This window comes from Agelaius tricolor, unplaced genomic scaffold (genome assembly GCF_023055355.1).
Source record: "Agelaius tricolor isolate 1412-34295 unplaced genomic scaffold, bAgeTri1.0.p SCAF_23, whole genome shotgun sequence".
NCBI classification, from domain to species: domain Eukaryota; kingdom Metazoa; phylum Chordata; class Aves; order Passeriformes; family Icteridae; genus Agelaius; species Agelaius tricolor.
The window spans coordinates 8,076,134-8,356,330 of record NW_027269283.1 but is presented as its reverse complement, the minus strand read 5'-3'; the positions used below and the strand labels follow the sequence as shown (position 1 = coordinate 8,356,330).

Sequence of the window (280,197 nt, the reverse complement as noted above, 5' to 3'; positions counted from 1 at the left end):
AGGAAGGAGCCTTGGGAATGGCAGGAGACAGAGAGCAGAAGTTCTCAGCACTGGTATTTGAGCGTTGGTATCTTTTGAAACAACAGGATTTCTCATGTAAATATATGGAAATTGATTTGTGTGAATTCTGCCTTTTCTTTGCTCTGGTAATAATAAAGAATAAACCCAGACCCATGCCAGGCAGGCACAGAGGTCATTCCAACGCCAGGGAAACAGGCAGAAACCTCTGTGTAGCATCCCTTGCCACCAGCAGCACCCTCTGAGAGAGGGGCACAGCATCCAATTAATTAATTTGGCCTCTGTGCCCTACACAAACACAGCAGATCAAGGGCCTATTATATTATAAGAGCAATCTGTGAAGTCTTACAGCAATGCACATCTCTGAATTATGCTGCAGAGGTAACAACTAAAGCCAAAGCTCCCTCCCTCCTGGTGTCTCTTGCCCGTGGAGGAGACACTGTTTATAATTGAGCAGGAGAGGCAAAACCTCTTCCCAGGAGAGGAGGAGGCGAGGCAGCCCCAAAGCCTAATTGAGGCCTCTGAGACCAGCCTGTAGATGTCAAGCAGCTGGACAAACAATGGTGGCTCCTCAGAGGTGCTTGGACAGATCAGCTGGGCTGCCCTTGCAGCTCTAGCAGGGCTTGGTCTGGTGATGGTCACACGAAAAGAAGAATGGAATAAAAAAATCAGATGGTATAAAGGAAAACAGGGCAGGAGGGGATCTTCATTTTCATGCTGCCCTCCAAGCCAAGGCAGCACTGGGTGTCATAGCCACACTCTTCTGAGTCTGAAATCCTTGGATTCAGGAGCTGGTTTGATTTATACCTCCAGTCTCAGCCTGGGAGGGCCAGAGCAGGAAACCATGAAGTTTCCATGACCAAGACAATCATCTCCATTTCTGTGAGCCTGGGGAAGGGAGCAGGGATGGTGCCTGGCTCAGGACAAGGGCTGGGGAAAGCTGCCTGTGGCTGAAGGGCTGGGATGGGAGGAAGGATGGAGCTCCACCTGCCTGCGATGGAAACCAGCACTCAGAGCAGGAGAATGGGAGACTTGAACTCCTGAAGAAGCAAAGATCTGGCCAGGAAGTTGGGAAAATCCCAGTGGTGAGCACACCTCACCCCTCCTTACCTCCCTGCTTTGGTCTGGCTCCCAGGGATGATGTTTGTCTACCCAGGGCCTCCAGGCACATTTGGACAGGTGACACCAGCCCTGGTAGATAACCCAGAGAGAGCAAAGCAAGAATTTGAAACAAGCAAGAAACAGAACAAATGGATTTGCATTGTTTCAGAGCCACCAGGAATCTGGAGGAATATTTTTTCCAGCTGATGCTCAGCACTCAGCAGTGAGGACATTGCCTGGTGTGCCACTGCTCTTTTTGGGATACTGAAATGCAGAAACATGACCTGACACAAAGAATAAGTGCAAAAAACCACATGATTTATTTATTAGTTCCCTCACATGATGAGTGTTTGCTCATGCCTCAGCAGTGCATTGCCAACAGGCCATGCAAGGAGTGTTGTCTTGCTCAGCTTCAGACAGAAACTTCAAGTTGAGACACAGATTGAAACATCTTTTTGTGGTTCCTTGTGTTTTCTTTCCTTTTTTTCCTGCAGGAATCACAGTAATCTCCCTTCCCTGTCCCTATGGTAGAAGTATCCCACACCAAGTCATCACCACTTTTTGCTTTCTGCAACAAAAGCAGAATATGAGACTTGTCTGTACCTCTGAGTTCCTAAACAGGGACAGCTGGACAATATCTCCCTTTTCTCCCAATTTCCAGCTTTCTGCAAATAATGTTATCTCTCTAAAAGATTCCTCCCCATCACCAAGATCTGCCTGGAAAAAACAGCTCTTCAGACAAAACATTTGGGGCTCAATCTGGAAATACTCCTCAGGAATTTCTCTTGGATTCATTTTCCAAGTGTTTTGAGTGGAAAACTTCAACCAGATGGCGCCCAAGAGAGCTCTGCTCCCCTCTGCAGTTTTCAGCTCTGATATAACTTATCATCAACTGCAAAATAGCTTTTTTTCAGGCTGCTCCTTGTAACAGCCCTTACCAGCAGCCCTGTAATCAAGACTGCACTCGGGAAAAGTAATTCCTGTAACCACAGCAGAGAAATGTGCTGTTCCTCAGCTCCCAGATATTTGTACAGAGCTGGGGAGGCACGTGGGGGCATCTCCCCGCTCCCCACTGCAGTTTTACTGCAGGAAAGGGAGAGAAAAGGGAGTGCAATGCAAAGCTCAGCCCTGGGAGAGGAAGGAGCTGCCTGGAGCCCAAGTGCTCCCCCAGGCTCGCTGTAAATCCTCTCCTGAGCAGCAGCACCACTTGCCTGATAAACGATGCTCCATCCTGAAGTGTCGAAAGGAAAGAAAAAAAAAAAACCCACATTTTTTTCCCCCTCCTACTTCTCTCTAGTTATTTTTGACAAGCTGGAAGAGGAGAGGGGGAGAGGGAAAAGCTGAGGCATGTTTGATATACACTTTTGACGGAGCTTTTACTTTATTATGTTTAATTGAAAAGTGTTAACGTCGTCCGACATGAATATTCAGCTGATGCCTTTTGGTGCTGTTCCAGGAGTTAGGATCGCCTGTGATTCCACTACAGCTTCTCAGCACGGAGCCCTGTCAAAGCCAGAGTGACAGTGGGGAAGCTATTAATTGAAATAGCTTCATTAATTAGTAATTAACAGCAGGGTAATGACTATGTCACACATCGTATTTCAATGAATGCCCTTCATGTGTTATGGGGCTTTTAATTAAAGAATATGCATTTTAATTAAAGGCAAGTTTGGCCCTTTGGCCTCTGGAATACAAAAGATGTTTCTAACTTTCAAGGCTGGGAGGAGGAAAGGTTAGTGTTGGGAAAACCAGGCTGAGTGCAAGTCCTTTCAAAGTTAAATCCCATCGCTGCTGTGCCCCTGGGTCCTGGCTCCAGGGTGGGAGAGGAAAATCTGCTGTGTTTGCAGGGCCTGAGAGGAAAGCTGCATCCAAGAGAACCCAGCCTGGCACCCAGGGTGTGTCACTGGAAGCTGCTCTGCGCCGTGTTTGGCCCAGCAGCTGCATTTGTGCCCAGCTGAGGGAAGTACAGGGGTGGGGGAATTTGGGACAGGACAGCACAGCTCCCACCCTTCATGGTGGCTCCTTGGGGAGAAAGCCCCTGCTGCTCCTGAGACACGCACAGGAGCTGGGGAGAATCATCTCCATGAACCAAATGGAATCAATGACACCAGATTTTAGTCTTTGCACGTTCCACTGGTTAGGATTTATTCCCTGGGACTGGGGTGGGCACAGCATTGGTTTCTGTTCTGAGCACAGCTCTCTCTGGGATGATCCCACACATATGGTGGGAAAGGCAATGGGGAAGTTGGACGTTACAATTGGACTTCACAATGAACATCAGGGGAAAGTTTAGGAGTAAAAATCCAAAGTTCCTGAGAGCTATTTACAATCCCAAGCAAAAAACTTGAAACCCAACAAAACAATAAAACCTCAACCCAACCCGGCTCACCCACCAAAAGGGTGACTTTACATTGTGATTAAAAATGCATTTATGTTTTTAAAACAAAAAAACCCTTCAAACTGGCCCCTTTCAAAAACAAACTCTACTCCCCTGACATCCCGATCTGAAAGACTGAAGAGAAGCTTCCCAAATGTGATGGGGATTAGATGAGTGAGACATTGCATTTCAAAGAGAAAATGGCACATCAAAGGCAGCTCCAGCCCAGATTGAAGTCCCCACCCAGAGGGGCTCCTGCCTGGGGGGATCAGGGAAGGTGGGGGCGGTCTCTGCTGCTGGGAGAGAGGGTTGGAAGGGCAAGAGACAGCCCCACATCTTCATGAAGGTCCCTGGCATCTGGATCAGGCCAACAGAGTTTTTGTGAAGCACATTTGCCTCTCCTGGCTGATGATGCTGGTTGGAAAGTCCCTGCTTTGCCCTGTGCTGCTGAAATGTCAGCAGTGTGATTGTGACTTTCACCTCTCCCAGAAATGACTTTAATAATGAACTGAGAGCATCTTCTGCCTCCCCACCTGGCCAGTGCCAGAAGGTGTTGATTGAGGTACCCTTTACCTCTCTGTTACATTCCCAGTGTGTCTGGGGGTGGCCAATCCCTCCAGGAGCACAGGCTGATCCCTCACACCATTTCCAATGAGCAGACCAAACCTTGTCTCAATTTATGGGCTGCAGAAGAAATTGTGATAAAACTGAGTCATAAAAGCCAGTGGTTCCACCAGGTGAAGATAATTTATGCTGCTCTTCACACTAAAATACAACCCTCTGCTTGCACTGCAGCACTGAGCTCCTCCAGCAACTCTTTGGCCTCATCAGAGAGGGTGCAGAGAGATCTGAGGGTTCCTGATACCCACCAGCATTAACTGAGCCCACCCTGGGTCTTGGCATGGACCAAACCCCCCCAGATATCACAGCTGGGAACTGGGACACACAGGGAGGCACCAAGCTGAGCCTTGGTGGCTGTGGAGCAAAACAAGGAGCTGCAGAGGAAACACAGTTTGGGGCTGGGGTGGGGAGATGCCATCTGCCAAATCCCTTCTGCTGCTCCAAGGAAACCCATGGAGAAAACAAGCGGATGTCAAAATTCAGAGTTCAGCTCTGGAGGAGAGGGCTGGGGGGAGGAAAAATGTGTGAATCACTCAGGGTATCCAAGTATGGTAATTAATGTTAATAACATTAAATAATTTAAATGGACAAGCAGTATTTTATATTATATTTCTTTGGCACTTTTACTGGTGTCACACTGGGTTTGTCCTTGCGTCTTGGATCAGTGAGATCCCATTCCCTGTGAGGAAAACCAAAAGTGACTTTGGGGTGAGCAACTGTTACAAAACCATATCTTTTTATTTTAATGTTTCCCAAAGTAACATTCCAGGTTTGAAATTCCTGTCTGGAGAGGAATATAAATTGTACAGACAGAAATTATTTATTTCCTTTGCAACAGCAGAGATTTTGTGCAACTGTGGGAAGATGGACCATGTTTCTGTTCTCCACTAAGGCTTTTGTGTGTACATTTTGCTGTTGCACTTGCTCAGCACATTTTAGACATATTTCCACCTTTTAGGCTCTACATCCCCTGGATTTGGTCTTACAACTTGTCCTAAAGTTCTGACCAAGCTAGAAGGGAATGTGCCATCCCATCATGTGTTAAAAAAAGCCTTTAATTTTACCAGGATTGCTGTTGAAGTGCTGCTGCTGTGCTCAGCTATGTATAAAATATGGAGAATGGGTTTGCCTCCTGAATATGGCTGCTTGGAAAATCATATATGAATTTTTAGAAGGAAAATGGCTCCCTGTGAAAACAAACTGGAGCTCTTTGCAAATTCTGCCCATGGAAAATTCACCAAAATCCAGTCAAACCCCCATTAGATGGAATGAAGATGGAGAATAGAAGTCTGGCTGGTCTCTGTGAGGAATCTTGGCCACACATTCCTTTTTATCTGCAGACACTGCAAGAAAGCCCAGCCTGGATGGGACCAGAGCAGAGTTTGGTCCTGGTTTGTGGCAGCTGTGATTTGGGGCTGATGATCACAGAACCACAGAAGGGTTTGCTTGGGAGGGACTTAAAGCCCATCCAGTGCCACCCCTGCCATGGCAGGGACACCTCCCACTGTGCCAGGCTGCTCCAAGCCCTGCCCAACCTGGCCTTGGGCACTGCCAGGGATCCAGGGGCAGCCACAGCTGCTCTGGGCACCTGTGCCAGGGTCTGCCCACCCTGCCAGGGAGGAATTCCTTCCCAAAATCCATCTGAACCTGTTTTCTGACTGTGAGAAATTCTGGGAGCAATCTGGTCCAGCTGTTTGCCTCCCATTGTCAGCAAGACAGGCCTCCTCTATTTACAGGTTTAAGTGAAATCCAAACAGCCCCAAAACAAACTGAAAGCCCCTGTAAACACCTGACCTTGCTCTGCTCTCCCTCTGCTGCCCCACAGCTCCAGGAGGGACCCAACCTGGCCCTTTCTTCCTCTGCTTTTTTTCTTTTTTCGTGCCTTGTTTGTTGTGTAGCACAAGTTGCCTCATCACTTTCAAATCAAACATCTTCTTCCTTTTTGCTCCCAGAAATTAAAATGTGGCAAGGTCTTTTTCTTTTTTTTGGTTGTTTTTTTTGGGTTTTTTTTCTTGTTTTTTTTTGAACAGCAAGATTAAAAGTCTTTTGAAGAATAATGTTTTCCTAAGTTTTAGCTGACATTCAATTTTAATGACTTTTTAAACAAAGTAACTATTAACTGTGCATCGTTTTATAGTTTCCTGATGTCTGACAGGTGTTTTTGCCCATGTGGGAAACAGATGCTAATAACATTTTCCCTAATAACTCATAAATAATAAGCATTTAGCATTTTCCTTTGTATACTGCTCTGTCAATAGACAATTTACTTTTCAGAAGCCACAACATTTTCCTGTCAATCAGTTTTAGCCTCGGGCACTTTTTGGTGATTAGAAACCCCTTAGAGAGCGAGAACTCCAAATTAGTTTTAAATAAAAAATAAGAATATTCATGCTGTTGAACATCTAAAGGTAAAAAAAAAAAAAAAGAAAAAGAGAGAGATCTGGGTACATAAATATCACTGGTGGGGTATTAATACTTCATAGAACTAGAGTGACCAACTGCTCTCAGGAGGAATGCAGCAAAGACAAGCACATGACACAAAGAAAGTAATGTATGCTGGAGAAAAATAACTTTTTATTAAGTGAAAAATAAAGTAATTTAGGGGTTGGCTAAAAAGCTTTAGCTCCAGGAGAATGATTTCACCTTCTCATTTGGAAAACAAGCAGCAAATCTATCACAGTGCTCGGTGCCTACCACGGTGTCTCACTCTTTTGATATGTCTTGGATCTCACCATGACATTTTGTCTCTTTCCAGAAGAGGGATGGGGTGAAGCCAAAATCTCTCCCTCTGAGGGAAGAGCAGATGCAGAACTGGGGAGCCCTCAGTGGTTGGCACGAGAGCCAGGAGGTGGCTGGAGGACCACAGGGACCTCATGGAGCAGGACCAGCTCTCCAGACAATTGTCAGCTGCTGGTTCATCCCTGCAGGAATCCTCCCTTTCCCTCTGTCACAGCAAGGTCAGAGAAGGGATCCCCTGTCAAACCTCTCAGGCTCCACTGTAACACCTGTGCAACTCCCAGGTAAAAACATTTTTAATAAACTCCATTTAAATCAACCTTTTCCTCTCATAAATCACAATAAACAGCACTTTGGAAAAAATAGACATTTTCTTCTTTGGCAAAATAAGAGCTTTGTGCTCCAGGATTCAAACTTATTGCTGGTGGTGCTGTGTTCAGGTTTCACACTGAAATTCCATGACCAGTGTTGGTCACATCAACATTTTGGGGGTTATGGCAGAGCTCTGGGCACAACTGAAGACAGGACACCAAAATGGATGGAGATTGGCTCCTACACAATTTGGCCTTTGCTGCATAAATGAGCTGAAATTCATGGATTTCCCTGTTCATTAGCCTTACATCATCACACTGCATTGTAATCTGCAGCTCTTCTGCCAAATTCATTTTCTCATTCATTTTCCCAGAGAAATGGAGTGATGCAACATTTGCCAGCCAGTACAGAAGCCAGATTTCTTTTTTTTTTGAAGAGAAAGTGGCCTCATTTATTCAAACATATTGACCTGAAACTGTGCACACTGACATACCTGCAGCTGCACTGAACAACATTCAACCCTGGGGATCTTAGTTAATCAAATGTAAACAAGAATATTGCAGTGACATAAAATGCAGGTATCACAGAGATACAAGAAAAAGGGTCAGACACTGGGCTGGTTCTTCTGGTTGATTTTTCTCCCTGAATGAAGGGAAATGAAACTTTTGCCTTCCAATGAAGTAGTTCCTCAAGACCCCACTGTGACAGCATGATGTGACCCAGGTCACAAGCAGCACCAAACCCTTGTGTAGGGACAGCTACAGACTGGTTAAATGACTTTCCTTGGATTCAGCTTCAGCCTGGGTTTCTCTGAGCTATTCAGGCTGCCTGGCTGCCCATGCAGAAGGCAAACATGCCTGGTGTTTCAATTCACATGTGGTGACTTTCTAATAATAAGGGTGTTAATTGAGAGCAGAATAGCTGGAGCAGGTGAGTAACAATTAGCTGAGGCTGCCACTTTTAACAAACACACCATGGCACATCTGTAGGCTGGGAATCACTTTTGCATATCTAATTTTTAAAGATAAAAGGTGGCTGTTCTGGAAGCAAAAGGGCTTCTGGCACCAGGCTGGGGTGTTGTGTTATCCCTCACCACTCAGGAGGAGTTCCAGTGAACAGGCCTGGCACCACCAACTGCCCTGGCATCACCTTCTGGTCCCTTCCCAGCTTGACAATGTCCTTCAAGAAGTGCTTGCTAGGAACAGTTGGGAGGAAAGCAAGGTTGATGGTTGGTGCTGCTGGGATCACAGTTCTTTTTCATGGTCTGGGTGCTGATGGAGCACCAAAACCTGCGAGAAGTTTGGAGGCTTGCTCTCCAGATGGTGTTGGGTGGGGATTGTCACTGCTGAGTGCTAAGTGTGAAAGGTTGGGAAGAAACCTGAAAGACTCATGACACCTTTCTGTCTGTTATTTTTCATTCATCTACTCCTTGGTGATCATCTCCCACCCATTCCCACCAGCTCCAAACCCTTTATCAGCTGCTCAGGCATGTTCAAGCCAATCTCCTTGGCCAACCTCAACCTGAAAAGGAGGAAGAAGCTCTTAGAACCCACACACATCTTAGGAGAATTTCTCTTTACATCAGAGTGATGGAGAGGGATCAGAGCTCCATCCCAAGGAGCTATTTCAGTATGTTAAACCCAATTCTTTATACTCTTAAATTATGCCTGGTTTTGGTCTTCTCCCTTCCCCCTTTTTTTTGGCTTACTGCACTCTAAAAGGTAAACTGCCCCGAAAGCTACCTTGTTAATTTTTCCTCTCTGAGCAGTTGGGTTGAAACATATGCCATTAGACCTGATGTCCCCAGCTAAAACCCCTGTCACATCACTAAATATTTTAGCAAATAAAAAATTTTTTAAACACGCGGCCAGATGTCCACATTGACATAGTGCTTAAGGCGTTTGACTGATAAAAAGCCAGGCCCCTTGGTAAGTGGGGATTTAAAAACATGTCCTGAGGCAAGTGTGCGATATTAAAAACATCCTGGGCTCTTTTGTATGGAGATTTGCATACGTTGAGGTTTTAAAGAGAGTGTCCATCTGTCACTGAGCATTCTCCCAATACAACAAAGCATCAATAAATATTTTGAACCACAGTCACTTTTCAGCAGGCACCAGCAAGGAGGCAGAGTGGTTTCAGCTGGGATATCCATCGCTTTGTGCAATAAAAGGAGCTGCAGTTTCACTTGGAAGTGCTGTTTAATATTTATGAGGATGACAGCCCTGTACAATTACAGAACTACAACCTGGCCCTTGGGTGATTCCATAAAAAGTATCAGCCAGACAGAGCAAAAAAAAGCCCCTCAAGCTTTTGTTCTGGAAAGTCTGGATGCAGTGATGTACCTTGATGGTGCTTCAGCATGAGTGGCACCTGCATGCAGCACACATGGCAGGAGGCTGGCTCCAGGTCTCTTAGAGTGATGGAGAGATTTCTGCCAGATTTTCTGGACCAACCTGGATGCAGTTGAATTGTCACCACAGTGGAGGAAATTCATTGTTCTTGGTGTGTGTGTGTTGTGAAGAAAGGGTCAGGAATTCCCCTGGCTGCAGCTCTGCTCAGATCCATCAGTGCTGGGTTTGGCTCCATGGATTTGAGACAAAGCTGTGTTTTAAGACCCAGTCTGCAATGTGAGAAAACAGAATGGCAGTGAGGGTGGGGATCAGGATGTTCTCACTAGACTAGAAGGTCTAACATGTGGGAGGCATCTTACAGGAGCAAAACGAAAGCACACAGGCATCCTTCATGCCTTAAGGAGCTGCAGTCTCATCTCAGACAGGACAGAGGGAGTGACCAGCTCTCCAAATTTCACTTTTTAAATCTATTTTTTGCTTTTCTGGGTTAATATTTTTTAAGGAGTTGCTATATTGTTCTTCAATCCTCTAGAAGATTTGAGGTGTCTAATTGAGATGAAACAAAGTCACAGAACAACATACATTTGCAGCAACTATTTTAGTCAACTAGATCATTTCAGTTGAAGTATGTGTGTGTCTCAACAGGTTGACTATGGCAGGATATTTCCAACCTGTTCTCCTTGTATTCATTCCTCCCTTAAATCTGAATCCATTTCTGAGCCCATCCTGAGTGACCATTGACTTTTCTAAAGAACCACTCATAAAATAGATGGGTTTTGTTCATTGGTTTCTCTGTTTTCTCTTGCAAGGTGGGAACTGAATGTGAAATTACAGCTCAGGAGCTTTGTGTGTGCTCTGTGCTGGTGGACACATGATCAGATGGCTTCTCTTCAACCATGTACTCTAATCATTGCTTCTACTTTGGGCTCCAATTTATATTAAAGGCCATTTCCCCACAAGATATAAGAGCTCAGCTGTCTTTAATGTAAGGTCTTAGATATTTTCCTTGTGAACAAGGCTATGATGGAGCACAGTTTTCATCCACCCCAGGGGTGTGGTACCTCACAAAGACTGGCAACATTCAAGTCAGGGGTTGTTGATCTTCCCTGGTGAAATCTGGCTACAAAACATTTAAGATTTTGGCTTCAAAAAGGGATGTTTCCAGATCCCTCTCAAACCCCTCAGTTGAGCCAACTTCTGCTTCCAAACAGGCAGCAGTCTCTCCTCACATTAAATAAATTAATTTAGGCACGTCTACCTTGATGACTGCTGGAAATGCAAAAATTCTTGAATTCTGGGTTTGCCTCATCAAGAACACTCATGAGGGAGTGTTAATGCAGCCAGCATTGGTGAGAGCCAGGAGAACAAATGGTGAGATTAAAGCCTTTGTGGACAGTCCCAGTCCTTTGGCAGAGGGGATGGGGCTGGTATTGAACCACTTTGTTGGGCCTTATTCCACTGCCAGAGCTGGCTTGGGCACACCAGCCCTGGAGCCTGTGCTGCTGAGGAAGGGCTGGAAGACTTGAATTGATCACAGAACAACAACCTGTTGGTTGGCACATCCTGGATGCAGCACGGGTCCCCTGGGGTCACTCAAACCCTGCTGGTGTCAGCCAGAGCCTCCCTTGGAGAGCCAGCACAGCCATGCCAAGTGGCTCTGACTCCTGCCAGAGGGGTGTGGCACTGAAATTAAATGCCAAATCCTTTTCTTTTTCTATAGCCAATTAAGGTCAATTAGACCAGTGATATGAGCTGGGCACACTGGCACCAGGGTGAAGACAAAACAGTTCTGGGTCCCTTCCACAAGCAGGGCTGAATTACTCGTTTTCCCCCAGAATGATTCAAGTGAGATAGTGAGGAGAAGCATTTCAGAGAGAAAAAAAATCAGCCCTCACTAAATCCATATCCCATCTCAAAGCTTGCTTACTGCCAGCTCCCTAATTTATGTAAACTGGTCGTCAGAGCTGAATTAAAACCTACAATTAGCAATCCAGGAGGGCACGGTGGTAATTCAGACAGATGTGCCACTTAAAAATATTTACATAAAGCTTGCAGGATAACCAGCACTCCCAGAGGGAGCCATCAGGCAAGGCTCTGGCACGTCCCCCAGCACAGCTCCACTGCCCCAGGCTGCAGAGCCCCACCAGGGCTTGGATTTGCAAAGGCTGCAACCACAGCTGCAGCTCCTGGGACCAAAATGTACAAAGACCTAAAGAAGTTGTCAGGAGCCTGAATATTGCCTGATCTTTTTCTCAGGAAGATGCTCTTGGGTTTGCTTGAAGCTGCTCAGAAACCTCAAACTCATCATAACCAGCCAGGAAATCCTCATTCCTTGCTGCACCAGGGGCTCATTGGCAAGTGCTCTCCCCACACACAATGACAAGGACTTGCTGAGCCTGAATTCCATGAGGAAGTCCATGGCATGGAGAGCAGCTTGGCTCAGTGCTGAGAGCAGGAGGAGTGGGCTCTGGTTTTTTGGTGGCCATGCAAAGGGCTGGGAGCTGCTTCTTAATTCACGTTATTGCTTCTAAGGGCCAGTACAATCCAGCAATTTTTTCTTGGAGAATTTAGAGGCTATTTGCACTTTTTAGAATTTGGGATTATGGACCAGACTAGAAAGTTTTCACTGTGCCCTGGCTGAGGGCTTGGCTTCCACTTCTGTTTTAACCAGCTTGGGACAGCAATGGGCTTTTATTAGAAAGCGTGAAGAGTTTAGGGAGAAATTTTAATCTTCAAAGATCCACTGCTGATGTAGTGCAAATTCAGTCCTGTTATACACAGCCTCAGTTGTCCTCCAGTGCCACTCAGACATGAAGGAAGTCCTTGTAGATGGATGTTGGGTTCCACTTGTGGACCTCTCCCTCTGGTGCACCCCCTCTTTATCTCCCAAATGCAATGCAAGAGAAAATCTACCTTTGGAAAGCACTTTCTGTGTGTTCAGATGCCCTCATTCAGGGGTTTCATCAGCAATTTCAGCTGCAGGTAAAGGATGGCTTGAAAGGAATTGTGTGGGTGGTGTTGGGATGCCAGGAGGGGTCATGGGCTTTCTCAGGAGGGTTCAGGAGCCGTGAACAAACACATCTGCCCAAGCGTTTCAGAGCTGGGAAAAGCACTGCCAGCAGTCACTTTTAAAATGGGGCCAGTTCACACAGATGGTGAAGACAGTCGTGCTGGTTCAAATCCACAGAAAACCAGTGACTAAATTGGCTCAGACACAGCCCTGGTAGAACCAGGAAAAACTGTTCACAGATGTCAATTTATGGAGATAAGCTTTTTTCCCTGCACCACTGCCCTGGCTACAGATAATCACCATTTTCCACCTTTCCAGTTGCATGAGTTCACATAGAATGTACAGAAATTTCAGTCTGCAGAATGCAAAGGAGATTTTGAAGATATTTCTTTGATATTCTCTTGCTGCTCTCACCACACACACTATTCCTGCTCCCTTACTGGTAGCCAACACCTCCTCTGGCTTTGGCTCTGGCATTGACACGTATTTCAAAATGATTGCAAAACCCAGTGAATTTTTCTCAAATATTTATGGGAACACACAGAATGTTCACAGCAACAGATGAAAGACTGAGTACCAGATTCACTTGTTTATTAGCAAAATATAGGGAAAAAAAAGGGAAAAGTGATTGCCTTGTTTTTGTATTGTATCTGTGGCTCGCTCAAAAATCTTCCAAATTTTAATATGCATCCATTTAAAAATCGATATAATTTACACCAAGGTTGAATCATCTACTGGCCTTGATGGCTGGAATATTCCAGCAATGGGTTTGCTTTGTTTCAGCACAATAGAAGTTGAAAAAAAATACTGTAGATGAGTTTTAATATTGCAGCTTTTATGTGGAACATGAAAGCTCACTAGTTTAATACAAAGTCATTACTGCAGTTAAAACCATTAAGTTAATTAATATGGACATTTATTACTACCGATAAAAGATAATATCAGGGGATTTATAGAAACAATATATCTGTATATTCTTCCCCCTAAAGTCTCCAGGAAGACAGGACTTTCAGTGGGGTGGAATATATTCTAATGGCACCTGTTCCTGGGGCTGCACTGAAGGTAGGTCAAGGGGAACACTTGCAGCAGAGTCATTAAGATAACCCCGGCCCCGAGAGCACCAGGGCTCACCAAATAAATCCTTCAACCTTGATAATTATTGCACGTTGAAGGCAGCAGCAAGTCCCTTGGTCCTGCCAAGCTTTAAGTGGTAGAATAACCTGTTTTATCAGCAGCAGCCCTGCCACTCTTCAGCGTGGGGACAGAGGCAGCTCCTGTCCTCTCACACAAAGGTAACCCCGTCCTTATTGTAAATCAAAGGTGACTCTGACGTTGGTGAGGGAGAGAGAATGATGCATCTGACTCCATGGCTATCAGAAGGCTAATTAGTTACTTTATTATACTATACTCTATACATTTCATCTAAAACTGAATGTGCCAAGCACTCACTCTGCACACACCTGCTCACACTGCACTGAATCTCGTGACTGTCACCCACAGTCCTGACACACACACACACCTGGCCCTGACAGGCCAAGGAAACAAAACATCCTCACTTTGGATAAACAATCTCCATATTGCATTCTACTTTGGCACAACACAGACACAGCAAGAGATAAGAATTGTGTTTTCCCTTTCTCTGAAGTTCAGAGAATGTGAATCTCAGAAATCCTTGGGAAGAATTGTGCCTTGCTTTTCTCTGTGAAGAGAAACGTGGCAACACCATCCTCAGTTTTTTAGCCTTTAGAGAAAAGTCAGCAAAGCCTCTGCTTGCACCCCCTTCACCCCCTCAGCTCTTCAGAGCTGAAAAACCTCAACTTGTCCCTGACTGCTCTTGGTCATTTCCTCGCACTGATGCCGGATAACAGTTGGGAGCCGCCGTAATTTAATAAAGCTTTGGAAATGTAGACAACTGCAGAGTGTGATAGAGGGGCTGTATCAATCACCATAATGACAGACATTAGCAGAGTGCCAAGTGTTTTGGTCTCAACAGATCTGTCACCGGTTGCAGGCGGCAGTTGTACGTTCAGGTCTGGGCACCGGCCGCTCTCGCTCGCTGCTGTCTGCAAAGCTGTCACTTGGAGAGGAGATTTATTGGGCTGGGACATGTGATTTATGTCAGACTGCTTCAGCTCTGCTAACTCGTGTGCCACAATGGTAGTTAACAAGCAATTAAAATCTTTGGTCTGTTGTGCTGGGAGCTGCATGGCAGCTTCCTGAAATCAGCATTCAGCATTATCCCCTCTTAAAACTCCTCATTTTGGAGGCTGGGGGGAATTTAAGGAGTGCCTTTGCTGGCACAGATAGTTTCTTGATCTGCTTAAAGTGGTGTGAATTGGTTCTTAGGGAGGGTATTTTTAATTCTGGCTTTCTCTAGGTCCACTTGTTCCACAGTTGCACTGTGGAAATCTCTTGCTGGTTAGCTGCCACTCTGTGTGTCTGCTCCTGTGGGCTGTAGCCAGTGGGGAAGCACCAGCAAATAAAATCACAACATAGAATCATGGCATAGCTTAAGTTGGAAGTGAACCTCAGAGTTCAAGTGGTTCCAAACCGCTGCCATGGGCAGGAGCATCTTCCACTGGAATAACCCAAACAAACAGCATTTGCTGTAATCCTCTTTGCCAGGGAAGCTCCTCCAGGACCCCTTTCCTTGGCCTCTTCCCACTCCCCAAGCTGCTGAGCTGGTGGCTCCCAGTGGTGCCCACACACCCAAACTTCTGCCGAGACCAATTCATCCTGAGACCAACCTGGCAAAAACCTGGTGCAGCAACACCTGGATATAAAAAGCACATTCCATGGAGCAAAAATGGCTTTGTGTTGATCATTTGAGGCAGCATCTCCTCACTCTGCACTCGGGCACCCACTGCTGCCCTCCAACCCCAGCAGCTGCTGGTGAGTGGCACCAACATTTCAGCCACCTCTGAGAGCAGGGAGACCAGGTCAAACTGCTGGGACTGAAATGCATCCAGCCTCGCTGGTGAGCCCCTCTGCTGTGCTGCCTGCACCAAACTCCCGGAGTCAGACAGCACTCTGATGCTAATTAGCCTCATTGCACACACAGAGCTCTGCCCTGAGTGATGCAGCCTTAATTGCTAATGACAGGGATGGGGTTTTTTTGTCCTTCTGTTACAAGCACTGGTGATAGTGAATACACACCTTGGTGGGTATTTTCACCCACTGGACACTGCAGTTCTTTCCCCCCTCACCCTGTTCTGTTCTGTGGTGTCTGAGCCAGTATTTCAGAGATCAGATTTTTTCCTGTTACAAAGTGGGTACATGAGGCCATGCCAGTTTTCTGTGGGGAGATGTTGCACTCTCTAAATACCCTTTTTTACTTAAATACCCTTTTCCTTTATGTACAAACCACAGTCCATATTAGAAATGAAGCATTTGTGTTTCTGCACTTTTCAACCTGTTAAAATCACAGGGAAATTTTACAGACAAGTGACTGCCCAGTGCAGCCATCAGGAAATGCTGCATCTCACTTCTCAACCGATAACCACAGCTTTGGGACTTTTTCCAACACTTTGTCCTTCAGGAATGGTGTTCCTATATGTCAGGTGAATATCTGACACTTAAAATCCCCCAAAGCCCTCCCCTAAGGCTTTTTCCTGCTATAGCCACTCATGGTCTGTGTGATGCTGCAGGAGGGCAAACCCCACTAAGTGCTTAACTCAGAGTTTTGGCTCCAGCCCAGCCTTGCTAGAGTTCAGACAGACTTTCCTGGTACTTGCAGTTTTCTTGGCTGTTTTTCTCTCTCCCACCACCCCACAGGATGGATTCCTCCTGCCCCTAACAAGCCAGGAAAACCCCAGGAAACAGGATAATGAGGTGTTGGGAGGGATTTGTGCCTTTTGGTATGAGATTGGTACAACAAATCTACTTTTTCCTCTTTTAAAATATTGACTGTTTTTCTCATTTTCAAGGCAAAAACTATATCCACCCTTCTGACTAATCTTCATACCATGAGGCTGAATTGTCTGATCCTTTAGGCACAGGGTGTGAAGTCCCAGGTAAACCCAGGATTACAGCCAGGATCCCAACCCAGCACTGAGCTGTGCAGCCTATCTCACCCATCAGCTTGGGAAGGGGGCATGATTCCTGAAATTAAAGCAAAAAAAAAAAAAAAAAAATCCAAGGAACTGTACAAACCCTCTGGAGAAACTTCTGCTGAGCAAAGGTGATCTGTGCTGACATTGAGAATTGTTTGATTTACAATAACAGGGAGATAATATTTTGCTAAGCCTCCCTGTAATACAATGTGTGTCATTTTAAATTTCCCATTACACTGAGCAATCTAATAAATAAATGCCCCAACTGCAATAAACATGAATCATGCAGTGTGGAGAAGCTCTCAGCAGCCCTGGAACACATATCTTCTTCCTAATGGTCTTTGGAAGTCACCGATTAATTTGACTTTGAGCTGAGTGTTCCTGGTGCAGAGGAGCCTGGCTACTACTGCCAGGCAAGTGCCTGCAAGATGCTGGGTCAAACTCTGACGAGATTTAGTGACAAATCAGATTTGCAAATTAGGGCTGTGCTGCTCTGTAAAGGATACAGCTCAAGCCCAGTGATTAGCAAGTACATGGTCAAATAGAATTGACTACTGGGTTTTTTTCAGGGTTTTTTTTTTCAATGCTGGAAAACAGAAGCAGTTGTTTTACATCCTGCAGCAGTGAAAGCCACTTTCTGAGAGCAAGAAGTTTGTGTTATGTGTCCCCTAATTTCTGTTGTTCATCTTTCACTGGATTACGTGCACGTGAAGGTATTTTAGTTATCTCCTGCCTTCATGCCAATATATGTTAGAATTTGGGATGGAATTTAATATGAGTAATGTTAGGGGAAACAGGTCAGGGTTTCAGATTAACACCAATAACCATAATGAGAACAGATGCTTATATCCATCTGGAATGTAGATTTAATATGTTAAATTCATAGCTGAGTCCATGAAATGCAATCATCAGATGTTTACTGGTCCCAATTTAATGAGCGATTTTGGATTAAACAGGGGCCAAACAACAGGCCACCAATCTATATTAAATCTCTGCAAAATGAAAATTGCAAAGATTTACTTAGGGTCATTACACAAGAAAATTTAATCACAACCTCATCCATAATGTCACATCATCATCAGACTGATAATTGAAATGCCATGTGAGGGATTATGAATAACCCTCTGTTTATGAAGATAGCTTTCTGATTATCTCTATGTCCTGTGAGTAACATAAAATATGATTTGTATTAATGTACATGGGCCTTGCCTAAAAGAAACCCACTGGGGATCTGCAGAAAAAAGTCTGAATGTTTTTACCTTCACTCTTCCTGACAGGAGATATTGTTGAATAACATTATTGCCACAATTTTAAAGCTGCATGGTGAGGTGAAGCCTTGAATACAGACTCAGGGTGTGTTTATGGCATCAGAGGGAGACAGAGCTTGCAACATCCCTGCAGCTGGGTGGGCGCTTATAAAGTATTCAGCACGTGATTTTGGTAAGCAAACATTGATTTATCTAGAATCAATATTAATTTTTCAGACTGTATGTTCTCTAGGGCAAGAAATGTATCTTCCAGTATTTACCAAACACTTAAGTACATTTGGGATGTTAATAAGAACACACTTCTGATTTTGGCATGTTGCAAAATACTAAACTCTTGGATAACTGACAATTACATAATGGTGCGTTGTAATGGATTATACAACACACCACAGAGAGCCAAATTTCTACTGGCACTTTGGTTTCAAAATTTCATCTGAATATTTATACAGCGTGTGTATAAAACTCTCTGCTCCAGCCCTGAAGGTGAATGCTCAGCTGAGATAATCCAGGAACCACAGAGTGAGCCAAGGGCTCCTTTGGAGACCCAGTGCATGTGCTGCCGACACACCTGGGTTCCTATCGCGCTTTGCTTCCAAACTCTCCTACCTACACAATCCAGCCACTCAGGAGGTGCTGTCCTACCCTGAGCTCCCCAGTGTCCCTGGGGGTGTCAGCTGCTCCCTGTGTGATGGCACTGTGACACAGCAGAACAGTGAGTGCCCAGCACAGCAGCTGGGCTTTCTCAATCTCTGCCTCACAGCTGAGATCTCAATTTCAGTAACTAAACCAGGCTCCCTCCTGCCAAACCCAGGGCAGGAGAAGGGATTAACTGAGCAGCTCATCCCCAAAAATGTGGCTGCCTCCTTCTCCAGCTGCCTGAGCTCAGTCTGAACCTGCTCCACACCCTGGGGATCCAGTTCTGTTTGCAGCAAGATCAGAAGGCACATGGGAATGTGTCTTTTCCCTGTCCAGGGCTGCATTCTGTGTCACCTCGTTGTCAGTGATGCAAAACTGCTCACATTCAATGTATTTTAATTGCCCTGCATAGGAATTAATTAGCCCCTTGGCCAGGGAACAATCAAACACCTAGCTCAGGAACAAGAAAAGCCAAACAGAATAAAATCCTGTTTCCTGCCTGTCAGACAGAAGCCAAGAGTTCCTGACATGGGAATCTTGCATCCAAACTGGAACATGGTGCCCACTGTGGAGCATCCAGGCAGCTGGATGTCCCAAGCAAAAGTTTGAGTCATTCCCACATCGCACTTATTCATCCCAATTTTAAACCTCTTCCATGCCCACATGGCTCAGGTTTCCAGTGGATCTCAGCCCATGTTGAGCTTAACAGGCTCTGAAAAACTTCTGCATTTACTTCTTAGCTGCACCAGTCTGGGAATTTCATGCCTTGCTGTAAATAATTTGTTACCAAGAAAATTTGTGCTTCTTTCTGACTGCAGCAGGCATCAGGCAACCAGAAGTGGAAGGAGGCAGATTTTTGGCTCTCATACATAACTAACACAATTAAATGCAGATAAACAGGTGAGGCACATCCCTCCATGGACCAAAGTAAGGAAAGATGCTATTTTAAATTAAATCCTTGTGATATTTCTGGCTGTCCAACTATTGAAACACCAAGGAAAAATCCCGCACGAGTGGAATTTTACTCAGGATGCCACATATCCAACGAAATGCACATTTAGCAGGCTCAGCCAGTGTTCCATCCCCCAGGCACCTTCTCTCCCAAGGGCTGATCCATACAAAAGTCTCAGAGCATGCTGCGGTGCCAGGCAGTGCTTTGCTCCACTGGCAGATATCCCCCTGTGGTATTTACAACCCGAGGTTCTGATCCTGCAATTGCCCATTAGGGAGACCATTATGCAGGTGCCAAGAGAGCCATCCCAGGGGGAGGATGGTGGCTCTGGTTGCTCCTTTCCTCTTTGCCATCCCCAGGATGTCTCACTGGGTTTCTGCAGGCAGAAGGTGCTGGAGCGGGTTCATTTGCACCATTATGCAGGTGCCACGAGAGCCATCCCAGGGGGAGGATGGTGGCTCTGGTTGGTCCTTTCCTCTTTGCCAGCCCCAGGATGTCTCACTGGGTTTCTGCAGGCAGAAGGTGCTGGAGCGGGTTCAGCTCCGTGGTGAGGACAGGATGCTGTCAGCTCCTCTTCAATGGAGCACTTGGGCTGATTGTTGCCTTCCTGTTACTGAGTGTAAGAAAATAATGAGTCATTATTAAAGGGTGCTGGCACGTGGGCCGAGCTCTGAGGTGCTGGGGAGGGCCCAGTGCCACCCCTGGCACGGGGACACAGCCACGCTCCGGAGCGCGGGCCTCACGCAGCCATGGGAGAGGGGAAATGCCAGGCCTGGGATGGGGACAGAGCTCCCGGTGTGTGACAGGGCTGACAGGGCAGAATGCTTTCCTCAATCCCATCCTGCACAAGCCCTCCTCTGAAGGTGACAGCAGCCACCAAATGGAGGTGTTAAAGAGAACTGACGCATCTGATAAACTCCAGCTGTCGCCTGCAGTCAGCGTCTCCTCTCCTTCCCCTGCCTGGGCCTCTTCTCTTGGCTAATAGCCCTAATGATTAAGATTGAAAACAGTTTTTTCTTCTTTTGCTTTCAGCCTCAAAGGTTGATCTTTGGTTATTTTCCCTTTTCTTCTTTAACGGACTTATTTCTCAAGGAAGAGGCAACTCAAACCCAGGAAAAATCAATGGTTTGCTGCTGGACCTGTTTTTCACTAGGAAAATTGTAACAGACCTTTGGGATGCTTTTCTGTAAGCCCCAGCTAGACACTGCTCCAGACCCTGTGCTCAGTACTTTTCTTTTTCTCTCCCAACTCCTGTTTAAGAGATCCAACTTGAAGCACTTTTTCTTTGCTGCAAAAAGTCTCATAAAACAGATAAGAGGACCCAAACCAAAGTCTCTGAGGTCACACTCAGGTGTCTGAAATTTAGTCTGAAACAGATTAATTTTGCTTTCTTTCCTGGCTGAAAGTTCAGTGAGGTGATGAAGGGTGATCTGCAAACTACTGTGAACTACTACAGTGGCCAAAATTTAATTGAATTAATAGAGTGTATTTTTAAAAATTATTTTATAGGGTGATTTTCTCATAGCTTAACCTCAGCCAAGGGAAAAGTGAGTCTATAAAGAAAATCAGCAAAGAGTTAAAGGATGCAGCAGAAGCATTAGCTGCTAGTTTAGGATATGAAGACACTATCCAGTAATCAGAGCTAAAAGTGGTGTTCCTTGGTGGGGAATAAGGGTTGTTGTGCAACAATTCTGAGTTGAGGTGAAAAGATTCATTTGAAATCCCACCCTGGTACCATATATATATATTTATACATATATATATAGGCACTTATCAATCCATCACTTTACCTCAGGATGCTGTTTTGTGCAGAGAAATAAAAATGTTCCAAATTAATTTCTACTCCTGTCTCAGGGGCACTGTGGAAAATTACCCAGTGGTGAAGAATGTCACTTACTAACATCACATTCTGCCCAAGCAAAATGGGTGATGAATTAATGTAAATAACCCACAGTATTTTGCTTTACATCTCCACCATCAGTTAGAAAACTCATAAAGAAAATGAATCAATGAGAAAATGCAGATCTGATCCCTTGATGGGGTTTTTTTTTCAATAGTGGCTATTTTGAAAGAAACCCTCTGCTTACTTACATGAACAACACACAGAAAAGAGTTAAAAGTGGCACATTATCTTTCCAGTGACATATTTAGCCAGTTATTCAGGCTATAATGAAGCTGTGTAATGAAGTCAATGTCCTTGAAAGTTCTTCATCAATTTTTTTCTCATCTGTCAGCATATCCACTTGCCGACACAATATTAATTAAACACAACATTTCCTGGAGTGTTGAAGTGAAGTCCCATCACTGATAATGAACAGGTTTAGGAGAGTCACATCCCAACAAAATTACTTTTTAAACCAGCCTTATTAAGCAGAAAATTAGACCTAAATCACCCTACAACATCCTCATTAAAAGCCACTGATCCTTGGCTGCTTCTATGTTCTAACATCTTTAATTAGCAAACTGCTAGTCTATCTGCCATGATAAATGCTATTAATCTTACCTTTCATTTGCTTTCTCTTAACCTATCGTTTGCCCACTTCAGGGAGAGACAGGCTTCCAGCAGGACTCGTTTTACTGTGTTTAATGTCCTTGTGAGGATGAAAAATGGGGCAGTCATGGGTTAAACGTGATGACTCTCTCCACCCTCGCTCCATCACTGAATTTCAGAATTTGTAGATATCTTGGGTGGCAGACTTGAGGGAAAATTAAGAGCATTTTCCAGTGGATATGTATGGAATGCTGTTGTCAAACCTTGGTAGTAAATCACAGTGCAACTGCAGTTCAGTGCCCTCTCTGCTGCCCTGCTTTAACCATGGAAGAGTTATGGACATCGATTAAAAAAACCTTCTGGGTGTCTGTGCAGGCTCCACCCAGGGAAAAGAAAAGCTTTAAAAACACAATTGCATTTTAGAATTGTAGCTACTAAATCTACAACCTTTGAGGAGCCCTTACAAAGTGTGACAGCTTCACAGCCTCCTTAACATTTGTTCACAGAAGCTCCAGAATACATCAGGACAAATAACACACTGCATCAGGCCACTTTCACATGGCATTAGTCAGAGGCAAGTGCACAGTGCAGTGCCATACTATGCATTTCAGAAATGCACTGCTGTTTGCTGTGTTCTCAGGTGCAAAATGCCATCTTGGATGTGCACTGCTTTTTTCCCAGTTTATAGCTGTGGAACTGGGGCTTTTCCCTCCGTTCATTCTGGCTGATTTTTGCAGTGTGTCTGAGCATCATCTTCTTACAGCAAATAACATCAACCATGTTCAGCTCACAGCTCCTGGGCAACAGAGGAGTACAAATTTAACCTCCCTCAAATATCTTGTGATAAATTCAGTTTGCCTGGGGGTCAGTCTCTTCTCCCAAGTAACGAGTGATAGGACAAGAGGAAACGGCCTCAAGTTGTGCCAGGGGAGGTTTAGTTTGGATATTAGGAAAAATTTCCTCACAGAAAGGGTTGTCAAGCCCTGGCAAGGGCTGCCCAGGGCAGTGGTGAAGTCACCACCCTTGGAGGGATTTAAAAATGTGGTACTTGTGCATGTGGTTTAGTGGTGGGCTTGGCAGTGCTGGGGTAATGCTTGGATGATGATCTTGGAGGGTTTTTCCAACCTAAACTATTCTAGGACTCTGTGACTCAATAAATCTTTCTAATGGGCCTCTGAGAGAGGCTCTGCCCTGGCTGAACACTCCAAGTCCCAGAGGCAGACACTGTCCACAACCCTCAACGTTCAGAGCTTAACTCTGATATTTGTCAGCATAATTCACTCTATGTGCCCTTATCCATTTATCTCTTTCATTGTTATCATCCCATATTATTTAGTGACCAGACTTGCCTCCCACAGATACAAACACTTTCCCTTGGCAGCCTTAATGAAAACTGCTTTTAATTTCACATTGCCCTGGGTTATTCTGGCTGCTGATGGGCTGCTTCTTATTGGGGACAGATTATTCTAACTGCTAGGAAACCACGACCTTTTAAGCTTTCATTTCAAGTCCTAATTCTAGCACTTGGCTGTGAGGCAGAGGCTCTTCTCACTGTGCTCCTGCCCCTGCAAACCAGGCATCTATTCTGAGCTATCTCTGCAGCTTCTGCAGTCAATGCCAAGAGATAAGCATCCCCAGAAGGCGACTTGTCCACCTATTCTACAGTGACATGAATTACCCTTGGGAAGCTGTTATCTATTATTCCTCAGGATGGAGACAGCCCAGGCTTAATTAGTTGTCTGACTTTTAGATGTTGAGTTAGGTACAATAATCTGACTCCCAGTGATTTTTTTTCCTCTTTTTTTTTTTTTTTTTTTCCATTCTGGAGCAGATGAGTCATGATTCATATGCAAGGATTGTACTCGTGAAGCTGTGCTTTTCTAATGAAACCCTTCTCTCACCCCCAATATGTTTCCATTATCTTGCCATCAGGAAATAATTTTTTCTCCTGCACATGAAGACACATGACATGCTCATTTACCCACACACGTGCGAAACCAGATTAACTACTCCATAAATTAGTTAAAAGATTTTCCCAGAGAAAATGAAGAGGAAAGACATGTAATTTCCACTTTTCAGCTCCTGAATGAATGAAGACACTTTGTCTGCTCTGCACATGACTATTTAGACAGACACTAGAAATCAAGATTTCTAAATTGTAATGGCCAAGTTTACGTGAAAAGAGCTTCTCCAATACACCCCAAGTTTTTCATGTTTTTACCTCAAAATCAATGTCCACTGCGTTGGAAGGTTTTTCATATTTGGCTTAAACTCCACCATCCCCTGCATCCAAATTTGGGGTATGCTGCTCCTGAATTTTAACAGCTGGACCAAATGAAACCCCAAACTTGGGGCAAAACCACATCTCAATGGAAATTGAGATCAGAATAAACTTCAGTTCTAACTCAAAGAGAGTGTTTCAGGTCAGCAGCTGGGATAATGTGGTGAATGAATCATAGGTCAGTGCAGCAAACTGGCTGAAAGTCATAGAGAGTCATCAGAATATTTGTGATGAAATAAATATCAGCCTTGGCCATGATGGGATGGGTTCTGGGGCATTCCTGCCTGAGCAGATACCTCTCACATCACTGCCAGGATGAGCCACTCCGTGCTGGCCAAGCCCCAACAGAACCCCAGCCCACAGCCCCTTGAGGCTTTCAGAAGTTTTTAGATTACATTAAAGTGAAAAAAGGAGTGCTACTCTTATTGCAGGACCTGATGGGAATGACACTCCAGTGCAAATGAGCAGAAACACACCTTTTTGTCTGGGCTGAATAAAATCTTTCCATGCCTTAGCTTGGTCACTTAGGTTGTCTCCTTTTAACTCCTCATGTCAGTTCCATTAATGCCATTGGGTAGATGAAAATAGTTTTTTATTTCAGACAACTAGACCCAGCCATTAAGAGTGTTTCAGCCAGCAGAACTCTCTGTGTGTGTGTTACACAGGAAATCATAGCAAGGGCCAGGGAGTAGAAATGAAATATCAGAATCTGCCCAAATAATGCTGATCACAAAAAGTGAATTTTGTGGTGCTGACATGAGAAGATTCTCTGAAGCTGAGAGAGTGATGCTGCTGCACAATAAGTGTCAGAAATGGATTAACTCTGTGTCATGAGAACCAAAATCTGGGTGTCAGCCTGGGAGGGGAATTACAGGTGTGCACCAGGGCTGGTTCAAAACCAGAGGCTAAGGAGGGATATGACTACACAAATAAAAAAATCCCTGCTAGATGTGCCTGTTTCCTTTGCAAAAAGAAACACAAGGAGTTGCTCAGCCAGTGATAGCACCTCCTCCTCCCACTGTGTACCAGCCCTGCTTCCTTCCTGGGGTTAGCAGCTCTGTGCAGGGCTCTCTCTGGGGCTGAGCCTGTGGCTCAGGCAGCGACAGAGACACAGAGAAAGCAGCAAAGGACAGCCCAGCAGTGACACTTCACGTTACAGACTGGTGCTTTCCCAGAGCCAGGATCCAGGCTGGAATCTTTGCAGGGCAGGAAGAGAAGGGCAGGGCACAGGAGCTCAGAGAACCAGAAAGATGCTTTTGGCAGCGAGGGCAAGTTTCTGTAGCAAAGCATTTCATAAACTCTGGCCCAGATTCTCCCCTATGACTTGACCGGGCTGAGCACAAGACAGGGATTGGAGAACAAAGATGGCTTGAAGCCACCTTTCTGCTCCTCCACTCCCGAGCAGCTGGGGACTGGCTGGTCCCCAGGGTAGGTTCAAGTCGCCTCAGGCTGTTGTAGCAGCAGGAGACTGCTAGAAAATAGCCAAGATATAGCTATAGCTCCTTCCCAATTGGCTGTCACTGCTCCAGAAGGAACCAGGAGGTGACTTGGGTGACACCACTGCCACAAGAGAGGGATGATCTTCCCAGGGACCCCGAGCGTGAGGAGGGAGAGGGAAAATGTCAGTGTGGATGCTGCCGGGGAGGCAGAGCAATGTGTGGCTTATCCAGGGAAGCAGGAAGCACAGATCATCTAAATTCAGATCTGGTGAGCCACTCACTGCAGTCCCTGTGTGTCCATGGGCACATGCCTTGATCTTTTCTATGCCTCAGGGCAAGGCAACTGGAGAAGGAAGTCGAAAGCAACAGAATTTCACTGAAATGATCAGATGCTGCTTCCAAGTTGGATTTAACTCTAAACGGCAAAACAAAGTAAATATCTACAGGCATGCACACTCAATGTGGTCAAAAATTAATTTATCATGTATTTATATAGGAATAAGTCTGTCTGCAGGTTGGGTCAGAAGCCCACCGAGGGCAGAAGCATTTACAGGGGAGAGAATTTGCAAGGATGAGAACTTCAACAAGCAATTGAAAACAGAAAGAAAAGGAAAAGCTCTTGCCTGACAGGGAATTTTGGGTTTGCTTTTGGTGAAATAAAACATAAGACTGACCCCAAGAACCTACATAGGATAGAAACAGCAGAGAGAAGGTGCTCTTTGTGCAGTGCTTACCCCCAAAAAGGGTTTTTGTGGACTGCTACAAGTAAGCACCTGGAAGAGGAGTCAAGTCAGACAGGAATGAGCTCTCCTGCGTTGTGCAATCTGAAAGTACCAAGATTATTCTATACAGTGCCACATCCAATTGCAACAGGAACTGTTAGGAGTAATAGAGCTCCTGTAACTAAAGTGTTTTCTGTCCTCAAATCTTCCAGGAAACCGACTGAGGCACGAGAGGGAAAAAGCCGAGGGGAGAAAACTTGTTAGAAGTAAAATTGTATTTTCTTGGACATTGGAAAGGATGCAAAACTGAGCCAGAGGCCTCCAAGTCAGCAGCCATTTTAACATTTTGCAAGAGATTTTCATCTTTTTCCCCTACAGCCTCAGTTCTGCTGTAAACACTGAGTGCACCCACTATGGCTGTCAGCTGGGGAGTTTGCTTTACACTGAAGCTGCCAGGAGATAAAAAATACTTAAGGTAATGTAATTCTCAAATGGAAGGCATAAGGATTTCTTCATGACATCTGTGTGAAGAGCGCAAGACATGAGATTTACATTCAGCAAATCAATAAAAATAGGATGGATGCATTTGGAAACCAGGGGAAGCAAAGGTATGCTGGTTCTCTGTCATTCTCACTGCAAAGCTGCCACTGGCACAATGGGAAATCAACACCCTGTATTGTCCCAAAACATCACTACTTTTTATTAAGGATAAAATTAAAGGATGAAAAATATTATTCATGAATTTGTTGGCTTGAACGGGCCAAAACAATTTTTCAGGAGACCAGGGGTTTTCATGCACTTCCTGGTACAGCCAAATGATGTTGTACAAAGTTTCATGACAACATAATAAAACCATGCCGGTAAAGCAACCAAAAAATGACAGAAAAAAAGACACAGAAGGTAAATAAATTGTAGCAACACTTATTCGTGCAGGCACACATGAAGACACTACACATATGCATCAACATATGCATTTTACACTGACAAACATGACCACACACACAACCACATTTACCAGCACTACCTAATTCTGAAATTGTTTTCTTCAACAATTGAATGGGTGCCCTTTGCTTGAAGGCAAACACAAGCACAATAAATCCCTTACTGGTAGCACTGAGGAGGAAGCATTACTGCAGACTCTGGAAAAGTTCAGCACTGGTAAATTCTGATGAACACCATTACTGTGATTACAGCTCGGGCACAGATATGCCCGCCTCATTGTCATTTCTTATACTACATCAAGCACAGGCTGGTGGGGACCTAGTGCTGCTGTCGCCCAACTGAATGTGACCTTTTTTGGGTGACCGCGCTGCAATGGGGGTTTTCCTCCTCCTCTGGGAAAGCGTGAATTAAAAAAAAAAAAGCAAAAAAAAAGAAAAAAAAGAAGCAGACCAGTGGATGCAACGTAAGGTTTTAATAAGCCCAGAAATTAAATAGATGAGCTTTTCGCTTTTAAATGTCAGCGCTGTGGCTTCCCTGTCATTCGCGGGAGGAAAGGGAAGGGGCTGAATATCCTGGGATGTGGGGAGTTTTAAAGTGCATAATGATGGCGATAAAAATCCATAATGTCAGTTGCCTTGTGGCAATCAACAACCATTTCACATTATGCTTGCATCTTAAGGTTTGCGGCCAAAAAACAGATTTGCCTGTGTCTCATTAAAATAACGAATGCAGTCCGAATGGATCTGCAATGATTCACTGTACGTCACAGTAAATCACAGCGCTCTTTGGAGCCAACTGACTATGGCCTCATTACTTTAGACAAAAATGGGCTTGGAGGAAAAGCTGGGGTGATGTTTTTTTGCTCAGCCATGTTTTTCCCTTTGAAATACTTAAGGCAAAAGAGCAGATAGGGTTTTTTTTTTCCCCATTGGTAGCCGAGGAAGGTTGGGTTATGTTCATAGGAAGATTCCATATCGATACACGCAAACACACAAAACATCAATGTTAGCGTGGGGGAAGAGGAACTGAGCAAATACAAATGGCATTAACAGAGCAGATTTTAATGAACATGAATCACTGATGAATTGGAAGACTTAAAAATTAAAATAAGCTGTTAAATAATTTAAATATAGATACATTTGAGCTGCTTCACCAGGGCAAGGAGTTCGAAAAGCAGCACGCTCCCCTCCTCTGTGTTGTAAGACCTTAAGTACTTGTGGTTTGTCTTCTGCAAGTCTTTGTTCTGCAAATTTCACTGCCCTAAGCATAGCAAAAAAATTAAACCCCTTTATTTTCACCCTGAATTAACTTGACTAAATATCTCTATACATTAGTTAATTGTAATGCTAATACTTAAGATTAATCTGTTTGGCCTTAAAGAAATATGAGGGTTATGCTCAAAAATGCTCAGTGTTTTAGGAATAAACATTAACTCAAATTTTACTATTGTGAAGTGAAGCTAAGGCTACTTAAAAATTAAATTAATAATTTCAAAACTGTATGTATTTATAAATACAAATAGAAATAAGAATTTGGGGTAATGGCCAAAAGAATTAAAGTGAATTTTGATTATGAAGAGATTATATAAAGTCCTTGGTGAAAATCCTACCTCAAAACATCTGAAAGAATGGCAAAGATCTCAAATGTATTATTGGTTTTGATAATTGGTTCCATTTTCTCTTATGCACATATACTTTATTGTAAAGAGAAAGCGCTTGATAATAAGCTATTTTCCCACAAAAACCACATGCAAATGTATTTCTAATCTGATCACAAAATATGTTACATACCCTTTTAGATATTTTTTATTTCAGGTAGGAGAAAAACTGCCTGAGAAACATTCATGGAATGACTGATTTAAATGTTATAAATCCCTGAAATTTTCATCTCCCTTTGAATGAAATGCCAAAGGGGATTAAAGACTAAAGACATATCACAAACAAATTTACATTATTAAAATTACTGTAATCAAGAGTCTTTTCTAGCCTTAATCAGGATTAGTGTAAACAAACCTCCCCCAACTTTTCTATTGTGCAATACCAATCAAAATTCTATCAAATGACAGAGAACAATATAAAAGCAGTTTTGAAAATTGAAAATATTGGTTGGTGTATTTTAGCATTCTTTAGAAGCACTTTCACTGATTCAGATCAAAGCAATGATTTCTCTGCTGATAACTCACACGGCAAGGAACAAGAGCAGGTAAAACAAATTTCAATAACGCTGCAGTGACCAACCTCTTCTTTTCAAGAGTCCACTCAAGGAACACACTTGATGAGCACAATGCTGTGGAAGTGAAACATGGAATGCTTGGTTTTGTTTTCCTAAATTGTAAACGAAATAATTCCAGCTGTGGCAAACTGGGCTGGAAACTTGCTGCCTGTGAGGACTCAGCCTGGTGGGACGTGCCGCGGCTCTCGCTGTCAATGCGCCGGTTCGGTCTGAAAAGCCACAAAAGCTTTAAAAGGGGTTTATCTATCATGCCCTACACTTTACACCTGCTACAGAGCTGATATAATAAAGGTATAAAGCTTTTCTGGGCCTCTGAAGGCTCTTAAAGGTGGCTTGTGGGGTCAGAAAGCAGCACTGTGCCCCGGAGTGCCAAGCCCCGTCTTGCTGTCACCAACATCACCAATGCTGCCAATGTGCAAAACTGCACCAGGGTTGGGCCCTACCTTCATTTCACCCTGAAAAATGTCTAGTGCTCTTAAAAAATGGAAATGATGGAAATGTGTATGTGAAGATCAATACCAGAAAAATTATCTGAGAACAGAAAGCAATCACTTTCTAAAGTCTTGGAAACAAGCTCAGCGGGCAGCAATATTCAGGTATTGTGAGAGAATGACAGAAAATCATTGATATGGATTAAAGGACAAGAAAAGCTTCATGATTCTCATGCTTCTTTCCAGGAACTCCAACTCATTTAACTTTCTGCTGGTATCTGAGGTAGACAGTGCCTTCTGGGCCCTCCATCTTCAAACCTGTTGCTTCCCTGTATTTGGTTAAAGAACATTTTACTTGGCAGGCTCAAGACTGCTAATGTCAAACCTGGGCTGATGCAGTGCAAGCTGGCAGCAGTTTTTCAATCCCCTATTAGTGACATTATATAAATTGGTTAGTAAAACCTTCATTTTTGGTTACTGACAAGAATTACACAAGTTAAAATACAGAACAGATAGCGAAGCAGCATTTCCTCTTTCTGACACTTCTTGCTGTTCAGTCTTGGAGTTCAAAGAAAAACTAAGTGAGGTTAGAAAACAATATATTGTATTTAATTAAAAGTTGGCATTATGTTTTCTTCCAAATATGAACAAATCAGCATAATAAATACATTAGAACACATGGTCTGTATTTCAGTTCCATCTGAGCATACACAATAAATCCTTCTTGGGGAAAAAAAAGAGCAAGCATCATAACAAGAACATTTGAGCAGAAAAAAAAATCTTCAGTTTTTCTCAAGTCTTCCCTTCATATTCTCTGAAACACCAAATGGAAAGAGACACTTAAAACCTTACATGGTACATAAAATTTGCCAGAGAAGGGGAAAAACAAATGACAAATACAGGACTTCATCCTCAGGATAACCACACACAGCTGCAAGGATAGCACTGATGCTTACCACACACAAATGCAATGGTCAGCTGCTCGTTTATCCCCTGCCAACAAAATAATCTTTGAGAAGTATTAGGCATTCACTTGGTAGCAGTTTCAGCAGCAGCTCAGTGCAGTGTAAATCACCTCAGAGCAGATGCCTTCCTGCCATGGGAAACGCAGAAGGCTTGGAACAGGCTCCACCTCAGCAGCAGCTAAAATCCTGCAAGCCAGGGTGGACAGAAGCAGCTCACAGGACTGAAATTCCAGGTTAACTGAGAAGTTGGTCAACTTTCTTTGAGTTTAATATTGTTTGTTGCAGGAAAAGTTATGATTCATCTTCTTTTTCCTTTTGAATTGAAACTGTTGTACTTTAATTACCTTTAGTATTGTTTTGATAAATTCTGCACTTGTTTTTAATATCTGGCCTTTTAACAGCTATTTTTCTTTCCAAAAAAAATTTTAATGCAGGTGTTTTCTTCTGTATTTGAAATTCTTTACTTAGCCTCCTGATTCCATTTAATTCCAATTCCAAGAAGGCTCTTGAAGAGCCTTCTAAATATTTCAAGAACTCTCAGAAGGTAGAATTTTAGGGTTCCAGGTAGGTATGATAGCATGAAAAAGTTTTTGCTGACATAAATAAAAGGAAGAGAGTTAAAACAATCACTGTACTAAAACCCATAATTCCAAAAATGGCTTGTCTCAGACTGTGAAGAGTTTTTAGGCTCTGAAATTAGTAAGACTTCTTTTTTTGGGCCATAATTATTTGACAAAGAAGCAATTACAAATTCCATTATTTTTAGCCTTAAGTCTTTAACTAAACCAAACTCAGATTAAATATTAAGCTGTTAAATACTTTATTCTCCAACTATTTAAGTTTTGGTGAAAAATGAACAGTTAAGTTAATCTCCATTTAAATATTCTCAATCTTCTCTAATTTTAACCAGAAGTAACATACTTCTACTTAAAAAATTATAATTGTCTGTTAAACTGGCCTCTTTTTTATCAAATATTTCCTAGCAACAACTCAGTCTGCAAAATTTTGAGTGACCTTTGCTGATCTGCAGTTTCCAGTCATTTTTGCTTTAGTAGGGGTTCTGGTCGGCTTTTGCTTCATCAGACGTGCTTTAAGAGCATTTTCAAAATTTTCATTTACAGAGAAAGGTACAAGAGATAAATTGTTCTGTAAAACTACTCTAATTTTTTCCGGTTTTTTTTTAATTACAGGAAAGAAATGAAGATATAAAAATGGAAATGAGCAGGAACCAGTTTTAAACATATGTCTTTATGAATAAGGCTTAATCACACACTTCGTTTTCCAAACACAAAAAGTCTTTTGGAAATGTATTAATTAAAACTAAGTGCCATGGACAAGCGCTTCAGAGGGATGGCAGTCCTTTTCAAATTAGCATAACACTAGCGACAGGCATGGAAATTGGTTTAATAACCCTAAATAGTTACACCCCACTCCTAACACAAATGGCCACGGACAGCTCGAGCCCCTGAGGCTGCGACTGTACCAGTTTATGTGGTTGCTCTGACATTGGGTGGGTATTTCCAACCCCAACAGAAAGCACTGAATGCACCTCTATTATTATTATTATTATTATTATATAATTACTAGTGAAGCATACAAGGCACCAAAGCGTTGAACAACATAAACCAGAAAACCAAAGTAACCCAACACAAGCGACACGGAGAACTCGGCCAGCGCGAGACGCACTTTGTAACTTGTACGAACACAGTCAATATTGGCAAGAGATCATTAGCTCAGTCACGATATTAAGTGGCCCAAACCCCAGATGTAGACCTAGGATTAAGCTGTAGAGAGAACAGAAAACCAACCAAAGGGATAAGCAGAGTTTTTTAAGCGATTTCCTTCCCTGCCGTGTTTTTCATAGGGGTGCTCAGAGCTAAGCTCGCTGCTACAATAACCCCAGTCAAACACCACTTTCGGGGCACAGCATTCCCCAGCAAGTGTCAGAATACACAACCTAAACCCCTGCTTGCTTAACTCAGAGTCAGACATAAACAACATTTTTTTGTGTGCTCATGATTCAGGAGAAAGTGGAGAAAAAATGCAAATCCTTGCTGATAAGGAGCTGAATATCCACAAGCTTTTCCCAAGTATTCTGATAATTCCCCTAAGTTCACATAGCTGCTCCTGCCACATCCATTTCTGCTTTACCTGACTCCAGCAGGGGTTTTGCAGGGACTGCCAGCTGGTTTTAGAGACATGTAGGACAGAGAAAGTGGTTATTCATGTCTTTTATTTATTATAAATACATATAAATATGTTAAGTCACCTTTTGCTTTGTTTATCATGATGAGCAACGACTTTGGAAAATCATCCGGAAAACTTAACCAAGCTGAGAAACAGGCAAACAGCAAGCATTAGCATACAATCACAGGTTCCTCTCAGTCCAAGAACGGGTTAATTTTTTTAAGAGAGAAAAGAAAAAAAGCATCTTACTTTGAAGCATCAATTGTTTTAGCAAGAGTACTGGACTTCCCCCCTCCCGTGAGCTCTGACCAAATGATTTCCATTTGGATTTGCAGGTGCAGTCCAACCCCAGCTGGCTACACAGACCCCCCCTCCGCCCACGATTCTGAAACATTGCATAGTTTGCAGCTGGATTTTGCTTCCCCTTCCTCCTTTTAATCTATTTTTAACACAGGTCGATCATGCCAAAGCAAATTCACTGAGGTTTCCATTTCCAGATCTCTCTCCCTCTCTGTTTTTCTATAGTTCTGTTTCAAAACTGCTCAAAAACTTTGTAGCTCAGAGCAAGCGAAAAGCAACATTACGCTCACAATCCACTGACAGGCTGGGAAGGAAATAACTCTACAGATGAAGTTGCATGTGAGGGGGAAACTAAATAAAGTAAAAAGTGGGTGTTTTGGGGGGGGTCCACGTGAACTGCCAAACATTTCCAAATGGGGACGGGGGGGGGTATGAAGAACAAAAGAGAAAACCCAGACTTAACTGATGGAAGGAAGCCAGGGCTGATGGCAGTGGGAAGAAAAGTGCATAGAAAGAAAACAAAACCAACCACTCAAAAAGAAAAAAGAAGAAAAAAACCAAAAACAAACAACCAAACCAGAAAACCCAAACAAACAACCAAAAAAAAAAAAAAAAAGGAAAAGCCCGAAGAAAGCCGAAGTCAAGGCTTGTCGTTACAGTGTTTGCAGAGGGCGGAGGCGGCTCCTGTGAAGGCAGTGCATTTCTCGGGGCAGCCGGGCACGGCCGCGCCGCCGAAGGGGTACACGGGCGACTGTCCGAAGGGGTTGAGGGTGGCGGGCAGCGGGGCGCTCAGCGCCTGGCCCTGGTTCAGGTAGGCCACCAGCCGCCGCATCTCCTCCAGGGCCTGCGCCTGCATGAGGATGTAGTTCTTGGCCAGGAGCAGCGTGGCGATTTTGGAGAGTTTCCGCACCGAGGGGCTGTGGGCGTAGGGGATGACGGAGCGCAGCCCGTCCAGCGCGTCGTTCAGGTCGTGCATCCGCCGCCGCTCCCGCGCGTTGATGCTGAGGCGCAGCGAGCGCTGCTCCTTGGGCTTCTTGCCCAGGGCTCCCCCCTTCAGCTTCCCCTCTCGCTCGAAGCCCGCGCCGCCCTTCACGCCCGCCTCGAAGCCGTCCTCCTCATCGCCGCTCTGCTCGCCGCTGCTCTCCGCGGACTTGCCCATGGCCCCGGCGTGGAAGTCCGCCCCGCCGCCCCCGGGGTAGGCGCCCCGCGGGCCCTCGGCGCCCCCGCGCACCGCCCCGTAGGCGAAAGCCGAGGGCCCGTAGCCCGGGGCCAGCGCCAGGTACGCCTCGCTGCCCAGAGACTTGAGCTCAGCCATCGCCGGCAATCCCGCTCGGCCGCCGCTGCCTGGGCGCTGAGGAGGAGGAGGAGGAGGAGGAGGAGGCGGCCCCGCCGCTCCGCTCCGCTCGGCGCTGCGCCCGGGCTGGGGGCGGGCAGTGAGCGCACAACGGCCCCGCCGCACTTATATCGGCGACAGGGGCCGCGGGGACACCCGCCGCCAATCGCAGGGCAGCGCGCTTCCCTTCCCTTCCCTTCCCTTCCCTTCCCTTCCCTTCCCTTCCCTTCCCTTCCCTTCCCTTCCCTTCCCTTCCCTTCCCTTCCCTTCCCTTCCCTTCCCTTCCCTTCCCTTCCCTTCCCTTCCCTTCCCTTCCCTTCCCTTCCCTTCCCTTCCCTTCCCTTCCCTTCCCTTCCCTTCCCTTCCCTTCCCTTCCCTTCCCTTCCCTTCCCTTCCCTTCCCTTCCCTTCCCCTCTGTCTAACGCTCTGCCCCTGGATGTTGGAAGCTCAGGGAAGCACCAGGGCATACCCAGTGCTTGAGATGCAGTCATGGTGGCTTAGATGGGGTTGACAGAGGAGGCACCTGTTGTACAGGCACATTTCCAAGGCAAAAGCCCTGTCTATTCCCATTTTCTTCAGGGGCTCACAGTGTTCCTTCCCTGTACCAGGAACAGTTTGGATCCATAATGACCCAGCCCTTCTCTGAAGGGACCCCATGTCCTCCCCAGCTGTACCAGCAACAGAGTGTGACACTGGGACAGGAAACAAACCACACCATGGCCTGCAGGGTGGGAGGAACCATCACTGGGACTGGTGCTGTCTGATCCATGGAGGAAAATCTGAGGCAACCACTGGCAAAGGTGGAGCTACATGGAGAAGGACAATCAGGATGTTTAGTCCCATATTCCTGCATCAAGGTGACAACAAGGGCCTAAACTTTAACTGCAACAGAAAGAGGTCCCAATTTCTTTCTTTTCTAGAGTTTGGAGACTGGTTCATCTTACTGAGGTTTGTTTTACAGATAGCATAAGGGCATTCCAGGCTTTCCACATGAACCTGGTCCAGGCCCCTCATGTGCCTGGTCTGCTTGGAAAGGATGGGATGAATCCTGAATCCTGTGCAGTGACACATAGCTGTGAGCAGGTGGATATTGCCTGCAGGCAGATGCAACCAGTTGCTGCAGATGCACCTGGCAGTTTATCTGCTGTAGTAAATAGCCTGGGTGTTACAGTGACAGGAGGCTCTTTCCAGAATGTGGTTTGTTTTTCTCAGGCCCTCTCTGAAGTTGGCTTGTCCCCTTCCCATCAGCTCCCTGTGTGCTGTGTGCTAACGTGAAATGACGAGCTTGTCTCTCTCCCTTCTCCACATCAGAGCCAGGAGAGCTGAGATGAGCAGTGACACATTCAGCCCCAGCTGTGCTTGCAGAGCTGCTGCCTGGACGAGGCTGTTCCCCTGCTCTGAGTGCAATCTGGGAGGTTGTGCTTCTGCTTTTTGGAGGAGTGAAGCACAAAAAACTGGCTCTGTCCGAGCCTGGCATCACAGTGTGCAGCAGGTTTGTCCATCTTGCTTTTTACTGGTGTTCTCTTACCTCACCTCCAGTGTTTGAATGTTACAATATGGTCACATCTCCCTTTTGCTCCCCTTATCAGGCTTATCCAACCATGAAGACCAATTACTGATTTTAGTAACTTAATTGTTTTATGAGAATTGAACCACTTAGCTACTCCTGGGACAGATCACTCTATATATTCATGGTGACACTCTATATATCCACTGTGACTTTCAAGTGCAAGTGAGCACAGCTTAACTTCTTCTCATCTCTGGAGCCAGTCCCACACTCCAAGTCATAACAGACCAATGGAAGGAGGTACCAGAATATCATCACTGGCACAAGTAATTCCCATTAGAAAGATGTAGAAGAAATGTTAAAAGCAGGATTGTTCCCTGCTAGAAATGATTTACTTTTTTGGTAATGTGTTAGGATCTTGCAACGAGAAGCACCAGTGTTGTTACAAACTTTCAGGAATTCTGGTTGTAAAAACAAGCTGCAAGTACTGCCAGCTTTCTAAGAATGCCATGTGCATCTAAGTGGGCTGAAAATTAGAAGCAAACACTTCTCACACAGGCTCTCCCATGGTTTATTAAACAGATTAGTTCTTCAAGGGTTATTTCAACACTGAAGGGTAGCTTGGGAGGTGCATCAGCTACAGCAGAACAGAGCAGGAGGATTTGATGCTTTATGTGTAATTCCAAAACACACAGCAGAGAGAAATCATTTGGAGTCTGTATGAATCTGAAATTCACTCAGGTTTAATGTGCTTCCAAAAAAAAGTGTACATGGAAGAATTTGCTTTGGACTTCTCCCTCAAATTGCAGCTGTTAATAGGCATCTTTAAAAATATTCAACCTGGTTTCTCACTGAAAATGGAGAAAAAATAGTAGTTGTAAAGACTTCCACTTACATTTAAAAAACTTGTTTAGCTGGATAACAACATGGGACAAACTCACAGATTTTTTTTCTTATAAGAAAAGAGAAGGGTGCAATGGTGAGAAACACAGCTCCATCCTTATCAGCCCAAACTGGATACTAAAAGTAGAACCAAACAAAATCTCTTTAACAGATCAGAAGAGAGGAGGTTTAAGAGAGACCAATATGCTCTGGTCGTGTGGTTTTTGTTGGGACGGGGTCTGTCTGTCCCTGCCGGGAGCGGTGCGCGTCTGTCGGGCCGGTGTCTGTCTGTCCCTGCCGGGAGCGGTGTCTGTCGGGCCGGGGTCCGTCTGTCCCTGCCGGGAGCGGTGTCTGTTTGTCGGGCCGGGGTCTGTCTGTCCCTGCCGGGAGCGGTGTCTGTTTGTCGGGCCGGGGTCCGTCTGTCCCTGCCGGGAGCGGTGTCTGTTTGTCGGGCCGGGGTCTGTCTGTCCCTGCCGGGAGCGGTGTCTGTTTGTCGGGCCGGGGTCTGTCTGTCCCTGCCGGGAGCGGTGTCTGTTTGTCGGGCCGGGGTCTGTCTGTCCCTGCCGGGAGCGGTGTCTGTTTGTCGGGCCGGGGTCTGTCTGTCCCTGCCGGGAGCGGTGTCTGTTTGTCGGGCCGGGGTCTGTCTGTCCCTGCCGGGAGCGGTGTCTGTTTGTCGGGCCGGGGTCCGTCTGTCCCTGCCGGGAGCGGTGTCTGTTTGTCGGGCCGGGGTCCGTCTGTCCCGGGGCCGGGCTGGCGGTCCCGTGCTGACATCTAGCGACCACTGGAGGGGAGCGGGCACCCACCGCCCCCGGCACCCCCCGGCTCCTCGGCACGGAGGCGGAGCTGCGCAAAGCGCTGCCAATTCCGAAGTGGCCCCCGAGGCTGAGGCGCACAGCGAGAGCCGGGAGCGCGTTCGGGTCTCGGAGCGATCCCAAACCTGTGCTCTGGGTACCGGGAAATGCAGCCCTGCCCACTGCTGCAAGGATCAGGGTTTGGGTTCATATCCAGGCAAACACAAGGAGGGTGGAAAGCAAAGAGGTGTTCAAGCATTAAAATGTGTGATTGGATCATTTTCTGTGGGTACAAAAGGAGGTGGGATGAGTGGAGTTGCTCTGCTGGAAGCTCCCTGGAACTGCTGGAAGTGGTGGGTGAATATTTCATCCCCTGTGAGGAGCAGCAAGAAAAGCACAAGCAGTGGCAATACCGTGCTGGGTCTGGCTGTTTGGTGGGTAGAGATAGAATCTCCAGGTGGGGAAAGCAGGCAGAGTTCACCCTGGCAGGTGTGTGCCAAACCACAGGTCTGGACTGGCCAGAGCTCATGGAAGCGTGACAGGAATGCAACAAGAACTGGAGCTGCTGAAGGGTTTGTGTTTCTGCTGGCTCCCTGTTTATCACTTGTCTGTCACACAGCTGAGGCTTTCCTCCCAAAAATTCCTGAGGCATGCAGGAACGTACCAGTTTTATCCAGGGGAAGGAAGATCCTTCCTAGGCTGAGGCACAGGACCCTGGACATGAGACTCCTCTTCTCAGTCCTGCACCTCACTCAGGTCCTAAGGAGTTTATTTCTACTCTAAGGAGTTTGTTTCTACTCTACTTAAGTAGAGTTTGTTTGACTCTACTTAATTTCTGAGAAGTTAGGTATGTGTGTAGAGTCTATGCTTGTGACCCTCCTACAGTAATTGTGTATTCATGGCGATATAAAAGGCAGTGAAAGCTTCCATTACTGATCCAGCAAAGACCACCACAATTCCTACAGCTTTTAAGAGCAGCATGAAGAATTTCAGTGCAACAAAATGGTCACTACTGGATTGTTCTTCAGATTAAGTGATGACAAAGTCAGGTTTTCACAAGCAGTCATCCATTCAAGGACTTAGGAGGGCATTTTATGAAGGAGGCTTCCAAAAGGGAAACCTTCATGCAACTTTAAAGGTTGTTTTGAAGCAGTTTATTCAAAGTTAGAGTTTGTTTAACTAGTTCAAGCCTCTGGGATAGGTTTTGCTCTACTTATGTCACTCAAGTCATACTTTTTCCCCTTCACTAGATGGCAGCAAGAAGATAGCTATAGGGATTTCCAGGATTAGTATTATTATTTTTTTTTTAAATTCAGTAAACAGAGAGTTTTCAATTGGTTTCTTGTTTGAATGGATTTCTTTAGCAGTCCCCTTAGACAGAAAGCTCTCAACAACCAAACCAACCAGCAGCAAGCTGGTCAGGAGCCGCGGCAGAGGAGTGTGAAACATCTCTGTCCCAGGTAGGAGAGACTCGACTCAGCGTGGTTTGGTGCGTGTTTCAGCGGGGAAGGAGCGATTATCCGGTCTGCAGGTCCCTCTGCTGGCAAAGCCCCTTCTTGCATCAAGGGGCTGGGAGGCAGCGGCGGTGCTGCAGGGAGGGTTTGCAGAGCGCAGGAGGGACAGAACACCCAGCCAGCCTCGGGTGGGCCACAGGAGCCCCTGCCCTGAGGATAACGAGGCCACATCATCCTCTCTTTCCCATCTGGGTCTGCTTCAATCTGGCAGAAGGATACAGGATGTTTAAAGGATGTACAGGTCTTGCTGCTCCCAGGTCCCAGACTCCTTCTCCTGCTCCTCCTACCCAGCCTCCTGACACTAGCAGCCCTTCAGCACTTGGACAGAGTTCTTCATGGCACCTAGAAATGCATGGACGAGCCTCAGCTCTGGCTACACCCTCTAAAAACTGAGCAGCCCTCATTATTGCTTCTGCAGGTGGAAGGGATGTACAGATACTGAACCCTGCACAGAGAGGAGTTAGCAGGTATTTCCAGGGAAAGCTTGAATTCTCTTATGCAGAACTTCATCCCAGAACATGCAACTGCTGAAGAGAAGGCAGGGACAGGGACCCCAGCCACCCCCTTGGAGGGCAAGCAAAGCTGTTGCCTTTCTTCAATGAAATAAAACTGAGTGCTGGGGGAAGCTGGGGGCTGCATGATACCCATGGGAAGGTGCTTGGTTTGCCAGGAAGAAAGTGTTGCTGGAAGCAGCAGGATGCAGAAGGAAGGGGTGGGCTGGCTGTTCAGGGCTGAAAACTCTGTATAGTCAGGGTGTGGCTTGGTCAAGGTGGTGCCTGGTCAGACTGGCAGTCATGGGTTTGGTGTCTGTGCTCAAGCCCATAGAACAAAGCCATGCTGTCATTTCCTCAAACCTTAGAGGCACTAAAGAGGGTGAAAGGGATTCTCCTGCTCACTGACTTTCTGTTTCCTCCACTGACAGTGCTTGTTTGGCTGTCACACCTCTGCAGAACTGACCCATGAGCAGAGGAGGTGATGCTTGAGGTGTTTGAGAGAGCTGGGTGTGACAGAGGGCCCTGAAGGAAAACCAGAAGGGAAAGGTGTTCCAGTGGCTCGAGGCTGCCAGTGGATGCAGCATGGGCCACAATTCAGGGAAATGGGGACAGGCTTTCCATCAGAAGTCTTTTAAAGCAGGGCTTTGGGTACAGCATGATGTCCAGGCCCCAAACAAAAATGCTTTGTTCTCTTTCCTGCTTTTCCAGAGGTTTGTGCTTCTCTGGGAGCTTTCAGTTCCCTCCTGCAACGTGAATATCCCAACCTAATGAGTGAGGGAAAACTTGGCTGTTCTAATAAGGCAAGGGAGCAGTTGAAAATGGATTAAGAAGGGATTGAATGTATCTTGTGAGAGCTTGGCTATTGATTTCTAACCCTCCCATTCTGATGTTATTGCAGAAATGATTTTCTTCTGCACTGTGCAGAGATTAAATATTAATAAATAGAAAATTTGAAAAAAAAGGGGGGAGAAAACGACCAGATCCCAAGATATCCTGCTGCACAATTAAAAACCAAATGAAGGATTTCTAGAATGAAAAACTTTATTTGCTGAAGTTTTCTTGAGCTCAGAGTAGAGACATAAGGCGGTTTGATGAGATAATTTGTTAATGTTTCTATTTAGTGTTTTGTAGCAGGGGTGTGTTATTTTGAGCCATATCTCATTGCAGTAGGTTGAGGATAAAGACAGAATAAAAAAGGGATGGAGATTTACTTAGATCTCATTCACCAGTGACCCATTTACTCACTGATGATGAAGTAAGGGGGAACACACAGGTCTGCTCTGCCTCCTCTTGCACTGCATCCTGCAGTCATGCTCAGTTCCATTAGGCTTCTATTTATTATTTAACAGAGGAGATGGAAGACAAGGCGCACCAAGGTGATTTTTATGTCCTAGACGTTTCATTTGCACAAAGAGTGCACAAGCTGCTACTTGCCATGAACTCTGTGGTTTCCAAGTGCAGAACCCACATTCCCTGGGTGTCTGCAGGAAGAGGTGAATGGACAGGCAGGCTCTGCATGCAGGTCAGGGCTCCCAGGGCACACAAGGAAATCTGCTCCCCACTTGGAGCTCTCCTAGGAGATCATTCTGCCCCATCTCCCTCCTCATTCCATCAATCTGGGCACTAACTGAGACAAAAAAAGGGCACAGTGAGAATCTCATGTCCAATTTCTTGCAAGATCAGTATTTTTTTCTGTAGCAGGGTATGGGATAATGGAAAACGCAAATTTAATTTGGAGGCGTGGAATATGGACGACCATTCCTTTTCAAGGGGGTTGTAACCATGAGAAGGGGAATTGTTAGGGTCCTACCCAAATCATTCATGTGCCCTTCCAGCACTCTAAAGGGTTACTTTTGTTGGTACATTGTCCATCAAATTAGGGAATGCAGACAGAAGGGGAAGGAACAGGAAATAGCTCTATGGTGTCACGAGCACAACCAAAGGTAGGATTTGACCCACTGCTTTTCTCCAATCCTGTCTTCAGCAGTCAGTGATGTTGCTGGCTGATTTCCATCCTAATTCAATAGTTTTCAAGCTGCACAAGATATTTGATCAGTGTTCTATATCCCAAAGAGACCCTTCTTTGACAGACTCATAGCTGGATATACCTTGTGTGCTTCTGGCTCTATTAATCTTTTTTAATGATCTCTCTTGAATCTCCTGGCTGTGGCTGGTTGTGGCTCTGCTGCTGTCAGTTCTCCATGGCCTTGATGCTCAGCTATTTCAAGTCAGCTCATTGACTTTGGATCTTGTCCCCACATTACTCATTTCATTATGGTCCTGCAGCCTGTTCTTTGTTTCCTCAGCAAAGCAAGCTCAGATGGAACTTTAGGCCTGTAGAGAGAGACCCAGCACTTGGATGGCAGAGATACTGAGCTGTTTCTCTGGATTTTGGGAATTTGGTAGGAAAATTTGTGTCAAACATGTCAACAGGTGGAAACCTGGCCATGGGCTTCAGATTCTGCTGAAGGGCTGAGCAGATGGGGACCCCACTCTTCCTTCTTTTACCAATTCACTTTGTGCCTGAGGTGGCCCAGGTCTGTGAACCAGTGGAATTCAAGAAGCTAAAAGCTTGTGAACCCCTGGTTATAAATTGCTGGAGCTTCTGTAGCTTCAATAGTGGCTCCTATCAGCAGAGCTGGAGTACCTCACCATGCCCACCCTCAGTCTGTCCTGAAAATAAAACACCCTAAACTGAGCAGTGGTCCAAGAATGCTTTTAGAGGCCATTGTGAGGGACCAGCAGATGGCTTCAAACCCTGGAAGCCAGAGGAAATCGTTGCTTTCTGCCATTCCTCATGCTCTCAGCTGCTCTCTGTGCTTCAGTCCCATGTCTGTAACTGAGCAGTGTTTGCAGCCCTGGCCCCTGAGAGGGGCACCCACAAAAGGCTGCAGAGCCCTGATCTGGTGGGCAGTGCTCCCTCCATCCCCTGCAGGCTCTCCAGAAAAAAGGGAGGCAATGTCCTTCCTGGGTGTCTAAAAAGAGTGTCTGCAGATTACCCAGCATGTCACACCCAGGTTTAGAAGCACCATAAGGCATCATTTGGCAGACACCAGGCAATATTTAGTGACTATGGGAGCTATATATAATGGAATTATGGAGGGTGTGAGAAAGCAGTACCTCCTCCCATCTGCCCCCTTAAGGGATGCAAATGCTTTGCTATAATACTGTTCCCTGAGAGCTGGAACTTTAGCAAATAAGGGACTTTATTAAGTTGTTAATAAGATTTCATTTTCTCACTAATGCTGTGGTGCTACATTATTAATTTAAAACTGTATTTAGCCTGACATGCTAAAGTGCTAGGCCTCATTATTAATGCATAAACCCATGCCTCTGTTGTTTAATTAAACACCATGATTATGAAGTTCTGATGTGGTTTAATGATAGCAGGCTGGAGTGGCAGTACATTCCTGTGCTCAGATCCCCCCCATTCCCTCTCCTGCTACTTTCCCCTTTCATTTCCCTTCAAAAGCACAAATGCTGTTGTTGTTCTGCTGAATAAACACCCCATGACAAATGATGTTGATCTTTCCAAGGTGACAGAGAACTGCATTTTTATTTTCCTAGGCTTAGCTTATTATTGACCAGAGATTTCTCTCCTCCTTCTGTTAACTGCTCTGAAGGTAACTGTTTGTATTTCCCCAGGAGACAATATAATCCTTGCTCCCAGTAAAGTCAACACCAGTTTCCAACTGACATCAACAGGGCAGAGTTTCACCCAAAGACAAGAAGAGACCTAGAAAACAATGCCCAGGTTTTATATGTCTGTTTAGACGTGGTAATTCCTGAACACTTGTTATCTTGGAGGTGGAGCTTGGTCCAGGGAAGAATGTGAATCACATAAGAATTAATGAATCATGAAAGACTTAATGGATCTAGACCAGGGTAATAAACATTGAGGAGGTTTTTTCCCCCACCAGCGCCCTTCTGAATTGGACTCAAGTGTTTTGGAGCCCTTGTTTCATGCAGCCCATAACTTGTTGCATCCTCATTGATGTCCTTTGCAGGTCCAAGGTTTTCTGGGCATTTCTGACAGACTTTCTGCCATGCATTCCTCTCCTTTCTCCCCTCAACATTTGGCTCCATCATCTTATTCCTCCCTGTTTCTTGTGATGATTCTTTCTGAACAGCAGCTCACCCAATCTGGCTTGCAGAGCCTCTTACTTTATTGACTAGCAGTAAAACTAAACATATTCCTTTGTACTCTCCTGCTTAATAAGGACTTGCACAGATCAGCCCTCTGTGCCTTTGTTTCTCTCCCTCCACACCCCTTGCCTGTTTGTCTGTTCATACAGGAGGTTCTTGGCTTAGAGCATCCCATCTCCCAAACTTTGGGCTCCCTCTCTCTTTTGAAGGCAAAGGGGGCTTTGCTGTGTCCTTCACTGGAACCAAAATTTTACCCCAAGCATTTTTTCTGCCAAGGAGGAGAAGGGACAAGGAAAAAGTGTCATGAGAGCACCAGGGGTGTAGAAGCACTCATCATTCTGGCCATTTCTAGCAGGGTAGGTAAAGTCCCTCTTTATTGCCATCCAGGTGAATTCACAGCTGACAACCAGTGCTTTGCTCAGCAGAGACCAAATTTTCTTTTGGAGTAGCCATTTGAAACAAATCTCAGATTCTTTTCCTTGTACCTCTCAAAGAAGAAAATTGTTCATTATAATCAACCGTCCTTCACTCTCCTGCCCTGAAAGGGAGAGCACAAATCTGTTCTCCCCATGTGCAAATACAACAGAAATGTTACCAAGCTTAACTTCCTTTGGTAGATTATTTTTTTAAAGTATGTGTTCAGCAAAGTAACCTTTCTCTAACAAAAAGATGACCTTTTTGCATTTATGTAGTGCTTGTTGCTCGGATTTAGATCTTTGCTGAAAGCTGTTATTTCTTTTAAGTACAGGAGAAAGTGCATTTTCACCTCCATTTGGGTAAACTGTCATTTTCTACTGTTCACTGCTTTTCTCACCATGGAATAATAATTCAAGGTTCAGTGGGCTTTTTGAGAGAATGCATTCCAGGAGTGTGGTGGGGCCTGGGAAGTCCTCCATGTTTGCTGGTGGGGGAGAAAAGGAAGAGGAGGGAGAAGGCTTCTGAAAGGTTTCAGGCTCCTGAGTAGTACAGTTGCTCAGCTTCTGCCATCAAATGATATTCAGTTTAGGAGGGTCATGCAGGTATTTTATAATCCCACACAAAAAGCAGCCTGTGAGTAGCAGGGAAGCTGTACCTGTATGCACAATATATTATTTTTTGGTGGTAGCAGCAGCATCCATAGGAAGCCACTTTAGGCAGATTTAAGAGGTTTCTGTCCAACCGTGATACTGATGAATAACAGAAATAATCTAATCTGACTCTTTGTGTGGCTCTGTTCCTGTGCCTTTGCAAGCCATCCCATTGATGTGGGATGCAGGAGGCACCAGGTGGGTGCACATGCAGTGGGCTGTGACTGAGGGGAGGGAGACACGTGTGCAGATCCCTTATTGACACACAGAAATGTGTCTCATCTCTCTTAAACCACTTCCTGCATTACTTCCTTTAGTGAGAGACTAAAGGAGACCACTAAGAGCAGTTTGACTTGTAGATTTCTTTTCTCTGCAAATTGAGCATGGAAAATCCCTCAATTCCTTGGAAACCAGTGGGGAAAAAGACCCAAATACTTCCAGTATGTGCAGCTGTAGTTGTCTCCAAATAGAAACAGGCAAAGTCAAAATGTTCCCTAGGAATATTCACACTTTTCTTGGTCAGAGCTGCTCATCAAACAGATGACTTCAGAAGCTGAAAGTGCTGTTTGCCAGTCTCACAGAATTTTGGGAGGCGGAAGGCAGTTTCATGAGCATTTAGGAACCGTGTAGAATAATTGAATTGAAATTATTGCTCTGTGCAGAGTGCAGTTGGTGCTGTGGTGTCCCAAAGGCCAGCCAGGCCAGCTGGGATGGCAGGAACAGTCCCTTTTACACCTTTTACACCCTCTCTCTCTGTCTCTTAGAAGAGAGCAATCCCCAGTTTCTCTGCAATTGAAACAACTAAAATTAATCAGGTCCAAATCCATCTTGTCCAAGAGACCATGAAGTCAGCAGGATCAGAAGGCCTTGGTTAAGCTGCCCCTGAAAGTCTATCAGAAGTTTATTAGTATGGTAATTTATCTGGGCAAGCACATAAAGATGCTAATTGAAATGCTTTTTTTGGCATTATTTTTTAAAGGCAGAAAGGCTGGAGATTTTCTAGGAAGAAAAGTAGAGTTGTCACTTATGTTTCATCATTTCATCACGTTATAATTTCATTATTTTTTATGCTTGATTTTAAAGATATATATTTTAAAATTTTATTTTAGGCATAAAGAACAAAGACCTTGATACTCCAAAGATTTGGGGCTCATGCCACGTCTGGTCCTGGCCTTGATGCACGGAGATAGATTGAATTAATCAAACTTCTTCACACTGCTATTTAATCGGGTTTACAATTAGCTGAGGGCTGCAGGTCTCCCGGGCCTATCAGCTGTAATACAGCAGCTCTGCAGCCACACACTGGGAGTGCCTCACAGACCAGATTGTCATAATGTGGCATGAAATTAAAGCGTGATGTTACTTGACAACAGAATTTATATCTCTCCCTCCCCGCCTTTCTTCTCTTTAACAAAGTCCCTACCTAGACACAGGCCTCCCTGTCGAGTTGCACCCACCTGCTCTAAGCTACACAGCTGCCTTCAAAGGAGTTTCTGATATTATTAAACCAATCTGTGTTCCTTTGCAGTCGCTGTGACACCCTCCCCTTTCAGGGGCAGATTATTTGGCTGTGAGGAGCTAACAGGCATGCAGCTCTTAACTTGTTTCAGTTCTTGCTCCGATGCGTGGCTCCCGTTGCTCCCTCTCTCTCACACTCTGCTCTCCCAGACCTGCCTGCCTGGTCGTGTCCAGCCCCCTCCAGCCCACTGCCATTCAGACTGAGAAAAGCAAAGAGCACTCAGGGACCTGGTTTTTCCATCCCTCACTCCTCACCTCTTGGCAAGCAGCATGGATGCATGGTTAGGGAATGGGATTTGTAATTCCTCCCCGCACAAACAGGTCAAGATCTGGTGAACAACACTACTAATAACAACTAATGAACTGGATGTTGATGATTGTGTGTCATTCAGTAAACCTGGCATAAGAAGAGCTGCAAGGGAGAACAAAATGAACCCAGGAGGAGGCCTGGAAAAAGCTGAGGATGAGATTGAGCTGCTAATGGAGGATTTGATTCCCTCCTTGAACTGACCTGGCATCCAATCTAATTCAATATATACCTTAAAAATCCACGGGCAGATGATGAAGTAGCCCCTGCAGTTGAGAGAAAAGGGCTGGGGAAATGCTCCTGCTGTTGGGGTGTGACTGTGGGATGTTCTCCTCAGTGGAGCCCTGGAAGGGGCTGGAATGACCCTGGACATGGAGAATCCCACCCCAGGACAGGGGGCCTGGCCAAGTTGCAGGGGTGCAGCTCTGGTCCTGCTGGGTGAGGCTCCTGCAGAAACTCTGATGACTTTGGTGACACAGTTTGGTTTCTGCTCCTGGGTTCTTGTGACCTCTCTGGGTCTGGGAGGTGACCAGAGCCACTGGTGGCCTGTCCCTTCAGTTTGTGCTGATGCATTCTGCTCATCAGTTCTGTGCATTTTCCTACCTCTGCTACTGAATTGAAAACCAAATCGTATCCACAGAGCAGCACCCAGAGAGAGGTGACAGAGGGGAGATTCAAGTAAACCTGACAGAATTATAACTCCTACATTCACTTCAGCTGTGTCTGCTGCTTGAAACGGCATGGATCTACAATCCTGAGCATTATTTGGACCTAATTAATCAGAGTAATCTCAATTTAGTTATCAAACATGGGAACAAAATGAATTTTGCTTATAAACCCTCCCTCCCCCCCTTCCTCAAACTCTTTAAACCTCTGTCACCCGTTGCTCTCCAGTTTTTTCCCTTCCTTCATGGTCCTGAGCATCTCCCAAGGAGGAAGTGATTATTCAGAAAATTGATTCTGCTTCCATTGAAGGTGATTACTTCCCCCATGCTGAACTCCACAAAAGCACAATCAGGTGCACAGCCAAGGTAGTTGGAAGCATTTGCATTTTACACAGGTTGGCCTGCAAACACCTGTAGTTTTCCTGGCTGATAGCAGCCATTGATGGGCATAGGGGGTAAGGAAGAAATCAGGGAACTTTAAAAAGCAAAATAAAAAAAAAGGACATTTTTCTGATTGAGAAAAATCAAGCTTAATGAACTGAGATGAAATTATTTCCTCAATTTACTTGGACATTTTAAATTAAAAGCAGAGTGCAACCTCTGCTTGCAAATTGCTGTAAACATTTCAATCACTCTCTAATTCATGGTAAAAGGGAGGGAAGGCTGGACTATGAAATACTAATCAAGGATCACTCCTGGGAAAGCAGGACTCTTTGTTTTCCAGTATTTTTTTGGGAAACAGAGTTTTGAGGGATGTCACTTTACAAAATTACACCTAATAGATATGTATATATGTATGTATACACACACACGTATATATAGATATAAAAATATGAATATTTATGAAGAGTTTGCTAGTGACAGACCAGGCTGGCCCTGCAGACCCAAAGGAATTAATGTAAATTCCAGTCAACCATGAAAACCCACTAGAATTGAAGTGTATTTCAGCATGGTGGATAAAGCACATCAAAGAGCAGAATTTCTATAAGATAATTACACACAATGCAACTCTAATCACAGAAAGACTGTGGATATTGCTGATAAAGCGTAATAAATCTTTTATGACTATGCCTTGTTCTGCTGAATCAGCTTTCTGTTTCTATTGCACTAAACTCTAGATTCTTGCTCTTATTTATATATTTACAATTTTAAAAATCCACATCAGCTAACAATTTACTGTAGATTCCATGAAAGGTTTGATCTTATTTAGAATTTTGTTGTTGCACTTGTTGAAGTGCAGCGAGATAAACAACAGCAGATATTCTTCTGTCTGGCAAATCTGCAGAAATAAATTGTCTATAAGATGAAAACTCCCCTTTCTCTGGTATTTTAAGAAATTGGAATAATTTCAGTTTTGACAGCTCGAAGAGCTCAAAATTCAGGCTCCTTCCTCTGTAGCAGATTCACAGAATGTTTGAGGTGCCAGAGGTCTCTGGAATTGTCTGGTCCAGGCCCTCCTTCAGGACCATGTCCAAACCCATTTTGAACCTCTGCAACCCCTCTGAGCAACTGATTCCTGTTCTTCACTCTCACAGGAAAATGCTTTCTCATACATTTAAACAGAATTTCCTACACTTTTTGTGCCCACTGCCTCTTGTCCTCCCAGTGGGCACCGCTGAGAAGGCTGTGGCTGCTTCCAGCCTCCCTCAGCTGCTCTGCCCTTACTCAAAGGGGCAAATCTGGGGTCAGAGCCAGCCCTGGCAGCAGTGGCCTGTGCAAGGGGTAGGGCCTGATGCTGGTAAAAATCCATTCCTACATCTGTAGGGCAGCTGGAAACACAGAGCCTGTGGTCACCAGCTATTTATTGCCTGTTCTTGGGGACCCCTTGTGTCTCAGTGTGGACCTTGCTTGTTTATCAAAACACCTGGGCAGCAGCAGAAATGTTTGTAGAAGGGTCTTTACTGTTCTTTAATCAAGAAGCAAAAACTTTGCCTTCTTTACGGGAGCTTTGCCCTTCATTTATCTTCCTGGCATATGGGCAGCAGAAGGTCCCTGCTTCTGACAGAGTGAAAGAATCTTACATATGGCTTAATTACAGAAAATTATCAGCAAAGGGAAGAGTTTGCAGGGGGACAGCTGAATCCCACTGATGGGATCAGTGAGCGTCTGCCCAGGATCTCAGTGCTGTGCCACATTTCACAGGGACACTTTGCTCCATCCCCAGAGGACAAACTGTTCTGAGAAAAGTCCATCCCCTGGTGTCTCTCTGGGCTGGGAACCTTTCTGGAAATGACAGCATGGGAATTGTCTGGCTTCTCAGCCCTTTTGGGCACCATGACATCAGAGCCTTATTTATATCCTCAGCATCACCCTGGGTGTCACCCAATGGGAAGTGGCTTTGCTTGCAACTCCCCAGGATGACACGAGAGACCATGTCAGGACAATGGGGGCTTGCAGAAAATGTTCTTCCTCTGCCTGGTTTACATCACATCTCTGGAAGTGTGTCCCTCCTGCGACAGTCTGAAGCGAATAAACAAAGTTCTGGGGAAATGGTACGCAGTGTTCAAACACTGTGCTGGACTTTAATGTTCTCTAAGTTGTGAGGAAATGACTACAAAAGCCTTGGAAGAGCAAAGGAAGAGAGTTAGCTCAAGGCAAGGTGATATTCCCCTCATTAAAATCTATTTGTGCAAAGTTAAGACGTCAAAGAAATTTCACTTGTTCCGGGAGGGTATGAAAGCCCATGTTATTAGTGATCAGAAGGGACTTGAGAGTCTTATTTGCCAAAGAGGAAAGTGTAGGGAAAGAAATGGAAAAAAAAATACATTTGAGCATTTAATGTTATCTGAGAAGAATAATGAATTCAACTGCCTTAAAACAACAACTCTTTGGATCATAGAAAGTAGTTTTAGGGGAAAAAAGTCTTCTAAATGTGGGTTGAGATTCTGTGTGCAGTTTTTCAGACCAAACTGCTGCAGGGACACAGTCCAGTCCCAAGGGCAACCAACCTTGTGTCTCCTCACCCATTTTATAGAGGGTGAATGAGGCTGTAAAAGACTCTACCATTAATTCTTAGATTATCTGGATGTGTGCTGGTGTGTGCTGCAGAACCAAGGGGTCACAGGCAGGGTTACAATGAGATATTTAGCATTAAACCTGACACTTTTTATATTTTCACTGCTCAGGGGTGACATCTGGGGTTTTCACAATCCATGAACCAAACCTTCCTCAGATGGCAGCTGTTTTGTTGTTGATGGTGGTTTAGCCCTTCAGATGCAGGATTTTGGAAGAATCAGCTTTTGCACCAGCATTCAGGGTTGTCTGAGCAGAGGCTGAACAGGTTGTGCAGAGAAGTTGTGGAAGTGTCCAAGGCCAGGTTGGACAGGACTTGGAGCAGCCTGGGACAGGGGAAGGTGTCCCTGCTCATGGCAGGGGTTGGAACAAGATGATCTTTAAGATTCCTTTCCTATAATTCTATGATTCTATATGACAAGAAGCACCTTGTTACTCCATTATTGGTAACTCCTGAGGATCTGTGCAGTGTTTACTGAGTGCTTTCCTTTCTCTTTCCCTGAAAAGCCACCAGAATTCCCCCCATCTCTGCCTGGACTGGGCTGTCTGTTTTGACAGCTTCTTTTATCACTGGCAGCCATGTGAGGAATGACCACATTAAAAGGTGAGGCTCTCTTGCTGTGCTGATAGCACCAAGGCCCTCCCCCAGCTCTGCATTAATGCAGAGTGGTGCTGTGGCCACGGGCTGATTGGGTTTGCTAATGCTAATCACCTTGGGGCCAGGAGGGGTGAGCAAGTGAACTGTATTTTATTCACTTTGACAGAAGGAGGAGTCGAATGGAAATGATTTTTATCTCTGGTTGTGGCTGAGCTAAATTAATGCTACCTCTGGTGCTGAAAGGCTCAGCAGAGCAGATGTCTGTGTTTTATGTGGTCTCCTTGGTTGGGGCACCAAACTGCACATCAGCCTGTGTGTTAATTTAGGGACAAAGCTGGTCCCTGTCCCCAGCTGCATGGGCTGAGCATTGTGGAAGATGAAGATGTGGGGAGTGAAGTCACAGTTTATTTTGCCTGCTTGAAACAAAGACAGGTCACCAGAGCTGAATTCCAAGTGCTGTCAAGTCCTTTCCCATGACATGTACAGAGGGAAAACGGGGAGGGAAAATACCTTAGCAACTCTTCAGCACAACACTAATTAATTGCTGAGCACCAGTGATGATTAGTGCCTGCCAGGAGTGTAGACCTTTGCCTGTATTGGTTTTATCTGAGGAGCTCTGCACTCACAGACCAGGTAAATCCAGCCATGGGTCAGGATCTTCCCCACTCACCCAAACCTTCCCAGCCCAGAAATCTTGGAAGCTCTCAAGGTTTAAATAGGGGTAAGATACTAAATGGGGGTAAGATAATAAGGGCTAAGATGCAAGGGATAGGCAGAGCTGCTGCTGTGCCCAGGTGGGAGGAAGGGCAGGAAACAGAAGCCTGATAAGGACCCCTGCCTCTCATCTCCCTCCTGGGGAGCTGTGGGCTCCTCGCCTGGGATCCAGGGTGCTCTGTGCCCAAGGGCTCTGCAGGAGAATAATCAAAGCCTGCCATTACCCAGGCACCAGGAAACCTTCAGAAAGCCTCGCACCTTGCATTCTTTTCCTTGGAAAAGCATCCTGCATTTACTTCTTGGAAACAAAAACACTGGACTAATGACAGCTAGGTGAAAGCAGAGCAGTGACTGGAAAGAGAGAGGATGGAAGAGGCAGTGAAATCTGCCCAGCAAATGAGGGAGAGATGGGAAGGGAGCGAGCAGGGACGCAAATGTGATAATTGGCAGAGCGTGGTGAGCAGTGCCACCCACACAGCGACAGGTGGGATGCTGGGAGCCGAGGCAGGAGCCACTGCAAGCACATTTCCATGTCTTTATCCTCCATATCATGCTCCTCTTCTCATTTCAAGGTCTGATCAAGCCTGACTATTGTCACCCCTTTTTGCTGTAAAGACACCTATTAATGTTGACAGTTGAGGTGGCTGGGGGATGTGATATTAGTACTGACAAATGCTGGTAATTTGCAAGCAATGTTTTCCCTCTAGCACCACTGGGAAATCACCTAACCTTTGCCAATAATTCTCAACATAACTCACAAAATCTCATCTTCTATCATTATGAGGAGCGGCATTTCTGAAAATTATCAGCTTCTGCTTGAATCTATCCATGCTAGACTGTACAGAGGAGATGATATTAATCAGTGTGTGAGGGCCACTGTAGTATTAAGGATTCTCTTAAGAGATCTTTTTGCCATATGCTCTGTGATATTAAGCATACTTGATTATGCTTTCAGATAGTTTTTCCATCCTGTCACATTGACTTTAACTATTTTTTAGCTGTTGTTATCAGATCATTTTTTTTTAAACCATAATTTACTTAACATGTCTGGGGAGAGCACTTGTGTGTGTTTATGCTTTAAACCAACACTGCTTAATCAATAACTGGTGGACTGGTGTCAGTGTAACTGGCACAGATTTGAAGGTTGCAATGGGGACAGTGAGCTGAGCATCCGACCTGCCACACTGAGCACAAGTAACAGATTTTCAGAAGTGCTGAGCTTAGGGCAGCTTCTTCAGAGAATACATTGAGCTGTTGGCCAGTTAAGTCTTTGGCAAATCTTGCCTTAATTTTTCAATGGAGAATATACAAAGAAACCCACTCTGATAGAAAATATCCCGACACCTGTGCTGAGCCAAGGAGCCTCCCGAGTTCACACACAGCCTGAGCTTATTTTACAGAAGCTGTAGCCAAACAATGCTGATAGCAACCGTCTTTAAAGTGAAATTAAAATGTAATGAGGGTGGGAGGCAGGGACGAGCTCGCATGGACCATCTGAGCTGTTGCAATTCTAGAATTCATCAGTGCTGCCGAAAGCGGAGAGCGGCTGTTGTGTTATTGATGCAGGCGGGGAGCAGGTTATTGCATTATTGACATGCAGGAGGTGGAGAGAGATTACCATGTTAGCAGTGGGACAAGAAGAGAGATTATCCAAATGCAATAAGTCATTGTTACAGCAAAGACATTTTTCCACACCTCCCCCCCCACCACCACACTCCTTATCCCATCCTTTTCCACCTCCCGCCTGCATAATATGAAAGGTCAGTAATATCCAGACAGATGGTTGGGAGGGTTTATGGAGAGGGGATGCTTTCTTTGGTCATTTTTCTGATATGGTGATTGTGTTCAGGAAAAAAGAGAAAGCATTTGGGTTTTCTGACTGGGATTAACTCACCCAAATGCCATACTGGGCTAGGGAGAATGTGGGTGAGGAGATGGCTCCTTTCACTCTGTGCTGCTCTGAGTGGCACCTCTGAGAGCCACAGCTGCCTCCTAGGCACTGCAATAACCAGGGGACAAATGCCACTGGATTCTGGCTTTTTATTGAATAAATAATCTTACTATTTCCTTTTTTTTTTACTGTTTAAAAGGGGCAGTAAACTTTTTGAAGAGAAAAGGCATTGATCCTCAAAAGACTGTTCCCTCATTGAGAGAGTATTTATCTCTCAAGTTCACTTATTTGCTTGTAGATAACACCTGTCTTCTCTTATATCTCAGTTCCCTGGATTTAGTTCTGTCTTCATCTGGAACTGCCTGCTCTTAAAGCAGGCTTCTTAGTACCAAACCCTAATTGAGTAAAATTATTGCCCACTGCAGAGAAAGAAAGATATTTCACTATGTAAAATATCCCCCCTGGAAAATGCATGGAGCTGTGTTCATGGGTCAGAGCTGCTGCTCATTGTGCCAAGATGCCCCATGGATAGCTGTGAGTTTTGGAGCTGGCCTGAAGTGATCAGCTCATATCCTCTTGGATTTAATTGGGTTATGGGGTGACTTCTGATCCCTGATCCCCAGGGAAGGAGCCATGAAGATTGCGGCGTCTGCAGCAATCTCATCTGTCCAGGGCTGCAGTCAGGGAGAGAAGAATGGCTGCTTAATCAGACACACAATCTAAAAATGTCACATTATTATTTATGAAGTGTTTAATAATCACACCACAATCATTGGACGCAGTGAGGTGGAAAAAGAAAATGTAATTTTTCAAATAATATATTCGAATTCTGTTATTTGGGGAGGAAAAAAAAAACCCCTAAGTAAATTATTTCTTTTAATTTGAAAAATACAGTTTGTGCTCGTCTTGCAACAATGCCTCATTTATGTGTGGATGAGAAGTCACAGGCAGCTGGGGCAGTCTGGGATTTAGCAGTTTGTATCAGCCTGAGGTGCCCTTCTGCTGCCCACGTGCACCTTCCCCTTCCTGTTGTGAAAACCTGCAAACTTCATTCAGCAACACACCTTGTCCCTAAGAAGCAGCAGACTGGGAAGTTCAAACCTGGCTGTGATGTGAATATAAACACAATTCTATAGGTTTTAGATAAAGCTATAGGATAATGGCATTTTCAGCTGGGAAAAGAAACAGCTCCACCACAGAAAAACACTTATTTATCTGTGCTAAGGGTGGCTGGGGAGCAAAGTGCATGTGGAGAGGTGTGGGTCTGGAACCTGGATGGGTGCAGGGAGGATTTCTGCTGTGGGCACGGATTTCTGAGATGCTGGAGAAGATGACTTGTCTCACAAGAAAGGCAAGCAGACCCCTGTGCTTGCTGAGAGAGAAAGGGGAACACAGAGTGCTTCTTTTCAGACAGAAATTATTCTGAAAAAATGAATTGGTGTAATTTGTAATTATTAGACAGATGTGTCTGGTCTTGTCTGTATGTTTCATCTGATATCTCTTTCACCTACTACCTTTCCCCTTTTTGAGCAGGAAAATATTTTATAGAAGAGAGCTAAGCTCAAAAATGTAAACCCTTATCCTCTCTTGCTGTTTCACATCCTTCCTTCCAGACTGGCCTTGTCTTTACTTGTTTCTTGCTTCATTTTCCTGTTTTCAGATCACAGCTCCTGTTTGGCGTGGGCTCCACTGAGGAGCTGAGCTGTTCCATGTCCTGTTGCAGGAGTTCAGAGCCCATCATTCCTCCAAGGCTGGCACCTTTTGCTGCCTCCTGGTTCGTGTGCCAGCACCATCAGCAGTCAAACAGGAGAGGGGATGGCAGAGCCTGGCACGTTGTGCTGCTCAGGAATTCCTGCTCCCTCTGTTGGCTGCCTGGCTCTGGAGCCATGGAGGGAAAAAAGAAATGTTATTGGGCTACGTCAGGCAGAAACAATTTCTCTACTTCTAATTGCTGGGTGATCCCTTCTGGAGGTGACTATAATAACAAATTTTTGCCTCAAAGGGACTCCCCCAACTGCTTCTGAATTTGGTGCGTTGTGGATGATGCCTCAGGTTTCAGCTTTTATGTTTTTCAGGTTCTGTGCTGCTTTAGTGTGTAGGTCTGAGCTTCATGTTAGGAGATAGAAAGCTCTCTTCACAGAGAAGGGAGACAAAACAATTCCTTCTCTAGCTGGGGACCAAGGACAAATGATCCAAATCTCAGGCCCAAGAGCACAAACAACATGGGCTGAAGAGAGAAAAACAAGAAGGATGGGACTGCATGGGCTAAAGCTGTAATTGGACAATTAAATCCAATATGCAAATGGAGCAGAACTTATAAAAGTGAAAGACCTCATGACCGGTTGTGCATTTTGTGACCATTTTGGTTCATCGTGGGTGTAGCCCTGGCTGGGCTCTTGTGCTGCCCAAGGTGGATCCATGGAGTCCTGCTAATAAATCCCTACTTCTTTAACTTTGTCTGGCCTCTGTTCTAGGGCAGCCTTCTCAAGGCATCATGAATAACCCTGGGAATTAGACCTTGCTTCACTGAAATGCTTCATTCTGGGCCCTGTGTCTCTGTGGGAGGAACAGGGTGAAGCTGAGCTCTGAGGGACTGGATCTGGGCAAACCTCACCAGCTTCAGGGGCCCTCCAGCACATCCCTGGGGGGAAGAGCCTTCACAGTCTGCTGTGTCCCCAGATGTGTCACCTGTGCCCAGGGCCTGGCTGTGGGATGGTGCAGGGTGCTCAGAGTGTGCCCTGTGCTGATGCCACCAGCTGCTGTCCAGTTTGCCTGCCCAGACCCTTGCAGCAGGAGTGGCCCTGCCTGTCTCCTCACCCCCTCCTCCCATCCCACCCCATGGGTGTGCAAAGGGATGGGACAGGGAGGAAGACAGCCCAGTCCCACACAGGCCTGTGCTCCATCCAGCTCCCATGGATCATATAATCTCTGCTGATTAATGCAGTGCAATCAACAGTTTAATATGTTACTACTAAATACGTTAATTATATTATTCCTTTCTGACACTGCAATCACTAGATTTTTATGCTTTGGTGCTAAATCTAGTAAAATTTTAAATTGGAGTAATTAAATAATTAGCTGTAATATGTGACAAGCCAACAAAACAATTGCTGTTTTATTATCTTTGTGGTGACAACGTTGCTTCTGTTTGTGTTCAGGCAGCCAGGCCTTGAAAGGAGTTTACAGTCAGAAATGCCATTTTACTTCAGACCAGAGTCTTACTTCCAGTCAGTTGTGACTGGGGGAAGTAATTTGTATTGTCTTGAGCTCCAACAACAGCTCTCCATGTTTTTATGACTTCTGTCTTTAAGACATACTTCACCACTCCTTAAGAATTATTTCTACACTTTTCCAAAGCTCTACTGTCCCTAATGGCTTTTCCCTCTCCGTTTAACCTCACACTTCAGTGCTCTTGTTTAGGCTTTTATCTTTGGTTCAGGGCTCTGGCTGCTTTCTGCATGCCTTTTTTTTCCTTTTAAATGTATATATATTAGGTGCCCAACACATCCCTGTGACAACCAGAAAAAGAAATATCCTTATTTCTGCCTGAGGAGCTCCTTCTGGGGAAAATCGGCTGGGCGAGGTTTCACAGTGCAGCACTGGCATCTTGAAATGTATAAAACTGGACAGCCCTGCAAGAGAAATAGATCTATCAATGCTGTGTTATGAGATGCTCAGAAATCAAATATCACTTTAGATGAGCAGAAAGATTGGCAGCACAGGCTTGGGATCGTCTTCTCTTTTGTTTTGCCTCTTTATCACTTCTTCCACTCTCTCTAGTTCTTCCTCTCACTCTCCTCTTTATTCATATTCCTCATGTTCCACAAAGTGCTGGGGATGTCACTGGTTGCAGCAATTATAATTACAATATTTTATAAATCTTTTGGGGATCATGGAGATTTTTAAGTTGACAACTGAGCAAGGTCCTTTTATTGAGATTTTGAGGTTTAAAATGGAGCCTTTCTTTGCTTGTTTGTTAATTTTAATGCCAGCCTGTGTTTCTGACAGGTTACCAGGAGGCAATCCTGCTCTTGTACATTATTCAGGACCCTTTGGGTGGGTAGGGTCCTCCTGGACCACAGGCTTTGCTCCTCGTGCACAGACTCACCTGTTTCCAGCAGCTCCTTCCAAAACCCGAGAGCAGCGCTGATGTGTTTTACAGCCCTGCAGAGTGTGAGGAGAAGTGACAAGATTTTCCTATAAATATGACTCTAATCACACAAATGTGCAAACCCCTTAGGAGGGATCCAGGTGAATTTCACACTCTGTGATAGGTTTTTGTTGTTGTTTCATTTTCTTGTCCTTTTTTTTTTCCTTGTATGCCCCCTAATTTTTTACATCACTGCAATTTCTGAGCTGCACCTCACCTTTTTTCTTGTAGACAGCTCAGGCAACATCCCCAGAAACACAAAAAGGATCTAAATTAAACACTTCACAGCAATGCAGCACTTTGCAGCCTTGAATTGACTGTCAGTCCTCACACTCTCTCTCTTGGCCAGCAGCATAAAAATAGGCTGTCTCCTCTAAAATAAGTGGAAAACAAAGAAAAAGAGCCAGGTTATCTCTGGCTGCCCAGTAGCACCATCAGATTTACTGGGTGTACATCAGGGGTTAATTTGGCTTAGAGAGATTCTGTTTTTTTAAAAAATAAGCCTCCGATTTTCCTCTCATCCTATCTATGCTTTTATTTGGTGGATACCAATTCAGTAATGACACCCATACCCCTGTTAAACACAAAACCACCAAGCCTTTTGCTGTTGTTGTTTTTTGAACACTGCATATATTCCTAATTTCAAGCATTTTACATCACCTGTACGTGTCTGGCATCACTGCTCCCTGAGATGCTGCTTGCTGGGATATGAATTTTGTTAGCTTCCCTGGGGAAAATTCATTCTCTCACTTGTTTTAACTTCTTGTTTTAATCTTGAAAAGGAGCAGTAGGGAGTAACCTTGCAAAGTAAGATGGATATTTAAGGGGGAAAAAAAAAAGTAATTGCTGAGCAGGCCTTTTTTATATTTTATCTTTTATAAGAAGAACTATTTTAAAATAATAATAATTAGAAATTTAAGTGTAGAAACACTCAAATAGATTTTTAGCAAAATTAGTGGAAACCCAAAAATAACACTGTAAGAATAATTAAGGCACTTTGCTCCTCACTCCTTAGAGATTTGGTAGGCTTGGCTCTTGTACAGCAGGAGCTGGATATCAATGCAGGGGGAGGGCTGTAAAGTAACTTCCACCAGGTGAAGTCTGATGAGATGTAACTTAAATAGGAGCCTTTTAGGGCACGTTACAATAGCTCTACCTTTCTGCCCATTGCAGCAGCCTGCTTGCAAAGCAGTGGGATTTATTGTCTGTCACCTCCAGTGCTATTTATATGGGTAATTTAATTTAACACCAGCAGGAGACTTCAAATAACTCTCCCCAGCATGGGAAGAACAATAACCTCGAGTGCATATTCACACAATATCTCTGACCTGCAGGGCTGGCCAGGTTTGGGAGGGGATGTGCATTTTTCTGTTTGGAGGAGAACTGAAGGCAGAGATGCCCCTGCCCTCTTTCTGTTTCATTTATGGGGTTTCCTAATTCTCCTTTCCCAGAGCTGTGTCTCCAGGGTTCATCCTGTCCCTGCCATTTCTTCCTCCCAGCTCTTGCATTTGCTGTATTATATTAAACTGCACAAATCACATCTGCATTTATGACCAAGCCATAATTCTGGATTTTTTTTTTTTCTGGACAATACACAAATCCAGTTTCAACAACTGACCCAGAAGCAGAGTGTGGTTCTTAGGGGACAGGGACGTGGAGGGTAAGGGATGGGAAACTCAGAACCGCATCCCTCGCCTCGCTGTGCCAGGCTGTGTTTGGGGTGCTGGCCCCTCTTGTTTTGGCTGTCATGACATTAAACCTCAGTGGAAGTGCCAGTTCCACCAAGCTTCTATCCCACCCATTGCAATATGGTGCATGTCTGTGTCGAGAGAGCGTTTCTAGGCTTGTGGAAAGGTGCCACATGCTTCCTCGCTGGTGAACAGAAATAAGGGAGCACTAATTAGGTCTGTGGTGTTGGCAGGGGGATGCATGTGTCAGGAAAAGAAAGCATGGGACTCTGCAGAAATCCAGCCATCTTCCCAGTGTATTCATCAATATGTGTGAACCAGGAGGAAGAGTAATTCTGCATTTAAAGAACACAACCTGGGTTTCAGCGCCAGGCTCCCGTGAAAGATGCAACCTTCGGAACGGAGCCGTGTCTGAATACATCACTGAACTTTATCTCACAGTGCAGCTGCCTGTGTGCTTCCAAATGTCACCAACTTTGGGGAGATGTCTGAAAGGGAATGTGCTCAGTGTGTCTTCAGCTGCCTTTATTAATGGAAGCAGAGAGGGAACAACTGGAGACAAATGGCTCTGCTTGGCACATGGGAAATACTGATGCTGGTGTTTCACCCTGCAAATACCATTGGCTGGAGTGGAAGTTTTCCAAGCTGGGTGCCAGTTTAATTTAGTGCATTCACATGTCTGCAGGGAGCTGGTGGCCTTGTCTGCAAATTTGGTGGCCCAGCTGAGCACAAGATGCTCTGGCTTTTCCTGCTGGGGTTACTCCTCACCTTTCATTTCCTTGCAGCACTAAACCCTCCTTTATTTTGGCTCCCTTCAAACAGGGCAACAAGAGGAGCCAATTCTCTGCATCAGCTCCACTGCCCAGGCCTGAGCATGTCCAACCCCAACATTTTGCACTGGCTGCATCATGTGAAACCCTCTGTTGCACCCTGCCAGATGCTGCTGCTCCTTACACTGCTGCTCCACAGTAGCTGAGTCCTGCCAATTCCTGGAGGCATTCCCACCCCTCACTCAGGGTGCTGATGGCTGAAGAAACATGCTCAGCTTTTTTGGGATCTGTGTTTAATTATTGCACTCAATTAGTCACTTCCCCCACCCCCACACTTTATTTATAATTTTTTTTTTTTCCACAAGTCATGAAAAGGCTGTAGCCAAAAGAGATGACAGATGATTCACAGACAACCTTCTCTCCTGTTTTATACTCCCAAGAACTTTGGGAACCAGAAAGCAAAGTAATTTTTGGACTAATGCAACATCTCCTGCTGGGGCTGTGTAGCAATCAATTACCCAGCCTCTCCCTTCTCCTTCCCTTTGGAGGCTCTGGCACCTGCACATTATGATTAATACAGGCCTTGCAGGTAATACTGAGCACGTTGGAAGGTTTCCACGAGCCAAAGGCCATTTCACAGGCTGGAACAAGGGCTGTTAGGGAAAATAAGGGCATTGCAATTTCATAAAATGCATGGAGAGCTGGCTCTGGAGGGAGACACACCACCCTCCTTTGAGAGAGCACCCCAGAAGAACAAAGCTTTATTTTCCCAGAGCCTCTTAGTGCCTGCTTAAGTTCTTGAGCTGTTACAGAAAATAGGAACATTTGGGCCCTATCAGTGTAATAGCTAATAATGGCCTCACAGTTTACTTATCTTCCCAGGAACCCTTTAATATACCCAGTCATTTTCTAACAGATGGGAAACAGGTATGCAGGAAACCTAAGCAGCTGCTCCAAGGTCATAAGGGAAGGCTGTGGCAGAGCCAGGGTTGAGTCCAAGTCTGCAGATCCTGAGTTAGATCTGTGACCAGGGACATCCTTGGCTGGAGAGCATCAGGAGATGACACAGGGAGAGCCAGGCCCTGTCCTGGGCTATCCTCAGCCCCACCCACTGACTGAGAAGCTCCCAGATTGCTGCTGAGGGCTGAGGCTGAGCTGCCCTGATGGATTCTGCAGCCTGGCCCAGAGCTGGGGCCTCAGCAGCACCTTTATCAGTGGGAGACAGGATCTGGCCTTGTGCTGCAGCACCTTTGCTGGGAGACCTGAAGGAGCTGCTCACCCTGCAGAATGCAGATATATCTATATCTATCTATATCTATATCTATATCTATATCTATATCTATATCTATCTATATCATCTATATCTATATCCAATAGATCAATATCTATATCTATAATACAATCTATATATCTATAGATCTATATATCTATATCTATAATCTATGTCTATATCTATGTCTAATCAATCAATATCTGTATCTATCTCTATAATCTAATCTGTATATCTATATATCTTTATATCTATATCTCTATATCTCTATATATCTATATATCTATGGTATATATCTATATCATCTATATATATCTATCTATATCATCTATATATATATCTATCTATATAATCTATATCTATATCTATCTATATAATCTATATCTATATCTATATCTATATCTATATCTATATCTATCTATAAACCTGCCTCCCTCATGCAGGTGAGGTCCAGCTCAGTGCCAGGGGCTTTGCTCCCATTTTTACTGAGCCCACCCCGCTCAGGCTCACAATGCTCCCCATCCATTCCTGTTCATACAGAATTTCCACATTAATGCTTTGTGTGGTGCCTCTCGCAGTGAGATGCAGCAAGGTGTTTGTACCAACACCTCCAGGGAAAAGAGAGGGACCTGCTGCTCTGCCCTGCAGCTCCCTGCCAGCCCAGGAACAGCTCACAGAGGGGATGGTCCCTCCTGGGCTCCCCAGCACGTCCTCTGGGAGCCCCCAGACCCAAGAGGTGACATTTTAAAATCTGGCAGGCTATTTTAAAGAGGGCCATGTCTTTTTTTAAAAACGCTTCAGGGAAACAGATGCTCGAGTTGTTCTTTAATCTAGAAGGTAACTGCTAATTAGTTTTGTATACAGCATAAGCCTTCTCTCCACATGGCATATTTTGTGTCAGTGAAGGATCCCTGTCAGGGACTTTATCTGTTTGCTGTCCTCCCCTGGTACTCAAGAAAGAAATGGAGATTCCACCATCAACTCTGCCTTTCCTCTTTCATTACTGCTCTCTTAAAAATCAAATCTAATGCATCCTGTGTGGCTGAAATGGGGTGTTTGGAGGAGGGGACCAGCCCCTTCCCCTGGCCCTGCTCACCCTCTCTCCACGCAGCCTGCACAGCTTCCACGTGTGTGCTGTGGTGGCAAGGCAGGTTTTTTCTCTTTCAGCAGGGCCCCTCTGCCACATGGGGATTGCACATATGTGGGAGGAATACAGTGCATGGCCCATTTGAAGTCGTCTTTATAAATATTCAATTCCCCTTGACGCAACGGGCAACACAGCAAAGCAGCCCCTCATGGTCTTGCATGCCAATAATTTGCAGATTAAAACTCCTCCAATGTGCATCTCCACAATGGGGCCTGCCTTATGTGGAATGGGCCTGTGAAACTATTGTGGTGATAATCTGGGGATTAAGAGACTTTAATAAAAAGCTTTGACATGACAGGTCATAGCCGCTCTGGAGGAAAAAAAAAAAAAAAAGGAAAAATCAAATCTGTTACTCCCGAATGGCTTAATCCTGTGTGAGCCAGGATCCTCACTCTCCAAGGGTGCCAGGGGGATTCAGAGGCACTCAGCACCTTGCTCCAGGAGCTCCTGGCCCCCCAGGACAGGGTTAATTGCCTCTGGAGCCTGCTGTCCTCACTGTGCCCTCCACAGCCACCCTGGGGGGACTCTGGTGCCTTTCCAGAGCTTTTCTTAAAATCCACCACTCCTTAACCCCGGCTGCAGAGGGTCCACTTTGCCTCCATCCTCCTGGCCATGGCCCAGCCCATGCTCCTTGTGCTGCTCTGGGTGGGTTTTGGGGAGGACTCCCAGTCTGGGGCCCCACACGGAGCCTGTGCCCACCCACATTAATTACATTTGGGTTTCTCACTGAAATAGGAGGCTGCAGCAACCCTCTCCCAGCACTTGTCTCTAAACAAACTGTTAATATTTTAAGTGTCTTTCATGAGCCCCAGTCTAATTAATTAAAGGTTTATGAAAAACAATTAGGTTTTGATAGGGATCACCTTCTCTGGAGTCCCATGTCTGTGCTGAAAAAGGAGAGGGGTTAGAAAGGCTCAGGTTGAAATTTAGAACTGCAGTGAGTAAGAGAATACACAAATCCCACATGGATTGGGGAAATTAGGACATTTGGTGCCAGATTGTCTGACTAATTAGATTTCTATCAAGTCCTCAGGGACTGGCTGATGCAGCATTTTAATTTAAAGCTGCAGCAGTAGCAGCAGCAGCTTCTTTTCTTCTTCTCATGCTCTTCATATCAAATGGTCTGTGTTTTCCACCAGCAATCATTTCCCTTTCTAATGCTGGACCTCTGCAAGGACCAAGCCTTGTTCTGTGCTTTGCAGGAAGGGTCTGCTTTGCTGGAACCCAGCACACTGCTGGGTTTTGTTTGAATGAGGAAACCCTCAGTGCCTGCAAAGGGATTTTCCCATTTCATGGAGCATGGCATTCCTTGACAGACATGTGGCATAAACTCACACAGGAAAAGAGCTGAGGTGCCTTGGAGTTACCCAGTCCATCAGACAGTTTTTATAACTGGGAGCATCATCAAAAATCGCTGTATTCCACAGAAACAGGAAAAGCAGACCAAAGGAAATGTTCCAGCATGCTGCTCTCTGGACTTGCTCTCTGAACACTTTACCAGGCACCAGGAGCTTTGCATTCCAGATGAAATAGTGGCAATTTCTTGGAGTCAGTTCATTTGCACCCCAAACCACCTGAAATGAAGATCAATGCTCAATAGATGCTCCCTGCAGGGAGAGCAGGGTGGCACCTCTTTCAATCACACTCATTTAAAATATGGTGATGCAATTGTTCTGCAGCCAGATGGGGGCTGGAGCACAGAGCAGGTGGGTGGCAAAGCCCAAGTCCAAGGTCGCTGTCCCTGAGCTGTATTGCTGGTCCAGGTGCCTTATTTAGAGTAGATGCTTAACTTTTAAGCCTATGAAGTTAAAGGGACTGAATTTGGGCTTAATGTATATAGAGCAAAGCACAAATCATCAAATTGTCAAATTCTTACTTAGTAGGCACCTAAATTTAGTGTTAATTGCACCAAAATTAGTTAGCATTATTGAAATAGAATAAGTGGGGGTTTTTTAAAGCCACTTCTTACTTGACAGTATGAGATTGCAAATATTCCTGTGCTCTATTTAATGAAAAATTATTATGCTATTATTGCTATTTTATATGATGGATACGTAATTAACAGTGTCTGTAGAATAATTTCTTCTCCCATTTTGCTCTACTTCTTCCAGATTATTTTATCCAAAAAAAAAAAAAAGAAGAAAGAAAAAGAAAGGAAAAGAAGATAATGGAATTATATCTTATGCTTCAATGAAACTGAAAACTATTATTCCTCTCGATAACCAAGCCCAGCAAAGTCAACCATTCCAGTGAATATTAAACACAAAAAAGTACATTTTAGATGTATTATGAATCTGCTGCTAAGTCTTTAGCTCGTTGCTTTGTGAAGAGGAGTTCAGCAGTGGAGGGAGCTCAAATGAAATCACAGCCTCTGCAGACATTGAATTTCCAGCGTTCATTGATTGAAAGCAGGCCTGTAACATTATTGAAATGGTTTCACTTAACCTCATTTCCCCGGTATTATTTTGTTATGCTTTTTGGGGAAGGTTATATAATACTTATTTACTCCTGTCAGTGATCCCTAGATGCTAAAAATGATGGAAGCCCCCTGTGATCCAGCCAGGTGCACGGTGCAGGAGGCAGCAGGAGCCAGGCTGGCCCAACAGCCCCGTTTGGGGCCTGATCCTTTCAATTTACAGGTGAGCTGCTAAAGAGGGAAAAGGCCAGATATTGCTGTAAAACATCCAGTGATGGATGAGATCCCACCCAGCTGGGAACACAACAAGGAGAACATTCCAAGCCCCCAAGTGCCCATTGCTGCTGGACTCTGAGAGATGCCATGAGCACCGCAGGAAAAGCAAATGAGTTTGATATTCTGTGAAAATGCAGCTCCTTTTTGGGGTCCTAAGAGGAATCTTGAGTCTCTTGAAAAGCTGAAGAGCCTGACTTCTCACACCCAGATCTGTGGAGCCATAAAGTGCTCCTATGATTTTGTGTTGGTGCTTTTTCACCTTTGAAATGTCAGAACAGAAAGAAAAGGCAGAATGATGATTATAAAACATGTTTTCAGCAAGGTGCTTCTGGATAGAGATGTTGTTTCCCTTCACTGTTTTTCTCCTCACCCAGCAGAAAAATATAACAATTTCCAAGCTATTTGGATTAACTAGAAATTAATTTTCTTCCTTCTCCTTTTCCTTTCACTGAAAGAAATACAACAGAACAAGCTGCTGTTTTGCATTGATGATACTTTCATTTCCCTTTCTTTCATTTTAAATCCTGTTTTATTTTCAAATTAAAACAAGGCATGTCTAGAGAATAATTCCTCTCATTGGAAGGTAGTCATCAGAAATGGGAAGGAGAGATGTGCACTTTGTGTTCCTGTATTGTGAAACCTGGCTGACGTGTCTTCCTGAAGTATTGGTTTGAAAATCATCAAAATGTGGTCATTTTTACTTTTCTTAAACGTAATTTCTTCATTTAACTCTGCATTATACCCATGAAAAATTGTCTGTGGCTCCACCAGAACTAATAGAGTTTTGAAAATGAACTAGTTACCTGAAAATGCATTTATTTTGGTTTGCAAAGTGCATACTGTGAAAACATTGCCCTGAGTGACCATGATAAATGTTATTCTTATCATTCTGTGTTATTCTGTGGATAACAATCTGATGAACAACTTGAGGATTGCTTCCCAACCGCAATCTAACAAATCTAGCCAGAACTTTTGACGAAAAGGCCAAAAAGTCTTGTTTCAGCAGTTTCCAGACACAAATACTTTTGTTTCCAATTCCAACGCTTCCAGAATTTAACCATATCTCCTGATTTTGAGCAGGATGAGTAACAGTTGTGAGAGGGAGGGGCCCAGGTGCTGCAGGCAGCAGGGTGTGGTGATGCTGGGCCCCATTCACACTGTGGAGATTGAACACATTGTTCAATCACTCTGCTCAGGGTAAAAATGAGTCTGATGTCTGTAGAGGGTGCCTTGCTGCCTTCCTTCAGGCAACTGGGAAACTGGGACAGGGATACAGAAAATCCTGGGGACAGTGCTTCATTTAACCATTCCTTTCATGCTGCCCATCCTCTTGCTTGTAATGTCAGCCCTTTTTGCCCTCTCCCACTGCCTGCAAGGAGGTGGGAGCCAGGTGGGGTTGGGAAGCAACAGGACCAGAAGAAACATCCTCAAGGTGCACCAGGGTAGGTTTGGATTGGAATTAAGGAAAATTTCTTCTCTGAAAGGGTTGTCCAGCACTGGCACAGGCTGCCCAGGGTGGTGGTGGAGTCCCCATCCCTGGGGGGGGTTAAAAGCCCTCTGGATGTGGCACTTGGGGATGTGGGTTAGTGGTGGGCTTGGCAGTGCTGGGGGAATGGTTGGACTCGATGATCTTAGAGGGCTTTTCCAACCTAAACGATTCCATGATTCTATGATTCTAATTAGTCTCATTTGCTGACACACAAGCCTTTAATTGCAAGTTGAATAATTAGACATATCTGCATATGCAAATGAATAGGGTTATACTATGTCACTCAACATGATTTCTCTGGAGACAAATAGCTCTCTATATTTCAGGAGAGAATATGATATATTAATTTACTTAGACAAATAACTTTATTTAGAACGAGCCGCTCTCATGTTTGTTTATATACAGCAATAAGAGAAGAAATAGAAGAGATTTTATGTGGAAGGAAACAGCTGGAAGATACTAATTTATGGGTGGGGGGGGGGAGTGGTGGGAAATCCTCACAAACCGTAATTCTTCTGTGCAGTGAGAGGTGGGAGCAGGGAACCTTCTCTGGGCAGGAACCTGCTCTCGAAGGGTCGGGAGGGCTGCGGCCTCCCTGGGACCACCGCTCCCATCCCGCGCATCCCAAGGCGCTCCCATCTTCCCGGCATTTGTTCTTGCCCCTCCTGCGCGCTCGCAGAGGCGCTGCCGGAGCCCGGCCCGTTGTTCCCCATCCAGATGGCCGCAGCAGCGCGGCCACGGGGCGGGCGCACGCCGGGATGCTCAGCCCTCCTCCGCCTGCATGCGGGCCGAATCCTAAGCAGGCAGCAGGGAGGGAGGCTGCCGGTGCCGGGCACCCCGCTTTGGGCCGGGCACCCCGCTTTGGGCCGGGCACCCCGCTTTTGGCACTCGCCGGAGCCCGCGGGCCAATTCCCACCGCGCTCCCAACGCGCCGTGCGGGCCGGGACGCGGCAGGAGCGGGAATCCCAGGCTGGTCATTTGGGGGGGGCTTGGAAAAACCGCACGGGGGAAGCGGGGGGAGCAGCAGCTGCGAGCAGAGCACGTGGGAGCGGTGATGGCATTTGGAAGCAGGGATATTTGGAGGCGGTGATGTTGGGAGTGGGGATGTTGGGAAGCAGGGCATGTTTGGAAGAGGGGACGCTCGGAAGCGGGGATGTTTCCATGCCTGCCGGCATTGCCCCCGGCCCGGCCCAGTGTGAAGGTAATACCCAGCACAGAATGGGAATCTGCTCCCGAGTAACGCGGAGCCGGACCGGGGACGAGGATGGCGCTGCGCGCCCGCCCCGGCGCTGCTCGCTCGGGACTGCTCCGGCGGCTGTGCTGCAGCCCCGACGGCGGGACGGCCCCACAGAGCCGGGGTGGAACCCTCGGGGCCCCCGGCCCTCCCCTGTCCTCCTCTGTCCCCCTCTGTCCCCCCCGGTTCCCCCTGAGCCGCCGCTCCGCCCGCTCCGTTACCGCGGCAACCGCGCCGGCTGCAGGGGCGCGCGGCGCCGGCAGGGGGCAGCACTCGCACGGGCCTGCCCGGGGCGGCGGCAGCGGCGGCAGCGGGAAACGGATCGGGATCGGGAATGGGAACGGGATCGGGAACAGAATCGGGAATGGGATCGGGAACAGGATCGGGATTGGAACTGGGAATGGGAATGGGAACGGGAAGAGGATCGGGATTGGGAATGGGATCGGGAACAAGACTGGGATAGGGAACAGAACTGGGAATGGGAAGAGGACCAGGATTGGGATTGGGACCGGGGCGGGGAGCAGGATGGAGATGGGGATGGGATGGGGTGGGATGGGATGGGATGGGATGGGATGGGACGGGGTTATGAACAGGATTCCCATTCAGGACTCATATCTCTAGCAGGATGCCTCAATCGTGTTCAAGATTTCTAAAACCATCCCGAGTCACTGACTTGGCGGGATCTGATGATGCAACTTGCTTCCCATCGTTTCTGAACTTCCTCTTCCATCCTAATTTTGAACTCTTAGTTCAAGCATCACTGCCTTGACTTAGGCACAGACTTATCTGTCATGGGAAGCTCACAGAAAGATTAGCGTCCCCCTGCTCTGCCCCTCTGCTCAGCTAAGGGAATGGCCACATCTGCTGTCAGCACAAATCACATATAAAATTACTGTGAGTTACTCAAAGATACTCCTGGGTAAATTGGATTTTGGTTAACTCACACTTTATTAGTGAAATACAGCTATGAGCTAAGGGAAATTGCAGTAAACATCTACATTCTTAATGCAGACTGGTACAACACCCCTAATGCTCTACACACAGCACTTCTTTAATGCAAAGAAGTCTTGTAATATCAAAAAGATGAGGAAAATGGCTGATAAGGCATCCAGACCTCTGTGCCATTTTTTTAAAATCAAATTGCCAGACAGTCTCACTAAGGTGCTGTGTCATGTCTCAAAATTTTAGGATCCCCCAACCAAAAAACCCCTGAAGCCCTTAAAGTTATTCAGTGTGTGCTGGTGCTGCAGGAGTTAACCAGTGGTGAGGGTGGAATCTGCATAGGGCTGATTTGGAAAAAAAAAAAAAGAAAGAAATGCAGCTTAGCTGAGTCTGAGTGGGATTTGGGGAATGGCATTTCTGAAGGGAAACCTCTCCTAGATCAGAGCTGCCACGCTGTGCAAGGGGCATCTTGCTGGAGGCTGGTGAGGCTCTAATTCACACCCAGGAACATCCCTTCATGAGACACAGGTTATTTATCACTTCCCATCTTGGTGCTTTCCCCCCCACAGTGGTACAGGAGGGTGATGGGTGGTCCTTGGGGCTACCCATGGGTGCTGACACCCTGTCCTAGCCACCAAAGCATCATGACCTGACCTTGCATGGAGCCACACACCCCATGACTACTCCAAAGCTGCAATAATTGGTTCAAGTTGAGCCTTTCCCCATTGTATTATCACTCTCATTATTATTATTGTCACAATGATTATTATTGAATATTTCTACACGCTGCAAATGGGAGGTGCATCCAGCCTCAGTCTGCTCTGTGCAGTTTTTCCTATAAAAGAAGCTCCATATGATTGATCCTGACCCTTGCTCCAGAACCTATTTCCCACAGGGGTGGATGTGTGCTGGGAGCCTTCCTGCCTTTCTCCCCTGATTCAGGGGGTCTTGGGATGTCTGAGCCCTGTTGCAAACTCCTCTGAGTACCTCTGAGGTGCTGAAATCACACAGGTGCATCTCTGGGACAGCTCAGTGCCATGTTCCAATGGCACCCAGAGTCCTTACAGGCTTCCCTGCTGTGCCTGTGGCTGTGTCTGTACATGGATTTCCCTGAGCACACACCCAAATATGGCATTTTTGGGAAAGGTGGTGTCACAGTGTCATTATTCTTTGCTAAATCCCATCAAGTTGTCATTCCCATTAATGCCTTCCTAATCCCAGTATCTTGGTGAAGAGTGATCACACCACCACACTTTGGCTTCAGAAAAGCTGTGGAACTCTTTTCCCTTGTTCCTGGTTTTATTCTCCCTACGTGGGTGCAGCATTTTTAGGCAGGCTGCAGCTCAGCATCACCCTTTTGATTCTCTCTTACCATTCCCTTGCATCGTGGTAGCACAGAGCTTTCACACATAAACAAATCCGAGGAATAGATGGATTTCCTCCCTATGAAATAAGTAAAGCAGATGATTGAATAAAGTTTCATTTCCCTGCCTGGTTCAGCAGCTCTCTCTTGCTCTATTACATTTCCTAACTTGCCTCAGCAACTCTCTTACCCAGCTCTGTGACTCCCTGAGTGGGTGATGCTGTTGGGTTTCCTCTGCACTTGAAATCCTGGCCTGACCCTTTTACACAGGGCCAAATGCTGCTCTCAATTCCTCTGGGTTAATCCAGAGTAAATCCCTGGGATTAACTGGGTTTAACCCTGTGCTTGCTGAGTGCTGTGTGCAGCCCTGACTGGTGGTGTTGTCCAGGGTCTGCTGGGATCTGTGCCCTTGCCAGGAGCCACAGGTTGGGTAAAGAATAAATAAACCACCCCACACTCCACAGGCAATGGCAGGGCAACCACCTCCTGATGGAGGAGATCCACCCAAAATCACCCAAAAGTCATCCTTAGCAAAACCATCTCTTCCTCCCACTTTCACATCTTTCCTCCCTCTCTGCCTGCCCTGAGAGTTTTGCTGCACAGTTTATGAGTATTTATTTTATTTTCATTCTCTCTGGTTTCCTCCCTCGGAGCACATGACATCCAGAATGGGGGTTTGGGCACCTGTGCCCCATCCCATGCAGGTTATTCCCTGCTCTCCCTCCTTGGGATGGCAGCACAGGGTTTTGTTCTAGTGGTTTTCTCTGGGAGCTGGCTGAAATATTCAGGGCCTTCGTTTGACCAAGCCCAGGCTGAAAGCCTGTGTGGGATTGCTTTTGTTACCTGCTGGGTATTTTCTTGGCCTGAAGTGAACAAAAAGAGGCTCTGTCTCTGTGGGACCCAGGCAAGGAGCTCATCCTTCCTCTGACTCTGCATTTTCCTGAAACTCATTCCGTGTCCATCATCCCCGAGGATGCTGTGGCTCCAGCTGGGTGTGGAAGGCACAAAGTGTGGGGTGAGGATGACTCTGGTCCTGCCAGCCTTGGATAATGGGGGCTCTGGGCTCACTCACCCTCTGCCTTGTGCACACCCTGCTGAGCTGTTTCCCTCTGTTTGCATCCCTTCCCCACCTTCCTGGTCGGGCATGGCCTGGATGAGTCCCTTTGGCTCTCCCCGTGTGCAGCTGAGGGAGAAGCGCTCACCTCTCACTCCCCAAACCCTCTTCTGTCTCCTCCACCTCCATTCCACCCTCACCAGCAGAACCCTTCCCCCTGGCACAGGAGGCTGCTGGAAAAAGAGAGCAGCAAGCCCCAAAGACGTGTCATTGTGCTGAGTGCTTTCAAACCTTGCAGGATGTCACTGTGTCACAATTTCAGTTCATTAGGTGGCGCAGGGAAGGCGCCGTGACATCAAAGCGCTCCTTTTCCCTATAGAAACGGGAGCAGCTCTTTTGATCTCAGCCCCCAGTATCCCCCCCAGATTAATATTTACTTGTACAACCCAAACCTGCCGGGATCCTGTGCTTGATTCTGCCATATGTTCTGGGGAGCTTTTCCTTGCTTCCCTGCTTTTCTTTGGGAGGTGGTTTGTCGGCGGCGGGAGGAGTAAGCAGTAATTTTTAGATGTTTATTTATTTCCCTGCTACCCTCTGCTCCTCGGGCACAGCAGGGGAGGGCACCCAACCTATTTCGTGTCAACCAGTTGCTTTGAAGCTTGCCACAATCAAACGCTTTTATTTTGGGGAACCCGGCCAGCTGTTTGTTTGCTTCCCTGCCTTATATTGATTCAAGGAGATAATCCCCCAGGCCCCACGTGCTTAATCTGCGAGCTGCTAACGTTGCATGAGATATGGAAACAGTCCCTTTGCCCCTGGATTGCTGGGATATTTATGGCTGAAAGCAGAGGTTTAGAGCATAATGCTCATTTTCGGAGCAGCGCGGAATGCGGATGTGGGGCTCAGAGCACAGACTGCTGGGGACTTTGGTGGGGATATTGCAGCTCTAATTCGGTGACAAAAGGTGGCCTTGTGCTTTGTATTGTAGGAATATTCGGATATAATTTGGTTCCTAGTGAGTCATTAGGATTTGTAACGTCGGGGTTCGGCCACTGGCAGCATCTGAGCGAGGGCGGTGGATGCTCCCTGAGAATCCAAAATGCAGGGCAGGAATTCAGGGTGGGGAAAAACTCAGCACAAGGGTGAAACCCCAATCTCTGCCCCTCCCCCAAAAAAGAGGGACCAAACCTCAAAGCCAATTTGAGCAGGATCTGGCTCTCTCTGTGTTAGCAGCTGACAAAATGGAGTGGAAATGAATTCAATTCAGAGACATCTAATTTAATGAGAGACTCTCTAAGAATAATTTTGCTGCAGATGCTTAAAGTGATTTCAACTTGAAAAGCAGGAAAGACAGACAAGATGATGGAAAATGACTATGGAATTTATACCTTCCTCTCCTTGCTTTAAGCCCTGCACATCCTGTGCATGTCCTGGCATGAAAGCTGGAGAAAACCTGTGCAAGCAAAGCTATTCCTCCTGGTTTTATTGCCCTGACACAAAAAGGTGACCACTGAAGGTGTACACAGCCACCTGTCCTGCACCCACAGGGACCAGTCTGCAGGCAAAATCTGTGGGTTTTTTAATGCATTTTTTCAGAGGTGTTTTAAGTGCTGCTTGCAGAGTGCAAACAGGCAATATTTAAAAGGTGTGCTCTGGATATCAGTCATTCACCATCCTGGAGAGCTCTAGATGATACTTCTGTGCCCTGAGTGCTGTTTGAGAAGGCAGATCTCCAAAGTCCTGACACAGAGACTGTTGCTGATAATAACACATGACCAATATTCTTTCTACTTTTTTTCCCCCCCTGCTTTTTTCCTTCCTGCTGTTTAGGGGGTTTAAACAGCCTTGATTTTCTGTGGCTGACAACACACCCCATATGCTATTTATCTTGTCAGAACTCTCTCCCTCTGCCCTCAGCTCCCATTTTGTTCTCATTAATAGTGATTATGAAAAATGGGGCTAAATACTTACTTTCATATGATTTATCCAAATGTTGAACTGCGTAATTGGAGAAGCTAAGACATTATCCCTTCAGATTCTGTCAAGACTCAATTTCTGCATTCGATTTAATTTTGAGACTCATGACCCTTAACAGTACATGTATTTATTGCCTTTATGGTGGCTCTGCTGTACAATATATCTATCAATCAGAAGCAGGAAGCTGCATATTATTTATAAGGATTTCAATAGTCAGTGTTTTTTGAGAACACTTGTCCTTAGCATGCAGTTATTAACACAGGGCCCCCAGATACAACAAAATTGAAAGTCAGCTGGAAGGAATGCCCTTATAATGAAGATATTTAATAACTGGCATCAGACTCTGATTTTCCTTTTGATGACAGAAGTGACGCATGAGCAAAGGCAGGGGAGCGCTTTGTGCTGCAGAAACCTCGCCTGCCCCTTCCAGGGCCTGATCCCTTCCACTTCCCACTGGAAATGTCTCATGTCTAAAAGGCACTGGGGCACACACTTCTCACATTTGGTGCTACCTTCCTGGGCTCCCATGTTATTGCACACACACACACACACACACACACACACACACGGTGCCTACAGCAGCTGTGGCGTTGCCTTACAGGGATTTGGTGCATCCTTCTCCCTATCCTAATCCATCATTTCCACGCCTCCATTTCATAAATCACTTTTGCCCAGTGTTGGCCCTGAGGGCAGCTGAATGCAAATGGTTCTCTGCAGCCCAAGAGTCTCCATCCCGTGGATTGTCAAGGTGCAACTCAGATTGAATCCGAATCTCCTCAAGGCATTGGAGCTGCTGGGAAAGACCAAAGCACCACAGAAACTCAAGCCCACCATTGCCAACACCACCACTCCACTCCCCAAATCAACCCTGACACAGTGTTGAAATTGTTAATAAAAGGAGTAATCAAGCTGCTAATATCTGCAATCACCATTTTGGAAAAAAAAGAGATAATAAGGCAACCATCAGGGAGTACAGTTAATGTATAAAACAATTACTGTAGTCAGATGCTTAAGTAAGAGCCATAGTGGTAACAAAGGCATTACTGTACAGAGCACAGTCTAAATACAGAGGAGATTTTATTTGTGATGCCAGGATGGGAAAAAAAAACAAAACAAAACAAAAAACTCCAAGAGGAAACTGAGGCATTTTCACCAAATTTCCCCCATAGCCTCTTTCCTTGGCATGAAACCTGCTAGCACACATGTGTGCACACACACATATACCTGCACACAAATACACTTTTAACTTGGCATCACTTGTTGTAGAAATTAATATGATTATTTAAAGCACACTTGTTTGCTGCCAGGTAGCTCATGTCAGTGGTCATCTCTCTTTTAAATACTATATATACAATGGTAGCAATTTCAAATCCTAACAGCAGCAATCAGCCAGGAGAGCTTTGGTTCAAGTAGGCCTTTTAAACAAAAGCTTCCCAGTCCCATTTTTGATAAAGATCTAACTGCTAATCTTTTATTTTGCAGCCAGCCAAGCTTGGGCACAGCTCTTGCCTCCTTGTGAGACTCTTGCAGGGAACAATAAGAACATTGATTTTTGTTTTTAAACTCGTAATGCCACAATGGTTTCCCCCCACTCTATTTTCTCCAACATTTGGTGGGTTTTGCTCAGCTTTAATTGCTACAAAGCTCTCCTGTTTTCTGTTGTCAGCACTAAATCCCTGCCCTGTTCTCTGCCACACGGCAGTGGTTGGGACATTTTATTGTTTCTTTAATCCCAAATCTTCTGCTGTGCATCTTCCTCTGCAAGCAGGAAACCCTGCCTGGGGAACCCCAAAGCACAGAGAAAAAACATGAAGGATATGAAGAAAAGGGCTGGCTGGGACATCCTGGTTAAATATCTGTGGAGCAGGGGGTGTTTGCTGGGAGAGGGGTGCTGGGAAGGAATTTTGCTGGTTTTAGCTTAAGGATGAATATGAGAGTGGAAATACCTAAAACATCTTAACTGGAGTGCCTTGGGTTTATTCAGAGAAGTTTGTGTCTATGCAGCCAATATTGTCACCAGTAATTTTTTTATTAAACATCTCATTTTAGATATCCCAATTTTTTATTAATAAAATATTTTTCCCTGTTGTGAACATATTTTTTTTAATGTGTAAAAGATATTTTAGTGCTTTCCCTGTCTTCAACTTCAAAAAGTTAAAAAAAAGTTAAAATTCAAAATACTTTTATCAGCTTTAATAAAAGCATTATCACTCTAGTTTTGGGCTTATGCTATGATCTGCATATTAGTAGAAATTAAGGCCAGGAAAATTATATCTTCATTTCAATAAATGAAGAGATTGATCTACTGTGTCACTCCTGGTTGGATTGTACATGGAGAAAAGACAATAACAATACTCAGGTCATCAAGCACTTTACATTAAATCTTGGTTTCATATTGTTCCAAATTCTAACTACTTTTAACCTGAATTTTAAAGAGAAAAAAATGCATTCATTTCTAAGAATAGAATCAATAAAAATCAGGAACCTATGTCCAGTAAATAACTATTTTTGGCACCTGTCTCATAGCACTTTATGGGTATTTTCCCCTCATACTGGGATTTGCAAAAGGCTGTGTCCTCTTCCCCATGAACTTTGCATTTATCCATTCCTCTAGTGCTCTCTGGCTCCTGTGGGAAATCTCTTTAATGCTGGAAATCCTGAGGTTAACTAGTTACAATTGGTATTTATTTATTAAAAGCACTGGCTGGTCTGGAGGCTGAGCAAGGATGGCTTTCTCATCCAGGAGATCCAGGGATTTACCTGGGGGAACAAAATCGGCTGAGCCCAAAGGGTCCCATCCCTTCCTGTGTGAATCACCAGGTCCCCTCTGATGCGCCAGGGATGCAGGAGACCTCATCCCTTCACCCCACTGTCCTTCACTGCACTGACCTGCAAGTCCTGCTTGTTATTTTTAAGGGTTTTTTTCAAATTTTATCGCTTGCCTTTTTTATGGCCAGGCAGTCACCTGTCAGCATCAATTACGGGAGTTAATATTGACGTCCTCTTAAAAGAGGTTTAAATATTAAAGTGAAAAGGGACTTGCTCTGGGCTTCATCTCTTTGTGGTGCTCGTCAATAAGAGCTGAACTTGCAGAACAGTTGTCACAGCGATTTTTTGTGTCTCGCGCTGACGCGATGCCTGAGCGGCAAATGTCGCCGGAATTTTTCAAATGAGCAAACCGCGCTTATTAATTATGCTAATAATGACGACTCCACACAGAGCTGCTCCGAGGGAAACAATAGCTGAAACTTGCTCCTTGCAAAAGGGACAGCACAGGAGCTGTTGCCTTTGTTATTTTTAGAGGCTTTAATGCAGGAGAAAAAAAAAATCATCTTTTGCTTCTGGGGAAACAACCTTTCACACACATAAGCCCAGACCCTCAATATGCATATCTTTATTTTAACCACCATGGTATTTATTGATTTTCCCTGCAATTATGCAGTGCTGTATTTATTTGCAGCTGGGCTCTGCCGTGCCATATATTAAACCTCCCTTCCTCCAGTGGTGGCTCTTTAGAAAAATGCTTCTGATTTCCCCTCAGAGTATGGGGTCAATAGGCCATAACTTATGATTTTGAACCTATAGCCAGACCTAATTTATGGATCATTTCTGGCTTCTTGTGTTTAACTGTTTCTGGGAGAGGGTTTCATCAGAGGGAGGGAGCAGACCCATGAGCACAGCTGAGATCCAGACCTATGGACTGTAGGAAAGCTCTGGGCAATGCTAGAGCTAATTCAGACCTCCTTCTCTATAAATTATGTATAATTCTTCTGAAAAATGTTTGTATTTCCTAATATAGCTCTAGATTATCTCACTAAAACAAGGGAAATGTTGTTAAGGAAGCCAATTTTCATGTATCAGAAATTAATTTTCATTTGGTAAGCATGGAATGCATTTAATTCTCAAATTTTATTTATTGGGCTAATATTGACAAAATATAGATTTGCTTTCCTGACTCCACAACTTTGGCAATATTTGCCATAGGTGTAAGGTGAAGGTTTTACATTGGAATATGTGACCATTAAAAAGAAATAATCTCCTGGTCTCTGGCATGATCAGGTTAGCATTGCCCATCAGGGTGATGCTGCAGTGGGCAGGATCACAAAGGGGTGGCTGCACTGGGGTTCCCACACTGCTTGCTCTGACTCCAGCTGGCTCAGGGAGCTCAGGAAAGGGCTGCTCCCCAATCCCAGCAGATTTTGGATCAGGCACAGAGAAAGCTGGGTGTATAAACAGGGCCAGCACAGGCTGCCTGTACAGAGGGGAGCACTGGGAGCTGTCCAGGCTGGGGCCGTGGCACGCTGCATGCATCAGTTCCTTTTTGACTTAACAGCAGCTCCTGGGAGTCATCCCCTTGTGCTTTCCACCACCAAAACCATCTGCTAGAGCTGTGCCTGGAATCACCTGGTCTTCTGGAAGCAGCAGGGAGGAAGGGAAAAAAAAAAAGGCAAAGTAAAATTCCTCCCTGGAAAGAAGTAAAATAAAGAAATAAATAAATAAAATATTTAACCCATTTGATCCCGAGTTATTTGTTTTTGCAGCCCCAGCGCAGGTCAGGCAGGGGCTGGGTTGGATCCATCCCTCAAGAGCTGGCTGATGGTGCCGGGTGCCCGGAGGTTTGCCAGGTGCCCGGAGGGTGAGTGGAACATGCCAGGCAACAAATAAATGGTGGAGTCAAAAGCTCCTGATGAGGGTCGGATGTGAAGCGGTGCCAGGCGCACTCAGCAGCCCCGGCTGCGTCAGCACCGAGCTTGCCACGAGATCCCTCAGCTCTGCTCAGCCTGAGAACCCTCAGCTCTGCACAGCCTGAGAACCCTCAGCTCTGCTCAGCCTGAGAACCCTCAGCTCTGCACAGCCTGAGAACCCTCAGCTCTGCACACAGCCTGAGAACCCTCAGCTCTGCACACAGCCTGAGAACCCTCAGCTCTGCTCAGCCTGAGAACCCTCAGCTCTGCACAGCCTGAGAACCCTTGGCTCTGCACAGCCTGAGAACCCTCAGCTCTGCTCAGCCTGAGAACCCTCAGCTCTGCTCAGCCTGAGAACCCTCAGCTCTGCTCAGCCTGAGAACCCTCAGCTCTGCTCAGCCTGAGAACCCTCAGCTCTGCACACAGCCTGAGAACCCTGAACTCTGCACAGCCTGAGAACCCTCAGCTCTGCACAGCCTGAGAACCCTTGGCTCTGCACAGCCTGAGAACCCTCAGCTCTGCACAGCCTGAGAACCCTCAGCTCTGCACAGCCTGAGAACCCTCAGCTCTGCACACAGCCTGAGAACCCTGAACTCTGCACAGCCTGAGAACCCTCAGCTCTGCACAGCCTGAGAACCCTGAGCTCTGCACAGCCTGAGAACCCTCAGCTCTGCACAGCCTGAGAACCCTCAGCTCTGCTCAGCCTGAGAACCCTTGGCTCTGCACAGCCTGAGAACCCTCAGCTCTGCACACAGCCTGAGAACCCTCAGCTCTGCTCAGCCTGAGAACCCTCAGCTCTGCACACAGCCTGAGATCCCTCAGCTCTGCTCAGCCTGAGAACCCTCAGCTCTGCACAGCCTGAGAACCCTTGGCTCTGCACAGCCTGAGAACCCTCAGTTCTGCACAGCCTGAGAACCCTCAGTTCTGCACACAGCCTGAGAACCCTCAGCTCTGCACAGCCTGAGAACCCTTGGCTCTGCACAGCCTGAGAACCCTCAGTTCTGCACAGCCTGAGAACCCTCAGTTCTGCACACAGCCTGAGATCCCTCAGCTCTGCACACAGCCTGAGAACCCTCGGCTCTGCACAGCCTGAGAACCCTCAGCTCTGCACAGCCTGAGAACCCTTGGCTCTGCTCAGCCTGAGAACCCTCAGCTCTGCACAGCCTGAGAACCCTCAGCTCTGCACAGCCAGGCACGTGGGATCCCAGGGCACACGGCAGCAGAAATGCCATGGGAGGTGCAGGCTGGGGCTGAGCTCCTCCTCTCATCCCTGGCTGCACACATGGAGTGGGAGTGGGAGTGCTCATGCCCACGGCAGGCTCTGACCCCTCAGCAGCACCCAGGCACCACAGGGTCACTTGGAAATGAACCCACAGCCTTTAATTCTGGATTTATGGCTGCTACTGATCCTAAGCTAACCTTTTGCCATTACAGTGCCTGAATGCAACTTTGGGGATTAATAAACGGGAAAAGCCGAGACCTTAACTGTCAGGAATATAGTAGATGTGCCCGGCACTAAAACGAGCAGCCATAAACCATGGAGGAGTTCTCTTCACCTAGAGGAAAACCAGCTCCTGGTGGATAGGGTTAACAGCAAGCAGCCACAGAGCCAAGGGACACAGCTCCAGGCTCCAGTGCCTGCCTTGCAGGAGCCCAAGGAGTTAAACCCAAGCAAACCTCCTCATGCATTTTATGTCACAACTCTCCCCCTTTTTTTTTTTTTTTTGTCTGTGTGTGTGTGACCAAGCCAAGTTCTTTTTTAGCTCTACCCTTTTGAAAACTGCTGGTTACAGATAAATTAAAATGCCAGAGCTGAAATTGCCCACGTTAGCCCCTAAGGGAGCCTGCACTGTCATCTTTCATTAGATGCTGATAGACCAAAAGCCCAAGGCAAAGTGAAAGCTGGTTCCTAAGAAAGGGCTGGGAGCCAGGAGCTGCATCTCTCTGCTGTAATCTTGCATCTCTGTCCTTTTAAGTTTAAGCTGAGCAATGCTTTCTTGGACATATCTGTTTTCATACTGCAAATTTCAGTCTTAAAATCAACAGCAAATATGAACAGGGTAATCCACAGAGTCCTAAATTGTCAAGACAAGCCAGTGCATTTTCTCAGAGCAATCTGATGGTTTTGTCTGGTGTCAGCCCTTACATCCTCCAGTGCAGATGATGTGTTTGGACGGTTTAATAAAGAGCTGTTTAGAAATGTGACTGTTATTCTTTTTTTGAAAGAATACAATCACAGAATCTTTCAGTAACAAAAGTGGGATTTTCCTTGTGCTTCTCTCATCCCTTTGCAGGAGGGGTGGTGTCTTGGTGGGCTTTGTGAGGTGCAACACAGAGGTGACATGGTCTACTCTAAAAAAAAATCAAAGTCTGAAATTATGCCTGCACAAGGAGCTTAATAAACCATAAAGGCCAGTGGCTTTCCAGCATCCTTTCACTTTGTGTTTGCATTAGAGATGTGCTATGACTTAAAAAAACAGGGCTTGTCCTGGGTGTGCACAGGCACTGGGCAGTGGGCAGGAGTCTCTGAAAGGAGCACCAGCCCGAATCCAATCCCTTACAAGCAACACAAGCTGCATTTTGCTTCTGTGCCCAAAGGATAAAGCTTCCTCATTTTCCCAGGGGCAGTGAATGGATGAGGAGGCTCTTGGACATCACCCCTGTACTGCCTTATCCCTGCGAAATCCTACTGAGGAAATCAAGCTGGGAAACCATACTGGGATGGCCAGCTGCTGTAAGCTTTGGATGTCCTGCCACCATGAAGTTCAATTGCAGGTGGCTGAATGTGGTGTCTTTCAAGGCATGCAAAAGTGTTGAAAGCCTGGAGAAACCAGCCCAGTTGGTTTTGCTCATCTGTCGCTCTAGGCAGTGAAATAATTTACTCCATTTCCATCCACCTTCTTCTCTTTATTTGTATTGAGTTATGATGGGGAAACGAGCTGCCTTAGATGTTGCTTACTTTCCTGGAGTCAGCAGGGCTTTAGTTTTCAGACCATTATATCTCTGTGCTCCTAATCTCAGTGGGCTTGCTTTTTTTTTTTTTTCCCCTAGCTGCTCCTGAATTAATTTTTATTCTGTGTATACAACACAAAGCAAACATCCACCCAGCAAAGTCCAGCTTTTCTCTCTGCAGCAGGCAGGACACTTCACCGCGTGGCGCCCGCGATTGATTGAGTGGAGGAAACCGGACACAAAGTAAAGAAAACTGCAAAATATATTGTTCTGAAAGTTATTGGGCAAGGCCGTGGGGAATGAGTTTCCATTGCACTACAGCTCCAGGGGAGGCAATAATAATGAGCTGCACTTAGCAAAAGTAAATACCTGTGACAGCTCTGTGGAGGTGCACAGGGCTCGGGCTGCAGTGCTGTGTCAGTTCTGTGAGCTGGACCCCTCGAGATTGTGAAGAAAGGAGGAAAATTTGGGCTTTATTTCTGGGGAGTTTCTGCTATTTGAGAGTGCTTCAGTGGAAGGCATTGTGGTAGGGATAGCATAAGAGATCTTAGCAAGGACAAACATCCCTGCAATGCAATAATTTGACATTTGAATTATAAATTTTCTTTCTGCATTCCAGACTTGTTTCAGATACACAATAAGAAAGGCACTTTCATGGGCTTCATGAACAGCACTGCCACTGCTCTGCCTGCCCAATATCACTTCTTCTCACTTTTTAAATAAATGTATACTCATATGCTGCAGATCAAGCCTGTTGTCAGGGGCTCTCATTTTGGATAAAGCAGGGGGTTAATTTCACATACATGATCCAAATAAAATCAGAAGAGTGAGAACAAACAGGTCAGACTTTGGGTCTCATTATGGTCAATTCTCCTGACTGGATAATTTTCATCTTCATCTGGAGGGGAGATGAAATGTGTGTGTGCACCCAGCAAGCCTTTGGGATGCCCAGCAAGAATGCAGCCCCATTTCCTTGCCTGGATCCTCTCAGCTTCCAGCGTCCACTCTACATGGAAAGGCCATGGATGGAGCCAGCCAAGCCTTCAGCACTTTCCAACAGAAGCCTGGGAAGAGCCACCAGGCAGTGATGGTCCTGACAAGGAGCAGGACCAGGGACCCTGTCAGGGTGCAGAGGTGGGTGCTCTAAAGAACCTTCTTTGGCCATGGAGCAAAACTGTGGGGTTGACAGAAGGGAAAATTTGGTCTAAAATCAGAAACACCATTTAGTTTCCTGACTTATAAAAGAGGGTAATCACACTCCCTTTCCATGGTATCATGCCGTTTAATTAGTAAATGATTAATTTGCTAATGATCTCCCTGGCATGGAAAGCGCTGCTGAACAGCTTCTTTTCCCAGCCATGGAAATCTGTGGCAGAAGGGAGATACATCTGCACCTTCCCAGGCCTGTTTGCTTATCCCCCATTCCTCCACTGCTCTGCCCAGACCTGTGCCCTGGGTAAAGGCAGCTCTGGAACCCTTCAGCACCTCTGCAGTGAGGCAGGAAAGCTTTTGTGAGCTGAGCCACATCTTTGCTCTCCATAAAGCAAAAAGAAATGTTTCCTTGGAGCTGGAGGAGAGGTGGGAGCTGAGGATCAGCTCTTCTGGCAGCCCCTGTTGTGCCTTGCTCAGAGCCACCTGCAGAAGAGACACGTTTGCATGGCAAACTCAGACATAAAACATGTTGTTCTGCCATGTAAACACTCAAATGTCTCAAATTTTGTTTTATTCACAATTTCAGCAAACGAGATTATCGGTGAAAAGAGAAGGAAGCAGAAGTGAATTGCAGCCTTGCTTGGGAAAAGGGAGAGAGACTCATTTAAGCCAATTTCTTCAATCAAGAAGAAAGGCTGTTTGAAAAACAGATCAAAGCAAGAGTGGTTTCCTTGTAGAAAGAGTTTATCAGAACGGCATTTTCCATAAACAGGGCTTGAGATGGACCTTGAGAAGGCTGGGGCTGATCCTCAGAGCAGTTTGTACCTTTGCAGCACATGCTGCAGCAATCCCAAACCCTGGTGTGGCTGTTTCTCCATGTTCCTCTGGCTCCCAAGGCCACAGAGGGATGAAAAGCCCCAGAAGGGCTTCCCTTGTCCTGACCCTGCTCCGAAGCTTCCCTGACCAAGGTGAATCTGTTCCCTTGCCTCTGGGAGCACCCCAGGTTTCAAGCAGAGACAGGGCTCATGCCTGTCCTCTGCTGTGGGTCCTGCCATCCCTTTAATGCTTGTGAGCAGCTTATCTGCCTTTCCTTATCTCAATTCTTTCCTTCCTCAGGGTTCCCTCCTCACCCTCACCTTCCTGCCATCCTTTTCCCCAGCCCAGCTAAGCCTCCCTTGCATGGGGCTGTCCCTTTTACAGCTTTTTTTGCCTGAAGCCACATATCTCCCAAGCAAGTGCTTTTTTTTGAGGGCTCTTGACATTAAAAAGCTCCAGTTTTGGAGCCTTAATGGGGAAGTAGAACTGTAACATCAGCATTGTGGCACTGGGAAAAAAAACCACTGCAAAAGTGAGCAGAACTGGACCCCTCACATCTTGAGTGGCTTGATGCTCCTCAGGAAAGCTTGGCACAAAAATACACTGCCTTTTGTGTGCAAAGCTGTGCACTCAGCCCTGCAAACTGGTGAGATTGGCTTAAAAATAACGATGTTTTAAAATAGAGTAAAATGCATTTTGGGCAACTTTCATCTGCTCCTTGGCTTTGGAGTGGTTCTCAGTTTGGCCCTGGGGACCACTTCAATCCCATTTCCAAGTTCTTCTCTGTACCCTGAAGGGCCAGACATCTACTTGAAGAAATGAAATCAAATCGGAGATTGCCTGAAACCCCACAAAAATACTGATGCTTTTAAAACCAAACAAAATCTTCACTCCAAATGGAAGCTGGGTCCAGCCTGACAACAAAAATCACAAGTTGGCACTGCAGCCCTCCCAGCGAGGCATCCTGGCTGATTAGTGCTGCTGCCTCATTAACATGCATACCGTAATCTCATTTGCTCCAGGACTGCTTTGATGTTAATTCCAGCGTTTTGGTGCAGTGTGGTGCTGCACTCTGTGTTTTCAGGCTAGCATTCCTCTCTTCTGCAGCCCAAGCCTTTTCTTTTTTGTGAGTCTGTCCTTCCTGTGGCCACTTAAGCACTGGTCACCTTCCTCCTCCCAGCCCTGTGGCTTTGCCCCCCAGTTTCCTGCCTGACCCCATACTGGTTGTGCTCTACTTTCCATAGAATTTTCCCTCTCTGTAATTTTCCAGCCATTCTTTCATATATTTTTTTCAAACTGAGAGCACCTTTTCCCCAACCCCTGTGACTCCTAGATACGATATTCAGCCATGGAAGTTGTCCAGTTTGGGAACAAGAAGCCATTAAATGCACTGAGCAGTAAATCCCATTAAATACACTGAGTAGTAAATCCCACTTACTCCAATGAGAAAATAAATGTTCTGGTGCAGGATGGGCAAGGGCAAAAGCAGATGTCCAGTGATGTGGGGGACCAAAGTTTAATGGTCATTAGAAGGAGCTGAGCTATCAAGAGAGCCAGGCATGCTCCTAGAGTTGTCTGGGGATGGGCCTGGAGTAGAGGTTTTGTTCAGAGCAAGATGGAGACTTTGCCTCTCCACAAAAATCAATCATTTTCACACTTCTCCATTGTGGATTCCAGATATCCTGGGTATTTACAATGGTGAGGGCTCAGAGCTGCCTCAAAACATGGGCAGGGCCAGAAAAGCGAGGCTGCTTTATTGTCTGGGAGATCAATGACTTTAATAATTAGCATCTTACTTACACATGATTTCTATACTCAATTTGAATCTTAATTAGAGATGGAGGGGGGGGATTCAGAAACCCTGATGTAGCTCACGAGTGTCTCCCGCCTCCTTGGAGGAGGAGACCCTGTGGTGAGAGCTGTGACAAACCTGAGCTGCAGCATCAGGGAGCTCACCCTGCCACCTGGTCCCTCCGGGCAGGACACTGGGGCTGGGGGGGTCCCACAACCAAGTCCTGTACACTGAGAGACCCCAAAGCACAGCTCCAGCCTGCAAAGGGGAGCACAGCACAGCTTGAGGCTGAGGCTGAGGCTGCTGCCCAGACCCAGAGCTGCTCTGATGGGGCTGAGGCTGAGGAACCCAGAGCTGCTCTGGATGGGGCTGAGGCTGAGGGTGCTGCTGAGACCCAGAACTGCTCAGATGGGGCTGATGATCCTGCTCAGCCCCGGCGTCCGCCCAAAGTGCTCAGCAGCTGTAAAAATCCGCTGCAGTTTAGGATCAAGGAAGGGATGGAGGGGCTGTCAGTGCAGGCAGGCAGCTTTAAACCTCAGCCTACATGTCTTTACACAGGGACATGCATTAAAAAAATGCGAGGCATTTGAAGCCCACCATTTTAATTAAACTGATTTAACATCCGAGCTCGTGAGGGGCGCGGGGCTGGCAAGCACAAAGGAGCTGCACAATCACTTTGGCTCCATTGTTGACGGGCTTTTGCTCTCTGTTTGTACAATAACCTATTGAACTTTTCCAGACTGTAATTCAATACAGAATAGATCCTTGCAGGAGGCTTTTTTGGCAGGGAGCACTGAAGGCCTTGAATCAATTTCACTTTTCCAGCGTGGTTGTTTAATGTATTGATACCAGCTGGAAAAAAAAAAAAAAAAGGAAAAATAAAAAGGAATCAATGTTACTTTTATTTGTCCTGAGCTGAAGCCTTTTGGTTCTGTTCTTTGTGACACGGATAGCATGCAGCGTGTGGCTATTGTCCCACCTTCGCCAGGAAAAGCAAAGGCTGTTAACGCGAAACAAGGCGGGTTTTTTGTCCGTAATACTTCCCGCTTTTGCAAAGGCTTAAAAGGTTTTGTAGGAAGAGAAACATCCAGCAATCCACTGCTGCATGGCTTAGCTGGTTGTTCTAGAGATGCAGAACTGCTGGGAGTCTGGGTGAGTGGCCAAGGCAGTGCCCCAGGTCAGGCAGCCCCCATTGCTCAGGTGCACACCCGGAGCTGAGCAGGGAGCCAGGCAGGGCTCTGCCAGCTCCTCTTTGGGGACCGGTGTTAAAAACAGCCCAGGGACCTCCTGCCATGCCCTGGGCCCGCCCTGTGAGTGACTGCATTGCCGGTGGGATACCTCCACCCTGTGCATCCTGAGCAGCATCACAGGAGCGTCTGCGCCGCCTTGGAGCGAGTGCCAGAGGAGAGGAAGCATCAGCAGGGCCCTGGCTGAGCCGGGTCAGCGCTGGCAGCACGGTGCAGCCCCTCACAGCCTTGCAGGCAGCAGGATGAGGGGTGGGCAGGAGCTGGGGGATGCCCACAGTTTGGGTTACACGGCAGGAGGAGAGTGCAGGCTCCGGAGCAGGGGAGGCGCAGCGCTCCAGAAGCACTCCCAAAAGACAGGGCTGTTAATTGTTACTTAAGCAATGAAGCTGTTTCAGATTGCCTGGGGTGAAGCAGCGGCGGTGGAAGGTGTCTCACTGCCAGAGTGAGAAGTGGCGTTGTTGGGGCTCCTCTTAACTGGGAAAGTTTTCCTGGGAGTGTGAAATAAAGCTGTGGGCTGCCCCGGGGCCGCTGGTGTGACCTGCAGGAATCTGGCAGAGAAAACAGAGAACCCTGCCCAAAGTGAGCATGCAGAGGGAAAACAAATCCCTCTTGGGTTGAGCCAATTTTCCAGACAAAACCAAGCAGGACTGGGATGGGTTAGATCTCCCTGGATTACCAGGCATCCCTGTTGAGCCACTGTGCCTTTTCCAGCCCCAGAAGAGGAACGTTTCCCTGCCTTGCTCCCATCTCAGGCCTCCCCAGTCCACGCTTCCTGAGAGGTTCTGGCCTCCATCCTGTGTGACACAGATGTCCCTGCACCAACAGAAGATGACACGTGTGAACACACATGTAGAGAGAGGGGATGTGCTTGGTGACCATTGCCAGTTTTCCCGGGAAAAGGAAAGGCTGGGTTTCACAAACCCTTAGTGATGCTAATGCACAAATCCCACTGATTTACACTCTCAATGTGTTTTTCTGTTAGGATTTACCCCGAATGAAGAGAAGACTGATACTGCAGCAGTTAAATGTGGGAAACAGGAGGAGTGTTTTGAGCAGAGTTTCACTTGCTGATGATCTGCCTTTAAGAGTTAGTCTTGGGTTTAAAAGGCAGATGCTGGAGGGCAGCTTTGTGCCCTGCAAGTTATTGAGGTAGAGAGGGTAAAACACATCCCTAAAATAAATCTGTGTGCATGGCAAGGTGTCTGTTCCTCCCCCTGATCAGAAATTCAAGCTGTCTGATATTACTGTAGCGAGTCCTGATGAACAGGACTGGGAAACACAGTCACTGCTTATAATGAGGTGCTGCAGTGTAAACCTAATCTTCATTTAGAGCAATTTCTGAAAGACAAAGAGAAATCCACCTGATGAGGTGCTGCTGAACCATGCAATGTACCTACAAATCAAAGCCCCACATCCCCAGACTTAGCTGGGAAGGGGAAATAAATGGCAGGGGGGCAGCTGAGCAGGTGGAGGCCGCCTTGCAGGAGCATCCCTGGGCAGGATGGGGCTGGGAGGATGAAACGTGAGGAGCATCCCAGCCCCCCCAGCTCACTGTGCCACGCACATGCCTGACCCTCAGCATCCCCTCGCTCCCCTTCCTCCCCCCTGCACTTATAAATCAGAGCAGAATTAATTCAGGCGCCGCGTTTTATTTGATAAACGTCAAAATATGTAAATACCGGGCTCTCTTCCTACAGTCGCTAAAACAAATGGAAAACACATTTATTAGCATAGAGATGAGTTTAATCAAATCAGCGGCGAGTACAAATTAGCCACAGGAAACGTAATGAGCTGGGAATTAATTAGCAGCATAATGGTAATAACTTTGCCTGCTGATTACCTTGCGGCCATGGCTCTCCCCCAGGGCTTTCCATGGGTTCTCCAACAGCTGATCTTTTCTGTAGCAGGAGCCCCTGAACTGGAACAGCATGGCCGGCAGCTCCTGTGCAACAGACTGGAGGAGGGGAGGGAGACGGGGTGAGGGAGGGAGGGGGAAGGAAAGCCATGTGAAAGATCTGCTGCCTTCACCTTCCCCAGCCCCGAGCCTCTTCCTTTGCCCCTGGCTCTCCCAGGCTGTCCTGCCAGGCTGTGGGGATGCCCTGATGGGTGATGGGCTGGGTGGGATATCTGGGTCACCTTCCCCAAGCCAGTGTTCCCTCCTGGGCCAAGCACATGGCACATTTCAGAGCAGCCCGGGCTTGTTCCCGTGCATCCTGCTGTAGGGGGATGGTGCTGGGTCTGACTTGTCCAAAAATAAATACCCAGGCGGTTCTGGAGAGAGGCTGGAGTTGCCTTGGGAAGGGTAGGAGCAGGCTGACCCCGGAGACTCAGCTGGCTGTTTTGAGGAGCTGATGTTGCATGAGAAAGGGACAATTGGTGCTCCAGGGGCTTTGTAAAGTGCTGGGCTTGTAAATTAACTGTTTGACACCAACAGTGATGGAGAACAGCGCGGGGCAGGGGATGCATGGAAGGAAGGGGCAGTTTCTCTTGATTTATTTGTATTCCTTCTGCAATGCCTCTCCTCCTAACACCTGAGCAGTCCAAAATAACTTGCTCAGAGCCTTTCAGTGCTGGAGCTAAAAGCACTTCATAAGCCTTAATGAATCAAGCTGTGCAACAGCCCTGCGAGGAATTATTATCCCCAGTGGTGTGGGAAGATTAAGGGAAAAATGCTCCTGTTTGGGGGCCTCCATTTAAATGCTCCAGTCCATCCTCATGCACCTTCACACAGCAGCCTCCCAGGCAAGTGACTGAGTCAAAACTTGAGAAGTTTAAAAAAATAAAGTTAAGTTAAAAAAACCCAACAAAACAGGTCATGCACTGAGGCACTTTAATGGGAATCTGTGGGGAATTAACTGAGCATCTAAGCCCAAAATGTAATGCAAAGTGATTTCTGGAGGTTGTGTGGATGGTGGAAAGTGGGAATCCTGCTTCCAGGTCACTGGTACCTGCAGAGTCTCTGTCTTGTCCTTAAGCAGAAAGAAGCTTCATATTCAGATCTGACCTTTGCAGCTGAGAGACCCAAGTAAAATCCATAATTGACCTCTGGGTGCAAAAATAAGCAAGTAGGCTTACTAATCCCTGCTTGTACACCCAAGATAAATTTTCCAAAATCCCCTGTATTGCTTTTCCCAGACTTTTCTGGGAATAGGTATTCACCATTGCCTTTAATTGCAATATTAGGTCATTGCTTTTACCAACATCTCCCTAACAAATTTGATCCAACCTGCCCATGCCAAGAGTGCTGATGGCAATGCCTCACCTCAGCAAGCTGACTGGGAGAAGAATTTAACAGTTGTCCTTGGAAAATCTCACTGGTCCCTCCAAAACCAAGTCAGAGGAGAGCAAATAAGTCCTGCTGCACTCTGGATCAGACCTGCTTTCATGCAGGAACTGAAATAGGTGTCCCAAGATAGGGCAATAAACTGAAATTCAGTCTCCATGGGACATTTGGTGATGTGTGAACTTTTGTGGGACCGTTTTCTTCTTCTGGAGAAGCAGAGACAGAACTTCAACAGAGGGATTCTTTTTAGGGCCTGATCTGCAGAGGTGCATGGAGAAGGGATGTTTGCACAGATACTTCCAGCATTTTTTCAGAACTCCTCCTTTCATTAGCCAGTGCTGGCTGCCCTGTCAGAGGCTGGGCTCAGCCCTCCTGCTGCTTGTTTGGTTTGTACCCAAAGCTGAGGGGCCTCCAAGCCTGATGGGCACTGTGCAAGAGCTACCACCCACTCTCAAAGGCCATCTCTGGGATGCTCCTCTCTGGAGATCCCACCCTGCAGAGTCAGGGCAACGTGGGCCTGACCTCAGATGAAAGTTGTATGACTTCAGTTAAAGATGCTTCATTTTTTACTCCTTTTGTTGCCTCTGATCTTTCTTTTTTTCCAAGGGAGCTTGTGTAAGTTGACACAATAGATTAAACCACGAGTTGCAGTTGAAGAATCCTGTGTTTTATTATCAGGGATAAATAATATCTCCCCCAGAGGAAAATGGGAGAACACAAGGTCACCCAGCATGCCCAGAGAGGAGCCTGAATAGAATCTGTAAGTTGCTCCAGCCTCCTGTGCAGCTTGAGCTTCGTTCTGAAGGCAGAGGGGTTTATTCTTCAAAGCACCACTTCCCTTTGCTACCTGCAGACAAATAGGTTGCTCTAAGATGCGTTCCACGAGCTGATTTTTGATTCATGAAAGCTTGAACCAACACTGATCATAAGAGAATTGACAGTGATCATAAAATATGAAAGGTTTTTAAGAAGGACTCTACATCATACTGAGGTCTGCAGCAGGATTTCTGCTTCAGAGCCAGAGGGACAAAATGCATCCTTGGTTTATTGATGAAAATGTGGAAGTGAAAGCAGTGAAAGTAGAATTTTGCCCCTGTATATTCAAGGCTACCTAATGCCACAGAAGCTTTTAGGAAATCTACCACTTTAAGCATAAACACAAAACAATTTTGTTCTCATGCAATTTTCTTGCCAATGCTTTTTCTTAAAAATCTGTACGGCTGTCATATAAAATATGCCTGGGTTTGTTCTAATTTAGATTACGCATGTTTGTCCTCAGTGAGTGATTGATTAAGTGCTCTGATCTTGACTGCTATGTTAGCAGCAGGTTATCTGTGCAAGAGGATTGGGAAGCTCATTGGATAAATGGTAGAGATGAAATCTTAGCTGTTACAGATCTGGGTTTCTTGTTCGCAGCCAAGGCAAATGCTGTCTTCTGTGCAATAACAAACATGCTTTGTAATGTGTTCCAGGACAGAGCTGAGCCTGACTTTGTTTCCTCGTGGAAGGGCTTTAAGCTGTCACAATACCATGGCACCAAACTCTTGGTGTCACAGCTCTCACTGCAAGGAGGGTATCTCTGAGTTCACTGGATCAGTTGTGATTTACGCTGATGTAACTCAAAACAAAATGTGTCTCACTGACATCTGCGGAGCTGCTCAGATAAAACCAACACATGAGCAGAATCAGGGAAAAAAAAGAAGATCTCTCTGTGCAACTGAGCTCATTCAAATCAGCAAGCATGGCTTAGCAGGGCTGACCAAAATGGAAAACCTCCTTCAGGGGTTACTTACCCTGTCAATCTCACTTTACCATCACTGACCCTGAGCTGGGAGCAAATACAATCCTACCCACAGGAGCTGGGAGATATTTTCTTGCTTTTTTGCATAATCTTAGGTTCTGTACTTCTTACAGGAAATTATGTCAATTTATGTTTTATTATCTCTTAATTTGTTTGTGTTTATGAGCTAGAATGGACACAACTAAAAGTACCTGAAAACACCAACTTGAAAAAATAAATCAGTTTTATTTTTCTTTAGTGCATCTTCATTCCTACACTGGTCTATTGCATTGTCTTTGAAACACTATAGGACTAAGGTGTGGTAACAAAACAGGCAATTATGAAAAGAAAGGAGGATTTTTTTTTCCTCTCCTTTTCTCTTTCTGAATCATTTCTCTGACCTTCTTGGAGGTGTAGAGAAAGCTTCCAAGACCATCAGAATAAATAGGTTGTTTACTTGTTGTGATGCTTCCAGCCTTGGGAAAAAAAAAAAGAAGATAAAGAATACAGAAAAGAAAATCCTTATACCCACTGTCTTCCAAAAGGAAACAGATGAGCTGTGAACTCTTGAGAAAATATTCCAAAATCTGAGCATGATGCTGTCACAGTAAAGCAGAATAAAACAGAAGAAAGCCAAACAAAAAGGTGGTGATCCCAGAGGGACTCAGCACCCTCCTTCTCATCATGGACTTTAGGGTAAAAACAGGGGCAGGTTGCAGAAATACCAAAACAAGGGGATCCATCTTGGGGAAAAAAAAAAAACCCTCTGTCCCAGCCTAATTTGCCATGATTAGGGTATCATGTTTGCTGTTGTCTGAGTGATTTGCTCCCAGCCCTGCACAGGCAGGGGCAGCAGCTCAGGTGGCTCCTGGGCGAGCCCTTGCCGAGGAAAACCATGGCCTGCAGCCACGGAGGGAAGTGCTAAGCTGTGTTAATGATGCTGTGTTATCATCAGGCTCTAATGCTGCCTGGGATGGATGTCACTGCTGTGTATGTTCCTGCAGATCAGTTGGTAATTACACTTGGATCCAAAGTAATTACGCTGAGACTTGCACTCCGGTTTAGAGACAGAAATAACCATGCACTCGCCTGGTCCCACACGTAGCACTTGTGATGTAATTTAATAGCCAGCTACTAACACGAGAGTAAAGAGGCATTTCTCTTATATTTATGCCCTTTTAAATTAAACATTGGTGTTTTTCCCTGTGAAAGGAGCACTGGGCCACTGGTCTCCTTTTCCCACTCAAGCGCCCTCCTCTTTTCCTGACAAAATGAAATAGACTGAAGGAAAATAAATATTTATGAGCTCCTCCTGGGGTGTGATTGTTTTGATGCAGGTCTTGCTTTGGCTTTACTCTCTGCTCTATTTAAAATTTCGCCAGGGAAAAGCTGCCCCTCTGAAGGCTGGAGGAAGATGAGGCATTTGGATGAGTTCTGTGGTCTCTGGGTGACGAGGGAAGGACCAACCTCCCTTTTGGAGGTTTTCCAGGTCACATCTGCCAGTGTGTTTCCTCTTTAACCTCCCAACATTAAGCACCTGGGCAGCTGTAGCACTGCATTAAGCACCTTTTTTTGATGAGGAGCTCAGAGGAGAGGGAGGCAGGCGGGTGCCTGGAGCCCACCTGCAGAGAGAACCTTCCCTGCCTGCACTTCTGCTTCCCAACCATCCATCAGCAAAGCACACTGCCTTTTCCTCATGCAGAATCCTCTTGTGCATTTCCAAATAAGCCAAGGCTCTGCAAATATTCTCCTCCCTTCAGGGTGAGGAGCTTACTTTGCTTGGGAAGAGAAAGAGTTTACTGTGATCTCTTTCTTTTGGCAATGTCTGGGTAATCATTGCTCATAATAATGCCATCCCAGATGTTGAAACATCTCCTGTATTAATTTTACCCAGAAGATAATTTCCCTTAGAAACCATGTGCAAATCCCCTGTTCTAATTTAAGAATTAATTCAGTACACTAAATCTTAGCACTTCATCCTAGAAATTGTTTTGCAGTGTCTGTTAACCCTTTGCAACAACAGCAACCAGCCCAAATGTGGGATGTAGAGATGTAACTAAGCCTGTCTCTCATACCAAGCTCTTTTTGAGGCCAATATTTTAAAGCCTAGACCTCCAGAGCCTACCTGCTTGAATGGCTTCCTTCTCCCCAGAGAATCACAAACATAAATTAATTTGCTGTTGCAAGTGAGGGTGGGCAAATACACCAGTGCTCCCAGACACCCCACTGCAGTGGTGCCTGGGACTGTGATCCCACCCACCATCAGGTGAATGGGAATGAAAATAGGATGATTTCACATTCAACAAGACATGGAGGAAAAAAAGGAGCTGAATGGTTTAACTGAACCTGTGTAAGAAATGTCTGGGAGAGCTGGGAACACACCCCACTCCTTCAGAGCCCTGGGTGTGGGTCAGTGGCTCCTGGAGCCAGGGGTACTTGACCATCTCCCCCTTCCTGGGAGGGCTCAGTCTCACAAAAGCTCACACCAGCACTGCTATACAAAAGTACTGCTGGTGTGAACGACTTCATGCCTTTGCTGGGCTTTCTTCACTTAATTTACAATGGAAACTGTGTCAGACTCCAGACTGGGCATTTTCCTGCCCTTCCTCGTTGTGACAATCTTAAAGCATCACAGCCTTTATACTGAAAGTCTTTGATTGCCATTGAAAGCAGAAAAGAAAATAAAGAGGCCAAATCTCTGAATTTCCCCCAACTTTGTGAGATCAGAGTGCAGTCCAGCACACCTTTTGTGGAGCCTGATGCTCTAAAAAAAGATCTCCTGATTCCTAGCAGAACAAAATGACTTTATTCCATCCCAGTGATTATACCCAGCTAACGGCTTCATGCAACCTGAGGTCGCATTTGGGATTCCACTGGTTTGACTGGGGGTGGTTGTGTTTGCACTTTGCAGAGCAGAGGGCCAGCCAAGGACCTGCTCCAAAGAGGATTTATTTGGAATCAGCTTTTTAAATTATCATAAGGTGATAATAGGTGATTAAGGCTGGGATATTTCAGCACCTCCACCACCACCTCCTAAACTCCCAGATGCTGAACTGAGACTGGGCAGCAACTTGGCCTCAGAGGAGAGGAATGATGCAATCCCCAAAAAAGAATCCTTTCTCTTGCATTTCAATAAAATAGACTGGGAAAATTTTGCTGTGTCCTTCTGGTCCTTAATCAAAGGAGGCTGCATTTGTGCCACCCTGAATTTCAGCACACTGACAACTGCAGGATGGATCTGCTGGCCCAGCAGCCCAAACTCATGCATTGGTTATTATTCCTCCTGATGAATTCACTTGGGGATCTGCTCCTTGAATGCCAAGCTCTCAGGTCAGGACAAATGGAAAATGCATTACATGGAGCGTGACATGCTGTGAGTCCCAGAAATGTGTTCAGATATGTCCATAGGCAGTGGGATAAAGCTGTTCCCTTATCTCACAGCTGCTGTTGGAATTTCCTTCTAGAAACCTGGTTTTGCATCAGCAATGGCTATTTTCAGTGAAATATTGGAGTTTCTTGTATTTGTTACATATTGAAATGAAACAAGCTAAAATCATAGCTTTGTTGTAATTTTGATTAGTGGGGGACATGATAAAAAAAGACCCAGTATCAAGTCTGAAGTATTTAGAAAGCCTTTCTATTAAAAAAAACCCACCAAAACAAACAGAACTTGAAGCGTTGTCCTTCCTTGAAGTGATGGGAAAGCTAGCTGCAGTTTTCCAACAAAAAATTTTCTGCAGCATCTCAGGATCTTGATCCCAAAAAGGAAGAGTTTGTGGTGTCTGAGGCCCTGATCTTGCCATGAAACATGCACTGGCTGGTTCTGTGGGAGCTTTCTTCTTTCTTCTGCAAGGGAGAGACAGAGTTTAGTGTTATTTAGTGAATTGTCACAAGACAAGACACAGCTATTCTCACCCAACCCACTGATCTTTCTAGAAGACTTTATATATAATTTGTTTTGCTGTTTTCATTTGCTTTGCTGCTCTCCTGAGCTACAGGATACTACAGTCTCATTCAAGGTGTTTCATACTCATCCTTGAAGGAGCAGAACTCTGTTTGCAGACACATTTTGCAGCTCAGATCAACACGCACAAGTTGTGGTCCCACCAAGAGTTTCCCAAACGTGTAGGATGTGGGAAGCTGATGTGTGGATGAGTTTAAATAGTCAAGGTTTAAGTGGGCAGACACTGGAGGTGGGGGCAGAGGTCCTGTGCAGCTTGCTGGCAGCAGGAAGGGAGGAAATAGCTCAGCAATAAATGATGCCCACTGTCAGGACTGATCATCCCTCTCTGTGAACATCCACAGCTCCCAGGACCCAGCTCCCAGGCTCAGTGTTTGAGCTGAGGACAGTGAGCCTTGGTACACAGGAACATTTTCTTTTCCCTCCCTTCATTTCCCCTCCCATGGGGAAAAAACTTGGGTTTAAAGTCTGCTCCTATTTGATAATTTCCCTTAACTACCAGCTAAATAATACATGATCCCCAGTGCTGACTGATGACTCCCTCTCCTGACCCTGTTTTATTTTTATTGCTTGGCTCGGGCCAGTTCCTTCAAGTCCTGAATCATCAGAACAGAGACCTTGAGGTATTCCAGGCAAATCAATCCCTGGCCCATTGACATATTGCTTTAGCTAACCAACCATACAACTTCGCTTTTCCCTGATAATTTCTCAATTAATTGCTTTTCAGCTCTCATTCGTTACAAGGTCAGGCTGTGACTGGACTTGTACATTCCCATCTCTGATAAACTCTCCTGGTCCCCTAATCAGCCACGACTGGGATTTTAGTTCCATTAACTTATTCATCATCCAGACATTTTCATCTTGGGGAGCTTGACTTTTGATTGTATCAGGAGTATCTTCAATTATTTAAGAGGACTTAAAATTGCCTTCTTACCTAAAGGGAAAATGCATTTGGAGCCCTGAAAATTGATCATATTGGACCAGTGTCTTTTGGATGTTCATATGTGCAAGCCCATGTTAAAAGAAAAGCTCCTGCATGGCCAGAGCAGAAGAATTTGCTGCTGGTGAACATGTGTGTGCATGAGGCTGACTCTATTAAGATGTCAGCTATAGGGGAATGACAGTGTGCTGATGACTGGTGGCTTACTAATGCTAAATCACGCCTGAGATTCTGTTCCATGATGTCAAACATTGATTCAGTTTCCGTGGGAAGTTATGCAAATGCCAGAGCCCTTCAATGAGGTCTGAGACTGAAATTGCGAGCAAAAAAAAATAAAAACCCTAATAATAAAAGAAACTTTCCCTCTCCTGGCAAGAAAGCTTTTTAGAAAATTTTGAAGGGAGCTGCTCCAGGAAGGGGGTGAATTTTGAACATGTCCCAAAAGGCAGAAGAGCTTGTAGGACCCTCCCTGTGGGAGCTGGGAGCCAAATCTTTCTATTCTGCTGCAACCTTCTGTCTGGGGCTGTGCTTCATCTTGCAGCAGCTGGCCCAGTCCAAGGCAGCAACCCACTGGTGCTGCTTTCCACAAATGTATTCTTTTAACAGAAGCAGCAGGCCATGTTACACAACCCCAGCTCTTCTCCACGCCCCTCTTCCCACAGTTTACATCCAGGCAAAGCTCCTAAGAGTCTGCAAGCTTCTCCCAAGAGCAAAACTGGTGGCAAACCCAGACAAACTGGCATCAGCTGGGAAATGGTGGATTTCTGAGCACAGTGATGGGACCAAGGAGTCTGGAATCCCACCTTGCTCTTTGTCCTAGACATTTTCTTTGACTGAAACCCACCCCCCCAGGATGGTACTGGGGAACTGTTTCAGATTATCTGAGTGCTTCAGGCTCTGAAGAATATCCACAGAGAGAGGTCAAACTGTATTGACAGGTTCTTTAGGAAGAAAAGCTAGTTTAATATTGGCAAGACAAGACTGCTGCATATTTAACAGGAGCCTCTTCTTCCAGGAAAAGTGCTCTGGTTTCAGTTCCCTTTCTGCTGAACATGGGTGGTAGCTTTTATCACCCATGATTTCATTGCAGGCCACAGAATGATGGATTTTTCTGGCAGAACCCTATGCTCACACTTTTGAGTGCAAATTTTCATAATTCACTTAAAAAGAAAAGCCCACATTATCACTGAGAAGGGCTTAAAAAAAGACTAAGAGCACAGAAATTGAAAACAAAACCCTGCACCAAAAGGCAGTGCCTTGTGATGAAGGAAAGTGCAACTGCAACAACAGCACGAACTGTGGAGTGTTGCTTTGCTTGTTTTTCCCCCAAAAATGCAATAACTCACCCATCCCACTGGAAAAATGTGCCCTTTCTTGATGCATCAGCAAGGAGGGCCTTTCCATGGTCTGTGTCTCTTCCTGTCAATGATGTACCAGAAGGCACCAACACTTGGAGGACGTGAAGAAACGTACAGTTCTTTCCCCGCCTGTTGCTAGGATTCACAGCTCTACCCCACCACTTTCTGGGGCTTCAGCTCTTATTTTGGCTGTAGGAAAAAAAGAAAGAAACCTTGTTGCTTCCAGGCTTTCTGCATAAGGCTTGAGCAGCTCCAATGCCAACCCGTATAATATTGCTACAGTCAGACATAAAATCTTAATGCACAATAGTGCCTTGAATCTTACATTCTTCTGAAAAAGGTGAGTCCCCAGTAGTAAATGAAATATTAAACATTATTAAATATGAAACAGCTAAACCTGGATTCCATTAAAATGAATCTTTCATGGTTTTCCTGGTTTCTTTTTCCCATTCCCTTTTTTTTTATTCCCCAGGGAGCGCAGTGATCTCGTGAGCTTTTATGTGTCCTTTTAAAGACAGAAAAATCACAGGTAATTTAAGTCTATTCTATTCAGATTTATTTTAGCTGGAAAACAAATCAAGGCAGTGAAACTCTTGCTTGGTAGCATCTCTCTGACTGAACTATTCAGCAGTCGATATCAAAGGCTCACCTAAAGACACTCTTGTAATGCCTGCTGACATGTGCCACATATTTAGAAATCTTGTACCCTGTTACACACTCTTCTTTCATTTAGAATGGCTTTAATCTTCCACCATACACTAAAAAAAAAAAAAAAACAAAACCAAAAAAAACCCCTGCTTATTACATAGGATGCATTTTGAGCTGATTTTGCTGCTCCTGCAGGTTTTCTGGGAGTTAAACTGTGTCTGAGGTGAGTGCCCACATGGGAGCTGGCAGCTGGGCATCAAAGGGAAAGGCTGAGAGTAAAAACTTGGGGTTTTACAGAGCCTCCCTTAGCCTGGCTGATGAAACACACTTGACTGAGGGTTTGACTGCACTGATAGCACAGGGCAGTCAACAGGATAAGCCAGGACTAAATATTCTCACTGTATCTCATTACTGTAGTATTTGCACTCCAAAATGAATAAATATATGGCAATCTGTGAACCTCCGGTGCTGGAACAAAGCAAAGGTGTGTCCTTCTCATGACATGTATTTATATCCTTGCCTTCAGATCTTAAGCTCTTTCTGTGATTATTAACTTCTGTATTTAGACAGGACTGGTAGAAATTTTTAGAAGAAAATGGGAAAAAGAGCTCTTGGCCTTGCTGAGAGGTTCCCAGAGCTTGGATCTGTACAAGAGCATTCCCTGGCTCTGGCTGGGAGACTGCTGAATCAGGCTGGGTCTAGTGGGAGGTTACATCTCCAGCACACACCCTAATTCTTGACTTGCTGCTGCAAAACATGCATGAATTAATCTACAGACACATTTCTGGACTGGAAGGCAATAAGAACTAAGAAAGACAAGTTAAAATGGCAAAGAAGGTAGAAATCCATTAATTATTCATGACTTCTGTTCCATTTTGTGCAAAAAGCCTTTCTGCCTTGCTTTCCATTTTGCTTTGCTTGGGTCACATCTGAGGCTCAGCAAAGAAGATTTAAATGGGCTCCCCACCTCAGGAGCTCGTGCTGATGGTTCCCTCACATCCAGCTGGGTTTTGCATCTCTTCCTCCAGGAATTCAGCAAAGGGGGAAAATCCACACTCTGCCCTGGTTCAGAGTGTGCCATTTTCCAGATTTCCTAAAAAAATAAATGAAAGAGTATGAAGTTATTTTCTGTATTTAAACACTGATATTTGCTTTTTGCTGTGGTTCTACTTCAGCTGAGATGGCAAGAGCATCCCACCAGCATGGCCTTCTGGCAGCCTGACCAGAAGCATACGCTCTTGGTCTGGTTTTGTGAGGCTTTTTTATGCCTTTTTCTGGCCTGACACCCTTGCAATGGAATCCCAACCACATTATTTATTTATTTTGATGAACTGCCTTTGGCCAGCTCAGGTTTTCACCACAAAGATTCCAGACTGCCTCAGAGCACCAGGAAACATGCTGCACACTGCTATGAAGCTGAGACATGAACATGTCAAATAAGTGATCCACATGAGAGTAGATAGACATGACATTTAGTGATCATCTTTCTTGGACAAAATGGGGCATTGCTGTCACTTTAAGTAAATCTCAGTCAAATTTCTGGCATTTTACCATACGGGAAGTAGGAGGCATAATAGTAAATTTCTCTTTAAAAAATATAAAAGATCAACCTTGGGAAAAAAAATATGGTTGCTACAATTTAAAGTGTAATACCTCATCCTAGCTCGGTCAGCCATTTCCTGGCTGCTGATATCAATATGTCACTCCTAATGTTTACTGATGTTCACTTTATAAATGACTTTTCCTCACTGTCAGAGTATCTGTCACTGGCTTCTCTTCCCCCTCTTTGCCTCTCATACCCTTTAATAAAGATTAATATCTTTGAGGTTAAGTTAAAAGATCACATACCACGTAAATCACACCATAGGTCTGATATTTAAAAAAAGATGAACATGTAATTGCTGAGATTATGTGAGCAAATGGGGTAATTCCTGGCCTAAATGAACAGAGTTGGCTTTTGTGGGATCAGTTAATCTAAGTGCACATTCAAACAAAGTGTATTTTGTCCAGGCATTTGAGCTTCTGAAGGTTTCCCCATTGAAGAACTGCAGATGTTTGAAGCAAAAATTGGTGAGTTTAACTTCAACAGCTTCTCTGAAGTTTCAATATGTTTAAAAGACATGCAGAATGGGGATTCTATAAAAATGTGGCACACTGGCTTTCCATATTTATAGTCCACCAGTGACTTCTATATTAAACGGTTTCAGTCTATGAGTCCAAACAAGATTTTTCAACCTGTCACTCCTGCAGCTCAGCCTGGTACATGAAATGCTAAACATGTTCTGGCTGCTTTGTACATCTTCCTTGACAAACACCTGGAGTAATGACTCCAGAATGAATATTTAGCTGGCAATTTTATGGGTGAAGCACAAACCAGTCGTTTTGGCTTTGCAATGCTGAGAGGAGTGAAAGTGCACTTGGCTTTTAAACTGCAAGGTGCAGCTTGGAAGACACCTGGAAGCAGATGATGGACCCTTCATATAAACTATGATCCAAGTAAGGTTTGCCTGGCCAAGAACTGTAGGATCAGACCAACACAGGTCATATCTAGGTACCAAAACCTATAAGATCAGATTAAAACAGCTTCTGTAGAGGTCAAACTTAGGCTTATTTTTCTGACCACTGTCTTTGTTGTGCATCTAGGACAGTCCTGTGGTTAAGGGTGGAAGGGGCAGATTCCTGGTCCAGTTTAGACACTTTCCTGCAGACTTCCAGCCAGGTTCCATGGGTCAGATCAACACTTCAAAAGGGATTTCAGCCCTTCTCCCTTATCTGTTTGAAGACCTACTGGATCTATCGATTTTCCCTTTCTGGCACTCCAGCTTTGGTGTTAGAGCTCTCTGCTACCCACAGCAGTAATTCCGTGTATCCTCAGATTTGCAGCAGTTCTGGTGTGGCTGAGCCACTCAGTTTGTGGTTGGTACACCTGAACCATTGGGAACTTGCACACAAAGGCTCTTCTGCTCTCTTCCAGGCACTGGAATTTCTCTGAAAGTGGAGACAGAGCACAGATCCAGGTCTTGTTCTACCTGGGAGGCCCCAGACCCACATCTTTGTGTGGGGCAGCATCTCCTTCTCTGGGCTGTGGGTGTTGTGCATTTTGCATGGTTCTGTGTGCTGGTGACCTGGCTCCTCTCCATCCTGCCTCTCCAAGAAGCACCCCTGGAAATGGAGAAATCTCTAAGGACACGCTGGAGCAGGAATGGAGCATGAAAAGAGTTGTGCCTTTGACAAAGACACTTCTTTAGGAGTGGAGCATTTTGCCTCTGTTTTGTGCTTTATCCAGAAACAGTTTGACATAAATTGTTGGATTTGACCCCTAAACTCTGAGTAAAACCCTCCTCCAGGTGTCAAAGGCGACACCCCTGTCAGTGCCCAAACCACAGCCTCCTCTTTGAGAGGGTAAATTTTGCTGTGTTGTGAACTCCAACCCAGGGAAAACTGCAGCTCCTGAGTCTGCAGGGAGGGGACAGTTTGAGGGGCAGATCTCATGCAAAGGGCACTGATGGTGTTCTTTAGTTTCACACAAAACCTTCCAACTATTGGCAAGCTACAAAGAAAAAGAGTTGGTACCAAAAGCCAGTTCCTGAAGGGAGAATTGTGTGTTATTCCTTTCCAGTGCACCAACAAAACTATTTTGCTCAGAAGATGACTCTGAAACCGCCTTTTGTTGTATTTTGTATGAAGTATGATTTTCTATCTGCAATAACCACTGGGTGATTTTATTTCTAGGAACTGGATTATTTCACAATGAAGGTAAAGAGTCTCCAATCATTTTAGCCTGTGAATAAAAAACACCTCTAAACATTCCAAGAATATTATAATGTATCCTAAAACCAACTTAGTTTTCACTCACATGATTGATATGTGCACTATTTTACTGCACAACACTGTTTTTCTTACACAGAATTGTTTCTTTCAACTATAGCTAACTTGATTCTCTGTGTAGCAGGATCTGAGGCCAGTAAACCATGAAGAAATTTTACACTGCAGACTGCAGCAAGCAGAGGTCTCTCTAGTGAAGGCATTATTTTACAAAATGATGGATGTGCATATTTATTTGCTCTGTGACTTCCATGTCAGGTTTGTCATATTTCCTCAAATTACTAGTTAAACCAAGGTTTTGAGTTTTGTTTTGTTTTTGTTTCTGCTGAAGCCTGCAGGCTCAATATACCTTATAAAAATCAAGTTGTAATTTATCTGCTCCATAGATCATGTGTAACAATAATCACTCTGGAGTCTGTGCCGGATTCGGATGTCTGGCTTTGTTGGAAGAGATGTATGAAGTGAACAAAAAGCTTCCTGATTTTCATACTCTGCAATAAACCTGAAATATGGAGAGAAGTGAAACATGTATTTAAATTAAACCGAGGCATCATGACAAAGAAGGAGCACAGAGAAATGCACGCACACCCAGAAACATATTTTGCAATGACACAGGATTATTTCCCTTAGCAGATGGGCCTCTTCAAGCTCTGCACACCCCATGCTGCAGACATGCAGCAGTCAAAGCAGTGAAACAATTTGCACGTGGGACTTGGCCTCTCCAGAACAGCGAATTGTTAACTTGCATTTTGCAGGGAGAAAAACCTTTGCCCACAGAAAAAGTGGGGATCCCCAAAAGGGTTCATATTCACAAGCACTGCCTGTAATATTAAAGTGCTACTTCACACTTAATTCACTGCTTGGTGTTACTGCTTGTTTCACATACATTTTGGAGAGGCCACAAGAGAACCTCAGAATCTTTTCCTAGGTGTTTGCAAAAATAATAATAATAATAAAAAAAGACTAAAACTATTAGCTGACCTATCTAACCACATACAAATGTAAAACTCACAGAATATTATTGTAGCTTTAATCCCCTCCACTCCCACATGCACCTCTGGGAAAAACAGGGAACAATCTTAATACACTGAAATATTTTTTATTGCCCAGGGTGGGCATTTCCTCCCACAGCCTAACTGCCTTTTGCAAGGCATTTCTCTCCTTGTTTTGTTTGTCACAACATGGAAAGGATACGTGATTCATGTTGCAGGGGACGCGCGTCCCTTGTCAGCACATGGGTTAATCAGCAGCCAGGCTCTGTCACCACCAGGGCCCCAAGGAAACCAAGCACTTGGAAAAGATTTCTGGTCCATTGGCTGTAGGAGCACAGAGCTGCAGAGAGGCCCTGGCATGAGGAAGAGATTGCAGTTTTAAGATTAATTAATTCTCTGCTATGAACTTTGATGGAGAGCTGTGGCTGTGCTCTGGTGGTGGAAGGGGGGTTCCTCCTCTGCTCCCCAGATGATGCCATGCCTGAGACTGGATGGATAAAACACATCCTGGGAGGCACTTCCAAAAGCCCAAGGTCTGTATAGTCTGTAGCCTGAGTTACAGGGCAAATCTGATTCTGCTTCCAGCTCCCCAAAGTCTCTATTGTAATTTTTTTTTTTTTTTTATATTAAAAAAATAAAACAACCTTAAATTGCAGTGGCACTGTCATTAAGAGATCCAACAGAAGCCTGGAAGAAGAGATTAGCACATACCAGAGTGACAGGGCTGCTGGGACAGGGAAAAAATAGACAACATCAGTGCAATGTACCATTAAAAGTATGGAGTGACAGATGACAGTTGGTCTGTGATGGGGTGATTCAGCTAAATGGTAAACAGAAGGGCGAATTCTGATCTCGCTTATGCCAACATAAACCTTGGGCTGCAGAGGAGCTGCTTCGCGTCTCTAGGACCAGAGTGGAGCCCATAAAAGCTGTGACTCAGCCAGATAATCTCTGACAACTGTTAGCACCGTGGTAAATATGGCAACGTGGCAGGCTGAAAGAGGGGCTAAAAAAAGTTTCGCTTCCACACTTCCAAAACGAAATGTTTCAGAGGTTTTTTATCTTAAAACGATGTCTAAAATCTTGGGAGCAGTGATAGAAGTGGTTGAGAAATATTGAGATAAAACATGTTGGGTTTTTTTTTTCAGGTTGGATGAAATATTTTGATTGAGGCCAAATTAATGAGGTTGCTGAGCCAATGGGGTGAAAAGTCAGTTATCCCCATAAATTCCAGTCCCTCTGGAGCGGGGCTACTGGACACTTTGCACAGCCATTAATGGTGATGTGGTGGACAGACACTAACTCATGTCTGCATGAGATAGACGAGGAGAGGCTTTTAAAAGGAGGTATTTGCTAAGAGAATGTTTAACATTTGTTTTTGCTTCAAAAACACATTTTCAAAGAGAGGATCCCATCCAAAACATATGTTCCCTCCCTGTGTGGGCAGGCGTGCAAACACTAATGTGGGACCCAGCAAACTGCAGAGGACAGCATGGAAGCCAAAGCTAAAACTCTCCCATCTTGCTGCTGAGGCTTCCTCGTGACAAAGCTGCCGCTCTGTGGTATTGGCACTGAGAAAGGGCTGGACTGGGCCTGTCCTCTCTCCTGGGTGTCTGAACCCCCTTGTCCCTTCACCCATTGGCACCATCTGGCACCAGGTTGTTTGCCTTTGGTGAATGACAATGTAAAAACTATCGGGATGTGAACCCGTGCTGTATTGCTTCTGATGAAGATAAGAAATTCCCTTTTTTTCTTTCCATGGTTTCACTTTGTGACGTATTGGTATTTTAACTTCAGTCCACGCAGTGCCTAGTTTCACCAGCAAGCTACTGCATTATCTGCAGAAACACAAATAAGCTATTTCTCATGGAAAATGTTGGAGTTTTCACATTTTATCTGGCTTGGAAGGTAACTCTGCTACCAAGAAATATGAAGATCTGAAACCCACCATCCTTGGTGGGAAAGGCCACGTCCCATAGGGAAGCCACCACAGCAGCTGCATCACCCTCCAAGCCTTTAGGAAATTTAGGATCACCCAATGCCATTTTAAGATTTGGGTAAAGTTTTTTTTATGAAGCAGAATTGCTTCCTCCTGTGAGCCCAGCTCGAGGTGGCAGTGAAAATGGTCTAGGAAATAAAGCTCTGCACCTTATATAGGCAAGCTACCAAAAATATATGGATTGTGGAATTACTCTTTGCTGAGAAGGGAATTCAGATTTTATTCCTCCTATTGTGTTTTATTTCTTGTATCATTACAGAATACACAAGCAGATTATTCCCCAGCCATGAAAACAGTTGCAGCGAGATGCTGCAGTTGAAAAGAACAAAACAGGCAACAGTTCAACATTCTCAGTTAAGATCATTATGATACTATTAATGGATATTAATTTCTGTTTATTTTACAAATATCAGGAAACTAGTTTTCAAATTCACACCTCACCAAATGCTTTACAACAATGATTTGTTTCATTAATTTTATCAGCTGCATGCCTTGTTTTTTTATAGCAGGTTCTTTGCTGAGAGACATTAATCTGTGATAGAGCATCCTAAGAGCCTGTGCAGAGGATCCAAGCTGATGAATGTTGGTGTACAGGCTGCCCACCACTGTCAATTTTTCAATTTGCAGTGTAGTTGGGTCACAAAATAAATTTCTGGGGATTTTATTTTTATTTTACAGAAGCCTTGAAATTTTTCTGTGCATATTTTCTCACTGTTTTAACATACATATGAGCCCTCAACATCCAAATGTCAGATTCTGTGTGATATGGGTTAGGTAATAAACTCTATGGTATTTTTTTTAGAATACCTATAAAAATAACTAACACAGTTTAAAGTCATGTCTTTGTTAAATATTCAGTGTAGAATTGGTTTTTAGCTGAATTCAGTATCCACTATTTTTTAGTTTCTCACTAATAAATATAAAATGCTAATGGAAAGTGAACAGGAAAATATTCTGCATATGCTAAATTGACCTTATATTCAAAATGGAAAAATACTTGTGCCACGTGTTTAAGAAAAATAAATACCTGGATGATAAAGAGAGCAGTGCACACATCCTTATTGAAAATATTTTCCTTAAATTCTCAAGTTCTACAAAATGTCATGGCTTTCTCTGTTATGGCAAGAGCAGAGAGTGGCAGCCAACACTGAATTCTATTTCTGATTTTGATCCAGATTAATTCTTCCTGGAGGATGTTCTGGAGCTGAGTGTGGCAGTGTTACCCCAGTGCCCCTGTGCCCACCACAGGGAATGTGGGAGGGCAAGTGGCCCAAAGGGAGCAGAGTCAGGTCCCTCCAGTGCCACCAGCTCCACTCCAGTCATGTCTGGCACACAGATCATGCAATCCTCATGGGCCAGCAGTTTTACAGCCCTTGATCAGGGGGTTGCACACATCTTACACCTCCCAGGGGGTGAACTCCTCCCCAGAAGGAGCAGGAGGCAGGGTTGGAGGTCTGCACAACCTTCCTCCAGGTAAGGGCCAGCACAAGTGAGGGTTTTACAGGCTGAGCCAAATTCCAAACATCTCTTTTTTTTCTCTTCCCTGTCAGTCTGTTGTGAATGCTCCTTGGGATGCTGAATTCCTCTGCTGAAAACTGGAGATGGAGCTAAAACTCAGGTGTTGGGGCTGGACCTGCAGTCCCTGCTCTGAGCCTGGTGTCTGTCAGGCACTGACAGCAATGGACCAGTGCAGAAATGGCAGTGGGGGAACACTACAACAACAAATGGCTGCTGCTGCATTGCCTCCCCTCCTCCCCAGCCCCTGGGCCAAATTTCTTTATCCTTTTCAATGTAACTCAAAACCAATGCAGTCAATAGAAAAACCGGTTAACCAGACCCTGACTCAGCCCTTGGTTTGCTTAAACTCCAGTGCTGTGGAGTTAACCCCTGACACATTTTAGTTTACCTTCATGTCTTTCCCCAGAGTAGACAGAAAATCCTATTTTTCATATTTGTTTCCCTGGACCTTGGCCAGCTGAATAGAGGTCAAATACGTCAAGCTGGGTCTAAACTACAGCAAAAAAATGAGCTGCATTTCAACCTCTTTTTCTAGCAGAGTGACAATATAATTCATGTTTATATTCCTGCCTTTGCCACCATCCTGCTGTTTGACCTTGGCAAAGTCACTTCATCTTTTTGGACCTTCATTTCTCCTCCAGCTTGTTCCTTTTGTCTTTAGACTTATATGGGGCAAAAACAGACAAATATCTGGGGCAAAAAGTGGCTTACATGGTGGATTGGCATGACTACAATAAAGCACTTCCACCTCCTGGACTTGAGGTCCAGGTAAAAGTTTTGGAAAATAATATCAACATAAATTCCAAGCATGGGATAAACATAAAGCAATGTGCTGTCCCCATGCATGACAAGGGTTTTCAGCATTCCCACCCAAATTAGCAGGCAGGTCTCTGAAGCAGAGCAGCACTGTGCCCACCAGTTCTGCCATGCAGCAGGAAAAGCTGGTTCAGATAAGACCAGGAGCTGAGAAAACGTGAAATGCCTTCATTTGAGTGAAACTCTCATCTTAATTGAGATATTTGGCTGTCTTCAGATCTAATTTCAGGATCCAAACACCCCAATTTCCCCATAAGAATGTGTTCAAACATTGCTTGAGTGCTATTCTCCTTTGCTGCAGAGCTGGGAAGTCATCACAACTGATGAGGAGTCATCACAACTGATGAGGAGTCATCACAAAGTTGACAGTTTGCCCCTTTTCTTAAAAAAAAAACCCCAATTCTGCAGAGCTTCATTCCTTTCAGCCCACACCGACTCTCATCCAAAGCCTTCCCTGCTGCTCGAAAGAAACCTGAAATTTCCCAACTGCAGGATTAAACTCATCCTCGCCCCCTCCAAACAAACAAACAAATAACAAAGGAGGGAAGAAATTATCTCTGCAGTAGGGAGATGAAGGTAAAGAGCTTATATGTTAATCATTAGCAGAAAAAAAACCCAACTCAGCTGAAGTTAGAAAGAAAAGAAGACATAAAGGGGGATTGGAAGGGAAAAAGGCAAGAGCAGGAGATACAAAGTGAGGCTGCCAGGAGTGTTTGTCTGCTGTGTGAGTGGCCAGAGCCCTGTCCAGACTGGGAGAATGGAATTATTCCAGTTTTAAGCTCCCAGCAATTCCTGCAGTGACTCCCCTGGGTCCCAGCTCTCCCGCACCCCCTGGGTGGGGGCCACCCACCCTCTGTCCCCGTTGTCACCCTGTGCTCTGCCTTGCAGGGACGCTGCTGATATCTGGGAGGGAGGGAGGGCAGCCCAAATCCAGCACCCCCAGCGCCTGGTGAGCCCGTGATCTCCTTTATGCCCATCACTTATTCATTCTCCCTTTCTCCCCGTGATGGCTACTTGTGAAATAAACTAGAATTTCTTGCTATTTATTATTACGATTTTAATTTTCTTTTGATTTTTTTTTTTTATTTTTGGATATCCGTGGTGGTCTGGAAGGAGTTAAAGTCATTATCTCCTCGATGTCCACCGCATCCCCGCATCCCCGCTGAGCTCCATCAGAGCTGCCGGGGCAGTGGCAGCGGTGACTTCACCTCCGAGCGCCGCAGCCTCGCGCGGTGCCCAACTGCTGGAGTTTGCTAATTTGTGTGTTTTCACTCGAGGCCTGCTGATTCAATCATTTTAAAGATGCCCATTTCTTCCAAGCCAGAGATTTTATGACTCTAAGGATTAGAAGCTGTTATCCCAACAAACCCTGGAGCTCTATATATTCTGATTTTATGGTAAGCTTCACTAATAAACTGTTTAAAACATATGCTAATTGTGTTTATTGTATTCTTTAATTATCATATGTATCATTAAAGATGTACTATCCCGTTTGGAATCCTAATACCTAATGCCCTTCTTTTATTTATTTATTTTCTTTTTTTGGTATCGTTTCACAGTACTGCGTTACTTTAAAAAAAAGAGAGAAGAAATGGAAATACAGATATATATTTTAACAAGGAAGCTTATTTTCAATTTTCATTGTTTATTTAAAAGTACAGTCTTTGTATTTAAGTTGAAATCTCTCTCATGAAGAAAGGCAGGCAGGGAATGACATAACAAAACATGGCATTCTGTCTCTGTGCATTTTATTCTTTAATTCTTTTTTAAAAATATGCCTCCCTATCATCTACTATGCTTAGTTTTCTGTTTTCAGACTGCTCAAAATGATAATTTACCCAGCTGAATTGGGTTACAAAAGATCAGAATAATTGTCCCCTCATTTTTGTTCTATCTCATTATTCTTATCATATATACACACGCTCACACACACACACACGCCAGCAGTGCATAAAAAATAAGGGTGTATTATATATATGTACATGTACCCATGTACACAAATGTATATCCACACTAATTGTGCTCATTTTTACCCATTAATGAGGAGCTGCTTTTCCAAAACAGAGATACCTGCCATCTGAGCTGTGTGAGCAATTTTCACTATTTTGAAGCCTAATCTTCATCCTGTATGCTGTTTTATCCTGTTGCTTTAAAATGAGGGTGCCTCTGCATAATAAAACCCTGAAATTAGGATATATCCCCCTGCTCTGACTTGCTCCTAACAGCCAGAACAATGTCCCTCCACCCTGGCTGCTGTTGAAGGCAGAGGCCTGCCCCAATTCCTATACCACTTTTATTATTTTTGTTCTGTTTCTTTTTCACTTGGGAAAACAAACCGGCATTAGCATGGGGCATTTTGCTCATTGCTGAAAGAGAAAACAGCAATTAAAAAAAAAATCCCAGCTCTTTTCAGCTGCGCAAATCAGGGGAAGGGCAGGAAGACGCATGTGCAGCGAGGGCAGTCCGTGGTCATCAATATTGCAGATGAGAATAATAAATATGTGCAGCCACACGACAGAAAAATGCAGCCACGCTCATTTCTGCACTCGTGCTCCAGCTCAGACCTTTAAGTTCCGTTTCCCCCCCTGCATTTGATGAATATCCTGGGAAAAACATGATTATCCCAACACAGAATTTTGTTTTGATGAAAAAGAATGAAAATGCTGGGCTGCTTTGCTGCTGGCATAGTGGGGGATTTGCTGTCAGGAGTTTATCAATCAGACTTTTTTTATTTTAGTTGGTGAAGAATGTTTCCTTTAGGTACCAGATGTTAATGTCACCTCATGAATGAAACTGCTGCTGCAAATTGAATAATGTCATTTGCATTCACTCATTCTAAATAATGTTGAAAAGTGGCAATGCTGCTTGTGGTAAAAATTTTTTTTCCAGGAAAAAAGAGACTCTTCTTGGGTATCCAAGACATGATACACAACTGGGATTTGGATTTTTTAATAAACTTGTTAAATAAGTGTACTATTAGGCTGCAAACTTAAAAAAACCATGTAATTTTGGTTCCTAAGTAATGGCAACCCACAGCCTAAGCATTCCCATCGCACAATTCAGAACTTAGTATCAGGTCAGTTTCTGTTTACAGGGGAGATTGGATGAATTTGGGACAAAGTGCCTGCATAGGTGTTACCACTTTTCACTTGCTGGGATCCCTGAGGACAGGATTAATTTTTTGTTTTGCCTCTTTGGAGATATAACCCGTTGTTAGTTTGACATCCCAGCCACAGGTGTTCTTCAAGCTGCAGGAAGGAATGGCAGATTGTATCCTGTCAAAACAACCCAACTGTGGTTAGAGACATCTCAGCCCATGGTTGACTTTATCCTGGATTCCAGGGTGTAATATTTGGGGTCTTGGTGTGTCTGGGGGGCCCTGGGGGAGCACATCCCCCCTGCCTACACCAGCCCAGCCAGCAGAGCTCTGCCCTTGCTGCAGCCCCTGGAAAGAATAATTTTGCACAGCCCCACACAAATTAAAGCATCGCCATCTCTCCTTATTATATTAATGGATTTTATGCTACTTTTTAAATTACACTGTTTTCAAACAGGAATACATTTGAATGTCAGACTCTAATACCCAAATATAAATGTCAAGACCTCTGCACATCTCTGACATGTAGGAACTAATTTAATCATCTCAGTGAAACGATTTCAGTTCAGACAATCACTTTGTTCGAGTGGAAGGGTTATGAAGAGGGTGCACAGCCACAGGAAAGTGCTTACACACTATTTAGGGCCTTGCTTTTTTATAAAAAGAAAACCAAGATGGGCATTTGTTCAGGAGTGGAAATTCCCAGCCCCTGCCAAGCTGAGGTAATCGCACTGCGGGCTCGGAAAAATGATGCGCAGCACTGAGGAATAGTAAATGCTCACTTGTTGGGGAAAAGAAGGGGAGGGGACAGTGATGGAAAATGAATTTTTTTTCTCCTGTGTCTGGAGGAAAAAAAAAAGACAATCTTGTGAAATCTAGGCTGCCTGGTCAGCGAGTGCTGCTGAGCTCCCGAGTGGGTGATCCCGCTGGTTGCACCCACAGATAACAGGGACAGGGGAGAAAAACCAGCAGCAGTTTTGCATTTGGACTGAGGGCTCCTGCTTCTAAAACTCAGCTTAGACAGTTTCAATCCTCCTTTTTACATATGGCATTCAAAAAAGGCAAAGGCAGTGCAGGCAGGTTTTTTTTCCGAAGGGTATCAGCTAAACAAGGCTGGCAAAAGGAGCTTGTTCCCTATGTGGGCCTGCTACCCCCAGCATCACGGTACTCCACCATAACCCATGGCTTCAATCTGCTCTAGGAGAGAGGGAGGTTCCTCCCAAATTTCAGGGGTAGCTGGGATCAGCTCCAGGCCACTACTGTACATAGATTCCCATCAACAGGGGTGCAGTAACTCTATGGGAAAGAGAAAGAAACATCCCAGCCCCTTTCAGGGGTTTCTGGAGGATCAGGGAGGCTTGAGAGGAAGTAGCACAGTTAGAGAAAGATGGGAAAGAGAAAGTGGAAGGGTGGATCAGAGCCTGGAGACATGGGAAAGGGGTGGTTCGGGACCTCAAAGTGAATAAATGAGTCAGTCCATGTGTGGGGAATGTTTGACCATGTCCTTTCCCGGGCGTGCCATCACCTCCCGAGCTGCAGCCCAGCACAGTCTGCACGGGAGCTGATCCAGTTCCTGGTGAAGATGCTGGGAATAAGCACAGATTCAGTGCTGGTGGCACTTCACTGTCTTGGATTTAGCCCTAATTCTGTCTTCACAACAAGTAGGATTAAAAACTTTGAACTGAAATAATGTTGCTGCTGTTTCATGCACCCCCAAACAAAACAAACTAAAAGAATAATCAGGGCTGCAGTCCATGTTGGAGAGCTTTGGTGAAAGAAGCCTAATTTGTTGGGTTACTTGTTACAATTAGATGCAGTATAGATGATGTCAAGTTATATTAACAGCTCTAAGATTTTCCAAGTGTTGGTATGAAAACTGCCCAGCCTTGATAATGAAAACATGCGCAGGAGAGCTTTGTAAAACAATCAAAAATCAATCCTGTGTGTCAAGTTGAACATATCAATGAGACAGTTTGCCGTCAGAGGGTTTTCTTATGAAGTGCTGTCAACAGTCAATGCTACACTTGTCTGATCCGTTCAGCCCCGCTAAGTGGAAAGATTTCTCTTTATATTAACCCAATAGAAAAGGAAAGGAAAACCAGGAAAATGTAAGCCACAGTAATTCATCTCAAGTATCCTGAAGGACAATTAGCAACAAAGGCTAGCGGTGGTAAGCCTGCTCTTTGGTGGGGTTTGGAGATCCGGGGCTGTAATTATTGAGCCATCCTGCTGAATAGCACAATCAATGCTTGACGGCTGCGCCGGTGCGGCGGCTCAGCTCTTGTGTAAATGAAACGTCAGGCTGGGGGAAAAGGGGCCATTGTGTTTACCCGAGCCTGGATTAGCTTTTAGAGAACAATGAATCTGCAATCGACGCAGGACATTTTAATGGTGTTGTCGGGATCTTTCTTAACAGGAGGTTGGGGTGATGGGGAGGGAGGGAGAGCGGTGCTGGTGGGGAGGATGGATTCCATCCTGTGCGCTGTGCAGGTGTGCATGCATCCAGCCCCACTTCCCACCTTGTCCCAGCTGGACCGTGGTCCTTGGAGTTGGCAGCAGCCACCCAGGATCGGGGCACTGGGGCCACAGTGCAGTCGTGCCAGGCTTCACGACTGGCTGGGCAGGTGACATGTTTCTGCACCCGACCACACATCTTTCTGCCCAGAGGGCCCAAGCCTCCCTCCCCTTGCTCCCTGGAGCATGGCTCTTCCTGATTTATAGCCTCAGGGCTTATCCCTCTCTCTCGTTCACAGTATTTTCACTCCTTCCCTCCTTCTCTCTCAAAAATAAACTTCTCCCCAGCAGCATCAAGCTCAAGCTTTTCAGCCTTCCCCTTCAATTCCTGTCTAACTTCTCATGGACACATCTCTATTCTTGTCATGTCTTATGTCCTTCTTTCACAGCAGAAATATTTATCAAACTGCTCTTCAAACCTGCCAGTAGCTTCACTTCCCCCTTCAGTTTTCCCTGCTCCTTATATTGCAAAATCATCCCTTTTTCCATGCACTGAATGAACATTCCAGCTATAGCTGCAGATGTTCTGTGAGAGTTTCGTGTGGGTGTACACCCAGAGATGTAGGACTCAGATTTTTGTGGCCATTCAAAGGTATTTGCTAATCCTCTTTTCTCACCAATTGCAAATATTCCTGTCCTGGACAGTGTTGCTGGGTGGGAAGGTGACAGGTATCCCAATCCCTTGTTTCCAGCCAGATGCTGGAAAAACAAACCTGCGCTGCCAATGGACATATGAAAATTTCCTTTTTGCCCATGTGCAGACTGTAATGCTCATCCCTCCAGGAATATTAAGGTAAATAAGTCCCTGTGGGAGGTACATTGCTTTGTGCCTGTTTTTACTGCAGGGTGATGAAGTGAATGAAGCAGCCCTGGCTGTGCTAAGCCTGGAGAAGGCAACAGGAATACCCAAAGATTTTGGGAATGCATTTGCTTTCTTTACTCCGGCTTCATTCAGTCACATTTTTGCAGCCAATGCGAATGACATGGTGCTCACCATACCCAGATCCTGCCAACACCGTGGTGTCTGACTCCTGCCACCAAACCCAGAGAGTTCATTTTCCTCCCTCCAGCCCCAGCACCTGCTCAGCCATGGAGCAAACCAAGGTGGAGATCTGTGAAGAGCTCGGGGCAGGCACAGAGTCTCACCCATAAACCACCACCACACACCTCCTCAGTGGAAGGCAAACTCTGCAGATGTAATTGATTAGTAACTATCAGCTAATTGCAGGGTAATCACATGATTATTTTTGCTTTGCAAACTGAATAGTTGCCATGAGATTGGATAATTGTGCGGGGCAATTTTACACGGAGGCACATAGCAATGCAGAGTTAAACCAGCCTCCAGGCTGTGTACAGCAGGCTGGGTGATTTCATTTCTGCAAGTTCAGTGTGCACATCAGTGCATCGTGTGCTTCTAAAGGCATCTTTGGATCCTGTGCTCTAAAGGAGAACCAATAGATAAGAAATTGCACTAGTAGCATCACTAGAATGAAGTAAAATCCCCAAACTTTTGGCAAGGCAGCATCTTGACAGGTCTGCCAGCCCAAAGGGAAGATGCAATGCTCCTGTCCTTTGGAGGAGGGTTTGGGCTGCAGGAGCACACTCCACTTAACCCCAGGAACTTGTTTGCCTGCAGCCCACGTAGGCACCACAGCCTCAGCTGCACCTGCAAATGAGTGCAAAGCATCTCCCCCTCCTCCCAGGCCTCGTCACAAAACACAGAGATGGTGGTCGGAATATTTTGTCCTTTTGTAGCTCATTAAAATTTTGGTGTTGGCAGGAGAGTCAATCAAATGCCAGCAATGCAACCCAAATATTTTCCCAGATGGGTTGAACATTGTAGCAGAAAGCAATTGAAGGAATTATTTTCTCTGTTGGCAGGGCGATTTCAAAGGCACTTTAGTCTCTGAATGTCTCTTAGACGATTAAATATTTCAAGCCATTTTCAATGTCACTGATTCAGATTAATCAAATATTGAAGAGATGGGGTTAAAGCTGGAAGATGTGTTCTCTTTGGCCTCTCAGTGTTGTGGCATCAAACCTCTGGGATAAATGCTCCACAGAAGAGGCCTTTATATTTGAAGTTTAATGGAAGAACAAATGCTTCCCTTGCCAGGGAATCCTAAATCTTCCTACAAGGCAGGATTCCTCCAAAAAACACTGGAACTATTAAAATGGGACCAACTCAGGAAAAACTCACATCTCAGTGATTCAGAAAAAATAATATAAAGAACCAGCATACGTCTGAATTACAAAAATGCCTGTATTAATTTCAGTTTGGCATTACAAGACACATTTCTGTGTGAGCCGAGAGCCAGAAGAACATACATGAGAATATTTTTAGGCATTATGTAGGGAAAAATTAATACAAGAAACAAATGCCACAAGCACATTCATGGATGTATATGAGGATGGTTCAGATCCTCAGCTGATGGAAGTAAGCCTCCATCATCTGTTGCAAGGGAGATACAGGGATTTACCCCAGCTGAAGCTTCAGCTCAGTCCATGGAAATGCTGTTGGTGTCAAGTGGCCAGTGGGCACTGACTGGGAAAGAAGTCAGAGCAGAGAGCCTTTGTCTCTTTAGATGTCTTCAGGAAATAATGAAGGAAACATAATAGAATGTATCTGTGAGGCCACACTGCTATCAGAGGGATTGGGTACAAGAAAAACAACTTGAGCTCCACTCTTGTATTCTGGTATTCACTCCCATGTCCTCAGAAGCTGCCATTGGGAGGCTCAGCCCAAGGCCCCAAATGAACTAAAAAATGTTTCTGTGCAGGAAAATACCCCTCTCAGAACGAGTTATATTGGTTTTTACAAGGAGCCACACCTGCTCATAGCCTGCTTTAAAGAGAAAAAGAAGGAAAAAAAAGTCCCAATTCATTGTTGCAGGAATGTTTTTGCTCTCAGAAGACAATCTATTGGTAATGTTGCATCTGCAATTAATTTTGAATAGAACAGAAAGCTCACACACACTCACTGATCTGAATTTGGAAGAACAGACACACTTTGCAATCATTTTTATAATGCTCCCTGCTACTCCCACACCAGGCATTTCAGGGTGCATCAGCTCAGCTTTCTTAGCTTCCAGGTGTAGGTTTTTATAACTGGAAAATATCTATATCATGCAAACTCTCTTTTTTTAATATCTCTGGGTTTAAAAATCTCAGGGGTTAAACTAAGAACTCTGTTAGAAGTAGAAAGGAAAGGTTGAAAGCTGTAAGTGAGAAAAAAAAATGGAGGAAAAATCAGGGTCACCTGGTTAAAGTCAGACAAAAGCCACATTTCAAAAAATGTACCCTGTAATTTAGTCAAAATGGAAAGGACAGGAAAAAGGTCAATATTGTTTTAAATGAGACTAACAGCTTCCTTTATGTAATGGGTGAACTCCAGTGTGTTTCCGGATGATTGGCAATTTAGCTGCTTGGGGGGAAAAAAAAAGGTTAAACTTATCAGCACATAAAAGTGCCAGCAATTTATTTCTGTCACTTTCCTACAAATTAACCTATTTTAAGGCATTCTGAACCTCATCAGCAAGCCCAGGTGTGGCTGGGAATGGGGGTCACCACCAGGCCCACATGCACAGGAAAAACGTGACAGCAGCTCTGGGAGGCAACAACCACACAAAGGAGCTCTCAAAGATGAATCCTGTGAGGAGAGGGTTTCTATTTTCATAAAGGGAAAGAAACACTCAACACTGTCCTTAATGAGTGAGCTTTGCTCAGCCTCAAACACTAATGTGGACCCTGAGGTGGGATGCTCTGCTAGAAAGTGTAAGGGATGGATGCTCCAGGGGGATGAGCTTACAGGGTCACATGAGAAAAACAGTTATGGACCTGCATCCTGCCCTGCCAAGCCCTGGCTTTGGAACTCAGAGGATGAGGACAAGCAGAGGAAAGCACAATTCTAACTCCATTCCTTCACAGACCTTGGCTCACTCAGCTCCTATCACAAACCTGCGTGTGACTGGGGTTTTTAAGCTGTAATCCCTGGAGTCAGCATGGGGACATCACCCTGGAGGGCAGCTGCAGCACCAGTCTGCCCTGCTGTCTGTCTGTCTGTCTGTCTGTGGTGTTGAGGGCAGTTACAGCTCAATGGACAAGCAAAAAGCTGGGGTCACACCCCTGGTGACAGTCCCAAGCACAGGGGTGGCCACGCAGGGTGTGCTCAGGCACAGAGGCTTCCCATCATTCCATTATTTAACAAAGTTATTGATCAATCTCCATTTATTTTCCCCATGAGGCTGGCTTGGCTCTATTGCACATCTTTCACTGGTGGGGTGTCTCAGGGTGTGGATGAAGTGGGACTGAGGAGGAGATGGGGGAGAGATGGTCAGCAGCAGAGTTTGGGAAAGGATTGTGTTGTTCACAGGATAGGAAAGCTGGAGAAATGGTACAGATGGAGGCAGGAAGGGGTCTGAGTGGGACAGCAGGCTCAAACCCACCTCTAAAAGCCTCCAAAAGGCACAGATCCACACAGCAGGGAAGGAATAAAAGCAGAAAGGTAGCATTTTTGTTTATTGATTTATATAAGAAATAAAGGCTTTCTAAAGACACCAGCTTAAAGGAGACCTTTAGCACTAACATTTTCAAACAACAGCTGGTCTTTCTGTTCCATGCTGATTACAGCCTTCCTAAAAGCTCAGGGCAGGGCCTCCAGTCACCTCATGCACTGGGGCTGGGCAAGGCTCTACCACACAGCACTCTGCAATTTGGACAGAAAATAGCATAATTAATTTAAACATAATAGCTACAATTTTCAAGAGGGCCAACATGGAAGTCTAGTGGACTGAGGCTCCTGTACCATTTATGGCCTGCAGTTTCCACAGTCCAGATGTGGGGCCCTTCATGGTGAGGTGCTCTGAAATTCCAGGATTTTCACCTGGTGCAGCCTCTCAAAGGGAAGATTTATGGTTTTGAGCTGAATCACTGAGCCTCACAGTTGGCAATGCTTTTAGCCAAAGCAGTGGCTCTCCCTTTAAAACACACTGGGTAGATAAAGCAGCATCTTTCAATATAGGGATACTTTTTAGTGTTGATTTTAAATACAAGGATGCTTGACTGGCTGCTCTACATCATGACAAAGCTCTCAATGATTGCTCCAGATACATCCACAGGTGAACCTGGCAGTGAGTTAATCAGCAGGAGAGGCTCAACACAGTGGCATTTTGATCTTTGGAATTTCTGTCACTCCTTATGGGCCCATTTTTTCTTCTCTCACTACTGAAATCATCATCAGCAGCAGGTCTCCTTCATAACCAGATTGCTCTAGAGCTAAATACTGACCAAGAGCAAACTGCTGACCTCAAATTAACAGCAAAGACAAGAATCTTGTAAAACTTACAAGAGTATGATTTCAATTCAGGCCATTAAAATATTTCAACTACTTCTGTTTGAACTCCAATGCTTCTTTTCTTGAATACCTGAAATACTTGTTTTAATCTGCTATAGACATCATTATCTCTGTTATTACCTCTTGTGACACAACTTTTACTCTCATGATTACTCCTACAGATGATCAAGAAAAAAAGTGAAAATATGACTTATTTTCAAGCAGTGGAGGGAACCTTTAAAATTTCTATTTTATATCTTATAGCTTAATTACCTTTTCGTAGAAGTTGCGTTCATAATTGGTATAAAATGTTATGTAAGCAGCATCAGGGGGGATGGACTGTAGATGTCCAGCAAAGTTTTCAGGGTCAGGTACACTGAATTGTGCAGGGAGCTGGTAAATACCAGTTTGGGGAGAAAATTAGGAAGGCCTAATTTTCATTCATTCTTTTCCCCCTCTGGTATGAGACAGTCAGACAGCAGCTCATGTTACAAAAACATTAACTTTCAGAGGCCTTTAATAACAGCCTTCAGTGAACCTAGAAATGCTAAGAGGGACAATTTTGCAGTCTAGGGTATTTGAATCAGTAGCTTTTCATATCACAGTTGAGGCATAAATAGCCATTGTATCTGCTGAAATTATTTCGATCAACTTATGTATTCACCAAGTGGTGTCACTACCACCGTTCTCCATCGCAGTGCTGGAGGAGCTCAGATTCCAGGAACTTGACAGGATAATTAAGTATGAAAGCAGACTGGATTTAGCAGGACCCCAGTGAGTCAACAATCCCGATTGTTTCATCATCTCGGCTTTGTGCTGTTCATATCTTATCAGATTAGATAACAATCTGCTATAGCTACGAGTTGAATTACCATGTTGAACTGCACAGTTAGACCACATGAAAAACATCAATACACATTTAAATAATCCCATTTTCAAACTCAGATAAGAAATGGCCAACCTCTACAAATCAAAGGCATATCCTCAGGCTAAAATAAAGAGTGGTCTGATTACCTATTCAGTGATATCAAAGTGCAACCATCAAATGCTATTGCCAATATAAGGCAGAGGGCCTTATAGCAGAGCAGGAACACGATGGCCTCCTGACAGCAAATATCAGAGCTGAAATTCACAGGTTGCAAATTTCCAAGGTGAGGAAAGGATGGAGCCAGGTATCTCCCACAGAATGGGAATCTTCCAGTGTCTCAGAGCCTCTTCCTCCTCCATGTTCCTCCTTTCAGTGCTCACAGGGCTGATGCTCTCAGCCTCCAGTGCAGAAGTTCAGGGGGTCTCCAGGCAGCAGATCCCCCCTTTTGTAACCTTTCCATTACCCTGCTTGGACACAGTGTCTGTTACCAGCCCACACACAAAATTCCTCTTGCCCTGTCTTCCTAAAATGACCCCTGCTCTCCCAGAAGTCTCATTTCACACTCTTTTCCATGGGAGAATCTCTGTGAGGTGGCCAGGCCATGGTACCTGTAGGAGATTGAAATTGTTTCTAATTTGTCCTGGTTGAGAAGAAAATTAAGCTTGGAGAAGTTAAGTTTGAGATGAATATGTGGCCCTTTAAATTACAGTCACAGTTTCTGCCACCCTCCCAGATACTGACACCCCCTGAAAGGTGAGCGAAAGTCTGCATCCAGAATTTGTTATTGTGTGAAAATCAAGCTGAATAAAAATGAAACAGGGGTCAATTCTCTTTAAGCACCTCCAATCATTCCCCTTCCTTCTTCCTTTCCCCACCCCTCACACATTCTCCTCTGATCTTTTATGCAGCTATTTGCAAACTAACCATTAGTTGTCAGTCTCCAGCCATGCAGAGCTGGCAGCCAGAGGATCCTGCAGCTGCTCAGGGAGAAAGCTGCACCCATGGACCCATGGATTTTATCAGTGGAAAGCAGAAAGAGCTAGGGGAGGAGAGAGACATTAGCCTTTTTTTTCGTATTTTTGGCCAATTATTTTCAAAGTTTCCTTTGCTGGAAATACTTTTGGTTGTGACATTCTCAGACAAAACAGTGAAGGAGCTCACTCATACTTCCCATAAATGCCCCATCTCTGGAAGTGCTGGATGGGGCTTTGAACAACCTGGTCTAGTGAAAAGTGTCCCTGACCATGACAGGGAGGCTGGAATGAGATGAGACTTAGGTCCCTTCCAAATCAAACCATTATGGGATTTTGTGAAAATAGCCCGCTGCATTTGATACATTTTTCTAAACTGGAGAACTCTCATCTGGGTTTGCTCAGAAGCTCTTTGGCTGCAGATTAGGTCCTGCAGCAAAGAATATCTGAGAATTTCCACAGTAAATGGAAGCTGACCTGGCGAAGAGCACCATCCTCATGATGAAATGAGCAGTCTGCAAGATGCAAGTGTGGAGGGTAATAAATATGGGCTATGGATATTCTGGGCACTCATCTTGAAAAAGAGCAGGGTGTACATTAATAGGAAAGGAAAGTGTCAGAGTGAAAATACCTTTGGTGTGCTGATGCTGGATGAAGATGTGTGAATAAATCGTAACTCGATCTGTTAAACTGTTATCTACTCATGGCTTATATACCCTCCAGGACATGGTTCATCTGACCAGGAGTGGTCAGAGAACAATTTCCCTCAAGGAGCACAGTGTAAGCTTTGAGAATAATTGATTTTTTGAATAGTGGCCAAATTGCAGGGCTGTGTTCATCTGTACTTCATTGTGGGTCAAACAGAGCGTGTTCTGTCCAAAACGAAATGTCTGACTCCCATATCTTTCTTTAAAACAAGATTTATCCAGAGCTGAAGAGAAACCATGAGTTTGACGTTTTTCAAGTATATAATTTAGGATATTTCTAACAAAAAATTCTTTTTTAATGTTTCCATCTTTGCTAGTTAAAATGATTTATGAATTCAAGCCATATTGAGTGGGCAGTTTTGATTAACATTGCATGTGATTTTTAGTGACTAAACCACCCATTCAGTACATTCTCTGGGACAATACTTGCAATGTGATTGATGGAAATCCCCAATCCAAAAGTTGCAACTGGGGCATTTTGAACCCAGCAGCTGTCCAAAGACAGAGGAGGAGGAATTCAGCCATTGGCTCCACATACCTTGGAGGATTCCCCTGTGATGCTTCCAAAGCAGATACTTGAAGCTCTGCTTGGCAGCACACAAACTCCCAGACCTGCATTCTCATCTCCTTTATGGGTGTTGGCAGCATAAACCAACATTTTTCCTTACAACTTCCCCAGAACCCTTATGTGATGCAGGCCCAATGTCAAGAAATCAGTCATCTCCTCAGTTACAGATTTTTTCCCCCCCAACCTTTCACGGGTGCTCAAAGTGGCAGCCCCAGGAGACACTGCATCCTCAGAGCCTCACAGTGTATTTGGGATGATCTGAAGGGTCTTTTCCAACATAAATGATTCTATGATTCTAAGTTGAGGAATGTGATTGTGCAGCTCGTTCAGACTGTCACAGCTCATCACATTCCCAGGGCTCCTGTGCACTTAGGTTAGAGAGATATTTCCAAAATAAGGAGCAAAATACCAAGGAGATACTTCTGGATGGGAAACAGATTTTTTTTTTTTTTTCCATTTAAAAATGTATTGATATATACATCGATGAGCAAAACTGACAAGCTGTGCTTGAGAAAGGAGTAATTGCATCTTTAATAATATTAAACCTGACACCTGCCTTGGCCTATAACACGCAGTCCTGACACTACTTAGTTAACAATTAGGACACACAAAAAGAATGAAAAGGAAAACAGTATTAAACCAAATCTGCATTTTAAAGAACATAAAAATAAAAAGAAAGACTTTAATTGTCTAACACTTTGCTAATTCAATCAGGCATGCAATTTAAAAATAGTTTTGCTTTTTCACTGAAAGAGGAATTAATTACGATTTCTTCCTGAATCCCATATAGGAGAAAAAATATTTTGGATAGGCACAATACTCTTAGAAAGAAAACCCCAATGCTAATTTGTATCATAAGCACAATTAGAAGAGATGTCCTCCATTTGAAAAAGAACAGAGAGCTACACAGCTAAAGGATATTATTGCAAAATGATAAACTGTTCAAAGGTAGGAGTGAAAAAGAGGATCTTGTCTTTAGTGGTAAAATGCCATGTTATCATGTTTAAATGACATAACTTTGCAAAAGGTGCTACAACATTTCAACCTTTTAAAATGTTATTATTAAAAAACACATATCACAAGTGGTGTCCTTATACACATCTTCTTTTCTCTTTCCCTTTTTCTCTCTCTCTCTCTTTTTTTTTTTTTTTAAGGGCTAATGTAGTATTTGCAACTTCAAAAGGAAAAGAAAAGGAAATAGCAAAGATGGTTCAAGGTGATCTTGAGTACCGCCAAACGTAAATAGGTTTAGAAGCAAATTTGGCTTTGCAGGGTTTCTTTCTCTCTGTGTGAATATTCATCTGTGTTTTAAATAAAAACCACATGCATCCTGCCAGCTGGGTGAATATTGTCTGTAGCACTGGGGTCTGAGATGGGGGATCCTCCCTGTGCCAGGCTCTTCCCCATCCTGATTGCAGGGAGAGCTGTGGAATGACACCGGGTGCAGCCCAGACCCTGCAGGTGCTGGGAGCTTGGGCTCATTTATTTATTTCTTGGAAGGGCACCTTAATCATCACCACCATGCTGCTTACTCCTCTCCTTTTTTTTTTTTTTATAATTTTATTTGTGTTTTACCTTTGCAGTCACACTTGGGTTTCTTCAGGGAAATAAATCTGTGGCTCAGTGTAACAAGAGAAAATTATTTTTTCTCAGTTTGCTGCCTGAGTGCAGTGAAACATTTTATGAGCACCTGTTTTTATCAGCATTGGTGGCAAAAAAAAAAACAAAGGGAGGAAGAAAGGAGACAGCAAAAGTCCCTCATGCAAATGCCAGAGCCTCCCTGGCTCCCAGAACCAACAGATAGATGACCATGCAGAAGTTGTCAGGGATTAACCAGAATCATGGAATCCTTGAATGGTTTGTGTTGGAAAGGTTGAAGCTCATCTCTTTCCAATCCTCCCACCATGGGCAGGGAACCTTCCACTAGACCAGGTTGTTTAAAGCTTTATCTAATCTGGCCTCAAAGCAGGATGAGTCCAGGGCTGGCAGTGGGATTTAATTCTATTCTTTATTTCGAGATTTTTTCCAGCCAAAGAGTGACCAAAAGCTGAAATTAATCCCTTACTTTTTTTTTTTTTTTTTTTGTGGAAATCTTTCTTCTATTCATTCAGGAGTTCTGCAGTGGATTTCAGTGGGTAGGATTGGGTAGGATTGGGTAGGATTAAAAAGTAAAAGGGAGGTTGGGACTCCCTCATCCTTTGATTTCTAAAAGTTGCTGTGTATGGCTGGAGGGAAGTGTGGAACTGTGAGCTGCAGTTCTTGGTTCTGTGCTAGGTTGACTGGATAAACTCTGAATTCAGTCCAAGAACCCCAAACCAGGAATTTCAGTGTAGTTACATCTGGAATTTTCTGCAAATAAACCATCAACACATGTATGTAAATGAAGTGTGGGCACCCGTTCATCTTCCTACAGGCACATGTATATATACTCACACTCACACTCACACTCACATATGTATATAAAGATATCCACTACCCCAATTTATGCTACGTAGAAAACCCCACACTGCTCTTACACTGGGAGCACAAATAACTATAACTGAACTTGATTAGTGGGGCTTTTTGCAGTTTTTACATTGCACATCTGTCAAATAATCAATGACATTGTATACATGCAGCAGAAGCATATGCATTTATTTATACATATAGAACATGTTATATCTATACATATAAATGGATTATTTATTTGGAGAAAAAAAGTGTTTCTCAAAACTTCATGACACATCATCGTATTGAAGGTGTAGTAGTTGAGTTAAAATGACACTGATGAGCCCCTTGGGTCTTTTTTAATAAATATATTTTTGGCTTCTGCCTTCTGGACAAGGCTGCTTTTACTGCCTAGGGTTAGGATTAGGGTTAAACCTAGGGTTAGGGTTTTTAAACCACAAAGCCCAGAGCTCCAGGCACACTGCAGCTGCAAAAGGCATCCCAAGGGGAACACAAAAGTGCCACAATGTGCCTTCCTCCACAGCTTTTTCCTTGGAACCAGCCTTAGACAATCTACATCAGGCTTTGAAACTCCTGAAAAATTGATTTGCTTTTTTATTGCTGCTTAGTCCACACTATAGGCTGGACATATTTTCTTCTTTTAATTGAATCTTCCCATTACACTGCACAAGTGCCAGGACATCAATTTAATATCTAGATTTCTCTTTTTTTTTTTTGGTGAGCTTTCAAACACACACAAATCTCCCTCATTTAATATGGTTGGATGTTTCTATTTCTCTCCTCAGAGTTTTGATTTGTCTATTAGCATTACAGTAGCTGTCCAAGTTGTGTGATATTCCTTGGGAGAAAAAGATATAACACACTAGAGGAATTTTTTTTTCTCACTGCTGCTGCTTTCTGCTGTAGCTTATCTTCTTAACAAAGACAGGACTACAGTGAGCTTCACAATCTGAGGAAAAGCACTTTAGCTGAGAGATGCACCAATGGGTAAGAACTGAGTGAAGATAAACATCCCCACATCAAGAGCACCATGAAAGCTCCTGCAAGGAGGGATGTGCAGAGGCTCTTGAGAGCAGCCAGGGAGTCTCTGGCACAAAGCAGGCTCTGCCCTTCACTGCTGTGATAATTGTGCTGGGGACAAGGGTTCACGTTGCCAAAGTTAAAATCGTGCTTGTAAAAAAAAAAATTAAAAAATTAAAAATTGTGCCAAACCAGAAATCTAAAAAATCCCCAGGGAGCCCAAAATGCCTGATCCCAGTTCCTGAATGAGGCTGGGGGCAGCAGCCCTTGCAATAAACCCAGGGCAATCAGGAACAGGAGTTTATTATTTAAAGGCACAAACAGGTTTTGACTGGGTTGGAGGCAATGGTTGCACCCCTCATGTCTTCAAGTCCATGAGTAACTTGGACCATCCCAGTGATGGAGAAGGACAGCACCAGGCACATGCTCCAAACTGGCTGAAAGATTTGACCCACATCAATTAATTAAACCTCTTGATTAACTTCTTGGAGAATGAAGAAATAAGCAGTACAGGGCGAATGGAGCTTAAGGTACTGTCTACAATAATTTCCCTTAGTGTAACTGATGTATTTGCTTCCTTGAAAATCCCTTCTGCAGCAAGGATGCAGGAAAGGTGCAATGCAAGATTTACATCACTCAGAGTCTGACAGAATCTGAAAGATCACCAGGACAAAGAAGATTGGTGTGCAGCAAGTCAGAGCAGCACAAACTTCTCTGGTGCTCTGAGAGGTTCTGGATGTGTGCTCCCATTCCTGATCCTGCAGCCTTGTCCTCATCTCCCAAATCCAATCCTTTACTCACTTCATTATTATTTTGAGTTTTTATCTATTATCTGTTGAACAGGAACAGGACAAGCATTGCAAAAAGCCCCTTTACAGGCTGGAAGATAGCCCGATATCAAGCATTTTTGTTTAAAAGAGTTTTGTTTTGTTCTGCTATCATGCTAAAGAAGTATAATATACTGGGGCAAGAAGTGAAATACATTGATACAGCTGGGTCCATGTGTAATTAAGGTGAGCTAATTGAACAAAGTGCAGTCAATTGGGATTAAGGAGTTTCCTCTCGTGCATTACTTTGATGTAAACCCCTTTCCCCACTGGATCAGATAAACTCAGCTTCAGCTGACTGCCAGCTTCCAAATCCAGAACAAAGCAGGGCCCTCACAATCCCAGAGAGAAAAAATATTGCACTTTAAATGAATCTCAGAAGTAAAACCAAATGCCAGAGTTATTTCAACAGGGTTGTATCATGTACTGGTGATATTCCTGGGCAAGGAGGGGGCAGCCCTGGAGCAAGTACTATTCATTATTATTGATGAATATTCTCAGGAGAAACAGAGGATGTTGCTTAATGGCTTGATCTAATACCATATCTAAGGCCATCAGAGAAGAGAGGAAAAAATATAGTGAAAGAGATCCTCAAAAGCAAAAGCTGAGGAATCTTCTGAGCCCTGGCTGGTTCTTTAATTACCCACTCTGCAAGGGAGGAGCACACAAAGAAGAAGATGGCTTCAGTGGAAGTCCTTTGAGGGGAAGTCCTTTCACCACTTGTTAAAGCTGCACTAATGTCACCTGGAGGTGAGATTTTCATCAGGACTTTGAGCCACTGGAATATTTAACACAGACTTGTGTATCTAATTTGCCACGTGGTTGGCAAAACTACCTGTGCCAGGTGGGCAGGTGCAGGAAGGAGCTGATATAAATGTGCAAGGAGTTATTAGGCTTGTAGAGACAATCAGAAAAAAGAGAATGTCAGGAGATGATCTGGCCCTGGCATGGAGCAAACAAAGCCAAGATTGGCCAGTGAAGTTTTAGGGAAAGCAACACTTAGAGCAACAGACTCACAGACATGGGTGTGCTGCTCATAGGTGAAGTTGGACCTTTTTTCCCTCTGAGTTGCTTTGATGACTGGGAGAGCAAAGCCAGATGATAAGGCACCTTGTCAGGCAGGTCAGGCAGGTTCAGAAGTGCCCAGCAGCAGCTGCTCATCTGCTCTCTGCTCTCCAAAATCACTGAAATGATGCATCTGGCTGCAAGAGAAACCCTGGGAAACCTCTCTGCCATGTCTCTGTAGAACAATTCCTCAGGACAGCTCTGGGGACCAGGAATTCCCCATCACAGCCTCCCACATCCCTTTGCCTTGAGTGGGCACCCAGAAAATGCCCTGGGCCCTGCTGGTGAGCTTGTGCTGGGCACCAGGGATGCTCTGCCACCTGTACACAGCCTCCAAGCCCTGCATGCCCATGAAGCCTCCCCAGCTGCCTGAGAGGGCCCAGGACCAGCCCAGCCAGCTGGCAGGCAGGGAGGGCTGTGAGCAGAGCAGGCAGAGGAGCCATTAGGAAAATATCCCTGGCACCAAGCCTGGCAGGCTTGTGGTGCCAGGGAGCTGCAGGAGGAGGGGTGGCACGGTGCTGCCTGCACTGTCCATGGGGCCTGGGTGACACCAGGGTCCCCAGCCTCATCCTTAGTGTGGCTGCAAGTGCCACTTGTTCCCCATAAAATGCAGCTCCTGGGGCTGCAGGGAGGTTCCTGCACCAGGGCTGTGAGCAGAGACACAACCTCAGGGTTCAGTGGAGCTTGCAGGACTCCAGCCAATGGAAAGGGATGGAAAAGGAGCTGTGTCCCTGCACTGGGAAATGGAGGGAGACACTGCATTAGCACAAATTAGCAACACTGGGTGCTGTAGGTTAATGAGCTGCAGCGTGACAGCACCCCAATGACCCGGGCTGGGCCAGCCCTGACTCTGCAGTTTGGGTCTGCCCAGCTCCCCCCAACCAGGCATCCCCTGCTCTGTCAGCAGAAGGGAAAAATCACTGCCTGATTCTCTCCTCGCTCACAGCTCATCTCCCCCCACTGGTTTTGTTAAATGCAGCACATTTCCAAAGAAGCAGATTTTAATTTCAATAAACTCTGTAAGAAATAGATCAGTGCTAAGGAGGGGAGCAGCCACAGGAAGTGACTTTAACTGCTTGGCTACAGAATATTAATAGGATGGAATGTTATTAGAATAATTTTTCACCGTTTATTAGAATAATTTTTCATCATGAATAATAAATTAATAGAATAGTTTAGTATCACTAGCCCTCTGTTTGAAAGGGTATTTTATTTAAAAGTAGCTTGAAAAGTGGCATTTGGGGAGGTGGGATGGGGAGCAGGTCATGGGTGGAGGAGGTGCTGTGAAGCTTCATGCAGGGACTCACTGCTTGCCTTTATTCCCTTCAATTTTCCTTCAGGAAAACCCAGCCAGGTGACTCCATCACTGCTGATGGCTCTGAGAGGGTCTTGCTTGGGACAGGAGATGGCTTACACTGAGGATTCAATCCCTGGAATCATGCAGCTCAGGCCTCCATCCAGGCATCACCAGAGATCCTCTGCAGCTCCACAGCCCCGTGGAAAGTCCCTCTTTCCTCCCAGCAGCCTGGGAATTGGCCACATCCACTCCCAGGTACATTTACCTGCCTTTAACTCCTTGTTTCCCTGCCTCACAGTGAGACACTGATGCCCATTGCGGTAGTTTTGTGCAAACCATGAGGTCTCTCTCTCTATCTCTCTCTGTGTCTTTTTTTTTTTTTGTTTGCATCTGTGTGGAAGATAATCATTCCTCAGAAGGCTATTCACACCACAAAAGCACAATGACATTATTCTCTCCCTCTCTCTTTCTACTGTTTTACTCTACAACTGACAATTAATGTTAGAAAGAACATGAAATGGAGGAGAAATTACAGCAATTTATCAACTGAAATTATAGGTGTAGACACATGTCAGCAGTGGAAACAGTTTCTATCAAAATTAAAGTATTTAGAGATTTTCCTCAAATTTCAAATTATGCAAATCCCATTTTTGTGATATGCTGGTACTGTAGCTTTAATTGCAGGATTACCAGCAAGCTGCAAACTGCACTTGTAACCAGGATTCAGCTCTTCAGAGAGTGGCTCCCTTCTCTAGCACATCTTATTAATTCAACAAAGTTCCCATCTCTTTAACAAATTAAATATGTTTTGCAGAACAGGCAGCGGTTTTCTCGGTTTCAATCTGTCACGAAGGACCCTGCTGTTTGCAGAGGTTACTCGACAGCTGGATGAACAGACAGGTTTGAGTCCAAACACGGATTCAAATGCATATTTATACATAAAACATATTTATACAACAACATCACAGGAACAGCTTGTGCTGCTGAAGTTTCTACAAGTCCCTTTACAGTGGGGACACTGTTAGCAAAGGTGGGGAAGGAATTTGGGTTTCACCTTCTTCCTCCAGGTCCTTCTGTATCAGTTAAAGCTGCTCTGTGACCTCAGGAGACCAGATGAGCTCCCACAAGGATGGAACTTGCTTTTCCTCTGGCTGCAGTGGGCATGGCTGGAAGGGCATGTGCCAGCAAACCTTACCCCAAGAAGCTGTTTGATCACTGCCAGCCTCATTAGGAGGTACAAGATTCAGGGTGTTACTTCTCTTCCTTCCTTCCTTTTGTGTTCCTTTGATGTTGCAAAAGGACTCGGGGATGAAGCACAGGAGCAGGCAGGAGCTGGGTGTGTGGCAGAGAGTGCCAGGACACTGCTGGGCCAAGGGGGGAGATTTGGTGTGCCACAGCAGAGCCTGGGGCATCCCTGGCTGCACTGGGGTGATGCAGTGCCACTGCCAGCATCCAAGAGCCAGGACAAAGCAGAGTAGATGGGAAGAGAGGAGAACATGTTCCATCTCCAGAGGAGGAGCAAAGAAATCTCTCTGGGTGTTCTGTAACATCGTTTTCTTACTTGCCCCATGAAAGAGGAGTGGGGTTATCCTTGGCTGCCAAGGCCTGGCACTGACAGCTGCAGTATCTGCACCTCACAGAATTCCACCTCACTGGTCTCTTATCTGCATCTGAGTGCAGCACTGGCATCAAGCTGGGGTTTTCAGGTGGTTGAAATGATGCTCTTTAATACAGGAACACCTCAATGCTGCTCAAAACGTCAACGGTAAGAGTCACCATCCTACCAGCACTGGGTCTGAAAATCCTTTCTCAGACTCAACAGGGAAGTTATGAGGTCTGGATGTGGAAGATCACATGGAATTTGTAGACACTGACAGGACTGTGAGCTCCATGTAGATAGGTGTAGAGTTTATAACGGGTGCAAACAGCAGCAGTCTGGGCTGAATCTTTTATGCCCTTGGCTTGTTCACCTGTTTACTGACTGGGTGACACATGAACACTGAAAAAAGTTGGAGATCAACTAGTATTTAATTTCCCTTTTTTGTTTGTTCTGCCAAGCAGAAGTTAAACTGACGGTGTTATTCCTAGGATTGTCATGTACAGGGCCAGGAGCTGAACTTGATGATCCTTGTGTCTCAGGATATTCTATGATTCACTGACACTGAAGTGAAGTAAAAGGTGTCACAAGGTTCTGAGGTGCATCAAGCATTTCACAGAATCACAGAATGGGTCAGGTTGGAAGGGATTCCAGTGGGTGACCTGGTCCAACCTCCCTGCTGAAGCAGGGCCACCTCAGAGCACACCCCGATGGTTCTGGGACATCTCCAGTGAGGGAGCTCCACACCCTCTCTGGGCAATCTGTTCAGTGCTCAGTTACTGCACAGGGAAGAAGCTCTTCCTCCTATTTAGGTGGAACTTCCTGTGCATCACTTTCTCCCTGTTGCCTCATCTTTATTTCATTCGAGTCCCTGTTCCCTTGGCACTGGGACTGCAGGTGCTGCTCCCATCTGTGGCTGTGCTCTCACACCCCCAGTCCCAGCAGTGCCCAGCTCACCTCTCGGGTGTGCATTTTGCATTACCATTTGTACTTCTACTACTTTTGAAAACTCCCCCTTCCCTGGCTTTCTATCCACCTCCTCAGGGATCGATCACATGGTGAGCATTGCAGGGTGCCATCCAAGCCAGGGCCACTGGCTCTCCTAAACCAAGAGGGGTTTTTTCACTTTTTTGCACGTGGCCAGCCCAAGACACAACCAGATGCCTGGGATCGATTTGCATATGCCAGGCAATGCGAGGCTGCTGACAGCCTCTGTATCCAGCTTCAATAACCACGATATGCTCCATCTGCTGACGCCCCAGCATAGCCACAGCGGGGAGCTGTACTGCCAGAGGCACTATCCTGGAACAGCTGAATGGCTGAACAGCTGGGGGAGCATCAAAGGACACTTTCCATACGAGAGCAGGGCTGTTGGCCCCGTTTCTCAGCACACACACGTCGTGGAGCACAGGCAGAGGAGCCACAGAGGCAGTGACAGGTTACAGGGGCAGCCCATGTGAGCGTTTGTGTCCCCTGCACCCCACACAGCCCACAGAGAGAGGCTGGTGGAGTTCAGGTGAAGGGAACAATCTAACTGGGAAAAGAGGTTCCCTGCAGGCCAGCACACATTCAGATGGGGGAGAATTTAGCCTCTTTATGGATCCAGTGGTGATGCTCCCTGGGTACCAATAATCCTCTCTGCTGCTGTTTGTAAGGAGTGATGGGGTCTGAGCTGAGCACCTGGGACCAGGGAGAGAGGACAGGGACAGCTCATTCCTCTGTGCAGGGGTGATGAAACACCCAGGGCCGTCAGCTCTTGCAGGATGCAGGATCAGGCTGTTTGCATACTCATTTTCCCATGCAGGGGGGAATGGAGATTGCTGAGTGACTGCACAAGGATGGCAGCAGGGGCTGGATGGGACAGTGATGGATGATGCCCAGCACAGAGCTCCAGGCTGGGCTTTGGTCAGTGCTACTCTGCTTTTATTTTTTTTTTTTTGGAAAAAGGGAGTGAGAGGACAGAGATGGGAGTGTTGAGTTTTGCATGTTCAGGTAAAAAAACTGATATTCCCTAGTCTTGGTGTGGGAGCTTGAGGGAAGGCTACAGATAGGTTTTACCTGAAACTGGGAAGGGAAACAGAGAAAAAAAGAGAAAAGGGAAGGGGAAGAAGAAAGAGAAAGAGAGAGAGAAAGAGAAAGAGAGAGAGAAAGAGAAAGAGAAAGAGAAAGAGAAAGAGAGAGGGAAAAGAAATAAAAGAACAATCATTGAGAGAAGGGGGAAAACCAGAATTGATTCTATGATTTTTTTTTTTCCCAAAATAATTCAGTGATTCTCATTCAGCTGGTGCTTTTCTTAAAGACCAAAGAGCCTATATGATAAGCATATTTTACAAATTAGGTAGCGATTTATCCCGCTTTTGTTTTAATGATTGAAATGAATGATGTCGTGCCGCTTGCTGCTGCTGCTGCATTCAGCGCCTGCTGTTCTTGGGAGCTGAAGACACCGAGAAATTTGCATACTTAATGCCGGGAACTGGCACAGACTAAATAGCTTCTTTTCTTTCCTCTGTGTTTGTAGATTTACTGTAGTGCTGGGTTTAATCAAAGGCTTTTTAAAGCCGTCCGTGTGCCGTTTCACAATGCTGAACTTGCATGTGACAAAGGCAGCTATTTATTACTTATCAGCTTTATGGCAAGGACCACGGGCTACCCTAATTAAAGGTGTAGGGGCAGCGTGCCCCTGCAGGAAAAGGCACTGGGCAGTTAACATTTCTAATCCCTAATCGAGGCACGGCGTGGATTATTTTTCATTTTGTTTTGTTGCTGGTTAAGTATTCAGAAATTGTGTTAGGGCTAGGCAGGGAGTTAAGCCAACTTCGGATGGAGTGTGAACTTCCAAAGGTGTGAGCTCTCCTTGTGGATTCCATGGATTTCGTGGAATTTTCACCTGCACTAGAGCAGAACTGGCTGGAAAATTGTCTGCTTCATGAGATGTCACTAAAACAGGATGAATCATTGGATGCCCCGTCCCTGGAAGTGTTCAAAGCCAGGTTGGATAGGGCCTGGAGCAACCTGGTCTAGTGGAAGCTGTCCCTGCCAATGGCAGGGGGTTGGAATGAGATGAGTTTTAATAGCCCTTTTAACCTGAACAATTCTGTGGTTCTGTGATTCTATGATCAAGGGTAAAATGCTCTATAGAGACAAATCCACATCAACCAGCTTTCTTCTGGGCTTCCCTGCTCATTTCTTGTGTGCACATGAGAGAGCAGAAAACAGAGAGCTGTCATACCCTATCACTTGATCTGGGGTTGAGTGGACCATCAAGAAGATGTAGAGTGAAAAGCTCTTCTTCAGGAGGAGCTTTAAGCTCCCATCTCTTATGACCAGGAAAACCACCACAGAGATCAAGCTATGGCTCAGAAATCTCTTCTGTCTATTAAGACTTTCCAACTCCTAAATCTAAGAAACTTTCTTATGATAACTAGGTTTTGATTTGCAAACTAATATGTTGATACAATCCTATGTCTTCAAAAACCAGGCCCAGACTCTTGGTTTTTGTTCTACCACAGACAAAAATAAGTGCTGGACCTTGGTGGATGTTCACAAACCAGAAACACCTCATTGTGGGCAGCTCTGCATCTAAATCAGCACCCATGAAACCCTTCAAGAACAGCTACACTGACTGTAGTGAAAGCAGGATTGTCCTTTATTTACTATCAGCAAATTTAGGGCTCCTTTTCAAGTCAGTAGGAAATTTCCACAGGCAAATTATTATTATTTTGAACAGCAAGAAAACACATTTATTTCCTCTCTAAATATTTTCCAACTTAAAGAGGCAAAACACAGCGTAGGGGAGAGCAAAGAGCATTAATGCCTTGTTGGGGCTGGCCCATAAAGAGGCAAACTTCATAAAAAGAAAGAAATAAATTGCCCCCTCCCCCCAACATCTGCTGGGAGCACTCAGAGATAACTGGCAGCTTGAACAATAACTCCAAGGACGGGAGTCCTGGAACAATGGCAGTGGGAAGAGAGCAGCCCTGGCTGTGGCATCGTTTCCAGGCCTTCTGCACATACAATTGGTTCATGGGAATAAAGATCAAGTTGGACCAATAGCACTATAATTTGGGAACAAATATATTGATTACAAGAGAGTCCCACTGGAATGAATGGGGCTCCTCGGGAAGCGCCGTTATTATTCTGCGTGCGCGGGGATTGCAGGGTGTGCTCTGCCCGGGCTCTGAATTGATCAGCATGAGATTATCGCCCTGCAAATGCAATATCAGCCTGCTGCAGCACTGCCTGGACACACTGCCATGGGATGACCCAGCCCGTGGGGCCACTCACACACAGGGATTCCTCCTCACCCCTTCGCTGAGCCTGCTAATTCCTATGGATCCTGCAGAAAAACCTCCCTACGGCCCTGTGGGTTGTGTGCTCCTGAACATCACTAAGAGGGGGTTTATCTTCCTTCTAAAGTGACTATTTAATAAAAGAAATAAAAACCAGCTATGAAATATTTAGGAGAAAGGGTATTGTTAAAATAACAGCATTTGCCAAAACCTCTATATCTTTTAATGATGTTTTAGAGCACAATAATGGGATTAATTTTATACAGCTCCTATTTCACCATCAGTGCGTTTTAGTTAGGTTCAGCATTTTATTTAGTGCTGGAAATTACATCATATCCCTCTGTTTTTATTCCCAATTATTTATTTATTTAACTTTAAATTAAAAGATGAGATGCACATCTAGGAACTTCAATTACCTAATTCACATTTCTTAAAGCAGAAGAGTCCCCATATCACCAAAATTATAATCTTGAAAGGAGGTCACCGATCCAGATCCCTGTAAAGTCCTCCAGTTTGCCTTATTTCACACCCAGCAGCAACAAGTCCCAAAATCCTGGAGACCTCATGGTCTCTGTCCTCATAACCAAAGAATATTGACCACATCTTGTTCTGCCACTATTCTGTGACAACTACTTTAGAATAATTTAAAATCCTGTTTATTTCCACCTCCTTCTAACATGAGCATCACTGCTGCCTTTTCACTTGTGTTTCCTCTTCTCAGATCTGCTTTTGGCCTTGTTGCCCATGGAGTATCACAGCTACTCCATTCTACCTGGCTTAATTTTTATTATTTTTTAATTTAAGACTGACTGAGATTTTCAAACAGATCATCTTTCCCTACTTGCTGAGAATGGCTTTTCCAAAGGTGGGTGTTTAATATTTTCTGAAAATTGTTTTTCTTTAATGAGTCCAACCTCAGGCTCCCAAGGCGAAAGACACCCAAACTGTGAATCATTTCTTAAAACTTTATCCCTGTAGCAAAGTTAAATTGCCAGGTTGCATTTTCTTTTCTAAATCACTTTCTCTGCATTTTAATTCCTTTCAGTTTGACAGCCTTAAAGCAGACAGATCAGGCTGAACCAAAGATTTCACCAAGTCTAAGCTAAGCCCGTTTAAAATGACTGCAATGTTCATTTCAAACTAGGAATTATAATGCAAAAAGTAATTTTTCCCTCAATGTGTAGGTAACAGCCCTGGGCAGGCCCTTTTGAGAAAACAAATGCAACAGCACAACGCTGATTGAACCAACTTGAAAAAAATTAGCAGGACCACACATTTGCAAAGAGGTTTTTGTATTCACTCCACTCTACTTAAACCAGAGAGACTCTAATGGTCTTCTGACTAACTAGTCTGGTTAGTGCTAGTCTTGGCCTAAAGGCTACAGAGACACTTGTTTTTGGTTTGTGGTGCCTGCTGCAGCTCCAGCAGCCTGATTCCTGTGCTGCCTTGCATATGTTCACCCACAAAAGCCGTGGACTGCTCTTTTCCACAAATCTGTGCCACGAAAGCTGCCATGGCTTTGGAGCTGCTCCACATGTTTGTCTGGCACGTATCTGGGATGGGAGGTGTGTTATCAGGCCAGCCTGGAAGTGTCAGGTGCTGCCACAGACACTTGGTGATAATGCTCCATATGCAGGAAAAGATGGATGGTATCGGAGCTGGGATATTTTTTTTCCCCAGCAAAATGAGAGCTGTAACATTTCACATCTCCTGCCAGAGAGGACACTACCAGCACATCACTTGCAGGCCCAAGATGATGATCTTTATGTTTTGTAGTAACTAGCTCTCCAGCACTTTGATGATAACCATAATTCCAATTCATAAAATACAACTAGGAAATATTCCTTGAGCACAAAAATTTGTGTTATTTATAGACCCATTTCCAGCATCTGACATTTCTGCAAGAAATCGAGATACTATCTTCACTCTAGTCACCATCCGAACCTCTGAATAAATCTACAGTTCCATGATAATCTAAAAGACAAAGAGACAATTAAAGCCCTTGGGTAATCACAAGATTGCCAAGTGATACCAGAATTGTCAGGGGGACGTTTCTGATACCTGGTGAAGCACCTGCTCTCTTGATGAAGGTCATCAGACCTCAACGTGAGCTGGACCATTCCCAAGTCCTCACCTTTGAGGGGACAAAGCATTCAGACCCCACTGCAGTGTCCTCTCTGCCCACAGGAAGCAGCACTCACTCTGCTGGTGCTGGGCAGGATAGAAACTTGGCTCTGTCATCGATTTTATTCCATTTTATTACTCTCAGCTCTTCCAGAGTATTACAAACTCTCAGGAGACCTTTTAAGACATTTGCTGATGCTTCACTTATAAATCAAATATCTCTTTCCTGGATACTTTCCTGTGCTCCATCCTCCTCCTGAGCTGTGGGTACAAAATTCTGTGAAGAACTGAGCCCACCTCCACCTTCACAGTCTCCCCCCAAAAAATTATAAGGGAGAAATTTTCCCAGTGTAAGCTCAGGTTTTAGTGGTCAACTTGTTTTTTTGTAACAGCTTAACAAGATTAATCACTTCTCTCTCCAAATGATAATTGTAAAAGATAAAACCAGCATTTCACTGCTCTTTCTGGATCTGCAAAAGATTTTTTGAGCCCTGTGGTGTTGGGTGCAGGTGGCACCTCTTCACCTTCCTGACAAGGCTGTGTCAGATGGTGCCTGGGAGCGTGGGCACATCTGAGGCAGGAGAAGGCTACTGGGAAAGAAGATATTCTCCACCAACATCTTTTTTGAATTGAAATTAAAAGCTGAAAAGATTTATTACAGTAGCATATTCATGCTGCTATATTTAAGGTGATGTCAGTATTCTCAGCATAATCCTTCTTATTCACTGAGGATTAAAACTCAGCCATAATAAAGTAGCCCGAACTGAGACTTGTCCTCAAATGTTTCCTATTTGAAGCATTAATTTTATTTTATTAAATTAAAAATAAAATCAGTTCAAGAGTTTTTTGGGATTGGAGATGAGAACAAGGAGGGGATTCTGCCTAGTCACTTGCCCCTGCTGATTGCCAGAGAAGTCAAGAGATCAAGGCAGAGACAATTCTGCAAAGAGAGAAAAATGTTGCTGCTTTTCTTACTTTGAGCACAGGATATCAGCCTATGGACTACACATAAACTGGTGATAAAAATTCAAATAAACACAAATTCCTGTCTGCACTGTGGCCCTTCCCGTGGTACTCCAGGATTTTTGGGTACCAGCTGAACTTTAAAAAGCCTGGGCTTCCTCCCTGGAGTCTGTGCTTACTCTTGAACATGCTATAAATAACTCACAGGTTTATCTGTTTAAATGATATATAAAATGGCAAAAAAGCTACTTTGCTTGTGCAGTAGGAACAAATCTCTATAAGGGAACTTGCTTTTTTCCAGTGTATTGTCATTTCCAAAAATATATAGTTTACTGACTTCTCTTTTGATGATGGCCAGTATTTTTACTCCTTAAGTTCACATAGGAACATGAATCATAGTTCTGCTCATGCTAAAGAGGTTTTGCAGGATTGTTTTCCCCTTTGAGCCAGGTGTAGGGCTCCAGGTCAGGATCCAGTTGGCTGTGCTGGATCAGTAGAGTGTATTCAGGACAGGGAATGCTCAAAGGAGCACGTGGGAGCAGGAGCAAACCAGACTCATTGTGGGATGTTCCCTACATTGGCCACGCTCAAACCACAGCCTTGGGGACCAGCTGGAAAGAAGGACTGGTGGCTGTGCTGGCCCTGGGCACAGGGAGCAAGCCTGCCTTAATGCAGCCTTTTGGTTTGAGATAAGGATGAAATGGTTCTTTGAAGCTGAGATAGTGGAAGGAGGGGAAAAAATTATAAAGCCGGTGAGAGAGCTTAGTGTTGCTCATAGCATCAGAAATGGCCAGAGTCAAAGGTGTCCCTCTGGGGAGTTTTAATAGGATACTCTCCCAAGAGCATGTTCCAGCTGGAGGAGGAGGAGGGAGGACCACAGAGATGAGTAGTTAGTGTAGTTAGTCCTGGAGCAACATAACACCACCAGGAGACTGTCCTTTCTGAAGCTAAGTCACAAAAATCTGGGATTCAGGGAGACTGTGGAACATAAAAATGTTAAATATGCAAGGTTTGGGTGATAAATAGCCAGGAAATGTCAAATTAAATTTACCTGAACAATTTCAATTAGATTCCTTTGGGGATATATGGGTTTATGATCTTTAGGCTAAACATTCATGTGCCTTTTTTTCCTGAAGTGTCCATGTGCACAGAGTGCACCTGCAAAGAGATCCTTTAAAGAGCAACTGCTTGATATTTTAATTCCAGAAAACTGCTCAGACACTGCTCTGGAGGGAATGACTAACTTCCTCTCTGGCTTGTCTATGGAATTCATAAGTTTAGAAATTATTTGGGAGGAGGGTGATATTCTTGCCACTTTACAGAGGGAAGCATTGAGTCACAAACAAGAGTTCTCCAAAGTGCAGTAATTGCAGTACCCAAATTGTGATGATGCAGGGCTGGGTGTCTCATGTCCTGGGGGTGTGTTTGCACTCCCTGCATGCAGCTGGGGGAGTTCAGCAACTCTCTAAGGCCAAATTCTGGGGTATCACCCCAAAATGGGCAACTTGCATCTATTAATGACTCCAAAAATGTTAGAACCTCGTGTAGGAACTCTGTGAGGGAGGTAGAAGGGGGTAATACACTATCCAGGTGTTTGGAGACAACTGTCTTAAAACCAGGCTGACCTTTCTGGTTGTTTTTATTGAGATTTTGTGGTTTGGACTGAAATTTTCTGATGGAAAATTTTGAGAAAAATTTATGTAATAGTGACTAGAGGTTTCTGAGAAAAAAAAAAAGAAAGAATGAACAGCAATCTGCTCTGTTCAATTTTTGACTATTACAAGGGGATGTGGAAGGACTTTATGCTAGGAATATGCCTTTTGAAGTTCCCATAAAAATCTGTTCAAATTTGGCCGTGCTAAATGCATTTGTGAAATTACTATTTGCACATGCCCAGAAGAGTCTTTTTTAATTTTATATTTAGCAGCTAAAATCTCCAGAGAACCACCTGAGCAGCTTGGAGCTGTGCCATACCCACAGGCTGATCAGACTCCAGCCCAGAACGTCAGCGTGAAATGTGGGATGGGGAGGGCTTTTCCCAGAAGAGGAAGATTTCAGCCCTATGGATGAACATGTGAATGGCACAAAATAGATGTCATTATACTCTCAAAATCCACAGATAGTATCAGTAGAGACTGAGCCACAGTCTTTGCAACTGCCTTTGCAAGTCAAGCAAAATTCAGAGGAGGTGGAGCTGTCAGACTGTTTGCAATAAATTTTGAGTGATGCTGCTCTCTGAACACATCCCTGGTTTGGATGAGGTTTGTTGTGTGCATTCTCTGGACAGTCACAGCTCTGATTTTCGTGCTGCAAAGATGGAACCATCCCAGACAGAGAGGTGGCAAAGAACTTTTCCTCCCACCTTCCCCACTCCTTGATTTTCGGAAAGGCAGCAACACCAGCCTGTCAGCTGTCTGTCCAGATTGGATGTATTAGTTAGGAGCAAGAAGAAAACATCCTTGCTGAGGGACTGAGAAGCCATTCTTGCTCAGGGATGGAGCAACCAGGACCTTTCCTTTGCATGTCACAGCCCTGGATGTGTCAACACGTGGTTGGGTCAGCAAAGGGGAGTTTTACCTGGCTGTGGTCACAGTGAGATAAATGCAGCAACGCTGTTAAATAGAATTAGCTATTTATTTGCATGGCATTTAATAGTGTTGAATAAAGGTCAGTGTGTTCTCACAGCCTTGTCATTTGTGTTGAGGGGAAGAGAGCAGCTGTGGCTCTTCTCCTCATCTCCAGGATTTCAAACTCCCTTATATTACAGCCAGGTATTCAGAGCTACTTTTTATGAACTCACTCCATAAAGAGCTGTTTCTTGCCAAGAAAACAAAAAGAACTTATCTTAAAATTCCCATCCACCATGACAACAGAGACTGAATTGCACCCAGATGCAGAAGGAACAGCATTTCTCCAGGAATCTAACCTGAAAAGTTTGTCTGATACATTTTTCTCTGAGTCATTGGGATTTATCCACATGCTGTCCAATGTGTCACAGGCAGCCCTGGCCGTGTGATGTACTTGGAATGTCCTTTGGTCCTGTGTCTTTTATATTTCAGAGTGAGCTGCTGCAGATCTACCCTTTGACGATGTTCAATTAGCAGGGAGTGCTTTAAGACTCACTCTTGTCATCCTACACCTTTCTGTGCACCCCTCACACTGTCTCCAGTCCCAGCAGGTACCTGTGTGTGATGGGAAGTGGGACTGTGTCCCAGAAAACTTCACAAAATCTGTTTGTTGCAGATGCAGTTTCTGCCTGCTCTCCTATCCAGGTCCAAGTGTCTGAGGGTGGAACACCCCTAACCCCACCTTGCAGGACATGGTGGAGCTACATGGACTCAACCCCCAGCCCACACAAATTAAAATAAAATATCTCTCCATGATCTCTTTAAAGAGGATTTAATTACAGTGGGATGAGGAGCCTCCATCTAGGGGTTTCACCTGCTTTGGTTTTATACCTTTTCCCAATAATTTTCATGGCCTTCCCTTATCCTCTGTAAGGCTCAGGCAGTACCATAGAAGCAGCAATATTTCCCTAAAAGAACCATTCCCAAATGTCTCCTTTGGCTTTTTCATAACTTGGTACTGTACCAGCTCTTCTCACCGAGCTACTGTGTGGAATAATGTGCCCAGGCGAGCATTGTTACACGAAAACACAAATACTGGAGATGCTGACAGATGGAGGAATCACACTGTTTTGAGGGAAGGAAGGGCAGGATAGGAGCAGGAATATCAGAATGAGTCTTGCCGTTTACATATAACAAGCTACAGCTATATTTGGATACGCTGAGGCATTCACAACCTTCCCAATTGCCAGGCTTTCAAATACACACATTACCACCAGAAGTGCTCTTGCTTAAGTGCTCCCATCTCCAGGATTTCCTTTGAAGTATCTGACTGAAGTAATGTAAAGTGCATTTCAATTGGCAGTGAATGCAGGTTAAATGGTAACAGCACAACAGATCCAGTGTTTGTTCCCTGGGCTTTTTCTTTTACCAGTCTCTTTTTCTACGAGGTTGGTTACTTACTGTAACACTGCATTCAGGCACCTTCAGTCTATTAAGCCTCTTTCCTGACCCTCTATACAACTGCTCGAGGATGCTGTGAGCTGTATCAGTACAGCTTTAGTACACAAAAAAAGTGAGTAAATGCACTACTGAGTGCACAGGCTGAGCAGTACACGGTGGGTAAACTCCCTTTAGAAATCTGTGCACTTGCATTTACCCTTGGCTACACTGCCGAGCTGGCTGGAGACCGAGCCAAGTGTCACGGATCACCTTGGATTTGTGTGTCACCTCCCATACATGTTGATGCAATATCAACTATTTAACCTTTAAACAGAGTGCTTTTCTAATCCATTGCATTGGCTGAAGGACGTATATTATGCTAACAAAATAGCCAAGTCTGCACTGAGCAAGGAAAAATCCCCCTGCCCATGCCAGACACTCTCTGCCTTCCATTGCTGAGCCAGTGCTGCAGCACTGCTCTTTAAAAAACAACCCAAAAATAGGGAAAGAGATTATCCTAAGTCACTGGTGTTGTCCAGAGATGCCTTACCCTGAGCAGAATCTTCCTCACCAGAAAGAGGAAAGAGCCTGTATAAAACTGGGGAATGGCTGCTCCTGCCACTGAGGCATGGGGCTGATTTATAATGGAAAAGGGACTAATCTGGGCCATGGATGTGCTAATACACTGCTGGTGTGTCAGGGAGAGGACAGGGATCAGCTGAAGAGAGACACAGAAGTTACCTTCTCCTTCCACTTCTGTACCACAAAACCAGGCTGAGTGACTTCTAAGGGTAGCAAGAGGAGGGATCACATCCTAAAACTGCTGTGTAGTACAGCCAGGCTGAGGCTGTCCCACCAAACCCCTATTGTGCCTGTGCCTATGAAGAAGAGATTAGAGTCGAACTGCTGCAGTGAACTTGCTTGTGCTTCACACATACACACTCAAGAGGATTTTCTTTTTTCTTTCCTCTTCTTAAAGCTGGGAGACATTTTTTTTTTCAGATCCATCTTTTTGGAGTGCAAAGCGGGAGAAAAAGGAATGTTCCTTTAGGGCTTTGCTGAATTAAACCCCTTCCTGAGCATCCTTCAGATCTGGATGTTGGCACCTCCTTGCTTCTTCCCCATGGCTTCTCTGAAGCTGCACCCATGATAGATGTTTAACACGCTGTAATGCATATTCCTGTGTAATGACTTTGGTGGGGCCATTACCATGAGTTACACCAGTGACAGATTGATACTTAAGTCAGTATATGTTTGCATAATATCTGTCTGCGTTCCCACGTAGCCCCCCATTACCAGTGCACATAATGACTGCACCGAGAGCCACATGACTGCTGGGTTCAGCCCTAGTCCCTGCCACTTATTGCCATGGCACCCAGCACTGAATCACTGAGGGTGTTTAAATAGGCAGACATTAATTTATAGAGTAAATCATTACGAAATGGAGGAAATAAGTGACTATCATTGGCACTGATTTGATCTAATGGAGCCTCACAGTAAATTGTTCATATTCTCCCAGTGCATTTCTTTTTTTTTAATGAGAAAACCAAAAAAAAATATAAACCTTTGTTCAACTTGCCCTGTAAATGCCAGGTGTGAGGTTTGCTGATGATGTACAAATCCAAATCACCTCCTCCCTGCTGCTTCTCCAGCTGGGGACAGGCTCTCCTCCTTGAGGTTTCAGTGGAGACTCAGTAACCTGAAATTTGGAGGAAGACACATTTATTGCTCTCTCCTACTCTGCCCTTTCCCTTTCTTGTCTGGAGAAGGCAGCTTTTGGTTCACTGGAGTGGAAGTTGGCTGTCCATTTCCTGATGGCAGCAAAGAGCAGACTCCCATCTGGTTGATGCAGATGCCACTGTTTTGACTTTATCCAGGTGGTCACCCAGCAAACCCTGTTGTGCCTAATTATTTAAGAGGGTTGTGAAACACTAGGTGATTTTATATACCATATGTACTAGAAAACATAAGCATGAAGCTGCTGCGACTTAATGATGTGGCAACTTCAGCTCAGAATCTTCCATGTTTTATGGCTTAAATCTGACCTTTCCCTTTCCTGTAATGCACTTTGTAGCATTTAGCATGAAAGAAGAGCAAACAGAATTGGAGATGGGGAGGTTATCAGCAGCAGTTACAGAGCCATCCTCCACCCTCTATCGAGATAAAGCACTTGACTTATTTTAGAATATCCACCCTAGCAGGAAGAAGGCAGGAGTAGAGAGGGGAGAGTCTGTCTGTTAAATAGAATTTCAAGATTTGGAGTTCAGAGACTTTCTTCATGGTGTTAGAGCACATCACAGACCTCCTTCCTCAGAGAAAAATAGCAACACACAGGGTCTCCTGCTCTGATTATTAATTTATTTATTTTTAACCCATGTAGTTTGTTGCTTTGACTTCTCAAACAATGGGAAGGTACAAGGAGAGAAGGATAATAAATTGCATTCCCTCCTTTTTGCCATCACATGAAACCTTGAGGGACTGTTCAGCAAGCTGGAGCTCTTATCTGCCTTTGGGCGATCTCATTATCAAACCTTCATTTTGCTCCCCAGCAGGAGAGATGGCCTGCAATGTATGATAACCTCTACTTATGAAACTCACACTCCAGAAATCTCTGATAATAGGCCAGCTAAAATGGAAAAACCAAAGAGCAGGCACCAGGTTTTCAGCCACCAATATAGACTACACACACACACACACACACACACAGAGGCAGGTACCAACACATATACATGTTTTTAGTTTTTATTTATATTTCTATGCACCAGCCCCATTCTGATGGCACCTCCCAGAATTTAAACCACAAATCTAATAGGAATAATATTTTCCAGCATACCTGAATTAGTATTTTCAAATAAGCCTGTACAATATAGGAGCTTGTATCCCATCTCCCAGAAAGGTCAGTGAAATCAGTGGGAATTGTAACCTATCTAACCTGCTCAGGTGTTTCTATAAATCCCATTAAACACTTATTTAAAGACAGTTGAAAATATGAGCTGTAGGAACAGAAGTAGTTCCTGGGGGTAGAAAGAAAAAGAGGAGAAGAGGGATAAAGATAATCAAGTTCCTCAAGTCTTGGGCAGTTTGATTAATACAATGTATTAATACACTATAGAATATTTTTTACTATTTTTTAATTACTTTCCTATCTTGATGGCACTGTCCAGTTAATCCTTCATCCTCCAAATCCCCCATTTCTGAACCCTACATCTCTCTATAGATCACTGAGGAATAAATGGGTTTGCAGCACTCCCAGTGCAACCCCCTTCTGGATATGGGCTACAGAAGGTAAGAGACTGAGATTTGTGGAGTTCAGATGTAAATCCCAGAATCCCTGCCCATTTCTCCTGGTTTAGGCTGTGTATTCTACAAGTCTCCATGCCCAGCAAAGAGCTCCAGCTGACAGGGGGCCACGAGGGCACAGGCACAGCCCATACCCAACACCTGCTCACCCCAGAGTGGGAAGGTGAAGCCTTGGGTCAGGTACCAAAGGTGAGGAGGATTTTTTTGAGATGGGAGAGGTCTCCAGAAGGACTCCCCTGCACACACAGCCCCACTAATCCATACATTCCCTCTCGCAGGGCTGCGTTTCCCAGCTCCACGAGCTCCCACCAAGAGCAGCTGCTCTGCCATGGAGCAGCTTTGCTGCTCTCCACAGGCAGGGGATTAGGCCATGGGAATCAGCTACAGCTCAGCATCCCTTGGCCATCCCCATCCCCATCCTGCTGCCATGCCAGAACTTCCTTATCATAACCTGAGAAACCCAGGCTGTGAGCTTAATTAAAAAATCCTTAAAATCTTTCTCTCTTTCTTGGTGTCCCACCATTAGTTTTCTTGGCTTAAAATGGAACTTATTTGAAAGGCAAAAAATGCAATCATGTCTCCCTAACTTCCATCCTGCAGAGCGCAAATATTCACTTTCTCTTTTTCCCCCATTTGACCTCCTGGTAGTGGCCAGATTTCTGAATTCATTTTGATGACCAATGTCTTATGAAGCTGGAAAATAAGGCAAAGGAATTGGTGTAAATAAAAGTACTTAGAAACTTTGGTGTGCCATGTTTGTTCCTTCCCTCTGAAGTCACCCTCAGTGCTTCTCCTTCTATGCAGACAAGATAAAATGGAAAATGTTCAATACTCCTAATCACTTGGAATATCTAATCTGAGACACAGCCAGCTCAGAGTCCAGCTCTACCCAGCTCTACGCCTGTGTATTTTTTTTTTTTTTGCATGGCTCCCAGGTGCTTTTCCTGCCTAAATGAACAGACACTTTGATTTGCCAAACTGTTATTATAAGGAAAAAAAAAATAAATTAGAAGGTTCACAGTGTTCACACTGACTGCAAAATTATTTCCTGAGTTGCAGAGAGAACACTTTGCACTCATCTGTCTGAAGTCTAGCAACAAATGGAAAATTACAGTGTAAGCAAAATTCCCCCTGGCAACTGTCTACGTATGAAGCATCAAACTCTAGAAAGGGCTAAAAACCACAGGTCACACCATGGAAGGATCCCAGAGAAGAGCCTTGCCTCTCCCTTTCTCTGGTAAGAGGCTTTGCTGAGATCCAGGAGTGACAAATTCACTTCTGCTACATCCCAAATCCCATGCTTAGTCTTCCATGATGCTTTTTATAACTTTTGCATATCCTGTCCTTTTGATGGACGTGGTGGTGCTGTCACTTCTCCTCCCCAGGGCTCTGGTCCCTGATGGTGTCTGTTGCAGACACGTGGGTTTGCTGGCAAGATCCCACTCACAGAGACCCAGCTTTGTGCTGATATCTGCACCACACACACACTTGGGGATGTGTCTCCCTACAGCACCACTGAAAAATTAGCCCCACAAGGTCTTGCAGACTCAAACTTCCCAAACAACTCCTGCCTTGAACTCCTCTCCAGAATTTCACAGGCGTCAAGATGCTGCATGTTGCTCTGGAATTTCAAGCCGACTGTACTGATATATAAATATCTAAATATCTCAGAGCTACAGTGGCTCCATATGAGCCTGGAGATTACTTAGGAGAAGCTCAGCCAGCCCAGAAAATGCAGTTTTCCAGCACTCTGGACAATCTGTACCCACTGGGACGGGGAGAGCTGGGTTCTCTCCCAGTATTACACACGAACCTTGTGCAGACACACATTGTCATGGGGCAATGCTCAGCTGCAAACCCTTCCTGATGGACTTTTCTGCACTGGGAGAAGGTGTGGAAACATTCCACTTAGGACCTCAGGAGCTTTAGCTGTGGGATAAAGAATCTGCAAGCCCATCCCTGTCAGAAGTGAATAACTAGAAACTGGTAGGAAAAAAAATTAAAATAAAGGACATTGATGAAAAATGAGATATTTCTGATTTGTCACTCCCTGCTCTTATCTGATCTCAGCCTGTTCTAACAGGCACCTTCTTGTCAGTAGCCCCAATGACATCAATTGAGTGGGAGTGCAAAGCATCAACATTACTTGTGAGAACAATCCAGTTAGGGAAGGTTGCTCTACTGGTAATATTAGAATCAAAACATTCAAATGCACAGACAGAGAGGCTAACAATTCAATTTATGCTGTGAATGCTGAACAGCACATTAAGCAAATCAGTTCAGATGGCTCTGGGTTGTTCGTGTTTGAAGAAGATCAGAAACAAAATTTCCTATCCTGTACCACATCTAAATGCTCGAGAGGAAGCACTAAAACCTTCACTACTGATATATTTATTTTTCTGCATTTCCCTCAGCTCATTGGTCTTTTACTGCTGCCCTGTGGTCCATAGGGAACTGCTGTGGTCCTTCCCAGAAGAAATACCAAGTTTTCCATGTGGTTACACCTCATGTAATGGGACATTTTAGGGGTGTTAATGGTAATATTTTGCCAAATATTCTTCTGACTTAGATCATCCACAATGCAATATGCAATAAACCTTCCAGCAAGAGTTTGCCATTTCCCCTACAAACCCAGATTTCCAAAGGACTGCAAATTTCCAAAGTTGCAAACATCCATTCCAAGAATTTTTAAAGAGCTTTAAGCAAGTTTGTTATCTTACCACAGCAGGTCATATAATGCAAACTGACCCACGAGTGCCTGAAGGTGCTGCCCCACCTCTGCTTTGAGCCCTTCTTTCCATGATGGACCCAATCTTGGAAGAAAGTCTCAAAGTATTCCTGGACTCAGTGTTAAACCCCTGACATTACAGGACATGAACGAGGGCATGAATCTGTGTGGGTCCCTTCTAACTCAGGATATTCTGTGATTTTATATTTATATATCTATAAAAAATACTGGACATAACCAGCCAGCTGGATACATGCATGAGAACAGCCCCTAGAGCAAGAGACCTGGGTGACTGCAATTTCATAGCTGAAAACATCTCTTTCCAAAAACTTGAGGAGATGGAAGAAAGGGTCCAGAGCAGAGATGTGGGGCCAGCAGGGCTGGAGGCAGCACAGCCATCCCCCAGGCTGGCAGTGCCACAGTGTCCCCCGGTGCTCTGTGCTCCCAGGTAGGGCTCATTAGCTCTTGCTGAGCAGCACATTAGCACAGCAATGCAGACTTTCCCGAGCACCCCAGCTTGCTTGGAGCTACACTGTGCCACTTACAAATGTTTTAAGATTCATTAACCTCCCTCTGCACTCCCCAGCTACAGAGACAATATATCAGGAGAGGAAACCTGCAGCAGTGGTGAGACAGGGTGATAATTTCTCACCCATTCTCCCCTCCTCTGCTCTAACACACTCCAGATAATCACACCCAGAGCTAGATCAGACAGGGACAAAATTAACTGGAGCTGGAACTCGGGTCTCACACGTTCCTTGCTTGTATCTACCCAAGGCATGGTGACCCTTCCCCATCTGTCACCTGGTCCCCGTGTCAGCCCCGCTCGCTGGCAGCCCAGCCTGGGGTGCTGCAGGCTGAAAGGACACGGAGGCACTGGTGGTTCTGTGCTGTTCTCCAGGGCTGTGGGGCTGAGCCTGCACCTGCTCCAGGTGGCATGAGCGACTCCAACCCCATTTATCCAGCTCCTGTTTATGTTCCCGTGCTGGCGTGGAAATTCAAGGTGTGTTCCCCTTATGTCTTCCTCTCTTTCCAAAACTGGAAATAATCAGTCCCTGCACATTAACCATCTCTGCAGCATTGCTATTCAGTAATTTATGTTTTAAATTTATGGAGAATATTACTGGGAAAAAATGAGCCTCGTAATGAGTTCTGGTTTTTTTTTTTTTTTTTTTTCACAAAAAATCTTTGAAAAACAAGTTTTCTTTGGTCAAAATGCAATCCCCTCAATTTCATGAAGGTTACTGAGAATTATACAGGTGTACTGTGCTGTTCTGGACCTGAATTAATAGTGACTCGTTTGACACATACTACTTAGTTAACCTAGGTAGGGTATTACTTTCTTATCTAACTACATTAATTGATTCTACATCACTTAATAGCTCAATAGCTTATCAGGTTACTTCACTCACTAGACAAGCTAAATGTCTGGAGGCAATTAGAGTGTCATTCTCTGTAATAACAAGTTTCTTTGAGAAGTTGCTGATGAGGTTCTTTATTACACAGATTATAAAACGTATCTTCATACTGTTATAAATATAGGTACAAATTGAAATGACTTACCAGGAGTCCCACTTCCCTAGCAACCAGGCAGATTTTAGTCTCATTTTAGGAATGGTTGCTTTCTCCCCTTCCTCCCCCCTCCCCAAAGCTCTCTCCTGCCTTCCTTGTGATGTGTGTCCAATTTTCTGTCACTCAGAGGTGATCTATGACCACAGAGAAGCTGTCAGCAGGTCCCTTGCAGTTTGCCATTCTCAATGCTCAGCTCATCCCCAGGATGTCACCTCTGGGACCCCAGGCTCAGCACTGGGGTTTAATTATGGCTGCTGCTCTCCGTGGCTGCCACTGACACCAGGAGTGCAGAGCCAGAGAGGGGCTCTGTCCCTTCACATTCCATACCCCAACAGCTCTGCCCTCCAGGAGCATGGACACAAATTCCAGCCTTGCCCCAGCTGAAGGTCTGCTCTGTTTTCCACCCCATCCCTCCCACTTCAGCTTTTTTACCTGGTTCATTTCTCACGTATGTGCCATTAAACAGGGATGGAGAATCCTCTCTCTGCATTCCCAAATACACCCCGGTGCTCAACAGAAATATGAAAGCATTTTGCTTACCCCTGCATGCATTCAAACAGTAAAAAAATGCTTCTTTCCATGGAGTAAATTAATAGCATTTAAAATTAAGTGAAAGATCATTAAATTCATTTATTAAACTGATTACAAAGCTGAATAGTATGGGAGAAAGAGCCAAAACCCAATACCTTTTGTGCTATGGGAGAAAGAGCCAAAACTCAATACCTTTTGTGCTATCCCCAAACCTGCATCCACTCCACAAAGCCTGAAATAGTATTTTTTTATCCCAAATTAATGCCAAATTTGGGAAGCAAAGAAAGGGAGCTGAGGGGGGGAGTGGGGTTGTAAGAGATGGGCTTTGGGCTCTGTTGATCTCAGCATTGTGCAAAAGGGACATTCAAGACTCTGGTGATCATCCCCCAGGAATGGGGGAGAAGCATGATTTTAAAGGAAAAACCTGACCGTGTTTTTTCTTCTTGCCCTTCCAAATCTTGCTGATTCTCAGCCATCTCCTGTGGCCAGGCAGGTGGCTGAAACTGCCATTAATTGTGCTCTTTTTTCTGGTTCTCTAGGAATGTCTTTTTGGTCACCGTCAGAAAAGCTGCAGGAGCTATGGGAAAATGGAAAAACTGGTAGAAGTGAGGCAGAGTGTGAATGAATATTTCCTGTGGTCTTGGTTTAACGGAGGGGAAACCCTGTGTCCCTCCACAGAGGGAAAAATGGTGATCTTGTCTGGGTTCCTGATGTCTGTCCAGTGGAATGGTGACTTTTCCATCCCACATGGAGGCTTTGCATGCAAGGAAAACCAGCAACCCATGGCTCTGGGTTGGGCAGCAGAGGAAGGCAAGGCCAGGTCACATTCTGAACATTCATCTTCTCCACTGACATCAGCCCCTCCACACCACAGATCCACATCTCCCTTCAAAAAGCAGTTCCTGTAGGCTCAGAGTGTGGTTGGGGAAACTGTGTTTTGCTTTTAAGCCCCTGATTCTCATACTTTTTGTAGAAACTCCCTGCTGAGTTGGAGGATAAAGACAGAGCATCATTAAGAGGTGTTGTCCTGAGCCAGCAGCTCCTTTGCCCGGCAGCTCCCATTGTTCTGGAAGCACCTGGGCTCTGAGCCTTCAGGAAAGAGCCTGCAAGGCAGAAAAGCAGCCTCCAAACAATGCTACAGGAGCTACAGCTGCCCTGTTTGTTTTCTGTGTCTCCCATCTCTGGCATTTGAGATGTTCAGTAATTTTCAGAGGACAAACAAACAAAACCCTGGCGGTTCCCTTTAAACAGCCGGCAGCACCCACGGCTCGTTGATATTCACCAGCCAGAGATGTCTGCTACCTCAGAACAATTAGTCTAAAATATTTATCAGAAATAAGTGTTGGGGTTTTTTGTCCAAGTTTTTGAAGTTATGAGGCCTCAGATGGGATTAATGGAAATTTTAATTAAGATATGGAAATAAGCTGCTTTCTCCCTGTCTCTCTGAGACTGCAGGGAGTTCACATTATCCTCAACAGCATGTCTCAACCTGCTGGGGGAACCATTTGCAAGATGACTTTGTTTTTAAGTTCACCTTAGACAGGATGCTTAGCTGGGAATTTGATGTGAGCCCCAAGTCCATGGCTGCAAAGAGCTGCTCTGCCCCCAGGTACACATCCCCCTGCTCTCTGCCACAGTCAGAATCATGAACCCTTTTCCCACTGCAGGGAAAAGCTTTCCTGAAGGAGGGAGAGGGATTTAAATCCTTCTAGATGTTTTCTGACAGGCATCCTGGCCATCAGGCTGATTAGCTGGGCTCCATCCATGAGGAGAAGATAAAGAGAAAGGAGAATCGGATGGAGGGGGCAGCAGCTGAGCAGAGGAGCCCAGGCTGCCATGGGGCTGTTGGGAGGAGCATCCCAGAGGAGCAGGGCTCTGCTCCAGCACCCTCCAGGCCTGTGCTGCTGCACACAGGACCCTGGCGAGGCTGATGCAGAAGCAGATTTGAAGCACCAATGATTTTAGGTCTGATTTTAGTGTCTGACTCCATTCACCAGTCACAGTGCAAATTCCCAACACCACCAGGGTGAGCACCCTCCTCTCAAACACTGCTGCTACTCTTGGGAAAACACTTATTTTATGATGTTCACTCTCCTTACACTGCAGCATTGCTAAGAGTGTGTACTGAGCTTTTTTTTTTTTCCCTTGGAGGCAAAGGATTTTAATTTGAGCCTTGGAGCAATTTTGGCCTCTGGTGTTTGAAGATTTCCCTGGAAATCAGGAAGCCAAGCAGACTGAACAGTCAGATTTTTGCACAGAACAGAAATTTTGTCTTGCATGGAGAGGTTGTCTCAAAATATTGAGGAAAGCTGTCTGCAGGAACTGCCTCGAAGCTTTTCTGCTTCTCTTCCTCCTTTAGCCTCTATAGATAAACCTCACTTTTCCCAGTCTGATCATGAGGGAAACTGAAGCACATAGGCACCTATATTTCCCTTAGAGAACTATATTTTTGGATGCTTTGGCTTCCAATGCACTAAACATTTGTATTTCTAGCTGAGCCCAGCATGAGAAGAAGATTTAAGAGAAGGACATTTTAAATCTGTTTCAAAAGGTAATGAAAAATATCTGATAAAAGTATTTCAAGTCATTCATATAATTTTTCACCCTGTGGAATCACACTTAGATACCTATTGATATGGATAAAGGAATCTTGCTTATGGGAAACAAATCTCATTCTCAAAGCTGTTAGAGCAATAGAAGCACATCTGAATGTGCTGTGAATAACTTATTTCATGTGAGCATCACAAAATAACTCTTGAGCATTAATTAATCAAATACTGAGACCTAAGAATGAGTTATCTGAGCATTTCTCTACCAAATCCATCTTACTGACAAAAGGCATGGAATGACTTGTCCAGTGTCTCCTACGGGTCCACAGCAAGACTAAAACTGAAATCTGGCCATTCTTTTTCTCTTTCTTCCAAACTAGGGACTGTCCTCCTGCTGTGGGAACAAAGGAAAAAGGAAAAAAGGAAAAGAAAGAGATGCATTAAGGATGCCCAGATGTTCTGGACACAGAGGGCATAGGTCAAATCTAAGATCCTATTTCAAAATCTAGAGAAAATTACCTTTCCAATGACATGTGGCATGACCTTCAACTCCTAATAGTGTAGGAGCAGTCCATTTCTGAACGTTTGCATCATGCATTTTACATTCTGGATCTCTAAATCATCTCTTATCATTTACTTACTTCTCCCTGATAATGAACACTATTTTTCTGCTGTATCTCTCTCTTTTTTTTTTTTTTTTCCTATGTGGGCTGCATCCTGCTACACCCTGCTTTTCAAAAGCACATGAAAAATCTCAAAGCACAAAACTGACATTTAATGCAAGGCTGGGGTATAGTTGCTGATTACTGCTTGCGTGTGTGTTTTGTACAAAACAGGCAGACAGACTGCAGAAGGCTGGGAGGCATTAAGCAGAGATGATTTTGAGGGGATCTCAACCAAATTAAACTTTTTTTTTTTCAAGTAAAGCCCAGCAGGGGATAACAAAAATTAGGGTTGGATTTACTAAAAATGAAGTGCTCCGGTGATTAAAAAATGGTTGGCTGCAAAATCCCAAACTGCATTTGATTGTGAAACAGCACCAAGCCAAGATAGGGCAGCTTTAATAAATTGTGTTGCTAATTACAAATATTTCATAGTATCTCCATTTAGACAATAAGGAAGGAACTGTTTAATGACAATTTATTAGTGCATGTGCACAGATATACTGTATTTTAATCTTCTTTTTATTTCTTCTTTTTTTCCAATTGGTTCTTCCAAATAGGAAAAAAAAATGATAATCGTTATCTAAGCTCTTGACTTCCCTTGACTTAATTGCAATCTAAGCCCACTTCTAATCTATACAGATCACGGTTGCACAATTTGGAATTTAATTTGAACCCCCAGTGAATACATGTGCAGAGGCTGGAGGGTTTGTGTGTGCACACATTTGTGTGCTCAGTGCTTTGAACGTGCCCTTTTTTCCCCCCACCAAAAAGAAAACCAAGCAGGAAAATGTCTCTCTGTATTTTCACTATTAGCACACGCAGCATCTGCCCGCCCGCCAGGACTGCAGCTTTCTGAAGGAGCAGGATTTTTTCCCACAACTCTGTATTTCATGATATATATACAATTCAGAGCTTTTGAAGTAGGAAACCATAATTTGCTGAGAGTGGGGAAGGCCAGAGCAGTTCTTCTGTGCGTGGTCCACAGAGTGTGTCATGCCCCTGAGCTAGAGAGAAGATCCCTTTGTGCTTCACGTCTGATATTGCAAAGCTGTTAAAGAAATGTGGATGCCTAATTCTTATTAGAATACTAAATTGAGGTTTTTCTTACACATCTTCACCTCGTGTTTGCCTCAGGAGGATTCCTCCATCCATTTAGAGATGCTGGGAAGGGGATCTCAATCTCTGCATTAATGTGGCTCAGCTGGGGAGAGCAGGCAACACAGATGAAGAAAGAAACAACGCACCTAAAATTTGAACCAATTCGTATTTAAAGCTCAAGACAGATGAGTTACCTGTTTTTCTATCTTTTTGATTATTACATTTAAGATATCTGCTCATCCTAGATCAGGCTGAAACCCCTGAGCACTGGAATATCTCTGTGTTTGGTAACTGTCTCTAAATAAACACAGAAGGGCTGTGTTTGTCCCTGCAGGAGCCACATCCCCTGCATGGTCAAGGAATCAGCTCAAAACAGCTCCTGCCATGGAGGAAAAGACACTGCCCCCTCCCCTGCTCACTTACCAACAAAAAAGCAAATCCACATACACTGAAAAAAATATTTGCTGTGCTTGTAGCTAAGATTTAGGTTGATTACAGCTGAAATAAGACTTCCACAGTTTTAATTAGCTACAGGGTGGGGGCCAAGCTCATTACTCTGAAAATGTAATGATGTTTCCGCTTCCATTTCCACAATCAGGTTCTTCTCCTTATGAAGGGGCTTCTGGCATATTAAAGACGGGCTGTGAGCTTGTCATGCCACATCCACTGGTTTTGGAGCAGTTTGGAGCTGGATGTGGCAGTGTGGCTGGACTCCATCCTTTGTCCTGAGTTCAGAGCCAGAGGTTGCTTCAGCCCTCCCCATCCCTTCCCTGAGCTGAACTCTCCTGCCAAAAGCAGATGCCCAGACCCTCCTCTCCTGCACAGTATTTTCCTCTGCAGCAAAGCCAAGGTCACGATGAGCTGAGGATTATCCCCACCTGAGATGATGCATTGTCCCAGCTCCCTCCGAGCACGCTCCCGCACTCCTGCGAGTCCCAGCGCCCGATGATTTACAGCGAGCCCAAGTGGGGACTCAGGGACAGGCAATGACAAATGTCCCTGCAAGACAGGGAGGCTGAAAAGGGAAGAAACAAATCCCTTTGAGGTGCCCTGAGAGTTACTTTTAGGCCCATGATAGCTCCATTAGTTGTATCTAAGGTGCCACTTTGCATTTCATGCTACAGCGAAGTTTTCGTTTGACCAGCAGTGATTTGCACAACTTGTGGAAGTTTCTTTCTCGGTGCTGGCACATTAAAGAAAAAGGCTCCACAGCGCTGCAGGCGAGATCCAATATTTTGTTGTCATCTACGATTGCCTATTGACTGTGAAAAAGCAAATAACACACTCTGAACCAGGCAGGCTTTCGGGTACCTGAATCCGAGCTGGTCTTGCTGCTTACAAAGAAACCCTTTGGCAAATGTTTGGGGTTTGTGTGTGTCTGTGTGTGCGTCCCTTTTTCCATAACCCCAGAAAATGTGTCAGACTCCCCCAGCTAAGAAAAAGGATATCTTTCCTTTTAACTCAATTAGCAAACACTGCCAGCTCTGACAGTCCCTAGCTCAGTCCCCAGGCTGTCAGCTGCTGGTCCAATTTTAGTTTTGTGTACTGTCTAGATAGCAAATTTATTGATGAAATATGGTCGTAGGTGTAAGAAAAACTTGGAGGATCCAACACAACTTCTTGAACCTGTACTTATGAAGGCTAATGTATATCTTTATGAGCTGGCAAATACATCTTTCTGTCTCTGAAGGTTTCTGTATGTGAAAAAATAAATCTGCAAAAAAAGATGCTGATACTTTAAATGTTGGCTTGTGTTTTTGTTTTTGTTTTTCAGACCTACAGTCAGGGGGAAAAAAAACCTGGAAAAAGCAACACATAAATAATTGTTACTATGACAGTGCAGAGGAGACTCTGCCCCAGAGCAGCACTCTGTTCCACAAGGGTTTTTCTCAACTTAAAACCCCAAAAAACTCCTTATGTTTAGGACTTTTGTCCTAAACATTATTGGGCACTAGCAGATGCAATTCCTTTCTTGCTGCACACACAGGTGATGTTGTGTCAAGAGACTGGAGGTGGGAGGGGAGAGTGGCAGGAGGGACCTGTGGGTTGGCAGCTGGGTACAAAGGTGATACTATCCACAGAAATATTTGAATAAATTTTGTGTTTTTCATTTAAATGAATGCCAAACATATTTTGCATTGCAGCAATGTACTGTGGCATGTTTTCTACAAATGGAGGTCTCTGAAAACACAGGATCAGCTCAGAAGAGGTCCTTGGGGGCAGATTTAGTGTGTTTTAGTCCCTCAAAATCTGTGTTTTATAAGATCTCTATCCATGCAACTCTGAAGCCAATGGGATTTGTTGGAGGAAACATAATGTCAGATAACCAGGACCCCAACTAATGGTAATGGAGAAGTTTGTGCCCTCCTACATCATCACATGGAGACCTTGGCATGTGTGGGGATTGCCCTTTACAATGGGGAGTGAAAATCAAATAGGTCAGGGAAAGGGGGATATAGCTCCATGGTACACTGAGAAAGAGCTGGAGGGGGAAGCAATCCCTCCAGTTCCATAGAGATTCCCTGAAAATAACAATTAAAGTTCTCCCTAAGGACTGTGAGCATTGGCCAGGAGGGAGCTGCATCAGGAGCAGACAAGATGGTGCAAACTCCTTGGAGTTAATGCTCGTGGCTTCCCTTCCCAGAGCCTCTGGAGAGGAAGCAGTGATTGAATCCAACAAATCTCAACCCATTTGCACACGGAGAGGGGAAGAGGCAGGACTGCCGGCTGTGGAGCCAGGCAGCAAGGGAGGCAGAAAACCCTCAGAAGTGTGAGAAAAAGAATGTCCCCAGTGTGTGGGAGGAGAGGGAGAAGTCAGACAGGTAATGCTGCTGGTTTCTGTGCTGTGGCTCAGGCCCTCTCATGGTCTCACTGGCTGTGTGTGACACGGGCATGCCCTCCTCATTTTAACTCTTTAAGTTGCATACAGTGTGTTGTTAATGCCTAGTGCCTCTTTTGGTAGAAGCAAAAGGTTCTGGGCCCGTAAGGGGGGGAAAAAAATCAATAAATTAGAATAAAAGTGAAAGAAAAACATTTCTCTGGCAACCAACAATGCAGCACCAGCAGGAGAAGCAACAGCAACAAGGGGGGAGCAAAGACAGAGGGAAAAATAAACAAGATATCTCATGTAAGAAAAAAAAATTAAAGCAAGGCACAGGTTTTGCAGGAAAGGAACAGTGGTGAAAAGAGGACATTTACACAGAATAATTCCCCTTGGAAATTGGATAGATTGGCAGGAATATATCCCAAGCAAAAGCTGGGCTTTGCTGGCACAAAAGACAAATGAGAAGAAGGAAGAGAAAGCACTCCCAAATTAAAGCAGGGGGTAGCAAACTGCCTTTGAATCCCAACAGCCCCCACCCAGCAGCCTCCAAAGAATGGAATTGCATGGGAAGGGGAAAGACATTGGGACTGGGGGCAGGACAAGTGTTCTGGGTGGCACTGGTGGCTCTGCCTGAAGAAATTTCTCCAGGAACATTCAGGGACAGGCCCAGCTCAGTCCTGTGCTCTCCCTGCCCTCAGTCATGGCTGAATTTCCAGTGGAGGGCATTTATGGCTTTAAAATCCTCTGATCTGGGGTTCTGCATCAGTAGGGAAACAAAATGCTGAGGGTCACAACCTGCTCCAGTTTGGAGAGACTGGCTGGAGTGGGGAATGGGACAGGATCTGATCCTCAGGCTACACCCACACCCATGTGCTGGCACTCCCCAGCCACTGCACCTCTGCAGGTGCTGCAGCCCGTTCCTTGTGCCCGAACTCATCAGCAATTCATTGCTAAACCACTCTTCGAGAAACTGCTTTGCAAATAAACTCTGGGCTTGGGTGCTGGAAGAAAACAATCTAATTATTGGCTGCTGCTTATTTTCTTCTTTAAGAGATCTTTAAGAGCAAGTCTGATCTATTCTCTTCACAGTTTTTTCCTCCCTGTCAATACTGAGAACTCATGTGAAGCAAAACACTGGATGCATCAAATTATCTTCTGGCTTGCCTGAGGGTCACTTTAGGTGGGTCCAATATTTTTAGGTTTAAAAAGTAGTCAAAAGGTTTTAGAAGAAGTGAGATGGAAGTAGGCTGGTTTGTCTGCATGAAAAGTATATATTCTTGTCAAAAAGCTGCTGATAGCAAAAGGTATGGGTTAAAGGAAAAAACCAATGTTGTTCCAATGAGCTGAAAAGTGACAATGCAATGGAACAGGTATTCTGCAAATAGGGATTTAAAGGCAGATTTCAGCCTGAAATGGCTGAATGGAGCTGCATGGCTGCAGGAAGCCTCATGCTCCTGCAGTGAAACCCTGCAAGGCTGTTTGCTCCCATGAGAGATTCCCTGTGCCTTCCCATTGCACTCATCCCTGCATGGCCTTTCCCTGCAGACAGTCTCATTCCCTCCCTTTTACAAAAGGAGGTGTTTTACAGGAAGAAATAGATGCACTAATAAAGTCTTCAGTGTCTATTTTCACTAATTTAATCTATGGAATCAAAGCAATTACCCAGCAGAATAAGGTCTCTCAACATTTTTGAGTCCTTGACAGTGACCAGAGGAACTGATACCCCCAGGAAAGGTTGGAGGCAGTGGGAAAGATGGAACATCCACTATTGCAGGGTGTAAATTAATCTCACTGGAGGTAAACTTTGTTCACTGCCTCTCTGTAACCTGTGCTGCCAGACAGCCTCACTGACATTTCCCAATCCAAATAAAGAATCCCTAATGCTAATCCTGATTTGACTGGAAAAAAAAAAGGAGCAGGAGGTCTGTCAGGCACCTTTGCTATGCTAGGTTCTCTCTAAATGTAGAGCAGAATGAGGATCCCCAGCAGACTGAAGTCAGTGAGAAAATCCTTTTACCCCTCCAAACTTCTCTGGATTTAACACTTTCATGTGCTTCCCCTTATGTGTGTGTGGGAGTCTTATTGCCAAGACCCTTCCTGCCCCCAGTCCCTGCTTGCCTGCAAAAAGACATGGACTTGGTCTGGAGTGAAATAAAAATATTGTAAAGCAATATGAGCAAAGCAATGGATGTGACCATTGTCTTCTCTGTGAGTTCACTTGGAAAGAAAAGAGGAGAGGAGAGGAGAGGAGAGGAGAGGAGAGGAGAGGAGAGGAGAGGAGAGGAGAGGAGAGGAGAGGAGAGGAGAGGAGAGGAGAGGAGAGGAGAGGAGAGGAGAGGAGAGGAGAGGAGAGGAGAGGAGAGGAGAGGAGAGGAGAGGAGAGGAGAGGAGAGGAGAGGAGAGGAGAGCTTTCCTGGGCATGGATAAGTTGCTTGCTGTCATTGTGGATCTTGGAAATGCCCAGCTCCTCTACACTGGGGCAGATTTCAGAGCAAGCATTCCCCCCTGCTTTGCTTTCTCCTCCATTCCAGTGCACTGTAACCTGTCTGGTGGTTTTGCAGAGGGGTCACTCAGGCTGAATGCTAAATAATATCAAATTCCCCTGGTCTGGGGTCAGGCAGAGTGAGATATCTCAGCTCTGTGCTGATTCCCTTGAATAGGGTTACACCACTGTCTCTTCATCCCAATGTCCTGCACACATGAGGTCACCAGACAGGAGCAACCAGAGGCCTCACTGTGCACCAGCCCTCAAACTCCTCCTCATCCTCCAGTGTGCAGGACAGGGAAGAGCATCCCACTGCCAGGAGACAGCCCTGTATCACAAAGGGAATCATCACCATTATTCTGCTGTAATCATTCAACAGCAACCACCCAAAGTCTGTGACATTTCAAGGAGAATTGGGGTATTTTTCAGCCTACTTGATCTGCTGGAGTGCTGCAGCCTGGGAAGAGTCCTAGATTGAGGTTAGACCCTAAGGACCTGATTTCCAATATTCCTGCCCGTTGGCCCCATTCAGAAAGGGACTGAAACTTGTGCCTAACTTGTCTCACTCAGCTCACAAGCACAGGAGTCAGAAGCAGGCAAGAAGGCAGAGCTGTCTTACACATCACCTTAGGCTTCAGTGTCAACAATACAGATGCTGTGAGGCACTGCTGTGTCAAAGATGAAAAATGCACTTTATCTTCCTCATCATTCTATTGAGAGAATTCCAGGGAAATGTGTACATGTCTATATTTAACTCTTGTTCTTTTTCAAAAAAAAAAAATTATTCAGCTCATACAGGCAATGAATATAGGCCACAGAATCCAACACACAGCAGCAAAAGTACTCCATTATTAAGTCTGTAATTGCCAAGAATTAATTTGCTAATTGCATGCAACTAATCTGCGTCCTTTTTGTTTTATATCAATTAACAGAGTAATTAAAAAAAGCAATCTTCTTGATAGTTCCTCACTGGCAGACTTAGCCCAGCAGAGCTAATGAAAGAGGGCCACCCTTTAACTAACCTCATTAGTATCTCTTCTTTTGTTAAACACCCTACAAAAAATAGTTAATTTTGCTGCATGAAGGTCCTTGATGTTCGACTGCTAATGAGGGGGCCAGGCTGCTCTGATTTGGTGTTTGTTTGGAGAGTGGCTCCATGCAAGGCAGATCCCTGCTCCCTGCCTTGCTGCCCTTCCAGGGATGGAGAGGCAGGCAGAGAGCAGCAGTCATGCCCTGGGTAGAGTTTTGTGGATATCAGCAGTTACCAAACATTTAAAGCTCCCTCCAGGACAGAGGTTTAGTTTGTTTCATTCTAAAAATACTCGAAGCAAACAAAAAGCAAAGACAAGAGAAGATCCAACTGTAAGGAGAGAGCAGTAAAAGAGGGGAATCACCAGGAAGCAAGGACAGGAGGGGGGGTGCACAGCTCTGCTTGTGTCACTGTGATGCAGGAAGGAAAACCTCTGCTTTCAACAGCTAAAAATATATATATTTCAAAGACTTCCAGCTAGTAGGGCATCATGTGAAGTTTCCTATGAGTAATCTGTAAGTTCAGCTGGGCACTGAAGCCCAAACACAGCCTTCCTCAGGACCTGTGGGCTTGGTGCTGCCCTCACTCAGCAGGATAAAAGCACATATGTGGTTTTTTGGTTTTTTTTTTTCAGTTGTAAGAGATATTCTACAACATTCCATTGTCCAAATGAGAGAGAGATCTGTGGGGAGAGCTGCAGCAGCACAATGCAGCAGATATTCACTGCTTCCCATGGGGTCTTTAATTTTGTTTGCTTTGGGCTTTGCTGTGTTGGGAGATGCCCGTGAGTGTGACATGGACACCCCATTCCTGCATCCCACAATCCAGGGTGCTGTTCCTGGGGCTGGGCCATGCAGTGGCTGCTCGCCCCTGGGGCAGCATCGTGCCAGGCACCCCCTCCCTGTCAGGTGTTTGAGGCCCATGTGCTGCTTCTTGCAAAGCTCCTGGAGCTGCAGAGTCTCGCTGCTGTAATGAGACTTTCCACCAGGAGGCAAGAGGGGCTTCCCAGCGGCACGGCACGGCATGGCACGGCACGGCTCGGCACAGCACGGCACGGCACGGCTCGGCACAGCACGGCACGGCCCGGCACGGCACAGCACGGCACGGCACACACAGCACGGCACAGCAGAGCACACACAGCACGGCACAGCACAGCACGGCATGGCACAGCACTGCCCGGCATGGCACAGCACGGCACAGCACGGCACGGCACGGCATGGCACAGCATGGCGCGGCACACACAGCATGGCACAGCAGGGCACAGCCTGGCATGGCACAGCACGACACAGCACACACAGCACAGCACGGCACGGCACGGCACGGCATGGCCTGGCATATCACAAACACCATGGCAGAGCACAGAACAGCACAGAACAGCACAGCACAGCACGGCACGGCACAGCGCACACAGCACAGCACGGCACGGCACGGCACGGCACGGCACGGCACGGCACAGCACAGCACACACAGCACACACAGCACAGCACAGCACGGCATGGCCCGGCATATCACAAACACCACGGCAGAGCACAGAACAGCACAGAACAGCACAGCACAGCATGGCATGGCACAGCACGGCACAGCATGGCACGGCACACACAGCACGGCACGGCACGGCACAGCACAGCACAGCACGGCACAGCATGGCACAGCACAGCACAGCACGGCACGGCACACACAGCACGGCACGGCACGGCACAGCACAGCACAGCACAGCACACACAACACACACAGCACAGCACACACAGCACACACAGCACAGCACACACAGCACAGCACACACAACACACACAGCACAGCACACACAGCACACACAGCACAGCACACACAGCACACACAGCACACACAGCACAGCACACACAGCACACACAGCACACACAGCACACACAGCACACACAGCACAGAACAGCACACACAGCACAGCACACACAGCACACACAGCACACACAGCACACACAGCACACACAGCACAGCACACACAGCACACACAGCACACACAGCACAGCACACACAGCACAGGACAGCACAGGAGCTGCTGCAGTGAGAGCTGCCTTCACCACAGAGGGGTCCCAGATCCTGCTCAAGTACCAAAGTCACCAGGAATTTATTTCTGAACATGTCAGATGAGATTTATTAATTTTTCCCCTCGTTGTATTTCTAGATTTCCTCAGTAGATTTATTGAAAAATATTGTCACAGTAGCAGGTGACAGCATTAGCAGAGTTTGCCTGCTCCAGGGGCTGGGCTTTGTCAGAGGAGACTGAAACGGGTCCAGATCACTCTGAAAGGACAAGTCAAAACCCATGCAGGCTCACAATCCTCCTCCCTAGCAATCTGGGGTACCATGGACAGAGACAGAGCACTCTGTGTTCCTCTTAAGGAGCTTTTTGGAAGCCACCTCTCCCTTCGGACAATTTCTCCTGTTTTGGGTAGATGTTCCTCACCACATTTGAGGGACACTTGCCAGGGGAATGCTGGAGCCAATCCTCAAGCTGCTTAGACATGAAGCAGAGCTCATTTCCCCAGTCTCCTATTACCTGTGTCTTCAAGACATGCTCTCACAAGTAGCCAGAAATCTTCTGGTTACTTGTAAGTGAAGAAAAGGGATAAAAGAAAAACTAACCCACAACTGCTATTGCCATAGCACTGGTGACTTTGAGGCAAGGGCTGGGTGTGTGTGACACATCACTGTGTCACCATGTCCTGGGACATCACCCTGTGACAATGTGTGTGCTTGGCTTTGTTTTGACCAAATATCCCACCCAGATATCAATTAAGGATTGAGCTGACTCTCTCTCTGCCTCTCTGAAACAGGGAAAAATGTTCACTACTGTTTAAAACCATCAAGATTTCCTTTTCTTTCCCCCAGGCAGGGATGCTTTGGAACCTGGGGCATGGCAAGGCCTGCATCCGTCTGCCTTGGCTTCCCTGCACAGGAAACAAATGGAAGTGAAGCAGGGGAGGGGAGTGAGGTGATACCACCAAGGGGGATAAAAAAGGGAGGGGAAAAAAAGAAAAAAAAGGAAGCCAGTTTTATACTTCAGCCATTTCCCTCCATAATCAGCTTACGTTGTAGAGTTAAATGAACCAACAGTGAACTCATGCAGGAGGATGGGGTTTGTCAGCTGGGAACCTGGAAATCAGCTGCTGGTGTGGGAGGTGTGTGCAAAGGTGGTCAGTGGTACAAGGGTGGTCAGCAGTGCAAGACTGGTCAGTGGTGCAAGGATGAGTGTGCAAGGGTGGTCAGTGGTGTCAGGGTGCCCAGTGGTGCCAGGGTGGTCAGCAGTCCCAGAATGGTCAGTGGTCCCAGAGTGGTCAGTGGTCCCAGGATGGTCAGTGGTCCCAGAATGGTCAGTGGTGCCAGGGTGGTCAGTGGTGCCAGGGTGGTCGGTGGTGCCAGGGTGGTCAGTGGTGTCAGGATGGTCAGCAGTCCCAGGATGGTCAGCAGTCCCAGGGTGGTCAGCAGTCCCAGGGTGGTCAGTGGTCCCAGAATGGTCAGTGGTTCTGTCAGGATGGTCAGTGGTCCCAGAGTGGTCAGTGGTCCCAGAATGGTCAGTGGTCCCAGGATGGTCAGTGGTCCCAGAGTGGTCAGTGGTTCTGTCAGGATGGTCAGTGGTCCCAGAGTGGTCAGTGGTTCTGTCAGGATGGTCAGTGGTCCCAGAATGGTCAGTGGTTCTGGCAGGAGGAGGCTGGCAGGGGCCGGTGCCCCTCCCTCCCCGCCGGGTGTGAAGGAGCAGCTGAGAGGAATTGCAATACCTCCCACTCCCCTGCCCGTTTGTTCCTTATGAATGCATAATGAATGCTAATGAATTCCCCACTTGGGGCATATGGTTAAGACATATAGAGCCTAACCTTGCTACAAAGAAGAAAGACCTTGATGTTACAAGATGGGGGAGGGCCAGGGGGAACTCAGGGATTCCTGAGCTGGGCTTGGGTCAGCGGGACTCATCCTGCTCCAGCCCAAGGCCTTCTTCAAACACAAGGGCCACAGGGTCGGGAAGGGGACAGAGAAATTTTGTACTTCTCTACTAAAGGAAAGGCAAGCTTATGCCCACAGATGTGTTTTAGAGGCTGAGAACTGCCATGAGATTAAAGTAAAGGGATTTCTCCTTTCTCTGGAGAAATTGAAGGTATCTGAAGGAAAACATATCACAGCAGTGCAGAAATAAAGAGACACACAGAGATCCAAAAGCAATGTTGGAAAAGACCAAAACCAAAGAAAAGACCACACCAAAGCAAAATTAGCAGCATGCTGCAGCCCCAAGAGACTTTTCAATCCCTGTCCCTGCTGTCCCATGGTTCTCCATACTCCTTCACCTGCATTCAGCTTTCCAATCATGAAGGTTTAGAGTGATTTCAGACTCTGTAGTGTAACCAAGTCATCCTTGAGGGACTGGCAGAAGCACCACAGGATCCCTGAGTCCAGTCCTAAGTCCTGAAGTTGGAGACAGAGATGTTCAGGCAACTGAACCCCACCCAATGTGTCACAGGCTGGTTTAGTGGCACTGTGTAAATTTGGTGACACCAATGCAGGTTGGGGCCCTGCAGCAGCAGGAGTTCATGGTTCTGCTTTGGGTTGATGGGTGAATGAGACATTTGTGAGATAATTTCTGCCATCCTTTCTAGAGATCTCTGGTGCTAGTGCCTCATGGATTAATGCTGCAAACCCTGGACTGTGCCCCAGCCTATCACAACCCCATGTGTTTGAAACCTACTGAGAGACTTCTTTTTCAATTAGAAGAGCTAAAACCTTGATTCTCCAGACAACTTTGGATCTGGTCATAAAATGCTGCCAGTACCTCAAAGAAGCAAAAACCTACAGATCAAGATTTAAATGAGCTAGCTGAGATACCTATAAAAGCACAGAGCTCTTTCCTGGGTTATATGCCAAATTCCTCCTGGCTGAGTTCTGGGTCTCCATACAGCTCTCACTTCTGCCCTCAGTCCCAATCCAGGGAGGGCTACCTAGATCCAGCATTCCTCCATGGGCTTCTGACATGAGTGAGATATCACCAAACATGCACCCTGATGGCCTGTCCCCAAAGGGTCAGGAGACATCAAGAAAATACTCAAGGACTTGCGAAGTATTGAAAAAAAATCTGAAGGAATTTTCACCCACACCAAAAATTCTTTCAATACCAAAAGCTGCTGCAGAACCCTTCTGGAATCTTGCAGCAGGCAGATTTCTGAGTGAAAACACCTCTTTTGAACAGCTGGGGTCTAGGCTGACATGTGAGCTGTCTGCTCCACCATCAACATTAGGACTTTGACTAGGGTGGGTGGAGGTTTCTCTCTGCCATTTTTATTCCATATAACTCTATCCACATCCTTTCCCCTAAACTGTAGCAGGAGCATTTAGATGGACAATTCAGTAGCACTTTGAGGCCTTGTTGTCCTTTGCTGCCCATCTCAAACCTTAGAACAGGAGCTGAGATTGGTCAGAATGTAAAAAAAGCAGCGTTTGCCATAGCTCGAGACTGCTAATTCACCAATGCAATTCTGAGAACAAAGCAGCCCAGGTACCTCCCTGAGCAAGCAGTGAAAAACAGCAGAGAGAGAGAGAGAGAGAGAGAGAGAGAGCTGGAAAAATTTCAAAGTCCTTCTAAAAATTAAAACCTGAAAGCCAGCCAAGTCCCAGCAGCCGAGTGGAGGTGCGAGGCATTTGAGTCTCCGGGGTGGGCAAAAGCAGCCGACTGCCGTATGCATCAACACCTCTTGACACTTATGAATATGGGGCTGGTGCTGATGCCCACTTGGATGAAAGAACAGAGGGAGATTGCCAGCACCAAAGTGGGTGGAAGGGAGGCATGATCTGCAGCAAGATGTTGGGTTTTCTTTAACCCTCGCTCACACAAAGAACGGCGTGCGTGTTTGAACCGCGGGGGTTTAAAGGGTGGGGGTGTTTGGGCGCAGGTTAAGTGAGGGGTGGATCTGGGCTGAGCCCACCAGGGGAGATCTGTATGGTTGTGTGTGCAGATGAACCATGTGTGGACATTGATACTCAGGGTCGGGGAAAAAGGTCTGATGGATTTCTTGCAGCACTGAATGATTTGTGGAGAAGCTTCAGCTTGCTGGGAGATGTGGCTGTTGAGCCACTCTGGAAACTCTGGGCCTCTGCTGCTACTGCAGTACCTTGCACAAAACTCAGCGGCAACCCCTGAGTCCTGAAGGGCAGGGAATCCCACTGCCATTAAATTTCCAAGCCTTGATGACTTCTACAAGTCCAAAGAAGATACTGAGATCAGCTAAAGTAGTTCTTTGCAGTAAAAGATCATGGGAATCAGAAGTTTTCAGTGAAAGCTACTGATAAATTAGGGCTCAGCGTGGAACATGTTTTAGAACCCTACACCATAAATACAAATTCATGTGGGTGGGGGCAACCAGGTGAGGGTTTGGGTTGCAGCAGCCTCATCAATTGAAAATGAACCTCTTTAATTTGAAATACCAGCCCCCTCCACTTTGAGAATTCTCAGTTGTCATTTCTGGGTTTTGCCAAATCACGTACAGAACAACAAAGTCATCCCAACCTGCTCTGCTCCCCTTGCAGGTGGCTGTCCCTCTATAGAGCCTTCCCCACTCCCCCAGAGCCACCAGGATCTCTCTCAGGAACACTCCTCTTGCCTCTCCATTTGCATGACAGACGGCTCCTCTGCACTCCCCACTCTTCCCACAGAAGCCCCATCCATCCATCCATCCATCCATCCATCCCTCAGGCATCCCGTGGGGATATCTGCTGCTGCAGGCTGCTTCCCACCCCCTCACTGCCCACCCTTGCCCTCACTCCTACATGCTTCCAGCAAAGCGCTGCTCTGACAAGTTGGCCCTGTGTTAACTTCTCCTCCTGCTAACTCCCCCTCCAATTTGTCTGGAATTTCAGGCCTTGGGGATGCAAAGAGTGAGGAGTCCTTTGATGCCTGTGATGCCCCCCCTGCCTGGCTCCAAGCCCCCAGCCCAGCCCAGAGAGGGGCTTGGGTGGTCAGGAGGAAGACAGGAGCATCTCTCTGGGAAAGACTCAGTCCTTACCCCAGCTGCAACATGCACCGTGCCTGATACGTTGTAATGACATGAAAATGAATAGAATAAACGGACTGAGTGGCATTGTTATTAACCTTTGTTACCTCAATAAATCACACCAAAGAGCAGCAATTACTCCCATTTCTGACAAATACTGGTTTATGCTGTGGATTCCCCCCTTTGCTCTCAGTCCCATATCCTCTCCTCACTCTCTTTCTGAACTGGAACTGGATGGTGCAGTGCATAGCACAGTATTGAAAGAAGCAGAATATTAAAATAATGTAAAAAGAAATTTAATACCATCATGAAGACGTGTAACAGACAGCAGGGGCCTCCCATGGCACCCATCTACTTCACTCCTAAAGCATCTACTGCTCTCTTAAATGCAGTGGGGTTTTCCAGGGGCTCTGCATCCCCGGGCAGATCCTGTTTCCAGCTCCTCAACCCAAATACACAGCAGCACTCATTCCCTCTCCATGCACAGACAGCATGTACTTTTCTTTTACTGGATCTCAGGAATTACTGAATGAAAAGGCTGGGCAGCAAAACTCACCCTCCTCCAAACTCTGGTCCAAGGCATGAGTCAAGATTTTGGCCCCAGACCAGGACCAGCAATTGGGCTTTTTGCTCAGCTCTGGCTTGGCTTGGGTTTTGTCACGCACTCGTGTCAGCACCAATCCGAGTTTAGGAGTTTGATGCTGCTCCCAAGCCAGCTAATTTCTGAGGTCAGTGCCCAGCTTGGAGATCGATAAGTTCCGAATTTAGTCAGCACAAACAGCCTCGCAGCAGAGTGCTATGCTTGCATATTTAAAGCAGTCTGGGGAAAGGACCTTTCAACAAAGGTATTCAATGAGACTTAAAAATCAATCCTCATTTGGAGAAACTGGCAAAATATTGTAGTAACCATTGTTAAAATGCCTGGTTTGATAATAAATCAGAGCTGACAAATATTTCTGGCTTTTTTTTCACTTTGTAGATTTGTTTTCACAGAGGACCTGGTTGTGGATACGATCTTTCTTCACATAAATATTCAGAACTGTATCTCCATAAACTTTGAAGGACTTTTTATAAACCTGCCAGAACGGGTGTTTTTTTGGTTTTTTTTCATACTATCTTTCCTTCAGAAATGAACAGGAGTAATTTTGGAGATTTTAAAAATTCCCTGGGGATTTCCAAATTCACGTATATGGTGAAAATAGTGGCACTGTAATATTTACATATCACATCCAGTCTTGAAATAGTTTGGGACAAGATCTGTACAAATGGTCTGTGGCCATAAATAGCTGAAGTTTGGGTTCTTCTTACATCTGTGACTCTCCCTCACCTGTCCCAGGAGCCTGTGTGTGTTGCACTGCCTGTGCTTACACCCCACTTCATGGGCCAGAAAATACAAAAGCAATGCAGGGTTGGTTGTCCTGCCAGGTGAAACCTTCCTTTTGGGATTTGCTGAGCTGTATTTGCTTTCTCATGCTTAGATTTTCATTAATCCAGCATGAAACATCCATGTCTGATATCAACACCCTCTGGTACAGGATCATACCTCTCTGTGGTATGTGCTACACAAACTCATGAGACATAAGAGTGGCCCAAAATCATTGCAGACCCTCATCTCTGTCTGAGAGAGAACAATAGATAGGATTGTGTTAATAGTCTGAATAAATTCCTTATTTCCTCTGATACAATTTCAGGAGTGTGACAATGTGTGATTTTCAGCCAAGGAACTACAACTGTTAGGACCAAAGGGAAATATCCAGCTCTTCTGAAGCAACTGCTTGTCTCAGTAGCTTTGCTGTTGTTGGATCTGCAGTGAGACCCAACCTTTGTTTTAGGTCAGCTTGAATCTAATCTAGGGAGGAATCTTTGTTGTATGGATGTCTGTGTGACTTATGTGCTCGGAGTTGATTTTACTGGCCCAATCTTATTAAGGACTGATTATAGAGTGAAGACTGCAGCAGAGTCCATGAGGGGTGGGAGAGGTGACCTTTATTGCTAGTGAGGGGTAAGTGTGCGAGCTAGGAAGAGTGAAAGGGATTCAAACTGCACATAAATCATCCAGAATGCCAGCCAGCAGAGCCTAAAACCCATGGAAAAACAAGATTATTTCTCTTTTCCAAAGAGCAGAGGATGTGACCCAAACTCTGTCAGCGAGCAGCGACTTCAGCAGGCACCAGGGGTGCGAGAAGCAAGACAAGACTTCTTGCTTCATTTTCTGCACTTTCATTACCCTAAACAATCCTTCCTCTCCTGCCTCCCCCACTGCTTCAGAAGAAAGAAGGTGGGATTTTGTCATTTCCATCAGCGTGGGAGAAGTGGGGCTCGTTTGGGGACAGGGTGGCTGGAGCCCAGATTTCCTCCCCTTTCTTTTCCGCTGGAGCATGCGACAGTTTGCAATGTGAGGAGCGGGAGGCTGCAGGAGCAAAGTAGTAAAAAAAAAAAAAACAACAACCCACCCAGTCCCACATCACAATGACTTTTCTCAGATGATAAACATAATAATAAAACCCCTCCTAGTAGCCAATATGATGCTAATGCTTCTTAGCTCTGTCAAAAGTGAAAACAGCTCCTTGCTGTCAATTACTGGAGGGACAGCTGGAGTCTCTCCTCTCACTGTCAGGATGCAGACATATTGCATGTCATCGAGAAGGTAACAAATTCACCAGGACAGCATCACCATCTGTCACCAACAGAGACACCGCTGAAACAAAGGGTCAGGCTTCGGCACAGAGCTTGGGCCTGATCTCTCCCCACAGCAGAGGAGGGGCACAGGTGGAGGTGCCCCCAAAGCCAACCTTCATCCAGGGTATACGGAGGGGATTTGGGCTTTATAAACCAAGGGGATGAGGTTTGAGCTTTGAAATTATTGTTTCCACCAGAAAACCTCGTGCTGAAGCCTTCAGACCCTGCTGATGGGTGAAGCCCTGGCAGGTTCAGCACTGTTCCTCACCCAGCTTCCATGGGTCTGCCTGTGTGACCCCCTTCCATGCCCTACATGCATGAACAGAGGTGTTTGGGCTGCTCACAGGAGTAAATGACACCCAGGGAGGGCTGGGGATCAGGCTGTAAGTCGATTTGTTTGGGGACAGATGGTTGAGCCCCCACATTATTGAAGTCTGACTGCCCTGGATCTGCTCTCATGAGGAGAAGCTCACCACCCCAGGAAGGCACTTGCAGTGGGCCAAACTCTGCACATGATCTGAAACCAAGTCAAATGACAAATAATTCAGTCATCTGTTTTGAGGTCATTCTCAGTATTTAACCATCTTTCCAAAAACTTCAAAAATCCTCTTCAAAAAAAAACCACCTCAATTAATAATGCCATTTTTTAAAAACATGTTTTTGAAGATGCTGTTCAGAAGAATAGTGTAAATAACGTAAATAATTTAAGCAATTTTTTTTCCTCTGGCATACATTGTTGTGCTATTTAAAAATAACCCACGTAACTCCATTCTTTCACTCCAGACGAGGCTTGCTTCCAACGGATGATGTGCTAATTATTTCGAGAGCAAAGTTTATTTTTGACAGAAAAATCATTGTACTTGAAATCACGTAGAGTGCTGAGACTTTGGGTGAGTCTGAAAGAAAGATGTTTCTGCAAAACTAGCCCAATGTGACAATTCAACATGGTCACACAGCTCCTGTGTTTGTGGCACAGCATTAATTTGGGATACCCTGCGGCTGCTGGCAAATGCAGCTCTGCGGGGTCCAGCTGACATCTGGGGATACCCTTTGGGTTTCCAGAGTCAGATGGCAGCTTTCCTGTTTGCTGTCAGTTGCAAAATCCAGGACTTATAATTTATATTATTAAATATCTCAGGTGCTATTTAGAAGTTAGCTCATGAGTCATCCTGGTGAAGGAGATGAAGCTACCTGGAATTAGCTGGCACAATTCAGACTTCCATGGTCATTTGGAAGCTGGTCCTGCAGGATTTCCCTGCAAATCCTGTCTCTCCCCTGCTCTATTGAACAGTAATAATCCAAAAAAAGCACAACTGAAATATGAGCTTAATTCCAAAAATGCAGCATAGGATGGACTTGCTGCTGCTCTTTCCCAACTTGTGCTGCTTCCACCGAGATTTACCACCAGCACACAGAGAAAAAGCTGCAACTGCAGACAGAAGGAGAAATACCCCATCCTCTAGTCACAGGCCTGCCTGCCAAATTCACTTTGTACTTTGGGCTACAGTAAATGACAAGGAACCACCCTGAATCACAGGAAACAACTTTTAAAGAAAATTACAATTGCTGCTTTCCTGCATTTCCAGCACCATTCCATTTCTCAAACCCAGGATGAAGAGCTCCAGCAGGGAGAGGCAGAACAGGAGCTGGGAGGCTGCATCCACCATCCTGCTCTCCACCCTCCCATCTCCCCAGTGCCCATGGGCTGCCTTAGGGTTTCTCACTTGATTCTCCTCCAAGGTTGTGTCAAGACTGCTGGGAAGTGGAAGTCATGGGATATTGCCAGCAAGAAGCTGGAAATTGTATTTGACTTGTGCCTGGCTGTCCTCCCTTCATCTCTCCCATCCTGAAACACCTGTGTCCTTTCCTGCAGGAATCAGGAGACGTTTGGGGGAGCTGGGAAACCTCCATGCTCAGAGTCATGTAAGGCTGTGGGAGTGAAAGGGGGAGGTTTGCAAACTGGTCTGGGACTTTGTGTTTGGGAAGGGAAAGTGGTGGTTGTCCTTGTTAGAACAGAGAGCACAGAATGGCCCCATGTCTGTCCCCATGAGCTGAGGGCAGGGGGTTGAGGCTGAGACTGCTGCCATCATCCAGACCCACACTGGTGTCTTCTCCTGGGGAGGAGGGCGTGATTCACTCATTACACAATTTCCACAAAACCCACTTCCCTGAACTCCCACCATTCTGGAGGTGGCTCTTTGGAAGAGTTTTAGGTGGACTCTGGTTTGCTACCCTCACTAATTTAATTTTGTTGTGAGAAGCAGAGAGCCTAAAAAATCACTTGTGGTTCCTCTCCCAGAGCCTTTGAGGATGGTGTTTTCCAGTACACCAAGGGAGAGCTGTGGTCTGGATCTCCAAAGGGAAGCTGAGGCCATCGAGAGGCTGTGGCAGGGCAGGGAGGTGAGCTCTGAGATATTTTTCTGCCCTTCAGGAAATCCTTCAACCTAATCCCCAGCATCCTCCACTGACCAAATTCCTGACTCCCTCCAGAGAATCAAACCTGGACACTTTGCTGAAAGTCAGAATCTCACCTCTAAGTTTGAACACTATCCTGCCACAAAATAACACCAACATATTCATTTAAGAAGTCATATAAAGTGTTGCTCCTTGAAGAGTGTCCTGGTCTGCTTTGAAGTGTGCTCTGCACAGAACCTTCCTGGTTCAACCACGAGTTACAGGTTTAATGGCATTGAAGGATGGAGGCTGGGGCACACACTGGGGATGTGGACAGGATTTTAATTCTCTTGTTTGCCAAGGTTTTGTAAAAACGAAGCAAACCTTACTGGGGTTACCCAGCTTGGTTTGCCCTGTGAGAAGCTTAGAGTGGAATGAGAGTATTTTATCTTTATGGCTAAATAAGAAAAAGGCCAAATGAGCAAATGCTCCCTGTGCCCCTCCCTGGCTCAGTCCATGCTGGGCACTGACTTCTCAGCCGGTGCTTTCCGGCTTTCACAAAGCCCTGTGCAGCTATTCTGGAACTGGAGCTGATCTTTATGCATTAACATGGACCCAGATTTCAGAAGAAAACTCACATCTCCTTTGAACTGCTGCTCAGAACATTTTGCTCCCTCTCTGGCTCTGCCTGCAGAGCCCTGTAGCCACCACCAGCAAAAGGGACATGAGAAACCCAAGGCTGCTCCTTTATTAAACAGAGCAGAAAACTTGGAGAGAGAAAAAAAAATGGAGCTTGAAAGTAATATCTGCACTTAGATATTGTTTGGAGTGTTTCTGCAATATAGAGATGTTACAATACAGCCCGAGCTGCTGTCCTGAGATCACATTTCAGTGGTGCCCCCCCATCAGATGCTACAGCAGGGCTTTGTCTGTGGCACTGCACATAAAAGCTGCTTCTCTCTCTGGTGAAATGTGTTTGTCTCTGAGGTGGAAGGAGCAGTTGATAAAAATGCAGCTGTTTCATTAGTTTGGACAGGGAGTGGAAAAAAATTGGAGAGGTACAAGGGAAAGCCAGGTGGGAAGAATCTGATCTGAGGAGCTTTTCTAAGGAAAGATTTTTTTGTTTGAACACAAGTGGCATTTCAATGTGGATTTTTGGTATTGGCCACATTTTTCTCTGTGAAACAATTGACATTTTCATTAAAACTTTTCATTTTAACTCATGATTTGATTCAGTCCATAAAAGTCAGCGAGTGTGATTTATCTCTTAGAAGTCATGCGCATATTTGAAGAAATAAATGAAAATATGTCTAAAACCATCAAGAGTTCTGGAAATTCTGTGTTTTCTCAGTAACCTGACCACATATACTAAGCAATAGGCAATTCAAAAAGGACACACAAAGGGAGAAAATTTAAGATGAGGGGGGTCATGAGGGACTGCACACAGCTGAGCCCAGGCACACAGGTTTGTCCAGGACTGCTACAGAGGCCTTTTATAAACTGGGAACGTTTTCACCACAGTTTCTACACACTATGACAAAGATGTGTATGGGTGTAATTGGTGCTAGAAAACAGGGTTACCCATTAAACAACAAATCTGTCTCAACTTATCAAAGACACCTCCACCAAAGATATTTAATGAATAAGCACCCAAAATAACTCATGACTAGACACAGGAGAGCACAGACATTGTGTAGGTCATAAATTCTGTGAGTCTGGGGCATGGCCCACACTTCGTGTTTCCTGTATCCCTTTTATCAGTGCTTACTGATAAAAACTCATTTTCTAGGAATGCAATTTTTCAGTCCTCCTGTGTGACTATAATGCATGAGTTGAGCAGTGAGGGCAATGGTATTTTAAGAAGTATTTTAGTGTTCTTTGAATATCCACAATGATAAAAATTGATATACACAATGAAGTGCATTTGATCCTGATTAACTTTTTTCTTTGGTCAAACAACAAATTAGTTTTCTAAAACACCTGAGGTATTATAGATTAAATTTGCATACAGAAATATGCATTATAGATGGATATTTCTGGGATTTTTGTTTGGTTTTTTTGAGTAATTTCCCAAGTCAAATCTAAGGGACTTGGCTCTGCTGATGTTCAGTAGAGAGAGATTCATTCTCCAGACTTAGGGCAAGATTTGTCAAAGGTAAAATGAGGAGATTTTTTTGACATTTCTCCTTGGTGCACTGGATGAGCACTTTCACCACAGTCACTGCAACTGCTCTGGAACTGAAACGCCCCTGTTTGCTCCAGCTGAGATTGTTCACAGTGAGTTGAGATAAAGAAGCAGCACACGTTTGCACACAAATACTGGACAAAACACCAAGTACACAGCCAGTGATGTCTTGGTTTAAATTACTGTTTTCCAAAATTCACTGTAGTGTTTCGCATCCAACATGATACTTTTTTTTTAAATCTCATGAGTCTAGATGCAATTTACCCTAAAAAAAACTCAAAAGAATGAAATACCTGATGCACTTAGGCAAGTTCAAGCAAATTCAAGAAATCCTTATTACAATTTTAGAAGTTTTACTTGCAGCTGAAGTAAAGCTTTTCTATCCAACAGACAGGGACTAACCACTTGTACACACTCAAAAATGGATGTTTACTGCAGTTTAAAAAATATCTGGGAACCTGAGGATGGATATGCACATACTGGGACATTTGATAGTTCTTGAACATCTTTAACAGCAGCTGCATGACACAAGTTTTGAACTCTGCAGTAGACATCTCTGTGAATTTTCAGGCAGAGAATTGTTTCTATAAACACAGGTTACTATTTGTAGGGATAAATACAGAAGAATGTAGACAAGCACACTTCTGAAGATGGTTGCTTTTGAGAATATTTTTTTGAATCCTCCAAAACTTTAACATTTAGACTGCTTTGGTAGAATGTTAAAGAGAAAATGGGTGCCTGGACCTTCCTCAGGTTTTCCTACCAAGTAGCTCCACCAAATGAGGAATTTAAACTGAGTCTGAAACAGCACTTAGTCTGCATTTACAGATGTATTGCCCCAGGATAAGAGATGTAATTCTCTGAAATGAAGAAAATTAAATCATTACCCTCTTCACCCAAGCCTTTTTTGCTGTTGGAAAGTTAGTTTTGCATTTAATGAATATGGGCTCATGTCTTTCTAATGAGTATGAGATAGCTGATGTAATTGAAAACTTAAGCAGGGAAAATCATTACAAGGTTTGGTTGTTGTTTTTTTTTTTTAATTAATTTATTTTGTATATTTGTGTTATGAGTGATAGCTACCAGTGGAGTAATGGGGATGGAAAACCACATTTTACTCAACAGGCAATTCAAAACCATGTGTTGTAATAGGAGATTCCCCATATTTTACCTGCCTGAAGGGAAGCAGCTGGAGGAGAGTTTTCTGCTGTACTTCCATGTGTCTCTGGGAGATCCTTGGCATCTCCTTATTCCCACCTTCCTCCTACTCGTTGCCATCATGAACTTGTTCTCATATTTTCTGTTCTCCCTTTTTTCTGACAGGAAACACCTCCTCTGCCCCTTATTCTTCAGGACTGTCAACCTGACATTTGGGAAAGGCACCCTCAAATGGAGAGGTGGGTAGGGGATAACAGCTCCTGGGCTGGTTTCCCTCCACAGCCTCACATAATCCATGCTTCCTGTACAAAAAAAATAATCTTCATGCCCATTTCAGAGACCATCCTTGAGATATCATCTCGAATTTCAAGAATAAAATCAAAAGAGAGAGAAGGTAAAATGATTCAGAGCAGCTCTTGCTGCCAGGATTTTCCTGGAAAGCCCCATTTGCCCCATTCTTTGGCTACTGCAAGGACCATGGTTAGCACCAGGCTCTACATTGTCCTCAAGGAAGATTTCCAAAGTAGCTGAGAGTGCAAGTTAAGAAAAGATAATTCTCTACACACTGCAAAACTGATTGAAATCTTTCCCAGCCTCCAGCCTTTCCTTCCTTCCTGCCACCAGCCAGGAGTGTGTGAGTGCTCCCTAATCAGTTCCACGTGGTCATCCATCTCCTACCTGCAGTCCCTGCTGTCTAAACTAACCTGGCTGATTCTGCCTGAAGTGGATTAGGGAGTGCAGTCCCATTGCTCCAGCCCATGGGGCTGGTAATAGACAGCTGGGGAAACTTAATGTCTTCAAGGAGCATCACTGATCTGGGAGAGGATAAATGTCTGAAACAGTAGCCAAGGGTGATGTCCTGATCCCAGCGCATAATTTATCCACAAATTGGCTTCCTGAAAAGAAGCAGGAGTAGAAAAACACCTCTGTTTCCAGGCAGATCCAGCTGAGACACGTGAAGGTTGCAACTCCGCTCCAGAGCTAGATCTGGGCAGTGATTTTTCTGCTCTTCCTTTCCACAAACACCCAGTTTAAAAGCAAATGTCAGTCCCTAGTCAGCGTTCAGATTAGAACACGCGCATCTGGAAACCACGCAGTGCCCTGAAAGCCACCCAAGCTGGCTCTGGAGCTGCAGACGAGGGTGGAATGTTCCTCTCCCCGAGCCAAGGCTGTCGCTGCGCGAGCACAAAAGGCAGTTGGTAGGACATCAGCTTGTGGGAGTCTCCTTAGTTACCATAAGGAAAAGTTAAATGTCACAGGCTCCACTGGATCAAAACTACAAGAACAGAGATTATTTGTTTGAGCTCAGATCCGGGCTTAGCTGCTGATCTGAACGTGAGGATGGAATACGGAGCTTGCAAGGAAAGCGAGTTTTGGTTTCTAAGGTAAAACTGGAGAAGTCAAGGCAGCAAGTTTTAAATGAGGTTGGGAGATTGTGGCCTCCCTGATCTATGATTTAATTTATCTTCATCAATATTTTAAAGTGTAGTTTGCTCATATGAGCTAAATTTAACGAACAAATTCTGTATCTGAGAAGAAAAGGAGCACAAGATCTGCTAAGCAATGATTCTGATCTTACTCTCATGTCAACTTGCTGGTGACCTCAGTGTGACATGGGCAATATCTGCTGCAGGGGAGTGAGGTGACATCTCCCTGAGATGGGATTTGCAGGTACAGGGACCCACATGTCCCACACCTCCTAACAGGCAGCCCCTAAACCTTGCAGCTCACACTCAGGTCTCTGCTGACCAGAAACAAATCAAAAGAAAAGCCTGGTTGAAATGTTATTGGCAATTTAACAAGATGCTAATGTTACTGCCAGCACTGAGACCTTCAACAACATTTTTTTTTTCAGCCCAAAACCCACCCTTTCAAAAGTCAGCAGTACTTTAAAGAGGCAGAGCAAAGGAAAAGGTGCTCATTAATCATTCTTCCACGACAACACTACGGGGTGATTTCTGCTCTCCACCTTTTTGCACAATAGTATGCAATTTAATTGCTTTTAAAAATGCTTTAATGATACAGACCAACAGCTGATCTTAGCAACATCTTTTCTAATTCAGTGGAATTAAGGACACAGTTGGTAGTTGACAGAAATGAGCGACCGAACCACTTCAAAAAAGATAAATATATCTCAAACCTCAGTCAGGCTAAATACAACATTTTTTGCAAAGGGCCTGGTAGATCACCTCCTATCTATCCTCAATCTAAAATGCCTTTTAACTTTCTGTCTGGCCAACACATATCAGTTCAGAGTGTTTTCACCCAGGACCTTCTTGTCTATAAGAACTGCTCTCTGAGGAGCAGGTTTTACAGATGAAAAGAGGATGGAGACACAGATGCCTGGTTAGTAAACTGAAAAGACAAAACAGATGAGGATACTGATGGAATGCCAGAAAGTCTTTATAAAAATTAGGAGTCATAGACCACCAGGTGTTCAAATAAACGTGGTGTATGTGTATCAGCAGATCCAGCTTTCCAGCAGCACTCAGCAGGCTGGGTGCTGCATACACAGTGGGCACTTCACTAGGACTGTGTTAGATGCCAGGAAACTCCTCTGAAAAAGTCAGATTATTGTGTGAATGCATCAGCTCTGAAGCTGGACTTTTCTGCAGGTCTGACCTAGAAAAGAGCTTGAAACTGAAAACCTGTATGGATATAGCAGAGAGTTAATGACATGTTAAACAGGGGATGCAGACTTATTTCATGATAAAACATGTCCAGAAGTCGATGAATGAGTTTTGTATTTGTGCCACCAGCTATAAAGGGCTGGTTTTAAGAGTGATTGAGGTCACTTCTGCTGTCACTCTGTGTGTGTGGGCACACACATGCAATGTGGCCTTTCCCTGCTAAAGGGACAAGCCTATGACATGTGCCCTTCTGGAGATGCCAGGTGAGCACACCACTCAAACATGACTAAATCCTGAGGTTTTCATCTGCTATCAGATGGAAACAGAGCCACGGCCAGTCCAGAAGAGATTACCTTCCTAAGGTGGAAGACTTTGCTTTCCTAAGAGCTATTAATGAAAACCACATTTGACACAGGAACAGACACAGAAAACCCACTGGAAAATATTCATCTCAATGGAAAACTCATGGACAGAGTGCTACACCACACAGAACCTTAAAAATTCCTCGGGGATTGTAATTCCTCATTTCAGTGCTGATGGGTCTGCCTAGAAGGATATTTTCAGATCAATATATAGATATGAGTGATTCTTTAGATTTAAAAATAAAATAAATAATGCTTTGGGGTTTGTAGGCCATGGACAGGTTTCCTTTTTGAACCAGAACTGCCTGTGAAGGGGCTGGCACCACTGGGCTGCTGTTTTCTAATCCTTGCTTGTCTATGACTGAGGAGATGACAAGCCGTCAATTTGTCCTATGCAAAAGTCCCAGATCTGATGAGGCCAGGAAATGTCATTATTGCTCAGGGAAGCCTGGAACTTGAGAGTTTCGAGAGCAAACAGCCCAGCCTTGCTCCAAAAGAACAAGAAGCAAAACTGCTTTTTAGGTGAGCTGATATTTTTAGCTGTCGAGAGAAAACAAAGAAGAGAGATAAGGTCATAGAGCAGGTCGATGGCAGGAACAGAAACAGAACAGATCTCTCTCCTTCCCAGCTGGTGCCCTACTCTCAACAAGGTCTCTCCAGCTGGAGCAAAGCCTATCCTAGAAACTTTGGCCCCATACATGCAATTTTCTTCCTCTGGCTTTCATTTAATAAATGGGATACAAGGCTCACTCTTGTGCCATTGTATTAGTTTAATGTACATTTATTTTGTATACATTATCTTTCCTTTCAAGCACTTCAATATGTCTGAAAATAAGAGATAAAGAGGGATAACACATTAGACATGGCAACTCCCAGAGAGGCAGGCAGGGTGTGAAGAACACTGAATTCCCTCATGATATTATTATATTGCCTTCTTTGCTGCACAGTGTTACAGTAAGTAAGGGGATTAGCTGCTTGTCTCCCAATATATAGATGAAGAGAAGGAAAAAAAAGGCTTTTGTTTCAGTAGTTCTTTTTGCCTACAGGAAGAAAAAAAATCCTGCCTATTTGAAATACTTTTCTTTCTGCTGCATCACCTTCTTTTCTCAAGAAACCATCTCTGCCTGACCAGAGGGAGAAAGGAGAAGGTGGAGAAGCCAGAAGATGGCTCAGATATTCATCATCATAACTCCACATGCACTTCCTCTGTAGGGTAATAAGGGGTGGACATTTGGAGCTGGCACATCTTCCAGGGTGTGTTCCTATGCTGGGTCTGGAACCCTCCCTTATTCCTTCAGGGAAAGCCAAAGAGGAGAGCATCCCAGAACATGGAGAGAGTGTCGAGGTCCTGTAGTAGGAATAGAGGTAGATTCTGGTCAAGGTGTGTGTCTGTCATCCTGAGAAAGGCACAGGCAAACTCTTGAGTATTTCAAACATTCCCCTGGGCACTGAGGGAAAAGCAAAGGGCGAGGTGGTGCCAGCTCCCTTGCTTCAGGAAAGGACTTGCAGAGAACAGGAGGAACCTCCCCATGTGTGAAAGCCACACTCATCCAGCTGCAAGGAGGTGCAGCACAGCTGGAGAGGTCAGGGCAGCACTGGAACAGTTCCTGGAGAGCTGGGGCAGCACAAACTCCAACACAAAAAGCCCCCTCGTGCTGAAGGCAAACCACAGCAGCAGAAACTGCCAGGGAAGGAAGAGAGATCATTCCCACACGTGCCCAGCTCCCTCAGGATCAGGTCCTCTCACCTGACGTGCCACTCAGCCTGGTGTCTGACCTAGCAATTAACGTGTCCTTCGTTGTCTATTAAGTGTGGAAAGCCTCTGTCTCTTTACCCCAAACATTAATTTAGAAAGCAAAATGCCAGAGTGACTGCCTCTCCCGGGTAATTTTTCCACCTTCAGATTCCCTTGCTTCCTTTATTTAGTGCCAGCAGAAAACAATATGGTTTCTTTCATTGTCTTCTAAGAAGACTTCCAAGCGAGGGGGGAGATTATTACTGTTCCAGCGTGTGACGACATAATAGGCTCCTGTCCCAGAAAACAAAAGTCTTTGCAAGATGATAAAGAGACAAGTCCTACTTATGATGTCACCAAGAAGACAGTAATAAAAATAAAGAAAAGAAGGGGGGGGGGGAAAGATAAGAATAAACATCTGTATATTGGGAATAACAATAACATTTGTTCTGCCGTTTATTTCTGAAAGATGCCTTAAATTGTGCCTTGTAGAGAGCAGAAAAGACTTGTGTGTGTGTGTGTGTGTGTGTGTGTGTGTGAGCACAGATGATTTATAATAATAAAAAAAAATCCATTGAAATGCAAAGTTTAGGATTTCCTCCCTCCCCCTCAAAAATAAAAAGATCAAATAATTCTTGACAAAGAAAACTGTTCTGGTTCTATTTTTTTCCTGATCTTCTCAAATTCTGTCCCTTTTTTAACCATGAAGAGCAAAATGTAGGATTCTTTTCAAAAGAGAAATGTGTATATTTCTGGAAATATGCTTTAGGTTGTATAATTATTAAGGCATGTGAACAGCGGGAATCAGAAATACAGGAACTGCTTTTCCTTCAGTGCCAGTACCGCTGGGAAGCTGGAGGAGTCACCCCTCACCCAGGGTTTTTTTCCCCTGAGGACAAGGAAGGGAGGGTGCTGGGTTTGGAGAAAGTCCCAGGCACTTTGGGCAGCACAGTGTGGGGATGTGCAGCAGCACAGGTTGTGTTTGTTCCCACTGTGGGATGCTCCAGACACGAGGCTGCTTGGGCACGTTGGGAGCACTCCTGAGTTCAGAGACAGCTCAGGCACAGCCACCCCAGGGCTCTGGGCATGGTCCCAGCAATGAATCAGGCTACCAGTGGCTTCCACAGGGACATTGTGGATGTGCACCAGCCGGCCTGCAAGCAGAGTTTGTCCCTCTGCATGGAAAAAAGGGGGAAATATCTCGCTAGTTTTCAAGAGTGTGAGTTGTGTATTAATTAGCACGCGGCTCGTGGGCCTCTGATCTTCAAGGTGAGGCCATGGAGTGCTCTCTGATGTGGAAAGAGAGGAACTGAGGCACTGCAAGGCTCCAGCAGTGCTGCCAGTTTGTTCTCTGGCTCTCTGAAGGTCCTCAAGGAGTAGGGTAGATCAGAGTACACAAATCACAACCTTGGGCAGGGAGGGACAGCATCACTTCCCACAGCTGCTGTTGTAGGGAACACCAGGAGTTGTTTCTCATGGATTGCCCAAAACCCAACAAAATCAGCCTCATTGCATCAATGGTTCTAATGATTATTTCTTGTTCCTGAAGGCAGCATTGTAACAAAGGTGGGCATTACTGGATAAATAGCATCAAACTAGGCATTTACATCAGATTTACCTCTCCTAGCATAGTAATTCCTAAGACTTGCATAGCTTTATTAGATCTATATTCATGTGTATTAATAATAAAAATTGTACTTGCAATTAATTTTAAAGCCCACCACCAATCTTTCTTAGAATTCAATCTGATGCACAGCCAGAGGGAAGGGACGCGTGCACTGAATTCCATTTTAACCCCTTCCTTTTTTTGTTTCCCATCACTGGATTTATGGTGGATAATAAACCACATTTGCAGGCCAGACCTGAAGAGTTAAATTTGCCATCTCAGGGAGGTGGGACATCATCAAACCCTAAAATATCAATACGTGGACAGAGGAGAACAATGCGCTCCTCCCTCACGTGACCGATGTTACTGGTGGAATTAGGAATTGACGACAAGATTAAAGGCACCATTTTAATTTCTCAGACAAAGCTGGTTATCTGAACAGCCATCATAAGCAGGTGGCCAGCTCGCCAGCTCCCATGGACACAAGGGCCAGTATAATGCAAAGTGGACTGGGAGGTAATAATTCAGCAGATAACCCCTGACACGCTCATTCAGTTGCTAATTCACCCTGCGTGCAGGAGCTGTAACCAGCGTTTAAAGATGCGTTATGATATTTAAAGCCTAATTTATTCTCTTTATTAAAAATGATATCAAACAATATTTCACTCTCCCTTTTGGTGAAGATTAACTGTTTATGATCCTTGTGTATTATGTGGGACCATAACCATTACTCACATCTGTGGCTTGGCTGGGGCATCTGAGGCCCTTTTAGATTAATTGTCTGGTGGTTGTTTGTTAAAACACAGGAGGTGTCATGGAAGGAAATGGCCTCAGTTCTGAATCAACTTGAGCCAAGTATTAAAAACATCTACTTGAGCTTGGTTGCTTATAATGACCTTCATATTTTGATGCTTTTTAACATAGGTAGAGATATATTTTCGAATCAGAGTACAGAAGATTTGTTGTTAGATTTATGTAACATCCACTTTTCCTCAACTGGATCCTTCTAGCCAAGCAGCTACACTCCCCAGGTATCCCCATGTTCATGAACTTCTAAGATGCATCACTGGTGTGAGCAGGTTACAAATAATGTGTCCAAGCTGCACCATCTGAATCCCTCCACCAAGCCCTGGATGAGCCACTGGGCATTAATGTTTCCAGCTTCCCTGAAGAATGGATTTATTTTTCTGCTCTGGACAGTATGGCACATTTTCTCAAGCATCTTTTTGCCTTGCACAAAAGGGAAACCTCACTGCTCAGCTATTTTATCCTACAAACACCAGTGCTGATCCTCCAGGTTCTCCTCAGGTCCCCCGAACTAGCCCGTTTGAAAGGAATCATAAAAGCCATATAAATATGCATGAAGCACCATTGCAATGGCCAGGGAATTTCTAAAGAAATAAGAATATTTATTTTAGCTGCTTGTAGCTAATGAATTATCATTAAGGCAGGTCACTCCTGTTAAGGAGGTGAAGCTTGAAACAACAAAATGGAATTAATGCAGAAATTGTAAGCAACTGTCCTTCTGAAAAGCAATGAAGAGACATGAATGGACTTTATAAAGCAAGGCACCACTACCTGCAAGGGTTAAAAAAGCACAACCTCCCCCAAACTTTCTATGAAACAGAAGTAGAGCGTTAATGGAACAACACTGCAATACAATACAGTTGTTACATACAACTGTTAAATACAATGGAGTTGTGAGCAGGAAGAGACATTCAGGCTCCAATTTAGACACAGGCACAGAGGCTGTAAGAGCCCTCTTTGGGCTCTCTTTGGCTTGATGCTGGTCTCCAGGATTCCAGAGATCACTTCCAGCCGCACTCATGATTTGACAGCACTACAACAGTTAAGACTGCATCACACATCCCACGCCTCCTTTTCATTCATTTGTACCTCCAGATTTTCTAAATTTTAACCCACTGAGAGAGCTTTGATTTTTCTGCCTGCCATCAAAACCCAGCGGCTCTGGAGGGATTCTGCTGGCTCGTCATAAAAGGCGCAGATGTGAGGAGCTTCCCGCGAGCGGCAGAGCCGGCCCTGCAGGAGCTCCCATCTCCATCCCGTGCTGCTGCAGGCCTGGAACAACTCCACCAACTCCAGGAGGCTGCACTGGTGCTGCAGGGAGCAGAATTTGGGCCTCTGACTGGAAACAGCAGGATGGTATGCGGGGCTTTTTTGCTGTAAAGCTAAGGTGGAAGGAAATGGCTCTTACCGCTCCACACCTCTGTGGAGTTGCACGGATTTATAGCTGCAGAGCACCTCTGGTGTCCCTTGGCCTAAAGGGGATCCTAATTCAGAGTGAGGGGAAGCAGGCAAGCAAATGAGGTGGCAAACAAAGCCCTCTCCATCTTTCATCAGTCTCATCATGCCACAGAGCTTCATGTTCTGAAGAGCAATACCAGTTAGAAATGGTTCATAGAATCACAGAATGGTTTGGTTTGGAAGGGACATTAAAGATCATTTTGTTCCAACTCCTGACCATAGGCAGGGTCACCTTCCACTAGATCAGGTTGCTCCAACCTGGCCATGAACACTGTCAGGGGCATCCTCAACTTCCCTGGGCTACGTGTCCTAGTGACTCACTACACTCACAGGGAAGAATTTGTTCTTAACTTCTAATCTAAATCCCTCTTATTTTTAGTTTAAAAACATTCCCCCTTGTCTTATCATTATCTGCCAGTGTTAAAGTTCAGTAAAGAACTGTAGCTTTATATAACAAACCCCATGTTAGAAGTAGTAAATTTGAATATGTATTATACCCCTTCAGTCCTATTCTTTAAGCTCCCTTCCCATTTTGTCCTCCCAACTGTGTGCATGCAGCTACCTGGGCACACAAAGCCACCTGCACCCCATTTTACCTGCCCCTTTGCACAGTTAAATCATCCAGAAGTGCAGCTCCCTCCCTCCTGGTGCTGCAGAAAGGACTAAACAAAAACAGTTGCTCACTTCATGCAGGTAGAAATTTGATGGCGGGAACGCCAGGAGATTGTTTGACAAGAGGAGAATAAAGTAGAGGAGCAGAAATAGAGGAAAATAAAATCCCTTCTGATCCCCACCTCTAAAGAAAGGAGAGATTGAGCTGGAGCTCCTGGGACCAAGGGACGAAGTGCTGGAGTTGGGGATTTGGTCCTGGGACTCTGTGCTTCCATTCCACATCAGTGACATAGGGACAACTGCACTTTCATGGGAGCATGACAGCTTATCTTGGAAAAGGACTGAGATAAATAGATTAAAACTGCTGGTGGAGAGCCACAGAGAAGAGGGTCATGCGACAGCCTATTCAGACAGTTCCTATTATTAATATGTAAAGCTGTCATACTTCATAAGATCACATCCAATGTAATCAAGAGGATTTAGTTCACTAATATAGCAGCAGTCACACTAGATAAGATTGCTTATAGGGATAAGAGTGTACATTTGTTGCTCCATTTTAATTAAAAACAACCTTAATAAAAGGTTGTAATGATAAACTGATAAGCAATTGCATCTCCCCTTCTCCCCATAGGTTACCATGCAAAACTCATATTGCAATTAGAAGCCTCCCCTAAGACACCATAGGACATATATCAACGTTGGCTCAGCAGCAGAGAGTTACTGGTCACCCCACTTTGTATGTTCAATTGCTGCTAACTAGATTTTTCTCCCCCCACCTCGATTCACAAATTATATTGCCAGACAAGGAACAACCCAGAGTGAATTTATTTAACACATCCTGGTGTTATGACTAAGTGGGAAGAAAATCCTCTCTCAGAAGAAAACTAATTGAAAATGGAAGTAATTCCAGAAAGACAGCCCTGCTGCATGCTCTCCCTCAGAAAGGAGAGGCTCTCCCAGTGGTAGCACTGCTCCACATTCCCCCTTGTCAGCTGAGGTGTTAAATCCCCTTTTTGGGAGATGAATGATAAAATGGTGTGATCCAGAGCTCCAGCCTGGTTGGATGAGAGGTGCATGTCGATTTATACAACACAGTATATACATTCTTGTAGCAGCATGAAGAGCATGCTGCTATTGAAATTTCAGATCATTTTGCAGCTGCAAACTATAATAGCAGTAATAATAAACCAGAAGCTGTGCTATCCATTAAAAAGAACCCCAGACACTCGAGCATGTTTGTTTTGCTTCTGATTTTAAACATTCAGCACCAGCTGAACTTCTTGTTCACGACTCATTAAAAATGTCCTGCATCTTTTCCTGCACACAGGCTACTGGGTCTGCCCCAAGATGAGTGCACAGGGTGGAAGGAGGGACAAAACCTAAGCCCTCCCTGGGGTGAGGTGACACTCAGGGTGAGGTTTGATGTCTCTCTCTCCACCTTGCTGGGCCTCAGGTGCTCAGAGCAGGATGGAGGCAGTGGTGCCTTACATGGCAGGTGTTTTCCTGCTGATAAATCCTGTAAAAAGTTTAGAGAGGAGCTGGGCTGGGGGCAAGCAGGCACAGAAACTGGCTGGTGGTGTGCTCGCGTCCTGCTGAAGGCAGCTGTGCATCACTGTGTGGGTGCAGAGCCAGTCCTGCAGCTCAGGGACAGGCTCAGAGCTCCTGTGTAGGCAGCATTCAACAGCCCTGAAACCCCTTCTGCTGTGTCAGACAGAGAAACGATTTCTTTCAGGCCACAAGTGTTGCTGTGTTGGATGAAAGATGGAACTTTTGCCCTAGAGAGTCTCCCAGTGCTGCTTTACATGTTTGTCTACAAAGCCAAGCCCAAGGAACCTGGGCTGCCCCTGCCTTCAGCACAGCACAGACCCGCAGCTGTAATGGAAGAGTTTCTCTGCCTCACAAGGTCCCACAATCATTTCACTTCATTACTCAGGCTCTGAGGAAGAGCAAGATCCATCCCCAGTCCTGTCCTTTGCAATGTTGGACAGTTAACTGATTATGGTCAACCAAAAAGCTACACCTGATTTTGTGACCCTGAAAACAGTACTAAATTCCTCTAAGAAGATAGAATTTATTTATCAATAATTTTCTTTTGCTTAGCTTTTTTCTTTTTTTTTTTAGTAGTGCCAAATTAACACAATAATGGCAATGTTGATTTTTTTTATCTCTACTTTTCAGTGAATATGAATGCCCAACTCTGGCAGGGCTTAACTTTGTGTATGAAGAGGGAAAAAAACCCGCTGGTAAATATGTTGTTACTGATTTAAAAATCTATTTGTTCAGTAATTTCTGCTGGAGCCATCATTATCTTGCCAAAGCAGCTGTTGGAATATTAACTAGACACAGCAGTAACAAGTGGAATATAATTAGCACTCCTTGTTCCAGTGAATTTTCAGTTTTAACTAGGAACAATTTGCAATGAATCTCTGTGCTGTTGTAATTAACTTAACTAATGCACCACACATACCAACGACTGTACTGAGTACTGTAGGAAATCACCGAGGGTGCTGCGGGTGGGGCAGAGCTGTTGCCTAATTCTGGCCAGCTATTACATTCCAAGGATATCCCTCCTTGCTTTGCAGTGCCTTGTCTGCAATTAAAGTCTCACAGCCTATATTTGTGAAACCATGAAAATGAAATTACAAGGGGATACTGATGCCTCACGCTCGGGGTTTTTTTTTCGGGTGTATTTTTACAGCATGTGCTTTTAATACATTAAACATTTCCCAAGCAGTGAGACTAAAATGGTGAGGGCAGAAACACATGCATCAAAGTGATGCTTTTCCCAAGAAAAGCTGCTTCAGCAGCCCCATCCTGCATGGTTAATGTACCATTTCACTTTTACTGCCCCGAGGAGCTCTTTGTAGCCACTGGCCTAAGCCAGAGCAGCCAGAGGGGCTGCTGGTGATTAAATGAATCACTGCCACTGCTCTGGTGTCCAGCAACACTCCAGCCCGGCCTTCTCTGGGCCCCAACTTCTCTTTACCAACTCATTTCTTCCAGCTGCACCCCTCTCTCGCTTGATTCTACCCTGGAGATTGGCCTGAAACCCCAGTCCTGCAGTGTTTTTGTGATGGGCAAATTCTTCATGGGGTTTTGTCAGACCTCACTGCACCAAGCTCTTGCCTACCCCAGTTGGGGTTGAACCCCATGTCCTGCATCCAAGCACTTCTCCAGAGACTACACCTCCATCACCTTCAGCTAGAGGAGATGTGCTGTCCTTGTCAAAGCAAACTCTTGTGGAATTGGCAGCAAACACAGAAGTTGTTTCTGTGCTGTCCTTGTCTTGTTACCTTTGGAAGCTTCACCGTTGTTGAAGGTCATCCCAGCAACTGAGATATTGTTAAATGCTGGGGGAGCTCTGGGGGCAGAGGTAGAACTGAAGCCTTGTTATTTCATGTTGCCCTTGTCTGCTAGAAAGTCCAGCCTTGCTGATGGGGGAAACCTGTCCCTACACAATTTCACCCATGGAGGAGACTCCAGCACAAGGTGTCTCCTCTGAGTGGACCTACACTTCCTAGAGGGAGAGGAAGTGTCAATTCCACCTGAAAACACTTTTATTTGCCTCCTCCGTGGTCAATTTTTCAATCAGCTGTAATATAACCTCCTGCACCTGGGTATATGTGACTGAAAGTACAGTTAAGGACAAAGCATTCTGGAGATGATCAAGATGTTCCTTGCAGAATGTCACCTCACAATGCTCTCCAGACTTCAGCTCCTGGAAAGGTGCTGGGGGAGACTCTCAGACTTCCAGCTTTATTAAAAAAGGGTAAGTTGTTCCTAGACCTTACAAACTATTCCAAAAACTGCCCCGAAGCAAACTGGCTGAAAGCAAGCAAAAGGAACTCAAAATGTCTGGAATTTTTCAGGTTGGAGTCATAAGATATTTTCTGGAGAATGGCATGAGTTGCATCTTCCCTCACAGGTGTGTCTCTGCTTCTTCAACCTTGCAAGGAGCAGTGAGAAATATTAATCCGTGAGAAATATTAAAAAGTCATGTATTTGAAATTTTTGCAGAATAAACCCCTGAAGACTCGACCACATCAGTGAAAGAAAGAGCATTTCAGAAAAGCCACCTCTGGCACTGCTGCCCCAGGCTGGATCAGCCACTGTGGAAGATAGCATGTAAATTATAGGGGTTAAAACCTCTCCTTCATGGTCTTTTATAAAGGAAATAGTCTTTTCCAAGAGTCAACTTTGAATGAGAAATGTTCACAATATATCAGTTTCTAAATTTTTCATGCCTAAGTCTCATTTTTCTCTGAACCCCTGAGGAGCAAAGGTGGGGGGAAGCAAAGCTGAAATATTTTTGCATAAATTTTTAAAGTTTCCTTCCACTAAAATTTCATACACAAATAACTTATTTCCTGTTAATCCTAGTCCACCCTTTCCCCCTGAATAGCTGTCCCTTCTTCTTCTTTATATTATTATCATCATCATCATCATACATTTGTCCTACCTCTTAATGTGGTATCAGCAATAAGAACCTTAACTGCATTTTAGTTTCTATAACTGATCTCATAAGAATTCTCCTGCAATAAGGACCAGTGTGTGGTTGTAGGATTTTTGAATCAGGGCAGCAAACAGATCACATTGGAAGAGTCACATTGGTCTAGCAGTTTTTCTTTAAATACTTGGTGTGCTAGGAAGAGGAAAAAAATTTAAAACCATGACAGCATAAAAATAAAACAGGAAATGGAAAAAATAAAATAATAAATAAGAAATCTGCTATTTTTACAAGCAATTGGAGTGCTACAAATAGCAAGTCAAGCTGATACTTAGTCACCAATATGGAGAATAAAGATTAGAAGGAAGCGAGAAATGGGGTGGGGACTGTAAAGAGCTGCTTCCCTGTCTATAAATATTCTCTCTTGCCTGTGTTTCTGCAACAGAAGGGAGTTTGGAGATGGTCCATGTTTTGGACACCTTCCTCAGAGCCTTGCAGACAGGAAGGTGTGTGATGATGGGCTCTATCAAAGCCTCCAGCACCCAGGAGAGGCGAGCCAGGGGAGCAGTGGCTCCGCAGACACCGTCACAGCCCCTCTGAACCAGGTGTGAGCGCCCAAACCCCCACAAAATCCCACAGCCCGAAACCACGCTGAGAAAATGCCCTTTGCTGGCTCAGGAGACATCATCAGAGGAGGCAGCAAAGGGAAATTTATTAAGTCATGCTGTTGCAAAACACAGTTCTTGACATCTTGCTCCTGAAAGGCGAGCAAGGTGGGCTCCTCGCGCGCGCTCTGCAAAGCATCACTTCATGCTTCCTTGTCTTTTCCCATTAAGATCCCACACGCAGGGCTATTCATCCCCTCAGCACACAGCAGCCAGATTGTTTGCCAAAGTGATAGATGAAAAATTCATTCTGTTTTTGAGGGTGTTTAAACATTCAATGCAGGAGTGTCACTGGCTGCTGGGCAGCCAGCTTAGCAGCGACTCTGCAGCTCGGAGTCTCTAAGGTTCTGGCTGAAAATTCCAGCTCTTACTTGTGGTAAAATAAAATCATCAAAAATTGGGCTCAGATTTTTTTTTTCTTTATTTTCAATAAAAGGGTTTCTGTTTATGGATCCATCCACGCTGCAGCACTTTACAATTTTTGTCTCCTGGGCTTGACCAGGGCTGCTCTAATGAAAATCTTTGGGTCCAAAGGGAAACATCTCTCTGTGTTTGCATGTGTGTGTGTACACGTATACATATTATTTTGAAAACTGAATTGACAAACACCCCTATGAGATCACATTTGCAGGCTGAATTTCTGGCCCTATATTTTGCCTACAAGACTAAATCAAGACATTTATGCTATGGAGGCAAAAGATTTGAATATCTAACACATCCCCACCCATACATGCTTGTACACACACAAAGCCAAGGCAGAAAATCACATTGCTTTCTCAGCAGATCCATATTCCACCCCTGCAAAAAGAGTGTAATCTATTTTCTCTGTAGCCAGAATTCACGATTATCAGGGATGCTGATAGCAGTGTCATGAAATCAGCTGAGCCTCTCTTAATGGCATTTTCTCACATGACTTTTTTTATTCTTCTTGCCTTATGATTTAAACTGCACAGTTTAATCTGTACCTACCATCTCACATGAGGACTTTAAAACACCCACATACCCTGACACAGAAAGAGCCAATGCTCCTCTCTATTGTCAGCCATTGCTGTCTGAGGCCAAAAGAAAGTGTCACCCATAATAATGTCAACCATCACCATGGTATCTGAGCACTATTTGATTTAAAGAATGCTCTAAGAGCCTATGGAAAATGTAGAGGCAGCAAAGGCAAAGCACTCAGAGTAACTTCAGAAATAATTGCAATGCAATTAAGACGTGCTACCAAAATGAATATTTCAGAGCAGAGTTCATCTGCGGAGAGGTTGCCTGCATTAAAAAAGTTAGAGACATTCAGGCTTGATTGGGTTCTCACATGGAACTCAGCAGCCAAACACAGAAATGGATTTGTATCTGTAAAAATCCTCTGTGACAGAAAAACCTGATGCAGAAGGTTGTTACTCTGCCCACCAGCAGCCCCAAAGCCTCTGAAATTACTGGTGCCCAGCACTGCTCAGGGTCAAGCTCTGAAACTGAAATATTGCTGGGGAAGGGAAGGGAAGGGAAGGGAAGGGAAGGGAAGGGAAGGGAAGGGAAGGGAAGGGAAGGGAAGGGAAGGGAAGGGAAGGGAAGGGAAGGGAAGGGAAGGGGGAACAATGGAGCTGCCACATTTTTGGAACAGGGTATTCATGTGTGCCTTTCCATCTGCAACATGCTACACCTTCATGCTGGCCCCTTCAAGTGTCACCATTTAAATGCACATGGGAAATGGTGCTGGGGATGATCTCTGTGATTCCATTTCTTTCCCATGTCTCATTTAAAAGGATCTTTGTTTTCACTCTACCAGAGCAAGTGCAGAAGGGCTGGGATCCCACAGCAGGGACCAGGACCAGAGGAAGAGGCAAGGATCTTTCCAGCAGGAAAATCACAGGTTAAGCTGCCTAACTCCACCAGGGAGAGATTGGTGGTTCGCTTGGAAAATAATGTTATTTCTGCTGAAAAATAAAGAAAAAAGGGACCTCCAACCCTGATAATTTTCTCCCCACCCAGCACTGGGCAAGGTGGGCTCTGCTTTCACCAAATGAGCAGCCCCATGTGAAGGCAGCTGCCTTCAGTAAGGACAAGTTTAAAATTGAAATTAAACATGTTTTGCTTAAATGCTTTATGTTTGAATGTTTTGGTGAAGGGAATCAGTTCTGGCAGCCCAGAAGGTTCAGTCCCAAAACACACAGAAGGATTATGAGCACAAGTTAAAAACCCACAGAAATCTCTTTGGAGAAGCACAGGTGAGCAGCTTTTGGAGGCTGCTTTTCCCAGAACCACGCCAGAACTCCCAGCAGCAGAACAGTTGTGAGCAAAGATGGAGCTGTTTACCTACTGGAGGTGAGGATTTATTTTCTGGAGGGCAGGAGCAACTCCAGGGAAAACTATTTTCGGTCATTAATGTAGGTTTAGCAGGCACCATTATATATTGAGCTTTGCTGGTAAGAAGTTGTAAATATATTTAAAATTCTCCCCAGCCAGGCACTGCTCCAAGCTGAAGGTGAATACGAGCACGGGGCAGCTCTGTTGCCTTTTTATGATCCCCACTGTACAGTAGGCTTTGATGTTTATTATGAAATATTATGATTTAAGTGGCTAGAGTAGTACATGAAAAATGACCCCTGTAAATGCTGCCTGGGAAACTGGATTCAGCAAATTAGCACATTCCTTAACATGATCCTCCTCGTTGTGCATTGTGTGTTAACTTAAATGTGCCTAAATGGACAGTTCAGGAGCCTATCCATAAAGTCTGTACATGATTATCCTATTAAGGACTATTATTGGAGTGGTTTAGTCTTGTGCTGTATCACTTATGCAAATGAGAGAAAATCTGAAGTTACTGTTACTTTTAGACAAAGTGCAAATAAGCTTTTCACTGCATATTAATGAATTGCTAATACCCAGCTCTTCCGCACCCATCTTTATGCAGATTAGAGCAATGCTGTTTGCACAGTTGGAGCATTTCAACTTTTTCATTTGGAAGCACCTAGACTAAGATTTAAAAACAAACCCAAACTCTGTACCCTGCAAGTTAAAGCAATCGAAAACCCACATAGAACTCCTGCAGAAATTTAAAATTGAAGCTGCAGACTTGGTGAACATGTTTGACTGAGTTTGATTTTGTTGAATAGTTCAAAACTAAGTTTTACGAGTTCATCATAAAACTTAGCAGATCCACTCTGCAGATCAAGAAAGCATTGAAGAACAGGCTGAAACCCACCATATTTGAGATGGTATTTAATTTTAAGCAGATATAAATCCCACTAATTGCAGAGATGTTTCGATATATGTTTCAGTGCATCTCTGAAGAAAATATTTTCTTGATTCAGGACTTGAAAGAGCACATCCCACCTCTGGACCCAATCATGCAACCTTAATTCATAGAAGCAACTGCTGTGATAAGAGACCCCTTATTTCTGGGCAAATTCCTCAGATATCAAAGTCAAAACTTCAAAGAAAACTATAAATGCTCACTAGCTCCAATAGGAAGAGCATGAGGTCCACAGAGAAAAACAGTGTTGATAAATGTGATCAATAATGACTGTAAATTAAGTTTTATCTCTGCTGAAAACAAGGAACTACTTCCAATGGTAAGAAAGGTGGGAAGAAATATGTATACACTATTTCAGAGAATGTGTTATGTGGCTTAGCTACATAGTCATTAGTAAAAGTTATCCTCATAAAACCATCTGGTCCATATCTACAACATTACATTTGAATAAATATTAGAAAAATGAGAATCAGTCATTCAGGAAGAAAGCAGTTGTTCTGGAAATGACATTTAGTGCAAAACAAAGGGAGAAAATTCTGGCCAAAAGACACCTTTCCTCCAGGTCCCTTCCTACCCAACCCTATGATTCCCAGCACCCGATCCCCTGGACTTGCAGAGGGGTGGTTTCTCTGCAAGAGTCTCTGAATCCAGATTTGTGACAGCAGCAACACAGCTGGTGGCACCAGACTGGTGTTTAGGTTCAGTTTCTGGTACTTTCAACACTGGCTGCTTTTCCTTCCTCTTTTGAGGAAGACAGCAATATTTGATAATATTCCTCTGTGAAATCCTGATCTTTTTACAGAGGAGAAGCACTGTGCTCAGACAGGAGCACTATATAAGTTTTGGGTGGATTTTGCAATTAAGAAGGCAGTTTACATTCATGGTTACAGGGCAGAAAAACTGAATTTACAAGAGCTCCCATCTTCCAGGGACTCACACACAAACAAGCATTCCTTTCCTTTGCAGCCACCCAACTAAATATAGATTATCATATTTGAAAGGGAAGATTCTGGCTACAAAACAATCTGAGGATTTAAACAGCAATAGTCTGTGGTTTTCCATTGCCACCATTCATGTATACATCATCCCAAGGCTGGCAAAGAGCAGCAGCAGCCACAACTCAGCCAGGCAAGCAAGGTGAAATGCTGAATGTTCCATCCCCATTTTCTGTGTCCTGAAATCCTCAGACATTCCTATTTACCCTGGATCATCACAACCCTTCACAGCCATTACCAGCTCTTCAGTAAATAACACGTATTCTGTCTAAATGCATAACATACAAATGCTCAAATACATAATTAATGCAGGTTTACCCTTGAGAGCTGTTGTTGGTCTCTGAGGTAAGTAATAGGTCTTTTATTGTTTAGACTTAAAGATCTCTTGAGCCTCTTTTAAGGACGTGCTTTGAGCAGCTAAGGGAAGGAAAAAAAAAGAATTCTGCACAGGAAATCTATAGGTGAGTCCATTGGCAAGGAGCCAAAGCTATTTTTCTGTTCTGCTTTGCTCTGGCAGGTCTCCATAGAAGATTGAACAACAAAACTCTCTGCAAGACAGACTGAACAACAAAACCTCTTGCAGGAGACAAGGATTTGAGTGAAGGATGGAGGTGCAGGTTTGACTGTACCTTAAAGAGGACCTGGTCCAGCTGGCTGGAGTCTGCAGAAGGGCTCACAAACAACCCCACAAACAGGGAGGGAACTCAGAGACCAGCATGACAGGAAGGAGGATTTCAGCCAATAGTTTACAGATAGAAGGGAATTTCTATTTGTTTGTCAATTATTTAGGAGCATTCAAGGCCCTCACTGTTGTGATTTGGAGCGGTTACAACATGAAATTCCTCTGTGGTATTTGGGCAAAGCATTTCTACACAGCTCTGTGAAGCCATGGTGACCTCGTCCAGCTGGGCTGGGCAACCACGTTCAGCAGGAGAACATGAGGTGAATCCAAGCAATGCTGTGGAATGCTCAGGAATGGCCCCTGAGCACAGTCCTAAAAACCCCACACCAGTGATTTTGGTATTCCATAAAAACCCCTCGGGCCATCCTATCAGTCTGTACATGTCCAACATTTTCATTTCTTAGGTGCACAAAAAGGAAACATCCCCTATTTTTGATGTGGAACAGAGCCTGTCCAGCACAAAGGCCACATCCCATCATGGCTGTGCCTGCTCACACTTCACTCACTGCTGGTGAGCTTCTCCTTTACAGGCTTTAGTGACTCTAAAAAACCCTCTTTCAGCCTGAAGGAATAGATTTTATCTCAACCTGCCTTAACCAGAGCTGTGCAGGCACAAGTGTGTGTGCTCCACACCACCCCTGGGCTCTCAGCGTGGCCCAGGAGACCCAGGCACACAGCTCAGAACCATTTCAACCTCTGCTGAAGGCTGCAGCCTGCTCTGGGAATGGTGTTTGCAAACATGGGCATGCAGGGCAGATTCCAGCTCTCACCATGGGCTTGTGCAGTAATTACCACTGGTATTAATGAATTCATGAGAGAACATCAATGGGGAATGTACACCAAAGTACTTAATTTAGAAACATAATATGAACAGCAATGCTGCTACGGGACACAATTGGAATTCGAGACTTTCCAACACTGTAACAATTTTGAGAATGTCCATGACTGTTTTCATACACAGACAGCCTTTGCTTTTGCATTTTCTTTTATAAATGATCAAATTAAATTTGCACTGTTACTTCATTTGGGCTCCCCTCCTTTTATGCTTAAAACACAACATTATTACGGACTTACTTTATGGGTAGAGTAACTAAGAACAATACAAGCATCATAATGAAAAAGATGTGCAGCATTTTACACTGCATAATAAATGCGTGTCCATATCAATGTAAAACACACAAATGGCAATAATTTAACACTGAATATTTTTCTGCCTTTAATTAAAATAAACTAATAAAGATTTCAGAGATGCATTTGCTTTAATAGAATGCAGAGTTATAATTGGTGACCTATTTTAAGCAATTTAATTTCCCATGACCTGTTTTCCAAATTAACATAGTAATAGAAGAATGTTTATTGTGTTTGGGAATATAAGTTTCTCCTTCAAAGATGTCATATGCCTTTGTGATTTGATTTAAAGGTGTGTTCTTTTATTAAAATGTTCATATAAAGAGCTTGTAAATTATGTAAATGTTTCTTTTTATGGCATTTAATAAGTCTAGAATTTTAAATCAAAGCACAATCAAAGAAAATAAACAAGGACATACTGAAGATTCAGAAGATCACTTTAAAAAAAGCATATCAGCTGGGTCGTACCAAATTCATTTGAATCTCCTTTTTCTTACAGCATTCATAAGAATACATTTCCCAACTATTTTATTGCATTCTTGTGTTTGTATATACACATAAACACACCCAGGCACAAAATTATGTATTTTACACACATGAGCTCAATCTGCAGCTGTTTTGAGATGGCTCTTTTTGGAATCTCATTAAACTCTCATGGCATTGTGTGCCAAGGGCTGATTAGGCGTTATTTAAAAAAAAAAAAAGTAATTCCCTTGTGTGATTTTGAGGCACCTGAATTATTCACAAGTTGCACAGGGGGCCCATTTATTTCCTGGGCCTGATGCTTCTGCACCAGCTGAATGCAGCAAAGAGTGAGTTCAATCCATTCTTACAACAGAGCCCAAGCCCAACAGTTGGGGCTCAGTTTTAAACATTAAATCCTCACCTTTAAAGAATAATGCCCAGATGAACTTGCAGATGGATTTGTTGAGAATAAATTTTTTTATTCACTGATTTTAGAGAGTATTTTTATTTTTTTCATGATCCTTCTTCAGTCTGAGGAACAAACAGCCTGATAAAATGCTAAACTAGAATGCTTCAGGACAGGGGAAGTCACAAGAGGTGAAGGTGCTGCAGACACCAGGGAAAGCCTCTGTGCCCCTCTTGTTCAGGGCAGCTGAAACCCCTGCCCAGGTAACCAGCACCACCACCATCCAAAAATGAGTCCTGCACATGTCACACTGCAGGTAATCCTGCTTTTCATTATGGGATTATGGAGCAATGATTTTCAAGGCTTCAGAAGAACTCCTGTTTGCTTGGTGCAGGAGAAATGACACAAGATTAAGGCAAACGTACTAAAAAAACAGGAATAAACCATTTATTGTCTTCTCAAACACATTGTAGATGGCACTGCATTCCTAGACCATAGAGAGTAGAGGAAATGTGTCAAGATGTTATGCAGGGTTAATGAAACATGTCACCCCTGTATAAAACCAGTTCTAATGTTTGCTATTTTATTTATTTTGTCATGTTGAAAACTTGCAGATCAACTTTTTTTTTTCTTGTATTTAGATAGGATTGCTCACTATTCAAATACACAAAAGCACCTACAGTATACCTATGTGCACAATTTGGTACTCATATATATATATATTTATTTATTTATATATATATATTTAAATTTTTTGATATTTTTATTTTTTATTTTTTATTTATATATTTATATATTTATATATTTATATATTTATATATTTATATATTTATATATTTATATATTTATATATACACCCCCCATAACTGCACACACACCACAGGTCTCTATGTGCCAAACCCAACTCAGTCACTGCCCAGATAAAGTCTCATTCACTGCCACCCTGAAAAGGTGAGAAAGGAAAAAACCCTGCACAGAACTGACCCTTCAGTGTGCCAGAGATGTGTGTGGCCTGCCCCAAACCCTCTCCTGCTCTCCAAACCACCTCCGAATCACCTGTGAAACGTTCGGGACAGCAAAGGCACGTGTTTAACAAGAGAGAACTCTCCTGACAGTGTTTGTAAATATGCAGAGTGAGTTTAACAGGGGTCACCTGCGTGGCTGGATCTCCAGGTGATGAGCAGGACATGGACACCAGGCAGATGACAGCCTCCTCCTCCTCCTCCAGCTCATCTCAGCAGCTGAGGGCTCAGACAGCCATGTGGCATCACTTCAGCAGCACAACCCCACGGCAGAGGAGATGCTCTGTAACAGCTTGCTACAGCCCCATCTGTTAGGAATTTACAGCTAATGTATCTTGCAGCATGGGATTTTATAGGTAAGGGAGAAGTGTTTGGCCTGGTTAGGAGATCTCTGCGTGGCTCTGTTCGTGATTCTGCCGCCTGACACGCTGGGTTCAGTATTTTGGGGAATTGGTATTAAAAATATCAATGATTCATCCATCATTGATAAACATGATGGGATATTCAATAAACCTGCTTCAGCAGCAGTATCTTTATATATGTATATATGGATAGATGAATATGTCTCCTGCATGTGTTTCAAGCACGATTCCCTCAGAGCATCCAAGCTAAAAGGTGCTTTATGCTCAAATCCAAGCTTGTACCCTGACAGTTTAAACCATGAGCTCCATGGAAGTGCAGGGCCTGAGGGCTGATGGAATTGGGGTGCCCAGCAGGACCCCTCAGACTGCTGATGCTGTGCAGGCTCCTGGAAGCATTGAGAAGAAAAGGTCAAGTCCCTCAATCTAATAAGTTTTCAAGCTGTTTCTTTTACATTATTTTCTCTTTACAGCCTTGTTAAAGCACCCAAGAGCTGAAGGCTCTGCCAGGAAGACTCAGAGAGAATGAGTGAAATGGTTTAGGGTGGAGAAAGCAGGACCAAATCAGTCCTTTACTCCAAAGACTAAAGGTTAACAGAGTTCTGCTTTACATCTGCCCATGGAGTTGAAGCCCAGTCTGCAGCCAGATCCCTAAAGCACCCACAATCCCTGGGTTGGATAGGTCCCATAACCCCAGGAGGTGCACACAGACCACCCAACAAGCACACAGGGACTGGAGCCATCATGGTTTACCCCTCACTGATGAGATGCAGCGTGTCCTCCCTGCTCCAGTCACCCCAGCAACCCTCGTCAGAGAGCAGGAGAAATGGGGAGAGAAAACACTAAAATAGACAATAAAGAGAACACTTCAGAAACCTATCCAAAGGGGATCTTTGAAAAGCATTGATTTCTGGGCTTCAAGAGAGGAAAAGGAAGAGAAAAATAATTCAAGGGAAAAAATAGCAGCCCTCAAAACACAGGCTTCTAGCTGCCTAAATTTCCTATTGCCTTCAGGAGCAGCAGCCCAGGTTCACTGGGGTTTAATGCTTGTGCTGCTGGATCTGACCCCCAGTATGTGCTTCACCAGGACACTGCTCTAACACAAAATCAGCCCAAACTACCATCACGTTTTTGGCTTCTCCAACATCACTTCCCACCCTGGGGCAAACCCGACTCCAGACAAGCATCCACTGACAGAAACAGCAAAAAACCCAGGGCCTCCATTTCCTTTCTACTTCATTTTAAAGGCTCTGAAGCGAAAGCAGGAGGAGGGGAGCATCTGAAGATCTCTGCACGTCTCCTTTATTCGGGGGGTAACGAGGAGATGCGTTTTGCTGCTCGGGGGGTGCCCAGTCAGTGATCTGAGCAGGGAGTTACATAACTGAGCCGAGGGGCTGACAGACAGCCGGGCTCTGCAGGGCACATCAAAGTGCCCGGGTGACGACACCGAGCACGCGAACACAGCTTGAGCGCGCTCGCTGTCGCTCCAAAGGCGTCCTCGTGCCAGCCCGCCGCGCTTCAATCCCTGCAACGAGCTCATCTCGCCCTCAGCACCCCCCCACCAAATGCTGGTGCTTTTCTGGGATGTCTGCTTGCCTTTAGGGCCTGCTGGTGCAGCACTCCACAGCATCACCGACCTCTCAGGTTGCCTGTTTTTTCCCTCGGTCTCGCCCTCTTTCCATTCTTCTATTCCTCCTCCAGTCCAGCAGCAAAAATACTGCTGAAATAAATAATTTTGGGTTCTATATAGCACAGAAAAAAATTACTTCTGTGGTTACCAGCCTGGAATATCCACATAGCTCTGCCTTGACCTTACGTGCCCTTGGTTAAAGGGATGTTCCATTATTAATCCAGCTTAGAGCTGGATTAACTTTTAAAGATACAAAAATGCCACAAGCCAAGGAAGGTGATATATTTTTGGCTGGTTGGAACTGGCAGACTGCCGGGCAGGGTTAGCAAGCATCTAGAGCTTAGGAGAGGTGCTTTTAGATACAAATCCTGATAAAAAAAACCCCAGCCAAACCACCCTAAAATAAATTATGTAATCAAGTGACAGCCAGCAGGTCATGCAGGACAGTTATCATCCCCCAGATATATTTGTACTCTATGAGAAATTCCCATTACGGATCGAATCTGCCCAGTTTGGAAAGCAGAGTCACGTTCCCACCTGACAACAGGGATTTTGAAAGGGGACGGATGAGAAAAAAGAAATTCCAAAGAAGAACAGAAAAACATGCAGAAGAGAAAAACATTTAAGGTCTGCTCCAAAGCCTACAAAAATGATGGCAAGGGGAGGTTTCTGTTTCCCTCCTTTGGATGGACATAGGGCTGTATCCCTCCCTGGGGGACAGTTTCCAAATGTGGCCTCTCTAATGAAGCATTGAGAATCTTCATTTGGAGGCTGAAAATTCACAGTGATTGCAGCCCCCCAGGTAGGGACTCTGCCTCATTTGCTGTTTGACTGAACCGAGCACAGGGTAGGCATTCCTGGAAATGAGACCTGACTAGCAGGAACATGACCAGGAAGAAAGCAGAGAGATGGATGTAGTTAGTGAAATGTGGATTTTCACATGCACCTGCACAAAGAGAGCTGAAATACCAATCTAAAATACCCCCTCAGATTTTAAATCAGGTACTCGGGCTTGTAAACACCCTTAGAATATCAACTTATGTATCAACAGAAAGATGGATTTTAGAATATCCTTGAAAACGAACCCTGAAATAATTTTAATGAGTGCCTCTCCCAGAACTCTGCACATCCACACCCATGGACTGATGCTGGCTGCAAATACACATCCATTGTGTTTGCTCCCCTCACTGCCTGGAGAAGGGATTTATGAGCAGGATACCTGCTTTTGATGAGCATTCCAGCGAGGAGCTGAGCAGAAAGGGAGAGGGATGATGCCACAGCACATCTCTTCAGATGCCAAATAAACCAGGAACTGTTGAGCTGCTACTGTTTTGCTCATTGCAATAAAGTTTCTTGTTCAGCATAAAAAGGAGGCAATTCTGGCAGGTTTATCTCTATTACCATGTATCAAACATGTATAAGCAAAAATAGTCAGATAATGAGAAAAATTACCTTTGAATAAGCATCACGTAAAAGGAAATGGTTAAGATCTGCCATGAATTATTCAAGCAGCTCCAAATATAAATTGCCACAAATAGCAAGACAAGATTTTTTGCCTTTCTGTGTGTTGCACATGTCCTGCAACAACCCAAACAGCACATTCCACTTTGGAAGCTGCATACGGAGAATTGCATCGCCTCGAGGAAATCCAATGGGAGGCAACGATGCACAGGGCAGATTATGCTCTTCTTTGCCTTACAGCTTGCATATATATATGTTTTAAAGCCATTTTGTGCAACTAGGAGCTCTCAGCACATTATGTCCCTGTTGAAAGCCCACTACTACACCCAGAGGGTTTCACAGAAAATACTGCAGCTGAGGGGAAGCCTGGGTCCCTCAGCTGGAAATTAGGGCTGTGGAACTGCAAGGGAATCCAGGCTCTGGTATAATTAAGAGGGATTCTTCACTTAAAAGGCCATTTTGTTACTGCAATACTGACAGTTATTTAGATGCACATGGAAATAAAAAAAAATACTGGCTGGTGGCTAACTAAACCTGTGTAAATCTGTTTGTACCAGCAGGGCTGCAGCACGCAGGTCAAACAGCAGATTTGGCACAGGGATGGTGGCACTTGGGCTGGCCTGCCTTTTCTAGGGCACAGCATGCAAAGGACAGTGGTAATCTGCACTTGTGCTTGTCTGAGGCTGCAGGGAACAGAGCTGCTCTCCTCTGACTTTGGTCACTGTGTAACACCTCTGATGCCTGATCAAATTAAACAGATCGAAGGCAGAGGCGCATCCTCACGTGACCTGTGGGAGCCTGGATCAGCCCCTCTCTGCATCCACAGGATTCTGCATCCTCCCTTCTACTCAGCTCCTTCCTTCACCCTTCCCCTCAGCCTCTCCTTTGCTTTAAAAATTTGGGTCACCTTGCTTACACTGGCACAGATTTACCCAATGAAATCTGCTTTTGTGCAGTCCCCCAGGGTAGGAATAAAGAGGGGATTGATGCTACAGGGAGAGAGACATCTCTCCGTGCACAGGAATTCAGTTCTCTCTGTCTGGGGGGAATATATAGATAAGCATTTATATTGGGTTTTTTTTTCAGAGTATTCCAGACAAAGTTCAGAATATTCCAAACATGCAATCTGCAGAAATGCATCGCTATTCTTAAATGCTCAGAGGAAAACAGAAGTCTTTGCTTTATGAGTATTTTTTTTTACCCTTTCTTTATTAAAAACAAAACAAAACAAAACAAAACAGGCAAACAACAATTTCTCTGCTGCTTTGAAAGCAGCACACATTTGTGCGTGCCCACTGCTTGAGAATCTCTCTGCCTTGCCCAAGGAGCATGTGCCTAGCTTGAGTCCCCACGGTGAGTGGCAGAATCTGCCATATGGAGGTCACCTTGTCCAGGTCCATAAATAGCTCTTTTTCCTAAGCAGGGAAGGGAAGGAGCTAGTGAGAGTAATGAAAGAGGAGGCTAGCTTGCATCCGTGGCACTGATTGGTGCCAGGGTTACAGCACGCAGAGACTTGTCATGCCAGCAGCAGCGATACCGTCAATCTGCAGGCACAGAAGTCACCTCCTTCCACCGTGGAAACATGTGCCAGCCAGTTTTTCATTTCAGCTTTCACACAGGGGTTTGGATGCCTTTCAGGAGTGGAGAACAGATACTTCAGCAAAGGTGTCCTTGGGGAGACAGCAGCAGGCCCCAGGCAAAGGGATTTGCTGCTTAAGGACACGGGTAGGGGGCTGCCAGGTGGGTCCCACGCTGTGGGTCAGGGCATGGAGGGGGTTTGATGAGCAGCACCATCCAACCCCCCCACTGCTGCTGAGAGCTCTGCAAAGGCACAGGCATGAAATGGTTCAGGTACTGTGACAAAACCACTGTCATTCAGCCCCCTATTTTGTGGCAAGGACTCCTCTTCCATGCACTGACAACCAGAGACGGAAAGATTAAGAACAGCGCCTTGTGCAATGAACCTTTTTGTTTTATTCAGCTTTCAAGATACCAACTACTATGAAAATGCTACAGCAAAACCACCTGATAGCCAACAAGGTGCTCAGCTAACACTAAGTAATTGATACCTTCATTTGAAACCAGGCTGGATCGTGTCAGCCACAATGTCGTGTCACAATGACTTTCACAGACCAGAAAGCACACTGAGGTGTTTGCACTGCAGCATCCTGGGGAACAATGGGGAATTAAGGAAAACATTGCAAAAATAATATATTCCCAGGTAAATCACAGGAAATTTAACGGAGGGTAGAATGCAAGGAGAAAATAAAACTGTTTTTTCTTTGATTCTAATTAAAAATTGTTTTAGCATGCCAAACCCGAAGTCTGGGCTAGCACCTCCCTCCTTTTGCCTCAAAACATTAAGCTGATAAGTCATATCAGGATATAAGGCTAAGGAGAAGGCAGGAGCATCAATCTTGATGCACTCAGATTGCAACTTTTTTTACGATTTACCCCTGGTAGTAGGGAGGTGGTAACCCAGCTGTTACCACCCCTTTGTGAGGGTGATGCCAGTGCCCTGCTCTCCGTCCTGCTCAAAATGATCCCCTCCCATTTGTCAACAGAGGAAGAGAAGAGCACTTATCCCTCCACGACATCTTTTTGCATCCCACAGGCTGCAAATCCCTGGTTTGATCTTGTTCAGTGTGGAACATCTGACATGCCTGTGATGGGGAAGCTTTAACTGCTCTTATTCCTTCTTATGATACCCCTGCCTATAGGATTGGATGAAAGGGATGAACAGATGGATGGATCACGTATACACACTGCAGAGCCTTTATCCTTCTCTAGGTGTTGGTTTAAGCGATGCACAGTATTTTTAAATAGCCTCTTCTCTTTTTCCTTTCCCCTTCACAAGTTTTCCTCTAATGTTCCTCCCCTCAGCAGTCTCTTCCCCCCTCTCCCATATAAACACTTTGAGCTCAAGTTTTGATATATAAAAAAACACCCAACCATGAAGCAGCCCTAAGCCAATGTTTCCTTTGTCCTTGCTCTTTAAAAGCTGTAGTTGCTGCTCAGATGAGGTAACGGGCCTCATAACACAAGAAGTATGTTTTTCAGAACTTAATGTCCTCTGCCACAGATGTCGTCTCTGCCAGAGGCTTATTAACACCTCAGAAGAGCAAAGCCCTGCCCACAAAGGGAAGGGAATCTAAAGAAGATACACAAACAAAGGAGGTGAATGTTAAAAGCAGCTAATGAGGGGGAAAAAAACCCTCCACCTTCCCATCACGGCACTTCAGAACAAGTAGCATTGCCAAGCACTAAAAACCTGGGGATTAAAGAGACAATTTAGGAAGACTTGATGTGGGGAATGGAAATCTCCTGGAAGACGTTAAAAGAACACAGAAGATCAGCACAGATATTTGGGGAAAAGAAGAACCACCTAGAAAGAATATATGTGTATGTATATGGACAACTTTGCCAGGACTAACAGAAAAGCTATTAAGAAATAACCAGGCACATTTATTTCCTTTAAAGAAAATTCAAATTTGAAGGGAAATTGAAACAGGGGGACATGCATAGAGGTTTCATTATCAAAAAAGATGTACATTCAAAGGAATTAACTGAAAAAGCAAAGTTGTTTGTTTATCAACCTTTCTCCTTAAACCAATCCTCTTAGAAACATCAAGTACTCAAATAAAATATCCACCTCACTGACTTGTCTTTCCTGCTCTGGAAATGCTATCTGTAGTTTTTCAAGTGATTTTTATTCCCTCCCCTGACACACTTGGTCCTTGTTTTTTGGTTTCCCGTTCTCCAAAGCCACCCCAGGGGCACTCAAGGAACTCTGCCAAGGTGTTCATAGGCATCCCATGGGGCTCCCACCACCTCCTGCTCCGGGATGCAGTTTCCCTTCTCTTCCTTTCTGGGGCAAAGTGGGGCAGGTGTCCCTTGGCAGGTGTGCCTTTATTCTCCTGGAGAAGCTGAGACAGGTTGTAAAGACCAGGATTTTCTTGCCAGAGCAAGATCCTTGCTCAGAGACTCTTGTGACTGACAGGAATGTGGCAGAGTTCTGGAGCCAGACTGGAGGGTAAGACTCCTTGTATGAAAAATGGATGGGCAAGAAATAATTACAGGGCCTCAAAAATCAGCAGAAATAAACAATAAGTCAGGATGTTCAAAAGGGCGCTATGAGTGATCTGAGCCACAGCAAGGACAATAAAATCAGCCCCTGAGAGTGTTGCTATTTAAAGAAATGTTTCATATGGAAATGAACAGCCCATAGAGGGATGAGCTGGGTTCATAACACACATAATGCTAAAACTGCCTGGCATTTATCCCCAGTGCAGCACACAGAGGCTGCAGGGATCATGAAACATATCACAGGGGTTAAGAAAACTCAAGGGGCTAAAAGGATTCAAAAATCTCTTAATCCAGGTTAGACACTTCTGCAAGAACTGGGTGATAATTAAAGCCTTTCCAGATAGTCAAGTTGCATTCACTCATTCAAGGAGAGGTAAACTTTTAGCAGAGGTCTCACAATTCCTGCCTTTAGCATGAAAAACAAGTCAATGTGAAAATCATCCTGAGCTGCTCCATACTGAACTGAGGCTGCAGCAGACACTGAACAACCCATTCTGTGGAAAGAGCTGAATCACTGAGATGTCCTGGTCACACAGTGGGGCTGGAAGTTCCCCTGTTGATACAGACCTTTGGAGGAGACATTATTGTCCCTGTGGTACCTTTATCTGTCACATGGAGGGGTCATAATTCCTTATTCCTTGAGGCTGTCCAATACAGCTTTGTTACCAGCTCATGTGCATGGAGAGGAGACCCATGGAGCCCCAGCTCCACCCTAGGGTCAAGCATCAGGCCACTGGATGCACAACAAGGAGTATTATAATTTTTCAAATTGGCCACCCCTTTCAGAGGATCCCTCCCCAGTTTTGTCAGCTGTCTTTTCCTCTGCAGGGCTGAGCCAGACCAAAGAAAAATCAGGATCATTCAAAGGGCAGAAGGATGCAGTTTGCCTCAGATGGTGCAGGCTTGGATTGCTGTCAAAGAACTGAATCTTCTGCAGAGATTAACAAGCTCCACAGGTGCAGGGGAAGAACAGGCTCTTCGAACACAGGAGAAGAAAAACACACAGTATGGAAAAATGCCCACTGCCTGACTCGCTACTGAAACTGTTAAACAACTGTCAGTGGGTTTTCTGGAGGGAGGCTGGGAGATGCAAAGGTGTGGAAATAGAGAAAGCAGCAGCCACCGGTGTCCCACAGGAAGGAGACGGCGGCCAGCGCTAGGAGATACAATCTGATCCTTTGTGTGTTCTGCAAGTTGCCTTGTTGGAATCAAAGACCGTAGAAAACCAGTTTGTGAAATAATGGTGGTGACAGAGCAGCACCTCCCCGTGTCAGGGCTGTTTCACAGAGTGGGGCTAATTCACCTTTTGTCTGCCTAATAGTACTGCAAAACCAGAATCCCTCCGAGCAGAGAGACTGAGATATTTCATGCTGTAAACTCTTTGCAGGCAGCCTGACAACAGAACGGGCTCTGTAAAGCATTTCTGAGTAGCAATGAGCCTCAAATGGCACTTCTCAAAGCCTTTCTATCCCATGGAGAGCAAAAAATGTGGCAGGGAAATACCAGCTTCTCGGGGAAGGGGCGTAAATAGCTCTAAGTGGGTATGGCAGCAAAAGCAATGTGATAATATGAAGGAAGAGCTGCTGAGATTATCAGTTCCTGGCATTATATTCCCAAAACACTCCTGAAGCCTCACAGCTTCCATATGGCTCATCAGACACATACAATAACATGATCGCTCAGAACATTCAGTCCTATAGAAAGGAAACAAGAAACACAGACACGTCCCTGTGCTCCTGCACACACACAGCAGTGACACCAGGGCCTAGAACAAAAGGAGCAGGAGCAAATTCTGTGATGGAGTCAGCTTCCTCCAGGCCTTCTGGTCACAAGTTCATTGTGAACATCAAACCTTTGCAGAGAGGGTTTGTGTGCTGCTTCCACATGGGTGCAGATCCCACAGAGCCAGCAGGCCCATCTACTCAGGGGACAATTTGGGTTCAGTGGAGATATGATTCAAACCCAAACTCCCTGGGGGCATCCTGCAGGCCTCTACTGCAGGCCAGGGGATATCACCAAGAACTTCCACAGCTCCCTGATAGCCTGACAAAAATCCTGCCTATGGGCAAACTGGAGAGCAGTTCTGCTGGAGAAAGCATAGCTGTACTAAAGTGACTCTGGGTGGTGGTGGCTCTGTGCAAACATAGCTGTTGTCACATCTTAGTGACATAGAAGCTGTGGATGTTCCATCCCTGGAAGTGTCCAAGGCCAGGTTGGACAGGGCTTGAGCAACCTGGTCTGGTGGGAGGTGTCCCTGCCCATGGCAGGGATGGAACAAGATGAGCTTTAAGATCCATTCCCACCCTAAGTTTTCTGTAATTCTGTGATTCCATGACAGCTGAATGGGGCCTCAAAGTCCTCATCCCTCTGCACTATCAACAGAGCGAGGTTTTAAGAGAGCAGAAGTTGTGATTAGTCGTGCTAGAAAAACTTGGCTGTTCCCCAGATCTTTCCTAGATGATGTACTTGTGTGGCAAATCTGGCCCATCCCAGAGCTGCTGGAATCACGGTCTTCGCTGACTGTAGCATTTCATTTTCAGTATGAGGAAAGATCAGGCCTGCAGTGAGCTCCAGAAAAACTTCTCAGTCATGGCTTGTAACCATGAAAACTCCTTCCCCAGCCTACTGAGGCTTAAAAAGATGCAATTTCAGTTTCTGTGATTCTCTTCCAAGACTGATAAGCCAGCAACAGTATTTCTTGTTTCTCAGTCATCTGTTCTTCAGTTTTCAGAAACTATTTCAGTTCTACAAACTGGCCTGCCATCTTTTTCCTTCTATGAGACTTTAGAAAAAGGATGAATCACCCTTTTTAAAACTACTTTTCCAAGTGGAGGGTCTCCTTCACAAAGTTACTTACTCCTAATATCCATTGCACTGTTCCTTCTCTGGTACCTCCCATTTCTTTGATGCTTCCTCTTTCCTCACCAAGGGGCTTGTTTATTTTTTTTTATAAGCAAAGTCTAATTCTTGGTTTTCTTGTTCAAACTCCTCAACCAAGCTCCTTGAGGAATAAAGTAGGCATACAGAAAGTTAATGAGAAATTCTCCCTCTATCCCTGAGGATTGAAGAGGGGATAATTTAGGTAGTTTGGAACCAGCTCCGACCCTTTTAAGACTATCCAGCATCGCTGCAGGAGGAGGATCCACCTGTCCTACATTTTACTTGTGGATGCTACAACTGCTAACAGAGCATAGCTTTTCTTCCATGGGATTTTTTTCCCCATGGCTTTTCTTCCATGGCTTTTCTTCCATGGCTCTGCCAGGTCTGAGCAGAGTGGGCAGAGCAGGAGCTGCTGTGCTGAGCGCACAGCCCCGTGCCAGCGCCCAGGCAGCTCCTGACAGTAGGTGTTAATTTCCATCACTTCCCTCCACTGGACACCCCGAAAGCTGATGACTGGTTATGGCACCTTCCTCTGGATGTGATCACCTCATCATCTCCTAATTAGCCAGATCAGCTTTCCTCCTCATCAGGAGCAGCCAGGGAAAGCCTTCTCCCTCTTCCCAGGATGGGCTCTCCCCCCGCTCTGCTCTGCCGCGCTTCACCCTGGGAAATGTTTTGTGATACTTTGGATCCCTTGTAAACCGTATTCTTCCATTTGGGCAGTCTTTCAACTCCATGAAAGTTACACGTTGTTTTCATTTCTTCTCAAGTACCTCAGGTCAAAGAAAGACCTGTGTCACAGTGGCTCTAAAAGCCTAATAAAGTCTTTCATCCAGAGACCTGCTTGCTGGCGCAAAGTCAGGGAAAACAAACTAAGTCATCGAGTGTTGTTCAAACTGTCAGATCCTTTTCAGCATGCTCTTCCTGCCAGCCTGTTCGTGTGTGTTTGGGGGCTGGGATGGGGAGGAAGGGAAGGGGGGAAAAAAATTCCTGATGGCAGAAAGCCCATGGAACAACTGGCACCTTTCCAAAGCAGCCTCCCCCCGGCCCCCAGCCCGCCTTCATGGGCACAGGCGTCTGCCAATCTGTTCTGCACACACACACACACACACACACACACACACACACTGCACAACACAAGCAACAAAATGACTTTCCAACAACTTTGCTCACAAGTGCCACTCTACCCCAAGTTTGGCACCTTGAGCTTTCTCCTCACCCCCGCCTCTCCGGGCTCTGCCTCCCAATGAGCTGGACAGGTTCCAGTGTTTAAAAGCCCATTTAACCACTCCCTTTTGTTTAGAAATACTAAGCCTTGATCTGATTTTATCGACCCTGCCGTGCCAAGAGGAGGAGGATGCTGAGGGTTTCTGAGGATCCTGCAATGAGCTGAAAAGCTCCACGAGCCCTTCAAGAAGGGCTTTGCCCACTTTGCAGCAGCCCTTGTGCTATTGTGGAGCCCCAGAAGGAGAGAGTGTACCATTTATGGGACCACACAGGATGGCTACCACTCTTACTGTTATGCACATTTCTCCCTTTGAAAACTTCATTATTGGCACTGAGGAGCCGAAATTCAGCTCTGTGCTTGGCTGGCACTGTCTTTTGATGGTTAAATAGCTTTCTTTACACTCTTCACCTTGTTCAGTGCTGCTATGCCCAGAAAAATCAGAGCAGCAGGGGAGTGAGGCAAAGAGGCACGAACAGGACCTCTGCTCTGATTGACAATTGTAATCTTCCTGGGTATTGTTAGGAGACATCTTTCTGCACTTGATAAACCCAGCATGATTACACGAAACATATCCTTTTAAAATATATTTCTCTTTTTCATAAAGCAGGTAAAGCCAACTGCATTTAGAGCTAATTTCAATCCCTTTGTACAGTGTAGCATTTGGATGCCCTTTTAAGGATGCTGGATTTGAAAGTTTGTCTTTTCTCATAACCCCAGAGAAGCTCTTAGAAGGGTTGTCAGATTACAAGTCAGACACAACCAGAGAGCTCTGGAGTAACAGGAGACCCTTCCCAAAAATGCATCTCCATTTTCCACATGATTATTTCTTTGAGAAAGAACACACATTCTGTGGAAAGGTGTAACCACACACTGACCACTGACATCACCAGCCACGTTTTGGTTCAATTCTTCATCTCCATCATCACACCAGTTCTGTGCTCTGGCTCATCAGGGCACTGCTAAACAGGGGGAGGAATTTAAACATCCACAGAGCTGCTATAAATTTGAATGAATACGAATAGTTTCTCATCTATGGCAATTTGCACCAATCAAGGCTGTACCTTCATGTATCCGGCAATCTGGAGGAAAGAGTCTGCCTCCTGCCAGGCAGTTACTGACACATTTTTAGCTTCCCTACGCTGGCTCTGCCCTCCTCTACTTTTCATTTCCCACCAAAGAGAAAACATAAAGGAAGTGATGATGAACAGGCAGCTGTGGTCAACAGAAGAAGTAGCATGATCGAGAGAGATCCTATCTAAAAAGTTCACACAGGAACAGCCTGGCTGGCATTGAGAACAGCAGAGCCTGGAACAATATCACTGAAAAACAAATTACACACAGGCACTATCCAAGTCCAAACCAGTCAGATATTTTTGATATCCTGCAGCTTCAAAGGGGATAACAGGCAGTTGAGTGCTAGTGCTGAAGATCACGTTAGCCCCACCGGATTATTCAGGTCATGCTAAACAGCAAATTCAGTGGATTAAAAGAGTTCTCATTCCTGCTGTGCACTTTTAACAGTCTGCGAGTTACACAGAGGGCTGAGGATGCTATGTACGTCTCACGTCTTGTGTAGCACTTTATAGTCAGACAAGCTCAGCAAGGGGCATCTGCCTTCCTAAAAATTGCCATTGACCCACTCCTGTTCAGGAACACCGAGAAACCAATGGACTCACCCAGCAGCTATGTGAAAATCTCTTTGCCAAGCCATGCAGAACTCACTTTTGTGTCTGCAGTGCATCGGCGCTGTATTACCATGACAAAACCAAATTGCCAGCATTGAGGACAGTCTTTCCTAACACAACAGCCCTTCTCTGGTAATAAACTCGTGCGCACAAATGACGGCACAATGAGGGGATGTGGAACCGCTAGAGGATCTCTGGGGTAGCAGCCAACAGCTTTTCAGCCTTTTTCTTGTCTGACCCCAGTCATTCTCCACGCAGGCGTTAGTGTAAAGTTCAGCAGCACAAAGCTTGGCCAACATCGGGGCAGTGTCATTGTCTCACATTAAATGTACAATTCCTGCAATTGATGCAGAGCAAAAGGCAGCACGGCCCCAGTTGTCACTGCCAAAACATTTTGGGGGTTCTGTTGTATCTAGCACTATCCTTGCTCTCATTATGGGTGAGTGAAGTCATGGGTGTTTCTACAGAATGTCCAAAATCTGTGTGATACCACCCCCACTCATACTGAAACCACCCACAGTAATTAAGGCTGTATTTCAGATGCCGATTACAAGTCTTTTGTAATCATTGCAAGTGGGGATGTACTGAGACAGGCAGGAAGAGAAGCATCCAGGTCTGACCCAACTCCTACCACCTTCTTGGCACCCCCTAGCCCAGCACAACAGACAGAGCTCCCCAGGACTATTCCATGGTGGTTATTGCTCACTTGAAAAAGCAAATCCTTAAATGGGTGAGTTAGAAAATGGCAAATAAATGAAAAGGGATACTCCTGCCTGATTTTTCAAAATACCTTCTGCTGAGGTGGAGTCTCTGATGTCTATCAGAGTTATGAGTTGTGCAGATCTCTTCCCTTCAGGGGGAGCAGCAATGGGATTTGCCCTTCCTCCACTGCCCATGCTGGAAAATTACTAGGAATGAAATATCATTGAGACTTCCACCTCTGTCAAAACTGGGAGAGATTAGCTGACAGGCTTAAAAAAATATTATGGAAACTGATAGACAGGACACCTACACATTACTTCATATGGCACAGAACTCTTTTCCCAAAAAAAAAAAAAAAAGGTCTAAAAATGAAAATGGTCAGTCCCTGAGCAGGTCAAGACATGGTATGGGCTGATGGATTCCTTGTGGAGGCAAACAGCTCTCCTGAGATTCAATGAACAGTATAAGAGAAGGATTTGGTTTAAGGTATAACGCTAAGTTGTGCACAAGGGTTTGGGAAGAGAATTATTCCCAAGACTAAACTCAATCTTCACTTTCACAGAACAACTTTGACCTCACAATCAGCATATTATGGACTTGCACCCAAATCTATAAGCTGAAGTAGCCTTTTTCCACCCATAATGACCATCTTGCTGGTGTTTTAAGAGAGAAGATAGCAAAATTTTAACAGACACTGCAGCCATGAAGTCCTCAACAAACATTGCATTGATACAACAGCAGTGCAGCATTCACAGGAACAATCTGACAAAGGTTTTTTTCATAAAAGTTTGAAGATATTCCTTAGTACTTTTTCAGCTGAGAAAAATCACCCAGAGCTCCCACAGAGGACATCTCGAGGGTAGGAGATGGCAAAGCCAAACATTCATCACCAGCAGATCAGGGAGCAGATGGAAAAACCACAGAAAGAGGTTGCACTGAGTTTGCTGTTTCTTTAAGTCGCTGATGGATTCACACATGATGCAACTAGACACAACACAGCACTTGCATCTTCCTGCATCAGTGATTCTGCAGACATAGATCTTCCCACCCTCCTTTTCCCCCTTCCAAGGCCTAGATGTAATTTTTGTCTGCAACTGGATACAATCACTTTCTGCACACAAGCCCAGCAAAACAAAACATCCCATTTTCAGTTCACAGAGCTTCCATGGCAGAAATAAATATTATTTTGTTTGTTGGGGTTTTCTTTCTGGTCACTGTTGTTTTGTTTTCCAGAAATCATTGTTCTGCAAAACTATTTAACACAACACATTCTTCCTCATTTGAGACTTTGCAGTTAGCTGAACAGTAGTGATGTTCTCAGGGAAGAAACCAGTCCTTCCAAGCCAAAGCCAAATTTCTATGAAATCTCAACCTTTGGACAACTTCCTTAATTGAAAAACCTGAGACAAGCACTCTCCCCATTTCAGCAGGAAATAACCCAACACAAATCTCTGCAGCACTGCCATGGTTTGCAAGCAGAAGGTGGGTGGCACCTTTGGGTTTGCCCCTCTGCTTGGAGCATGCCATGGCTGAGGGAAGGCTGCTGGGCACAAAGTAGCCCATTCCTTACTCCCTGAACTGTGTTTGCAATTGGTATCTGAATTTCTTGAGAGACGTAGCAGCACCTGGCTGCCTGATAGCCCAGGAGTTTAGGATAAAACTGAGAGCAGAGCAGCAGCCTCACATCCACCACCACTGGGGCTGTATTTTCAGAAGCACATTGCTTATGTTGCTGCTTTCAGGAAGGAGATGAGTTCTTCTTGGAAGAGAAACCTGCTTAAGTTAGGGCTTTATGGTCCTGGCTCAAGCACGTGGAAAGGAGTCTGAACTCTCTTTGCAGGGGGCAGTTTCAGGAATTAGCCTCTGTTTTCTCCTTCTCTCTCCCTTCTCACTTCAATTGCCTGACCTGGTGGTAATTTTCCTCTCTCTGGTGCCTCCCTACCCATCCTTTCCTTCTCTCTTCCCACCCTGTCAGCCAATGACAAAAATAGAGATGAGAAGAGACACAATTGCATAAAAGAAGGGATTTTTCCATCTTTAATCGCAGAGGGGGATTGGTTTGTGCTCTGCCTCGCTGCAAAAGCTTTGCAGGTTGGGCAGGTAAGATTCGAAGGGAGGCTGTGTGATGCATCGAGCTGAGCTGGCCCTTGACCCCCAGCTCCCTGCCTGCTCTGCCTCCAGCTTTAGTGAAGGCACCAGGCGTGAAATGGCACCAGCAGTGCTGCTTGGTGCTTTTCTGAGCAGCCTTTGGGAGGAGGGAGCAGCCATCTCAAATGTGCTCTGTCTGTGGTGTGCACATCTTCCTCGGGCACACCTGGGGAGGAACATTGCTCTGGGTTTGCAGCACTAACACAAAAAGCATTTTTCTGTGCACACACTGGTTCTGTGGCTCAGCAGATATAATGCTGTTGTACCCCAAAATCAGTTTCCACTAAAAAAAAACCTCAGTTACTGGTAACTTAAGAATGAAGGAAAAAGAAAAACTAATCATGCTTACCTTGCTTTTTGGCAGGTTAAGCTTGGGGGGTTTCTTGTTCCTCAGGAGCACTGGACTTTTTGTAGCTAAGGAAAAAAAATGGAAAATACTGTAAGAACAAATCAAAAGAAAAAATTATATCAGTATACCATTTTTAAAAGCTCTAAAGGCTTTATTTTTATCTTTGCATAGTATTAGAGCTGTTCAGATTCAATTTTGCAAGAAAATATTCTCCATAGGTGTATCCTCATTTTTGTTGGACAACATCAGTTCTTTGATCTTTATTCACTTGGAGAACAGTTCTATTCCTTCCAGCTCTTTGCTTTCTTGCCTTTTGCTACATTTGAAATGAGGCTGGCCCAAAACTGCCCCAAGACACCTCATCATTTTCACCAGGGCAGTTTATCACCAAATTCAGTATATTTTTCCACTCCCCAAGAGAACGGTTAAAACAATACCAGGTTAACAAAGGATGAATTTCCAGGTACCATCACCACCTGCAAAATGATCCCCAATACAAACCAGGGCAATTTCATGCATTTCCACCAGCACCATGGCAAACTGCTCAACCATTTCTGAATGCAGAGGTGGGTCCTCTGAGCAACATTGCCTTGCCTTGCAAGCAGGGGCTCATTGCCTTTTTTTTTGCCTCCATTTTCAAGATTTCCAAGAGCAACAGTCCTGTCCTTCACCTCCATAGTCATTTGTACCAGATTCAAACCACAGGAAAGCCCCAGGAGGAGATGCCAAGCTCATGGCACTACTGGCCTAAGGGCAGCTCACCATGCTCAGTGTTTGACTGTATATTCTCCATACAAAAATAATTGATCATGTCTTTTCAATAGACCACAAACAGCTCTCAAAATTACCCACGAGGAAGTAGACTCCATTCAGAGATTTGAATCAACAAAATATGAGCACAAAAATAAAATCGTTCCCATTAAGGTATTCTTTTAATAAATGCTCCTTAGTACGGCTACAGGAAGGATTTTCTCTAGTGTACTTTGGTCTGGACTTCCTAAACACATTTGAGAAATTTCCCAAAACAATTTTTGTAGAGAAATGGATCTATCAAGATTAAAAATTTCCCCTGGAAATTCACTGTCAATATTTTTTTAACCTACTTTTCTTCCTCACTCCCTCCCTCCCCAGGAGCTCTTTGTCTCACATCAGTGCTCTGCCACTCTTGGATCCTATGAGTCCTTCTGCCTCGATGCTTCTTGGGATAAAATGATCTTTCCCAAGAGCTCTGATAGGCTGCTTTAAATCAGCTCTTTCTTGATTCATGCATTTCACAATTCTCTCTCCTCTCCATTCTTGCAGCTATAATTACTGGTGAATTTAAACTTTATTTTAAAAAAGCAAACAAACCAAAGCAAATACAAAACAACAAAAACCAAGCCGCAAAGAAACAAATTAAATACCCTCTAAAAGCCATCTCATCCTTCTTTCTCCCAAAAGATCCATTTTTTCCTACCGGAAATGACCCCCACTGAGCTGTGCTCAGGATGGCAGCAGGGCTGCCCGAGCCAGATGGAAGCTGCTGAAGACCTTGGAGATCAAGCCACCAGCCTTCAATCTTGACATTTGGTCGTGGGTGGCAGATTTTTTTCCTTTCACACTTAAAAATGTTGCAAACCACAGTAGTTCTCTTTGATGGGGAACTGGAGGCTGATTAACCTTATCTTCTTCTGTGCAGATACAGATGTTGAGGCACAATTTCCCACCCGCGCTGGCCAGAACTGGTGCCTGGACCATTGCCCAAATCAAAATCTGACATCCTGAGCCCTACACGCTCTAGAGATGTTTAATGGGGTTTTAGTGCCATTCAGGACATGGGAATCAGGGGTAAATAAAGTTTGCCCCTTTCTATGCTGCTCTGGTAACAAGCCCTGACCCTACCCACATTTTTAGCATCTTTACAGAATATTTTCCTGATGGGCCAAAAAAATGAGCCCTGTTTTCCACTCCTGCTCCCCCCAGGACACGATGCTGAACCAGCAGGACCTTTCCCATCACAGGTGGCAGGAGATGGAATGCACCTCCTGGTTTTTTTTTTTTCAATAAGGAGGATCCTTCTTCTTCTGCTTTCATTAAACCATGTGCCTGCACTGCGAGCTCAAAATGACACTTTTGAATAATTTAAGATAACGATAATAGAAACATTAAAAAAAACCTCTCGTAGAGACCAAACCCAATTCCTCTCGCAGCTTCTGAATTAGTTTCTCACTTGTAGCCATTTCTGCTCTATCTTAAGAGCTATTAAAAAAAAAAAGTCATGATAGATATTAGGAAACTACTAATGCTTTTTTGAAAGCACCTTTTGCTTAATCTTCTGCAGGACTATTTCTGGATTCCTGTGCAGCTTTCATCTTTACCCTGAGTGTTTTACAAGGCACCTCGCACGCGCACAGCCCGAGTCCAAAGAGGACGGGTTGTTTTTGCGCATTTTCCCTGCAGCTGTTTTGTTCTGCTGGAGATGATGCCTCACTGGGTCAGGACTGTTTTTGGTTTTTTTTTTTTTTAATTTGCTTTAAGGGATGAGCTTCATTTACCAGACAACATTAACCATTTGGATTTCCCAGCTCCAAAATTCCTTGCAGGCATTCTGAATATATTAGAGTGGTTTGTTTTTTGGCTTTTTTTTTTTTTTTCCTTGCTTTTAAATTCTATTCTTAAAGCCCATAATGCTGGGTCTGACACAGCTGGGGACTTTGCTGCTTTTTCAATTCTTTTCTTTGAGGGAGCCAGAAACACAAACTACTCCTAAAACACCAGGATCAGGACATCATAATTTTTTCCCCAGCAACATCTGGAATATTGAGAGACTGGAGTGGGATTGGAGCTGCGTTGGCTGAACCAATCTCCAGCAGGAGCCTCCCCCTGCTCGCGCAAAGGGAGAAGCAGCCGGAACGTGAGGAGCGGCAGCCGCACTCACCGCTCCGTGACTCCAGCTCCATGCCTGCGCTTCTCCATTGATTTATGGGGCAGCTCATTTCCAGACCCACCTCCTTCAGGAGGAGGAACCTCAACTCGATGTGGATAATAGGGTCCTATAGCCCCTAAAGCACTCGCTGCTTCTTCCTGGGGTGGGGAGGGTTACGGCAGAGAGAAATATTCCTCCTCCCTTTGAACGGGTCTGGAAATGAACTGAGAGAGCTGATGCATTTTTAATTTAAATAAAATAAAATAGAAAATGTAAAGCTCATAACCCAAAGCAGAGCTTGGGCTGTGGAGGAGGAGATCCCTCACCCCATTCCTGCCGTGAAAGCCACACAATGGAAGACGCGCTCGCCTTCCGCCCATTCAATCTCTGCCTTACATCTCTATATCTATACACACATGCCCCACAAAGACATATTTTCTATGTTAAGCCTATGGATTACTGGCTCAGGCCCTCACAAAAAAAAAAAAAAAAAAAAAAAAAAAAAAAAAAAAAAAAAAATTAAAAAAAAATGTTTCCAAGGCAACGAGCCAGGGGTTGCTATGGCATCTCGGAGCGAGCAGCTGGGCCAATCCCGCTCCCTGCGAGCTGGGAAGGCGCAAAGCCTCTAAATTTAATGTCAGTGCGGAGAGGAAGGGAAGCTGTTGAGGCATGCATGATGCTGAGCGTGCGCTTGCTAAATGCGGACAACATGGCCCCCATGATTAGGACCAGCACACTAATGAATATTCATTGGGCTGATTAAAGCAAAGTCAATTAACTACTTGACTGCTTGATTTTTTGCTGGATTTTAGTTGTCTCTTTTAACCATTTTGCCACTGGGGATGCTCTTGTTCTCCCCTTCATCTCCCTCTTTCCTCTTCTATATTTCCTTCACTGGCAATTAAGGTTCAGATTTTTTTTTTTCCCTTGTCTTTATGCTTTTTACTGACAATAACCCATCCTCCTCATATTTTACAGCTCACTTTATCTCACCAATAAATCACATTCTTCTAGGGTCACTGTCTTCCACTATAGTTGCAGGTAAAGTAGAAGGTCACAGTTTTCCATCAAATTTTAAAATCTTACATGTGATTTGATTCCAAATCCGCAGCTAAGCAATAATGCTGATTTTCTACTTCACAGTGGGATTTCCCCCCATCACCACAGCCCTTTGTTTTATAACACAGGGGTTTGCTGTGATCCAGGTCAAGGGCTGCAGAATATTTTTTTATTTTGATTTGTTAGGTCCGAATTCCTTCAGACAGACAACTCAGACTGAATGTTCTAGGAAACCTAAAGGGATCCTAAAATAAAACAACAATTCATTAAAGATGGTTTTCAATTTAGAGAGATGTCTCTCCCAGTGCAGTAGTGATGTAATAAGACTGTGAAGAGGACTGCATATTTTATAAAGATCATTTTTCAGAATGTGCCTGAAAACTAAAACATGTGATTAAATTAAAAATAAATGAAAAATTGTTGGTAAAAAAAAAAATAGTCCACATTTGTGAATCCAGCCCTTACAACCTAGCCTGGGAAAATACATAAATTTTCACCATGTTCTTTGGCTTGTTCTGAAAACTCTCTAAGGTTCCTGTATTATGTATACAGGGAAAGATGCATTTACATGACAGTTATGACTCTCCTGGAATGGAGTTATTAATAGTTTGAAGTAAGAGATCTGATGGAAAGATTGGAAAACCTGACCATAATCACCCAGCATTTGGGTTCTCGCCTTTGTCAGCAGCTGAAGGAAAAACACACAGCAAAAGGCAGAGTGTACAGCGGGGCAGGGACAACACTGATTTCAATATTGTTTGTTGAATTCAGCTACATGTGAGCAAAAAACCAGAGGAAAAAATAGCAAAAGAGAAATGAAATGAGAGGATAACTCTGTGGGGGAAGTTTGCATTTTTTGTAAGTGCAAACGAAAAAATGTTCAGTTTCTATTCTATTGACTCCATGGATGCACTGGTTTCTCTATTATTTTGCAGGATGATGCATATATTTACACTGGTTTTTAGATACACAGTTATAAAAACAGACAGTTGCTTCTCCACCAAAACACAGAAACCAGGGAATGACAGCGCTTCCCTACACAAATCGTATTTTGGGAGCGCGACGCGGCGCTTCCCCGCAACCCCGCCGCGTGTCCACTGTCATTAACACCATTATCCCAACTTTTAATCTGCTCATCTGCAGCCCAAGATCCAGCCCCTGTTTGGGCTCAGGGAGTCACCTCGGCCGGGTGGGGAGCGCTGCTGCAAGGATGAAATCACAGGCACGAGCTGGAGCGCGCGTCCCCGGATTGCCGAGATGACGCCCTTCTTTGCAGAGCTTTATGTTCCTGCCATCAAAACCAGGAATCTGCATAGCAACACTCAGCTCCACGTTGCATCCACCCAAATCTGAAGAAAAACCCCCAACAAATAATTACCCATTTACAAATTAAGAGAGCAGCAAAAGAAAAGGAAGGGGAGCGTGTTGAGCTGCCACGTTCAATTTAAAGAAATATAGATTGGGGGCTCTGTTTCAAAAGAATATTTTTTCATCCCTGTGCAGTGGAAATTTCTTCACAGGGGGCAATGTGCAAGCATAGATGTACATGCACACAAAGAGAAGTGGAGTAATTCCATTCTCACAAAAAATTTAGAGAACTGGATTCAAATCCTATGTAGGTCACAAATGAAATGTAGTCAGCAACCTACAACACAGGGAAAAAATGAAAGAAAAAGGCAAAATCCCAGCCCAGTGCCACACAACTCAGCAGTCTGCAATTCCTGGTCATGAGAGGCCACAGCATTAGCCAGGCAGGGTGTTGCAGGTCAGGATTAAGACGCATTAACAAATTCATGTGGAGGAAGCTGGCCCAGCACCTGCCCACAATTTGCCAATTCACTTTGTCCCCCTTCCATGTGAATCAAATTCTCTTTTTCTACTTGGAGGATGATTTTTTTTTTAAATAATGTTATACTGGGTAAAATGTACACCCCAAGCTGTGAAAAGAATTTTAACTTGAAATGTACACAAGAGCAACATAAATATTGTACTTATATCGTGAATGATGCCAATGTAAAAATGCTCAAAGACATGTATGTGAATATTCACACACACACAGAGGAAAATTATAGTAAACTGCATCTATTCTGGTTCTAAGATACATTGCAAATTCATTAAACTATTAAAAAAAACCTCCCCACAAAAAAACAAACTGAAAATCTACATCTGCACAATGGAAAATATTCTGAGCACAAACCCATTGCGGGAGCAGTAAATTCAGGGTTAAGTCTCTGGATTCCTGTCTGATACTCTCAGCCTTTCATCATGTCTCTATGAATTTTTATTTCTGTACTCTGGGGTAAATTAAGGCTGATGGTGTCAATACGGGGTTTTGAGTCCGATTTCAACATTTCTCATGTTTCTCCTGTTTAACTCATACCTTTAAAGTTTGGGGTTTCCAACAATTTAAGAGGGAGGCTTGGGGTTTTTCTAATCCTCTTTCAAAATGCCATATTTTCCAGGAGGCTATTCCCCGCCGAACACTGTGTCAGGGCAGTGCCATTTTCCCAGGCAGAACAAATTCCTCCATCCTGGAAAGCTGATGCTGAATAAACCCCAAGAGCAGGAGCCCCCCGAGGCCGCTGAGACCCTGAACTCCTACACATCCCTGCTCCTGCAAAAAGAAAGAGCCCCCCCAGAACCCTCCAGGACAAGCCTGATGCGTTTGAGATTAAGAACGTGCTGTGTCTGGGATTAAAGCAGAACACGTTTGCAGCCCTCGCAGTGCTAACCAACCAGAGGAGTTATCTAATACAGGATTCATGTGATTGCTTGAATAATATTGCAGGAGACGCCGCGTCCCTTCCTCCCTGCGTGCACAGCCCTCCATGCAGGCACACACATGGTATTTCTAATAGGATCTCTTCTCCCCTCTCTCTCTCTCTCTCTCTCTCTCTCTCTCTCTCCCCCGCTTTCACAATCTGTCGCTCTCCAATCTGCCCACTCTGCTCTATTTTCCCATCCAATATTCCCCCTCTAACACCTTCCCCTCCTCTTCAGCCCCCACCCTTGCTCCTTCTCCCCCTCCTCCAGGCTCTGGAGGAGCCACCTTAGCCCTGGTGCTGAGTTTTGGGTCTCTGGACATTCAAAGCATCTAGCAGAGGGATTAGAAAGAGGCAATAAGGGAAAAAACAATTTCTCCCCCTACTACTAGCATGTAAATAACGTGGTAACTAATGAACCCCTCTAAAAATTTGGTGCCTAAATTTTGATAATTTTTTTTGGCTGGACAATGTTATTAATGCTTTATCTCACTTGGTGCTATTTTATTAGAAACTTTACTAACAAGTTCACAATTGCTACATCCTCCTTGTGGAGGGGAAACAGCAGCAGAGGGAAGGGGAAGGCTCAGTTAGAGCTCCCCAGCAGGTTGGTAGTGTAGCCTGAAATAAATGAGGTCTCTTGGGTTCCAGTCCAGTGGTCTAACCATTAGTCTCTGACTAAGAAACAAATGCAGAGGCCAGAAAATGTATAAATTAAAGCAGCACTTCGCTTTTCCTTTTAGTCTGTGGAATAATTACAAGATGCAGATGTAGCTAGAAATGCCTGAGGCTCTGGTGATCCCAGGGATACATTTCTAAGATCAGGCTTTACCTTCAGACCATCCAGCTGCTCTAAGGTGCTGTAGGAGCTGTTCACTTTGGCTGAAATTTGGCCCTAACCTGGGCAGCACAGGGCTAAGCAGAGCAACTGGTTTAAGGAGTTCAGGGGAGGCATCAGGCTTTATCTAGGCCTGGCAGGATTATGGAAATAAGTATTTAATTTCCCAGAAGAGAACAAGCTGGTGGCCAGCTTATGTGTGCCCTACACATGGACACCAACACGGACACACAGGAACACGGGAGAGCTCCGGCACCGCACGCAAGGAGGGGGGAAAAGGGTTTGAGGCAGTGTGTGAGGCAATAACAGCTCTTACCACGAGGAAATATTGACATTCACACTCTTAACTTAAAGGTTGTAGGTGCCCCTTGAGTTGTGCCATGCTGCACAGCGTGTGGGATGAGGACAGCTCTGACCCCGTGGAGCAGTGAGCATGGCAGTGACACTGGGGAGGGGATGCAGAGCAAGGACTGCGCTACGATCTAGTGACACAGAGATTCTAGAAGATTAGGACATTCAGCTTTCCTTTCCTAAAGATAAAAGCACCTGCCAAAAGGAAAATGAACAGTCCCCATGGAGAAAGCATTAAACACTTTAGAAACTGAAGCCAGTCCTGCAGACCAAGCAAATGCTGCATTTAACCACAAAAGGAATCCAAGGCCCTTAAAGGTCCAGAAGGCTGATTTAGGTTCTCATTCTCTCAACTCACATCTACTACACATTTTTTTTACACAGAGTAAAACAGAGGGCAGCTGATCTCATGGATTATTGCAAAGCAACTTCTGTGTTAGAGAGCAACAGACAGGAGCACCACAGAGCACAGAGCTGCTCTGGGAGAGGTTTGATCCAAAGATCTCCTGGTATGGACCATGGTTGGAATCATGATTATCACTGGAAGAACCTCAGCTGTTCAAGCTGTTCCCCTGCATGGAACTTCTCCAGCACCACCAGGCTGTCCAGAACAAGGGAGATGTGAATACCCAGGAAATTCAGTGAAGGACCACAAGGATGGTGAAGGGCCCAGGTTTTGTCTCCTACAAGGAAAGGCTGAGAAAGCCAGGACAGTTCAGCCAGGTGAAGAGAAGGCTCAGAACATCCAATCTTCTTTACCAGCAACATGGACTTCCTGCCTTGAGCAAATACATCTTCATAGAAACAATCCAAGAAGAGATCAGACATGATAAAGATATGAAATGTCACAGCAATTTGGAAAAGCTGAACCCGAGGACTCTAAACTGGTAAATATGACTCGCATAACTAGCGGAAAATATTTGCAATTCTGTAAACATACACAAATTCCTAAGATCTCTGGCAGATTTCTGAGGTGTGACTAATTCACTCAGCACAAAGGTGACACTGTTGTGACAGAGCATTGCCTCTCTGAACTTTGAAACCAAGATGAAACCATTTCCTACTCTCTGGGGTTTGGTTGTGACTGATGTAACTTTCCTAGGCCAATAGAAACAAGTTTTAAAGGCAGGCTAGAGAGCCAAAGCCTCCAGGATTTAAGTAAGGCCACATTCATCTCTTTGGTGTGCATGTGAACTCAAAAATCCAGAAGAATTCACACCCTGCTATCTTGTCCTGATGAAGGGTGCAAGAGGTTGTGCATTGACTCACTTGATATTGTGCCTACAAGACATGAAAACCCCTTCAAAATCTCAACAGCTCAGTGCACGGACTGCCCACGTGGAGATCCCAGCTCCAAGGAAACCCTGAGATCCATCACAACTCAGATACACTCAAAGTGCAGAGACTTTCCAGGCTGAGAGGAGCCCATGTCTGCGAGCCCCCTCCATCCCTGCCGAGGATCTGCCCTTTGGCTTCACCCACCAACACCTTTGTGCTGCTCAGCACCTGCAGAGCTCGGAGGCACCTCTGTGCTGAACCAAGCCCTTCCAAGAAGTGCAAGTGGGAGGCAGGAGCAGCACAGGAGTGCCCTGGCACCGGCTCCCCGCGGCCCCGGCAGAGCCGCGCGCGCGTTGCCTCCCCTGGAAGTTGTTTGTATTCTTGGGAGAATGTTGAAAAATATCTCTGACCCCCAAACATTTACCTTTTGATCGGAGGTTTCCAATGTTGCTGTAGTGTATTAAAGCTGAGATGCTCATAAAAAAACCCTTTGTGTCAACATAGTAAATGACTCTAATTAGGCTGGTGGTGCAATGAAAATGCTTAATTCATTCTGATGAGGCAGAAGGAAGAGCTAAAATGTTTATAGACAATGGGTGAACAGGGAGATATAATGCTGAGTGCCAGCTTTAAATGCAAATTACCACAGAAATCTTTCCCTCTCCACCATCCCATTCCTCCCCCTTCCTCTCTCTCTCTGTCGCCAGCACCACTCTGTAATCTCCTAGTGCAGTAATTAGAAGTGAAAGGAGCCACATAGAGGGGCCTCTAAAGGCAACACTAAAGAGAATTACAGAAAAAAATACCTGCCTTTAATAGAAGACAGCACTATTTTCCAAAGTGCACCACCATTGCAGCACTTGGCATGGTGGTATGATCAGAGAGGTGATAATTTGGAGGGGTATTACTGAAATGGGATGTAAATGTCTTTCATTTCTCCCTCCATCTGAACTGGCTTCATCTACAGTGTCTGTTCACGGGGCTGGGACCACTTTGCCTTTTGGAAGAAGGCCAGGCCAGCAGCAACAAGGAAACCTTTTGGGGGTGATGGCTCTCAGAGTGTTTCTTCACCTCACCAGAAATACAGAGCTGCAAGTGGACAAGAGCTGTGAGCTTGAAAAAACACACCCTGGAAGCTGCCATGAGAGAGCAAATGTGGAAACCTTGCAAAGTCATCCTTAGAAATGTTTCTTATTGCACTTGCAGTACTCCACCTTCTTTCAGAAGAGAAATTATGCATTTGGTGAGAAAAAAAAAGTGAGAAGAGGACAAAGAGGAAGAGAGAAAAGGCAACCAGTGTTCGGTTTTCATACAGGGTGTGATATTTTTCTTCAAACATTCTCATATGAAACACCCAGAATAGCTTTTTCTTGGGAGTTTAAATGAAGAAATGCTCCTGATACCAACTTGACAATGTCTCAATGCTTTAGGAGCTCCAGTATCAGCAATGCACAGCAGTGTACAGATGTGTCTTAGAGCTTCACATCTGGAGTCTGAGCCAAAACCAGGGTTTTTTTCATTGTCTATGAATTAAATGCTCTCAGTCCTATTTCAGCATTGAACAAATCCTCTTCTCCTTCCCACACACAGCCACACAAATCACCCCAGTGCTATGGAAGGTCAGATCAGGAGACTAGAAAATCTGTCACAGTCTGAGACTATGAGCCAAATGAACTCCCGGTAAAAAGCTGCTGAAATTACATTCTGGATTGAAATCCCTGAAACAAAAATATTTTCTTTCCTTCTTGCAGCAGCATTTGAGCCTCAAGCTTAAGAACAGGTGAGTATACCCTGAGGCACACAAGCAGGATAAAGCAGACCTGGACTTTTGCCAGCAGGAGCTGGCAGGAAAGGGGCAGATATCAGGCAGAATTTTTGTGGGCACTTTGAATTTTTATCATCTCTCCGCACTGACACAGCTGTGCTGTCAGCGGACAAGGTCGTGCTCACTGTGGGCACATCATTTAACACTGTGCTCACCTCTGCAGGCAAGCCTGGGGATGTGCCCCGCCCTTTTCTGCAGGTGGCCTGACCACAGCAGCCCACCTGGGCTTGCTCTTTCTTGAGGGATTCAACACCCTTTAGGAGAGCTGCCAGAGACTGAGGTGTGCTGCTGCAGGTCACTGCTCAGACCCCGCTGCCACATCGCGTTATGTTACCAACTCCCAATAAAGCTGCACTGCCTGACTTAAATACTTCTGTTTTCTGAGAAAATGAAGATGATATTTTTTTCTCCACCCTTAAGGCAGGAGAGGTCCAGCTTTATCCCAGTCACATTCCTGCAGCACAGTTGCCACAGAGGTGATGCCACCTTTGTGCACCGCACGAACACAAGGAGGGAGCACCCTCCTCTGCGCGTCCTCTGCTGCATAAACAGAAACCCCAGACAAAGCTGGACTTGAGGGAAAAAAAAAAAAAAAGGGCACAGCTTGCTTGTGCCTGCACTTCATTCCCAAGGCTCGGCTCAGCTCATTCATAAAAGATCTCCATCTGACCCGCAGAGCCACCTCCAGCCCCTGGTGTGCAGGTGACGCTGGGCTCTCCTCGAGGATGCCCCTGGGCATGGAGCCCTGTGCCAACAGCTCCCTCTCCCCAGCCGCCAGCAGGAGCATCCCACCGTCCCCTTCTCCCGCTCCCTCTCTGTGTTTGCTCACTGAGACAGAAGCAATACCAGTTTGCAGCACAATAAACCATGTAAAGGAAGCATCAATTAACTAGAATACATGGATATAGTATTTAATTAACTGTTAGGCTCACAGTTACCGTATGATGTCATGGAAACCTCGAATCTCCTGGGTGCTGCCTCACACATGCCAACTGGGAATTGGAGCCATCACAAATCCCATGTAAAGTTTGAATCCCGACATTTTTAATTAAAAAAAAGGAAAAAAAAAAAGAAAAAGAAAAAAAAGGAGATTCTGGCTCTCTTAAGTATCTTTTAATGACATATATGTGTGCACATCCTTGGTACTCCAGGAGCCCTGGGTGGGATTGCTCCCCTATTCACAGCCACTGTCACCAACCAGGGCTTTGTGTGGAGGGACCACAAGAATGAGCCCAGAAGGCTCTGTGGAAATAAAAATGAGGGAAAAATCATACTGGTTGGGTTTTCAAGGATATAAGAGGATATACATTGCATTTACACTACTTTTGGTATGAGGATCTCAAAGCACTTTGCAAAACAAAAATGCAAATATTTGAGGTCGACTGAACAAGGGCATGTAGTGACAGAACAAGAGGGAGTGTCTTTAAACTGACAGAGGGTAGGTTTAGATGGATATTGGGAAGGAATTCTTCCCTGTGAGGGTGCTGAGGTCCTGCCAGAGGGTGCCCAGAGAAGCTGTGGCTGCCTCTGGGTCCCTGGAAGTGTCCAAGGCTGGGCTGGAGGGGACTTGGAGCAATCTGGGATAGTGGAAGTTGTACCTACCCATGGCAGGGGGTTGGAACAAGATGGTCCCTTCCATTCTGTGATTCTGTGATTTTCTGGCTCTTAATTCAGTATGAAAGATCATTTAAGTCTTTAACTTCTTGTTCAACACATTCTAGGGAGGCATCCAGCCCTAGTTAAAATATACTGAAAAATGTAGCCTCATCCATTTAAGAAGCAAGTGGCATTTTACAGGATTTCACAGGATTTACAGATGAAGAAATGGAGACAAAGGGAGGCTGGGGCCATGGATCCAAAAGTCAAAGTCTGTTGAGAGCCAGAGCAAGGAGCAGAGCTGAAACACTCTAGAAATGTTTGTGCTGACCAGAGAGAGCCAGGTCAAGAGGGACCCGCAGCCTGACACGGTGCTGGCAACATCCAAGCACTGCTGATCCCTCAGGAAGTGTCCAGAGCCCCTCAGCATCCCTGCTCACACCAGCTCTGCCAGGGTCTCCCACAGCCCAGCCCTTGTTGTGCCTCCTTGGAGAACTCTTCAATAAAGCTCAGGTCTGGCTCCCACAGGTCCAGGCTGCAGCAGCAGGCACTGGAGTGGGATCCTTGCAGCCCATGAACAAATACCAACAGTCAGCCTCAAACAACATCCCCACACAAGTAATTTTACACCTCCAGCCGTAAACATTAATACTTTAATTCCATTTACTGCAGAATATTTGTTGCCCAACACTAATTTTGTCCCAACACCTTGAATTGCAGGGAAAGTCCTGTATTAAAACCCATTAGGCTGAGATGTATTGCATACCTTCCTTTAGTGCTTTGACAGTAGAACATTAGACTTACCCAGACCCAGACAGGTAAGTACAGTATTATTTTCTGTGAATGAAGGTGTGTGTTCATTCTCTGTATCCATTGTCTATGTTTATGTGGGAATTAGTTTATGGATCACTCCTGACAGAGCTACAGCACCCTCCCTTAAGGGCATTGCTGATATATTACCTTTGAAAGAGAATCACAATTTATTCATTCAAACACAGAGCTAAAGATAGATGTGCGCTGGAATATTTTGAAATATTGCATTATATATAAAATGAAATAGGGGGAAGCTAAATTACACAGCTATAATTACTTAGAGTTCAGGTGGCATCGTAAATAATCTATTCACAACTCACTCAGTGTTTATTATGTCAGAGCAGAGCAACATAATTAACATGGTAGAGATGGGAGCTGTGCAAGGCAGATGCCTGATACACCCAGATCAAACCCACCAGGACACAAGCACAAAAACACACAAACACATGTTATGTCATTCATAAAAATTCATGGGAAAGTGAGGAAAAATAAGGCAAAAAAAGCAGCAGTTTGAAAATGCTGAGGCACCAGCCCTGCCAACAGCACCAGCACATCTTTGGAACAGTCATAGTTAAATTTATGGACATGCTTCAGTGTTTACATTGCAGGGGCAGAGGTGGTTTTGCATTGACTGCGTTCACACTACCTATGAAATTCTTTCTGTGCTGCTCTAAAATTGGCTTCCTGGCTGTTAGAAATGAAATTGTTACAAGGAATAAGAAGCTGTCAAACTAAACTTGGAATCTGAAAGTCATTGTCCAATCCTTCCCCACAAATACACAAGTGCAGATGCCAAAATCTAATTGCTTGGAAATTATAAAATAAAAAAAAGGGGGGGGGGGGGGGGGGGTTAGGCAGAAAACCAAGGAAAATATCAAAGAAATCAGAATACATTGTAAATGGGGATAAAAGCCCTAACATTGAGAGTGCCAATACAGTAGTTAAATTTACAAGAAAATATCTCCTGTTTTGCCTTGAAATCACAAGATTTGTCCATTCAAAGTCTTGTTTCCAAAAATCCCTGCTCACAGAATAAAATTTAAATTTACCTTAGCACTGAAGCAAAGTTTTAGAAAGACATGAAGGTACATTTCACAGGCTCAAAGGAGGAATGAGATAAGCTGGTGGCAAACTAAAAGTCCACTAAAGAAACAGAAAGTTCAGAGAAACAGCTTTTCAAGAGGTTTGGTTTGAGGTTGCCAATTGCTTATGTATCATTCTTTTCCAATTCTGTTTCTGTATCAGGGAAGAAACAGAGCAGGGGAACAAAATCCCACCATTGCCCCCAAACTGGAGGTGAGAAAGTGAGTTAGGAAGCAGATTTTTCCTTTTACACCTTCTGCTTTTCTTTCCTGTAATCACTGCTTGTGGGCAGTTTATTAGCTGCTTCTCCATTGCAAAGACATCCAATAAATACATGAGCAGAGGAGTTTGAAGTTTGCTCTTTCGCTGGTTTATTGGTTCAATCTCTTTTCTCTAAAAGCAAGAGAACTTCCCCCATCAGCCCCCAAATCTTCACTACCATTGAGAGCTCCAGACTTTATCATACCCTCCAAACAGGAACCAGAGTGAGCCCAGAGGACACATCCTTTGACCTTTGATTGCTGGATTCGGTGATCTTTGAGGTCTTTCCCAACCTTATGATTCCATAACTTTATGACTTGAAGGGCTGCAGCCCAGCCTCCCACAGCACCAACATCTCCAGGATTTGAATTCACAATTTATATTGAAGATGGAGAAGAAGCCCAAATAAGCTGGGTTTAAAAACACCCATCATTTCAATCAGCTGCACTGAAATCACAATTTCCTTTTTCCTGCAGTTGAATTGGAGGCAGCAACAACATCCTTAAAGAGTTTTGGCCCGGCACAGAACTTGATATTGGCCCATCTCATCACCTTGCAGGGGAAGTGGGCTGGAAGTGATTCAGGAGGTTGGATGCAGAGCAGAGGGAAGTGCTGTGTCTTTTATTAAACAGCATCTGCCCTTCTACTGGATATATTACTTTATGCCAAGTGGTGTGAGGTTTTTTTTTTTTTAAGTAAGGAATATTTAACGTCATATAACAAGAAAAATGGTGCCTTAAATTATTTGTGGCATGTCCTCTGTGCTGTGGAGGAACAAAGCTCACTCTCCCAATGTGCTGCACCAGAGTCCATGGGCAGTGGTGACAGTCAGGAAAGAATTTATGGTCCCTGGGGAGAAATCTGCTTGGGTCCTGCAGAGCAAGATAAAATATTTGAGGGTTGGGGCTTTTTTTTTCTTCTTTTCTGTGGAGATAGCAGAGATGAAAGATGTAAACCTGTTTTCCAGGGACCAAAACTCCACCAAAACACCTTCCTCTCCTGGAAGTCAGACTTGATCTTGCAAGGGGAAGTTAATCTAGTTTTGTTTTCATGATGCACTTTTCTGCATTCCTAAGAAGTTTTGCAGTGTGAACAGGAATTCTCCTAAGGCTAAAACCAAACTCTGAAAAAGCCAAAAGAAAGCAGCACACTGAATTCCCTTCCCTTGGGGCCCTCACGATTTTTATTTTCATGGGATGTCTTTGTGACGCACTTTATGAATAACGTGATTTGTGAATACCTGCAGAGGCCACTCCATCCAGGTATGACCATGGAAGATGATCTTGCTTCATGTTTTTAAATGGCTCCTCCCTTAGGGCCAAAGAGAGCTCAGGACTCAGGTAATGGTCACATCTTGGAGACAGGAGCCAACCTGACCCAAAAGCCCCCACAAAGGAGCAGCAGCTTTTCTGTAGTCCCAGTGGTGTTTTGGATCTGGTTTGTAACTCCTGTGTCACCACCATCTTCAGTGGTGCCCCTTGTCAGCCACAATGGCACAGAACAGCTCAGGCAGGTAAATTATTTAAAATTCTGATCCTGCCTCAAATCTGCTATGGATTATGCACCAACTTCAGCCCAAGCACATGGAGCATTGCCTTTATCAAGTCAGCAAAGATTCAAGAGTGACAAACTCTGATGTAAAACTCTGACGTAAAGTGCAAAAGCATCATTTAGTCAAGAAGTGCCATAGTAATTAATACCACCTTAAAAATCACCCTAAATTTTAAGCACATCCCATGAGCAGATAGGTGCCTTCAATGTTCATTTTTTCAGCCTGAACCACACTCAGCTTTAATCCAGAGCAGGGGTTGAATGGCAGCACCAATGCTGCTCACACCTCCCCACCAAGGGGTCCTGTTTCCTGCAGGCTGCTGCAAATTGCACTCTGCACCACCTTGGGAGCAAAAACCCCAAAGCTCATCCCATGCTTAGGCTGAAGGAAAATAATTTATGCTTCCAAATGAAAAATGGTAAAAAATATAAGCAGGTTTGCTGCCCACCCAAGGCAAGCACCAGCATCCACAGAGACCCTCTGGTCTCAGTCTGCTTCAATTCCAACAGTGCTTTTTTTTTGCCCCAAGACTCCCCAAAAAAATCCTTCTTTAAGAGACTGATTTCTCTGGAAACCAGCACATCAGCAAACTGCACATCCCACTTTCCGGTAAGAAGATTTCAAAGGTGGCTGCAGTCCTCCCTTCTGCTGCAGGAAAGTGGAACTAATTATCCCACAGCTCTGAAGCCAGTTTTGCCCCTGGATTCCCACCCAGGCAGTCCCAACACATGGAAGAGTCTCTGCCATGAGAGCATCAAGGCGCCCTGGATGGAGTGACAACAGCAGTGAGAGATTTGATCTTATTACATTCATTTAGAAACATGTTTATGGCAGGCTGGCATGAATTTAAATTCAAACCTCACCCTCTTTCTGTAGCATCTGCAGCTCCCAGAACCTGCAAGTGCAGGCAAACACACTGTTCCTTAAAAACTGAAGATGTAGGTCAAAATGAAAGAAAGAGAAGTTTTGTGATTCCTGTGTTATCTGAGCTTTTTCACAGTTCCACCAAAGTGTTCTGGTGTCTCAGCTCTCTCAAAAAAAAGGGCTAACCATAGAACCTGCTTTCTGTGCACAGCTGGCGACACCTCTAGCAATGTTACAGAGATAGAACCAGCTCCATTTCACAATGGACTTGAATCCTCAAATCTATCAAATATTTTGTCTTTTACTCCTCAAGACCAGCGAGCTCTAGGACAGGAATTGCTGTGAGACTCAGACTGAAACAGGGAGGAGCAGAACCAGAAATGCTCCCCATCACAACGCTACCCAAAATCCTGATCCCAAGCCTTGCCCTGGGACCCAGTCCTCCCATGATACCCTCAGCAATAGCCAGCTCCTCTCGTGGCAGCAGTTCAGATCAAGGCTAATTGTATTTGAATCTACAGGGCACCAATTTTCCAGCGAAGGGGTTTTAATCTAACATGCAGATCTCTTGTCTACATTCACGTCACCCCAGAGACCCATAACATAGGTCATTTGTGCATACACAATCTCAGTAATAGGATGCACAATTTTAAAATGGCTAAATCTGTAGTGTAGAAAAAAATGTTATTACAGGAGGAAAAAGAAAAGATTAGCTCACAGGCTGAGATCATGTTTGCCAAGTTTCCACCCAGAGAATTATTCCAGTACCGAATTCTATGCTACCAAAATAACGGGTTTATACAGCAGGCATTGTGCCAGCTTTTTGGCTATAATTATAGTGTTTTCCTCTCTCAAGTTCTTTATTGATATCTGGATTTTTTTTTTTTAAAAGGAGGAGGTGGAGAAGTGATTTTATACGTTCAACAAACTACAGCAACACTTGATGCAGTTAAAAAAAAAAAGGGGAAGTTTTAACAACCTGCCAGCCTCCAACTTCACAGGAAATGTCAGTGCCACTATCAGACTTTAGAGAAACCCCAGGGATCCATTACTGCAGTTTGAAGATGTCCCTGCACTTCCCTTTTAAGTAAACGCCGGAGCCGCTTGCTTCATTCGGCTGCTGCTGTGCTGCACAATATTCCTTTGAGGAGATGCTTTGCAGTGACAAAATAACTGCTGACAATGTGAATACCGACTTCATTTTAATTTTGTTTTACATTTTCTTTGGTATGTTTTGATCCTAAAAACCTTTTAGAGTGCAATTTTTTTTTATGATAATAAAGCAACTATTTATACAGTACCACGGAGTCGTTGCTCCTCCCCCCCACCCCATTCCCTTTTTCCTCCCCCATCCAAAGGGAGCAGGTTGTGAAGGAATGACACATCCTCAGCACAGGTTCAGTAAAGGAAAGAGGTGGAAGAGAAGAGAAGCACCCTAGAAAATCAGTGACACAAAATAGGGCAACACTTCTCTTTTTTTTGCAGGCTATAAAAACAAACATTGACGATCATGACGTCAACACGACTGTCAGGGAATCGAGCCCTTGCCACAGTCAGTTCTTGTAGAAAATGCTGCCTCTCCATCCTGTCTCCATCCCAAAACAGGCAGCCAAGGGCAGTAAGTCCCAGTTGAGGAATCTCATTCTCAGGGACGCGTTTGGATGAAACCTTAAATTCTCTGAATCCAGTATATTAACAATATACTTCTGAAAACCATGGCGTTTCCATCATCTTTTATAATTCTGGGAAACTTCACAAGCACTTAAATTAAAATTCCATCAGCCCTGAACCCAGGAACAATTAGCCCAGCTGAGATGATTCCTGATAGTCTTTTGCATATAATAACCAATATCCAATATACCTCAACATTGTGAGGATCTCTGTAAATGAAGTGACATCTCTTGCTGGACAAAGCCTGGAAATGTTATCCTTGGGTGATAGGAATCCTAAGGGGACAACTATTCTCCCTCGTTCCAAGGCTTACTTAATTGTTCCAGTTGCTGGAAATTTTAAACAATTTCCCCAGCTGCTCTGCCAAGTGGCGTTAAGCTCTTTGTCTGGCTGATATGCCAACCAAAGGCACAGGGAGATAAGGAGGGCTCTGGGAATTGCACAAGCCGACTTACACAGCCAGAGTTCCCCCACCCCAGCTCCTGCTTTCAGCTTTGCCACTACTTCTACTACTTATTATTATTGTCACATCACTGGAACCAGCAGCTCTTTCACCTCCAGTGCCTCGGCTGCACTTGCATGAGAAGGACTCTAAAAGCAGGACACAGCATTTAACACCTTCTTTTTGTTCATCTCCTTTCTATATTTGCCTTATTTTCCAGCAAAGAAAAAAAATCCTATTTATTTCAGTATTCCAACAGCAGAGTGGGCGTGTCTAAGCACAGATTCATTGACTGCATGCACTTACTTTCCCCAGTCAGATTTTCAATGGTGATAATGGGTGGGAAGCCTATGCTTTTCCGAGAATTATCTGAGCCATAAATGAAACCAACCCTCTGGATTTTTGACCAGATGGGCAGAGTTTGGGCTCACTCTCCTATGATGCTCAAACAGCACAACAGGTCACAGTGAGACCCTACCCTACATCACTGAGAATAATACATTATTTTATGGCATTTGTTCATAAAAATGATACTTTCTTCCCAAACAGGTCTTTATTGAGCATGTCAACATTTACCATCCTTGCTGCCATTTGCCAAGACAAAAAATAAAAGGTAACAAAACCCCTTTTCCAAGGTTATCTCCTCCCAGGATCAAGCTACGATGCAAAGGCCAGAGCATTTAGTAGGGGGTTGTATTCTGTAGCTCCCACAAGCAAAGGTTGATCTATATTGGATTTCAGAAAGGCTAAATCTTGTCTGAGAAGCAGTTATGAGAATCATGGGGGGTTCTGTACTTCTAAATGGACCTTTCCCTTCAGATCCATGAGCAGGTCATTGACAGTAGAGTGTGGGACCCTTGGAAGGGATGGATCACTGAAATTTCCAACCCTAATTCTGGCCTTGCATGACTATTTCACTTGCAAGCTTGCTGGGAGCTTGGAGGAGACGCTGCAGCCTCTCAGACCTTGCCCTCCACTCACCTGCACAGTTGTTTGCCAGCACAGCCACATCACTTGCTTGCACCCAAACAAGAGAGAAGCCGCTCTTTGGCACAAGACCTCCCTGCTCCAGTTTTGGCCAAAGTGTTTAACTTCCAGGCCAAAAGAAACCTCTTTAGACTTCCTGACAGATCGGCCTTTACACACCCCATGGCTTCAGTTTCACCCCAAACCTTCATGTCAATATTCATATTTGTTTCAACATCAGCATAGTAGAACCATCCAGTCTCCTGGTACTTAAAATATTACTTATTTTTCCTAATCTATTCTACCATTGGCATGAATTTAAGCGATTTCACTACTGACAATATTTCTAAATGTTTGAAGAGCCAATATAATTTCAATATCATGTCCTGTTTTGCAGTATTATGTCCAGGTATTTTCTAGCTCTATACTGTGAGCGGGAAAATTTCCTTTTCCATATCCCTTTTTCCCCATTATAACAACACCAGGATACAGAAGTGTACAAAAAAGAAGTATCTTCTCTCTAAGTCATTTTTTCCTTCCCCCTCCAAGAAAAAAAGGCAACAGGAGCAAAGGAAGGACCAGAAGAAATTGCTCTGCAGTCTGCCAGTTCAAGCTTGTTACTAAGTTAAAAATCAGAATTGATGTCAACACTGGTGGTACCAGCCCACAAGTGTTTCTCCTCCAGCAAAATGGTTCTTTAGAACATTGTGATTTCCTATCTCTTTAAAATGTTTTCAAGCCTGAAAACTTTTTATAAAATATTTTGGGGCAACAAGTGGAACATTTGAGCTAAAAAAAACCTTGAACTGTAGCTTGAAAAACCCCTTAACACTTTTTGCTAAAGCTGTTTTCAAAAGTGGGAGGTTTTCCTCCTCAGAAAATATGGAGAACATCATGTACAGGTACTTGTTCCGCTGAAAAGACATTTTCATTTTCAAAATCCCTAAAATATACTCCCTTCAGGAATCGGTTTTAAAAATACACTGATTTTTGGCTTTGTTTTGTTTCAGAGTGACACCAGCAGTGACTGAGAAGGGGTAGCAGTGCCTGCCCTCACAGCCACACGCAGAGCAGGGCATGTTCTCCACTGCAGATGCAGCAGGCAGCACCACAGTTATCCATAACTCTCCATTGCAGCAGAGCTATGGTGTTTTATAGCTGCAAACCTGACCCATGGTCCCTACTCCTGGACACATAAAGCTTTGATTTGTGGCCCCCCATTGCAAAGAGCCCCACTGGTTTCACTGGGACCATCCAGCCCAGTGGCATTAGAACCCCCCATGGCCCCTGTGAGGTTTTCCCTGTGAATCATCTCCCAACCTTAAACCCATTTCATGGTAGGATGGAGGCAGCCTCTGACATTGGCCTCCACCACGGTGTCACAAGCTCTGCCACTTCAGCAGGATGGGTGTTTGCCAGCTGGAGCAGGCAGCTCAGGATGCAGCCTGTATTCCTTCCTTGAAAATAAAATATATTAATTTTAAATGCAAGTCGCAGCTTACAAATGGCAAGAAATTCCTCTTGCCACATGAATGTTTCCAGAATGCTGTGCTGAATTAAGTGGATTCAGCTTGCTTTCAGATCCACACATACAAAGAGACAGCTTGATAGATAAATACATTTAGGGTGCAGACAGCTCTGGTCAGTGGACAATTAAGGATGGAAAGACAACGGTGCCCGGGTAGCTTCAGATCCAGAGCACAAATTATTCCTGCTAGAGAATTCTATTAGTAATATTTGCATCTTGCTAATAGAAATCCAATTACTCAGAATGACTCTGAGCACATTATCCATTTTTAGCAAAATTTGCCTTATTCTGCAAACAGATTTTTGCTTGATCGTCACTTTACTTTTGTTCCCGCAGTCCTCTGGGATGCAGCATCCTTCAAGGACATGTCAGAGGAGCGTGCTATCCCGTCAGCCCCTCGCTTTGAGGCCTAGCAGCTGAATCACCCCCAGCCCTATTTTCTTTTCCAGTGTTAGATTAGCGAGAGGGCTTATGACCTGCCATCTGTCACTGCAGTCTGCTGACTGTGAGGCTCTGCTCTCGCCACAACATTGCTGAGGAGGTGGAAGGCTCCGGCGGGGGAGGAGGGCAGGGGAAAGAGCCTTTCCATCCTGCTGCTGCTCCTTGCTCCAAAGCCATCCGTAAAGCCCAGCCCAGCATCCTGGAGGATGCTCCAGGGAGGAGCAGCACCCAGCGCTGAGGGGCTGTGGTTGGGTGGAGGGGATGCTGGCCGGGCTCGGTGACAAAGTGCGGGGGTACCTCGGAGGCAGGCGGCTCTGGACCTGCGGCTCCCGCATGCTGTTTGATCACACCTGCTGAAGCTTTCCCAGCCTTGCCAGGGAGAGCCAGGCAATGTGACCATGCATCTGGCTTCCTGGCAAGGAGAGGGCTGCCTCTGGCCCCGTGCCAGCGCAGTCCATCTCCTCCTGAAAATAGTGCACAGTTTATAAAAAACCAGCAGAAACCCGCACGCCCCGCTGCGCGCACGGAGCCAGGGCACGGCTCTGTCACCCGCCAGGGATGGGGACCCACGGGTGCTGCCACAGGAGCAGCAGTGCAGAGGACCTGGGGAGAAAGCAATGCACCCACTGCTGAATTTTCCTGCCTGACTTGGAGGGTTCTGATTGCAAGGCTCCTGCCCTGAAGAAAGGAAATAACTTCTCATTGAAGCAAGGAGTCATAAGACAGCAACTCTCCTTGTAAGCCAAGGGAAGGAGTGTTCCCACCTCCTGTTGGTTTGCTTGAAAAAAAATCTCTGCAGAACTTCTCCAGTATTTTCCACTGAGTCTCAGAATAATTGTACCAAAGCTCACCAGCTCCATCCCTGCTACAGCAAATGGGACTTTTTCTGATCAACTTATTTCTTTCTTTAAAATAAGACAATGTACAACATAAGCAAACATTAAATCAGTCCAGTTATGATATCAAATTTCTCCCCAAAGCAGATCCTTCACCCTCCTGTTACTGAAATGGTTTCTACTTCAATGTCCAGCCTAAATTCTGCTCTCAGTTTCTCTGCTGGGATGTGCTCAGGTCATTTCTCCCCAGCAACCTCTATTACTGAAAAACCACAAACATGTAAGGGAAACCCAGCAGTCTGATGATGAGAGACCTGATTTGGGATTTTGTGTGTCAGCAGCAAGAAGAAACCTGCCCATACATTGAGCTCTGGTGCTCAGGGAGGGACAGCCCTCCAAACTGGCCTCCAAGTAGGTCCCCTGCCTTCTGACACTATTTGGGTCTCACATCCTCCTGTACCACATGAGGAGTCTCCAGAGATGCTTCCCTGGCTGAGAAAGAAGAAAGGACTCAGGAACCAAAGGAAGAGAGCAAGTCAAAATATTTCTCCAGCCTGAAATTCCCTGGGGTTGTTTCAGCAGAAGCTGATCCAGCTTTGGAGATCCAAGCAGCCTCAGCCAGACCCCTAACCAGTGGAATAGGGTGGGACAGGGGTACACTGCCACTTTGCCAGAGCACTTCTTTATACAGACACCCTTTTGTATCCACAGGTAAGCATGGCAGTGAGCCTTGCACGCCATGGTCAGATGCCACGTCCTGCCATCCCTTTCCAAGCAGTGATCCATCCAGCAGATGGTATTGTTGACAAGGAGCCTGTGAAACTGGCACTGCCAGCGCTGCCTTCCCTGCCGTGCTCCGTGACCTCTCTGCAGAGCTGCTCGGGATGCTGCTAAGGCACATGTGGGCAGTCTGATGTTCACCAGCAGATATTTCCAGAGATAAGATTATACCCCCTCCTAACTGATATCAGTATGTACCAACAAGCCAGGGCTAGCCTCCCTCTGGACACCCCCATCTCTCCAGCCTCCCAGAGTATTTTTTCTGGATGTAGATGAAGGTTTTGGCCACATGGACACCCAGAAATCCCAGAGAAGTGGCCCCAGGACACACAGAGATCACCTCAGCTCATTTGGGTTTGCTGCAAGTGGTCAAGCTATTTTTGCAGCATATGTGCAGCAGGCCGAACACAGCTTGAAGAATCACTGGACATGTGTTACCCAGTGTATGTGCACATATTTCTGCACCAGAAGCTCCATCAGGAGCATGACACCTTTTATCATAAGGCAGCAGGACCCAAACATCAAGCCCTGCTCCGAAGCCACGCACACAATTTGAGTGCAGACACAGCAACAGTGTGCACAGGCATAAAATTAACTGAGCTGCATTATCCCCTCCAGCAACTCTGCATTCAGGGATGCTGCAAAAACACAATAGCAAAAGAGGACAAAGGACAAGGATGTGGGTTGTAGAATTTGGCATCAAAGCAGGAGCTGTTCAGCTTCAGTTTTCCTAAGACAATCTGGCCTCTTGCAGCCCAAGGAGAGCACAACAGGTACCATGCAGAGCTGGCACTGAACAAAGCTGCTGTGGGAGATGCAGATTAGACTCGTGCACAGGCTGTGGGACTCACTAGGGTGTCTTGGATTTATATTTCTGGACCCAGCCACCCTATTTCAAACAGCTCCTGGAATTGCTCTCAGGTGGGTGATCAGGCACAGCTGCAGGCAGAGATGCAGGTTTCCAGTGAGAACCATCACTGATGACTTCTTGGCTTATGCCATTCCAAGGGGTTGCATCCCCCAGGACAGAAATGAGCTGGGGTGCAAGGCTGGAGGGGCAAAGACCACTGAGCCACTCCCCCTCTCTTTGAGGGGCCAATACAGCCTGCTTGGCAATCCTGGCTCCCCTCTGCACCAAAACCACAGGGGAAATCTGTGCCCTGGCTCTGCTGGTGGATATTCTGCAGCATGAACCGGGCACATCAAATCCTTGTGCCTTAGACATGCAGAGAAGCCAAAAAGTCATTTGGAAAGAAGGAAGTGCATAAGTTACTCTAGCTTGAGGGCTCTAGTAATTTATGCACTGAGAATTTATACAGGTCATGTACCTATTTACATTGCTGTGCTCTAAAAAAATGCACAGTTACCTTAGCAACTTTAACATTGCAAGAGAGTACAGAGCTTTCTTAAAGAGACATTGTCGAGAGTGGTCAGCCTGACCAGCCATTGCCTCACTTCCCTGTGTCTGCTGGATTCACATCCACAGGTCTTTCCCCCTCAAATATCCATGTTGTTATTTTAGCAATGAAAAAAACCACCTCAGAACTTATTGACATTGCCTAATAGTAAACAAAACCAAGCCTATCATGTGCAAGAATGAGGAAATGTCATCAAAAAATAGACAGAATTTACTCATTTCATCATCCTGACATGTTCTGAAAGCTTAAAATGATTTTTCAATTTGTAGAAATTGCCTAGACTCTATAAAAACATAAAGCATGCTAGTTACACCTTGGGGCTTTCAGATTTTAAAAAAACATTGTCGAAGAAATCTAATAAGCTGACTAGGCAATAAGCACCCAACCTCTCTAATTTGTTTTAGTCAATTCTCCTCTCTCACCAGGATTTTTCACTAGATTTTTTCATACAGTGTTTTTCCCAAAGCCAAATTAACAGAGAGTCTCTATAGAATGTTCCCTAGTAGCCAAAAGGCAAAAATAGCTATCCAAAATATAAACATCTTCTCTGCCCATCACAAGAGATCTGGTACAGGGAGGTCCCACCGAGTCTGTTGCCAGTCTTTTGTGTCAGCCCTGTGAAAAGTTTTACAAACTAAGAAAAGATGTCTGATAAATCTCCCAAGCTGACAGCTGTGGAGAAGGACAGTGAAGTGGAAATTCAGGGTGTGGAGGAGAGCAGAGCTGCCCTGCTCAGGGAACCGTTCAGCTCTTCCCTTTCTGGCCTGAGTGCCCAAAGCAAGCAGTGCCTGATCCCCAGCACCCAGACACCAGCACAGTCCTCACTGGGGCTCCCAAAGCACAAACCTGCCACCCCAGATGATTCAGGGTGAGCTTCACCAGCTGCCAAAAATCCTCCCTCATTTTCTGCAGCTTTCAAAAGCAGAGTAAAGCAATGGCAGGACACACTGTCAGGGAGGGATTGCGCTACAGAAAACAACAATGATTTTCAAAAAACCCCTTGGAGACACAATCAGAAATGGCCCAGAAATGCTGCACTGTGGCACTGTTGAAATTTTGAACCTTCTCCTCCTTCCTACTCACATCTACAAGCCATTGGAAACACAAAACACACAATAAAATATCTCCTTTCCCCCCATACCTACATAACAACCATCCATCTTCCAGTCTTTGGAAAAAAAAAAAAAAATGTTTCTCTTCCAAACAACTCTGGTTTTGCAAACCTTAGAGAGCACACAATAGATTTAAACAACAGCTTTTTTTTTTTTCCCCCAACATCTATAAACATGATATATTCCCTGCAGCATTCTGTGAATAGTGGAGGTGCCTCTTTTTTTGCACACAAAGGTTGTACACGTTGAGCTGGGGCAGAGAGAGCAAGAGGAAAGCTATAAACCTCCTATTTTCTGGCATCCACTTTATTCCTACACAATCAAAAAAAGAGTCAAACTGTGGCTCCTTGCAATCACAGGTACAAAAAAAAAAAGATGCAAAGAAGCAGAATGTTGACTCTCCCTGATGAAAAGTGTATGTCCTCAATCAAATCCTGCAGCTCCAGGCCCACACAGTTGGATTTTAAACCAGCTGGGCCAGGGAATTAGGGGAAAAATCTACCACAAAACTCAGGGGATTTGCATTTCCAGCTGACCCTTTTCCTGGTAAGCTCAGCACACCTTCAGGGCTCCATTTCAGGAAAAGATGTGGGACTGGATCTCAGAAATCACCTTCATAAGCAGCACAAGTAGACTCCCTCCAAAGCAATACAGCTGGGCTGGGAATTCATTCCTCTTTCCTCTTGTCCTTATGCTTCTACACAACCAAACCTCAGTGATTTTCTTTTGATATTGCACCCAGTTGTCCCATCCACAGTGTGCTGCTGAGCCAGCTCAGCACAGGCTGGGCAGCAGCAGCTGAAGCTCTTGTGACCTGCTCTGCCTCTGCAGGGTGAACCCCCCATAGAAACCAGCAGAAAATAATGAACCCCTGACCAGCAGAGGATGGTGAGCCCCTTCCTCACATCTCTGCCCCATGGAAACCAGCAGAGGATGGTGAGCCCCTTCCCTCACATCTGTGCCCCATGGAAACCAGCAGAGGATGGTGAGGCCCTTCCCTCACATCTGTGCCCCATGGAAACCAGCAGAGGATGGTGAGCCCCTTCCCTCACATCTCTGCCCAATGGAAACCAGCAGAGGATGGTGAGCCCCTTCCTCACATCTCTGCCCCATGGAAACCAGCAGAGGATAATGCAACCCTAAGCCATTGCAAGGAAACCTCTCTTCTAAATCCAACTTCCAGACCTGCCCTGAGGAACAAAACCCCTGGGTTTCTGGGGCTCCCACACAAAGAGCACAGCCCCTGTCCACAGCAGCAGCCCACCTGCCTTACAGGCTCCCTTCTCCCACTGCCCTGCAGCAGCAGGATGGGTCTGGGAGCAGCCAGGAGGATGAGGAGGGGGGGCTGTGCAGAGCCACTCCTCTCCCATCCTCCACGCTGTGTCCCTCCCTGTTCTCCACGGAGGCAGAGCCGTGCCTGGCGTGCCCAGGTCCCACAGGCAGTGTGACACTTTGCCAAGGCACTGTCAGGTCTGTGCTGCGTCACAGAGAGCCCCTCCACATTAATTCAACTTGGTGGAATCAAAAAAAAAAAAAAAGAAAAAAATAGGGGGAAGGCAGGATGAGGCGCAGCAGATGGCTGAGGACAGATACTGCATCCCATTCTTTCTTGCTCTGCAAGGAAACAGCTTCACTCTCTGCTGTTTATCATGCTGCTCCCAGCTTTTTTTCTTTCCACCTAAAAAAATGCAGAAATTGGTGTCCAAATACCCAAGGTCTTCGTGTTTTTGTTGCCTCCACTTAAATTTTGTGGCTTTCTCTCCCCGTTGCAGCTCTTGAGGCCACATGGCACAATGAGGGTGCGATTGCTCTGAGATAATCACACCCTTGGGGTGTTATTAAGCACAAGGCTATGCCTCGTGCCTCTCACTCTCCAGGGATGTGATTATATCATGATAACCAAACTCCCCAGAGACACCTTATTGCAATTATGACATTTCTTTCAGGTTTATGTATGAATACATTATTCAAGGAAATTACTTTGATCACCAGAAACTTCCACTTAGTGTTCAAATACTTAAACTGGATGGTTTACCAAGATGAAGTTCCTTCCTTACAGCATTTGACAGGGAGAGAAACGGGGCTTTTAATCTGAGCAGAGCAGCACCAGGGCCTAATCACCAACATGCAGATGCATTCTCTCTTATTTAGGATGGCAGTTTTTCAAATATCCCAACTAATCCAAATATTCAATCCATATTTTGGCAATTCCAATCCTTGGAGAACTCATCCCACCAAAAAAAAAATGTTTAAGATAAAAAGAATTGAAGATGGAGCTGTTGCCTTCTTAAGCACTCAGACCTGCTGGTTCAAGGATCAGAGAGAAGTAACAGCTCCTCTTCCTGACTTCATAAACTTGGCTGGGCCACTGAACTGGAGTAGCCTCACCTGTGTAAGGCACCCAGCAGCCCACCAAGCCTTTCCAATGACATCCAATGACTCTTTGCAGTGACTGGCCCAAAAGCTCCAGCAAAACTCATTAGTTTAATGTTCCCACCTGCCTCCCTTGGTTATGGACATGTCAGCAGCAGCAGGAGCTGTTTGCACAGCTGATTCCCCACTTCCACTGTGGTGCAAGAACAATCAGATCTGCAGTGCTGAAGGGTTAAATAGTTGAGGAGCCAGAACTGGCTCTACAGATCAGTGGTGGGGCAAAACCAAGGTCACACAGCAGATAGGTCACAGGAAAGGCCAGCACTGTGCCACAGATGGATAGTGTCAGCTGATAAAAGGTGCAGCCAGAAGGTCTCCAAAGCCCATCAGATCCTTCAGGGACCAACTGAATTAAAACAAAGAAGCAGGAATAACACCTGCACCCCAATAGCAGTGAAAATTCCCTAGGGACACATGGACTTAGCAGGAGGGTACTTTGGATCTGTTCCTGTGTTTGTTTGAGTGACCTTGGCTGAGTGTTTATGAAATACATATTGGTTATTGATCACTGTCCCATCCCTCACCAGAGAGAACCCACAGTTAATGGCATTGGTCTGGTGTCAGAGAAACATAGAAAACACACAGAAGAGGACACAGCCTCGGTGCTTCATGGGAGGGATCAGAAAATACACATCCAAACTCAGGGGCATCATCCACAGGCTTTTTTCCATCATTTCTGTACAGCTGGGCTGTGTTCCACGGCCACACTCCTTGCTCCAAGCAGCCCTGCTATCACTGCTTCTTTGACAGCCAGCAATTCCAAATGTCTGTGCCACCTTATACTGAAACAAACACCAGACCAAGGGCTACAAACAATATGTACCTAATTTCTTATACTCTCTTTCAAATGAAAAAAAAAGGAAAAAAAAATATTGCACCAGAAAAAAAAATAAGCTCTTATTAACCAAATTCTGGCAGTTTGGTTAAATGGCTTGTTTTTTAAAAAGTCCTGAATAAGATGGGAATTTTAACAAGAGCTCAGTGTGCACAGTACAGCTGAACAACCTACAGGAGCATTCCCACTCTGGGTACTCAGTTAATATCTTAATGATGTTATTCCTCCACTTGTGACCAAGAGCCAAGGAAGAAATCTCATCATTGTTCCAAATTTCCTATGCCAAGCCCGTCTTTCCTATGCAAAGTATTAGTCCCTGATCACCTGTCTCTGCTAAACATAATTGCATCCTGTCATGAGCTTTGATCTCTAAAATAGAGATCATCTCTAAAATTGCCAGTGCTCGGGGGCCTCTGCCTTGCTGACACGTGCTGCAGCAGAGCTCCCTCACAGAATGGCTTAGAACAGCAGGAATTTGGCTCTGCTGGCTGTGAGGTGGTTCAACCTTTTATTTGGGACTTTAAAGAACAGATTTTCTGTGAAGCTCCTGACACCCTTGTCCATGATGGGGTTCAGTTCCATGAAGTGCCTGTGCTGATGTCTCTTCGGCCCCACGTGGCTGCCAGGAAAAGATTTCTGCAGGTACCAGAGGTCAGACCCTGCTCTGGTGCTCTGGGAGCTTTGGAAAGCCCTGTCCTGCTGGGCAATAGTGCTGCCATGCACCTCCAAGCCCACCTGGAAACAGGGAATGCAAATGCTTCCAGTCTGCACAGGACCTTCTGAGAGCTGCTGCAATTCTCCTGAGCCTTCCTCAGCCTTCCCACCACCCTCAGAGCCCATCACACTCACACCTCTTCCTCTGAATTTGAGAAGCAAAGTGGAAGCGTCAGAAAATCTGTTACACAGGTGATGCTTCACTTACAACAGCCATGAGAACGTTTCTGCCACAGGAGCCAAATATATATATAAAGTGCTAAAGATAATGACAGAGTGTGCATTACCAGCCTCTCAACACTGTATAGTTATTGGCGATAAATATGAATCTGTGGTGAACTTCATATATCTCACATCCTTTACTGACTATCAGTAAAGGTGACTCCAGGCAGGGGCAGCTTATCTCCAGCAGTGTACCAAGTTAATTGAAATGAGCTTAAAACCAGCTCAAATGATCAAATTCCTGCACACACGACTTTGTTTCTATCTCTTCAGCAACGTGACAGGCGACCCGCAGAATTACAATGTGATGGGAAGTGCCAAGAGAGCTGGTCAGACACATTTGAGGGGGGAAAAGAATGGGGAATTTGGTTAAGAAGTGCATTTTATTGCTAAACAATCCCTGCTGTTTGAAAGCTCTGGATGATGATAAACAAAAATACTAATGCAGAATAGATTCATTACTAACATCGCTATGAACTGGTATTTACAACATTTGCACTGCTGCTCACCCAGCCTTCCTCAAACAGTGTTTTTCTTTACACTATGAATTTGAGCAGAAACCAAACATTTATGTGTTATCAGGAAAATTGCCTCTTGCTTATCCTGTTATCACAGCACGTGGGGAGTGATGCTGGGAGGCTGAAGCAGCCAGTCCCACAGAATAATTGACAAAGAGCATCCTTGGGGTTTCTGTGCACCAGGACTTGCTGATGGAGGCAAATGTGAATTATGGTAGATCCCAGCCCTGCACAATTCTCTATTTCAATTTCAGTACTGATTCAGCCACCAATTCTTCCCCTTTATTTGGCCCAAACTTTCTTTTTGTACATCAATACCTTTATTCATGTCCCTCACTAACCCAGATGTGGTAGTCCAGGCTTAAGCTGGGTAAACTGAGGCTGAAGAAGATTATGTGTAGAAACAGCCTTTTCTGTGATAAGAGAGAGGGATAGCCTGGTTTGTTTGGCCTCAAAAACCTGAGGCCATGGGTGATGCCCTTGGCTCTTTGCTCTGGTTTGGAAAAATACCACACCAGTGCCCAGTACCCATTGGGAAGAGCCTCCTGTGCTCATCATGAATGCAAATAATAAATGCAATTTGTATACAACAAATGGCTCTTTGGACAATCAGCAAGAGCAATAATTATATTTCTACACGTCACCCATGAATCAGATCCTCTCTTTGCAATGGTTAGATCTCTGTATTCCTCCAAGCTAAACCACTCTCCTCATGGTAACAAATAAATTCACTTGTTGGGGTGTACTTGGTTCTCATAAGGACAATTACAAGGACAGCATCAGTGCTGCCAGAAAATGAAATCAAGGCAGGAGGCAGTGGGTGCCAAAGCTGAGCCCGTACTTTATGAAATCCAATTCTCTCCCAAAGACACAACTCCAGCCCAGCAATATTTGCAGAGGTGACACGGCTCACAACATATTCCCGTGTTGTAAAATTCATTGAGGGCAGAAGAAGACAAAAATAAAAAAAGAATTAAAGAAAAAAAATTCCAACACTCCGCCATTTAAGGAGCGGACTTTCAAATAAATGCACAATGAAAGGTTATGCTGTCATTAAAGGAGTAGCCAACACTTTCCAGCATGAGTTAACACAGTGCTGCACAGGCACTTTGCATTTGCAGCTAATCTGCCAATGATTAAATGAGCTGTTATTGAGCATTTGCCCTGTTGAACTAGGTTTTTCTTATCCTTATTAATCATTCATTTTGCACTACAGTAGCCTCCTGTCTTTCAGCAAAACATCTTTTTTTTTCCCTATTTTTTTCACTAAGGCAAATTTAATTTTTTTTTTCTTTTCTTTTCTCTGGTGATGCCCTTTCTGATCCCAAGAGCAGATAGCTGAGCAAAAGCATGGACAAAACCTGGGAGAGCCCTAAAGAGCGTGGGGAAGCAAATTCTTTTTGCACTCAAACTTCTGGAGTTGAAAGTAGAGGACATGGCTGGAGCCACTAAGCTGTGGTGTAAACACGGCCATTTAAGAGGATTTGCATACCATTTATTAACCTTCCAGAGGAACTACACAGACCCCAGTCAGGGAAAACAACTGTGTACACATGTTCCTTCCATTCTTGTTATCGAAATATAGCTTCTCCCAGTCACCCCCAGCATTTTCCATAGGTAGATAAATACTGGGAATGGGAAGGGGATGGGTGGATCCAGCCTCTTCCCTGTCCCCTTTGCATTTCATGAGGTCTGGAATTCATTTTTAGCTACATTTTAAGAAGAAAGGTGTGAGCAGGCACCTGCTGTGCTTCAGGTATTTGTTAGTGCTCAGAAAGGAAGGTGACCCTGTGATCCAGGCAGTCCTGTCAGGAGGGATTGTGGATGTGGATGTGGATGTGGGTGCTGGTGTGGATCATCTGCAGCTCTGGGGGCTGTGGCAGAGCTGCAGCACCTCACACGTCCTCAGGTTCCTTCTCCAGGTCCCAATCTCACCTTTGTCCTGATTTAGGATTTCTCCCTGTGCCACCACAGCTCGTACCTCAGTTTCCTCAGGTTCAAGTGGGGACACCAAAGGCTCCTCCCCTCCCTGGGGCAGTCCCAGACCCCTCCTGGCCCTACAAGCACCATCCCTTGTGCCCTTTTTGCTGTTATAGGCTGTATTTACTGCATGCATTGCAAGGGGCTTAATAAAAATTCTCAACAGTGAATTTCACTGCCTTCTGGAAAGACAATCCTCTCTATACAGGCATATTACTGACATTTCTTTGCGAGAAATATGGAGGAAACAAAGGCACAAAAACCTGATTCCACAGCAGTAATTAAATTGTGCACCCACACAGGGTAAGAGCAGGGAAACAGCCACAAATGGGGTGGGGAGATGTTGGATGGAGAAATTCCAAAGGCACCAACTGCCCCAGCTCCCACAGGAGCTGCATCTCCCCAAAACCTCCCAGCCTGCTTTCTTTTGGGATGGCTGTGCTTCATGGAGAGCAACCAAACGGGAGGGGGTACAAAATACCCTGGGGCTTAGGAGATACAGATTGCTATCCCCACCCCACCACATATTTGCACAGCTCCAGTTTCATCTGCACAGCTCCAGTTTCATCTGCACCACCTGGAGAAATGGCCAGAGCCTTGGTCCCACAGCCTGCACTTTGTTGGACCCATTGGTGGCTTTTGGCAGGGCAGTGTCCTGGTGTCCCTGTGCCTTAGCAGCAGTCCTGCTGTGCTGGGACTGCATGAACATGGATGAACTGCCACGAATTGCCCTGGACAGCCCAGATTTCTGTCCCTGAGAATTCTCTGCACCATTCCAAGGGGTGAAGGAACTCCAGCTGAGTTTGGAGCTGGGGGTGAGTGGGGATGAAGATCAAACATCATCATCAAGGTGTCAGGGAGCCCTCCAGCCCCTGCTCCTGCCCCACCACACACACAAACACTCTCGTGCTTCAAAGATTAATACAAGGATGTTATTAGCTTTAAATCAATAAATAGACAAATAAATAAAAACAGAAAATAAAGCTTGTTAGAAGAGATTTTTTTCCTCTGCAATTTCTTCTGTTTTTCCACTTTAAATACATGTTTTATTCACTTTACTCTTTGGTTTAGAAGCTGGATTTACTAACATATTTTTTTCCTTTCATATAACAGCATGTTGTAAAGTTTACTCTGCAAGCACTGCATAGGAAAATCTTTAAAATAAAGCTCTATAATTGATTTTTCATTGATTTTTGGTTAAACTACAGGACCTATGCCATTGTTATAGGGTTTTACAAAACCCTATTGTTATGTGTTTGTTATTTATATAACAAGAGGTAATATTTATATATAAACAGGTATATAATATATATATATAAACAGGTTATAATTTATTTTAAGAATAACTTCTTTAAACTCTTGATGTAATAAAACCCACCTTCATAATAGCTACACTACCACTAGAAATCCAACAACACCTTCCAAAACCCAAGGTGATCATGCATTTGAGAAAGAAATCCTGACATCCAATATGTTAAAGATATGTTTGGAAAGTGTAATTAATGTAAGACAGAAAGCAAAAAAGAAAGTTCTGAAATCTCTCCCAGCAATCACATACTTCACAGTGTAGTACAAATGCAGTTCCAAGGGCTATTTTTAGCCTGGCACACACGGGTATATTGTTACCCAGCCTGCTGCTAGAAGTAATTTAAAATATCTTTCTGATCAAAGAAGATGCTATATTCAAGAGCAGGTGCAGAAGTCATCCTTATCTTGCATTCTCCATGAGAACATTTGACCTTCCTGATTTGGGTTCATTTGACAAGAATTTGCTGGCTGCTGGAAGATCTGCATCTCATGTAGAATGATTATAATAAAAGTTGGTATCACAAACCCTACATAGAGCAGCATTCTCTTTACCTACCAAAAGGTGACATTTTCCAAGCTGTTACCTAGAGAGCAAAGGACAAATGGAAAAGATCAGTCACATAAAAGCAGCATTATCATAACATCCCATGGCAATTTCAGGGTCCTTTGAAGGCCAGATGCTCCTGCTCCATATCTAAATTTCCTATAATAAGAGACTCAATGGAAACACAAACGTCGCAAAGTAAAAAATCCTGGCTAACCTGCAATTTCAAGTAATTTTCTCTTTAGAATTGGACAATGTTTTCCAGTGTGAGAGTGGAACGTTTTCCCTGCTGTGCCAAGGAGAGACAACAAAATATTGAGAGTGAAGTTGTACAAAATGCTCTGGACAGATTGGAACTGTTGGACTGGCTCAGCTGGGTGGGAGCTGCAGCTGAGGAGCTGCAGGTGAGGCTGAATTCCCTCAAAGGGCAGGAATTGTCTGGCAGGATCCCACCTCATCCCTGACAGCTGCTTCACAGCAAACACAGGACACCCTAGGACTGATAATCCAAAACCAGCCTGGACACAGGAAAAGCCTTTTGGTGGTTTCTTCCCATGCCAGAGCAGACAACTTCCAATGCTTTTTAAAAACCTTTGGTCCCACTGCAACATATTGGGTGTATCTGTTGCTGGTATTCAGTGCTCAGACTCTTCTGAAGCCTCCAAAGTTTGCAAATCAAGGTTTAGAGTGAAACCCAAGAAAATCCAGTGCCTCACAAGATCTGAGCATGGTTTGGGCTCAGCAATGAGCAGCCTCTGGGTACACCCCCAGCAAGCTGACATATTCCAAACTCTGTGAGCTCCATTTCCTTGCACAGATGGCAACCTTGCATGGAAGGTCCACAGCAAACTCTAAAACTGTCATTTCAACCAAACCCTCATGTGGGCCCTGCCTTTCTTAGGCCAAAATCATGCCAGACTATCTGCAGGAGCTGGGGAAAGAGAGTGGCTTTAGGAGAGTGCAAACTGACTTCATTGGAACTACTGCCAAGCCAGGCTGATGGAAATAAGAGGAAAATCACTGTCCTCCAGCCTGAATTCCCAAAGGAAGCAGAGCCTTTGCACAGCCCTCGTTCCCATTGCTCAGCCAAAAGAGAGCAAAAATAAAAAGGAAGGCAGAGGACAACATCCACAGAGTCTGCCCAGTGCACGGATCTACCTGGCCTTGCTCTGCTAAATCACCTTAAAATATAGGCTGGTTTCTTGGTTGTTGTTCTTTATTTATATATTTTTTGGGGGGGAAAAAAAAGGAAAAAGAAAAAATCGATTCTTCTATGATTTACGGTGGGGTTAAGGCAAACGTGAAGCCCATGTTAAGGCTGTTCATCTCATGATAAGGCAGCAAAAAGGTCAACAAATTACTCTCTCCCTAATGGTTCATTTGAACCAATGAAAACAGGATATTTTATCCTCCCGGGTCAGGCCTCCTTAGAAATCCTACGTCCCCTTCCCTCCTTCCCTCCTCAGCCTCCCCCTATACCCCCTCCCTCTCTCCCACTCCCAGCCCCTTTCTTTTAATTCTCTATCTCTGATCCTCCAAGGTGACCTTTTCTCCCACTCCTAATACCAAGTTTTTCTGGCTGAGCGCCTCCGAGCGCTGCTGCCGCCCTGGCCGGGGCTCGCTGGGCTGCAGGGGCCGGGTTTGGAGCCTCATCCCATCCTGGGGACGGGCAGTGCCCCGCTGGTGATGCTCTGCCGGGAGGGAAGGGGATCCGGAGCCACGGATGGGGGAAAGCCCTGCGGTGCCTGCCCTGCTCGGGAGAGGTTTATTCGGAGCCTCATCAGTCGTAGCCTCGCAGGGGATGGTGCAGGGCTCTCCTGCTTCAGCCAGAGCTGGAGCAGCGAGCGCTAACTGCTGCCTATTAGGAATAGCTATCACATCTAATTGTTATCCTTGCTGCTGATTGAGGGGGGAAGTGGAGGGATGGGAAGTTCAGCCGGGTGACATGATGCAGTTTTAATGAGTCTCTCTTTTTCTTTGCCTTTTCTTCTTGCATTTTTTTTTGTCGCCCCCCCCTCCCCCGGCCTGGCTGTTTTAATATGGAAATATAGTAAATTCTAACAAAATCAGGCTGGCACGCAGAGCACAGACCCAAGGCGAACCTCCAGGAGGCTTTCAGCAGTGGCTGGGCAGCAATAGCAATACCGAAGCAATTAGTTCCTTAAGTTCTTTAGTGCAGGGCCTTTGGAAGGGGGTGGACACTAGATTAAGCCCCGCTTCATTTGCCTATTTATTCAACTGTCAGGAGGCTGAAAGGGTTAAATCGCGTGTTGGAGCAGAAAGCCCCCCCGGAGCCGGGCACACAGCGCTGCCTCCACCGCAGCCCCGCCGCTCGCTGCAGCATTCAACAGCACAAAATGCACTTTTGCCCCTCTGCCAGCAGATGCAGAGCTGCGAGGTGGGGCAGCAGAAATGCACTTTTGCCCCTCTGCCAGCAGATGCAGAGCTGCGAGGTGGGGCAGCAGAAATGCACTTTTGCCCCTCTGCCAGCAGATGCAGAGCTGCGAGGTGGGGCAGCAGCACAACCGACTCAGCAGAGGCTCCTGATGCCAGCGCAGCCCCAGCGGTGCTGGAATTCACCGGGGCTGCTCCCAAAGCCAAACACAGGCTCTGCAGCACTAGCCCCACTTCAGAAAAAGAGGATTTCTGAGCTGGAGTGCATGGCCGACACCGGGAGAGGCTGGTGCACAGCCCCTCTGTCTCTAAATAATGGAGGGACTGGGCTCCACGTTGGGATCTGGTTTGTATTTGTTCCTCGCCTTGCTCCCGTCCCCGCAGCCCCGCGTGTGTCCGAGCCGCGCATCCAGGGCTGCCCTGCACATCCCAGCTCCTCTTCTCCACATTTCAGCCCAACTAGATTTCAGAAGTTAACTCTCCCAGTGCAGTTGTTTTGCTCTGTATGCCTCGGCGCGCACACTGGGCATCAATCGTGTCTGTACCAGGGAAGGTTTTAATTACAGAATCATGTTTGTGGTGCATGACCAGTTTATCCCCAATATAGGTCACTAATTTGGATTCTCTTTTGGCTGGAGGAGCCTGTAGCGCTGCTCTCTGGGATGTCTGGCAGCTCATACCCAACCCCAGAGCTTTTGCTCTTTCTCTCTGCCTTGTTTGAGATGCAATTTTGAGAGAATCTGTTTTCACAATCTAAGAAATGTGTGTGTTTGGTCGGTTGTTGTTCCAGGATTTTATTTTTTTTGGTTTTTTTTTTTTTCCTTGAAGAATTAAAAATGCAACATATCTGAAAAGTATTTAGAGACAGGGCTCACATACAGTCACACACTCAGAGGAGGGATGCCACTGCCTATGGAGTATGATAGCTCAAAACACAGAGAGAGCATGTAATGCAATTTTGTTGCAGCATATCACTGAATTTTGTTGATGTAATAACCTGAAATAAAGTATTAAGACAGATTGACATGCTTAGGTAGCACAGCTGAGGATTCAAATATTTAAATTTAACATGTTCTAGCTTGTTCCTGCTGAAATCGATGGAAGTTCTCCTTCACAGCTGATTGCAGTGGGGGAAAATGGATCCAGCCTATGCAGAATAATGACAGGAAGGGGAATGGGTAAGTTCAGCTGAGTTTTCAAATGTTGATTTCTCAGTTCAAATCAGCTCTAATTTCCATTCGGCTTTTGGTGGGGTTTGGGGGTGGGTTTGGGGGTTTTTTTGTTGGAGGAGGAAAAGGAAGCTATTTTCTTCAACATTCATAAATAAAATAGAAATCATCCCAATGCAAGGAAAGAGAGAGGGAAGTGAGTGAAAAACCTGTTTAATCTGCATCTTCCTTTCATGCCTTTCACTTCCTTTACCACTCTTCCATTACCACTTTATCTACCCAAAGGATGAGACCATATCCTGCAGGAACCTGGAGATTCTCTAAGTCTGCTCACAAGAGACACAAAAACTTCAAACCCCGTTTTTGAGCTCCAGAAAACACAAATATTGAAAAAAATACCGTAGCCTCATGCTCAATTTATGGGTGGTCACATTCTCATTCCACTCACCTATCTCTGTTCCAAGACCATCCTGGGCAGACAGTTGCTCTTTTAGCTGCCTGATAACATAATTTTAAATTTTTTTCCAGGATTCTGCAGCCTCACATTAGCAATTTGTGTCTGGGCATTCAATCTCCAAACTGACTTCAAAAGATTTTAGCTACAAGGCACTGGTTTATACTTCCATCAAGACAACAGGGATGCCCCAGTTAATCACAGGAGAAGGAGGCTCCAACCCAGATCCCAAAAAGCTGAAATCTTTCAAAAAAGACTAAACCCATTTAAATTTTTCTACAGAGGGTATTTTCCATCACCCTTCCACAGGACTATCTCCTTTGATTGACTTTAAACATCAGGAAAGTTCTGGGAAATAGAAAACTTATGTAATAAGACTCACACAAACACATTTAAAGCTCATTTATAGCAAATTCAAATTTCCATACTAAAAACTTGCCACTTCAAAATGTTTTCTCAGATTAAAAGCCAAGCTTTCAAAAATAAAGCTGCAGCAGCTACAGAAGCAGACTGGAGAATTTTGCTAGAAATAAGGAGGAAACACCTCTTTTCCTTCAAACAAAACTAAATCAAATGGATTAATGAATGGTGAGGAAAATCGACAGGAAGGGTCTTGACATTTCCAATAGGAGCTTTGAAGGGAGAGAAAATAGCAATTCCCAGACCTCCCAAAACAACCCAAAGAAATCCTTTCTGTGGGAGAAGTCTGGAAATAGGAAAAATGCATATCCCAAAATACTGCAACACCGCTCAGGGAAGGGCAAGAGAAAACCCTTCCGCTATTTCCAGTCTCCTGACTGAAAACTCAAACCCTAAATAATTTCAGGTTTTATCTACAACCTTCCTCTGGTTTGTTTTGTCCAGCTAGGGGGGGGGTTGGTTTGGTTTGGTTTGGTGTTGGTTTTTTTTTTGTTTCGATTGCGCTTGACAAAAACCACGAACCCTTCAGCTGCTGAATCCCTGAGTCCCTCCCGCGCTGCCCGCAGCATTCCCAGCGAGGTTCCCACAACGTTTTGTGGCAAACAAAGCCCTGTTTGGGGGAGGCAGGCGGGAGCAGCAGCCCAGCCCTGCTGCCCCATCCCGCAGCAAAGCCCTGGCAGGGTGAGACCCGGCCCGGGGTGTTCCCTTTGCATCCCCCGGGAAGGGAAAATGCCATTCCCTGCCCCTTTGGAATCTGGATCTTACATCCCAGCCATCCTCCCAGGGCACGGGGCTGGGCACTCACCCCAAGCCACGAGCCAGAAGTGTAACTGTGTGTTCCTCAGCTGCAGGAAAACACTGGGAATGCAGATTGGAGCCCGGATCGTTTCCTGGCGTTATTTGACTGTAAATTTAAATGGCCTTGGCATTGCGAAGCTCTCTCATTTATTTTAAAAGCAGGGAAGATTTATTCTACCCAGAAGTCGTTCAGAGTGGGATGGAGAACAACCTGGACTTGGGTTTTGCTGTTTTCCTAGCAGCAGCCAAAGTCAGGGCTGCCTCTGGGCTGAAATTGCAGAGGGGTTTGGGGTACTTTTATTTCTCTTCCAAAATACTCTCACATTTTTTCCTGGTTTTCCTACACATCATCTTCTGACATAACTCCTGGTAATCTGATGTGCCATTTAGCCCTTTAAAACCCACCTGGGTTTTAAGCAGCCATCCCTGTATCCCTGTATTTCTTGTACACGCTAAACATAAAAGTCTCTTCACAGGAATTCAGGTTATTTTGGCAGACGTGGGGTCAAGCTCCTGGTCACAAACAAAGTGCTGCCGTTGAGGACTGTTCTGAGACACAAATAAATACTTAGCATTAACCTCCTCACTTTCAGAGATGGAAGAACAGGCTGGGGAAGGAAAAATGACCCAAAGACAAAGAACAGACCTGCAGGGAAGCTGAGCTTACTGCTCATGCTCCTGGCTGGCAGCCCCATCCCTGTACCACTACTCAAGCTCTACATCTTTGCAGGGTATGCAACTGGCATATGGAATTTTCAAAAGCAATTTTGTAAAGATGGGCTTCTATTTCTGTGCATGCCATAGCTTTTAATCCTGAGGCAGAAACAACCAATGCCTGAGTTTTGCATGCATGCATATGCATTACCTGGAAAAGGCAGGCGAATGTCAGTTTTGGGTTTCTACCAAAATCTTCCCTTAGCTGAGTTTTTCTCAGAAACTAGAGAACAGACAGAAGCAGAGCCCTTAAAATATGTTTTCATATTTAAAATGCAAACTGCAGCCTTCTTCCCTTCCCCACTTGTACCTGGGGTGACATTCAGCACTCTGGGGACACACAGATTGTCCCCTGGATGCAGCACAAAGTGGCCAAGGTGGACATCACCCCACAGAGGTGAATGCTTAACTTGGGCATGAGCTCTCTGCTGGATAAAAAAACATGTGCAGAGAGAGGCTGGAGAGGAATAAAATCAGGGATGAGAGATATTCTTGCCTGACCTGCTGTTATTTGAATACACAGACTCAGCTGTGCAGAGAGGCCAGGGCTGGATATTAACACAGAGGAGATTTCAAGCTCTGCCTTCAGGGTTGGAGCTGGACTCTCTTTTGCCATATATTCACATCTCCCTTGTGTATAACCCATCAGCTGAGGCTGTGCCCAGGCTGTCAGGGGTAGGAACAGAGCCACACACGTGTTGGATCAGGAGAGTGCAGCATCTCTGGTTTTCATGGATACTCAGCAGCCAGCCAGGGACACCCATTGTTGGACTCATTTGTACATCATTGAGAAATTCCAGCACCACAACCATCTGAATCACTCAGCTGCTGCCCACTCCAACAGGAACTGGCCCTAAAATCTGGGAGAGCTGTAAACAGCCCTTCTTCTATGAACTAAGATGGATGTTTGTTCATATCTGTTCTTTTAGATGTTTATTGCCCTAACTGGCTTTTCATTAACTCAAGAGCTCTGCTATTAATTTTAATATTCTCAGTATTTATGACCTTGTAGCTACATCATCTGATTCTCTCCATATACACATTCTAGGTCATGAACAGTTTGTTTCATTTTCCCAACACTGGCATTTAAAACTATCTGACCAGGTCATACAAATTCCTACAGAGGAATTCTGAAAATTATTCAGAGCTTGATCTTTTCAGGGCACAGACACCTCACTGAAATTTGGGGTATCTATACATGTGTAGAAATTAGATTTGTTGAAATCATGCACCAAAAAGATAATATTTTCCCTTTTTAAAAGAAATGTTAGAATTTCATGATCTGCTTCCATAGGCCTATGTGCTGTTTGGGGTCTGGATAAACTTTGTTCTTCAAACACAAATAGCAGAAAGAAAGTAAAAATGAAAAAATAATCACATTTTTGTGAGCGAACACCTTTATCCTGGTACTATTTACTCTGACTCCATCAAATCACTTATTTTTTAACCTTTTAAAGGCTTCTATCGCCAAGACAGAAGAAGATATTTAAAGTATGGATAACCATCACTTTTCCATTTGTGGCCTGCCTAGAAGCTTCCAATCTTTGGATCAAACACCCCAGAGATATCGGTGTGGCCCAGGTGTCACCTTCCATCCCCGGCTGGCGGGAGCTGGTTAAGCTCTGCAGATTTCATTGGTATCTGCGCTCACTGATGTGAGGTTTTTAATCTTGTCCTTGGGTTGGCTCTAACTATGATCTGGGCTAAGTGGCAGCAAGGTGAAAGGAAGTGATTAATATTGTTTTCAGTGGTGGCTGCATTGAGCCTCCCACTCTGAGGGTCTGTGAGCAATGGTCGTGGTCAGCTCTGCACCGTGCAGGATTTGGCTCTGCTAATTCACAATTAGCTTGAATTATCACACATGCAAGAGAGCAACAGAGTCTGAGAGGAAGGGAAAGTCCAGGAATTAAATCAGGCCATAAAATAATGAATTTTCTGCTGGGCTAGAACTGTCATGTCATGGGAAAGGAGAAAACTGAAGAGGCTGAAAATTCAACTCCTCTCCCTTCATCAGAAGGGTGGTGGGGATGCAGGGACAGAGAGTTCTGGTTGCCCCAGCTAAACCTAACACAGACCTTCAGGCATGGAAAACACCCTTCAGACCTTCCACATCTTTGGCTTTCTTCTCACTATCTTCAGCCTCTCTCCTTGATTTGAGAGGGAGAAAAATCCACTTGGCATTTGCAAATGGCTGTGATTCAATGCAGCGAAGGGTCCCTACCGCCGCCAGCCTCGCTGAGCCTTGGGAACTCCTTGTGCCATAATGAAATCACATCTGCTGCCGAGTAGGGAGTCAGGGAAGGATGGATGAGTGGGGAGATGCTTTCTCAGGCAGGCTGGGCTCTACTACTTTAACATCCATGTGCTGCACCATCTGGGGTGTGCGTTGGCCCAGGCATCTGCCCCAGTTACAGCGACTCTCGGGCAGGTGAGGGGGTGGAGCAGGGTGGCACAAGGACCTTTTTGCCATGGATCAGCTGCTGGGCAGTGAAGGTCCTGATCCTTTTAGGCACCGCCTCACAAAACCCAGGGTCAAAAATGGATGCCCTGATTCCAAGGAGAGGCTGCAGCGGGCTTGGGAAAGTCCAGAGAAGTGGATGTAAAGGCAAACAATGAATCTCATCACGGATTCATGGTAACAAGTGCCTACAGAAGTAGCACTCTTAACAAATTTCTCCAAGCTCTTAGAGCATCTTAAGAGGACATCACTCTGTCACTTGCTTTATGGGTCTGTGGAGGATCCTACTGGGTAAGAAATGCACATATTTAAGTTTATGGGAAGCTAAACCTAACATTTAGTGCCTGGCTCTGTTCATATTTAGCTCTGTGCATTCTGAGGTATATTCCTGCCATATGGGGCATTCTGGCTGACCAGACCAGAATGGGTTCTGTAATTATTTAATTGCTATAGCAGGACGATACCTGTTATTAATATTATAAATAATAAACAATATGTCTTAAACTATAAACCCCCAAAGAGCAAGTCAGACAAATGCGTGGGAGAAAAAAAAACAGCCATGTGAAAAATACATCTCTCCAGTAAAGATGAAACAGTGGCACTGTAGGAGTCAGGGAAGTGGAAATACTGGGAAAATAACAGTGTGGTCGCTGCCTTGTGCTGAATCTGCACAAACACACACAATTTGAAATAGTCTCTGTCCTGAGGACTTAAAATTCATGGCTTAGGCTGAGTGAGAAAATGCTTTTATGGTCTCTCTCTCTTGTGTCTCACTGAGGAAAGATCTGCAGGGGTAGAAGGAGCCATCTCCAGCTGGATTTTCACCTCCATGCCCACCAAGAGCAGCTCGCTCACAGAAAAGGTTTGCAGAGGGACAGAGGGCAGGGACTGCCAGAGAGAAGTGCAGGAGCAGAGACCAATGCAAGGGAAAGAGAGAAAGAAAAGAGAGAGGCAGGACAAGGTTTCTGCTCATCTTTTTACGAGGGACAATGGAAATGGTTTAGGGGGACAGGGTGGGAGAAGCCAAGCAGGGTAAGAGGCAGGGCTGGAAGTGATAAAGAAAGGTTTCACTGCCAGGGAGGGTGACATTCAACTAATCCTTCCCTGCTGGCAGTGAGCCGAGCCTGGACCTGACATCTCCACAGGCAGGTCCTGCAAGGGCTCCCTGCCACAGCCACCTCCCCAGCTCTCCCTTCCTCCCACGTCCGTGCAGAGCAAGAGAAGGCACAACATTTACTGTGCTTTTTAATGTAAAAAACCACTCGATATCGCTTAACCTCCCACCCCATCTCCTCTCCTAGAAAAACCCTTGCTTTTTTATTTTTTACTTCCTCCATCAAATGAGAAGCAGAATTTTCCTCAGTGCTGGAGAGCCTGGTGTGGATTCCCATTCCTCTGCCCCCTCACCCTGCCCCTTCCAGCTCTGGAGGCTCCAGCCCACATCTCTAGCAGCAAAGCCAAGGAAAATGCTTTAACCCTGAGGATTTTCCCTGAGTACCTTGGGAGAGGCTGGGAATTTTGACAATGAGGAGGTAAAGAAGAGGAGATAATAATAAGAGAAATAAGAATACCCAAGCACAGAACTCCACATGAATGAACTGCTCCAAGGTCACCTGATAAATGGCATGGAGACAGGTGGGACAGATTTCCTCCCTGCTCCCTGTCCTCTAATGAAAGATGCACTTTAATGTGCTGATTTCATTTGCACCAACTTCTTTTAAGTGCAAAGCAAATGCAGAAACTCAAGAGATTTGCTGCACTGCTAAAAAAAAATCTTTAGTAAATAATTAGCTAAATCATGCATTTATGTATGTAAGTTTTTTGGAGTTTACAGATTAATAATAGTAACAGACTTTGTGTGGTAAGGTCAGGGCAGCGGGTTTACACCTCATCCCCGATTTCATCAAAATTGTCCAGCAAAATATGTACGTTTTTATTCTAGGGTGTTGGTGATGACACAAGCAGAGAGAAGAAATAATTCTCACTGGGACAGTGTGGACAGGAGTGCCTGTTTGCTCTGGAAAGAATTGGAAGAAGAAGAAGAAAAGGAGTGGATTGCTGCAGTACATTAATTGTACAAGAACTGCAAAATGGCTGAAAACAGAGGGATGATATTTATAAAGCTGTCTAGTTTTGAAAAGATCAAAGGCAGAGGTAGAGAAATAATCCATTGGACGTGTGTAATTGCAAAGTGTGTATTAAAAAAAAATTAAAAAATAAAAGAGAAATTAAGAAATGTCCCTGGCTGTTTGCTTTGGCTCCTGCCCGTGCCCGGGGCTGGGTCCGCTCGGCTGGGCAGGCGCTCACCGGCAGCCGAGGCTGCAGCGCTCCCCGCGCCGCCCTGCCCGCGGTGACAGCGCGGGGAGCGCGGGAGGGACAAACCCCGAGCCCTGCGCAGGAGAGAGCCCGGAGCAGGTGACGGGGCCGCTGCTGGCTGTGGCACCCGGGGCTGGCGCTCTGGGGACACACCCGCCACACTCAGGGCTCGATTTAGGGAAAAAACCAAGTGCCCTTTGATGGGCGGTGGGGAGAGGCCGGATGCCCTCGAAAGCCACCCCCGAGTGCTCGATGGCTGCGTGGGCTCTGCTGTTTGCTGTTTATCCATCCCAAAGTGCGGCCGATCTCCTTCCAAAGCCAGACAGGGCTGTCCCCGCCGGCCCGGGGACCAGGACCGCGGCCACTGCCCGGAGGGGACCCCGAGGCTCGGGGAGGGGACAGGGACAGGGCAGGAGCAGGGCGGCACAGCCAGGGCAGCATCCAGCCAGGCAGGCACAGGCAGGACAAGGACACAAGGACACAGGCAGGGCAAGGACAGGGCAGGGACAGCGAGGCCGGGAGAGCAGGGACAGGAGCGGGGGAGGCTGAGCGGGGAAATTGGGTCTCTGTCCCTGCATTTCGGGCCGAGCGCGGTGTCCGGGGCCGGCTGTGGCAGCGGAGGGGCAGAGACCCCTCTGTGCCCGCAGGCGGGAGGATGCCCGCATGCCCCGGGCACCGCGGGGACAGGAGCACGCCCTGTGCCCACCCAGCGCTGCTTTCCCCAGCCGCAAAGGGGTGAAAGCCGCTTCCCTGGGCCCTTCCTGAGCCCTCCCCGAGCCGGGAGCAGGGAGGGTCCCCCCGAGGGTCCCCCCGGCCCCGGGGCTCCCGTGGCCGCCGCCCCCTCACCCCGGCGCGGAGCTGAGGCAGGGACTCAAAAGAGCAATTTCACAATCGCCCATTAAAATGAGGCTGGGCGGAATTGCATTTCCCCGTCCCTTTAATCCAATAAGTCAGAACTTCTTAACTGATTAATTACAAAATTAATGAGTAAAATGGCAGCGTTTGGGTGAGGCGGGATGGTGGGAGATTTTATTTTTTTTTAATGTTGTGCTCTTTAAAAAGACTAATGGAAATAAAGTTACCTCAAAGCATCAGAGTGCTTTGATGCCTATAATAGCAATTTAGTTATTACATTAATAGATTTCCTCTTTATTTTTAACAAGGCATTGTTAAATATGGTCTTGTTTTGTCTGAAGGAGGAACATTGGAGTTTGCATTTCCCATTATACGAATTCTCCCCGTGCAAAGAATTATTTTGCATTATTTCTCTGCCTTAGATCTCGGCATTAATGTGAGATTATCAGCACATTTCACGGGGGGGGTGCGGGGAGCAGGACTGGCAAACCCCCACCCCCGAGCGTCCCAGCACCCCTCCCGCAGCACCAGGGCTGGTGCTCACATGCACTGGAAACTACAGCCCCCAGCTCAGCACAGCCAACCCCCGAGATGAACCCCTCTACCCACAATTCCAGTTAGACCGGGCTGATGGTTGGAGGCAGCACCAAAGCAGCAGTTCACTGCTCACACAAAATGTTTCCCCCCCCCCCCCCCGCTAAAACTCCGCTGGAGAAAATACCGAGGTGACGCTGCAGCAGCGGAGAGGAAGGAGTTTTTACTCTGTCGTAATCAACTCCGAGGTGCCTTCCTCTCACTCAGATTGTCACTCTTGTCACAGAGGAGGGCAAGGCAGAGATGTTTGCGGGGTGGTACCCGCAGGTACCTGCGCTGCCTTTTCCCCACCGCGGCCCCAGCTCGGGATGCTGCGGCTCGGGCGCTGCTGCCGCGGCTCGGAGCCGCTGCCGGGCTGCTCACACCACCTGATCGTCTTTGGGAAGCTCTCCTGGATCAAACAGGCTCCTACCTCCATTAGGGGCTCGTATTTTTAGGGTAAATGTATAAGGAGAGGTGAAACTCCCTCCCACCCAGGCAGATCTTTTCTCCCTTTCTAAGCGCTTTTGGTAAATAAAGGAAGGGGGAGAAGGGAAGACAGGGATGCTCAGGAAAGCACTAATGGGTACTTGCCCCCTCTGCAGTTGCTTGGAGAGTGGCATCAGACACAGGAATGTGCCTGATCCCTTTGCTGGGACCTTTGCTAGGGATGGGCTGATTCAGTAAGCGAGGAGGGAAACCCACAAAGCCAACCCTGTTTTCACCCCGTTCCTTAGGGTAAAACAATCTCTCCAAAGCCCTCATGGCCAGGGCCACATTCCTAGGGATGGCTCAGGATAAACAATTCCTGAGAGCAAAACACCTATCAGAAATTTGGTGGTTTTTCTTTTTTTTTTCCTTTTTTTCCTAGGAAAAAGCTTTTCCCATAGCCTACCTGGGGACACTCCCTAATGTCAGGCTGCTCTCCCACACCCGGAGTATTGAAGATACCTGAAGGAAGGGATGTAGGGTTAGAGGAAGGGGGCACAGGGCTGCTCCAGCCCCACTGAGTGGGGGTCTCCAGCTCAGCCTTGGCTCAGCCCCTGCTCAGCCACCACTCCCAAGTGGAGGAATGACCGAGCTGCTCAACTTCTGCAGGGGAAGCTGAGGGAACAACACCAGAATTCACAAATGAAATGGGGAAATGACACCTCTGAGGGCAAAATGTGTCCTTGTGTCTGGACAGATGGACAGCAGCACAGCTGGCCCAGCTCAGAGCCCACGGGAGCTGCAGGGATTTTACGGATCCATTCTGCAAAGCACCTCCATGAAGCAGATGTGTCCTACAGGCTCTGAGTGAGCCCTGCAGGCTGCACCAACACAGCTGGGGGATGTGGAGCACACAGGGTGTTACAGCATGAACTCACACACAGCCTGGCCATGCAGGGAGATGTGCCACCCCACTATGAATGTGTTATATAAATATATAAATAAACTCAGTTTGCTCAGCACACCCACGAGGAAGGAGCTGCAAAGCTGCCCCAACACCTGGGCGGTGTCACATGCGTGGGAGAGGGGCTGTGGCTGTGCCCACCACAGCCATGGGGGGTTTGTTCCCATTTTCCCCCCCAGGGCAGAGCCGTGCTTGGCTGTGGGGTGCCCTGAGCAGACAGTGGGGAGCAGGGCAGGGGCACCAGGCCTGGGGGGTCAAAGGCTGTGCCAAGGGATGGGGGGAGCCCTGACCAACCCCCTCCTGCACCTCCCCACCCTGAATGAGCACCCACAGCTGGGCTGAGTTTGGGGGAGCGCAGGGGAAAGCAAAAGTCAGAGGGATGGGGATGGGAAGGGGGGGCAGCATCAGCCAGGGATTCTCCAGCCCTCACACCCCCTTTCCAAGCATTCAGGGCCCGTTCACAGCCAGACCCCCTCCCACAGCAGAGCCTGCACCCACTTTCCCAGAGCCACTTCCCAACATTTTGCAGAACCCCTGTTCAATGAGGGGCGAGCAGTATTTAAACACAGCACTGTAATCACCAATTCCCCCCATATCCCCCCCCCCCCCCCCCAAAGTGAGGGTTTAATTGGCTCCAAGACGAGGGAGCCACAAGCAGTGTTATAAAATGAACCGACCCCGCGAAATGATGCAACATCTGGAGGCAGGGCAGGCGGGGAGGCAGGAGCCTCTCAGCGGAGCATCCTCCGTGCGTGCAGCCTTCCCTGCCGAGGGGAAGGGCCCTGCAGAGCTGCAGCCCAGCTCCAGCCCCGGCAGCCCCGTGCTAAGAAAGAGAAGCCCCTGGGTGCTTACCTGGCCGCAGCGAGGCGCGTCCCCTCGGCACCTGCAGAACAGGAGCTCTCTCCTTTCAAACAGCCCTCAGAAATTTCCCCCAGATCCACCCGGGTGATTATTTTTTTAGAGCTAGTCAAGGAAATAAAGTTAAAGAGGAGGAGAGTTCCTCTTGTTTGGGGTCTGATTTGGGAGAAGGAGGGGGTGGGGGGAGTTAAAGAGACCAGTTGCTGCCCACTGCTTTGACCAGTGAGGGATTCAACCCTTATTACCATTTTGTTTTTGTCCAGATTTGCAAGTAGGGCCCCCTGCATTCAAATCATCTCCCTCCATCCTTATTGTAAAGGACAGGCCTTAGTGGGCCCCCTTTGGATTGTCCTCCATTAACAATCCCTTCTTTTGTGGAGGTGTTTCTTTTTCTATTCACACACATCGCTGATGGTACTTCAGGCCCAGCTCTTAAAGAAACTGTTTGCAAAATTATACCTTTCCACACACTACTCCACAAGGAAGCGGGGAACTGTAGTTAGGAAAACATTATTGAAGCTTGTAATTTAATTAAAAATGTTAAAGCTGGCAAAGGGGAAGGGAGAGAGGGGAAAAGAGCATAAGGGTGCAAAAGCAGGAGCCAGGTTTATTTTCTTTTTGAGCCCTGCACAGGCAGGGCTGGGGGTGTGGGGCAGAGCACACCCAGAGTGTGTCAGCCTGCACAGGGACACGGGCTGCCCACGGCTGTCTGCGTGCCACGCTCCCGGGGCAGGCACAGATGAGGCAGCCAGACGCCCTTAAGCAAATGATGTTTTTAAAATGTGAATGCCAGCTCGGACATGCGTGGACAGAGCCCCAGGGGCACGGCTGTGCAGCGGGAGGGCGCCTGCAGCTGCCGGCTGCTTGGGGCAAAGCCCCGGCCTGTGCTGGCTGTGGGGGGTTGCACATTGCACCCTGCCAGCCTCCTCCCGAAAACCTCTCTCTTTAGGAGTTTAGGCTGGAAGCAAGCTGGAGGAGCTGCATCCCGCTCAGCATCCTCGCGCTCAGGAAGGCTCAGAAGCACGTCTGCAGCGAGGACGCCCTTCCTTTGGTTATTGTTGTTATCCCCATCGCCAACAGATCTGTAAATGTTCAAAGAACAACACGACTTTAAAAAAAAAATCATAATAATTCAGCTGGCAAAGCAGGGCAGAGCCTGACCTCCGGCTCCATGGATGAGTGCTTCGCTGGGACCCCTGCTGAGCCAATGTGGACCTTCAACATCAACTCAGAAATTGGTGTGATTTGCCTGGGAAACCAGCAGTCATAGAGCAACTGGCCTTGACAAGATGAAGAGGAAATGTATAGAAGACGTTTAATGGGTTGCAAAAGGAGGAGGGGGGAGAAACTCAGCCTGGAGTGCTGCATTTTAGATGTCTGGAGGGGCCCTTCTTCAGGAAGGGAAGGAGCAGGGCTGGGGAGGGGAGACTTTTTCAGGTTGGGCTTCATTTCCCAGCCATCAGAAGCCATCTGGGAACGCTCTGCCCTGCAAAAGGTTATTTCCCTGTCCCTGGCTGGGACTCCAGCCCGGGCTGGGCTTGCAATAAACCTGGTGATTTCTTTAATGTCAGTGAATAGCTGAAGGCAGCCCGGCTGGCGAGGCTTTGTACGTAGACGCACTGGGCTCGGATTATGCACGCCTAATCGCCTAATTTTCTTCGAGTGATCTGGATGCAGTACTCTTGGGCTGTGGAACATTTTATAAATAGCTGTGCTTGGAGTTAATATGATTTACTGGAGAAAGACCAGTTAAGCAATTCCCCACCTAAGTAGAGCAGTAATGAACAGGCTCTGGAGAAGATGCCTTCCCCACCGGCTCCAAGAGGGGGTGGGCAGGGAGGCAGGGATGCAGAGAGGTGATGTTTATTTGTGTGGGTGCACAGAGTGCCATTGATTTTTAATTGTATTAAAAGAATTGCAGTAGCCACGGGCTGCCTCTAGGACTGGACTTTTCCCTTAAATATGTGCAGTGAAGCTGTGGTCTCCCCCTCCTGCTAATGCCTGTACTACTGCAAAATCCCACTGTGAGAGCGAGCGGGGACAGCAGAGCATTGCCCCACTGCACATCCCTTCCCCTTCCCCTCTCCTTTTCCTTCCCTCATCCCTTTCTGAAGCCAAACCAAACCAGGAGGTCTCTCTGCTGGCCTGTTCTCCATTCTGAAACTCCATTATCAGGGGGTGCCAGCAGAGCCAGGCTGAGCCCAGAGGGACAGCAGCATCACTTGGCCTGTCCCCTCCACCAGGGAGGGGACAGTGGCTGCAGCCTTGGCCAGGAGAGTCAGCAGTGCCTGGGAAGCCACTGCTGAGCACAGTGACCCCCTGCCACCACCACTGAAGCCCTGAACCAAAACCACCAGGATTTCAGTGAGAGCCCCAGTGGGGTCTCATGCAGGGTCCTCTCTACCCCCCAGTCCTGGGACAATGTCCTGGAGCTTAGGAGACCATTGCTCTGGGATCACCCATCCCTGGGATCAGGGGTGCTCCTTGGGGAAGAAGGGGAGATCAGCAGATTGAGATGATGAAAAGAGCACTCTTCTCTTAGAAAATGCAAAGAGGAGAAATACACAGTGGGCTTCAGACCTTGGGGGTGTTGGTGTGTGGAAACTGTGCCCAAGGCTGGTCCTGGCTCTGTGCAGCAGCCAGCAGAGGCTGGAGATGGGGACAAAGTGGTCAGGCCTGAGCTCCCCAGCCCAGGCTGCCAGGGGCAGGGCAGGGACAACTCTGCTTGGTGGCTCATTGGTCACATCCCATCTGAGAGGCAGGAGCCACCTCCCTCCCCTGTGGTGGGGCAGGAGAGGGTCCCCATCCCTGCCAGCATGAACCCCACCCCCAGTTGTGCCACCTCAGCAGGGAAGGAGCTGTGCACCCCCTGGCACCAGCACAGGGGAGCCCCCCAGAGCAGCCCCTGGTCCCTCCACACCGGGGGACGTCAGACCCCAGTCCCAGCCCCACACAAGCACAGCACACAATAACCAGGACCCCACCACGCCCCCAGCACTCCCTGCCCTCGGCTGTGCCTTCTCGAGGTGACCAGGAAAAATTAGGCTGGAAACTGTCCTGGTGATTGATCCGACCAAATAAACATCTCTAGGGAAAGGGGGGAAGGAAGAAAAAAGCCTTTCTGCAGCGTGGAGCCCGAGAGGGGAAGCAGGTAATTAGCTATGTGATGGAGCAATCCTCTCCTGCCGAGGAAATTCTTGACACCAGAATTCTGCCATGAGAAACCAAGTGTGACCCAAGTGAGGACTTTTTTTTTTTTTCCCCTTCCCCTTTTTAAAATTAAGATCATTATATGTTTTTTAAATGTCAAGCCCAGGAAGAAGTGGCGGGGGTGGGGGTTGGGGAGCTGCGGGCATTCTTCACTTCAGAAGCTTGAATGTTTCAAAGTTGCTGCTGTGCTGTTAGCTGACGGCTATTGTGTGTGTTTAAGGCTGGGGGGGCCTGGGGAGGGGGCTCGGACCCCCCGTTGGTGTGGATTTGCTGTCCAAAGACCGTTAGAAAGAGGCAAGAATGAATGAGATTGAATGGAATTGTAATGCACAAGGCCCTCCTCCTTTCTCAAGGAGCTGGGAGGCCAGGAAAGCGAGTCGTGGGGAGAGCAGGCAGCTTTCCTCCACATAGCAAGAGGCTTTGCAAATCAGCAAATTGTATATTTCTAGGGGAAGAGGGGAGGGAAGGGGGGGTTGTTTATTTTTTTTTTATTACAGATCTGGAAAAAAAAAATTTAAAGCCCTGCAGCAGCTAAGAAGACCAAAAGGAGACAGAGAGAGAAAGGAGGGAGAGGAGACTTGATAGAAAAATCTGATTCCCAAACCTCTTGTAAGTGTAATTACTTTCTAAGAAAATGAATTGCTTTCTAAGAAAGATAAAAAAAATTGTAGAAGAATGCCTGAAATTATATCAGGGACCAAACTCTGCTGATGCCTTTCCTACACAGAGAGATTTCTGGGGCAGGAACCAGAGGCCTAGAACCCGCGAAACCTTTGTCTGAGACCTGAAAGAGATCTGGGCTTCATTTTAAAGAGATTTTGCTTTCTCCTGGGGGCTGTGGGTCAGCTCCGAGGCGATGCTCGGGCTGGCGACGGGGCAGCGGCCGCTCGGCGCTGCTGCGGTGCCTGGGCCGCGTCCCGCTGGCTGCAGACAGACAAAGGCCGGTTATTATTGACTTATTCAGCAGAAACGAGGAGGGGGATGAGATTTTGGGGTGTTTTTTAGCGCTCTGCAATGTGTGTGTGTGTGTGAGAGAGCACGTGTGTGGTGGCTGTGTGTGTGCGTGCGTGTCACGTTGGCCAGGACGGGGCTGAGCGCACGTTTTCCGCCGTTTGTTGTGCCGCAGTTGATTTGGGGTTCAATCTTGTATATTTTTCTAATGTGGTCATCTATGCATGGTGGAGCAGGGGCTTGGAAATGGAAGGAAAGTGGAGGCATGTTGCTTGTCTCTGGGATTTCTTTGTTCGGGGAACAGTAGGTGGTAGGTTTAAAAAGGCAGAGAGCGACAGAGGAGGAGAAGAAGAAAGAAACGAAAAAGGAAAAAAAAAATGGCCCTTTACGAATCATCTGACTATTTTCTTCTGGGATGGAGAAATGCTGCATTAGAGATTAAGGAAGGGCTGTGCTTAAGACAAAATGTCTCACTGGAAGTGTTGGTAAAATAGCAGCCAAACCCAGCCTGCCTTTACAGCCTGGGATCAGGAAAAGGCTGCAGGGCCGCACGAGCAGGGGATGAGCTGGTGAGGGCATTTAATGGCAAACTTTGGAGGGGCTGAGCCATGGTGGGTTTGTTTTAAAGGAGAAATAAACCCTGCTGCCAGCCTGCCGAGCAGCAGCGCTCCCCCCCCACCATATGACACCGCTCAGTCACTACCACGGGGCTCCGCATTGACAGGAGGCTCAAAATACCCCAGCCCCGCTCCACCGGGGGAGGCGAGAGCAAAATCAACCCCTCGAGTTTTCGGGGAGGATTCACGGGGGGACAGGGGCGGGTGGGGGAGCGAGCGCTCGGGGACAGACAGACCGACAGAAACAGCTCCCCGCAGGGCCCTCCGGCCGGGCGCGGACCTGTCGGGAAGGGCACGGAGCGAAACACCGCCTCATTTTCGGCGAGGAACAACCCGGGGGTGTCCCGTGTGTCCCCCCAGGGCTGACCCGGGCGCCCCCGCGCCGCTGCTGCGGCTCCGCGCCTTCAACACCATGGACAGCGAAGCGGGGCCGGGCCGGGCCGGGCCGGGGGAGGACGGGGACCGGCGGGCTGGCACCGGGGGCACAGGGCAGGGCACCGGTGACAGACGGACCGGGGGGCTCGGGGAGGCTGGGCCAGGGGCGGGTGGGAGGCCAGGGGCCCGGGCTGGGCAGGGGGGAGGCTGCCCAGCCGCCCCCGCATCCCGAGCATCCCGAGAGCCCCTCGGCATCCCCCGTCCTCGGCTCGGAGCAGCCCTCTCGGGACTGGGTGTGGATAGCGGGTCCGAGCCTCCCCCGGGGATAGGCCCCGCGCAAACGGTAAACCTGAGCGTTTTCCTCCCTGTTAATTTGTTTAGGTTGTTTTCTTTTAAATCGATAAAAGATTGAGAGCCTCGGTCTGGTGGAGTAAATAGGTCAATATGGAACAGGCTCTAAATAAGCAGATTTTTTTTTTTTAAAGTTTCAGAAGATGAAAAGAGAAGGTAAAATTCCCTTTGCTGTGTAATGTCAAACGCTGATTGTCCCTGGTTTGTGCTTGTCATGAACCGCAGCATTATAAAAGAGAAAGAGGAAAAGGCACACAAACAGGGACAGGGGCTCTCAACGCTGTTGCTGCCTTGTAAATATGGCTCTTGAGTTTGGGAGGTGATATTTCACCTCCCTGCAGAGTATTTCAGTAGGCAGCGGGGCCCACCAGTTTTTTACGAGCTGCTATTTGGAGGCGGCTTCCCCTTCGGAGCCTGGCCTGGCATGGCACGGCCATCAGGCCATCAGTGAGGGAGATGATGGCCTCAAAACAATTGTTTAGCTCCAGTGGGGAAGGGAATAAATAGAGCCCTCTTCCAGCGGTCGTTGCCCAGCTGTCCTGGAAATGCTCATAGAGCTGTGGCAGGGAGAGACTTCCAGCACTGGAGCAAGAGACCTTCCATCAAAACAATTGTTTCCTGCCTTCCCCCGCCTTACACCCTTCCTACCATGAAGGAAAATACCACAGTGTATAGAAACACACCCAGGCAAATAAATCCTCACCTGAAGGCTCTGCCAGCGAACACGCACAGCACTGCTGGCCATAAAAGTTACTCTAGGAAGAGAATAAGGGCGTGTAGAGAGCCACAGCCCTGCACATCCTGTCACAAAAATGAGTGTGAGTGTGCCTGTATGCAGTTTTTTGGGGGATGTGTGTGTTTGGAGTGGGAGGGATGGATAACTAGCACTGGAGAAGCAGGGTGCTTACCAAAAAAATTAAACACATGCAAAGCTTCTGAGCAAGACCTCTACTAACTGGACATAGTCTGCTTGTTATTAAACATGATTTCTTCTCCCAGAGATTAAATTTGGTGGCCTGAGATAAATAAATAAATCTCAGAGCCTATTCCCATTGTAGCAGCCGCCCTGTGATGAGGTCTGTAAGTTTAACCAACAAGAGCTGCAGCAAACCCATCTCTGCTTCCCAGCTCTCAAAATGGATGTGGTGGAAGGATATAGTGAGGCACCAGCTAAACTACAAGTGCAGGATGCCTGAGAGGGACGGGGAGAGACGCCTGGATGCCACGGCATAGGTTAGAGCAGGTTGAGGGCAGCAAATCTGTACGTGCTTTCGGTGTTTTCCAGGGTGGAAGTTTTAGCTTAAAGGGGAAAAAAAAATTACTCTTTCTGTTTGTCACTTGGAAGTCAAACCCATTTCCTTCCAGGTCCTCGCTCCTGTGAATCTGAGCTCATGCAGCGTTAAGAAAAATCTAGCATTAAACCCCAAAATATAAAATTCGTATTGTATATTTAAAGGGAGCCTCTTACTTTATATAACTCAGGACACATTGTCTCTTCTCGGAGAGAACGGGGGTGAAATCCTACACATTACTTAAAAAAAAAAAAAAAAAAAAAAAGAAAGAAAGAAAACACGTTTTAAAATTACATCCATGTCAGCTCTAAAGAAAATTATCGCTGATGTCTTTTTGAGCTTGGAAATATAACTGTAGGATTCAGCTTTCCCCTCCCCCTCTGCCCCTCCACCCCCTCCCTTCCCAACAAAAAAAAAAAAAAAAAAAAAAAAAAAAAAAAAAAAAAAGAAAAAGCAACAGAATATATAAAGCTCCTCTGATTAACAGTTTAGGTGCAGAACCCTATTTATAGGGTACACGTTCTCCTGTGCCGCCTTGATCCTCCAGCCCGGAGCGGTGCATTATTGATGCAGCTGCAAGTGCTCAAAGCTTAAACAATATTTTTTTCCGAAAGCCCCAGCAGCCCGCCCGGGAGGAAGGTGGGGACGGGCTGGCGATGGAGTCCTGAATGTTACTCCTCCAGTTTCAAGGACATCTTGCTGATGAGGATTTGGTTAATGGAGGAGAACTTATGTCCTAGCGGTGACGTCATTGGGTCCCAATGTAATCCTCTTGTGCTGAACCCAATCAGCAGATGTGCTGAGAGCCGGGATGCGGAGAAGAAGCTCTAATCCCTTAGACTGGATGAGATCAGCTGAAACAGCCAGGACTAGACCCCAAACCCCTCTGCTAGGAAGATCAAGAGAAAAGGGATAAATTGAGAGAGACGCCTCATAACCCCTTTAAAGAGCTTCGGAGAAGAGAAGAGAAAGATGGGTGGTGCACCAAGTTCATCTTGCTTTTAAAGCCTAGCGGGAGCCTGGTTTTCACTCTGATGAGGTCCTTCTGCATTGTTCCAGGGCAGGAGGAGAAAAGAGGAAAATAAAAAAAAAAAGAGAGAGAGAGAGAAAAGGGGGGAAAAAAAAGAGAGAGAAAAGAAAAGTCTGAAATTCAAAGATAATGAGAGACTAGGCGCCTTTCTTATTCATCTCCAGCTTGCCTACACAAAAACAAGCGTCCTGAGCCACGGGAGGGCGTTTGCACTGGATCTGAGCGAGGAGCGGAGTTTGTGCCGCCGGAGCCGCCGGGCGCCGCGTCCACGAGTGGGTAAATCCGCTACGAGCGGGGCTCCGGCTGTGAGCGCGGGGTGCGGGCGACAGTGGCGGGGAGCGACCGGCTTTATCGCTGACTTGGAACAGCATCAGGAATTTTTTCCTCCCCTTGTGCAAGCGACCTTAATGGGCTTGTGATTTTTTTTTTTTTTTTTTGTTCTTTCTTTCATTTTTTTTTCATTTTTTTCCTTTTTTTTTTTTTTTTTTTTTTTTGCTTTTGGACAAAAAAGAGGGGAGCAAGGGGAGGGGGTGAGAATTTTTCAGACGCGATATCTAGAAAGAGAAATCGTCCTAAATTCATAAGGCGACTCTTAAGTCTGACGGCGATCAACGAAACCGTTTAATTGCTTTACCCCTTTTCAATTCCCCTCAATTTTTAATTTTTTCTTTCCTTTTTGCATTGGTATTCATTTTTTTAAATGAAGCGATTATTATGCCAAAACGCGGCGGAGCGGAGAGATGGGAAACGCATGTTTAACCTCCGCCGGTTTCCCTTCAAGAGGAGAGAAATCGGCTCCTTTGCCTGGCCAGCAAAGACAAACACCCGAGCGGGATTTTCATTTCGCTCTGGGGAGGGAGCGGGGGTCCCCCGCATCCCCCGCATCCCCCGCATCCCCCGCCGGCTGCTCGGACGGCGGCGGCCCGGCGTGGAGGGAGAGCGGCTCCCGCAGCCCCGGGACCGGGAGGGCTGTGCAGCATCTCCGGGCGCTTTGCCGCCGCTCCTGCCTCCGTGCCGGGACGCGCCGCACGGCACCGGCAGCCGGAGCCTTGTTGCGAGCTGTCCTCGGCGCTACCGGCTCCGTTGTTGTTATTATTATTATTATTACCATTATTATTGCCATTACTATTATATTATTATCACTACCAGCCACATTTTTCTCGCTGGTAGGGCCGGAGCTCGGCATGTGTCCGTCTGTCCGCCCCTCCGCCCCCGGGGCTGCTCCGCGCCCGGCGCTCCGCATCAGCCCGGGTGCGCCGCAGCGGTGCGGCTGCCAGGAGGTCCGGGGCACGCTGCCGACTCCGGCAGGGCGAGGAGCGGGGGGAAAAAGGACGGCAGCGGCTCCCGGCCGCAAGGCAGCCCCTCCTCGCCGCCCTCCTCCGCTCCCCGCCGCCCCCGGCCCCGCCGCGCCCCCGCGGCCGCCCCGGCGGAGGGGGGCCCCGGGCGGCGGGGAGGGCGGCCGGCGGTCCCGGCGGGGTGAACCCTGCACTGACAGCCTCTCTCTCTCTCTTTCTCTCCCCCCCGCTCTCTCCCGCAAGCCCCGCTCGCCGCCTGCCCTGCTCCGAGCGGGGACAGCCCGAGCCCCTCTCTGCGTGTTCACAGCGGACCTTGATTTAATGTCCATACAATTAAGGCACGCGGTGAATGCCAAGAGAGGAGCCTCACAGCTTCATTTTCATGGAAATTGGGGACATAAACCCTCTAATTACACTTAACAACAGCCACGGAGCGATCTATGGAGCATCCTCGGCCTTTTGACAAATAGGAGTAACAATGCGCCAGCGCCCGGCGGGGCAGCTGTCTCCTCGCATTAACGGGGGCACGGGGGGAGGCGGGGGGAGGCCCCGCTCCGGCCCCGCCGGGGCTTGCGGGGGCTCCCGGCGTACAAAGGGCAGGAGGAGCGGCAGGACAATGCGGGCAGAGCTGGGGGGGCCGCGGGCAGGGAGCGCTCCGAGGAGCGGGGCGTGGGCGGGGGGTGACGAGCGGCCCCTCGTTGCAGAGAGAGGGACCCCCCTCCCCTGCAAAGGGACACCCCCCCCTCTTCTCAGCCTCCACAATGCCGTTCAGAAGGTCCCTGAAAAAACACCCCTCTGGAGGATTTTAGGAAGGGGGGCGCTTTTTGCTTCATTTTTTCAGTAGCTCTTTTTTTGGTTTTATTTTTGCCGTTGCCCCTGCAATGCTCCTCAGTCGCACGGGGGCTCGGCCATGTGGCTCCTGCTGCTCTGCAAAGCCACAAAACAGGTCCAGGGTCCTGTCCTGCCTCTCTGAGCCCCTCTGCAACTCAATTATTCTCAGAACTAAATGATGAGCCTGCTTTTTTCCAAAAGCAGGGCTGGCAAGGTGAGGGGCTGCAGCACTGCAGCCTCCCCAGTGCCACCTCGGCCCTGTCACCGCAGCCTGCAAGGTGGCACACGTCCCCTTTCGCAGTCTCCAGCGAGACTGCAGCAGCCCACAGCGCTTCTCAGGTTAGGCTTTAGACCTCAATAAATCTCTGTTGTAAGACTCGTGTATTCAACTTCCTAAAGACGTAGCCAGCCCTAAGTTTGAGCTCCCTGAGGACTGTGCTTGGGCAAGGGAGGATTTGATTATTTGGCAGCAAAAAGCCACAGAGCCGGATGGAGCCGCATACTCTCTGTGCCCCCTCCCTGCTCCATCTCTGCTCCACTTTTGTCAGCATTGTGTCTGTCCAAGGAACTGAGGCTGTGGATGGCTCCATCCTCCATCCCTGCAGTGCCTGTGTGGGACACACGACCTTGTCTGCAGTGGAAATGTCAGTGGCAGAGCACCCGCCTTGCCTAGGAAGGGGGGGAAAGGAAAACCTTCCCCTGCTTTGTGGGATTACTTGACTTCAAGCTGGCCTGTGAAATGCAGGGACTTTCAGGTAGGTCTCCTGGGGGCAGCAGGGTGAGGGGAGAAGCAGAGGACACGGGAGTGGAGGGCAGGAGCGTGGTGTTGAGGCTGTGCTGCTGCAGGGGCATTGCACAACCCAGCAGTTGTGGACGGGTCATGGCTTCAAACCTGTCAGGAGACAGGAGTGAGGAAGCACCCAGTGCCCACAGGGCTCCATCGAGCTCTGCAGCCGCCCATCCCTCTCCTGGACCTGATCCTGAGCGCTGCTCCAGCGAGGCCGGGTACCCTGTACCTGCAGCAGCTCGTGGAGCAAGAGGCTGTGAGGTGCAGGATGGCCCAGCTTCATCAGGAGGGCTCTAGGGACACAGAGATCCTTAAAAGAAGCTGGATTGCTCCCCTCCCTCTTTCCCAAAAGATCAGCACAGGTACTGAGGTGTTGGAGACCTGCTTGCTCTCACATCCATCATGTGCTGCAATGTCACAGGACACATTTTGACCTCATTTGCCCCCAGCATAAGCTGGTCTATGCAGTGAATGGATTCACTGATGTGGGATGGAAATACCCCACAATCTCTTCCATGCAGCCCTGTGGGGGCAGAGCTCCAGCCACAGGGCAGTTCTGCTCTTGAACAAGTTCTTGGCTTTTTGCAAAGCTGGTACGGAGGGAAAAGAACCCAAGTGCAGGGAGACAGATCCTGATAAACCTAAAGCTGACATTGAGAGCAGGGAGTGAGGCACTCCAAGGTAATCTGCAGTGCAGCAGGAAAGCTGCTGGCTTCCTCCAGGGGCCACCAAGAGGCCAAGGACAGCTCTGAAGGAATGCAGGTAACTGGTGGGAGCTGTGCAGGGCCCAATGGAGCAGACTGGGCCTGGTCCCTGGATTGACATTGAAAATCAAGACTGGCTGTGCCAAAATGGTGCAAGCCAGATGCTTATCCTGGACCAGATCTCTCTCCAGGTTTGCTGGGGAGGGTTTTGCAGAGACTCCTCAGCAAACAGGACTGCCTCAATTCCCAAATGTTCTCCCTCAGGCTTGCTGTGTGCGCCCTTCTTAGACAAGAGGGGATTTATTAAATTTGATCACTTAGGTGTAACCCCCTTCCCTCACACAAAGCCCCCTCCTGTGCTACCACACCTACTGCTCCGGAGTGCCTGGCAGGTGCCATCCCCATCCCTGCTCTGTGCAGAGCCAGAGGCTGCAGCACGGCTTGGGGAGGGGCACACACACTCCACCATGGCACAAGGAGCCCTGCCCGTGTCACCATCACTGCTGTGACACCAGGGAGGCAGCAGGAGCCACACTGGCTGCAGGATGGGGAGGGCTGGCAGCTCAGCCAGCTGTGCTTTCGTGTTGTACTCCCTGCTCCTACACTCACCCCTGTCTGGGTAAGTCAAGGCTCAGGCACCGGGGAGCAGAGAGCTCCTGCAGAGCTCCGTGTGCCATGAGCTGCTCTCCCTTCTCCATCATCTCGCAGTGGATTCACAGGGCCCTCGAGGATATGGTCCCACTTCAGTGCCAGCTCCTCAGCCGTGCTTGGTGGTGATCCTGCAGTGATTCCTGCTTGGCTCAGAGCCTCAGCTCTGCTGTGGTTCAGCTGGAGGCACCTCCTCCAGGAAGTCACACATCCCACAGGGCTGAAAAGAGCCCCCAGAGCAGCACCATTAGTCACACAGCAAGGACAGCACTGCCACCAAGTCACCTTCAGCTACAGGCACCACCTCCTTGACATTCAGAAGGAGGATTTAGCCAAGATCAGATATACTCCTGTGCCAGTCACAGCTTTAGTCCAGTTTCCTGATGGGAAAGCCTTGGGGAAAAGATGAGCTGCAACAAAGGCTCTGGATCAGGCCACTCTATGATAGAGTCACCGCGGAGGAGAACTCATCATTTTATTTCCCCTGTACAGTTCCCCACACTCAGGAGTGACACAGTTTCCTCCCCACAGGGAAAAGCATGGCTGGAGCCAAGTTGGGGTGAGAAGGAAGCGTTACCTTCCACCCTGTAAGCACCTCCTGGTTGTAGATGTACACAAAGCACCAGTCCCCACATCCACATGACAACTGCTCAGGGAATGGCTTTGCACATGACAGGAGCATCCTGTCCAAGTCCTGACATCAGCCACTAAGGATAGGTTAAAAAATAGGTCTCTTTTCTCCCAAATCACCACAGGGCAGATGGAGCTGCCTTGTCAGCCCACTGTGTGTGCCAGGGAGGCCTTGGGTTTGAGCTGCATTAAGAAATACAGGCACCACTTGCAAACAGGATAAGGAGAAACCAGCTTGGGCAGAGGCCTGACTTTTGATGACATGAGGGTAAACCTAAGAAAGAAAGAGGGCAAGAGTGAAGTGCATAAAAAGCTGCTGCAAGGAGAGGGAACCAGACAATTTCCATGGCTGTGTAGGTAGGAACAGGTCCAACCTGCAGCAAGAATGAATCAGGTAACAGGAAAATTCCTTCTGGTGGAAAGGATAGAGAAGCAATGGAACAGCCTGAGAAGAAGGAGAAATTCCTGCCCAGGGAAGATACTGGGGAAGCACCCAGCAGGAGTCCCAAGGCAGCAGTGGTCCCTTCAGCCTTAAAGTGCCACAAGCAGAAGGTGACATCACACATCTGTTTCTCCTGAAAATATGGCAGAGCCCCTAAACATCTGTCTATTCCTAAACCCAGAGGGTTCATCTGTGTCTCCACAGAGACCAGAAAGGTGTCACTGCTCAAGTGACAATAAAAGAGTGCAGTGCCTTGTTGTAGTCATACAAAAACAATGTTGAGGCATCACAACATTGTGGTCAAATTCAAGCATAATTTGTTCCTAAAATTATAGGAATGGGATGTATCTTCATCAGTCCCATGGAAATAATCCTATTTGGGATTACTTCCTCACATGGTTTGTCCCAAGCCAGCTCAAAACCAATTGAGAGCATTACCAAGGTATAATACCCTCAGGTGACATCCCAGAGGGATGGACGTTATTCTGTCACCTCCTAATAGCTCCTTTGACTGCATTGACTGCACACCTTCCTGCATTTGTGCAGGTGCATTTGCAGAAACACAGGAAAACATCGATAATCTGATGTGTGTAGGATTAGATACTATATAATAGGATTAGATAATATATCTATTATACAGGCACATCTGAAAATAGATATTTATTTTATATATATATATATATATATATATATATATATATATATATATATATATATATATATATATTCATATACATAATATATATATTATGCAGCTGTCTCTCTGTCCAGAGGACTTACAAGGGATTCAAAGCACTCACCCAAGGACCCTGAACCATGCCCTACCCTCAAGGGAAGGGAGAGGTGATTTCTTTAGGCTCTCAGGACAATTCACCTCACCTGCAGCACGGCTTTCACAGCCTGGGCTGCCCAAGTTTTGCCACCAGAAAGTGAGGGATCCTCAGCACGGCACCCTCCCTCCCTGCAGAGCTTGCCTGTATTTTACAGCTCTCCTGTGTTGTTCCTGGAGCTTCTCTGGGCGGGGGAGAGCGCAGGGATCGCTTTCCCGTCCCTCTCTCATGTCCCTCTCTCATGTCCCTCTCTGCCGCCCAGCCCGAGCGGGCAGCGCCTCCTTAAACTTTTATCACCTGTAGCACAAAGGGACTGCAGAGACAGAGGCAGAACAGAGAGGACAAAGGCGGGACAAAGCCCCCGTGCCTCCTGCAAAGGGCCAGGTGGCCGCGGGATGGCACCACTGTCGCTGCTCCTCGGGGACACCGCGCCCGGAGCGCTCCCGGGTGGCGTTTGTGTCACCGAGCCGCCGATGAATGATTCAGTGTCCTGCACCTGCACACACCCTGAGCTGCGAGTTCGGTTTCAAGACCGTGGCTTGAATTAAATTCCATTCCATTAAATTCCATCCTGAATGGAGGCGGCGGCTCTGCCTCCTCCCGCCAGCCCAGCCCCGCTCCCTGCGGGGCCAGAGCCGGCCCCCTGCCCTGGCATTTACGGAAACAGCCAAAAGGGATCTGCTGCTGCATTAAAGGGATCTTCTCCTGCATTCCTCCACCGCCAACATCATAGCCCATCGTCCCCGTCTGCCTCTGACCCGCTCCGTGCCTGGAAGCCCAGCCCGGCTCCCACCCCTGCTGTCCCCGAGGAGCAGGGGATGCTGTCCCCGCTGCCGGGGCAGGAGGGGACAGGGAGGGACAGAGGCCCCGAGCTGGGGCTGGGAGCCATGGCTGCTGCTGGGCACACGGTGGCACTCGCTCTCCATCCCAGCACAGGCTGCGGGGAGCGGCGGCCGGTGCGGGAGGATGCGAAGCGGGCATTGAGCTGCTCTGTCAGATGATGCGCGCTCGGCTCCTTCCCTGCCTCCCCCGGCCCCTCTCTGGACCTTCCAGACACGGCCGATCCTCTCTTGTCCCAGTCCTTCCTCTCACACGCTGCAGTTCTGGATGCCAGGGCTGCCACTGACACGGGATGCTGGCCAAGACCTGGTGCCTGAAGTGACGAGGCAGGGAGTGTGCAAGGAGCAAAGCCTTTCCTGCTGGTCTGCAAATAAACCAGACCCCATTAAAAAAAAACCTTTCTGCCCACAAGGATGGGAGAAGGTTACAGTCTTCACCTAAAAACTAGTTCCTCCTCCTTTCCCTCATTTCCACAGGCCTCCCATCCTCCTTCTCCTTCCCCAGGGGCAGCACAAGCCTCCTCTTCCCCAGCCTTGCCCCTCACAAGTTGACGCAGACTCCAGGGAGAGTGGATGTGTTGCTCCTCAGCACTTCACTGCACAGTGGCAGCACCCAGCCTTCCCCCACCTCATTCCATACAGTCTTGTATGCCCTCCCATATGGAAATGCCAGCTGATTCAGAGAGCTCCATGTTTTGTGCAAAGCAGTGATCAAAGGCTTGCTTGCAGCTGCTGAGCCTGATTTGAGCTATTGCACAACACAAGGAGCTGCCTCCGAGCCCACCTTATCCCCAACAGCATCTCCAAAGCAGGAGTGGTATTTAAATGAGCCCCACAGAAATCACCTAATATGATGTGTCAAATCTCTTGCATTCACATGGGGGAAAAAAAAAAAAAAAGAGAGAAGCAAAGGCAAGGAGGAGGTGGTATGTGCACATGAGAGAATTTGTCATGAGCTTGTATGTCAGCTCACAGAGAGAGGACTTTTATCCCATGCTTGGAAATGGGCAATTTCCATTTTTGAGGGGTTACTTGTAGGGTGGCACCCTCATAAAAGACATCCCACGGGGTCCTGCAGCAGGAGAGGTTGTGCAGTGCTCATGCCAAGGCACAGGGATGCCAGACCCAGGGGCAGGGAGCAAAAGGCACAAGGAGCTGACGCCCAAGGGTCTGCAAATAAATCAAAGCAGGGAGAAGGGAGGTGGAACTGGGATGGAGCAAAGCAGCACTGCAAGCTGGCCAGTGACAGCAGCAGGACATGGGGGCTGTTTTCCTGGGCTGCCTGGCAGTTTTCTGCTCTAAACCCTGCTGGCAGCACAAACCCTTCCCAGCCAAGGCTCCCCCTTTTCCCAGTGCAAGTGGCAGAGTCAGACATTTGCACTGTCAAATCCTGGTGCAAAGCCTTGCCACTGGAAACCTGTCATTCCACAGCCACACTCAGGTATAGGCCCCAGAGACAGAAAAGCTTTTGGCACCATTACAGGAAAAGATCTGCAAGTGCTGTAGGAAGTTACATCCCAATTAACTTCACATCAAGGTGGGGTAAGCATTACAAAGCATTTAAAAGATCAAATGCAAAAGCACAGCTTGAGTAATAGGGACTAAGGTGATTTCAGCAAGGAACAGTTGTGGTTAATCAGGTGGAGCTCTTTGAGGCTGGAACTGCTGCAGCAGCCAAAGGGGAGGGAACAGCACAGCACAATTAGGTTTGCTGCATGCAGTGGACAGGGCTTTGCAAAAGAAGCTAATGACTGAGATGTGGAGTCCCAGAATAAGTGGATGTGCTGTGGCTTAATGCTCTGGAAATTGCCCAGAAACAAAGATGCAAGCAGGAAGGCATTAATGGAAGCCTTCTGTGTCAGAAGGAAATGATTCCAGGGATGCAGCAGTGCAGGCAGCTTGTCTGGAGCAGAACAAAAGGCAGC

The 280,197-nt window shown here is 45.7% G+C and overlaps 1 protein-coding gene and 2 long non-coding RNA genes across 3 annotated transcripts; all 3 read right to left on the bottom strand.

Moving 5' to 3' along the window:
• Positions 1 to 33,150: 33,150 nt before the first annotated feature.
• Positions 33,151 to 34,929, bottom strand: BHLHE23 (basic helix-loop-helix family member e23). Its single transcript, XM_071446799.1, has one exon. It carries the CDS (start codon positions 34,737 to 34,739, stop codon positions 34,065 to 34,067), a length of 675 nt encoding a protein of 224 aa, XP_071302900.1. The 5' UTR covers positions 34,740 to 34,929; the 3' UTR covers positions 33,151 to 34,064.
• A 50,986-nt stretch (positions 34,930 to 85,915) lies between these two features.
• On the bottom strand, positions 85,916 to 89,281 carry LOC139599441 (uncharacterized). The gene is made up of 2 exons (XR_011682238.1): positions 88,124 to 89,281; positions 85,916 to 87,096 (listed from the first exon to the last, which is right to left on the bottom strand). It is a non-coding gene; the product is annotated as an uncharacterized lncRNA (long non-coding RNA).
• Positions 89,282 to 94,609: 5,328 nt separating this feature from the next.
• Positions 94,610 to 263,634, bottom strand: LOC139599450 (uncharacterized). Its single transcript, XR_011682239.1, has 6 exons — positions 263,435 to 263,634; positions 214,104 to 214,168; positions 102,428 to 103,423; positions 99,221 to 99,346; positions 97,594 to 97,794; positions 94,610 to 95,192 (listed from the first exon to the last, which is right to left on the bottom strand). It is a non-coding gene; the product is annotated as an uncharacterized lncRNA (long non-coding RNA).
• Positions 263,635 to 280,197: the final 16,563 nt, after the last annotated feature.

What these genes read in the sequence shown, in the direction of transcription:
- BHLHE23 (XM_071446799.1), bottom strand. Translation starts at nt 34,739, where the DNA reads ATGGCTGAGCTCAAGTCTCTGGGCAGCGAGGCGTACCTGGCGCTGGCC.